The 240,136-nt window shown below is 46.5% G+C and overlaps 8 protein-coding genes and 2 non-coding genes across 17 annotated transcripts; 2 read left to right on the top strand and 8 right to left on the bottom strand.

Annotated features, from left to right (window-relative positions):
- The first annotated feature begins 7,521 nt into the window (after positions 1 to 7,521).
- On the top strand, positions 7,522 to 56,776 carry BICDL1 (BICD family like cargo adaptor 1). Its single transcript, XM_056504603.1, has 10 exons — positions 7,522 to 7,857; positions 12,467 to 12,682; positions 37,607 to 37,723; positions 39,751 to 39,897; positions 40,825 to 41,004; positions 41,861 to 42,079; positions 43,205 to 43,348; positions 46,378 to 46,508; positions 49,068 to 49,188; positions 52,582 to 56,776. The coding sequence occupies exons 1-10, from the start codon at positions 7,537 to 7,539 to the stop codon at positions 52,780 to 52,782; spliced, it is 1,797 nt and encodes a 598-aa protein (XP_056360578.1). The 5' UTR covers positions 7,522 to 7,536; the 3' UTR covers positions 52,783 to 56,776.
- A 749-nt stretch (positions 56,777 to 57,525) lies between these two features.
- RAB35 (RAB35, member RAS oncogene family) lies at positions 57,526 to 72,372 on the bottom strand. The gene is made up of 6 exons (XM_056504454.1): positions 72,190 to 72,372; positions 68,521 to 68,571; positions 67,650 to 67,773; positions 60,894 to 61,018; positions 60,682 to 60,806; positions 57,526 to 60,142 (listed from the first exon to the last, which is right to left on the bottom strand). The coding sequence occupies exons 1-6, from the start codon at positions 72,239 to 72,241 to the stop codon at positions 60,014 to 60,016; spliced, it is 606 nt and encodes a 201-aa protein (XP_056360429.1). The 5' UTR covers positions 72,242 to 72,372; the 3' UTR covers positions 57,526 to 60,013.
- A 4,128-nt stretch (positions 72,373 to 76,500) lies between these two features.
- GCN1 (GCN1 activator of EIF2AK4) lies at positions 76,501 to 114,722 on the bottom strand. 2 transcript variants are annotated; one of them, XM_056504359.1, is made up of 58 exons: positions 114,682 to 114,722; positions 113,009 to 113,111; positions 111,929 to 111,992; positions 111,247 to 111,378; positions 110,514 to 110,622; positions 109,730 to 109,828; positions 109,511 to 109,645; positions 108,978 to 109,046; positions 108,788 to 108,896; positions 108,322 to 108,396; positions 108,111 to 108,239; positions 107,837 to 107,887; positions 107,331 to 107,429; positions 106,888 to 107,061; positions 105,770 to 105,922; positions 104,934 to 105,026; positions 104,225 to 104,300; positions 103,902 to 104,061; positions 103,128 to 103,317; positions 102,894 to 103,018; positions 102,399 to 102,577; positions 102,136 to 102,229; positions 101,547 to 101,660; positions 101,181 to 101,379; positions 100,560 to 100,715; positions 97,954 to 98,135; positions 97,639 to 97,719; positions 97,041 to 97,184; positions 96,230 to 96,357; positions 95,861 to 96,050; positions 95,412 to 95,482; positions 94,512 to 94,677; positions 93,403 to 93,597; positions 92,973 to 93,219; positions 92,387 to 92,508; positions 91,963 to 92,077; positions 91,320 to 91,499; positions 90,759 to 90,979; positions 90,006 to 90,074; positions 89,740 to 89,878; positions 89,436 to 89,632; positions 88,939 to 89,081; positions 88,050 to 88,167; positions 87,678 to 87,893; positions 87,225 to 87,389; positions 86,663 to 86,824; positions 86,126 to 86,218; positions 85,751 to 85,894; positions 84,530 to 84,799; positions 84,304 to 84,417; positions 83,557 to 83,787; positions 82,716 to 82,909; positions 82,037 to 82,151; positions 80,884 to 80,980; positions 79,888 to 80,036; positions 79,207 to 79,311; positions 77,740 to 77,958; positions 76,501 to 77,196 (listed from the first exon to the last, which is right to left on the bottom strand). In XM_056504359.1, the coding sequence occupies exons 1-58, from the start codon at positions 114,697 to 114,699 to the stop codon at positions 77,071 to 77,073; spliced, it is 8,013 nt and encodes a 2,670-aa protein (XP_056360334.1). In that variant the 5' UTR covers positions 114,700 to 114,722; the 3' UTR covers positions 76,501 to 77,070. The 2 variants fall into 2 exon arrangements, with proteins under 2 accessions (XP_056360334.1, XP_056360336.1); XM_056504361.1 differs by having other exon boundaries at positions 79,888 to 80,033; positions 114,682 to 114,707.
- A 323-nt stretch (positions 114,723 to 115,045) lies between these two features.
- Positions 115,046 to 118,595, bottom strand: RPLP0 (ribosomal protein lateral stalk subunit P0). 2 transcript variants are annotated; one of them, XM_056504222.1, is made up of 8 exons: positions 118,486 to 118,595; positions 118,185 to 118,288; positions 117,635 to 117,810; positions 117,450 to 117,537; positions 117,042 to 117,188; positions 116,417 to 116,602; positions 115,634 to 115,774; positions 115,046 to 115,279 (listed from the first exon to the last, which is right to left on the bottom strand). In XM_056504222.1, the coding sequence occupies exons 2-8, from the start codon at positions 118,236 to 118,238 to the stop codon at positions 115,115 to 115,117; spliced, it is 957 nt and encodes a 318-aa protein (XP_056360197.1). In that variant the 5' UTR covers positions 118,239 to 118,288; positions 118,486 to 118,595; the 3' UTR covers positions 115,046 to 115,114. The 2 variants fall into 2 exon arrangements, with proteins under 2 accessions (XP_056360197.1, XP_056360198.1); XM_056504223.1 differs by having other exon boundaries at positions 118,395 to 118,491.
- Positions 118,596 to 120,499: 1,904 nt separating this feature from the next.
- Positions 120,500 to 166,299, bottom strand: PXN (paxillin). 3 transcript variants are annotated; one of them, XM_056504225.1, is made up of 11 exons: positions 166,230 to 166,299; positions 139,714 to 139,940; positions 139,135 to 139,250; positions 137,118 to 137,257; positions 136,544 to 136,745; positions 135,942 to 136,077; positions 125,847 to 126,017; positions 125,329 to 125,502; positions 124,688 to 124,769; positions 124,190 to 124,338; positions 120,500 to 122,251 (listed from the first exon to the last, which is right to left on the bottom strand). In XM_056504225.1, the coding sequence occupies exons 1-11, from the start codon at positions 166,282 to 166,284 to the stop codon at positions 121,985 to 121,987; spliced, it is 1,719 nt and encodes a 572-aa protein (XP_056360200.1). In that variant the 5' UTR covers positions 166,285 to 166,299; the 3' UTR covers positions 120,500 to 121,984. The 3 variants fall into 3 exon arrangements, with proteins under 3 accessions (XP_056360200.1, XP_056360201.1, XP_056360199.1); XM_056504226.1 differs by lacking the exon at positions 166,230 to 166,299 and adding an exon at positions 163,513 to 163,603; XM_056504224.1 differs by lacking the exon at positions 166,230 to 166,299 and adding an exon at positions 163,105 to 163,249.
- A 1,470-nt stretch (positions 166,300 to 167,769) lies between these two features.
- Positions 167,770 to 167,910, bottom strand: LOC130259933 (U4 spliceosomal RNA). Its single transcript, XR_008841715.1, has one exon. It is a non-coding gene; the product is annotated as a U4 spliceosomal RNA (small nuclear RNA).
- Positions 167,911 to 168,528: 618 nt separating this feature from the next.
- Positions 168,529 to 168,669, bottom strand: LOC130259934 (U4 spliceosomal RNA). The gene has a single exon (XR_008841716.1). It is a non-coding gene; the product is annotated as a U4 spliceosomal RNA (small nuclear RNA).
- Positions 168,670 to 169,973: 1,304 nt separating this feature from the next.
- SIRT4 (sirtuin 4) lies at positions 169,974 to 177,423 on the top strand. The gene is made up of 5 exons (XM_056504455.1): positions 169,974 to 170,042; positions 172,183 to 172,688; positions 173,306 to 173,600; positions 174,660 to 174,863; positions 175,309 to 177,423. Exons 2-4 carry the CDS (start codon positions 172,189 to 172,191, stop codon positions 174,810 to 174,812), a joined length of 948 nt encoding a protein of 315 aa, XP_056360430.1. The 5' UTR covers positions 169,974 to 170,042; positions 172,183 to 172,188; the 3' UTR covers positions 174,813 to 174,863; positions 175,309 to 177,423.
- Positions 177,424 to 181,084: 3,661 nt separating this feature from the next.
- Positions 181,085 to 183,127, bottom strand: PLA2G1B (phospholipase A2 group IB). The gene is made up of 4 exons (XM_056504338.1): positions 182,957 to 183,127; positions 182,726 to 182,885; positions 181,902 to 182,029; positions 181,085 to 181,263 (listed from the first exon to the last, which is right to left on the bottom strand). Exons 1-4 carry the CDS (start codon positions 182,988 to 182,990, stop codon positions 181,142 to 181,144), a joined length of 444 nt encoding a protein of 147 aa, XP_056360313.1. The 5' UTR covers positions 182,991 to 183,127; the 3' UTR covers positions 181,085 to 181,141.
- Positions 183,128 to 185,316: 2,189 nt separating this feature from the next.
- MSI1 (musashi RNA binding protein 1) lies at positions 185,317 to 215,453 on the bottom strand. Of its 4 annotated transcripts, none has more exons than XM_056504517.1 (15): positions 215,237 to 215,453; positions 214,939 to 214,979; positions 214,721 to 214,802; positions 214,525 to 214,609; positions 209,709 to 209,750; positions 207,959 to 208,051; positions 197,897 to 197,945; positions 195,817 to 195,899; positions 195,068 to 195,185; positions 193,474 to 193,554; positions 192,174 to 192,230; positions 189,353 to 189,421; positions 189,069 to 189,223; positions 188,530 to 188,596; positions 185,317 to 187,597 (listed from the first exon to the last, which is right to left on the bottom strand). In XM_056504517.1, exons 1-14 carry the CDS (start codon positions 215,293 to 215,295, stop codon positions 188,555 to 188,557), a joined length of 1,056 nt encoding a protein of 351 aa, XP_056360492.1. In that variant the 5' UTR covers positions 215,296 to 215,453; the 3' UTR covers positions 185,317 to 187,597; positions 188,530 to 188,554. The 4 variants fall into 4 exon arrangements, with proteins under 4 accessions (XP_056360492.1, XP_056360491.1, XP_056360495.1 ...); XM_056504516.1 differs by having other exon boundaries at positions 189,069 to 189,241; XM_056504520.1 differs by lacking the exon at positions 192,174 to 192,230.
- Between the last annotated feature and the right edge of the window lie 24,683 nt (positions 215,454 to 240,136).

The following is a 240,136-nucleotide window of genomic DNA, read 5'->3' on the forward strand; positions in this document are numbered from 1 at the left end:
AAATTACTGTAATACAGATTCATGCTCTCCATTGGTCCTTTCTAGTATTTAAGACCAATCTCTTTCATGTTTTTCACGTTTCTTGTGTTTTGATCTCAAGCCCTCTGGAGCTTCAGCCTTTTCTCTTGCTCTTGTTCTGTTCATCTGTTTTATACCATCACGGTTATATATTTATGACTTCAGCTGTGTTACAGTGGCTCCTTCCTTGATCCTTGGGAGTCTGACTCAAAAACCAAGCAGTGTAGTCATTGCAAAGAGATATTGACAGGAACTCTTGTTTTCTTTTTATGACTTGGCTCTTGAAGAGAAACTGCATCTAAGGGTTAAGACTGTAGGTCACAACTCAATCATGAGATTTGCAGGCCTTGGGATTGGGGCTGTTGGCAAGTTACTGCCTTGGCTTCTCCGTATCCCTCTGTGAAAGGGGAACAGGGATTACAGGACAATGTCACCCCAAGAGTTGCCTCATTATAATTTCAGTGAAGAGCTTTGGACTCCGTGGAAAACAGACAGTACAGGGAGGATGGTGTGTAGTTTTAGGAAAGGTCTGGTTTTGCTTCCTCTCCAAAAGTGTATGCCATGTGCCACATCCAGGGATCTGTGCACGGTGCTGCACAGAGGAGTTCTTATGCTTGCAGAAAACAAGAAAATAAAGAAGCTTTCTACATCCTGCTTTTGTTTGTAATTCAAGTCCCCAAATGGGGCAAAAAAAGATACATTGGTTTTCTGAGCAGTACAAGTGATGGAAAATAATTTGCTTTTTAATTCTACAGAAATAATTTTGCCAGATGAAAAGTGTTCTGCTGTTGCCTTTCCAACAGAATAGTGCAGTCTGCAAGTAATTAAACAACAGAAAGCAATACCCATAATTCAACAGTGTGTCTTAGCTATTATTTGGCAATTCTTTTTCTCTTGAAAACTCCTATACATAACATGAGCTTAAAATGGAAATCACTCACAGCAAGTTCCATTTCATTGTGAATTGTTTTCATACACCAACATGTAACCACATTTGTAAGAAACCCAAATCTTTCTCTGCCAGCCGAAGCTGTCCTGCACTCTTACAAAGTCTGCTATTTTGAATTTGAATACCTGAGCGTGGGCAGCAGACCCCAGGGAGATGATACACCAGTCTGGCAACTCACCATTCTGTGAAACGGAAGGGTGCTGACAAAACTGAAGGGGATTTAGAAACCAGCAACTAGGATGAGAAGACACAGGATTTCCATTTTTCTGGAGAAATTAAGACTTGACTATTTTTATCACAAGGTTGATTACTGCCTCCCAAATTAAACCCCACTACTCAGGGAAACATCATCTGGAAAGTGGTTCCCTGGTACTTGCAGGTCTCTCCACGGCCAGACTGACATAGCAAATTCAGATTCCCAGGTGCCTCCAGAGCCAAGAGGAGGAGAGGTTATTTCTCCTGACCATGCAGAGCACTCCTGGGGCCCAGGGAGACAGTGTGTCCCCTTGTCCTGTGAGCTGAGCACGTAAAAGTTGACAGAGTTCTTTTTAGTAACTCAGTTGTTAAAAAGAACCAGAGGAAATCACAGTTTGAAAGCGTGAAAAAGGAGAAAGATGCTGGGGAATAGCACAACCTCAAGCTAATGCAGGGCTCCTCATCCATGTAGAATGAGCTTTAGCTCACCAGGAGCAACTTAATTACTTCTGTTCAATGGTTTTCCACCCACATGTTTATCGTAGTTCGTGCTCTTGGAAAGTGCTGAGGAAACAGCTCAGGGCACGAAAGGGGATTACTCTCATAGGTAATGGGTGCTGCACAAGCTCCTCTGAAAGCTTCTGTGCTGCACATACCCAGGATGCTTCCCCCTGGGCAGGATTGTCTGGTTTCTAATGATGTGCACATGGAGCAGATCCTGCAGGGACAGGAAGGTGCTGGTATTTGCACCAAGGAGTTAACAGCTCTAAGGATAAGTAATTACACAAATAAGTATACAGCTAATAAAATACCTTGTTATCCTGTACTTTTTACTTTAAAATTTCTTGCTCCCATGAAGTGAATCAGGCCTCTCTTCAGATAATTTATAGAATACCAGTTTCCATAACAACATAATTGCTCAATGAAGCAAAAATACCTGGCAGAGTTGCCATTATCATGAAATAATTGACCACAACAGTGAGTGAAAGAGTCTGCATTAAACCCCACATTGCTTTGTGTCAACGTGGTCAATTACAATCCAGTAATGCCAGATCAAAGACCAACATTCCTAAAACAAGTCATTACAAATCACAGTATATCCCTAAAAAGCAGAGCGAGATCATAGTGAACAAATATTTTTCCCTACAACAAAGCACAGTCTTGTCCAATCATTTAATGTTTGCAGAATTCCATGGCCCACACCATGACAGATAATTTTAGGACCTAGGGGCTTGCTGTAAAGAAATACAAGCAAGAACAGCTCTCTCAGTTTTAATTAAAAGTATTTTAATTCTTAATAGGAGTGTTTGTTCCACAGAGGCTTGGCAAACACTGTCATGTGGTAAGAATCAAGAGGGAGAACTCACACACACTGCTGAAAGCACCAGGTTCATTAAAAAAACCACAGCACCAGTCTAGATGTAGATGTACATCTCCCCATGGAACCATTCTGTCGTTACTCCTCCTGTGGGCTGCAGAAACAGCCAGCCCATGGCTGGGTTTGTGTGGGAGCACTCAGACTCCTCACCTCTCATGTGAGTGTGCAGTGCCACCCTGCACGTCCCCAGCCCAGCTCTGCTCTGCACCCTGTTGTGCTCACCATGTCCCTGAGACATTTTTTGTTTCTCTGCAGCTTCTCCAACTCTCTGAGTAGCTCCAGCAGCCTGTCACACACTGCCAAAGGCACACTGCAATCCCAGCAGTGTGAGGATGGGAGCCCTCTTGGCGTAAGTGTTGGAAGATTGTTCCACTAAGAAGAAGCCAGCTTGGATCCTGTGTCCAGAGTCTCCCTGGAGCATGGTAAGCCAAAAGGAAGCCTCAGGTGCAAGGCAGCATGTGTGTCAGATCAGGGCCAGGCGTGAACCAAAGTCAAATTGTTGGTAGGATGCTAGTAGGGTGCCCCAAACAGAGCAAGCTGGCCTGAAAAATTGGCCATACAACTCCTCCAGGTCCAGAGTAGTTCTGCTTGTTCCCAGCACTTTTGGAGAGACTGTTACAGAATGCTTCCAAACTTTACAACTCACAGAGACTAAAACCTATAGTACAAAATAGTTATATCTCTAACTCCTATGTGCCATATTACAAGTCAAGCTGATCCCCTGTTCTTTTCCCTTTGCACCCCTTGTTCCTTACACATAGGCAGGGTGAGCACAGCATGGTGTTGGCTCTGTCCTTGGTCATCCAGGCCATGCTTTACCCCCTTAGCAGTCAAGGGCTGTTTCCCCTGAGTTCAATGCTATGAGTCACCATGGTGGATGAGTGGTCTTTCTGCTCTACCTGACGTGATATTGATAACCCTGGGAAAAAACAAACTTGTTAGAAATTCTGTGGAGATACTGAGCCTTGAGAAAAATTAGGATGGTCTTTTATTTTACTACATCTTGCTTGGATAACACTATAACAGCTTTTCTTTCCCTTTTGTTTAACAATAAGTCTCTGTTTTTTTCACTCTTACCAAGCTTTGCAAATACAGCTTCCCATCTTGTATTTCCTCTACTCAGCATCAGGGAAAAACTGGGCACACACATTCTGGATAGCTTTGGACATTGCAGAAGCAAAGAGAAAGAAAGGTCACACATGAATCTTATCTCTGGCTTTGCAGTTCTGGCCTGTTTTGCAAGCAAGACACATATGGCCTTTAATTATTCATTAGGGTAACTGCATTCTCTTGAGGGCTGCCTGCACCTCTTTTAGCAGAGTAGGCTGTGGCTGTAACACCTTGGCACAGAGGTACACAAACAACCAGAAAAAAGTAAAATATTTGTCAGAAATAAAGTGCAGGAAAACAGACAGAAGACTAAAGCAATCAATCCTTCAGAAAGAGGGGAGTGGGGCAGGGAGGGAGAGAGAGAGAGAATGGCAAAAGAAACCTGATAGTTTGTGCTGCCTCCCCTGGAAGTCTGTCAGCCCACTGGGAGGAAGATTAAGGATGTTGATGGGAATTCCTTTCTCACCACAGTTGGCTTTAAAAGCACAGGACAATAACCTACTTTTACAGGTCTGGCTGTGGCTTTCCCAAAACACATCTTTTTCTCCCCTTACTCTAAACAAAAAAGGATGATCCCTTGCAGTGCCTGTTATCTAAGTGCTGCCCTCACAGCTGAGGTGAAGGTATTGATTGAAGCACTTGGACATTTATTGGATTTGTGGCTATTCTGATGTGTGAAAAATGCTTTGTCCTGCTCAAGTCATACAGTCCTTCATGCTCCAGCATTTGCTGGTGTAACCACCAAAGGTCTAGACCTTCTGCCACACTTCCTTTGTGAACAGACCAACCAGTGAAATCCCTGCAAGGCAGAATACAGATTTCAAAGCATCAAATTTAACAATATACTTGACACTGGGCTTGAAGAGCCTGCACATCTTAGAGTTCACCTCTCCTTGACCTTCTGGGAGGGACAATACCCATTGCTGCATCCACAGTTTAAGCTGGATTGCCTGTTTCAGTATCTTGCTCTTAGGAACCTGTTTAGCAGAGGGAATTGCACTGGCAGGTTGCCCTGGATAGCTCCTTGGGTCAAGTTCTCCAACCCTCCCCATGGCTTATTTACTGGATTCAGTACTTGTGGAATGGATAAAAGCAAAAAGGGAAAAAAATTACTTAGAGGCAAGGTCTGTGCCATCCTTTTGCCCCATAAGAATAGAACCTTTTGCTTTCTATTTATACAGACCTTTGTGATTTTGATTTGAGTGAGGAAAGAATGACTGACCCCCTTACAAAGACTCTTATAAGCTATACTTTATTTTCACCCTTGTTTGCTAATATCACAATGGGACATATTCATATGTCCTGGGCAAGGTGACATTTCTGTGTTCTGTGATGACATCACTGGCATCAGTCACTTGCTCTTGGTTCTCTGTGTGCTTGAGTCAGCCTGGCCTTTTTTCATTTTCAGAAAGGGCCATCCCTGGAGTGATTTCCAGGCTGAAAGATCATTTGTTCTGTACACACAGGAGCCTTCTGTGTTGCAAGAGCACCAGTTCTTGAAATGCCTGGTCTAAATCTCCACAAGAACAACTCACTATTTCAGTACCTGAGGAGTGAAGTCTCACACCAGGCTTCAGCAGTGCAGTTAAAACAAAACAACCTCCTGTTTGACTTGTTTCCAATAACTAGTTTTTCTGTTTTCTGGGCTGAAGTTCTCCAGAGGACATAACCAAGCTGAAGCAGGGCAAGAAGAGCAGAAATGGGAGTTGGTGTCCTCCTATGGGCAGCAACTGTCCCAGCTCTCAGCTGAAATACATTTTAGGATCCTAATAGATAATGCCACTACTTCACTGTAGAGAAACTTCATTGTAATATTCTTAACAGTTTTTCATAGGTATTTGATTGGGATGACATATATAAAATAAAATACTAACAAAGTAACATACAAAGGAGTTTTAGAAGCAGTAACATATTTCTAAAAAGCCAAACCAATAATTAAATTCACAGGACAATGGATTTTTTTTTTAAGTGGAAGTCAATAACATGTTGTGCTATAAACAAAGCTTTAATCCAGGGTTACTCCAGATAACACAGTTATGTTTTGCTGTCAATCGTCCCCAAAAGCACATTAAGCTTGTATAGATGCCTGACTAAGATGGTGGCATATTTACAATACATTTCACTGATTTATATGTGCTTTTTCCTCTCCATCTAAGCAATAGCTTTTCTTCATCCCTATCCTAACAGCTGCAGCAATGGAGTTTGTCTCAGGCTTTGTTTGGGAGATTAAAACCATCTCAGTATAATCTCTTTTTGTTTTATACACTGAAGGAAGCATTAGAGATGAAAATTAATGCCACAATGGATTTCATTAATCACACCAGAAGGCTTGCTTTGCTGTAGTAGGCACTTCCAGCAGAAGGTGCTCACAATCAGTTTAAATATTAAACGCCCTCCTGTGTTTAAATAGCGATGATCAAATCTGTGCAATCACAGCTCCTCTTGGGACTGGGCTTCTTTTAAAAGGGCCAATATTGTCCAAACCATCTCACCTTATGGTGAATCCCTCTTTTCAGCAATGTTAGCATCCGTGGAACTGAAAGGACAAAAGGACTGGAAAAGTCAGTGCCTGGGGGAATTGCTGTGAGATAAAGGAAGTGTCACCTCTGGGTCACCAGCGCAAAAGAAATCACAATGGTCATAAGGGACAGCAGTTACAGCAGTTACCGTGGTGGGACATGTGCTGGCAGCACAAGGCACCAGAATCTGCCCAGTCCTTGGAGAGTAGTGCTCACATTACAAAAAGCAGCACTGCTGTTAACTGATGCTGCCAGGAAAAAGGCCAAGGATCAACAGGTCCCCCAAGCTGGGCTCTTGGGGTGTACCCCCACAAAAGGCCAAGTCCCAGTGGCAGATGGCCAGAGGGAAGTTTGCATTCCCACATGTTCTAACTGCTATGAATTATCAGCAGCTCTCCAGGGCGCTGGGTCTGACAGGAGGCTTGAAAACTGCATCAGTACCAACTGCCCCAGCCAGAAACATCCTTGGACTGATGTGTTGGGGCTGTTGCATACAGATGAACATGGTCTAAGTGAAGGAAAGGAAAGCAAGCCCCAAGAAAGCAGTGTACAAAGAAAAAAGATGTATAACTCATAATTCCTTTCTGCAAAATGTAGGAATCAAAAGAACAAGTTTCCTTTATAATGTTTTTGTGTGATCACTATTAAAGCCTTGCTTGAAGTTAAAGTATAATCAGAAATTGAGGGAATAGAGTCTTAGCAAACATGACAATATTCAGGTTTATGCTGCTGTATTCTGCCTCAGCCTCCCTCCTGTACCGAGATCTAAGGAGACAGAAAATCAACAAAACCAAAACTGAAACCCCAACCAGTCCTGCCCCTAATAGAGGGAATAATGCTGGGAGCTAAACTGACTACAATTCCCAACGTTCACTGAGGGTACCTTCAGGACAAATGTTACCCGAGAACATCCCAAACAATCTGAAATTGAAAGCAAGCCCCGGTGGCTCTTGGAAGCTGTAGTCAGCTCTTCGGGTGAACTACCGAGCACAAAGATCCCGAGAGCTGCTCTGGCAACCAAAAGAGCCCCGCTAGAGCTCTGGGGGAGCGGGCGGCGAGCGGGGAGAACGCGCTGCGCCCCTCGGGGGTGCCAAGTTCCCTTGTCGGGCTTCCCCGATGTTTTGGGGGGATTTTTGGCCTGGGCCTGCGGCAGAAGGGGCGAGAGCTTCCCGCGGCAGCAGGAGCAGCAGGACCCGGTTTGCCCCGCGCCGGCCGGGCGCGGTGCCGGTGGCCGCGGCGGTGGCGGTGCGCTGCCGGGGCCCGGCGCCGGGGGGCGGGGGCCGGGGGCGGCGGCGCTCCCCGCCCAGCCGCCGCAGCCGCGGGCCGGGCGCGGGGGGCGCAGCGGAGCGGCGGCGGCGCGCAGGGCCATGTCGGCGCCGTGCCTGCGCCTGCCCGCCGCCGGGTCAGCACCGGCGGAGGCGGACAGCGCCGGCGGCATGGAGCCGCCCGGGGCCGCCGCCCTGGAGCTGGCCCTGGAGGAGGAGCTGGCGCTGCTGGCCGCCGCCGGGGAGCCGCCGGAGCCGCCGCCCGCCGCCGCCGCCCGCGACCCCGAGCTGCTCTCGCTGATCCGGCAGAAGGAGAAGGACCTGGTGCTGGCGGCGCGGCTGGGCAAGGCGCTGCTGGAACGCAACCAGGACATGAGCCGGCAGTACGAGAGGATGCACAAGGAGCTCACCGACAAGCTGGAGGTGAGGCCCCGCCGCGCTCCGCCCGGCCCCGGTTCCGGCCCCGGCCCCGGCCCGCGGGCTCTCCCCGCGCAGCGCGGCCCCTTCTCCGGCGAGCGCCGGGGGCGGGCGGCGGGCGCGGGCCCTGCCGAGCAGCCCACGGGACTCGCTGTGGCCGTGACGGGAAAGAATGGGTCTGAGCAATGCCTGCGAGGCCTGGGGGAGGCAAAGCTGCCGTTCTCTCCCGCTCCCCCCGGCCGAGAGCCGGCGTCTGGGGCCGGGACCGGGCTGTAGCACCGCGCTCCGGAGGATCCTGGGCGGGCTTTTCTGCCTCAGGACCACCTGGGAGAGATGTGCGCGGCTCATCTTGTCACAGAAATACCTCTGAAGTTAAATTTGCGCAGCAGGTACTGAGCTACAGAGCATATGTGACCCTTCTGCTTAAGCTGTTGCAGCTCAGGCATTAGGCATGGCAGGAGATTAGCTCTAATGATACATCGCTGTTAGCTGTTTGCTCTGAAAAATGCCTACAGGTATGTGGAGAGAGCTGCTTGCCAGGAACTCGGGGGATTGAGCTATTTATTGATTTTTTAAAGATAGAATAGAGCTATTACAAAGAAAAAGACCTGTGCAGGCAGCTTTTTTTGCAACAACTCTTGCACAGTTGTGAGAGAGCCACTATTATTCAGTCTTCCTCACAGGTACTCTTGAGATTGTATTTCTTCCAATAAGTAATGCTGCTTAGAAGGTTGAGAAGAGCCTCTCTCACCTTTCTGAAGAGAGTTTGAACAGTGCTGGATTAACATTCACATATCAAGTCACAGCCCTAGATCAGTCCTTTCTGCACAGTCCTGCATATTCCTGTGTTCCTTACTCACAGACTTAACATTTCTCAAGTTCAAGAGGATTTGTGAAATTACTGTATGCCCTTTGTTCTCCTGACAAAAATTCCTCTCTGTTATTAAACTTGTCATTTTACCCCAGCTGATCCCTTCCTCTTTGCATGGGAATCTCTCTGCCTTTGCTATTCTAATAGAATAGTGAAGGTGACATTTGCTCAAATTATTGCTTAGTAGCTTTGTTTATCAGATTAGAATTTCCCAGAGTATTAAAATTTGCCAGACTGAATGTTTCCAGGTTGATCTTTAAGCAAGAACAGACGTATGTGGTGTTGTGCTGACATGGTTTTCCTTAGGAGTTGGAGTAGAATCTTTCCTACCATTAAAGGAAAAATGCACAAGTTTAGGTACCCACCAAGATGCCTCTCAGGGAGTTCAGGAGCCTCAAATACCACTCACTGTTTGCAAAATGTAGAGGTGAAAAGGAGAGGGGAGAAACCATGACGTTATAGTACTTTAAATAACATCCCACAAATGTTTACCTCCGCTCTCGCAGGCCCATTCAGAGGGTAAATGAAGAGATTGTAAACACAACCAACTGTTTGCATATTTTCATCCCATTACTATCACCCTAACTTCACAGTGAAAGAATTGATTGCTATTTTCCAGGCTACCCATTTGAGAGGAGTTAGTGTTATCTACTTCAGGGTCATTTTTTTCCCACTGGGTTTGGCAAATTTAACCCAGTGCTGCTTCACACAAAAAACCCCCAAATTTCAATATTAATATTCTGAAACACAAGCTTGATAATCCCAGTCTCTGCAGATTAAATCTTGGCCTCCTCCTGTTGCCACTGAAGTGAATAAAATTTCACAATAAGCTTTTCGATTTCAGAGGAGCACAGAGGAAGGACGCACGGCTGTTCCCTCCTTCCCTGTGCTGAGAACTTTCTGATGGTGACAAGAAGCAAAGTCTCAGATGAGATCCTTGATGACAACCTGATATAATGATATTTAAGTAGCACTTAGAAGGAAATATTTTCTCCCAGTCCACAGTTCAGAATTGGTTACAAGGGCTCAGTGAAGCCTCTCCATTTCACAACAGCCAAGCTACTGGTCTGTTTGTTGGGTGCTTTGCTTCAAGATTAAATATATTCTAGTTTTGTGGGTTCATTGCTGAGGTACAGCATTCCTGACATGCACCTACTCTGGCAAACCTTTCATTTCACAGCCTGAATTTAAATTCATTTCTAATCATGAAACTGAAGTTCTGTAATAAATTCTGATATGTGATCCTAGGCAGTTTTATCCCCTGTAAGGGATTAAAACAGTTAATACTGCTGTTCCTCTGACACAGAGGAGCCTGCTGTGTCCAAGCGTTTCACAGAATGAACCCTCTTTATCAGCTGGGAAACTCCCCCTTTCATCTCTTCAGAAGAGGACCAGCCCAGCTCAGTTAAGTTGAAGATAAGCTGTTTCCAGAAAACACCTTCTAGAAAGCAATTCTGTGTAAAAATCAATGAACAGCTGGTGAATGGAGAGACACTCAGGAAACAAGAAATTCCCCTACTGAGGACAGCAGTTTGCCCTCTCAGCACTACGTGCAGAAATCTCCTCTCCAGACCTGCAGCCCTGCAGGTGCTGGGGTGAGGGCAGGCCAGGAGGGCTGGCTGCTGGCAGAAGCAGGAGGTACCAGTCAACTCATCTGGGTTCTCCTCCTCTCTGCAACAGCCTCTCCGTGCCCCACTGCTCTGTTCTGGTTTATCTGTCCCAACAGAATAAACTTGATATTCTTCAAATCCTTCTAATACCAGCTTTTGTGATGGCCTTTTATTGGAGCTGCATGTAATGGAGATTTTCTTTTGTAGTGAAGGACTAAAATGCTTTTTAAATGATTGGCAAGGCTTATCAGTGGCTTCTAAATCACATTTAGGTGTCTGGGGCACTTCAGCTGCAGTGCTGCTTCTCAGCAGGCTGAAGTTCCACTTTCCATTTAGAGAAGGCCCTGGATCTTTCTAAACGTTGCCTAGCAGTGAAAGAGGCAGAGCTATAAAAGACAGAATTTTCAGTGTCATTCTGAAAGTGAAATTGTGGCTGCTCCAGCCACACTTGGACTACAAACAAGATTTCTTTGCAATGGTTGTCATGGGCCAGGTGCTGGGATCTCATGCCTACCTATTGCATTAAAATACTTATATTACTGCTAAGCTCTCTTTTGCAAGGATGCTCACTCTTTTAGTGTCTAAAACATGGGGAAATCCTCTACTATGGGCCACTGTTTTTAATCAGCTTTCCCTCATATTTAAGGGTTATTCATGAATGTCTGGAATTTTCAGAAAGATTTGGAAGGGCACAATCAACTGCTACACTGAGCTGGAAGGAGCATAGAAAAGGATCTGGGGATCAGTTGAAGAAAGAGAAAACATGGCATCTGCATGGCAGAGCAAAAAAAAGGTGGGGAATGAGCAATACACAGGCCAGAGGGCTGGAGAGGTACTGGAGGGTTGTGACATTCAGACCTGCTCAGGAAGGTGACAGGGACCCTGCCAGGGAGGCTGTGTGTCATCAGCAATAGGCACCCAGGGGAAGCAGCCCCCTCACAGCCTGTGTTTCTAACAAGCAATAAAAAGCCACTTCACATAAATGCAGTGCAATTTTCTTTTCCACCTAGCAGGTTTATTTTTCCCTCCTATCAGAAGTGCCATGGGAATTGTTCACCAGGGAACAATTCACCTGGGAGAAATAAGCAAGTGCTACCAGTGTTTGGCCCAGTGGGTTTCTGTTCTTTTCTAAGACACATTCCTTAAAGACTGGAGAATCTGATAGAGAGTAGCAGGAGATTATTCTGGGGATCAGAGGACAACCAGCAAGGAGAGGACTCCTATTTTTCAGGTTTCCCTGCTAATCCTGGGATGTGCCCATGTCCCCAATCTGTGACTGTTCTGAAAGTAAATGTGTCTTCAGTCACCAGGGGAAATTCAAGCTCAGAGTTTTGGAGCAGGAATTCTTTCAAATGGGCACAACATAAATCTGCTTTGACCTGATTTGCAGCTCTGTTTCAATCAAGCCCTCATTTAACTGAGGGCTTTAAAACATGCAAAAGTTTCACCGGGTTTGTGCTGTCCCTCATTTCCAGCCAATCCAAAGCGAAGCAGAGTCTCCAGAAAGAGACCTGAACCCAGAACATGCATGTACATAATGTCTATAGCAACCAGTTCATTGCATCCATTGCCATTCCAGAGTGGACTGCATCAAACAATGGAGTTACTGTGCACTATCAAACTCTCAGACAACTAATTAGGTCAGGAATAGAAGGAACAAATGGATAGATGATTCAACTGTTGTTCATGAGACCCAAATGACAACAAGGATGCCTCATCTACATTCCTCACCAGCAGTTTGTGTATTTTGAGTATAAAGGTAATTTTAAAAGAATTATGCCACTGACCACTGAAATACTGCTTTGGAGTTAAGCTGGCCTCTGCTAAATCAATGGCTCTGTCTGACCTATATATTCTGCCTATTGACACGCAGCCTACTTTACTCCTTTGGCAGTTATTTCAGTAAAAATCCAATGTGCTGAACTCCAATGGCCAAGGACAAGCCAATTGCTGGAAATGGAAAATGGCTTTAGTGCCAGTGACCTGCTCTGGTGTGGAATTGCCGTCTCCGTGGCAGTCACGCTCTAGCACCGTCCTCTTTCCTGCACAAGGTTTTAGCCCTCGCATAGATGAGAAGAAGGAGACATTCACCTTTCTTCCCTCCCTTCCTAACCTCTTGTCCCCCATCATTTAGCACCTGGAACAAGAGAAGCACGAACTGCGGCGGCGATTTGAGAACAAGGAGGGTGAGTGGGAAGGCAGAGTGTCCGAGCTGGAGAGCGACGTGAAGCAGCTGCAGGACGAGCTGGAGAAGCAGCAGGTGCACCTGCGCGAAGCCGACCGCGAGAAGACGCGCGCTGTGCAGGAACTCTCCGAGCAGAACCAAAGACTCCTGGACCAGCTCAGCAGGGTGAGTCACTGGGTGGCACAGCTGGGCATGGGACAGGGTCACAGCTCTGCTGTCATCCCCTTCTGGGGCAAAGGAGTGGGAAAGATCCCACTTCCAGGGGAACAAATGGTTCTGCCTCTGGTCATGTTACACAGGTGCCCCCATAAGACATGCTGCCTTTAAACTGATTTAACACCTGTAAGGAGTGATGCATTTCTTTGGCAAAACAGTTGTGTTTCTGGGTTGAGTGGTCGTTTGCTGCATAGTTGTCTCTCTCAACTGTTTTTGTATCTAGAACTGATTTAGAAAATCTGTTTCTAATTTACTAATAGGCTGAACAAATGTAGCATGCAAGAAGAAGGCTAATCTGCAACAGTGGGCTGAAAGGCTTTTTGCAGGCCTCCCTTTTTTCAGATACATTAGCTGTAATGTTGTAGAATTGAACATACCATGTCATTCTCAGATGGTGTGTCACTACAGATAACTTTGCTATGGTTAGATGTGTGAGAACCTACTGAAATTCCTTGGAATGCCATGTTTCATCAAAGAGCTTAACTTGCCTCTGAATGAAAGAGGATTTATAGCAAGGCTGCTACAAATCAGCCTAATTGACTGAATACTTGCAGCATGAGTTTCTTTCTGACAGCAAAAGACTTAAGAGTTTCTGCCTCCTTCCCCCACAAGTTAACCTGTCTTCTGGAATTAAGAGCCTTGATTTTTTTTCCTCCCCACTGGACAGTTAGTACAAACCATATTTTTAATGCTTGAGAACACTGTTACTCCAGCAGATGAAAGCATTTGCTTGTTATCAGTTGCTTATTCCCAAAATAGCATAGAACAAAAACACACACACAGATTCAGGCTGAAGAGGCCCATCTCATGTTGTAAGAACATCTCTCAGACTAGATTCTGTCAGAGCTGAGTCTCTGGGGCTGACACAGGGATTTTGCCTGTAGGAGGGTGGACACCTCAACCACAACACTAGGATCAGAGGACTCTGTAGAGGGCCAAATGTACAGGTCTTCACTCAATCTGTGTATGCAGTTGTCCTGTGCCTCTAGAGGTGAGAAAAGCTAATCTTGGGTATGACACTGTACTGACACTTGAGGAAAACTTTCCTCATTCCACTGTAGATTTTCTTGTCAAGGATTAAAAAAGTCACTTTTCCCAATTTGGTTAGCTGGCTTTAAAAATAAAAAAAACCCAAAAAACTCCACACAAAGAAACAAAAAACAAAACAAAAAACAAAAATATCTCATCTTCCTTAGCTCAGAAACGTTCCTAAGTTTATCCATGTTTTTAAAGCAATATGTCCCAAGTGAGCTACAGATCTTTAACCTTTTATGTGGACAGAGCATATTCCACATACACCATGGAGAGTTTCCACCCAAGACTGCACAAGCCCTGTGTTGTGTTGTGTCAGGTTTCTTATCCAGGGCTAAAAACGTGGCTCCCATCAGGTCTGGTGACTCAATAATTTTCTGTCTATGTATGATTTCTGTCACTGGCTGGGGAATGTAAGATTTGTTATGGTCCCAGCACAAGCATAAACTGGAAGAACAGACTAGAAGGTAAGAGAGGCAAACCAGACAGCTTGTTTTGGGCTATTAAACCACATGGGATTATTACTCACATGATAGTTGTGCTACAGGAACCTCTCACAGCCAGATGCTCAGAGGGCTACTCCACAAAGCCTTGTCAGAGGAGCCACCAAGTTAAATCTATCAGCATGTGCTGTCCAGGCATGGGTTTTGTTCCCTTAACTCCCTATTAGTGCCAGAAATGACATTTAAAAATGCTGAGTATCAGTGCTGCCCTTCCCATTCCTGCCCAGCCCTGCTCCCAGCTTGGAGGACAGTTTTGCTCCAATGCAGATAAGCTCTGATAGAGACAGAGCTGATGTTTGCTGAGGCATGATTCAGTGCTCACTGAGTTTGTCACCTGGCCAAAACTTGCCAGTAACTCAAATACAGCAGTGGGTATAGCAAGGGTGTAAACAGTCTTCCCACAGTAAGGAAGACCTGGACAAATTGAAAGAGAGTGAGGAACAATCTGTTGTCATTCTCAGGGCTCCAGCTGAGGCTTTTTAAAATCCCAGCATTATATTAACACTTGATTCCTGGCTGTTTAATATTCCATATTTACTGCTCCATAGTGTGTTTGCAGTCTCATGTGTCTGGGCTTTTATTCTGAAGAGGTTACACATGTAATCCCTGAGGCAGTGGCACTGCCTAAACCGTACACCCATGTAGTTCTGGCTCCTGTTACCACTTAGGCTTCCAATTAATAAAAAGGACAAATAAGAGCTGCATAGATGTGCTTGTCCACAGCCATACTGCCATAGTCTGGAGTCTGGCCTGGGATCATGAAGAGGCCTGGGAGAGGAAAAGTCCTACAAAGAGGTGCTGCTACAACTTATGTAACCTTTAAGGTGTTGCTGGTATCCTCCTTGTGTTCCTGGTTCTGCATTTGTGTCACCATGTGCTGTTTGGGAGCAGAGGGTTATGAGAAGTCTGGGATAAGGTGGTGAAAGCCTTGTTCAGAGCCTCAAGTCTGCCCCATCCAACACTCTATATTCTTCATTCACAGGACATAGACAGGCTTCTGTCTGGTAGAGTCATTCTACACTAGTAGGTACTGGCTCCTTAAATTTGAATTTCTACAGTTTTTAGCAATTAACACCTCGTGGCCCCATTTAGCAACACTCAATCATCTCTCTCCTGGAGAAGGTATCCCTTGGCACTAGGCTCTGTGTGTTGAATGACAGTCAGCCTCAGGAGCTGCCAGCCCACATGGTGTTTCTTCTGGATTCCCTGGGCTTCAGACTCTTTTATCTCAAAGCAGGGGAGCAGCCACCATCTCCTTCCACCATTGCCCCTCCTCCTTCCTGCTGCTGCCATACTTTCACCAACTAATTAGTCTTTAGGACATTTTCTTTAACCCTGCCTTCCCCAGAGATGAAAAGCCAACACATACTCACTTTGTCAAAACCTGGCACAAATGGCTACCAACCAAGCACACACACACACACAAGGACAGCAAGGGGATCTGGAAAACTCTGACTTGCAATTAATGCCTGGGACTGAAAAAATCCATTGTCAGTTCTAGCAAAGTCTGATAAGGAAAACTCAAGGATATGAATTTTAAGTCTGTTCCAGTATCTAAAAATTAGCCTCTTGCCTCTTTCACCAAGAGGCTAAAATAAGGTCCTTAAAATGGTTTGAGGTCTTCCAATAGGGTGGTGATATAGGAGAACTTTAAATATCTAATAATAGTAAGTAGGCTATAAGGAACTTTGCCTCCTCTTGAAATACAGCCTTTGGTTCCCTGCTTTTAGCAGAACAAAGATACTGCCTGAGGTTAGAACAGCATTAAACCATGGGGAAAATTTGGTTGGCTGGACTGGGAGCACATACTGAAAGACGTGACTGAAATGCCAAAGAGCAAGTTTAAGACCTCCCCAGTATTTTTTAATTCGCTACATGATGATTAAAATCCCTTCTGCACATTGCTTTGATTTCCCTTCCCCTGCCTCAGCACAGCAAAGGGTGCAGGAGCTCTCAGCAGTGTGTCCACAGCAAGCTAAATGCCAGGTTTACCAAGGAGAACTGTAGAGCTCCTCATGAGCAGTGTGCCAGGGTACAAACCACTCACCAGAGCTGCTCAGAGCTAAAGTATAGGAGGCAAAGAACAGTTCTGCTGAGAAAGTCGAGGCTTGGGAATTATTACATGTTCTGTTTCCAGCTTCTTCAGTCTCTCCCATCTGTTTCAGTTCCCCACTAGGATAAAAAAAGAAAAAGAAAAAAGAAAAAACCACAAAAAACACAATCCTGTGCTTTCTGTCCTTTTATGGGGGAGTGTGTATAGGGAAAGGTCTCCTCTTGCATGTGCCCACAGCAGGTAACGCAGCAAGAGTCCTGTTCCCACCTTTGGGCTTCTAGGAGTTACTAATGCAAATAATAATAACAAGTAGTCATCTTCCTATAATGAGGCAGCATATTACTACTTTGTCAGGAAGTGAATGAAAAAAGACTTCCACGCTGTTTCTGAGTGCCTTCACCAGATGGCTTTCCCACACATTTCCTGCTCCCCAGCTCTGGCTCCTGGAGCTGTTTGCTTCGTGTAGCTTGGTCGAGGCTCATCCTTCCCAGTTCAGCTGGGCTTCTTTTATGGTACATGGAGCACAGGGGAGCGATTTCACAATGTCAGGCTCAGGTAGTTTTTGCAATGCAAATCTGTTTCCCGGGGCAGTGGAAGAGTGTCATCTTGCACTGCTGAAACAGCTCCTTGTGTTTAGAGAGGAGTGCTGGGCTGCTGTGGCATCCCTCAGAGGGGCCCTCAATCACCAACTCTTTAGATTCACTCAGCATCTAGAGCCAGCATGCTGCTACAAAGAATGAGGTGTTTCAGTCAATCCCTCTGCTACAGCAAGAACAGGAACAGCCAGCCCACAATTCTCCAAAGGAGGTATTATTTACCAACCACAAAACCCTCCTTTCAGTAATACTTCAGTTGGAGTTTCTCTCTTCATGCTCTAACATGCAGCATGTTAGAGAACTGGCAGGAACTGCCTGATTTTGCTTTGAAAGAAACAGGTTTTTATTTAAGAGCAAGTTCTTAAATAAAAGAATTGTATTTTCCATTACAAATTTCTTGTATTTTAAATATATCCTTTTATGGTCAAGAACACCCAAGAGAGGCAGGTCTGTTGTCATTTATTTGAAGAGATTTTTCTGAATGGTTGCTTGCTGGGTCTGTCAGCATAGGAACAATATTTAGATAATTCACTGAAAAAGAAAGTTATTGGAAGAAGTGTGCTGGGCAAGATGCACGCTTTTGTTATGCTAGAGATTTGTAGCAATTACACTACAAATTATGTCTTTAATTCCTTATTTTATTTATACAGGTGCTTAATGAAAGCCTCCTTATGTTTCTTGTTTATTAAGTTGTCTCCAATAGCACAGCAGGGTCTGTTGGGAGCTCCATCCTTAGCACAAAGGCAGGTCAGGCTGAATTTAAGTCCTGCTTCAGGGGGTTTATTTTTAACCAGACAAAGATCCTGAGTGAACCTGGGTTAAAGAAGGGTTGCTTTGACTATCCCTACATTTCAAGGTGCAGATCAGCCACTCCACTGAATTCTTTTTCATAAAAACTCTCCAGTTTTTGTTCTTCAAAGTGTTTACTGGACCTTTTCAGTGAGTAACTTATTATAAGGAGCTCTGTGCTGAACTCCTCAAGCACAGAGTCCTGCATAGCAAATCTTCACCTGCATCACCACTGAGCAGTCTAAATTCAATGGAAGGGGAGATTGCAGGAGAAAAGGCAGCACTGCTTCCTTTTGAAGGGGCTGAAGTAGCTGCTTGTCATGGCAGCTTTGGTGGGGCTGCGCATTCCTTGGGGGAAGGCAGGCAGCCCTTGAGCACTTTTTATGCCTGGCATAAGGCTCACTCGTGTCACACATGCTGAGGTGAGAGGAAACAGACACCAGCACCAGACAGAGCCAAACACTGATTCCAGCAAACCTCCCAGTAACCATTCCCCAGCTCCCCACCCCTCTGGAGCATCAGCAGATCCTCACGCCACATAGCCAGATCCCTGAGCACCCAGGGAATACTAATGAGAAAGGCTCCTAGTCTCCAGTTGCTTCTCCTCTAGCAGAGAGCACTTGTTAATAATTCAGCTTCATGCCACATCAGGCCTGGAGTGCTGAGGCTTTCCATGCTAAAGCTGTAAATATAGGACGTGACTGCAGCTGCGTGTTCTCGCCTGCAGAGTCCTTCAATCAAATGATTCAGTGCCCTAGAAGGTAATGGAGAAACACCTTGAGGTCACTGCTGAGTGGCACTTACCCACCATCCCTCTGGGAGAACAATGAGAAAGGCTCAACCCTCTGCTGAGAGTCAGTCCAAGCCTGCAGGACCCATTAACCCCATTTTAGGACACACAGAGCTTTGGGACCCAAGAGGAACAAGGTCATCCAGACATCAAGGAATAAATACAGGAAGTGACAAAGAAGTAATTTCAGCAAACATGAGGGGGAGTACCCCTACAGAATTTGCCCAAGGATTTTGCACACACTCATTTCATGAAAGATTGTTACCCTTGAGTCCTTTGGTTTTAAGTGCTGATGAGCACTTAGGGAATGGGCTGTAGTGATAGGACAAGGGGGAATGGGGACAGATTAAAAGAAGGGAAATTTAGGTTAGGCATTAGAAAGAAATTCTCTCCTGTGAGGGTGCTGAGACACTGGAGCAGGGAGGTTGCCCAGGGAGGTCGTGGCTGTCCCAACCCTGGCAGTGTTCAAAACTGGGTTGGATGGGGCTTGGAACAGCCTGGTCTAATGGGAGAGTTCTCAGCCTGTGGCAGGGGGAGTTGGGACTGGATGATCTATAATGTCCATTCCAATCCCTTCTATGAAAGCTGTGCATGGAATAAAACAGGGGCTGATGAATAGCAAAGCCCTCCCTAGGAAAAGGATTAAACTACTATTAAGGTTAGGGAAAAAAAATGTTACTGTAAAGGCAGTGGAACTACACAAATCGCTGGGCAAAAGGATGGCATCCCTGGGTCCCAGGGGCTGGGTGGGACCCTCATCCTCCTCGGGGGCATGGAGCATCCCCTCCATCCCCGGGGACCCCTCGCTGGTTGCTGGATGACAGTACGGCGTGTCCCAGCTGGTGATGTTGCTGTGGCAACCGGCTGTGATTTCTGTGCTGGTAACGCCACGACAGCCAGGGACACGCAGGGAGACGCACTTGTGACGTGCGAGGCGGGCGGGCGGTGGCCGCGGCCCGTCTGCCACCGCCGTGGGCTCGGCTGGCTGCCAGGACGTGTTCCCGTGTCACCTCTGCAGCCCCCGCGGGCCCCTCCCCACCCTTCCTCCTCTGCTCACGGCAATCGCCCCCCCAAATCCTGCTGGAGCTGCACCAGCCCAAGGCAGCCTGTTGTCTGTACCATCCACAATGACTCCCGAGCCTGCTGGGGGACAGGTCAACATTTTATATCCTGCGTGAAAAGAGCTCCTTGTGAGCACATCAGTGAGCCCACGCAGGGTGACCCTGCCAGGGTTTAGCACAGAGCAGCTCCCGGGAGTCCAGCTGGAGACACGGCACCAGAGAAATTATTGTCTGCCCGAACCACGGAGCCTCCAGGCTGTGCACGGCTCATCTTCCACCCTCAGAGGCTCGTGGTGCCTGGATGGAGCAGCACAGGCTGCCCCTGGAGACATCACAGCCACACCTCGTGTCCCAGCACCACCCCCTTTCACCAGGCAGCACACCTGCAGGAGTGAGATGTCCATGTCTCATGGACACATATGCAAAGGTGTAAAGCCCCTGGTAGTCAGTTCTTCCCTGCTCATAGCCCAGCCTTTTCCTCCAGCAAGCAGTCCTAAAAGAGATTTTGAAAGTTCATGCAAATTTCTGTCTTGAGACAGCAGCATCACTAATCTGTTAATGTATCAAGCCAGAATGCAACATAAAACTGAAGCTGAATTTGTCCTGGAGTAAGAAGATAAAATTCTGAATGTGTTCTTTCCTCCCCTCTTGGCCTGCACTAAAAATTTCAAGTGGCTATTCTGTTTACATCCATGTTGTTTATTGGAATTGTTTTATTATGCAGTAGCTCAGAGGTAGGAACACATGGGCAGAAGAATTTTTTTCAAAATCTTTCTGCTTATTCACACTAGCTGTAAACACTTCCTCCAGGAGATTCTAGAAAGTAGGACACAGAAGGTGTTTGTATCCAGCCACTGCATTACTAGCTAGAACCAAACAAAATTGAAAGCTTTGCAAATAGGTACAGTAAAAAAAACACAATTAGAAGCATTTGATCTTTAAAGGCCCATTCTGGGTTATAAAGTTTGGACACTTTATAATGAAAGTCTTCAAATTCCTTCTTTTTTTCAAGCAGGCTTGCTTGTTCTCAATGCAATTTAGTAGACAATAGCTCAAGAGGGGAGTCTCTTCTACATGAGAGGGTTTTCCCAGCTGTATTGGGTGTTCTGATTACCCACAACATCAGAGGCCTCTTGCAAACAGCCTAGAGCTTAACCAACATTTTATTTAGAATGGCATTTAGCAGAACCCAGTTTATTTTGAGCAGAGATACAGGAACAGCAAGACACTCTTGTTGATTTCTGGTGGCCACAGTGCAATACAGAGCTGGCTTGTGCTTGTCAGCAAGACCACAGGGATGGGAAATGCCACCTCAGATAGGGACACAACAGTATCCAGAGGCAAGGGTACAGCAGGAAACAACTGACAGATGAGGACGTGAACTCAAGGGACCTGCATGTCCAAGCAACTGGAGCAAAAGGCTGCTCATAAGCAGCCCAAGAGAGCATTTAATTTGGAGGAGGTACAGGCTGGCCTCACAATCTCAATAGTTATTCTTCTGCAGAGGCTCAGTTCTTTAGACTCTCCTGACTGTTCTTCCCTGGAAGGTTCTAATGTTGACTAATGGAAAGAACATTTTTAAAAGAAAGGACTGCTTGGATAGTTTAAGCTGCATTATGACTCTACCAGGATTAGCACAGTAATGCAGATGTGTCATACATATAGAGCTTTCACAGAGCAGTTGCAAGATCTGCAGATGTTTGGGTAACTAAAGCATCCAGCTCATTGGATTTAAATGGCATCCTTCAGTTGCACTTCAGTGCACCAAGATAACGAAATTTAACCTTGTGATTGCTTTGTTCTCTAAATCCTTTAAAGTCTGTTCCAGAATCCACTTCCAGACTTGGCACAGCTTTGTAGTGACAGGAGTGCTCTTAGAAAGCTGTACTGTTTGGCAGCTATTTAGCCTGAGCTGTTCCTGGTTACTTGTTGAACAGAGCACCATTGTACTTGGCTATCCACAAGCTCAGATCCAGGAAAATGGTAGTCTTCTACAATTCAGCAGCTTTTTCACTCATACCAGGACCATTAGACAGGTACAAACCTTAAGTCTTGCTGGAGGGAAGGGTCTATATTTGTAGAAGGGATCCATAGTTCCGAATGCTTTTGTCGGTAAAGTGTTTCAGGACAAAAATACCCACAAATTTCAAGAGAGGAGCACGTTTTGGGAAAGTACCTAAAGAGTTCTCCCTTGTTTCTTTACTTGGTTAGCAAGGATTGGCATAGGTTTTATTGGAACACCAGCAAACTCAGGCACTGACAGACTAGGCAGTAATTATCAATGTTAACCAATAAGCAAGACCAAAGTGAATGAAAAATTTCCTCTCCACTCAGGCAGAGTACACAAGAGTTTGAGCTTTTCTCTTGATCTTATAGAATGGAGATGAGCTGGGGTGGGGCTTTTTGCTTGTTTTTAAGGTTTGGAGTAGGAATTTAGTGCTCTGTCCCACAGTGACAGCATGACAGAGTAAAGCTAATGCTCAGACATTACTCCTTGACCCAGTATAAGATTTATTTTCCATATCCCTTATATAAACAACAATACATATAAATTGCAGGATAAAAATTTTACTGCTACTAAAAAAAAAAACCAAACCAAAACAAAAACCAGCTGTAAGTTTGGCTAAGTAGAGGAGATGGCCCAGAGACTCTACAAGGTCTCCATCAGAGGAAACTTTTGGGAAGTGACCAAGTGCACACCAGTCAGGGAGAACTGGACAATTTTTGCACTGATATGAGAAGAACTAGGCAAAGTTAAGTCTGAAAGAAACCTTCTGAGGTTCCCCTTTTATGCAGGCAAGAGTTTGGCTAACATCAGGTCATGTCTTCCTGCTATTTATGAGTACTAAAGAATGAGGCAGAGAAGCCTGAGGGAATACTCACAAGGAATGAGTGATTTCAAAGGCTTTGGAACTGACTTGCATTTTAATTCTACATGGACATAAAGTAATGAAAGGGTGAAAAAAATAAACCAGGGCATTATTCAAAATGCTTGAGTAGACTCATATTTTGTGGGAGTCATGTTTCAACAGATTTATGTTTAGAAGCCAAATTACCATGTTTGTTCAAAAGAGATCATGTGTAGAATGTAACAGTGTGATATTTGTCTAAATAACATCTATTGATGAGCTATGAAGTTGCACAGGGATTTGCCAACTGAAATTATTCCTGTAGGTTTGCCTCTATTCCAGAGAGATTTATTTCCCTAGGCTTTACTAGATGTTGTACTTCACTTTGTGCTCAAATCCTCCCTAAATGTTGTGCTGCTCAGCCTTTATTTCCCTCTCCACCTTAGCACAAGGGACCAGACTGTTAGTGAAGTCTAACTCATAAATATTTAAAGCTTTAAGGGGTCCAGGCAAATGCTTATGAAATTGATGATTTCATTAATGCCACCTACTCCTGGGTTCTTCCTGTGCCTGAGGCACTGCAGCCATGGGCACAGGCCCTCACCCTGCAGAGCTGCAGACAAGGAGGGGTTTCCTAGGCTTGGGCTGCTTTATCAGCAGAAGCTGCAATAAACCAGTTCAGGCATTATCCAATCCAGCAGCTCAGTTAATCTCTGCTTACCCAGATTAACTCTGGCATCACGAGACACAGCCCATCAGCTGCAGGCTGGCTCTCAGCATCTCCCACCTTTCAAAGGAGTTATTTGCATCAGGCATTCAAAACTTGGGAAATTCCTTCTGTCTTCCCATCCTGCTTAATCCTCCATCAAGAGACAGTATCAGAGATTAAGAAGGTCAAACTGAGGGAGAGGGAAGGAGATAGGCAGCTTTCTCCCTCATTGCATGTCACTGCCTCACCTCAGCACAGGAAGGGAAGATTTGCTCAGTGTTGTACAGCTCCAGATCACTCAACTTTAGTGCTCCTGGTCCCAGACATGGGCCTCCTCCAACAATCTCTGACCCTTTTCATGGCCAGGGAACACCATGCCAAGAAAATACCTTGCAATGTGAAACCAACAGTTCAGAAGCCTTTCCAAGCATGAACTTGTTCAAATGAAGATATTAAGTCTCTGGCTTCTTTTAATCTCCCCAAGCAAAGCTAAAGGTCAGAGAAAGTTGCATAGTTGACCAAAATGGCTGTCTAAACCCACATACCAAGTAGGCTGTGCTGCTAACCCTGCCCACAGCTCAGTGAATGTGGCAAAAGGATCAAGAGCCAGGGTTCTGTGGTGCAGCTGGGCTCACCCTGCAGGGTGGAGGAATGAGCTGGCTGGCTGCAAAGCCATTGACAAAGCACACACACCTCCATGCCAGTGAGTACCTGTACGCCAGCACCTCCACTCTTCCCTCCCCTCACACCCCTTGGCATCCCAGACCTTTGCATGAGGCACCTGTGAGTACTTTCAAGCATGTGGAGTGGATGGTTTTCATTAAGCCTCTGTCATACTGAAATGGCTTCTTTACACTCTTTGTCCTTGGGTATGCTCTGCTGATGCCACAGAATGCAGATGGCTGGACAGGAAACTCACAGCACTGGAACAGCCTTGCCTGTCCCTCCTGGTGATGCCTTGGAGTGACTACCTAGCTGGACAGAGGCTGGACAAGATTAAGAGAATAAGAGTAGGTATTTATTAAAGGCCTTCAATAGCTACACCTTGGGCAGTCAGAAGCCTCCCAGAGGCTACACCCAAGATGGATGAAGGTCATGAGTTTTTCAGGCAATTATAAGTTTGGTCCATTTGCATATCAGAGGCTAATCCTCCAATTACAGCTTCAGGTAATGAAGTCATATTGCCCCAGTTTGCTTCCCCTCAATTCAGTTTTGTTTATACTTTTCAGGGCCTGAGGCTATAGGGTGTCCCTGAGTTTTAGGCCTCAAGGAATTGTTTTGCCTGACCAGAATTTGAAGACAGTAGTTGACACTTTATATGGAGTTTAGAGTTGTGCACTAATGCAGTACAGGATTTGAAAAATAAAAAGGCTAAAATCTTAAGGCATCACCCAAGCACTGGATGAGGCTACCACAGGATAAAAGGAAAAACCAAAGCCAAGCTACTTCTGCTTTAATTTCACAGGGACATTTTTTGCATGTGTATCAGTCCTCCATATTCATCACAGAAGAGGTAGTACTTCAAAGGCACTCAAATAATCACTTCTTGGTGCATTCCACCAGCATCGTTAGGCAAATGTCCATAAATACCCTTCTCACATATCTTGTTTCACTCAGATTATCCTTGTCTCCTTGGCAACTGTCAGATGATGTATAATGCTAGCAGGGATTAGCCCCAATGAGCCTTATAACCCTCGTGTAAATTCTGACTCTGGGAAGGGACCTAGCCAAAACACTCCTTTCCTGGTTATGTTTAATTGTTGCCATAAACAATATTAAATCCTAGACCCTTTCAGCAAACCTGAGTAAGGGTGAAAATCAATAGAGAGCTTTTTAACTGGTAAGTATTTATCTTGTCCTCCAAATAAATAAGTTTGAGACATGGATATACTTGGTGTTTCACAGCTTGACACCTAAAGCTGTATTTTGAATCAGTACTTGAGAGAAAGCTTGTGCTGAAAACTTGGCTCTAATATCTTTATCTCTTTGTCCCTTGTTGTCAATGGGATCACACTGGGAAATTCCAAATCCCTGAAAGAGCTTAACAAAATTATGCTACACTTTAACCTATTAATTTCTGAAAACTATCTGGGATTCAGGTCATCACCTGGTGTGCACACACTGTCTGACATGGGTTGTACTGAGGCTTTCTGTCTCTGAGCAAGCAGCTCTGGGTGCCCCACTGCTCAGGCAGACATGAACAAAGCATCAAGTCAAGGAGCTTCAACATGTGCTCTACTTGCATGAAGCTTGTCTCTGCTCCACAAATGTGGGTCTGCTGAGGGACACGTTCATTGTCTCATGTGGCATCCTGGGCACCCAAAGCCAGCTTTTGTGTATTTTTTTTGCCAGCTTTTTATGTTGTGTGGCACTGACATAAGACCTGTCTCTACATAGGAGATGCAGAGAGTGCCAGTGCATGGAGCTGAGCAGCCCTGCATTAAATACAAGTGTTAAGAGCTGAAGATCCAAATGCTAAAAGCCTACCTGTGCAGCAGTAGGGACATGGTTAAACCCCTTGTTCCTTCTTCAATCCACTCAGTTCTTCATAACTTTCCAAACTGAGGATATCTGCTCTAATTCAACAGAACAACAACAACAAAAAAATCTTTAAGCAGAGCCAAGGAAAGAGGCTGAAATCAGCACCAGCCTCAAGAACAAAACCAAATCCAGACATACTACAGCAGAAATAATAGTATTTCTGTAATTAAGCAAACAGATCTCTGGCACAGCATTGTGTCTAAAAATGAATTCAACAATGTGCCATGGCTGATATCTTTTGGACTAATCAACTAGAGAGAGCTGAGAGGGGAGGGGAAACATTCCAGGAGGTAGGTCACCAAATAGCCAAGCCAAGGGGTGATGGGGAAACCAGTGTAGGTGGTGGCACAGTGTAGGGCGGTGGCAGGCAGAAGAAAACCCAAGTCCTGGCACAAGCTGGTTAACAGTGATGCAACCTGATTTTTGTGCATGCTTGTGTGGACCTGTTTGCTCCCCAGCCATCTGCCAGCTCCAGCACACACCTCACTGCATCCGAGACTTACAAGGAGGGGGAAAAGGGATCAGTGGCTTAAGGCAGGTGATTTTTAGCACAGATAGGATAAAAGCCCTCCTAACTCACTCACATGTCTGTGTACTGGCAGAAGCTCTAAGCAGCACCATTTTAGACACTCCAGCACACAGCAGGTGCTCAGGAGATTTAGTGCAGCTACCACTGACTTGTGCACACAGAGAAATTCAGCTACAGCAGCAGGAGTAATAGAAACTGCTGAGAGCTGAATACCACAGTCTCTTCTGTCACTGGTTACATTACTCTTGATTTCAGGCAGCAAGAGGAAGAGAAAGTTAATCATTTATGTGCAGCAAGTCTAGGGAAGATCCCAGTTTAAAAACCTACAGAAGCAGCAGAAGAAATGGAGTAGATCAGCCCATGACCAAGTGCAGGAGAATCCACACACACTCAGACAAGGCAGCCCTCTCTGCTGAAGATAAATGAACATACCTGGAAAGCAATGAATGTTGCCACACGTTAAATATGAGCATGCTCAAACAGGTTTGAAAATGAAGCACATTCCCAACAGTAACTTGTCAGGGAGTCTTTGAAGCTGAAGAACAGCCACACCACTTTTTGTTGTTTTTCTTGCTGCACTCTACAGCTGGTCTCCTGTTCCCTTCTTTGGCCCTAGGCAGGGCTAAAAAGGCACATGCACAGGGTACATGCCATTGGTACTGACTCCTGGTTAAAAACACCAGAGTCAAAAGAGACAGTATTTTCCCTAAAGGGCAGCTGTAGGTCTTTACAAACTCTGCCCCTCCAAGACAAATCACTTCACTTTGGTGAAAGAAGGAAGCATGCTTCTTACCAGCCAAAGCCTCAGCTGTGAGACCTTTGCAGAGAAAAGAGATCTTTTCTTGGCATCAAACACAGGACAGGCTGCTAATTCTGTCGGTGCAGAGTTTCCCAGTCTAAGACCTTGAGCAGTGCTTACAGGTGCTGGTTTGCAGGCAGCCCCACACCTGGGCTGTGGGTCACTCCCAGACCTGCTGGCTCCTGCTCCAGCTCAGCCCAGGCCTGCTGAGAGCTGGCTGTGTCTGCATGGAGTCAGCTGTCAGAAAGAACATCCTCTGTGCCAAAAAACCACAGCTTGAGTGACTCTTATCCCTCTAAGCAGCATCTTAGACAGTGGGGGAAAGGACTTTCAGTTGAATGACACCTGACCTGGATCTGCAAAACCTTGGCTACAGGTACAAGTCTGAGTCTAACACGTTTGTGCCAAACTGGCTGCCCACAGCCGAGCACAGCTTTTGTAACACTTTCAGTGGACTCTCCCAGGCAGTTACTCTAACAGAGCTGCTGGGATGTAGCTACAGCAGGTTTTTCTTCCTCTGATAACACTGCATTAATTCATGAAGGATTTGTGACTGAGGTATCTTCCCCTCTACAGGACCATCCATACTGTCCCTTGATATTCAGATACACTAAAGCCTGAAACTCATACAGAGAGGGTCTCTTTCCAGTCCCTGATAAGGATCCTCCTACTTGTGTATGATTTGGCAGTATAGGATATTTCACAGGCCATCCCATGGCATGTGCTGCACCCACTTAGTTTTTCAACTACGTTTCCTCTCCACATCTACTTGCTTTATTTTTTTATTTCCAAGCACATCTTTTTGTAGGACTTAAACTACCAAAATACCAGCAAGTTTGCTAAAAGCTGTTATTTGAATAAAATTCATGCAAGAGCTTTTTAAAAGCAAGACTGTAGGAAGAAAAGCTGCAAGGAAAGAGCTTTATTTCCAGACCCTCCCCTCATCCAGACACTGGCCACAGCTACAGCCATGCAGTCTCTCCAGAGGAGCACCTCACCTGCCAGGCTGGCACATGCATAAGATCCGGCCACTTGCAGAAGTACTCAGAAACTTCCCAAAAGCTGGGTTACAGGTGTTGTTTGGAAAATTTATCTTCAGCTTTGAATACATCTGCTGTGAATTTAGGCTCTGGCTCACACTAGAAATTAGTATTGCATATTTGCCCCTATGTACAGTTGGGGAGGTGCAGACTGCTCTCAAGGCCAAGCCCTGCCCTGAGGATCTGGGAATTAAAGACCCAATCCCCTCAGTGCTCACATGTGTGCACTGCACAGAAGGTAAACATGCTGTGTTCCAGCATCTGCTGCACCTGCGTCCACAGGCTCAGCCTGGGAGGAACAAGAGCAAAGCTGGGCTAAAAGGAGACAGAATTCCTGTACTTATTACCCATGTTAATGCACTAAGTATAGATTTGGCTTCAGCAGATCAAAGTGCTCAGATGTTATTACTAACACATTGTAATTATCTTTTGTCAGCAATCACCAAGAGCAAGGTCTGCCTCGTGCTCAAAGTCTGCTCCAAAGACCTTATGCTCTAAACAGATCTTTTCATGCTGCCAAGAGGGAGAAAAATTCAGATATAGCTGAAGGCTGCCAAAGTACAGGAAGAAGCACTGCTAAGTTAAATGGTATCTCTCTAGAAGCTCTTTGACTGCAGGTATTCAGCACAGTTCCTTTGTTTTTAGAAGGACAGATCAAATACTAACTGACCAAGAAATATTTTCAAGTAAAATGTTACCTAACAGCTCCAGAACAATCTTTTAAGAACACAGATTTGTACCTTTTTAAGTGTTGGAATGTGACATGCTGCCATACGAGTTTCTTGGTTTGGGTTTTTTCCAAAACTTTGTGATGGACTTGCTCATTTTTATGGCATTCACTTTCCATTTATGACCCTGTTGCACCTATCTGTGGTTAAAACATTTAGTGAAGAGGAAAGTTTAATGGAATAGTTTGAAGCTGTAGCTTTCATCCTGGCCAATATTCACTGTAGGGTTTGGCTTTCCTTATTTTTCCTCAGAAAGCAGCCACAAGTTCTACTGTATTGGCTATGAGAAATCAGCCTTCTGCACAAAACACTTTCACATTTTGCTTTAGTCAAGCCAAGTTCCAAAAACCACTTCTTAGCTGTTCTTCCTCTCACTTTTGAAATAAATTTATGAAGCTTTAAAGGAAATGAGCAAACACACATGAGCACTGTATTTAAGAAACAGCCTGATAGAAATTATTTGGAATCAAACTTTGCAGGGATTTAAAAGCTAATAAAACATCTCCAGGTCAATCTACCATAAAATTTAAATATACCTTTGATAAAATGTTTTCTCTCTTCCTGTCTGAAGGCTTCCTGGGAGAGTTTAATATATTTTAAACCAACTCCTTGAATTTTGTCCCATTTTTTTTGGCACTCACGCATTTCACATATGTGGGAATGGACAACATTATTTTCATGCATTCAGACACATTTGCAGGTTTGAACATCAAGTCTACACATACTGGGAAACTTTTGGCTTGTATTTACTACTAATAAATCCTAAAACAGTATATTGTGAGCTTAGGAGGGTATAGACATGAAGATTTCAAGAGTGGACAGAGCAGCTGGTCTGCCTTCACATATTAGATATCCCCAACAGAAATCAGTTAATTTGCCTTGAAATAAAGGGGAGAGAGTGCTTAAAGCCAGAGCAAGAGACTGCAAGAAGCTTAATTATTGTCTCTTTCTTCCAGGCACAACCATTTGAGTTTGAATACCTCCAGGTTTAAGATCTTAAGACTAAAATGATTTATTAAAAAAATAAATTCAAGAATGGAGATTGGCTATCCTGACTTCAGGCTATCATGGAAAGACAGCAAAGCCTCTCAGAGCAGGAGGGAATGTTACTTTTCTTTGTCTCCACCACTGTAACCTTTTTCTTAATTTTTCAAAAGGTTTTAATGACTGGGTTAAGTATTCGTGTTTCCAGTTCAGTTATTTCCAAACTAGTCAGGCATTTTGTGTTTCATTATCCTCTCATCTGACACACACTTTTGGCTCACTAGAAAGTTACTGGAAGAAATACTTTTCAGCCCTTAGCTCATGTAGCAAAGACAGACTGAGCTCCAGCAGATCTGGATTAAAAACCCACATCAAAGGTAATGGCCAAAGTGGTCTATCAAGATAAAATATGCTTTTTTTCAGGCATATTATCAGTGGAAATTAAACATTAGAAATGCATTAGAAGTTATCTAGGAGAGCAGACCACAGAGCTTACTGATACAAAATATGAACTGTTCAGCTTCTAAACTGTACCATTTCCTCTGCTGGTCCAGTACAAAACTTCATTCCCCTTGTGCTCTTGCACAGGCACAAGGGGAATGACAAACTTTTTAACCTGAAGGTCCCAGCCCCCTTGCAATAAGGGCCAGGCTGTGCTGCAGTGACTTAATGTGGTGGTTCCTCTCAGCTGCACCAGGCTTGATTATTGCAGCCTTTCTACTTCCATGTGCAAATAGGTAACAAATGCTTCACTCCAGGTGATGTGCAGCATCCCCACAGAGCTAGACAAGCCTGCTGGTGTTACCTGTTATTACCCTAATTCTCTCACCATCCAGGAGCCAAACAGTTACCAGCAAGCCCAGCCCTCTGTGCAGAGCCCCACAGACACAGTGCAGAGCTGTCTCATCTCCCACACTTCTTCTGCAAAGCAGCACTTGCACACTGAGAGCAAGAGCCACTTTGTGCACTATTTAGCATGGTGTGTCCTCCAGGCACACTTTGTCCTCTGAATTATCTCCAGTGCTAATTTATTGCAGCATTCAAAGCATCGTGCCTCCTGCAGTCCCTCCCACAGGAAGCTGGCTGACTCATTTTTCCACACTCTATTTTCCTCCCCACAAGAGCCAAATGTTTAGGTCAAGAATAAACCCCCCCCAAAAAAGGGAGGCTCATGTTTAAGCACCTCCTAGAACAGCCCACAGCCACTTGTGAAGCTCTTTCTTTCATTCAAACAATGGACCTAGAGGTGTTAGACCCAGGTAGAGTTACCCCCACATAGCACCTACTGCCCTTGCTTCTGTTCGAAACAGCAGTTCCTAATCCTGTAAATTGATTTAGCCCCAGCTAATGGTTTTTGGCCTCAGTCAGACAGTTATCTGAACATTTACTAAAAGACAAGATGAAAGCCATCTTTTTGCATTCATCCCCCTAAGCTCTTTCCCAAAGATTTCAGATGCTTGCCTTGCACGGTGGTTTTGATATATCACCTAACCTTACAGAAAGGGAAAGAAACAACAACTGCATTGCCAGGAAAACCCCATCTACTTTTTCACACTTTGCTTAGTGATGCAGCAAAAGTCCACTGTCTTAGTTAAAAGGACTTTTCAAGGACACTTAAAAAAAAGCAACAGTAGCTTTTCTCCATCTCTACCCACACTTACAGTCCTCCAATCACTAGAAATATAGGAAGCAACCAGAGTCAGGCAATGCAAACACTTTACCTTCCAAAACCAGGAAATCCAGCTTCAGCCTGAGAAGAGCCAAGACTTGTAGATATTTCCACCAAGGAATTAAATATCTCTATTCTTAACTCCACCTCAAGAAACAGATGCCAGACCACCCCACCCCAAAATACAAAGCCCCAGGTGCTCCCTACTCTCTCTTTCAGCCAGCTGGGCCACTGCCTCTCAGGTGTGAGGCATCAGAGTTGATTTGCATTAACCCATTGTATAACTGGGCTTTGTTGAGAGGAAACACATTCTTGGGGATTTTTTATGGTAAAACTCAGGTAAATAGGAGTAGGGTCAAAGGACACACTGTGTGTTTCTCACTGTCATCAAGCAATAAGAGCTCGTATTCTTGTATTTCCAAAGTGGCAAAACTGTGGAAGTAGTGCAGAGCTTAGCATAAACTGCCACTGCTGCCCTTTGTCTCACAGAATCCTCTCAGAATAGGTTTAATGCTGCAGCCATGAGGCTTTTCCCATCACTAATACATCCCCAGCCTGATGCTTACAAAAAAGCCATAATAGTGCCTTTCCTCCCTTACTCAGCCTCATTGCTTTGGCAATCCTTGGATCAAGATCTCTGATTTCCTTTTTTCTTGGCAGATCCATTTTGGCAAAAATAACATTATTTTGTTCACTGTTTTGTCCCCCTGCCCTGTTGTCAGTGTAGGGCCCCCACCCAATGGCACTGGCCTTAAACCCCCACAGCTGGGCAGTGGCAGAGTGAATGATGAGTGAGGAGGAGGAGGATTCAGCCCCACTCCATCATTTGGTAGGGATGGGGCAGTGCTGGCTCTTACCAGCACTTCCCAGCGCCAGTGTCCTGTGCTGCACTGGGGAGAAGCAGGAACAGGTCTCTGGAAAAAGCCCAGCCAAATCCCCTCCTACTTCTCCTTCAACCCCGAGGCTGTTTCACACACATTTACCTCAGCTGTCGCTGGCAGAAGGTACTTTATCCTTTCCTGAGTGCATTTTTCCAGAGGTGGTGAGTGACAGGCTCAACCCAGCCCTGCCCTGCAGAGGGGCTGGGGTGGAACTCACCATGTCCATCCTGGGGCAGCCCCAAGGGTCTCTCAGCACCCCAGTGCAGTGCCTGGGCACCTGCAGCAAATAAATTCCACCCCTTGCCCCAGAAAAATGCTAATTTCATAATGGTCATTACAATATTCACTTACCACACACCATTCACAGTTCCACTGATGACATCAGCCCAAAAAAAAACCTCCTCACACTATCACAGCCTCAGCAGGGTGGGCAATATCCGCCCTCAGCAGAGCTCCATCCTCTCCCTCACCACAAAAATCCCCATTGCTACTCTACTCCCAGGCAATGGCCAGTGTGAACTTTGCCTTTTACTTTACTGGTCACTGTTTTAACTTCAAATTCCCCTAATAGTGTGTAATCTCACTGTCTTTGTCTCAACTCACGAGCTTTAAAATCTTATTTTCTCCCCCATTGTTGAGAAGGGGGGAGGGGGGTGGGAGCAGCTGGGTGGGCATCTGGCCATCTCACCAGGGTGCCACTGCTCTTCTCCACAGAGAATTCCCCAGAGAATCCCTCTGGGCACATAAATCAGCAACTACAAACTGAAGATCTCAACAGGTGGTGAATGCAAGCACTTCTATTATATAAGAACTTTCCTGGATAAGCTAATGTTTCAAATAAAAACTTGAAGTCAAGCTGCATTAAAAGCTTTGCTAAAAGTCTCTCAAAGGTTCCCAAACTGAGCAACCTCCAGGTATGCAAAATATTGATGGTGGCTTATGATGCCAGTGTGCCAAGGGCTGGGAAACAGCCAATTTATTGTCATGGATCAAGTATCCCAGAAAACCAGGCTTCCAGTGGCAAGACAGCAATCCCAATCCTCTGGGACTTCCCTCAGAAACCAGATTAACAAATTTTTTGTAAATTTTTTATCTAATTTGTTGTTGTTGTTGTTATTTCCTCCTCTGGTTGTATTTCAGTAGCCAAATATATTTTCCTTCCAGAGAAGAGCTGGGAATCCAGGAACCTGCAGCCAGGGGAGGCAGCAATTAGTGGTTTGAAGTGTTAATGGGACCACAGTGGGAACGGGAAGTCCCTTGAACTCAGCTATTAGCAAATTAATAAAAGGGGTAACACGCTCTCCTGAGTGTTACAAATTTAGCATTAATTAGGACTTCTCATAGCTATTTTAGGCAAGAAAATCTTCAATATCCTTTGTTAAATCTTAATAATCTTGTTTGTAGAAGTAAATCATATGGAATCATTGGTTTCTTCACCCAGCTACAGTCTATTAAATTTTTTCTATTTTCCTTTTCTTTCTGACACCACTTATAGCTAGACATTTTGTATACAGTTAGCTTTATTTATCAAACCTTACCCCAGAGGAAGGTTTTCTTTGAATAAGACTGTATCTACTGGCATTAATTTGTCACAGTCCATTCCTAACTTCTGAAAGATCCCCCATTCGTAGGAACATCAGTGGTCCAATTTATTTGTCTTTGTTTTATGTATTTATTGCTCATATATTCCAGAAGTTAAACATCACAGAGATCTCTTTCTGCCAAAGATCTACACAGTTTTGTGTATTTTAGCACTTGGGAATTAATCACGAGAGAAACTTAATCAAGTTTGCAGTGATGAAAAGCCCTTAATTAGAGCAGAAGCCAAAATGTCCTCCTGCTCTTCCTTTCTCCCTGCACTGCCCAAATCTCATTGAAACCTTGCCTGAAGACCAGAAAACAAATCTCACAGTTGATTGAATATATCTAATTGTGAATTGATGTCTATGCTTTTGCAGATATGTTTCAAATCTTGCCTGGCGGCTGTGTTGGCCAATTTGCCCATACCGAGGAAATTAATTCATTTTTAACTACAGAGCAAAGCTGTGATGTTGAGCAATATATGTCTGCCTTTCTGCAAAGAATATTACTTGTCTCTAGCAAAATCAGTGCATTGCTAAATGATTGACAGAACCACAAAAGATTTAGCTTTTAATGTTTAGGAAACACTGATGGAGAAGAGAAAGTCCTACAGGCTGGCTGAGGCAGAAGAAACTCACTTCCATTCAGCAAAAGCCATACTGAGCATTAAAGAGAGAATGGAGATGGAAGCTTACATCTTCACTGATGCCACTAAGTAAAAAGAGCATGTTAGAAGTAATCAGAGGTGAGCTCATGGTTTAAAGCACACATGTACAGGTGCACATCATCAGCAGTGCTGAGACCTGAAGCAGACACTGGCTGAACATACACCATAAGGCCTGAGAAATACTGGGCACTGTGAAGGTGGCTTTCATAAATTAATGCAAGCTGATGTTAAAATCTCTATTTTACAATCAATTAGAAAGTGTAGTTTGGCAGCAGGATTAATAACCTCTGAAACAATTGTAGCATGAAAAGGAAGATTCCATGACCAGAGCTCAGCTCAGAAGACTGTTTCATATCTAAAAAAAACTGAATGAAGACTGTTCCTGCTTAGCCTGTGAAGGGAAACACAAAATACAGTCATTTCTGTTTACTTCTGCTAAACAGCTAGTCAGAGAGTATTTTCTGCACTGTGTGAGGCTAAAGCAAGTGTTATTTTTACTTGACTGCATGAGGTAGGATGCAAATGGTGTTCACTGAGGTGACACTGTGACATCCTGTCTGCCTTTAGGGCTCTAAATACTAACAGTAACCGAGTCCTGTTTTCCCTCCATGTGGGTTATAATTGTGGGAATAAGATGTGTGAGCCTATGAGCTGGGCAGCACATAGATAAATTCCAGATGATGATTTAATGCTGGTGAATTCAAGTCTTATAGTCCTGCAAGCAGCCTGGTACTGGAGAGGACCTTTGAGGTCAATTCATTTCCTTTCTGTCACAGGCAGCCCTCTGAAAGAAGCTGCATGATAAAGTGACCCAGCTCCATTACAAAGTTAATTTTTTGCCACCATTTCTACTACTGTAATGGTACAGGAAGAGGAATCCTACAGCAGGTCCTTGGAAATGTAGAAATCTTCCTATTGCCAGCTTAAATATACTCTTATCCGGTTTATTCACATCTTTCTTTTCTGCCAAAATTGTGCTTCTGCTTAAATAGCGCTTCTGTGTGCTCATCCGTGATGTATTTATAGGGAGTCCTCTCTCAGCATTCACTGCATGAGATAAAACAAGCCATCCTTTTTTTAGACTCCTTTCGTATAACAGACTTTCCACAATCTGAATCATTCTTGCAGCTCATCCCTTCACCTGCTCCTGTCTGGGCATGGGGAGCAGAATGAGCAGGAGCAGCTATATATTTTCTTACCAGGGATTTTCACAATGCCATTAATACTGCCTTGTTTCCTTACTGCTGTATTGTGCATTTATACTCTCTGTATGTAGAATTCTTCAAGCATATAAATTATGTTACACAGTGAACCATCAAATAGTGGTGTGTCATCTCCTCTGGTGCCACTTGTGCTCCGTGGGAATGTGGTCAGCATCTTGCAGGCAAAATCCTTCAGTGCTTTTCATCTGGTGCTTTTTCATCCTTGATAGCTCCTGCAGAGTGTTTCAGCATGAAGATGTTTCAGCAGTCATTACAAAAGCAAGTGAATCATTCAAAAAAAGCACAATCCATCCATCTCCTTTAGTGTCACCAATTAATAGCTGCTCAGGATGCTTTGCAATCTATAGTTGCTTAAGGAAAGAAAAATAACCAACCCCTTCCTATAGTTCTATGCTGTCACTATATTTTGTGATCTTGCCCAAGCAAGGAAGCTTTATTAAATAAATTAGGCAATATGCAAAGGGTTCTGATATGTGGCTTTAAAGAAGAGTGAAAAAACAATATAAGAAGGGAACTAAAAAGCAATTTATAGACAAGATTATTTATTATTGGAACCCATTTCTCTTTTCAGAAGCCAGTGGTCAGAGTCTGCTTTGGTGGCCATACTTCTGTCTGCCACTGCCCCTCCAAGCAAACTGTTGAGGCACCAGTTTCCTCCACTTGATGGAGCTGGAACAGCCTTTTACTTCACGCTTCTGATTTGGAATATTTTGCTGCAGACTGTGCAAAATAAGGGACCATTTTTAAAAGGGAGCAATGTTGCCTTTGTGAGCAGCTCAGGCTGGGTCTGTGTGCTCATTGCTCCAGTCAAAGCTGCTAGAGCAGAGTCCTTGCACCCTTTGGTGAAGCTCTGCCTTGGGCACTGTCAGAGCACCCAGAAAAAATCTGGAGCCACATTTGCCAGACCCCAACCTGCATTCCCCAACCTGCCCACAGCTGCTGACCCAAATCCCTCCCATCTCACCTCCCCATCTAAAGCACTGTGGCTTTTGCCACTGGACACACCCCAAGCAGGACAGCAATGCCACTTCTTGGGGGGAATCAACTCAATTCCAGCCCATGTGGCAGAGATGGAGGTCTGTGCCTAAGTGCAATGGAACCTGATGGTAGCTAATTAAAAAGAAAACCATCCATGTTGCTGTCTTGTTAGGATTTTATCATAAAAACCTTATGTTGTCTTACAAGCCTTAACAAGTGTGTTCACATGTAAAAATCAGCCATAAAGCTGCCTGGAGAGTAGTTAACATGTCTTAAGCTGTCATTTGTAAGTGCTGCCTCCAGCCTGGATCCTGCAGGTGGGCATGGCCTTTCTGCTGTCCTCAAACCACCCTGCATATGTGGGGCATCCCTGCTTCAAAATGGGAAAGAGGGACAAGCCCAGGGATTCTGCACTGACAGTCATGTGGAGTGGATGTTTCTCCATCTGGCCTTGACAGGAGCTGGGAGTCAGAGGCAAAGAGTACTTGTTATATGAGAGCTGTGCCAAAGATGTTCAGAGGTTGAGAGAGTATAAATCTAATAGGAGTGTTTCCTGGTCTTCTCCTCAACCCCAGCTAGGCTATAATTTTTAAGGCAAAGTGAATTTCCTCTAGGACACAGGAGTCATCATGGTTTTTTACAGTGAAAAAAAATTATAGGCTGTGTCCCCTTGGCTGTCCCAAGGGAAAAATCAACATAGTTTAAATGGCAGCTCTCCTCAATGTCTGTCCAGGATGAGATTTTCACTCACCTAAACTCTGCAGAATTCAGAGTTTCTGCTGAAACTGGGCTTGTGTCAAAGTTGTATCTGGGCAGGAGGAGATGGCTGCTTTGGATGTGTGGGGTAACTCCAGCTGGTGTCTCCTTGCAGGCGTCGGAGGTGGAGCGGCAGCTCTCCCTGCAGGTCCACACCCTCCGGGAGGACTTTCGGGAGAAGAATTCCTCCAGCAGCCAACACATCGTGCGGCTGGAGAGCCTCCAGGCCGAGGTGAGTCACCTGCCTCCCTCCTGCAGAAAGCAGCCAGGGCTTTTGGAGCTTGAGTAATGACCCTTTGTGAGCTTATCAAACACAGTCAGCTGGTGGAGCCAGCAGAGGGATGGCAGCACTGGGGCAAAGGACTGCCCCAGCAAGGATTGCTCCATGGTGTTCTGGCTGGGCTGGCTCAGGGCACCTTCCAGTGCTGCCTCGGCCACAGCATTCCTGCATAATGAAGGGATGAGAAGGATCTTCCAGGAGCCAAACCATGGCTGTGCTCCTGCAGGGCTGCTGCCCAGTACAGGTTAAACTCTGGCAGGCATGGTGGGAAGGTCTGCAAGGGTTTTTTTCCTCTGTTTCTCATGCTTGCAAAGAAAGCAGCAATCCTCTCCTGCCTCTGAGCCATGCACTTGGGAAAGCAAGGAAACCTGCCTGTTTTAACTCAGGTACATCTGCAGGAATGAAACAACTTCTTTCTTTTTCCCTTCCCTGACAGGGTCACTGGGGGTCACATAGGCAGGAGCTAGATGGGTAGAAGATGTCCAGCTCTACTACCCAACTACTTCTTTTATTTAAAAGTTGTCTGGAAAAGCTTTTCCTAAAATCTCTTGATTTCTTTTCTCCCACTCCCACCTGCTCCTTGCTGGTCCCTCGCCTTTTCTTCCCCTCCCTTGGTGTGGAGCAGCAGGTCCTTGAAGTAAGTATGGAGGCTTGGAAAGGGTTTGCCTGCACTTACATCACTGTTACCATGCATGCCTGTCACCATGCATGCCACACCTTCTTTCCTCACCTCCTTCCTGTCTCTTGCTTTCCAAACCCTTTCCCCCTGTGTCTTCCCCATGGTGCAGGGCTCATGGCAGAGTGATGTTTTTTATGTTGTATCATTATTTACAGCATGTTCATTACTGGTCTGCCCACCAAATATGAACTCTTGGTACAATTTCTCCATTAAACCTCCTATTTTTCTTTCTTCAACCCACACAAATCATGATGGTGGTGGGCAGAGACATCTCAGAAACCATTAGTCACCTCAGCAGTTTTCTGATACCTCCAGCGGCCTTTACTCTGCAGAAATAGCAAGTCCACATACTTGGCTGATATTCCTTTGTGCAGCCAAATCTTTTCAGCAATCTGGAAAGCAGCAAAGAGACAAGGTCCCAAAGGGTCCAAGAAAACAGTGGGAATTTGCTGAATTTCTCTACACTCCATGAACTGAAAGGAGGCCATAGGGAGTATTTAGGGTTATAGTGGACTGGTGGATGGCTGGCATAGCAGAGCCCAGAGATCCTGTGTGTACTAATATGGGAAAAAGCTCCTTCTTCTTGGTTAAACAAGAAGTGACCTTGGCTAGTGCTGATTCATCCCTTGCACTGTTCCTGGCTAACTGAGTCACGGAGGGTTTGTTTGGCACACTGTCCCTCTCCTGAAATCACTGCCCTTGACAATTAAAAGAAATGAACCAATTTTAAAGGCAACCGATCACTGGGAGGCTAAAAATAAGCACAGCACAGAAAGGAGTCTTCACAAGTGAAAAGACAGAAAAAGCCCTGGTGAGGACCTGATGAATACACACCAATTAAGAGCAGCTATGGGCAGTGCTGGGGCACAGCCCTGTGGGGAGCAGGATCCCACAGGCTCACCCTGGACCCTGCTGGCTCAACCTGTGGTCTCCAGCATCCATACAGGAGAAAAATGCCACCTTTGGGACCACCCAGGAAAAGTAACCAGTTTTTCCCAGTCTTTCAAATGTTAAGATGCAAGGGGTGGGCAGGGTTGGTCTCCACTTAGAATCTTTAAATATTCTTACCTGCTCCCTGACCTGCCAGTGCACAGCCAGTCCCTTTGGAGCTGTCCCTGCAGCCTAGGGAAAGAGTTGTTTCCTTTCAGAGCTTTCCACACACAGAGGTAGTTTCTGTCATACAGGTACTGAACATCTATGTACACCCTTCTGCTTTTTGCTGTTTCATTTCTTTCTTTGGAATGTGATATCTCTCCTCTCTGGCCCCTGCAAAGTCTGATGGCCTCTCTTTGCCCTGCAGATCAAAATGCTGACAGACAGGAAGCGGGAGCTGGAGCATCGCCTCAGTGCCATGATGGAGGAGAATGACCTGCTCCAGGGAACCGTGGAGGAGCTGCAGGATCGAGTCCTCATCCTGGAGAGACAAAGCCATGACAAGGACCTGCAGGTGAGGAGGCAGCAGTGAGACAGGGAGGGGATAGGGAGATGCAGTAAAAGTCATGATTTGGGGTCAAATTTGGCACAAAGTGGGAGACAGAACAACTGGAAGAATGAAATGGCTCATGCAAGAATGGCAGCAAGCAAGGTCCTGGGTGTTCCCCATGAAGATGGATAACAGGAACATCAACAAGGCATCTCGACAGAAAATAGCAGCTTAGGAGGGAGATCTGAGCAATGGAGTGGGGCGGGTGCTGGGGAAATGAGGTAAATGCAAAATGAATTAGAGGACTCTGGTTGCAGTTCATTTTATTTTATTTTTCAGTAGTAGAATTGGCTTCAAAAGAGGCTTCACTGGCCTCTTAGATCCCAGTGCTCAGGTGGTTTCTCAACAATCTCCATGGTGTTCACAGCCATGAGTCACCAAATGTCACTCCCCAGAACAGAAGCTTGGCACCTCTGGGGCTGAGAGCAGAGCAAGGTTTATCCATTTCACTTCTGTGGGTTACCAAGCACTGGATCCTCAGCTCTATAAAATGACCCTGAATATTGTTTTCCTTTTTAAAATATATATTTGTATATATATTTTTAAAAACATGTAGATAGCACTTTCATTTTAGATTCACTTCCTGCTGTGTTGTTTTCAGCAAATTTCTTTACCTGAGTCCCAACTTCTTCACAATATTCTTCATTTTAGTGCTGATTAACCTGCTATTTTTATCTTTCTGGATATTCTGGATTCTGAAGTGTCTAATGACACTTGGAGATTATTAAGCTCCAATAAACAGCAATACCAGCCAAGAGTACTTTCCTCCTGGCTGGAAACCCTGTTTTGTGTCACTCATTCCTCCCTTCCAACTCCCTCACAAACCAAGAGATTGATCCAGTCCATATCACCTCCATTAATATTTTCTGATTCCTTGATTTTCTTCACAAGCTGCACCAAAGCCAGCTGGAGCTCCAGGAGGTGAGGCTGTCCTACCGGCAGCTGCAGGGCAAGGTGGAGGAGCTCAGCGAGGAGAAAAGTCTCCAAAACCTCAACACAACCAGCACATCCCTGCTCTCTGAGATAGAGCAGAGCATGGAGGCAGAGGAGCTGGAGCAAGAACGAGAGCAGGTATTTGCCCTCCAGCCTCTGGGAAAGCCCACGGGTCTCTGTGTCCAGTCCCAGAGCAAAAGGCAGTTTAATGCATTTGATCTGGATTTGGAGCTGAGCCAAAGTCTGGAAAATTGGGATTTGGGTCTGGCATCAACACCCTTTTGACCATAGGAAAGTAAACCCCTACATCCATTTCTGTAGGAGTTGGTGTTGGATGGTGGTCAGGACAAACTCAGGCACTCTCTATATTCTGGTCTTGAAGTTTGCAGTTTATTGCATCGGAGTGGGTGAAAAGGGCTGAGCTGGGAGCTGCCAGACACAGCTCAAAGCAGGCCCAGGGCGAGGGAAGGGGTGCAGGGACAAGAACAAGGGAGCAAGAGGGTGTTCAAGGGTGTAAGGGCAAGAGAGCTCTTATATCTCCTTCTATGTTGAATATTCTAATTTCCACTAACCGATCTAATACAAGATACAAATTCTCTAACATTTACATACGACCTATAGAAATCGCTACATTACCATGTTTTACTACTTTCTTATCTCTAAACCATATCTTGGACCCTTCCTGTCATGCCTGGAGAGGGTCTCTGCTGGCTTTTTGATATTTGCAGCAACTGGCGTTATCTTAACAAAGGGAGAAGATCTTCAAGCATCAACATTCTCACTTATGGTTTCCATATTCTCAAAATCTTTTGCTAGTCAATCAAATTTATAAGGTTTTCCTGATTCATCCTTCCCAACACATTTCCAAACCAACACGGCAAATATTTGTAAGGGCTGGCAATCACACTTCACTGACCATGGGAGGAGGATCTGCATGGCCTGAGGCCCCGGGCTAATGCAGGGCAGGCTCTAATGGCAGGCTCTGTCGTTGCAGCTGAGGCTGCAGCTGTGGGAGGCGTACTGCCAGGTGCGCTACCTCTGCTCCCACCTGCGCGGCAACGACAGCGCCGACTCGGCCGTGTCCACCGACTCCTCCATGGACGAGTCCTCGGAAACCTCATCAGCCAAAGACGTCCCGGCCGGCAGCCTGCGGGCAGCGCTCAGCGAGCTCAAGAGACTCATTCAGAATGTGCTGGATGGGGCAGACTCCACAGTAAGTTGGTGGCACACGCAGGGCTTGCCTGTGCACATACCCTGGCCAGAGCTTGCTGCAGGTGCTGCTGGATCCTGAAGGCCCTGGTCTCCCAAAAAACCTTTATGGCTCACAGAGATCGGCAGTGACAGAGCATAGCCCACTCCTTGTGTCTCAAATGGTCAGCCAAGAGCCAAGCACGTGGGATTTCAGCCTGCAGTGCTCAGGCCACCTAAAGTTTCCAACCCATACAACTGTCCTTGGCCTGGGAGTCGTTGTGAAAATTAATAAAAGTAGGCTTACTTTGAGATTTTCATTTAAGTTAGAGTTTCAACATGGAAATATTGCAGATTGCCTTACACATCACACTTCGGTTATTTCCTTTGGGATTTTCCTAACCTTGCTTTATTAGCAATAGTATCACAAATCATCATAGCCCCTGCTTATGATGGGAGGTTCTGTCCCTGTGAATTATCATTGGTAGAAATATCTTGGCAGGAGCTGCCAAACTCAAATCTGTGGCAGGTGAAAGGTTTTGCTGGCGCAAGATGATGTCTGTAGGATGTGGTCCCCAGGCTGCTGGGCAGGAGGGGGTGACATGGAGGGACCAGTCAGCATCCACAGTAGTGCAGAATTGCATTACATTATCACTTTTTGTTGTGGCTCAAATCAGGCCTCTTCCCTTTCCCTACAATGCAAAGCTGGTTGCATTGTCATTAAGACTTACTTGGGATGCTGTGGTGAGGAAAACAGTGCAGCCCCTGCAGGGGCTGTGAGGGAGTACTCACCCTCTTCATTTAAGTACTCATAGGCTGAGCATAGAGATGAAGTTGTTTTGTTAAATAAAATTAGAGAGTCCTGTAAAAGGTCCACAAACAGAGACTGTAGCCACATAGGCTATCAAATGGGCAGTAGGTCTCTGGAAATTTGGTTTATGCCAAGGTCTGCATGCTCTTTGCATCATGTGTGGAAGCACTACCCTTGGTTGAGCACTGTGGAGGTATATGGGAACAAAAAACTCTACCAAAGTCACATTTACATTTTCTTTTTCCTTGTTCAGCACCCTCATACCAAACTGGTACCAAATTAATACAATTGCCTTTTTTAAAGTGAAATCTGAGCAAGAGATTTCTCTCCCACTCTCAGAGCTCTCGGCGAAGCGACGACGACACCTTAGAGGAACAGATCAGGAGAACAAGTGAGGATTCGCGAGCCCTGAGGGAATTAATGGAGGGAGAACGGGGGAAACTGAGGCAGAGTTTGGAGGAGCTGCAGCGACTGCACAGCCAGGTTAGCAGCTCCCACACTTTACATGTGGTCTTGTAACAGCAGTATTCATCCTCCAAAACATGCCTTCCATCAAAGAGACCAACATGATAAATAACCCAGGAGGATTTAGGCCAGAATGGTTGGATGAGGGAGATTTATTAAACCAAGTGCAGAGGATTTAAGTATTTAGGATGAAAGTTTCTGACAAATTGTCTGGGGCCCATCCGAAGCATCATCTCAAGCAGCCAAACTTCCTTTAAGTCTTTCTCCCAATCTGCTTTTTAGCCAATCTCTCTTCCTTAAATTCTTCTCAGCAGAAGACCTCAAAGTACAAGGCTGTTGATATGGGGTATTGGAGACCCAAAGGTATCCAGGGTGACCTGAATTGCTGCACTGAGCCCTTGTGAGGAGTATGTGCACCCATTCCATGGATATAACAGTGCTGCTTAGCTGTGCACGGAGCAGGGCTTGACCTCTTCCACAACAGCATCACAAAACCCTCAGAAAAGCACTCCCAGAGAATCCTAGTTGTGGCTAGGCTGGCACCAGGCAGGGACCAGCTGAGGCAACCTCAACAGGGACGAATGGTCCCAACACCAACCCCACACCAAAGCACAGAATCCCATTGCATCCACACCCAGCACAGTATCATCTGAGGCCCTATGCCAACAGCAGGAAATGGACACAGGCAACCAATGAGGTGCTTTGGATGGGTACAAGAATCCACGTGCTGGAGGGGACCTGGGGGCTGCAGCAGAAGCAGGAGCAACTGCACTGGAGCAGGGAATGGGATTAATGTCCTTGGCTGGTCTTCCCAGCAGTGCTGTATCACCCATTGGAGAATAAATAGGAAAACACCCCTGTTCAGAGAGTCAGCACAACCTGGGGTCTGACAGCCTTGTGTAGGGCTGTGGGAGCTCCCACCATGGAACCAAAGAGAAAAGAGAGAGAGCATCATTAAATACCCTGGCAGTGGTGGTTGCACATGTGTGAGGGTGGGAAATGTCCTGCTTCCACAGCAGCTGGTCAGGGCAGAGTGTGGGAGGGGACCTGGAGCCCATCCTTTCCCTAGGACTGCTCCTCTCAGCAGTGTGGCCACCACAAGACACTGCTGAAGGTCCAGACTTCTGCCCCCAGTGAGACATGAGCCCTGGCTGTGCTGCTGCAGTCCTGTGCACCACTCACAGGCCCCCCTTGCCCTTAAACACACCTGAGATGGAGGAGACAAGGACTCAATCTCTGCAGCCTGGCAGTGCTGACAGAGATCTTTAGAGACTTACTCACAGATTTTAGCCTTGTCTGATCTCCCCAAACTCTCTAGCCAGGAGGGACCAGAAGACCAGATCCAGTTCCAGGATTGCAAGTCTGGAACCCTGGGTCTGCTTTTACGGGTCTCCAACTACCAAAGCTCTGAATATTTAGTAAGCAAAGGGAGAACTTCAGTTCTGTTTTCTTCTCACACCTCTGTGATGTGGAGAAAGATGGGCCATAGCTCTAGCCTGCCACAGCAAGTACACATTTCCCACAGCTTTTGCCTGTTATCCAGCCTCACACGTGCTCCAGGTTAATAATTATTTTCACTCTCTGTTGAAGAGGCATCATCGTCTTCTGTTCAGTGCTACAGAAAATTGATGCATGTGGAAATCTGGTCCACCCGGGGGAAGCAGTGCTCTGCTGCCTCCTCATCCCTCTGTTCTGGCACTGGTATTGATACAATCAAAGGGGAGCTGCTTCTAAATGGCTTTTAGGATCCTGTGGCATCACACACATCCATTGCTCCTGCCAAAGAGCATGCTGAGAAGATGGAGACAGGAGTCACCCCCTTCTCTGTACACTGAGAATGTATTTCACACCTTCTGCCTGTTTGTTTCCTCCCATTCTTACCTGAAGCATAGACAGAACCAATTAAAATCCAAACCTATCCCCAGACCCCACATTTTGGGCCTCTGGATCCTCTGTCCCCTGGGATTTCTGTAGAAGTGCTCAGCACCTTTGACATCACTCCATCACCACTGCTGTCTGTCACATCATTGCTCTGAGGTGCTCCTCATGCAGGGCTGAGGGAGGGCACAGCTCCCCAATTTCCTGGCAGCCATGGCACAGCTCCCTGGTTCCCTGGCAGCCCCAGCACAGCTCCCCAGTCCCGTGGGGAGTCTCTGCACAGACAAGGGTGCACTCACACCCTCCTCCCCCCAGCCCAGCCCTGCCTACCTAACAGCAGATCCTCCCACGCCCTGGATGTGATGAGCCCTTTTTGACTGTCTGCCCTCTATTTAAAGATTTCTTTGAAGATTCAAGCTCTACTGAGCTGCATTTAGAGGCAGGAGGTGGGTCAAACGCTGGAAGGGTTTCCAGGTGATGGAGTAGTGTAACAGAGCATGTGTGTGCTCTAGACAAAGAAATTAAATGTGTATGAAATATTATGAAGCTGTGCTAATGCAATCCTTGCATGATTTCACACCCTATTAACTCGCTCTGCACAGGACCAAAACGATAGATCATTTCTCAGACTATTTAAGACTCCAGACATATTTTAAAGTCTAATTAAAATTGTAAGATGTGCCAGTAACACCTCTCATGGCATGAAAGAGAATTTTCACATCATTTGTCTGCAGCTTCATATTACTCCAGGAGATGTAATGGTGCCTTCAAAAATGCTATTTGCTGGTAAATTATGTTGGCAATAATTTAACCCTGGAAAGATCAGAATTATAACAGGCAGACTCAGAGGATGTGTGCAAACTGCTTGGAGAGGGGCAACATTTTAGCCCTGATGCCATAGTGAGAGCAAAGTCACGGGTGGGTCCTGCCCTGCACAGCATTTTGCATGTCACTGAGGCCATCCTGGTGACACATCTTGCTCAGATCAGCATCCCAGGGCTGGGATTTCATGGAGGGTGGCACCAGCACTACCAGCCCCACACAGCAGACACAGCTTTTTCTACGACAGGAGACCTCTCAACCTGCAGGTTGGCCCATGTGGCTTCCCCCCTAACGCCTGTGCATTTTCCTGAGCAGCGCTGGGTTTGACAGCCTCCCTCTGCCCGCAGGTGACGCTGCTGAGCGTGGAGATGACGACGCTGAAGGAGGAGCGGGACCGGCTGCGCGGCGCCGCAGAGGACAAGGAGGCGAGCGAACGGCTCCTGCAGGCCATCAGGGACCGCGACGAGGCCATCGCCAAGTGAGTGCCACCGGCAGCCACAGCCAGCCTGGGCCGGCACATGTGTACTGCCGTGCCAGGAGATGCCTCTGGAGTGGCTTTCTGCTCCTCTCCTCAGCAGCTGTGACACAGTGATGTCTTGGCTTTGGAAATGCTGCCAGGAGCAGGGCAGGAGATGCTAAAGGCAGAGCTGCCCCACAGCTGGACTAGGGGCATTTAGGAGCATTCTGTGAACCGTGTTTGTGCCATCCCTGGTGCTGGTGTGAGTCACAGCAAGAAGGAGAGGACTTTAGGGAGCCAAGTGGAAACACTAGGTCTGCCCTATTTGTCACATTTTAATTCCTTTGCTATTCCAGACACACAGCACTGCTTTCCTGACCATCCCCATTACAGTCTGCCTGGGCTTCTTCCCTAAACCACTCCTCTGCTCACTCCCTCTCCTTTTAGGTTCCAAGGTCTTTTTTGCATCTCCAGCCATGTAATTCTCTGGTTCTCCTTTTGGGATTCCCCTGCTGGTTTGGCTCTTTATTTTGCACATCCTCCTTGCAGATCTGTGCAGTTTTGCTCCCCCATACCCCAAATCCCCCTTCCCCAGCTCTGTTCTTGGCCTTGCCAAAATGCCCTGAGCACTCCTTGCCCAGAGGAGAGGGACAGACACTTTTACCCCTCTGTTCTCTGCTAGAAAGGATTCATTTGATAATCCCTTCAACAAGCAGGTGGGCCAGGACACCACTAGTGCAGCTTCTTAGGGAAGAGCCCTGGACAAGAGGAGGAGCAGGAGAGGGTTGCACCTCTGAAGGTGCAGAGCTAAATCGGCCTGCACCATCCCTTTTTATTAGTGGCTCGATCGCCCGCGCTGCCCTTGCTGGGCTAGCTGGCTACCAAATCCCCATCGCTGGCCTCTGTAACACCTCCATCTGTCGGCAAGGAGCAGGAGCATCCCAGCTGTGTGCCGGGCGCAGGGAGGCAGCTCTGACATTCCCGTGCCTGTGGGTTGCTGGCTCTGCCGTGGCTATGGCAACCCTGCCGCTGCCATCGATCCCCCGGAAACATCCAACCAGCAGCAGAGAAGCGTCAGAGCAACAAATCTGCTTCAGGTGCCCGAACGCAGGCGGGAGTGGAAGGGCACAGCTGCTCCAGCCCGCTCTGACCCTGCTGGGCAAAGCTCTGATATCCGGGGCGTGCTGCAGTGCAGGAGCCCCGGGAACAGGGCACGGGTGAGGGGGTTTAAGGAGCAGAAAGTGGCAGCAAGTGAAAGCAGACAAGAGCATCCTGTCACTGGAGTGAAAACATCACTCCCAGACCGAGTGGGCTGGCTGATGCCTGAGGAGGCTCGTGATTTTCTTCCCACCTCACACCCCAAGGGTTAAGTTGCTTTTGTTAAACCCATCCCCCCCCAGAAATCCCTAACTCTGAACAGAAATAAAATCACTGCCCGAGGCAGACATCTGGTGTGGAAAATTTTTGCTCAAAGCTGAAGTTTGGCAACATAGGAAGCAATAGGAAAATAGGATCCTTTCAGAGGAAGTGTTAAGTAACCAGTACCTAGAATACAAACTCAAATTCTCAAATTGCTCTTCTGCAGGGGAGCACAAGGGAGCTATTAGGAGACAAGGAATTAGCTACAGTTAATAAGATACAATTATTTCTCTTGAAAACATTTGCAAGGAAAGATGGTTCCCAGCAAGTCATGTTTCACTTTCCTATCACACAGCAGTTAATTGAAAACTTAAGCTTTGTGCTCACCTGTGTTCTCCCAGCATGGTGAGCAGCATTTCCCAGCTTGGGCAGCTTAGGAAATTGCTCCATCCTAAGGGACAATTCCTTTCCACAAGCAAGGAGCAGCTGGAACATCTCAGTCACTGAGCACTTGGGGTTCTCTGGGTAACCTCATCCATGGCATGACACCCACTGGCCACCAAATGTCTGGAAAGAAATGCAGCAGAGGTGTTCCCAAGGGCTGGGACAACTCCACTGAAATTGGGAGCTTTCCCTAAAGTCTAACACTTAATTCAAATAATTTTAACAGTCTGTCATTCTTTAGAAGTATTTGCTGTGATAAGCTCTCTTCTTTCATTTCTGTTTCCAGTCCAAGTCCCAAGTGAAAGCAAATTGTACCCTTTGTTTTTTTAATTTGTTTGTTTTGTATTGCAATTTATTGATCAAGTGATCAGACACAGGCCATTTGATTTTTAGCACATACCATTTGTTCTCTATGCATATAAACAGAAGAAAAGAGAAAAAAATGTCTGTATATAGATTCTGCCTTGTTGCAGATCTCCATTTTATTGGCAGATCTTGTACATTATCTAGGCACACTATTATCTTACACAGCAGTGTATCTGATTTTCTTTCAGTATTCTTCAAAATGTGCTTAACAGAAATCTGCTGGTTTTAAAGTAAGATGTCAAAAGTTCTACCAAACTCTTCAGATTAACAGTTTTTCCAGAATACAACAGAGATGAACACCTTAGGATATGGGGACTTGCCAGTGAAAGACAAATTGTAGTCTTGTTTAGATATGTTTAGCTCTTCATTTAAAAAGGAAAAGATGCCAGTCCCTGATTTCTGTCCCCGCAGGAAGAACGCGGTGGAGGTGGAGCTGACCAAGTGCAAGATCGACATGATGTCCCTCAACAGCCAACTCCTGGATGCCATCCAGCAGAAGGTGAACCTCTCGCAGCAGCTGGAGGCCTGGCAGGTGAGCACCCAGCAGGGCAGGGGCTGCAGGACTCATCACCCCAGGGCCACCTCTGGGGGGCTGTCCCCCCTCCCTGTGGCTGTGTCCTGTTCTCCACCTCAGCACCCATGGGTTGGGTGTTTGGGGTGCTGGGTTTTGGCTCTGCAGGAGCCAGCGATGTCGTGGGGCACAGGGGGGAGCTGCCCCTCCCTGCCCTGAGCCTTTGGGCTGTGAGCTGTTAATCCTACAGCTCTGAACACTCCTTTAAAATGGAGAAGCAGACTGTGCCTCCTGGCAGAGTGGGAAGTGTACACGTTGCTCTGCCCCGGGGTGGGGAGGGGTCTGTGCAGGAGGTGTCCCTAGGCAGGCACACCATGTCTGTGCATTTCCATGATGGAGCACAAAGGTGGGAGAACGAGGTTGTGCTGATTGTTGCTGCACTGTTCTCATCAATTCTGAAGATCCATCAAGAAGGAGAAGCTAAAATTCCAAGTCTTCACCAAGGTAAAAAACCAAAGTCATGGCAGTTCCACAGCTGCCCTGGAGATGCTCCGCTTGGGGTCAGTGGGGAAAACCCGTGTGAAGGTAGAGAGCCCTTGAGAGCAGACAAAGCTGCCTCCTCCCAGAACCAGCACTAAGGGAGGGCTACTCAACAGAAAATAAAGCAGGCTCAAGGGAAAAGGTCTGTGCCATTTGTTGCAGACCATGCAAGACCCCAGCTCTACTAACAACCAGCCTGACCAGTAGAAACCTTTCCCGTACAACCTTGCTCCTGTTTCAACTCCACTGTGTTTTCGTTTCTCTCTCTCTCTCTTTTTTTTTTTTTTTTTCCTTCTGTCTTTTCTTTTTCCTGCTTACAGTTTGCTTCCTCAGGGCTTTTTACTATCTGGCTCCTTTGGTTTCTGATCTAGTGGCCTTTCTCAGTTCCTGTACCAACAGCTTTAGTCGTACACCCCTCCTGCCTTTGAGGTGAGCTCCCCACACCCCCCCATCCCCTCTCCATCTGCTGCCACCATCACCCACATCTTTCTCTGCCCTCACCATCATCTGGCAAGAGGGGCCAGTGGGGGTCTCCATCACCCACCAGTATTCTGCCCACACCCCCCATCCCAGCACCAGCATCCTGCACCTCATGGTAAGGCTTTACCAGGGCACCAGGGGAAAGCCCGGCTGAGGTGCACATATATTAACCCTCTCTATCCACATATTTACTATCTGGAAAGCTTATTGAAAGACAAAACTGGGATTTTACTCCTCAGCCTCATTGTCCAGTGAGTGACACTCAATGCTCTGCATAGAAGCTGTCTGTATAGCTCAGTCTGGATGGGTGGGATAATGTGAGGCCTGGCTAGTGCTAGAATAAACCCAGCTTAGGGGTTAAGAGCAGATCCTGTTGCAGTAACACAGCAACCCCAGACCTGCTCCCATCAGCTCTCTGAGCTGAAGTTCAGGCCCACTTCATGGTAGTAAATTGTCTGCAGCATACTGACCTGAGGTATTACTACACAGCAGCAAAATAATTTCCAGCCACCTCATGTCCCCTCAACAACAGCTCAGCCACAGAGGCACAAAACAAGTCAGGTGATTTATGTATTTTGGGGACTATTTTGCAAAGGGATTTGCATAAAATTTCTGATAAAATAGGATAAATGTCTCTGCTTTAGCTGGGCATAATTGGGTGCTTTAATCTGGTAGCATTTTGCTCTTGCACACTTCTAGTCTGCATTTCACCAAGGGCTGTCAACAAGATTACAGTGTTCTCTAAGGACATAATCATACAGGCTATAAAATAGGACTCAAGCAAAAAACCTCCCCATCCAAGTGCTTTGCTCTCTGACTCACACATCTGACAGACAGGGACCCAATGCAGTGCACTCTAAATAGTGCATACTGTATTTTTATATATATATGATATTTTTGTATATATATATATATATATATATATATATATATATATACATATAAATCATTCTCATCCCTTGTTGTATGGTTGATCAAGGACACAGATCTGCTATGCAGGAGCCTGGGTACCTACTTCATTTAGCAGAAGAGGTGCCTTCAAAATCCAAATGCTGTACATTTTCATGTGGCAGCTTCAGCTCTGGAATCCTGTCTCACTGATATTTCATACTGATGTTATACCTCAACTTCTTCAACTCTTCCTCTGCCTTTCCTCTCTCCAACCCTGCTCTAAAAAGACCCAAAGCTTCCCCAGTCTGTGTAGTTCTGCACCCTCCTGCTCCTACAGAGGAAATCCCCATAGTAAATTCAAGTCCAGGTCATGGCTATCAATCCTTTTCCCTGCAGAAAATGCTGAAACAAGAGATTAGCCATTATTAAGTTTCCAATCCCAGCAGGCTGATTTGATTCAATCCAGAGCAGCTGGGGCACCTGCTGGGCAATGGCAGCACCTTCCCTTCAGTCCTGGGGCTGCCCCTCACCAGGTGCTGAATGAACAGCACTTCCACCACTACAGCCCATCCAGAGTCTCATTGTTCTCACCAGACAGTGTCTCAGTTCTAATCAGGGACCAAAGCTGAGAGTAGTTAATTCCTCCTGTGGGGCTAGTTGTGTACACACATTTTCACTAAGCTGTAGCTTAAATACGCAATTTTAGGAGAAACAGTGGATCTGAAAGTTTAAAATCTGTAAAATTTATAGCCAGGTTTTCAAGGAACATGTTAGCACATCATTAGTGGCAACAGAACTGGGTACTTATGTTGTATAAAGCAGCGTCACTGTGGTGCAAACATGGACAGAATCAGAGTGTTCCTGGTACATCTGAAAAGCCACAGTTCATGTTGAGCTGACGGTCAGAGCTCCCACTGCTGTGCTGGCTCCAGGGGAAGAAAGGGGTCTAAGAGACCAGCTCAGCTCTGTTTGATGAGTCTGGTGCAAAGCCCAGGAGGGGTCTGGTGGGCCCACCCCTGCCCCAGCCCCTCAGCACCTTCCCCAAAGAGCCCCAGTGACAGTGGCCATGCAGCAGCTCTGCCACCCCTGCCTGTCCCCTTGGTGTGCACACACCTGCTCAGCACAGACCTCTGGCCTTCTTCTGGCCTTTGCTCTCAGCTGCATTTGTTCTCGTTATTTATTTCTGCCCCAGAGGGGATATCTGCAAGCTGCAGACAGCAGAGAAACACAGTTTAGGGGTGCCAAGCCAGCACAGAGCTCCTGTGCGAGACCACCTGAGCGATTCATCCCTCAGAGCTGTGTGATTGATCTCCCTGACTCCCTGAAAAGCCTCACGGCAGCAGGCACAGCTGAGCCCGCTGTCGGCTGGGGACACAGACCCATCCCTGTCCCGCCATCCCTGCTCCATCTCATCGCCGCACGTCTCACACCCATTGCAGCGCCCCCCGAGCTCCCGTGGAGCATCAGCTGCCACTAACGGCCCGTGCTCTCCCTCTGCTGCAGGATGACATGCACAGGGTCATTGACCAGCAGCTGATGGACAAACACCCGAAGGAATGGAGCCAGCTCGCTTATTCCTTCTCCAGTGGCTCCGGCGCCAAGCGGAGTGCCCGGCCCGCCCCCGCCTTCAGGCCGGAGCAGCAGGGGGACGAGCCTGTCGGGGCCGAAGGGAACCGTCTCTTCTCCTTCTTCAAGAAAAATTAATTTGGAAAAGAGAAAACTCTCCAACACTTCCTGCTTCAAGATGGGGAGTGGGGCAGCTGCCCAGCTTGCTGATGGACCCAAGTCTGATCCACTGAGTACAAAAGAAGGGGGCAAAGGAGTGAACCCTTGAGACTCTGCACTATTTACACCGCACCTGGTCTGAACCAAATGTTTACATGAATTGGAGATTTGCAAATTGACAATGTGATTCTAGTAGAAAGAAACTTTTCTTATTCTGTGAGTGAAGTGGTAAACTTCAGGGTATATTTTAGGCGCTTTGACACAGTCCAGTTTCTGCTGTGAAGAATACTCTGATTGTCTTAAACGCATTCTTATGCTGGAGAAGGAAATAAGCAGCCCCAAGACAGAGCGGTGCAGGGGATTGAGAACTGCTGTCACAGCGAGCCCAGGGGGAAGAAGAGGGCTGAATGCAAGAGGACAGAGGGGAGCCATTTGTACCATCTGGCAGCTGTGACATCCTTCATCCATCCCACTGAGGCTGGAGTCACTCTGGCCCCAGCATTCCCATGTTTTGACAAATGTAGCTTTCTCCATGGTGGAAGCTGAGCCCTCGCTGCAGATCCTGCCTGGGCACCATCTCCCCTGGAGCTCTACGTGGCTGTTCACCCTCGCTGGGATCCAGGCTCAGAGCAGGGCACAGATAGGTGGTGTCACTGTCCTCTCCTGCTCTCTCCTGTTATGGAGGTAAGAGTTGCAGGTTGTAGCTACACAGATTTCTCCCCAAGAGACTGACCATCTACAACAGATTACAGACTGGATAAAAGTTGTGCATGTTCAGTCCTGGGGCACCTGCTGTTCCTCCAATGGCCAAAAGCAGTTTGGGAGCTTCAGCAAGTCACACACCTCTCCCCAAAGCCATATACATCTCCCAAACAGAGTAAGAAAACTGTCATTTTAACTGGATAGACTCCCCAAAAGCCTAACTAATAATTCACTGAAAGCCTACTCCCAATGATGTCAGTCAGTCTTTAACACTGGGTTGGCAGACTGGATCCTCAGAAAGCACACTGGCATCTGCCTTCACTGAAGCCAAAGGCTATCAGGGGTCTACAAAGCTCTGGTTACTCTGCCCTATGCAGTAACATTGGCTATGGCCTGACAGAAAGGAGTATTTGTCCCTGCCTGTGGGTCAGTTGCTACTCAGCCCTTTGGTGAGCAGGTAGCCAAAGGTCCTTTTGATCAAAGATGTCCAGAGCCTGCTTTGTACGACTTGATCAACAAGAAGGAACGTGGCTTTTTTGGTGTATACACACAGCAGTGCTGGAAATCCTGCAATACTCAAGTAGGGACCTTCTGTCTGCACTGGATGGGCACTTTACAGCTCTTCAGTTTTATCAGTTTACCATCATAAGCCAGTGAGGAGCACCAGGCTCAGTTCAGAGATGTCCTGCTGCTGTCATGCTATTTTCACACATTCTCCCAGCTCTTGATGCCCACAGGCCCCAGTTTGTTTCCTGCTGCTTTAAAGAGGCCACCACCTACACTGTCCCACAGCAGACAGAGCTGGGTGCACCTTCAGCTCTGCCCTGATCTGCAACTTCGGTGCTAACACACCATCCCACAGGGAGCTGCTGCCTCTGCTCACTACTTACAGGAACAAGCTTTCTGCTAGAGGAGGTACCAGACACCTTCTAAGCAGCAGGTAAGAGGCTGGTGGCTTGGGGTTTAGTATGATTCAGCTTACCTGTGGGATAAACATTCATACCTCAGTACAAATATCCTTTCTGCCTACAAATATTTGAGCATTCCCATATTTCCTTGTTAGCATGAAACCACCACACTGGTATGAAATCATCTTGCACTAAGGAAGCTCTGGGTTGCAAGGAGCAGAGTGCTCTGAGATTGGCAATGATAGGAAAGAGCTGAGTGGTAAAACCCATTTACAGGAAAGCAATGAACTCTGGATTGCAGAGCCTGCTTCAGGAAATACTTGGGCAAAGCCCCACCAATAAAGCTTGATGCATATGGGGAAAGGAATCAGGAGCCTCACAGGCAGGGAAGGAAGGTGAACCTTGGCCTCTCCTTTCTAGGCAATGCTCACCTGTTGAGTATCTACTTGTAGCCACTTGTTCAAGCTAGGGGAAGGGCTGCAGTGCAGTGCCACATGCTCAGTCCTCATCCACCCATCCTGCCTGTACTGTGACTCTGGATAGGGCAGGGACATGAGGCACAAGCTCAGCATCTCCTGCTGCCAGGACTCAGTCACACCCACATGCATTTCCCCAACCTTTGATACCTGAAAATGAGGTGTGGCTGCGTGGATGCCAGTGACACCTGTGACATAGTGACACCTGTGACACAGTGACACCTGTGAGCACTGAAAACGATGATGCTCTTTCACAGGAGAGCCACATGAACATCTCGGTCCTCAGAGACCTTTCTTCTGCTGTCAGTTGACATTTCCCAGATCCCACCAACTCTACTGAAGCCACATGCCCAGCAGTTGTGTGGGACTCTACCCCAGTGAGGATGACTGGATGGATAGATGGATGGATAGATGGATGTAATCCTAAGGCAAGGGCCTTAAGTTATCCCATGAAGATGCAGTACTGAGATGATGAAAGGTGCCTTCTGCGACACTGCTGAGGAAAGTGACTCATTCAGTTGCAGGGGTAGGTACAGCACATCTCTTCATTTAAGGAGAATCCTTAATCCCATTGCAGTTTTATTTATTTAACAAGAGTGATGGAAGAGATTGCAAGAGGAAAGCATGTTCTAAGGTGCCAGTTGGGTATGGTTTCTTCAAACAAGCCCCTTCACCCTAAAGACTTGGTTGCACTACTAAACCCAGAGAAACAAGAGAACTGGGTGTAATGAACTGGACAACACACCAAAGGAGACCTCCTTGTGCTGAGCTGCTACTCCACAGGAACAGACACTGCCTTAACACAGCAGCTAGGTTTTGTCTTCTGTCTTGAAAAACCTCACCCGTGCAGTCCTTCACACCCATTTGTCACGTTGTGTTTTAAAAAGGCCCCGACTGCTTCACCCTGTGCTGTTATTAACACACTCACCTCCATCCTGTCATGGCAGGAGCCTGGAATCAGCCTTGCAGTGCTGGTTAGGAGACACTTCACTTGTGGTACTTGACTCTTGCAGGACACACATGGTGTAAAGGAAACATCGGCTCCAGGGGATGAGATGGAGGAAGCACATTAATCCAGCAGGTACTCAGGATTCCAGAGGAGATTTAAGGAGTGGGCTCAGCAGCTCTAACACACTCCTCAGCCTTGCTTTTGAGATAATGGTAAACAAAACCGTAGTGCTGCACAGTCACTGTTCAAACACTGCACAGAGAAGAAATGCCTGCTGAGATTAAGGCTACAAAGGACCTTCCCACAGGTAACAGGTGACTGTTGGGGCTAATGTTTGTTATGCCAGCCTGAGGGAAAAGGGATCAATCTTCCCTTCCTAAACTCTGCAAGGGAAGCAACTGTAAACAAGGAACAAATGTAAATGAAAGGCAAGTCACTAGCACTTTATCTTCATACAAACTTGGATCAGCAACTTGCCAGGGAGATGAACAGTAAATCAAAAGGTTACTGACAACAAAGTCATTTTGCACAGAGAGCAGGAAGTGAGGCTGCAGGCAGGGCCACATGCACTTGTCCTACTTAGAATGGTAAATTCCAGATATGCCTCTCCATCAGGCAACTCTCTACTCCCCACTCAGCTATAAAAAGCAAGATTGTTTGAACCAAAAAGCCAAGAAAGGAAGTGTCTGGGTGCTGCAGCAATGATTCCCTTGGATTGAGAGGGAAAAAGCACACAGCAGGGACAAGCAGAAAGAATGTACCTATAGATATGTACATATACCACAGTGCTGTAATTTTTGTATGTAGCAGTCATGTAAATAAATGTATGGTTTTTATAAGATACATATTATAAAAATCTATAAAGGCATATTTTTAGTAAAAACCAATGCTCTACTTCTTTTGTAAATAGTTCTCTTCAGAATAAAACAGATCATTTATAGAATACTGCCTCAGCTCTCACCACTTTACTGCGCCCAGCTGCAAAACAAGCTCATATTTTGAACTGTCACTGAACAAAAAACACTGGCAACATTTATATCTCTTAGTGCACAGCAAAACATAAAGGTGGGTAAATCATCCCGCCTTCCAGCCATTTGTGTCCTTTACTGGCCCTGGTATGGAGGCAGACTCAAACTGGGAGTCTAGACACCAAACACAGGCAGGACACACCCAGAGCTGGCGGCAGCTGCAGCTCAGAGCATCCCCACGTCCCCAAGGAGTCCCCTCCACCTCCCACAAGAGGCAGAAGAGCAGAGACACCTTCCAGGAGCAGCCTGGGCAGGGCAAGGGGATGCTGAGGGCATAGCCATGGCTGCAGTTCCTGCACAGATTCATTAAACACATCAATTTCCTGGGAAAGTGAGGAGAGACTCCAGATGCTTTTTAGTCACCTCGGGAGGAGGAGCTTTCAAAGCTCACTCAATACTTTTTGTCGAGCAGAACGACAAAAGATTACAGCACAATCACAGGCATCTCACTCCACACAGAAATAAGCTACCCGTTCCATCTTGCTCTTTCATTCAAACTAAAACAGCAACTAAACATTTGAAAGCATTAATTATGGTTTTTTTAATATCCCCTCTCAGGAAATAACCTTTACACACAGCAGCAGAGCTCACCCCTGGCTTGCCACCCTCCACCTCCAAGTGGTGGACAGCAGAGGAAACAGAGCCTCAAAAAAAAAAGATTTGGCAGCTTGTAACCTTTATTTTTAGTTTTTTAAAATTATTTAAAAAGCATAATTAGAAACTTTCATTACAGAAATAATCCTAGCAAACCAGTTAGACATTCCATTGCTCAACATTTAGGAAACTTCACATCAGCACCACTAGAGACACAGTCCCCACCCCCTCCAATTGAACAGTGATGGCAAGAGCAGAGGTAACTGCTCCTCTACAGCCAGCTCTAGGGAAAAAGAAAAAGAAATTCCCACTTTAAGCCAGGAAGCTGGACCTGGATTGACAGAATTCCAACCACGGCCACAAAAGCCTGGACTCAAAGAGGAGCAATTTTTCCATATAAGAGAACACTCCAGGCATGGGTGCACCATTTCCTCATTTTATTGCATCATTTCCAGTAAATTCAGACATGTTCTTTACTTCTGCCTATATGAAGTTACTCCCTCCTAGATCTGCACACAGCTACCAACAAGATTCCCGAAGTAACACAGCTGGGCTCCCAATCTGCAGGGGGGAGCCCCCCCAGGACAGCTCCCCTCCCACAGCACAGCTCCAGGGACTGGCCCAGCTCCTCCCAGCACACAGCACATTCCACACTGGGGAGCAGACAGGATGGACTGGTGTGACCTAAGCCACCACTTCCCACAGCCACTCAAGTCTTACAATGATCCCAGCTCACTCCAGCTCTTGGGTTACCAATGCAGGATATGTGAAGAACAGAGATGGGTGAAGGCAGCTGGATCTGTATCCCCAGCACCTGAACCCATTAAAACCCCACGTGTTACACATTCATTGTTTGCACTTCGGAAAAAGTCTTTAAAGTGATTGATTGTGATGTGATTGTATCATCAGGGCTCTTACCACAACCTGAAAAATCTAAAAAAATGCAGGCAAAACAAGTGACTAAAATTGAGCCTCTCCTGGGGAAAGGGTGAGGAAGGGAGAGAAGTGGGCTGGTTCCAAACTCATGGACATGGGTGAATCACTTCCTACCAAACTAAGGGCAGCGATTCCATAGGGCCACTTACTGGCACGTGAAGTATGTTCACCTTCAAGGCCTTAAAGGAAGTCATACCCTCCATGCCTTTCAAGGTAAAATTATTTTTTAATATTATTTAGGCAGTAATTCATGTGCTGAGCATGTCCTTTCAGCCCAGACATTTGATATTTTAGTTACACACACACTCTCCACCTTTAACTGCAACTATTCAGGCTGAGGAAGTGAGCCCTTGTTTTCCCAGAAAGGCTGACGAGGGCCAGGAAAATGTTGCTGAGCACAGCAAGCCCAGTTTGTTTCCAAGTGTGATCCTCCACCACCACATAACCCAAGCAAGCAAGCTTTCCATTTCTTTGCATTAAACAGCAGTCCTCCTTCCTAACAGAAGAATCCTGGGAATGATCCTGCAGCTTTCATATTCAGACATCAATAAGAAGAGCTGGATATTTTTTCCCATGCCTTTTCTCTCTCAAAAACAAAAGCTTTGCCACCAAAATTCACATTCAAGTTCAGATTGCCTATTTGTGGACAGGGCAACAAGGAGAAGTTTGGGGTTTTTGGCAGAATCACATGATTTTTGTTCTTCTCAAAAGAAATGGACCCTCACTTAGGACACTGGCAGAACCAGAAGCAGAGGTCAAAGTTGTTAAACTTTGCTTTAACAAAAAAAAAAAAAAAAAAAGAAAAAGGTTTTATCCAAACAAATCCCACTTCTGCAGGTCAGTTTGTGTTCCAGTATCTTGATACAAACTACAGGAGAGCACAGGTACAGCTGGGCTGCAGCACAAGGAGGTGAAACCCAAGGATCCAGCCACAAATCTGGATGATGGCAAGCTGAAATTCCAGGCCCCAGAAGCAGCTCCAGCTGCCAGCCCAGGGGCTGATGAAATGAAACCCCAGGCTCCAGCAGCAACACCTGCAATCCTGGTACCTAGAAAAACACAGCCTGAGCCCCAGGAAAAGCCTGGGACTCCAGGAGAAGCCAGGGGCCCCAGGGGCACCAGTTGCCAGCCTGGAGCCCAACAGAAATGCAGCTGGAAGCCCCAGGAAGCAGTAGCTGCCAGCCTGGGGCCAACTCAAATCAAGAACTTTTAAACTTTTTCTTTAAAAAGATGAACTCTGCAGTCCATGATTGGTTGACATTTAGAAGGCAGAAGCCAAAGCAACAACAGGGAGGCGAGGCTGGTTAAAGCAATATACATTATATACAAACTCTTGGGTTAATTAGTCCACTTGGTAGGCAACGTCCTTCTTGTCTACAAGGCGCACTGGAATGAGCAGGGGAGGAGAGGGGGGCAAGATTCCATCCCACACCTTCTTGGCACTGCAGTGGTAAGGTGCCAGCGCCTCTTGATAGAAAACATGGAGAAAAAATAATCTTTAAATAACGGCACAAAACTGAGCAAGTCCTCCCAAAGCCTGCCCCAGTGGAATTGCCCGAGTCTAGCTGGAGGGGCTGATCTGTCTGAGAGCAGAGTCTCTGCAGCAGGGAAGGGCCATTAGCAGCACCTCTTCTTCCTTTTACTGTTCTTCGTTAGCTTCACCACATCGTTCTGTTGCTGCTGTTGCTGCTTTGCTAAGTTTTCTTTCTTTGCTCGAAGGACAAGCTCTGTAATGCAATTAAACATCTGCAAGAGAAACAAGCACACTCAGACCACCCCAGAACCTGGACTGGCTCCTGGGGGGTGCTGCTCCTTGGAAGCCATTCCCCTTTTCTATTAATTTTTTTCTTTTCATTCCAGTAATGCTTTAGAGACCTTTCCCAACCCACTATGGCCCAAGTGGAAATCCAACACCTGTTCCCAGCCCACTCCCAAACTAACACTACTTTCATCCCTTTTTCCAAACCATTAAATAAAACCAGGACAGTCTGGCAGCTGTGGCCAGGAGTGAGGCCTGGGCAATCCTACCTCCTATCAGCATTCTCAAGTCTTTCCTGCCTAATATGTGAGCACTGTAAAGCTGCTGAAAATGCAGTGTGGGCTCCTTCATTTTGCTTCCCCAACTCTTCCAAGAACAGCTGAATGTCTCTTTTTGACATTTTACCTACTACTTGCAACTTGTACAAGCACTTTTTCTTTCTCAATGGGAAGAATGGAATTTTTATCTCTTCCCACACCATTATCCCCAAATCATTATATCTCTACTCTTCTGAATATTATATTACCTCTTCCACATTAATATTTTCTTTGGCGCTGGTCTCAAACAATTGGATCTCCATCTGCCCAGCAAATTTATAGGCATCTTCTGTTTCTACCACTTTTCGGTCTGGGTCATCATTCTTATTGCCCACTAAAAAAGGAAAGAGAATAAAAGTCAGTTTGGTATTTCAGCAGGCCAGCCCACTAAATGAGATGCTGCACCTCCCTAATTACCCACCTAGTATCCTGCAGACATCATCACAGTTTTGATTAATTTCATGCAACCACCGTTTTACATTCACAAAAGATTCTGCGCTCGTTACGTCGTAGACAACGATGACCCCGTGTGTTCCTCTGTAATACCTGTGGGGCACAAAAGGACAGCAAATGTTAACTCAAGGGATCACCTTCTCTTCCTGAGCTTCTACAGGATTCACAACAAATCCTCAAATTATGGTAATCATGTGCCCCCATTTTCTTCCCATTGAAACTCATGTAGCTCTTTTATAACAGCTTGGTCCCAGGCTATTCCTCCAAAGCTACAGAGTTCGCTGCTCACTCACTCTGTACAAATACATTTCCAAGTCCAAAGACTTCTAAAATCTTCCTTGTTCAGGTTGTCAAGACCTTCAAAGATGAATGCTGTCCTCCAGCTACAGGACCAAAGGCACATGCTCAGAACTGGCTGTAATGTGAACCTTGGGGCTGTGTAAGCCACATCAAGTTTTTGCAGTAATTCTGTTATCTTGTGAACGATCACTTAGACTAAAATTTCAGCAGATCTCCAAATAAACCCAACCTTCAGTCACAGTTCTTTCAAGCTCTCAGAAATTTCTGTCTTGTTGAGCGACTGTGTTCTGATCACACCTTCCTACTCAACAGATCAAGTCCATATGTGCATTCAATATACTCTGCTACCTTCAGCCATTAAAAATAAGCTTTATTTCAGTTAATTCCCATTAGTATTGGGTAACCAGCACCTTTAAAAGATGATGCACAAGTCTGATATTCAAGAAAAATATCTGAATTCAGGTTTCAACATTATCACCTGCACAAAGCTACCAAAGACAGACAGTATGTGCACCATGAATATGCTAAATAAAAAACCAGCAAGCTCTACCTTCTCAGACTTCAGCCACAATCACAAGGCTACCAGGTACATTCCCTATTGCAAATTAGGCAGCCATGACCCAAAAAATAAAAAGTAATCGAAACAGGAAACAGTCAACAGTGAGGTCTTCATCAGGATCCATTTTCTATATTTTGCATAGCTTTATTCTTTTCCTTCCATATTCTTTTCTTTCTTCTGATCAATATTAAAACTTTTAATAAAACAAATTCAAGAAACCAGCATACAAAATTGAGGATTTCCTCTCAAATTGTGACAGCATTCCTAGACCTTGCTGTCTTATCACAAGCACTTCTTGCAGTACATCCACTGCACTTCAGAGATGCCCACTGTGACCATTCTGCTCCTCTTTGATTTTACCAACTCAGCAAACACACCTTTGAACTTCAAAGTCTTTAGATCTAACCCAAACACACCTTTGAGAAGACCTCAAAGCTTCAGCTCACTTTGCTACTGAAGTACTTAAGCAAGTCACTGTCTCTTCCCACCTCCAGCGTCATCCTTCTACAAGAGAAGCAACCTGCCTTCATACACATCAGACTTGCAGAGAGGCACAGACCACCCCCAGAGTCACACACCTTCCTCTCCTGATGCCCCTGCAGTGACAATGCCTGGGTATCAGTGCTCCTCCATGTTGCTCTGCAGCAGTAGAACATTCTGTTCCCACTTTCTGACTGGGCACTTGCAGAAGACATTCAAATACTTCTCCCATGTCATGTTTTACCACTGATTTACATTTGCTGCCCTTGACAAGAACTAACTCCGGTAAGAATTCTTTATTCCCAGCTCATAAGAAATCCTGCACTTTCAAATGTTCTAGTCCATTCGCAGTCAGTTCTTTCAACAACTTGAAAACTTGCTACAGCACTGCATTTGTGCTTTACTTGATTACAACTCAGCTTTACTCATAACTTGGATCCTTTAGAGGGAAAAGTACTCCATGGCCTGAATCCACATGTTGCAAAAATAACCCATCCTCTCCTGTCACTGTCCTGTGACAATGTGCCCTGCACATTGTTTTAATGAATCCTGTTTTGTGTGATAATATCAGAAAGGGAAAGATCCCCAATCCTAACACACTGGATTTATCCACAGCTCAACAATAAACCCTTTATCTTCAAGCTCTCCCATATCACCACCTAATAGTATTTTAATTCAGCAGCCCTCAGGCTGACCTACACTTCCTCCAACACTGAACACTGCATTTGCCAAGACAATGCTCAGCCCTGGCAAAGCGTAGTGCTCCAGCCGCACCTACACGGAGCTGCTCCGTTCTGCTGCACAGCGAGCCCAGCCTGGCATCCCTTCAGCCCAGACAGGGCCCAGCAGAGCATCCTGCTGCTCCTCCCTTGTCCACACACCCACATTTTCTCCTAAGCAAAGCATGTGATGTTGGGAGGGAAAACCGGCAGCCTGCACACACTGATCCCACTCTGACACATCAGCACTGCTGGATTTTGCTCCTGGGATGGGCTGTGGGCTAGACCCTGCAGCATAGACCACCACAGCAATGGGAACTCTGCAGGAGCCTGGAGCTCCTGCCACTGATATTGCCAACCACCTCAGCAGAAATAGCTTCCTTTGTGCAAGACAGCAACCCCTGACTCCTGCTGAGTGCCTACCAGCATACACTGCTTCTATTTTTGGAAGGGAAAATTGTCTGGCACATCGTTCTAGAAAGGTTGCCAGCCCCTCATCTACACTAAAATGTCATTTTCTCTATTGGCTGTCATTGGCTGTTGAGAGAGATAAGCCTGAGAGATACAACCTGTTATTCTCTACCTCAAGTCCCATAGCACACACTTTTTTTCTTCAAAAAGCTGGTCATGCCATTTGCTGTCACTTGTTAGATACAGCTCTGCAACCTAGGTAACATTTTCAGCTTAACAAGTACAGCAAAGCTTCTCCAGCCCCAAATGCAGGACAGTACTAGAAAACAAAATCTGATTTATCCTATCCCCAACTTCCAGAATGATGCAGTGCAGAATTGCTTTTATAACAGGCTGTGGGCTTTGGCGAGTAGAGAACAGATGGGGCTTTTGGTATTCAGGGAGGAGTAGGTGTAAATTTTGTGCTTTTGGCAACCAAGAGGTAGTTGAGACTTTGACACAAGGGAAAGAATGTCTTATCTCCTTCCCATCCACATTTTTGGGGAAATGGAGAGCACAGAAATGAGAGCAGAAGAGACCTGAACGATCTGAGCCTCTCGGTCACAGACTGATGCTAGTTGTCCTCTGTGTGGTGGGGCTGCTCTGCCATGTACTCTGCAAACCCCCAAAGCACCTGCTGGTGCAAATAGCTTCATGAAATACAGAAATAAATGTTCTAGACCAGTTATTCATGTTAAGAGTATCCATGAAAGTATTATCCTCCTGAGGAGAAAGACAATCAAACCTCACCAGTGTACACCCTTGGATGCTTGGTAATAGCCAACAATCTCCCATATAGTTGGAAGAGTTCCTTACACCTAGAGGCTTTACATTTAGACAAGGTGTGGAAAAGGCTGAAGAAAGCCAACATTTAAGTTGAAATAAACACCTTATTGCTTGTTCTACCAGCACTAGAATGAAACTGGAGGTTACCAAACTGAACACGTCCTTCTGCATCCCACCGTCAACATCCCTGAACACGGCCTTGGGAAACACCAGGAACATCTGCCACTCGCTGGGGCATTCCCTACTGCAAGAAACCAGTGAGAAAGTTCTCATACTCCCTCTAGCAATTCCTTCACAATATTAACATCTGGAGTTATAACAACCAGTTTCATGAAGCACAGCATGAGCTAAGTCAGATTTAAAAGAGACACTATGTGGATCCAGTAGGACCCATATGTTGTTTTTTTTCAGGAAAACATGTAACTGCCAAATGTGAGAGACAGGTCACTGGTTTAATCCAGCTTCTTTATTTATACTTCACTACTTTGTAGCACATGTTCCCTTCATTTTTTCATTCATCTAGAATTCTAACCATTTCCAGAGACTTCTAATAATCTAGTTTCATACTCGTCTTTCTTTCAAGTTCTTGGAAGCACATCTATTGTCAGTCAGACAATTCTTTTAACTACTAGCCTTTTAGTCATATCTGCTTTACAAGACACAGCAATTCTATCATCTCAAAGATCTTATCCCTCTCTCAAACATGCCATTCCACAGGAAACCATGGCAGAAGTTCCCTCTGCTATCACTATTCATTCTGAGCTGGCATCTGACAACTATTATGTAAAGCTTGAATCCTAAACCCACAGTCCTGAATCAGGACAAAGTAGTCCTGTCTACAAGAGGAAATCAAGTACAGGGACTGGCTGTTCATGCATTTTAAGTATTCCTGCTAATACAGCTGCGTCCTGGCATGCTAAATCCCTGGTGAATTTAAATCAAATTTAATTTGGATGACATTCCATGGCAACCAAATTCACACAGATCAGCCTCTCCTCCCAGGAGGCACCAGCTAGCCCAGTATTTCCACATTTAACAGACAATAAAACCAGCTGCCTTTATACTTCCTAGTTAGTCTGAAATTCTAATCTAGTTTCATTTTCTAAAGCTTCTGTAGAATACTCCAGACCAACTTGATTTCTGTTCCTTAAAAGTTTTATTCTGCTTTTCAGCTTTTGACTGTAGCTACAGTCGCGTGAAATCAAACTAGTACAGCCTTTTAATGTTTCCCAATTTTCCACTATTAACTTCCTACCACCTCTACCATTTTGCAGTTCTAAGTCCACAAAGCAGCAGTACCAACCTATTACTGTAATTACCAGATGGGCTCTAATTTCAGGCTTGCTTGCCAGGCTTGGCTCAACATCAACCTGAACTCTGCCTTTCACTGTAAAGGGACTCCTTGACCTACTGTATTACTGAAGAAACTACCTTTTATGTTCTTAACTTCAGTCTAAACCTCAGTCTAGTCAAAGACTAGGCAGATTACTACATTCTGTTGACAGGGCACTCACACTCCACCCACGATTTAATAGCCAAGCCCTTTTGTAAGAACAAGTAAGGTTACTTGATTTGTCAGCCAGTTTAGGATAAATAAATCAGCTATTTACTTTGTCAATAAATGAAAACACAACAAAAAAAAAAAAAAAAAAAAAAAAAAAAAAAAAAAAAAAAAACAACAAACCTGCCAAAACCATTTCTAAAATTTAGCTAGTTATCACCTGGTTTTATAGACGATATGATCAGGAACACTACGCAGGCACAGCCAACCAACCTAGCAAGAGGAGGCCTCATCCCACTCTAACCAGCATTCCCAAAGTGTTTTCCTCAACACTTCACGTGCACTTGGGACACATTAACTTCACTGCACAGAATTGCAGAAAATGCAGCTCTTTTTCCTTGCCCATGGAGGATTCTGTAACTACCAGAGCTAAGGCAGAAACCCCGAAATGTTAGCTCCCCCCAAAGTCAAATATGCCTCACTTGAGTAAAAACCAATATAAAAGGAAGGAGCAGCAGAGTTCCAACAGGTCATGGCACAAACCCCTCAAACCATTTCAGCTGATCTATTTTAAATGTTAATCAAGACAAGGATTTACATAAAACACTGCGCAGAGTCCGATGCAAGCTATTCCCGCTGCCAGAAGGAATCCTCCTTTGCTGGTATTCCCTCAGTGGGAATACAAACACCATGGCTTCCCAAGCTGGCTGGCATCAGCCCCATGAGCTGAGGCTCATTCCTGAGCCCCGAGTGGCGTCGGGGAATCTGCAAACAGGAAGGCCATGTGCTGACTCAGCAGTGCTGAGCCACCCGTCATAGCTGACGGGGCTGCAGCGCTGCTCGCTGCCTCCCCCTCACCACTTCCTTCCCAAAGCTGCCTGCAGTGCTCCAACAAGAAGTGATGTCACACACACAGGAACCCTTCAAGAGGCAACCGAGTTTTTTTCAAGCTGAACACTTAAGAAACAATGGAAGTAACCCAGTAATATCTGTATAGGAGTGAAGAGGAAAGGGGCGGTGCACACATCACGTTCAACTTTGCCATTTCCAGTGCTTTAGACATAACACAGATGTAACCAATCTCATTATTTTCAGGTCTGAGTAAATTAATCAATCCATCAGCTGAAAATGCTCTCAAATAAGAACCAAAGGAGAAGTGAGTCATAAAAGACCATGTGAAACACCTGTATCTTTCAAGAATTATTTTGGTTAAAACCCAAGGGAACAAAAGTTCCATTTCCATTTGCACTTTTCCCTCTTTCCCCTGTGAGCAGTCCACCTTCACTGCAATCAGTTTACAAATACGTTTTATTCTTAGTTCCCACCAGTGCAGCTCTAGGTGTGGTTTCTTCAGGAACAGGAAAAGCTCTGCACACGCTATTCAAAAGGACAATGAGTTCGAATCTGAATTCCAACCAAGGAAAAGGTTAATATCATGTGGGCGTCTGCTTCAGCAGAATTCCACACAAAGATAGCTGCTAAAGCATTTGTCCTAAAGGAAAAACCAGGGATCAGAAATCCTACTTTTCAATCTCCAAGCTGCTCATTAGTTATATGACACTGACAGAGGGTTTGCACTCTGTGCTTCTGCAGTGCATTCAAAGGATGAACTTGGACAGGCACAGAGACAAGCTGTCTACTATATGCAGTCTGGTAACTCCAGTTCTACCATTTGGAATCCAGCAGCAGAGGAATAATACAAAGCCACCACAGAAATGCATAGAAGGGTGAGGAACTCTGAAATCCCAGCTCCAAACCTTGCCAGGATATCACCACCACAGTCGGTTCTGACACAGCTCAGAGAAGTGTCACTGTACAGACCACACAGCTATCATTACTTAATCAGCTGCAACACTTAAGTATTTAAAGCCCAATTCTGGCCTAGGAGATGCAGGCCCAAAGGCACACAGCACAAAGGCTGTTACTCACGTTGATGTAATAGTCCGGAAGCGTTCTTGGCCAGCTGTGTCCCAGATCTGCAGTTTCACCTTCTCTCCATTGATCTCAACTGTCCGGATTTTAAAATCCACTCCAATGGTGGTAATGTAGCTGCCTGGAGGGAAAGCGTGGGTAAGTGAGAACCTAAGTCTTGTCATTTTGGATGTCCCAAAGCACACTTCTTGAGCACTACTTGGCAGCAGCTCAGACTGGACAAGAGAACGAGGTTCCCCATATCTGCTTACTGTTTAAAATGCCTTGCATCATGCTGATCTGCATATTTTTATCTGTAGCTAACAGCTTTTTCCTAGCCATAAAACCACTTCTCCCATGCCACCTTTGAAACTAAAAGCTCAGAGTTACAAAATAAAATTACTATTTTTCTATCCCATTTATCAAGAGTATGCATCCAAACATCTCAAGAAATAGACAGTAACTATGAGGGCATTTCACTTGTGAAAATTTTGAGACAACACTTTGCTTTAAACGCTTGTGCAAACACTTGCTTTGAATAGTCTGTTCTAAGAGTTTCCTCCCAATAAATTGGTTATATCACTAATATAAGTGGTTTACCACAATCCTCAATCATTCTAAATCCCAAATGGCTAATAGGAAGTCTGCAGAAAGTACAGCATAACCTAACCCACCTAAGCTGTTTCTGGAACCACCTCAGTATTTCAATACTCAGGTACTCCAGCTGCCAGTGAAGATCAGACAGGATGGCCTGTAGGCTTATATCAAAGATGAAAGCATGATGTATTCCCAGCAGAGCTACCAGTAGGCAAACACAGATTCCTTACCAGCCAGCAGAACTGGAGCAAACCTAGAGCATTTCACTTACTGAAAGAAACAAACCACTCACCTGAGAAGGTATTATCTGCAAAACGCAACAGCAAACTGCTCTTGCCCACACCTACGACAAACAAACACAGCAAATCTTTCAATACAGTCATCCTGGGGGTCAGGGAACATAGCAGTGTTTTACCCATCCATTGCATAAAAATTAGCACATCGTTTAGTACCATCCACTTTGACTGCTCATCTCCACACCCTCCTTGGAGATTTGACCAAGCTCAGTCACCCCAAGACTCAGGTTGCTTCTGGTAGCAGTGCAGGGAAGGGGGGCTTGTGCCCTTCCTCCTCTAGCCCTCAGCAATCCCTCCAACAGCAGCTTCTGAACTTTGGCCAGTTCAAGAGGTCAGAGAAGAGTAACAACTAAAAGCAAGTTTACAATCAGGAGGCTTACATCTGCTAGGGAAAGAGCCAAAGCTGAGCATGTCCTGTGAATTAACAAGTGCTCAGAACACTGCTCTGAATTCAGCACTCTATTGAATTCCACTTGCACATCACGGGTGACGTCAGTAACACCACTGCCTACCTCCCGTTCTGTGTGGAATTTGGGCTGCTCTGACAATCACACCAGGGCTCGGTACTACAGAGCTCACATTAGCATGGCCACAGTCTAACAGGAGCCTAAACCAAACAGGAATCCTGTACTGCCATCCAAAACAGCCTTGTTCCATATCTAACAGGAAGGACACACACCTTTCTGAAGCTGTCCCTGTTGCCAAAATGCTCCACGAGACATTTCTCTAAATGCTTTGAGCAGCACTTCATCCAGGTTTTCCATAACTGATGGTTTGCACCCTGATCACACCCTGTTGCAGGGAAGCATTTTTCGTAGTGCTACAGACAAGAACTGTAAGAAACTCATTCCTGCACACCCACCCAAGGGAATCTGGGTATCCAAATGCCTCCATGTTGTTATCTCTGCATAACATCTTTGCTGTTAATGACCCTTCCTCCCCAAAATAAATCTGCTACGGCATGAATAGGAAATTCAACTTCACCAGGGTAATTGTCTATTAAATCTTCTCAGGTAGAAGTTATTCAAGGTAATTATCTTGATGATGCATAACTTGCAAGCTCTTCTTGATAGTAGACTGCAAAGGCTATGCAGAATTCCAGTTCTCAGCTGCTGGCATGTGACAACAGCTACCATCAAAAAATAAAAACCAAGCTAAAAATCTGCATGATTACAGTAAGCCAGGTCTTATTTGCAGAGTTCAAATCACCAGCCATCTGGAGAAGCCATGCTCATTTCTCATTGCTACCAAGCTAAGGAGGAAAAGAGGAAAGGAACTAAAAAATACAAAGATGCAGCATTGATCTAATCAATACCTCTGAGCTCAAAAAAGGCAGCAGAGCAGTTCTTGTACTTTAACAGAGGACTGGTTATTTAGCAAGAGTTAACACTCTGCAAATACCAGTTAACTAAGAAAAAATAAGAAACTAAGAAAACAAGAATGTTTCAGCAGCAAGTGCTTTTTGACCAAGCAGCCCTAGCCTTCAGCTCAGTGAAAGGCAAGAAGGTGCCGGAACCCGCGGAGCTGTCAGACCACAGCAGCATGTCCAGCTCAGGCAGCCCTGGGCGATGCTGCAGAGCTGCACATGACACTGCTCTGTCACACTGCCCTCCACTGCACAAGCTGCACAGCTCCCAGCACACTGGCAGCTTCAGAGAGAAGAAATCTCCCGAACTCAGGAAGTTCTACATGCTCCCAGTGACAATGATCTCACTAAACAAACACTGCCTGACCCACACTTGTTCACGTGTAGAGAAACCACACTCTTGGTGACCCCACACTTCCCACACTGAGCTGTTTGAAGATCTGAAAAGAAGGCTCACAGGGACCTCAGCTTGTTGAAGACAGCAAAATGTAACAAAACAAAACAAAAAAAGCCCTATTGACTTTGCACAGTTAAAATTAAAAGCGAATTTCAGTGTCAGACAAGATTCTAAGACCCGTATCTTACTGAACGGTAGAATGAATTAAAGAAGCAGATGCAAAGCTCAGATCATCTGTATTATTTTTAAATATCTGGCACAGCTGAAATCACCAGCAGCTTCTCAAGATGACCTGTTCTAAAAACACACAAACCTACTACCCTCTTGACAGATTTGCATACAGGGGAAAGCAGATGAGACAGAAGTATCCTATCCAGTTACAGTCCACTTCCTATTGCAGGGAATAAATGTCAATAAACAAGGATAGCAAACTGTTTTGCAAAAGCAGAGACAAAGCCTTCCTGTTGAGGTTAGCAAAAACAAAACCAAAGAAAAATCAATAGTCAAACTACATAGTGAGATTTAATTACAGCAGAAAACCACAGACAGCCTGACAATTCTCACAACACTCCTTTCACTGGATGCACTATATGGATTTTACTCAAGAAGACTGAGCTGAGAAAATGTATTTGATTGTTTAAAACGAGAAGTCTTCCTCAGAGTTTTCACTATCCTGTTTATCTTGCCTGAACAGTTTTGGAACTCATCAGCAAGCAACAGAGTTACTGCTCTACTCGGAATGCAGCGTTTGGTTGTAATAATCCACAGGCTGCCAGAACTGCCTGGGGTTTAAGCTGCTCTAAAGCTCTTGTCCTGTCTCCCTCCTTAGAGCCCTTCATGCAGACACAGTTTAGCCTAGAATAAAACATTTTTTACATGAAGCTAAAGCTTCTGAAGGTGACAAGTGCCAAGATCGTGCAACATTCCTCTTTCATCCAAGAGCTGTGCCTCGCAGCATGCCGGGACCTGCCGCCCCACGGACCACACCTCTGTTAAAAGAAGAGGGTGGATGCACCCTTCTCCAGCTTATGGAAATTCAACTGGAAGCTGCTGGAGTGCTACCAACACCGAGCTGCACCGGCGGCAGCAATCTTCCCAGCCCAATTCCTGTGTTCCCAGACCAAAGCACCAGACACTGGCTTGGTTCACACGCTCAGCTCTCCAGAAGTTTCTGAGGTTGCTGCAGAAGTATTTAAAGGTCTATTTTCAAAAAAAACCTCGAACTACGCCTTTATCTCCTGTTTTTAGATATTTGCATCCTATACTGTAACAAGAAATATACAAAGCCACCAGCTCTTCCAGGATTTATTTAAAAAAAATAAGGAACTCCAGAACTGAGACTTCAGACTGAAGCACAGAAAAAGTCTTAAGGAATAATTAAGGTAATAATGACTGCTAAAACGTACTAGCTGCCAAACTGGAAACAATAGTCCTTAGGGCAGCCAGCCCTTCCCATCGATCCCTAAACTGTCTGTCACAGGGGAAGGGAATCCCCTTCTCATCCCAGCAACAGATTAGTGGGCGCCGTCAAAACATGCTCTCGCCAAGGTTGATGCCGGCAGCGCTGCCGGTGCCGTCCTGACTTCTACGTGTCTAATCTGCCTTTTCCCAAACCCAGCCAAGCTATTTACCATAATATCCTGTGGTAGCCAGTTCCGCAGGTTTATCAGATAAAACCTCCCGAAACCCAAGCGAACGCGCCCCGCCATTCACACACAGCGCGGGGTCCCAGCTCAGCCCCGCGCCGCGGCACCGGCAGCACAACGCCCCGGGCGGAGCCGCCGCCCCTCCCCGGCTCCCCCGCCCCGGCCCCGCCGCCGCACTCCGGCCCCTCACGGCCCGAGGGGCGGCCACCCCGCCAGCGGCCTACCCACGCCCCCGCGCCGTGCCGCCCGCGCTCACCGCTGTCGCCGATGATGAGCAGCTTGAAGAGGTGGTCGTAGTCCCGGGCCATGGCCGGGGCGCGGCCGCGGGCGGCGGAGCGGGCGGGGGGGGGGGGCGGGGGGCGGCGGCGGCGGCTCCGGCCGGAGCCACTTCCCGGACAAACAGCCGGAACTGACAGCGGGGCCGCCGCCGCGCGTGCGCGGGGCCGCCGCCAGGGGCCTCCGGCTGCCCCGCCGCGCATGCGCCGGCCCCGCCCCGCCCCTCGCCGCGGCTGCGCGGGAACACGGCCGCGCCCTCCCGCGCCCGCGCCTGCGCGCTGGGGCCGGCGGGTGAGGCGGGTGGCGCGCGCCGGCGGCCATGGCGGGAGCGTGAGGGACCCGCCGCCTTCTGCCGCCCTCCGCTCCGTTTCCCCTCCACGGGAACCTTGTGTTCCCCCAGTGCCGAGCCGCCGGAGACCTCCGTCGGGCACGTGTTTCACCCCCCAGTTCCCGTAGGTGCTCGTGTGAGGACGCGGCAGAAAGCGACGCTGCCGCCAGGAAGGCATCAAAGGCGTGAGGGAGCCGCAGCGCTCCCAGCTCTGCTCCAAGGGAGCGATTGTGTAGGGACAGGAACAGTTCCCGCCGCAGGTGAGGAGCCTTAGAGCAGTGATACGAAATGCCCAGGTGTGTGTCACAGGCCTGGCAAATCAGGCCAGTCTGAAATGAAATTCGTGGGGTTTTTACTCCAGAGATGTGCTTGTGTATAGCTCAGGAAGGGCCTCTTAGCAGCAGCTGTGCTTGCACCGTCCCCAGCCCCCATCTGAAGGTCTAAGGCACCCTCCAACAGCCTGAGTGATTTTGTTACCAGTTTCACAGACGTTGACTACACAAATTCTGTAAGACTATGGTCACTTCTTAGGTGATCTCCACTTCTGAGTGGAGACATGGCCCAAGTGAAATGCTGGGATTTTTCTCTGATTTGTATTTATAGAAAAAACATTCTCACTGGCACTTGAACTCCTGAGATCAAGTTGAATTATTTAATGAAACCTGTATTACTAACATCCATTGTCATTCAGATAGGAAGAGGTTAGCACTCAAGAACTTGGATTGTTATCCAAGTTAGGAAGGAATTGTTTCCTGTAAGGGTGGTGAGGCCCTGGCACAGCTTGCCCAGAGAGATTTTTGCTGCCCCTGAATCCCTGGAGGTATCCAAGGTCAGACTGGGTGGGGACTGGGGCAACCTGGTATAATTATAAACCTGTCTTAATCTCGACCTTCAAAAATGTATTAAGAGTTTTCAAAGTTCACCCCTTCAAGGTCCTCACATCCAGGAATCCACTCGTGACCTTCAGCTCACTCTGCAACCTATGCATTTTAAACACCACACACACACACACATTATATATATATATATATGTATGTATGTATGTATATGTATGTATCACCCACCCCAGACAAGCATTGGGGCAGCCCATCATGCAAATGCAGCCCAGCACCACCAGAGTAACTGAGGACACTGCAGCTGCAGGGAAATCCCTTGAATCCAGCACATAAATCACCAGCTCAAACCCAAAATGACAGTGACTCCTATTATCTCTATTTTTAAGCTCATGAAACCTCATCATGTGAAAACCGTCATGATGTTACCAAATAAAATGGACAGTAAGAGCTGTGACTAATAAAAAAAAAAAAAATCAAAATATTTGAATATTTTATGCTTTTACATGTCTCCCTTCCACTGTAATTTTTAGCACCTTGTAAGTTTAAACCTTTCTCATAAATTATTTTTTGATCTTCTTGAAATACACACAATTCAGCTGTCACTCAGAGACAGTTGCTTGATAGTTCAAAGATGTTATTACCATCAGTTGTAGGGAAAATTATCTTTTACTGACAAATGGTATTTTTAACACATTTGAAATGAGAAAAAAATTCTTTAGTCTCCAAGCTGGCACAAGCAATTCATCACATCTCATGTTGTGGCAAAAATTATGGGTATTTTGTCTCTGATATATATATATTATACTGTAATGTATAAATAGTTTAGCAAAAAGTAGGCATCAAAATGCAAATCAAGTGTTTCACTGTGACTGAAAAATCAGCATATTCTCCACAAGTGCAAGGAACTTCTACTCCTCCCTCTCAGGAACAACTAAGCTCAGTGCAGAAATTCAGGTGCTGTTTGGGAAGATGAATGAGTTTTTCCACTTGCTGCTACCTAAGCTGGAAATCTTTAGAAGGATCTTGTTCTAAAGAACAAGTTAATAAAAAAGGGCTTCATTTACCTATAATTTTTTTTGCCATGTTGATGTGGAGCATCAATTGGAATCAGAATAGGTAAGCCAAGGTGCACATGATAAGAGCTCAAAGAGCCATTCTTCACCAAAACTTGACAATTTTTCATCCCTTCCTGGCTGCAGTAATGGAGGCAGTGATTCCACTACAATCACTGAGCTTTTTGACACCTACTTTATAGGTTTTGAATGGCATCAAATTTTGGATGTGTTTCAGGGCAGAGGTTTTGCATTTCATGGTTTAACTGCTGTTCCTGTGATCCTAAAGCACAGCTAGTTCATCACAGCCAAAACTCATGCCAGTGCCCTGAGCTGCCAAATCTTTAGGAGCATTGAGTTTTCACTCTTTACCATTACCAGTGCAAAATACGGTTTTAAGATCATTTCAGATTCACAAGTATTTTGAAAGGCAAAAATCAGTATTAAAACTCACCTTCAGAATGTAGCTGAATGTGATAAAATAGAAGTTTCCATCAGACCAACTGGGAAGCACTCCAGTTTTGTAGAAATATGTCCAATGCATAAATACAAAATCAGAGATAATTACCTAAAGAACCACTGTGTAGCTTGGCTTCACAGCTGATCACAAACTGAATGTGTCAACGACATGGTGGTGTTGCAACAAAGAAACATCCAGAGCTTGTGTTGGGGTGAACAACTGTGTGTGTTATGTAGGGCTTGCAAAACAACTCCCCATGAGAACTGGGCTAGCAGTGGACACCTGGAGGCAAAAAGGAGTCAGAGTGAAACAAACATGAGGGGCAGCAGTGTAAGTTTAGAAAACATGAAAATCTCTAATAAAATACATAGAAAATCTAAATTTATTTCATCCAGGGCTGAGGACACTGAAGTGACGATGCGGTTACTACAAAAATGATCTGTTTTCAGTGTCTGTGGGAACAGGACAAGCAGCAAGGAAAACTTCTTCTTCAGACATGAGGTACTTTCTGACAGTCTGATAAGTTCATATAATGAAATAGATGGCACAGAGAGGCTATGGAATCTCCATCCCACAATGCTGCAACTGTGTGGCAATCAGCTAGGAATGGTGTAGTGGGAGCTGAGCCTATCATAGGGTAAAAAATTCCCAAGTTCCTTCCACTAACTCCTATAGTAAATATGTTGTCAGGACACCACAGGCTGCGAACTGACACAGCACCAAGAACCTCTTACCAGATTCTCATATTTCTGACCAGAATGAACCCCAACACTCCCAAGTACCTGCTTACAATTGTGTCTTGCTGTTTGAGGCATTAGTATGATAAAAACGTTCTTGTGTTTGCTGCTACTGCCATAATGGGCAGAAAATTGCTTCCAGCAGAACATGTGATGTGGTCCCATGGGATTCCACTTCATGCTTTCAAATTTTATGATGTGTAGTGTTGTGTTCTCCCAGCATCATGGTTTGAGCCATCCAGAGTTACAAGCAAGGAAGATAACACACACACACACCCCACCCACATGGAATAACAAATATTAGTGCTCTGGCCTCTCAGGTGCAAACCAGCTTCTGTGACTTTCATAAAATAGATAAGGCTCACTTCACTATTGCTCTACGTGGAAAGTAAAGCTCATTTTGCCTTATAAAAGTTTGTATTGTGGAACAAGATTTTCACTATTTCCATCAAGTGACATAAAATGTACTAGTGAATTAATTTATTTTTTTTTTTAAGAGAGATACATGTGGCCAGGTAAAATAAAATACTTTCTTGGAGCAGCACAACTCATTGACCAAAAAACCTAATGCCAAGTATCTTGTGAAGCCTTTGACGATGTAAATACAAAGGACTTTTCACAAGTTGGGTAACTAAAAAGCTGCCTGTAGTCAAAAATACTTTGGAAATTAACGGGAGTAATTACTTACAAACTTCATTAAATGTCAGTTCTGGCTTGACTTTAAACCCTGTCTTGCCTCAGTTCTGCAAAAGGTTTTCACAGATCACAGCACTGTCCACTCTACAAACTTTATGCCCTAGAACAAACAGGCCTGAAAAGTAAATCACAGTTTTTGTTGACAAATGAATTTGTAAAAAGAGGAGTTTACAACAGAAGGATCAAAGTCAGAGCCTTTATTAAATGTTCCTTCTCTAAACAGACTGCATTTAATCCCCCTTTCGCATCTGTGATTTCTAAGGCTATTTTAAATACTCAGTTTTACAGGGATATTCAGTCTTCAGAACCCGTCACAAGCAGCAAGTTAGCAGTACACAGAAACAATACAACTGAACTTTCACTGAGTTCTATTCCTGCCTCCAGGGTGCGTGGAAAAACCAACAATACCTGCAGTACTGGAGTTTTTGCACAGACCCTGGGAAGGAAATAGTTGTCACCAGAGTTTAAGCCTGATGTGCTCTAGCCTCATCTCAAAGTTGGCCACAGCTGACCAGTATTGGTTAGTATGTCTGTCTCTTGCGCATTATCTGTTTCAAAAAGGGGACCAAATTTTTGATTTTCATCTAGTGTGGGTCTAATTAAGGCTATCCTGGTATATTTGATACTAAAATACTCTCTGGGAGTCCTTTTCATGAAATCCCATCAGAATTAACATTTTCAAAAATGAAAACATTTATATTAGGTGTTGGAGTTGAAATGCTGATGCAGCGGTCGGTTCTTGGGGAGCTGTATCACGTCAGGATGGTGTCATCGATCTGCTCCTCGGAGTCAGCCTGCCCAGCCAGCTTCCGCAGGGACCTCCTGCAGCTCTCGTTGAGAAGCTCCAGGCTGGCAGCATCCAGAATCTTGGAAACTGACTGTGGAAGGGACACAGCACCAATTACCAACTCCTTACCACATACCATGCAAAATCAGAGTGAGTGCCTTACATACTGTATTAACTAAAATCTTCCATATGCCCCAAAAGCCTTCACCTGGTTTTACAATTCCAGATGTGGGAACTATCCAAAAGCACGTCAGACTTAGAAAACAGGTTAGAAATGGATGCATGAAGTAGTAGTCCATCCTAAATACTCCCTAGCACCACTGTGATCATAACAATGAATTATCAGTGCCAGCTGAGGGAACTCAGCACAGGCAAGGCTTAAGGGGGTATGTTAAATGCCTCAGTTCTATTAATGCTGCACTATAACGTTATAAAGAACAGGCAATGCCGATTTCTTCAGAGCTCAGCGTGAGAATGCTGCTGAAAGTCTAAATGAAAATGGGAATATCCCACTTCATCTATTTCATAAGAGACTTTCAGCACATTCTGAGGCTGCAGGTACCACACAGACAAAAGAAGAACAAGGTGACACAGCCTTGCTACCAACAGTTATGGTTTTTTATATGTCTCATACCTCAAGCACTTCTTCACCCGCTCTCATCTTCAGAAGGTTCACAATAGCCTGGTCACTGTAGGCTCTTACACTGGTGTTTTTGTCTTTTGTGTTGTCCAGAAGTGCTTTGAGAATTGGTTTAACTGTCTGAGTATCCAATGGGGGAAGATGGCTTTTATTTGCCCACCAAATCATCTTTTCTGCAACTAACTTTATGTCACTGGATGAGTTCTGAAGACACTGAAGGAGACAAAGATACACTTACATTCAGATATACCAAGGACATTGTTTTTTTTTTCCAATTTAAGCACTTAAAACTATGCTAATAAAAGCAAACAGTTTTCAACTCACAGGTACACAAGATACACGCTTGTTACCAATTAAGTCTGACTAAACTGTGTAAGAGAAGGTCAGACCCTCAGAACAAGACAACTTTTCAGAAGAAAATTTCTAAATATGTAGTTGGTGACAGTGTCACATGTTCATCTCAACTGTCTCAGGAAATGACAATGACCACTAAGAGCAGAAAAGCTGATAGTGTCAGCACCTCTACAACACACTCACTCAGCAACAATAGCCAAGCCAGTCTCTGGTTGGAATATTGGGTGCATTTTAACAGTGGACTTCACTTCAAAATTCAAAGAATAAGAGTTTTATATTTTAATCTTAACCCATTTAAAACACGAAAGCTAACATCTGAATGTCAGGTGCATTATTAATATGGTGATAAAGTTTTTATGGCAAGTGTGATATTTTATATTTTAATATACTACTATTATATTAATATAGAAATGTTTAGTTTCAAACAAAAAGTCTGCTTTGAAGAATGCTGGCCTATATCATGTCAACTTGGCATGCTTGGTAGTTTGTTAAGTAAATTGCAAAGAAAAGTAAAATCTGAAACATGCTGCAGCATCACCCCTCTCTATCTATCCTTGCCTGCCAAGAGGGATACTCGGGTGTGTGGTGGGCTTTGGGGAGGGCAGACCACCAAAGAAACCAGAAAACTCTAGCCACACACCAGAAGAAACAACCAATAAAGGAATTTTATAGAAAGAAAAATATTTAAATCTAAACGAACTGAAAAAGATGTTAACTTGAGTGTTCTCAGGTCAGGTGAATTTTGGTATTTGATACATTTCTAGCAAAGGCTGTTTGACCTTTAGCGATCTTAAAAACCTGACAGCTTCCTCCCACTCTTCTCTGCCTCTCTGCCAGCTGTTTTCTACTGCAAGGAAAAATGCATTTATAAGAATCAGATTTGAGATTCAGCACAGAAAGCTCAAAAGCAAATTTCCATGTTAGAGCAGGGATGGCAGTGTTGTATTCACAGCTTCAAAGCAGGCTGATACACTGATTATATCTGCACTCTATCTCAAAAAGAAATATCTAGATTTTCAGGGAATTGACAGACTCACTCATGAGCTAGGTCGAACAGATGCAGATCACACAAGAACACCACTAGGTAGTTAGCATGAAAATTCTTACCTTAATAAAGAGGCTGGAAAGTTTGGGAGGCAGGTTGCCTCCCCCTTCCATGTGGTATTTCATGAGAAAGCCCATCCCTCTGATGCCACTAACTGCAATGGGGATCTTCAACAAAAATACAAGAAGTGGTATTACTACAGCAGAATTCAACAACAGCCTTTAAAACCAAACTCATGTGGAAGGCTAAATCCATCTTTCAAAAGAACAGCAGCATCAAAGCGGGAAAACATTGGCTTAATGGTACTAATATGATGAAAAAATCCCAATGCAACCATGAGCCAGAGGAAATAAGGCAGCAGGGCCCACCAGGCCCACCAAGAATTCCTACCCCAAACTACTCATTCAACACCAGATTTAACATCTCCCTCCTAAAACGAGTAATTTCCACTTCTTGCAAACTTGGTCTGTGAATGAGAACTCTCTAGGGAAACAAGAGTGTAATTTACTCCAAATGAAAGCTACTCTGCAGTTAAAGATTATTTAATCTTCACCTCCCCAGAGATCAGAACTCTAAGAACCAGAAGAGTTGTGTAATTTCACCATAAAAACTGCATCTAGCCAAGGGAGAGAGTTCAGATGGCACTTGGGGGTTTTTATCGCAGGAACCTGCTCACACACCTTTCAAAACTGCTCCCAACAAGCACTTGCAACAGCACTCCCCCACTGCTGGGCAGGACTCACCCTGTCAGCCGTGGCATTGCTGAAGATCATCTCCTGCACACTGCTGTAGTATTTTGGGGAGCACAGCCTGACAGGAGCCACGTTCACAGCCACGGAGAGCGCCAGGCTCCGGCCGTGCCTCACCATCCAGTCAATGCCAGAAACATCTGCTGCAGAGGAAAGAACAGAACAATGGCAGGGCTCCTGCTATCTAGTCCTCTTCATCTGACAGCCTTTTGGCAGTTTGTCAATTCACTGCCATAAAATGATGTAACAAGCAGCATCTAAAGCAATGCCCTGCTTCCTCCACTTCTCCCAAGACATCAAGACAGAGCTAAAATCAACACCTTTTCCAGGCAGGAACACCACCTGGGCACGTAGGGAAGCATACATAAACAAGAGACTCTCTTGTTCAACTCAGATACTTCTGATGGTTCAAAATTAGACAAGCTTTGACTCTCTAATAAATTTGTGAAAATCATCTATAATTTGACCAGCCAACAGAATTCCTTTTTAATCCCACAGGGGACAGTAATCTGTAACACTCTCAAACACTGGGGTCCTATAAAACTCATGTTTTTTTCTAACTTAGAGACAAATTAGTTAACTCTCCAAAAGCATGTGCAGCCAACAGATGTGGCCTGCAATTAGCATCAGCCAGCCTAAGATCATAGTGCTCTCCCAAAAGTTGAGGTGACCCTTCCTGTCCACCCTGCCTGAACATCCTGTCATGTCCAGCTGTCCTCATGCTGGCAACAGCAATTACTCAGCCATGCTAGTGCTTTTATCAAGTCATGAGATAACAAATCCAGGGAAAAAAGTCTGGGCAACCCCAATGACAACAGTTACCTGTGCTCCCTGTGTACCAGAGCACACAAATTAAGAGCCACGAGCAAAGAAAAGCACAAGAAAATACAGAGCAGAGATTCAGTCACAAAGTTAGCTTGAATCAATGGCTGAGAAGGAATCTGCCCTGCTTTCAGAAGCTGTTCCAGTCCTGTAAACAGCTTCACTTACCCAGTAAGTGCTGGTAGAGGACAGTGCTGAGCTCCTCGTCGGACAGGAAGGCGCACAGCTCTGCCAGGCAGCCGGCCGAGGCCATGCGGGTGGCATCCTGACAGGGCATGGGACAAATGGGAGAAAGAGAACATGGCTTGAGCTCTACACACCCCAGAGACAGGCAGCAAGATAAACAACTGTCAGAAGATGTCAGGAAATAAAGAGGAGGAGAAAATAAATAGTAGTATTTCACTCCTACTCCCTGTGGATTTCTTTCAGTTCACATGGTTTCTTGTACATAAAGGAACTTCAAACCAAATCTAAGGTCAAAAAACCCAGCAGAGACTGAAGAATTACAGATCTGATCCAGGTTCTGATTTCTTAAATGTAAAGATCATAAAGATGAAATTCAATGTTTTAAAAGATGAGTTCACACAAACTTAGTTGAGATTCACTTACTGTAAGTGTTATTTCTAGCGATCTCTGGATGAGCTGGTCTCTGTGATAAACTCTTACTACTTTTCATTTAACACTTCCAGGCTTTTGCTCTTTTGGCTTCCTTATATGACCATCCCATTACTGTCCACTTCTCCCTCAAATTTACAACTCAGTGGGAATGTTTCAATTTTTATATTTCTAGCATGTCAATAGTTGTATGTCTGTTACAGAGACTGAAAAGGGTATTATTAGATGATTAATTTAATCTCACTCATGTTACTGTTGCTATATGCTATATACAGAAGGCCCTATATTAAGCTTGGAGAGCTTTTCTCATTGGAGAAAAATCTGCCATTATCTGAAAAATTTTTCACACAGAATGATAAACCTCACCTGAGAGGCTACAAACATGTCTGTGCATATAGTGAGGGTACCACAGGTTTTCTCCAAGGTAAAAAGCAAATCCTGACAGCACAGCTACCTGAAACCTGTTAGTGAGGAGCTGCAGGTCAAACTCACATATGCAGTTGCCAAGGAAACATTAAACTGGAAGCTTTTCAGAGTAACCAGGGACTGACTGGTCAGGAATCTCCAATTCTTCACTGTTGACTACATCATTAATAATTTTCTCAGAAGTTATTTTAGATAGTAATTCTGTTAGAAAGTTCGTATTTTGAATGTAAGAACAAGACTGTGTGCAGCAGGGGACCTTTGCAGCTGGCTGAAGCAGTACCTCATCATGTCCCAGCATCCCCAGCAGCACAGTGCTAATGTTCTTCCTAATGGCAGCATCTACTTTTGCACCAGCTCCTCGTGTGACAAACCGCAGCGCTTGCAGCATCGTATCCCTGCAAGAGATCACATTCTTCACTCAGACACTGCCTCTCCCCCACCCTCCAAGAGAAATTTTGCTCTGGATACCTGCAGATCCTTGCACAGCAATTACACTGAGATGCTTTACAGTTTGGGACAGTGATCCCCTCTCTGCACTGCTGGAGACTCCATCCTAGACAGTACTTCCATGTCTTTGTCTAACACAACACAGATACTTTCTGATTGTTCAAACATTAAAAAAATTATCACGTCAGGAAGTTCATATCTTAGAGATCTGTGCCCTTAGGATACAAGAACAGCTGCTTTACTTCAGGTCAGACTGACAGTCAATACTGCCTTTATCTGAAAGTGGGCTGCTTGGGGATGTGCAGGACAGGAGAAGTGGACAGACCCCAAGCACTTTTTCTCCTAAATACTCTAACAGCTCACCTTCTGACACAGGAAGGTGTCTTGGCTTACAGTCCACTGCTTCCATGAATACATGCATCTCATTCTAACTGGGGGTTTTGTTCATTCATCCCAGCTCTTTCTTTCATCCTCAGTAAGCAGGAAGGTCTGAGTTGTCAGCTGCAGCTTACCTGATGGCAGAGTCATCACTGGAACGAATTCCATTCAGGAGCTCTGTGAAGAGAGGATCCACTTTGACATGGATGACAATGAGTTTCCCAAGAGCATCGGCAGCTTTAAGGCGAACAGCACGGTTTGAGTCTTGCAGAGCTTTGGTGAATGTTGTTTGCAACTGGGGCAAAAACGGTTTCAAAGCAATCTCAACCTATTCCAGAGTGGAGGAAGGGAAAGTGGTGAGGTCAAGTATTAAAGAGCAGCTAGAGATCAAAGCCCAAAACCAGCATAACCTCTTCTACAGCAGTTTGTTATCAGAGAGCCCTCGTTAAATCTAATGCGCTACTAAAGTAGGAAAAACATGAAGCAACAATTTAGCACAAAACCTTTGACCTTTTCCAATCTAATAATCTTTTCTTCACACTGAAATACAAGGGCAACACTGAGAAATTTTACATTATCATGAACAGCCTTTTATACTCAGAGCACTGAGTACGGAGAATAAAAGCTCTGTTCAAAGATACATAAGATCTTTGCACTAAACAATACATAAAAATGCTGGATACAGGAGAGATTAATTACATAGTGGGTTTTAATCACCTGAAAGTGAGATCAGTGTTTATCAGTATTTCTAGGAAGCCCAGTGGTTCAGCACTGGGGGCTTTTTTTGTAGACCAGAAGCTGCTGGAAGAATGCAATCCAGTTACAGTGCTATTCCTACATATCAAATCCACAGCAGCAGGCATCCTGTACAGGATTTTTACATGAACAGCATGTATTTACATGAACAGCAACAGATATTTCTGAAGGTTGCCATGGAAAATGTTCACAAACCACAGTTCAATATTTGAATCTTACCTTAGCTAAAAGAAGGCTTAATGTTTCAAGCAAAGCCACCTTGACATTCCAGCTGAATCGATCTCCCAAGATTCGAATGAGTGGCCCAGTGATGCTCACCACAGATGGTTTGAGAGCTTCAGCAGAAGTCAGCTTTATAACCAGCCCTAAGGCCTTTGCTGCCTCCTCCTTCTGATCTGGATTACCAGTTAAAACACCTTCCCGCAGCACCACAAGTATGGAAGTCACTCCCTGTCACGAAAATTGGATAAGAAAGCTTAGAAGCTAAGATGCAAGAAATATGTATCTTATTTTTGCTTCTATTATACACCAGATGCACAAACTTGGAGAGTTTCTCTCAATTTCCTGTTGACCTTCAGCTGCCTGATTCCACATTGACAGAGCTACTTTTATTTGGTTTGATTTCATGCCTCTCCGCCTTACTAAGCCAGTTGCTATGAGAAAAGTGGTGGCAGCTCAGGGAATTTTTAAACCAGAGAAATTTGGCACAGAAGTCCAGTGTTACTCCCCCACAAAATGCAGTCAGCAACCATAACTTATGTGCATAACAGAATTGTCAGAGACCTCGTTGCAAGAGGGATGTTCTGTAGGGTTACTCAAGAGCTCTAACCTACAGAAAGTCCTCCAATATACAAGTTTGGAATGCCTAAAATAGTCACTGCTTCTAATAGCTGTAATAGCAATCAGCTCTCCCTCAAGGTGGGGTATTGTGGCTGTGGTGAATCCACACTCATTCTGGCCCTTTACCTTCTTAGGAATACAGAATCCTGGCACATGCTCGCCCTTGGCCTCATTCCCTACAATCCGAATATCCCTGTGCAGGTCCTCAATGAGAGCAAGCTGGTTCCCAGCATCTAATTTCTGCAGGAGAGAGGGATAAAACAAAGATTAGGCAACACGACATCCAGACATCTTTTGTGAAGTCTTCTCAGGCCAAGCCTTACTCCTGTAACCTTTTTAAGCTGGCTCTCACCTTGGTGATGGAATTAAGTGCATCCCAGCTTTCATTCAGAACTACAGGGTTGGTGTCATTAAACAGGCGGATCAAGCCTGAAACCAAGCTCCTGAGATGCCCAGTGTAGTCTGCTTTTGTCTTGGAGCAGTAGATGTTAAGCATGACAGCTGCTGCCTGTCTCATGCCCAGCTCAGGGCTGCGGGTAGCTTCTAGCAAATCTTCAGTTATAATTCTTTGTCCAACATCATCTTCCACAGACAGGATCACAGACTGGCAGTTTGCCATCTCCTGAAAAGTCCAAATTAACTTTACATTAGCTCTCAAACAGAACAAAGGCATATTTAGCCCCAGGTTTCTCCATGTTATCCCCAGCATTGTCTCTAGATAAATACTACAACACACCCCACTTGCTAATTTTTCTCATTAAAGAGCTGATCACATCACCATTAAAGGCTTGACTCAGTCCTGGTGAAGACACAGGTATGACCAATTCTTAAAATTTAACAAGTGACCAAACTCTGCTGAACTGATCATTGCAGCAGCTGCAGGAGGGCTAATTTACAAAAATTAGAGTAGCTCAGTCTCCCCCATCTTACTCACCCATGAGAGACTGTGAGTCTAGTCAGATAACATTCTTCTGATTTAGGTAGTTTAATGCTGTGCGTCACAGCACTAATTACAAGCACGTCTGTGGGTACGTTAGAGACCTCCAGGCTAGAAGCTGATCTAATAGGTATCCACAGCAGAAAGACAACAGGACTCTGTCACTCATTCCTAATTCATCAACTGATTATGAAAATGTCTGTCCACAGTCACAACTCCAGGATGTTCTCTGGAGTCCAAACACCAGATGTTTTGGAAAGCAGTACGGGAGGAGTGCAGCATGCAAAATAGGAGATTTCCTCCCTGCAGCCCTTTAATCTCTCAGTCTTCTACACTAAGAATAAATACAAAGTTAACTAGACTTTCTGGCAGTTCTCCAGGAATAAGTAAACTGAGAACTGTATCTTGTAGCAGGCCAAGGAGACTTTTAAATGGATACAAATAGATCTGGAAAGCATACGTTTTTTGACTCACAATATGCCACCAGGCAAAAAGACTCATCCTGGGGAAGCTAATGGACTGAATTAAACATGCAATCTGTGAATCCAGAGAACACAGATTCTGGGCTGGGAAGTAAACCTGGTGCACTATCTTCAGGCAACCTGTCACAACAAAGAGCTGAGCTGTGCTACTTGCCAATTGCTCTTCACTGGTGCCCAGCTTCTCTTTGAGTGCAGACATCATGGCAGGCAGGATTACACTCAAGTGCCGTGTCAGAGCGTCCCCTGCCACTGAGGAGAGGAAAGCCAGCACCCGGGTGTTCACTGGAGGGGTAGTCAGCTACAAAAATAAAAAATAACACCAAAAATTGAGACAAGCAGAAAGTTTTTTCAGGAGTCTGACTTTCTCTACAACATGAAATATTTATGCATCACAAACCAAAAATGGTTTGAGCACAAAATCAAAATTTCAGACTATCCTCTTCCTTTTGCCATATTGGTCCAACGAAAATTGGCAGCAAGCAGAGGAAACAGCAGAGATATGAAGTTTAAAATTTATTTCCCATTGTACCTTTGGCACCAAGTAAGGCAGCACCACACGGCTCTTGACAGCCATAACTTGTTTAAGACCATCCACAGCAAAGTCAGCTGTCTCTTCATTATCCTACAGGGAAAGAGAAAGAGACAAACCTGAGAAATGAGCTGTGACACACCAAGCTAAGCCTGTTTCAAGGGACAATTTTCCATGTGATCATGAAAACAAAACCAAGTCCTTCTATTCAAAAATGCTTTCATATTCTCATAGTACCTAGCAAAACCCAAACCAAGCTCTTTTGTTGTATCAGATTTTCCATTTCAGGCAAGAAACTTCATCAGGTGACAATGGCAATTCTACCACAGAGCCAGGTGTAGCAATTCTTAGGCCTAGGCTTAAGCCACAAGATCTTCCCTACCACTGGTCAGGATGACTCCAGGAGGAAACAAAATACTGCTGCCAGTCCCTGGAAGGTCTGCCACTACAATCCTCCTTCTCTTTTAAGTTAATTATTCAAAACTTGTCCCACAACATCATTAATCAGGTTGTTGACTAATGCTGAGCAATGCTCACCAGCTGCTTCAGCAAGAAAGGCAGGATGTCTTCAAGAGCCTGATGGCCAATTGTTGAGTGCAGCTGTTCAAATGTTTTGGCTGCAGCCTCTCGAACTTCTTCCAGAGGGTCACACAGTGCTTTTCTCACTGTAGGAACCAGGGACTCGGAGAAAAGCAGTACCTGTAGAGATAAAATTACAGAACATCTAAAGCACAACAGACATGCATGTCTCAGCAAAGCAGCAAAGAATGCAGAATTTGCAGAACTGAAACTAAACTGCAGTTTGCTCAGAATAATATCGAAGAAAAGCAGGATCCATCAGCACAAATAGTTGCAGTGCTCTAAGGCTACCTAGTGGAAGACTTCTAGTATTATATCTCATAAAAAGCAATGTTTAAATTTACTTACTGATACAAATTCTTACAGTTTGCCTGAGCAGCAACTCAGTGTTAGTTACAAGGCCCTGATTTCAGAGCAGAACAAGTCCAGCATTAGCTGCATTTTTCTGTCTCAAGTGCCATACCTGCACCATAACACCAATACCTGGGAAAACAGGAATTTCCTGGCACATGTGACTCACCGCATCCCTGCTGGTTGATTTCATGATCTCACTCAAACCGATGCAGACTCCTTGCCTCTCATCACTCTTGTCTGATCTCAGTCCATCTTCCAGGATAGGAATGATTTCAGGAAGGATCTTCTCCCCTAACTTTCGGACAAGGTCTCCTAATGTCCGTGCTGCAACCTGTCCCCAGAAATGTATTAATAATTTTCCTTTTTTATAAAACTTTGGAAGGTGAACTGTGAACAAGTGTTTACTTTTGACCGTGGAAACAGTATTACAAAGAACCATCAAAAAATAGTTTTACTGTCATCACAATCACAGTTGCCTTCAGCAAACACAACTCAGATATGCTCATGCTCAGAAGAGTTAAATTGATGACAGCTTATAGAGAAGAATTATCTTGTGTTCCTCATGAGTTATTTTCTACAGCCACCTGCAGCATCAGGAAGGGACAACTTAATTCCTCACCGTTCGCTTATCTGCACAGGTGCTGGCCAGGAATTTCAGCAGCAGCCCAAAGAGGGTTGGCAGGATTTCCCGCAGCGTGCGAGGAGTGTTAGAGACAACAATTTTCCAGACGTGTAAAGAGGCCTGGCGCACCACCAGCTGCGTGTCCGAGCGGCCCATGTACAGCCCTGCCAGCACCCTGTTCCTCCTCTCCACCCCAAGAGCATTAATGATAGCCTGGAAAGAGAGAGCACAGAATTGTATTATCTGTCCCTGAAATCTATAAAAAGAACAGAATACATGATTATTCAATGTGTCTTTCCAGCAGGCTGTCCATGCTGATTTAAAACAGGAGAATTTGAAAAAAATAAAGGCACAACAAACAAGCTTTACCTTGTTTGACTGGGCTGTTCCAAAGTTGTCATCCTCTGAGGCAGTTTCTGTGGTCATTTTTCCAGTGACTCCTGAGATATGGAATAGAAGATCTCCAAGGAGCTGAACTGAGCTAAACCTGGCAACAGGAGCAAGTCAAGTGTTACGAACAGGGCACTCAGGCAATACCTGTCCAATTCTGACAGGATGTCAGCTACAGACCAGAGCCAAATGTGAAGCACAGCTGGGTCTGCACTGAAATGCTACATGGGCTGATGTGTAAATTAGTCTGCCAACATGGCTGAAAGCAGCATGATGAGGACAAAGAGATGAAGTGAATTCTGAAATGGAATGGCTGAGAGAGTTTTCAAATCAAAGCAATGAATCCCAGAATAGCCTTGACTCTAAAAAGGAACAAGACATTGCCTACATCTGTCTAAGCCAAACAACATTCACCTGGGGTAGGAGTACTTAGCAGCACTCAGCTCACACAAATCATTTAGTGCAGCTAATTCTTGAGCAACTGCTATTGGCTGTGAGTGCTCCACTACTCATTTTCATCCACAGGAGAACAATAACTTGCTCAGCATTTGGAGAAATGAAAAACAGTACACAAGGGCTAAATATTGCCACATCAACTGCCTTGGAAGTGCATTTCAGAGTCACCACCAGAATTAATAATCCAGCATGAATGCTCTGCAGGTAGTAGGAAACCTGATGCAGCCTGGCAGGGCTTTGCAGACTCAAGTGCTGTAAGGCATCATATGCTAATCAACAAGCAAAAAGAGACAATTGTTTTTGCTTCACAGGATGTATCTGCATTTTTTTGAGGAGCAACACAGAGCCTAAATCACACCAGTTTTTCAAGCATGAAAGGGAAATGTTTATGGCTAAGCTGGTTCTGCCTTACCTTATCCTCCACAGGTCATCAAAGAGCCCATCCTCGAGCTGTGGCAGGAGCAGAGCAATGGCAGTCTCAGCGTACATGCTGATGATTCGCTGCCCCGCGCGCAGCGCCGTGTCCCGCACAAACTCATTCTCATCTGCCAGGGCCTGCACACAGCCACAAAAGGGGCTCTGAAAACTCAGCCTTTCAGCACAACACACACAAGCAACAGGAGGAGAACAAACCAATGTTTTCTCTCTCCACTGTGAAAACTGAATGAATTACAGAGTTGTGAATGCACAAAGATGACTTCAAAAAATGACTAGTGACCACAAGTAAAAGACAGCAAGCCAATAACTTAGAAGAAATAACTTACAATTTAAATTCCCTTTTTTTCTAGTAGTCCAACCAAGCTGGACAAGTCTCTGCACATCCCACAATACTTGAAAATTATACTTAAAATATCCTGGAGGCTTCTTTTTATTCTCTGATAAATAAAATTCTTCAGTTTTGCTACATACCTTAAGGATACAAGGAATGATGGGACCAACATAGGGAGTGAACTTGTCTCCAAAGGTAATTGGCAGGTAGTTGAACATCATGATATAACCATCTCGTACATGTGGAGCAATATCTACTTTACTGGCAGTTGCTACAATCTCTGGCATAAGTTTCTCCAGCTTTTCTACCCCCAAACCAGCCATAACTTCAGCGAGACCTGGAGGAAAAAAGCAGGGAAAGGAGCTGATACACACAAGAAACAAGCAGCTAGTCTGATTTAATATGAGAAAACTGAGCTCAGTGCTCACACACAGCTGTCCCCACCTTGAGCAGCACCAGAACGATCCACTGAACTCTGCTCATATGTCAGTGTCTCCATCAGCCACGGCAACAAATCCTCAAAGCAGGACTCTCCCATACCTTTCACCATGGCTCCCAAGGCCTTTGCAGACACTGTGCGCACCTAACAGCCAAGAGAAACAGAGATCTGCAAATGTCCAGTCAAAGGTGCTACAGATCTGCCAGACTGGTCAGGACAATGTTTAATCCAGTGTACTGAAAGATAAGCTGTGTTTGTACAAAAGACTTACTTCAGGTACAGGATCCAACAGAGAGGCCTTCAGTCCGGGTGTTACACTGGGTAGGTATGGAGCCAGATCCTAAAACAAAGAGCCCAAAACGTCAGAACCAGATTCAAAATGAGAGAAAACACAGTCACCTTCACGTAAAGGACATTCACCCCTTATAATCAGCAAACATCCTTAATAGTCTGAGAGTTTAATTAGCTGTTCTCACAACACTGCACACAAGCATAGTGAATTATTCTGCAAATCCAAGAAACACCAGTTCTGTGCAGATCACTCAAAACCTTTTTAATGCTCACTCACAACCCAGCAGTTTGTGTCTTAGGAAAGTCCAACACTTAACATTTACACAAGGTTTAAATGTAGACAGTTAAAGCACAAAAATTAAACACAGATCTTTAGCCTAGAGTCAGGTCCTAAAAATACTTTTCAAACAAACCCTGGACCTATTTGTTAGCAGCTGATCTGTGTTTCACTTGTTTGTTTGTTAAGGCATTTCTTATATGGTAAAAATTACAAGACCTTTTTGCAAGGATAAACTGGTAATAACTAGATGATCAAAGCCAACAGAATTAAGGACCTGAGAACTGTCACTATCCTTATAGTCATCTGCTCATTTACACACATTCAATTAAGAAACTCCATGGAAGCTAGTATTTTCTACCTTAACAGCAAAATCTCCAAGCCAAATAAACTCCCTCCAGTGCTTGTCACAGTAATCAATTAGAATACAGTCAGAGGGCATTTTTAGCACTGTACCTTCTGGTCAGTCAGGGAGTACATGTTCCCAATGATCTGGGCAGCCATTTTCCTGGTGTCTGTGGAACGATCCTGGAAAGCTCTCTGAACAATTGGCATGATCAGGGCTAAGGATGGAGCATCAATGAAATGGACAAACTTGGTATCCAGCAGAGTCTGCAAACACTTCTGAGTCTTCCTGGAAGGGTCAGTGAGAGCATCCAACAGAACTGGAGCAATTGCTGAATATTTTTAAAAAGGCAAGAAAAGACTTTATTTGTATATAAACCAAAAACGTGTCAGGATGAGCTGGTGTGCTCTCATGGGATATTTCAGGTCCTTCTAAAGCAACAAGCAGCACAAGGACACGGGAAACTCTATTAACATCAGCTGAAAAAATGGACAGGAACATTTCAAAAGCCTGGAAGCAGACAGCTGCTGCTAAGCTTTCATGTTATACTTCTGTAGGATTTGTTTCATTTCTATGCAGATTTGCATTTAATCCCAAATTCTATGAACCTAAACCTTGCTTTTAAAACCACAGTCACATCAGGACATTTGAGATGCACAAACAGGTCTTACCCAGGATCTCTGGATTCCTGATGACAGACCCAATCTGCCTGAGAGCCTGCTGCCCTGCATTCTGCACCTTCACATGGGAATCTGTCAGCACTTCAGTGAGTTTGGGCACAATGTTGGGTAAACAGGAAGAGAGTTGTTTGGGAGCACAGTATGCCATAGCCCCCAGCAGTTCCACTGACCCTGTGAACAAAGTACACCAAGAAAAAAAAGACAACAGAAAAGACAAAACACAACATTAAGAATTGACATGAGATGATGATCACATTTACTTCTCACTCAAATCTACCAGTCAGAGAACACAAAGAAAGGCTGAAATGTATTTAGTCACTCTATGCCACCTAAAGACACCAAAAAATACTTTTCTTTTGTACAAGGGAAAAGGAATGCTTTAAGAAAATTCCAGGTTCTGAAGTACGACTATAGAGGCAGGATATAAACTGTCCCTCGAATATACCAGGGGAAAAATGTGTCTAAATGTGTCATGGAACAGCTGTAAAAAGCTGGAGAAGCTCCACAGTCCACAGTATTATAAGACAATAAACCATCATGGTCATCTGTAGGGATGAAGGAATACACAAGGGGGATGACAGCAAAGGGAACTGTGGGTCACTCTCAATCATGTCAGGCACATATTGGTCCATACCAGCTTTAGTTCTCCAAGATTCCTCTTCTAGTGCCGCAAGAAGTGATGGCAAAACCAGCTTCACTCCATGAGTACTCAGATTGCTCATTACAGCTTTGGCACAGTCATCTGCAGCCTCCAAGGAGAAGAGAACACTTACAAACTGTGACACAACTCTGTTTTCCTTCCTCTGAGACTCTCTGGGAACAAAGCCTTCATGTAAATAGTGTCTCAGTAAAATGATGCAGCTGACTAAGTAGCTCCCAGTTAATGGCCAATGAAATCAGATGCTTTTAGTTACTAAGAAGATCAAATTGTTATTAGTAGTATCTCAAGGGATAGGTCACCTTCTCTATTTGCCCAGTTACAAACAGGATTCACATCCATATCCTTTCCATCTGGGTCTTTTAACACACGGCGATAACAGAAATTTAAGGCACCTTACCTCTCGCACGTACTGGTTCCCATCTCCAAAACAAAGCAGCAGGTGAGGCAGCACATGAACCACATAGGGCTCAAACAGCTTCCCAAGCATGCTGCAGAGCATCTCAAAGGCAAAGAGAGCCCCTAAAAACCCAAAAAGGACAGTCAGAGGAAAATACAACTTCATCTAAGGAGGATGGGAAAAGAAGATACAATTTGCCAAATATTGTTCTAAAAGCACTCAAATCTCACAGCTGAAAGGCTCTTGCTTTCTTGCCCTTGTGGCTTGTGCTGTAGTAGGGATTTGTGGCCTCAGAAAAGGAGCTCTCCCCCAACAACACCTGCCTTTGGAAACAGGAGAGGGGGGCACATCCCTATGGCCTAGGACTAGAAATCCTTCTTCCACCGCAATGTGAATCAAGCAATTTTGGGACACTATACACAACCAACACCTCAGAAGAGATACTTCCCATTTCTTTCTTGCCAAACTTTAGTAAAACAAATGTAGTCAAACCAAACACAGGGGTGCAGGACCTTCACCTGACCACAATGGTAGTAGGGACAAGAGAAATGCTAAGTATCTGGAGGGAGAAGCTCCTGTCCCTTACCCTCCCGCCGGCGGAAGTTCTTCTTGTCCTGGATAGCATCGGTCAGAGTGGTCATCATCTCCTGCTGCTTTAGAGAGAGGATGCCCAGGCCTTTCACCAGGCCTGCCAGCCCATAGGCTGCACCTTTGCGCTCTGCGTACTTATCAGACTCCAACAGCAGCTGCATCAGCTTCTGGATCATTCCTCCTGCATCCTCCTTAATTGCAGGCACTAGAGGTGGTAAACAGCTTGCCACCGACTCTTGAACCTGTAAAACAATCCATCAGCCACCAGATCACAAAACAGCCATTACTAACATAAATTCCCCCTAGAATGCACCCCTAGTGAAACCCTTCTGTCACCATTTTTCATCTCTCTGCCATCCCTAACACTATACTGGTGTTAATCTGCCTCTGTGTGGAACCTGACAGCGCTTCCCAAAGGCACCTACCTGCTGAGATGGGGTGGACAAGGCTGCTATCAGTTTGCCAACAATTGGTTTCACTTTAGGGTCACTCTTGTCCAGATGTTTTGCCAGTGACCCCATCAGAATGACCACGCTTTGCCTGACAGCATCATAACTGGCATCATTAGGAGCATTTTTCAGGAATTCTTCAAACACTGGCAAGAGAGAGTTAACATTGTCCTGAAAAACAAAACCACAGAACTTGCCACTAGAGTCCACTCAGAATGAGATTTGCTATGCTCAGTGGACTTGTTTGTTCTTCTCTGAGCCAACAACTGAACAATCGCCCTGTATTTACAGTTCATTTAATGTGTCACATCACATAAAACCTTGTACCATCCCGACAGGCAACAAATATTTCCTGCTAGAGAGAAATTAGCTCTTCAAAATTAGAATCCCCAAGCCTGCCAGCATGATGTTCTGCCAGAAGCAACCCAAGCTCCCAGGCCTAAACATCAGTGCCTGCTCCTCTGCTTGCCCCATTTGCCAAGGGAGAGCAGAAACATCAAACTAACTTCACACTGTTTTTCTAAGAAACACAATGAATTGTCTTGGGCTAAACTAAAGAATACAGGCATCTGTCCAGAGGTGACTGGCACATATGAGGAAATCAGAAGATGAGCAATTCACACCCTGCACACCTTCCCCATCTGACACTGATGGGAAGAGCTGGCAGGGAGAAGAATGGGCCTCAGTTCCTCAATGTTTTAAGTTTAATTAAGCCAACAATCAGCATGATTTCATGTTTTGCTTTGCACAAAGCCTGAAAAGGAATTCTCATCTTCATTAAAAGATCTATGATCTGATTTTACTTTTATTACTCTAGTTTTATACCATTTTAACTCCAGCCGATCCAGGGATATTCCATTTTATAGAAATGACAGGGATGAACCACACTTAGCCAACATTAGGCACTAACAATTCTGAACACAAAAATTCCTAAATGAAAGCTTTCAGCTGTTACAAGTAACAGCAATCTCTAAGAAATTTATAAAAATTCCTTTTGATAATAAAAATCTATGGGCTCCAACACAGTACCTACATATCCATTACATCTTTTTTCCACTGACAGAGACAGAAACATTCAGACTTACTTTGCCATGAGTGTTGAGTGTTGAAAGAGCTGCATCCAACATGCACTTCCTGACCTCAGGGCTGCGATCATTCAGAGCATCAGGCACAAAAAACTGAAAGAGGGGCTTCACCTGAGAGCTGTCCAGATGCTCTGAGAGCTTGTTAAGGGCCAGTGCTATGCCACACCTGTGAAGAAGGTGATGAGCCTGTGACCTTACTGACTTCTCACAGAATTGAGAGCTCACAATCACATTTGCCATCAGCAGCAATTACAGAAACTGAGAGCGAGAACCATTATGGAAACAAAATGCCTCTGTGCATTTCATTACATAACTCCATGCTTCAGTCTCCCACAAGGACAACAATCCCTCAGCCATATAATGGCTTTTATCTCAATTAAGCTTAGGGATACTTGAGTCAACTTAGACATCAGGATCACTTCAACTACTGCTGAAATGCAGCAGCTTTACAACAAGGTACATCAGCATTAAAGGATAGATTAGCTCAAGACAAGCAGCAAATAAGATGATCTCCAATTAAACCTGTACAGAACATACAAGTAAACAGAAAGTAATTATCCAAACTGGAATTTGGCCAGTTCATTAAGGCTTGCACTGATGTTCTTGAAACAATCAATGGCCTATATAGAGGTGGGAACACAGTAAGCTAAGACAAAAATCAGACAGTCTGAGAGAGAAAGACTCTGTTTTCATCAGAACATAGAAATCTCAGCATCCAATATTTTGATGGAGTTCTGCCTGCCCCCAGTTTGCTTTAGGGGCACAAATATTCTGTACCAGAAGGACACATGAAAACAGCAAGTCAATACAACTGAATGTAATCTGTCCTTCTAGATAAAAATCAAAACCATTTAATTTGGATGCACAGAAGTGATGAGATCAATCTGAATATGACTGTACCTTGCTTCCCACTGGTCAGGCGGTGATTCACTTATCACTCGTCCCAAAGCATCCAAAACTGGAGGTGGCCTCTGTAAGGAGAAAAGATTTCATTAAAATGCCTTTTCCAAGGATAGGCATGCAGAGAATTTGTCAACCATACCTGCAATGCAGGTAGCAGAAGAGCAACGCACAAAAACAAGCAGAAAGCAAGTTTGAGATCAAAATTACTTCAGTTGACACTGCCCTACCACAGCCTTTCTGTATCATCTAAGGCACTCCTCCCACCTGTCCAGTGGTGCCATTAGGGGCTGATAACACGAAGTTCAAGACACTGATGTCATTGCTGAGCTCAAACAAGACAACAGTAGATTCAATGCACATCTTCAGGACAGACAAAAGGAAAAGTGGCCAACAGAAAATAAAGCAGCAGCTCATGCTTGTCAACCCCTTAGGGCAAGAGTACTTACATAGAGCTTCTCCTGGTAGATCTCTGTGAGCTTGCTCATGACCTCTGCTGCTTGCTTTCGGTACTGAGCTACAGCTCTGGAAAGAGCCTCAGCCCCTGCCTGTCGCACTGCCTCTTCGTGGTAGATGACATCTTTGATCAGCAGGGAACACAGGTCAGGCTGCAGCTCCAGACCCATGGACTCCCACAGCCTGCAGCATACACACACAGGGGATGGGTCACCCTTCAGCAAGGAAGCCATGGCCACATGTACAACTGGAGTCACCTACAGCTGCCCTCCAGCTGTGGGGCAAAGCCCCTGAGTGCAGCTCCATGCTGTGGGCAGAGAAGAAGTCCCCCTAAAACCCAATCAACAAAGAAGAACCCTTACCTCTCTGCCAGCTTCTGAATCTCATCTTCAACGTCAAACTTTACTACCCAGAGGCGACGCAACAGGTTCAGTCCATTCTTCTCATCACTGTCTGGGGTCGGTAGAACCATTTGGAGCTCCATCAGTCCCTGAATTAGTTAACAATAAAATCAGTGCAAGGATCTGATTTTTAGAAACAGATGCTTTAAAACACTTAAAACTTTTGGCAAGTCAAGCTTTCAGTGGTTGGAAGTGTCAAAATTCATGTTTGCTTGTGCCTTATGCTGCCCACGGTGATCAAGGACTTCCTATTGCTAGTAGGTGGGACTCAAGAACAGTGAGTTCAACTCCACAGGCAGTTGCAGAGAGGCTCTGGTGACTACAGCCTGTTCTGCTTCTAAGGACAAACAAGACAGCTCAGGAGAGCTAAACTGGAATTTGTTTCATGGCAAAGAACACCAAGCACCCTTGAAGTTTTTCTTTCTATGTTCTCAGAAGTGACTAAGCCTGAAGCTTTCCAATAACAAGGCCTAGCACAGACAGGAGTTTTTTCACAGCTTCTCTCTTTAAGCCTAAGCTGTATCCAATTGTAAACAGAAGGTGTTAAGTAGTCCTAATTAATTATACCACTTTTAAGGAAACAAAGGTGTGGATAAACCCAGAGTACTCCTTTCTGCAGATAAATCCAGCACAAAGAGCATGACTTGGAGCATTACTGTTTAGACTGCCTCTGACACAATGCCCAAAGCCTGGCATCATAGCTGAAGTAAGGGAAGATTCACCTCCCAAAAACCAAAGGCATTTGGTGTGACCCTGAATGACTCCCACCTACCCTGAGAGCTGCATCCCGAACGTTCATGCAGGGGGCCTGCAGGGCCTGCAGCAGCACGTCGATCTCCTCCTGCTCGGCGTAGGCACAGCCGTGCTCCCCGCTGCTGCTGGCGCACAGCGCCGTCAGCGCCTCCGAGGCCAGCACCTGCAGCAGCACAGCACAGTCACACAGCCACACCCTGACTGCTGACAGAGCACTGAGTGCTCTCACAGCACAAGACACCCCCAAAGAACAGTGACAGAACTGACATGACAAGTTCAGCCCAACTCTTTGCTTTTTATTATTGACCTTTCTGCCATCTCATCCCTTACAACAAACACTCAGAGGAGAGACTACTGAGCTTATCTGGCAGAGCAAGGCCTTAGAGAAAGAAAAATGGTCACCTCTGGAAGACTGGAGAATATATTTGGTGCAATAAAACCCACAGGATAAAAAGATGCAGACATTTTAATCCAAGAATACCATAAACATAGAAGAAAACTGGGAATGAATCAACCACCAGCATCAGAGACTTAAACCAGTTGGTCCATTTTCCTCATTTAGATGCTGGTGAAACTTAGGGAGAATCCTGACTGTGGTTATGAAGCTGAGCACTCACCTGTAAGCGTGGCGAGCCCGTTCCTATCACCCGGGTCAGCAGAACCAGCATGTCCCTGCGGGGAAGCAGCTCTGGGCCATTCTGAAAGGTTGAGGGGGAAAGGAAAAAGACTTTTATCTTGTGCTTTACCTATGCATGACACTCCTTAAAAAATCCCAGTCAAACCCTAGGGCTGGACAGGTACCAAAATTCATGGCAGAAAACAATCCTACGCAGTTAACTCTAACTTCGAGAATTCTGATTTTTCCAGTTTACACATCAGCTGTTTTATCCCATGGCTCATCTGAAGGAGTCATCTGACCCCAGAGCTCTCACCTCATCCACCAACAAAGACTGGCCATTTCCTGATGATCTCAGCTGAGCATGGACTGTAAGAATCTGCAGAATCTTGACAAGGAATTCTTCCTTGTCTTCACTGTTATGGGGTGTCTCAATCATAACTGTCTTCAGAAGAGGAAAGACTAAGGAAAATGCTGGAGCTGATAATGGGGCAGCACCTGTGAAAAGGAAAAACCATCCTGTGAACACAGCTGATTCTCCCATGACTCGGTTGATAATACTGACTGATATAAAATGTACACTTGAGTAGCTCATAATAGATATGGCCAAGCTTCAGCCCCATGCACAAAGATGCATTTGACACTTAACAGCAGCAACAGTGCAGCTCCGACAGTGACTTTTGGCATTTCAGTGTTAGGTTAAGGGTAGGACTTGATGATCTTAAGGGTCTTTTCCAACCAGAATCTACCTGGCTTCAATTAAAGTCACATTAGAATTCCAAATTACAAAGCCTTAAGAGTATAGAAATACATACTGTGAATGAAATTGAAACAATTAAATGAATTGTCACTTAAAAAGTTCATTTGTCCCAAAGCAAGGCCCTGTTTGTCAACTGCATTTCCTCTAAACATTTCCTACCAACCTAGCTAACCAGCTGTCATTCCAGCCTTCAGCTGGATCCCTGAGAATTAAATCCTTCTAACTCTGGTGCAAGCTTCAACTCCCTTCCCCTCTTTGAAAACTTAAAGCTTTTGGATTCCTGTTGTTAAAAGATTTTGCTCCTTCCTTTCTACAGGGCTTCAGCTATAGCATATAACAAATGTTCCTTCCAGTTCTTCATTAGTCCAGTTATTATTCAAGTATCAGGTGTCTATGGAAAACACTTCCTTTCTATATCCTATCCATGCTGACAGAGAATGCCCAAGTTTCAATTTCTAAATGCAGATGAAGAACATTGCAGATACAATACTGCAGTATTAGTCAGCTTATGTAGGGCAAAAATACTGCAAAAGTGGTTCAAGGAAGAAATATTAAATCCCAAACACATTCTGAGCTCCTGTTTAACATGAACAGCTTCAGTAAAACCCTCTCTATTTCTCGCGGGATTTTTCTCTCTGTTTGCTCAGTATCTGTTTGCTTTTACACTTTTCTTTTTTAATTATTGGCTGGATATTTTTAGTCTTAAACCACTGTCCCTCTATACACAGCAGGAGGAAGAAAGCTTTACTGGAGAAGAAAAATGTTCTATTTACACAGTAGCTGATATTGACCAACACAAAAAAGATTATAGGACATATCTTGGCATTTTAGCAGTGAATAACAAATTCTGTCATTCACACTACAAGGAGGCCTGACGTCTCTAAGAATTAAGAAATCAATCTTACTAAATCTTACTCTTAAGAAATTAATCTCTACTAAACCATATCACAGAAGTACATTCCAAAGAACTTTGAAAATGAGGAAAAATCCTTTGGGAATATAGTATGACTTGTCTAAGAAAGTTCTGTGGAAACTACTGCCCTTCCCTTGCAAAAGTGGAAAAAAAAGAGATATTAATTTAGTCAAGCAATATAGAAAATCCTGAAGGACTGAAAATACTTCCACCATTTTCTGGAAATAAGCCAGAAAAATTATTTAAATGTTAATGAATGTGCACCTACTAGGGCAAAAAATTGCACAGTGGAGACACCAAATCATCATTGAGATGTTCAGCACTGAAGTGGTGATCAACATGGCCAGTGGCCACTGGTCAGCTGTGACAGTGACATGTGCCACAGTCTCACCACTGAACAGCAAGAAAACTTAACTATGGGGCTAAGGGACCAAACAGAATCCCTTATTTCCCTTAAAAATATACACCACAGCAGCTTTTGGTTAAGTTATTTGATGAACAGCTCCAAAGCCTGGGTGAAGTGAATCACCACTGTCCCTGGAGTACACCCTGAGACAGCCAAGGACCCACATCAACCCTCCTCTTCTGTACTGTTATCTTCTTCACAAGTACTTGTGCATTCCACTGTGAAGAAGATTCTGGAAGCAACCTAAATTAAAACTAACTCCAGGAAATAAAATTAAAGAAAAAGTCGAGAAAAAGGTTTACTTTAACTCATATCATTGCCTTGCACTGTGAAAATATTGCTTGCCTTCATGTTATACAGAGTGGAGAGAACTGCTCTTTCTACAATCATGCAAGTATAAAATATTCATGAATTGCAGCACTACACAGCAAACAAGCAGAGGCCATGGGCATTTCACTGCTGTGATCACAGATAACAAGGAATTATTTTGTCTCTCCACTTAGTCTCACTGAATCCCTTATGCTAAGTGGTATTGAAAGGCAGGACTGTCCTTGGCAAAAATGAGCCTTAACTTGACTGCTATTATTTCTGTATGAATAATTTTAAGAAAAAATACTGTTATTTAATTTCTACACTTAACTATAGTTGCAATATCACTTCGACTACTACCAGCAGAAGAAAACCCTAAAGGTATTTTATATCTATGAACAGCTATCCAGTTCAAAAAGAAAAAGTGAAGTTTATATAAAAATATAATACAAACTCTGAAAACTGAAACAGTTCATAGTTATGGGAGCTGGGGGCAGTGTCAGCAGGATGTACCACATCTACCACACTTCCTACCTGGCTCTCCCTTGCTGGTTCGGCTGGGGATGGTGTGGGCATGCAGCAAACTGACCACTCTGTTCAGAGCAACAGGCAGCTCTTCCTGACACCAGGATTCATCTAACTCACACTCGGGCTTCATCAGGCGCAGGGTCACATGGCTTACTAGAGTACCTGGAATGGAAGAATAAAGAATCCAGGAGAGGGCTGAACCAAAAGATTTCTCGAGAGGAAAAGCCTCAGGAACACAGACCCAAGAACTGAAACAAAGCTCTGGGCAAGAGCCCAGACTCCAAAGAGGCTCAGAGCAAGAAGCCAGCCCAGGGCTGTCAGGGAACAGATTCCTTCTCACCATGTGTGAGTTACACTCACACCCTCCAAACTCTGCACAGGGAAGATGGTCCCACAGTGACCATCTCCTCAGAGCTGGTCACTGACCAGATAAATCCTTGTCTTTGGTCCCAGTCCTACCCAGCAGTAGGATCTCTGGGAAATCACAGTCATCTCCCTAAGCACTGTTCCAGGTGGTTTTTCCTCTTGGCTTTCTGTGGTACATGGTCATGAGCCACAGTCTGTAAGAATTTTCACCACCATCAAAATGATACACCCTGCCCTTAAACAGCAACTGCAAATACTCACCAAAGGTTTTCAGTCGAGCAGGCATGACACAGGAAGCTAAGGAAAGAAAAGGCTTCTTAATCCTTGGAGCAGCCAAAGGTGATCGAAAAAGTGGCAAGAAGGAACTGATGAGACCAGGGATGTACTGAGTGAGACCAGGAGGCTTTTTCTTTATAACAGTGTCCAGGAGTCCTAGTGCTGTTTCCAGCTCATTATCAAGCTGTAAGAGAAACAATTCAAGAGCTTACCATAAAAAAAGCTCCACAGGGAAAAAATTGGGTTGTTAAATCTCATTTCTACTAACAGAAACAAACAAGTGTTTTCATTTTCTCTCTATCACAGTGATTGGGGCCATGGTGGTTCAGAGCTGAAACAATCAAAACTCACTTCCTTCAGCCGTTTCCTTATCTGAGCCTCCCTTTCCAGCTGTGCATGCATCAGCTCCTTCTGCTTGCTCGTCAGCTGCACCTCATCTTTTATTCCCTTCTTCTTCTTTATCTCCTGCAACAGAGAGCCACAGTCATCATTATCTGGGAGCTACAAACACCAGCCCTTCAATTAGTCAGAGAAGCAAGCTGGAAACGGGGTTTTCGCAATTTATTTTTAAAATAGTATCAAAATATTCTTCCAAGTATATCCCTCTTGAGTAAAGACACAAAATGGAAATCAGCAGGTTAACAACACTTAGGTGTCCCTTTAGGAACACAAAGTAAGTTTCTCCACACTGCTCACAAATTACTTGTAATCGTGATAAAGCGCTGTCCAGTTATTTAGAGGATGGTATGTCATCCTCCCCAGAGCTAAGAGAAGTCAACCTTTGTTTAAAAAATGGGATACATACAGAAAGAAGTATTCCAAGTAGTTCAGAGAGTCTTTCCCACCAGCACACACACACATGGCAGATGGGCCATGGAACAACACACGATTTGCAGTGAAGATTCTGACCAGCCTGGCATCCCTTTTTCCATCAACTCACCTCCTTCAGCTCCAGCTCAATGATTTGTTCCTTAAAGGAATAAGCTTTGTTCTCCCTCTTCATGTTAGCCTTTTTCATACTATCCTGTTGAGCACTGAGAAGGAAAATTAGAGAAAGAATCAGCACTGCTCTGGACCAAGGACCAGGCATAAAAATCCAGGAACTTCTGTGCAGAAAGAGCATCTGACACACCCAGTCACCCACTGGCAAGAATATCAGCAGTGATCAATACCCAGATGCACAAAGTAATTATGAAGACTTACCTCTGTATTATAGATTTGTCATACAGTTCTCCCTCGGGTGTCTTCATGATGGCAAACTCCTCTCGAGTAACCTGGCACAGAGCTGGATTCTCCATTGATGCTGAGATGGTGTTGATGAGCTGTGGGAGCACTCTGCCAGGTGAAAGCAGGGAGAGAGACCCCACTGCATTCATAGATGACTGTCAGGAACATGAAGGAAAAAACATAACCAGTCTTGTTTAAATTGTCTCCAAGAAGTGTGCCCTGCTGAGGCAGCCCCCATTACATTCCAATCCCCAATTCATTGTTCAGTGGGTATTTGAAGCTTATCTAAAATTCTACTCACTTGCTGGTACATTCTTTCCCTCTTAAATCCCAGCTCCTTTTCCCCAAAGACATTCTCTTTTAACCTCCCTCTTTCCCACCTTTAAGACAGCTCTCCTTCCTTATAGACCAGCTAGTACCAAACTCCTCCAAGATACCTCCCAAAATTAACACAAGGAAAGAGTTTATCACCTGGTTCTCCAGAGTGTAGGCGGTGACCCTGGGTAAGATGTCATTCAGGTGCTTGGTAATGAAGTCTTTAGGGTCTATCTTCATCTTGATGAGGAGGGCTGGCCAAAGTCCTGGTTGCACTGCCACTAGCAAGAATAAATGAGCACAATAAACAAGAAGCAGGTTGCACAACAAAACAAAAAGGTACAATAAAGACTCATACATTGGCCATGAGAGTCTTATCCCTGCACTTACCTACAGATGGATGATGGCTCACCAGCAGCATCTCCAGGGCCAGCTTCTCTGGCTCAGAGGAGTCCACATCAAGCCCTGCCACACTGGAGATGACACAGAGTGCCTCATGCAGTACACGAGGGGGAATGTATGTCCTTCCCAGCTCCGACAGCTCTCCCGCCTCTGTCACCAGCACCTCATGAGGCAGAATCTGAATGGACAACACCAAACCTTCCTGAGACCTGAGCACACCTCCCCACAGTAACACCAGGCTGAATGCCATCTCCCTGTCAATACCAAAAACCTGATGTTTCCAAAGGAAAGGAGGGGATATGGGATAGCAGCAAAACCAAAACACAGGGATGAGAGTGATAAGATTACGAATGAAGGACTATGCTGGATTTGGCAAGTTAGGATAAAATCAAACTAAAAATGATCGCTTCTGGCAAAGACTCTGGAAAAGGTTGAGCCAGCTGGCTGGAAACAGTATGCCCAAGATACAAAAAAAGGAATGAAGCACTTGGTCTTTCAGCAGAGATTAAAAATACACGGAAAACCACAGCTTCCTCCCCAAAACATCTTTAATAAGTCTTTTACATGCATGTAGGGAAGACCAGGTATACCCCAGACATTGATACTGTAATATGCAGTAATCCAGTAACATTCACAGAGATCATTTGGAGCTGAATCCTGTTCACATCAGGCTGCATGTCAATGCTAACAGCAAACCTAGGGCAGGGAAGTGACTGGCACCACTCAGACATCTGTCTGAGCAGACACTTGCTGCCTACTCACCTTATGAGAGCTGAGAACCACTTTGAGCTCCTCCAAGAGCCCATAGGCCAGTTTGTACCCTCCCAGGGAGGACAAGAGCTTCCTGACAGTCTGGTGGGCCTGCCTGCGGACGTGCCAGGTGCGGCTCAGCAGCACAGCCACCAGGGCACGGTGGTACTGCCTGCAACACAGACAGGGGGTTAGCCAGGGAGGCAGCTCTGCAGCCAAGGGGACACAAAGGCAAAGAGTGCATTCTGTGCACAGCCCCAGGCCCACCCCCCCAGTGCCACAGCAGCACTCTGGGGTCAGACAGGGATCAGGGACAGCAAGTGCACTGTACGTACTGAACTTTGCTTTCCGGCAGCCGCTGCGCATGATCCAAGAGCAGGCGCTCTGTCAGCTGCAGCACTGTGCACAGGGCTGGGGGAGAGATAAAGAATTAAAACAGCAGGAGACTTTGTAAGGAAACACATTATTTTACCTGAAAACAAACAAACAGCAACCAGGACACATTAAAATAGCTCCCCAAGCTGAGCCTCTACAAAACCTTCTCATTGAAGCTAGAGACAAATCCAACTCAGATCTGCTAAGACTGGGAACTGAACCATGATTTCATTGAAATGCTGTTAGCTGAATCCCAGGACAATTTTCCTGACCATTATGTGTGACCTATTTTGGTCTAAGTTGACAGAGCAAAGCAAATTATAAACACCATGCTCGGTGCTTCAGTTCTGTTAATTCCTGAGCCCTGCCAAAATGGCTTCACTGGCAATGAAATGGGTACTGAGTGTCAGCTGGCATAAGGCCCTTGCCTTGCTTTATCATTTGGAATGATAAATGAGTGATAACTCAGGTTCATCAAGAAATAAATTAATTCATTTTCAAGGTTAGACAACAGCTAGTGTAGATGTACTTCTGAAGACTACACAGCTGATGTTAATCTGAAACTGTATCCTCCAAGGATAACAGAACATGGCTAACAACATTAGTTCTTGTCCAGTACTAAGAAACTGAGTTAAAAAACAACTGGATAGACAGTAACAGCCAATTTACCTTCCTCTGATGCAGACTGCAAAAACTTCTCAGATGTAAAAATTTGTTTTTTCTCATCCAAAATCAGCTGCCAGAAACCACTCAGCTTAGACTCTGTCAGGAAAAGAACAGATATCCATCAGGGATGTTTCAGAATAAGATAGAACTCATCAGTGCACATAAAATACAGTAAAATTCTCTCTCCTGAAATACCTCAAGTTACTTCTAGCCTCGTCTTCAATTCTAAAGCCTCTCATTTCTCTCATTCAGAACTATTAACATGCCCAAAAAACAGCAGCTGACAAAAATACCTTTCTCTGACTTATATGTGTGAAATGTAAAGCCTGATTCACCTTAATCTTTCATAGGGCAAACCTTCCTAGAAGTAAAAAAGAGAGAAGTGGTGTGTTGCTTTTGCTAGAACACGCCTGATTTTATATCCTGGCAGATGTATGAACTGAGGGAGCTCTTGAAATACCCTCAGATGGGAGACAATTCCAGTCCCTATGCTTTTCAAAGGTCTGTAAAAACACTACCCAATAACAATCAAGTAATACTGTTAATGTATCAATCAAATCCTACCATGTAAGGTCAGGGTGAACATCTCCTGTCAGAATAAAGAGGAATATTGCCCTATATGTGAATGGAAGCTGGAATTTGCTAAGCCATATAGAGTAAGAATTCTTCACTGTAAATGAGAGATGGGAATTGATCTTTCCCTGGTTTATAGAAGACCAATGATTCTCTATGTAGAAACTATACACAGATTAGGAAATAGTATCTCCTGCCCACTGTCAAGAAGTGTTAACCTCAGAACCTGTTTATATTGAATTCTGCCAGCTGTTTTGTGACCTTACCAGTTTGTCCCTCAATTACAGACATCCTGCAGATCAACAAAGCTGCAGCAACTCCTTCAGTTACCATGGGAACCTGAGTACTCTGAGATGCTGCTTTTTCTACTGTCTGGATCAGCATGGGCAGCAAGTCCATTCCCTGCAATAATGTGTCACCTGAGGGGACAAAAGAGATACATTACAAAACAGCAGGGTCCTCCCTTTACAACCCAGGTATCAATGGTTTTTCCTTTACAAGGAGACAAGGAAAGGAATCAGACACACACTGGGAAGACTGAATCTCCCAGAGTACTTGCCAATCACTACCATTAAACTGCAACTATGAAAAGCTCAATGGCAATCACTTCAGTCCTTTCCTCACAGACAGAACAGTCCCATCTCAATATATTAAGTTTCTGTTCATGGGATGCAAAATAAAATGCTAATTCAGTTACATTAAAGGAATTACTTAAATCACAGGAAGTCTGACTTCAAAGATTAATGTTTCCTTGAGAGAGGGAAAGCAAATTCCTGGCAAGCCATGACCATCTGTTTCACTTCAAACATTCAGAAGTTAAGGAATCCCAGAGGTCTGTAAATGTGGATGAAATGCTGCAGTCAAAGGGGGCAGGACCAACAGATGTAAATTCCGAGAGGATCACCAAAAGAGAATAATTTCTCGAGTTCTTAATTTCAAACACAGTTTTTTTTTTTTTTGTTTTTTTTTGTTTTTTTTTTTTTTGTTTTTTTTTTTTTGTTTGTTTTTTTTTTTTTTTTAAAGTTGCCAAGAGTCAAACCCAGAGACCAAGATCCCACTGTGCTGGGTGCTATATAATACAAAAGTATGGCCCCTGGGCTAGAAACCTTGTAATTTAGTTGTAAGATAAAAATAAAGCAATCAAAAATTACTTTGAGATATATGAAAGGCAGCATGATGGGTAATAATTTTAATTACACAAGGAAACAAACCATCTTTATAAACTTGAAGGCAAAAAAGAGTTTAAGGAAAAATATGAAGGACGTCAGTAAAAAGACACTGCCTTACAAAATCTGCACATCTCTCCACATTAGGAAGTACAAAGGTTGATAACTCTCCTCCTAAGCCCCACAGCCAAGAGTTATTAACAGCTGCCCAGTTTTACCTTTGAAGGAAGTTAGCATGCACTGCAGGTAGGCATGTCTCACTGCTGAAGTGGAGGTTTTAAGGCTGAAGGCTTTCTTTAGCCATTCTACCAGCTTTTTAGGAACTTCTGTGGTGAACCGAGCACACCAAAGAGCCAGGACAGAGACTGCATGAACCAATGTGCCTTCATGGACTGGGGAGAAACACAGAGCTCACATCAGTTCAGCACTTGCAGAAAGCACAGAACATGAAACAGAAAGTGGGTAACAACATCAGGATGCAGGAAAAGAACATGTGCTCCTGGCAGGCACAGCACAGTCTCCATGGGGCTGCTCATCAAAACAGGGCAACAGATTCTGTAACAGCAGGCAAGAATCAAGACTTATATTGAATAGCCATGTGAAAACCCTGCTCAAGATGAATGCAGCTTAGCAAACCCAGAACAAAGACAAGAGGTCTCACCTTCTTGTTGCAGGAAAGGGATGAAAAGCTCAGCCACAGTTGCACTCAGAGCTTGGCTGGAGGGTCCAGAAACCACATGGTGACTCAGGCTGCCAATCCCTGAAAGGACAGAATTCTGTCAGTAGTTCCCAAACTACCAACATAACATCTAAAACCAATCAAGAATGACCCTTCACACTTCAATCCTTGCACAGACATCTCTTTTTCTTGTCACTACACCTGGATGTCACTTCCACCATGTACCACACTGCCGGATCCATTTCTTCATTTTCACTCTGGGTACAAGTCATCTTCTTCAAATAAAATTTTTGGCCTCCCAGCCAATTACTCTCTTTGAATAGAAAGTCAGGAACTGATATGTGGTATCCAGCACCTTCTATGCCTCCAACTACAGCCAATTTAGAGTGACAGGCAGGAAATCCCAAAGGCTGAGGTATGGATCCCTTCATTCAGCCTTCTGCTTGATTTCTTTCACCAGAGAAACAGCTTTCTTCTAAGATGCTCACCTGAAAGGACACTCATCTTCTGAGCAACAACTGTCAGCTTCCCCTCTGAGCCTGCCAATAAGAAACACAAAGGTGACAGGTGATTACAGGCAATAGCTCTGTGTTACACCAAGAATCTCCTCCAAAACACAAAAGCTTGCCCCATTATCCCTGATCCAGGCTGAACCACCCCTTCCATACAGGCAGTAAAGAGAACAGAAAATACAATACACAAAACTCCCTGAGCCTGTCAAACCTTGATTCATCCCCACTGCTTATCCTACAATTAACTCACCCCCTAAGATGGCAAAAAGGTGCTTGCCCAGCGACTCCACAGCTGAAGGATCGCTGCACTGCCGAGCCAAGTTCTTTAGTGCCACAACTGCTTCATCCATCAGCTGCACACTGTTGGATTTCAGATGACCTAGAAAATAACACACAAGCCAGAAAGTTGCAGAAAGCTTTCTTCTGAATTCATAATTCCCTCTAGAAGTGAGAATACTTACTGGCCAGTCCTTTCACAATGTCTAGAGCATACTGGCTAAGATCCAGGTTCACAGATACGAGCAAGCAAGAGATTGCTGACAACAGAAAAGATAAAAACAGTTACTTAACAAAATGTGATATGCCATTGGCATTTTAGTACACTCTTCCCCACAGTTCACATCAAGAGGAGACAGGGTAGTAAAGAGCAGGAATAAAAAAAATCTACTGAAATTGATGCCCAGTGAACAGAATAATTCAGGATTATTCTTAGCACTCAACTGTGAAATCCTGTCCTCAGTGCAAACAGTAGCTATCACATACCCTGACACTTGGGATCACACCACAAATGTTGCTTTCACATCTAACCCTTGGAAGCCAGACAATCCTGCCTGCACTCAGACCAAAATCACTGCCCAGAGTGACACAGCTCCAGAGCACTAAGGATTTAGTCTCTTTGATAGAGCAATGCAGAGATGACAGACTCACTTTCAATTACGTTCTCAGGACTCCGCAGCAGGGATTTCTGCAGAGTTGGCAAAACAGAGTCCTTGAATTCAGGGTGGGACATGTAGCGAAGCAGAGGAGAACAGCTGTCCTGCAAAGGGGACAGGGCACTCAGCACAGGGCACTGCTGCCTGTGGGACAACATCACAAGTAGCTCTAAATATTGTCTCACCAGCACATGCTTCTGAGGCTTTGTCTTGCTCATAAGGATGGTCTTCAAGTAGAAATCCAGCAGAGCACTCTGAACAAGCAGAAACACCAGATTATAGCCACATCTCAACCTGTACACAGCTCCCAGCATACCATCAGGTGCCAAGCGGGACACCCCACCTCCTCCTCCTCCTCTGAAAGCTTTCCATCCACCCTCACATGAGCCAGTCAAGCAGAGACCAGTGCTCCCTGCTCTACCCTGAGCCCAACACTCAAACCACACCAAGAGCTACGTGCTGCCTTTCATTCCCACAGCAGGGACAAGGCAGAAAGCTGTATGCTGGACATCCACAGAAATTCATAGGCAACACCAAACTCCTCTCTAAACACACCCCAGCTGTTTCAGTCAGAAGCACAGGACTACTGAATTGACAGACAGTGAAACCAGGGCAGATGCAACATAACAGCCTCACTAACATATCTATTCAGTCCCTTCTTTATGATAACAAGTGATGCTTCTTATTCCCCCTCAAAAAAGCTGTACAACAGATTTACCTTGTATCTTTTAATAATATCCATCTCCTTCTGGGCTGTGCAAAACTGCACCACAAGTCCCAGCATTGCAGCATAACTCTGGTTTGGTTCAAGCCCAAGAATGACAGATAGGTACTGATCCACCAGATCCTGGTTCTTAAGACAAAAAAAGCAAGGCACATTAACACCACAGAACAGAACAGAACAGCTGTAGGATATGGCACATAATGTATACATCACCTCTTTCCACAGCCTGTTCAATTTCTTCACAGCCCCATCCACTGCCTGCTTGTGAGAGCCTCCCAGGACTTCCAAAAGGAGCAAGCACTGAACCTCCACCTGCCAAAGGCAACAGCCAAAAAACCTTAGTGCACCTGCTTCTCAGAGGGCTTGTATCAAACAAGACATGCCAAATGTCAGTGATTGTCAAAGATTAGCTGAATCTGCTTAAGCCTTTAGATCATCTAAGTTCTTCCAACAAGCTGTCTTTGCTTTCATCCCACATCTCTGAGCAGAACCATACCTAACAGTTTTGGAAACACTGAAAACAGATTACATCTCTTCTTAAAATCTGTTCCAACTGTACCCCAGAGTGTCATGAGCACAGTCACAGGTTTGTGTAAAGGCAGTGAAAGGAAGGTAAAAGCTCCTTGATACTTGTACAACAAAATATCATATAGAGATATTTCAAGCAAGGCACAAGGACTTCATGCCACACTGCAGATGCCCCTCAGAGGCACCAGTACCCAGCTCTGTATGCAGAGAAAGTGTACAGGTGCAAGAGTGCCCCACTCATGCTTTATACACCTCCTGCTTTCTCCGGGGCAACAGGAGGGATCACAGTACACCAAATCCCCCTCTAAACTCAGATTCTAACTTGGTGTTTTCAGTTACATTCAGAACTGTTTGCAACATTGCAGCAACTTAAACACATCAGAAACATTTGAATCCATATCTGCAATGGGATATTTCTGCAAACCTTAAAGAACCTACCAGTTATTTCTGCAACCCTTAAAGAACCTACCAGTTTTTTCCATGTTTCTCCCTGTCTCTTGTCAGTTGTTGGAAAGACTGTGCGTACAAGCAGGCATGTCCAGGAGAGTGCCAGCAGAGCTGCAGATCCACTGCTCTTACTGTTACACAAACAGGAGAGGGAGGTAAATCTACACTTCCCAGGACATAACTTTTAATAATACTAGACCATTACAGAATATACAGACCATGAATACAGACCATTATATTACAATACCATTACAATACCATTTAATACAGACCGTTACATAATACTAGATCATTACAGACCCATTTTGCCCAAGTTACTGACAGGCAATTTTATCACACAAAAATGCAGCTAAAGCCTTAGTTTTTAAAGGGAATAATCAGCCCTCAGAAGTTGTTTGTTTCAGCTCTGGTTTGACACTCAAAGCTTCCAAACGGCACAAGAGGCAGCCGAACATTTGACAGGTGATGAAATTCCCTTTCCTAATAATTTTGGAGACTGATTCTTAAAAGAGTTTGTTCCTCATCTCCCTAGAGCTGAAGTTTAACAAAGGCTAAAATGTAACTCAGCCCCAATCCACCAGCAGTTATACCAGGATATTCCCTCTGCTTTCCCAGATGGCATGGAAGAGGCAAGAGAGGATCTGAACAGCATTAACAGCTTTGTTTCTAAAGGCTTTTAACACCTCTGCCAAGCAGCATTCTGAACAGGAGGAACTACCAGCAACTCAGAACTGCTCCTGCACAAAGCAACTCACCTGGGCACCCCAGCCTTGCCACCGATTCCTGAAGACTGCAGAGAGTGCAGCAGGTTTTTAGCCGTGGCCTCAGGCTGGGATTCTGCGAGCTGCTGAAGGGCCAACTGCAGGGCTCTGCGGGACGCTGCATCCCTGTGACAAACAGGATCATCAACATCCTAACCTGCACACTGCACCACAGCAAGGGCTCTGCTTTCTCTTTTCAGCAGTCAAGCTAATAACTATTTTATCCTGGCTGTTCTGCTAAGTGGAGAAGTTTCTGGCAGAAACTTCCATTCTCTTCCTCAAGCAACAGCACTTATGTGGAGGCCCTCTGGCAGATTGTAGAAGAAAATGGGCTCTGAACAGCTCCTCTACAACACGATTTATCCCACCTAAAATTGACCAAAAGGCATCTAAAGACAGCTCAGTCTTGCTTCACAAGGAGATGGGTGTTCATTCTTGCAAACTGAACCACAGGATTAAAGTTTAAATTTCAAAATTAAAGACGAAACGCAAGGCAAATATTGTAAAATTGTTTAATGTCAATCCTCCCCTGAGAATGTAACTACAAGATGACATCCTTTAGAGTCATTTACATCTCTGTGACATTGCCTGCTAACATTTCCAGATGCTCCAGACCAATTTAACTACTAAATACTGACAGATTAATAATACAGCCTTTCCACATCAATTTACTCACCGGTATCGATGCAGAGTAAGGCAGAAGAGTTTGCAAAGGCCTTTCACTGCACCTTCTGGGAGATCTGTAACAATGTATTTCAAAATACTTCATCAATCACTGAGCTCTTAATCTTTAACACAAACATGATTCACTTCATGACTGTAATCAGTAAACTGTTCACAACTACAAAACTGCTTGCAAGAATCACAATAGAAGTTTGCTCTTTTCATACATTTTATGCATATTTTTAAGAATAATGGTAAAAATTGAACACATGAAACACGGTCATCTTCAGAAAATGAGAGAAGTAAGTTCAAAAGATTTGCTTCAGCTGTTTTATTAAGACCATCTGTAATCCTCAACACTCCCCATCTCTATACATGTATGTATGCAAATATTCCACGAGTACTAAAAGAACAAGCAAGAGTCATGAAAGAAACTCCACTTAATGAAGAACTAACATACACAATGCTACAACTACTGACTGGAAAGGCTCTAGAGAGAGCAAAAGGAATACAATAGTTATTTATTGAAAGGATTCACCTTGGGCAGTGCAAGAGCCCGGCCGGGGCTACACTCAAATCAAATCAAATCCAGGATGGATCCTGGTCATGAGTCTTTACACTTTTGTAAGTTTTGGTTCATCCACACATTGGGGTAAATTCTCCAACCACAGCCCCAGGCTATAAGTCTCAGCCCCCTGCCTTGCCCCCTTTCTCTCACCATTGTTTATGATTTTTGGGTACCAGCTGTCCTTGATTCTCTAGCTAGAAAGGGATTGCTCTAACTCCCCTGTGAAGAGAACTTACTAACACCAATATGAAGTTTCAGAGTTACACACTAAGCAGCAGAGATTCTGGAAAAATACAAAAGTTAAAACCCAAGGCATCACAACTACTGACTGGAAAAAGATGTGCCAAAAGCTGGGGTTCTGTTCTACTCACAAACCTCATGCTTGGAATTAACCCTGTGATGGAGCACTAGCTCCAAACACTGCCAGCCCCTTCCCTCAAACAACCCTCACACAGCCTTTTGAAACAAAACATTTTAACATTCTTCTCCACCCGGGTAAACAGAACAGTGCTCCCAAGCTTTTACCTTTCCCAGAAATGCATTTTCCCAGCTCACTGAGGATCTCTCTCCGCTCCTTCACGCTGGCTGTAGTCACTTTCACTGCAAACCGCTTCAGTGTGTCAGAAATCTAAAACCACAAAGCAGAAAAAACATCAGACTGCCTTTGACATCAATCCACAGAACACAAACCAGGGCAAGCAGAACATGTCACTTGCTGCCACATGACCTCTTAGTGCCCAAATGTGAGCATCCACCAAGGAAGGGTCACTGTGCTTCACACTGTGAAACTCCTTCCCCAGGGCTGAGAGACAACTGCTCTCCAATTATCTGTGCTCTCATGCTCTGCAAGAGATACTTACCCCTCTAAAGAAACCCAGAGAAAGAGCTAGGACCCACAATCTAGAGTACAGGACCTTTAAAAGCAAAAAATAGTGACTTCCAGAATCCAAAGGAGCTTCTCCCTGTATGTTCTCTCCCGAAGTCCAGGTAGTCCCAAAGGGGACTTGAAGTGCAGACAACCCAGGGACACCTACACACCCAGGTTTTCTGCATTTACATAAAACAAAGCATAGCTCTGCAGGAAAGGCTTTTGAAATTCAGCTTTTAAGCTGAGCAACTTTAGATAATCTTTCTGAAAGGCACTGAATGAGCATGTCTTTAGAAACTCATTGAAAACTGTTCTTTCCCTTTTAAATCTTTTTCTAAGAGCTCCTCAAAGCTGCTTCCAGTGAAGCTTTTTGCTGGCATGCTGAAATGCTAATTCTGCAGTGGCTTCCTGGCCTTTAAAGTCCATCCACACTTCCCTGGGACTGTGACCATTTCACACCACAGGTGCCCTGAAAAACTGGCTGGAAGCAGTGCTGCACCTCTGAACAGTAAGGCTGGGTTGAGCTGCGGAGGATGACCAAAAACGTCACTGACACCAGAACCAAAAGAACCAGCTGCTTCAGAACCTGCTCTCCTTTGAAAGCTTTCAATTACATGAGTTCATCATATGCAAACTCAAACCAAGCTGCACTTACTCATGCTGCTTAATGATGAGCAGGGAGATGTGCAGACATGAAAAACGTGTTAAAATTATCCTGAGTCTCGAAATTTAAAATATAAATTATCTATAACGCTACAGGACCTCAACAGCATCTCAATGACTTACACAAACTGCAAAACCTCCACTACCCACCGAGTGTCCACGGAAAAGCCACTGGGACTGGCTTTACCAGTTTGTATTTTATTTTCTAGGATGTTTATGTACACATTACACAGCCAGCATACCAGCAATGCTACCGCAAACAAATACAGAGAACAAAGGCAGTATTGATACAAGGACGGACCCGATGCTGGGAGCGTCCCAAGGCGCTCAGGATGCAGCCCGGCAGCCCGGGCACAGGGAGCGGGCACAGCGCGGCCGCTGCGAACCGGGACCAGCGGCTCGGGCCGGGCTCGATCGGGCCAGGCCCCGCTCTGCCCGGGTTCCTGGGACTCCTTCCCTTCCCGCGGGCCGGGCTCGGCGCGGAGCGGGCGGCTCGGCGGGGCCCGCCCCGGCTGCCACGTCCCCCGGCGGCTCCGGCACCGGGCCGGGCGCCGCGGACGGGCCGAGGGCGCGGCGGGGCGGGAGCGGGGCGAGGCTCGGCCCCGGCGCGGCCCCCGCCAGCGTCCCCCGGCCGGACCGGACCCTGCGCGGCCCGTCCCGCACTCACCTGCGTGTCGGCCGCCATTGCTCCGCCGCGACCCCGGAACCGGTAGCGGCTTCCGGGGCGGGCCCGGCCCGCGGCGATGGGCGCTGCCCGCCGGCCCGAGCGCCCCGGCCCCGCCGCGCGGGGAAACGGAACGGGACGGGACGGGCGGCGGCTGCACCGCCCAGAGCTGCTGCAGGCAGAGCCTGTGCTCGCCCGGCCGGGGGAGCGGCGCTGGGGCCCCCAGAACAAGCGCTCCCCTGCAGCACAACCCCTGCCCTGCTGTGCCCGGCCCGAGAACCATCGCCCTGCAGCGCCGGGCCCCTCAGGTTACACCTTTCCCAAACCCCAGCTGATACGGAGACTACACCACCGATGCAGGCACACATGAAGGTGTAAAATAACTTTTTATTTCTCCCATCGGACCAACTCTGACAAAGGCAGAGGGTGGCTGCTCTTAGTCAAAGAGACCAAATCCCATGTCCTCGTCAGACTCCTCCGACTCCTCCTTCGCTGCCTCCTTCGCTGGAGCAGCAGCAGCGGCAGCAGCAGGTGCAGCTGCTTCAGCTACCACAGGCATGGCTGCCACAAAGGCTGAGGGGTCTGCCAGGAAGGCCTTCACCTGCAAAAGTGAGGGGAAAAAATGTAAACTCACAGGGAATAAAACATTTTGCAGGACCAAACCTTTGCAATGATAAAAGAAGGCAGCACTTGCAGCCTGCCAGAATCCAAACAGGTCCACTAATCACTAGCAGATATGAAAAACCAAAGACATTTCAGCTTTGCTGAGGGTAACAACCCCAAAGGAACACCAGGTAAATCAGCTTTCTCCTGCCATTTGTACACAACACATAGAAGCAAGTGCCCCTTCTCCAGACACACAGGCGTGTCCCAGTCCTCTCAAACCAGGGGACAGGCTGTGACTGTGCCTGGCTGCATTTCTAACGTGCCCCTCTGCACGTTAGCCAGCCGTTACCTTTTCTGCCAGTGGGAAGGTGTAGTCAGTCTCCACAGCCACGGCCAGCACACGCTTGTACCCATTGATGATGGAGTGGGGCACGGACGCGATGGTCGGGTACCCAATTTGCAGACAGATGCTGGCAACATTACGAACACCCTGTGAAGAGACAGACTCGTGTTTCTGTGGTCTGAGAATTAACCTGGACTGGAAATCAATGCAGAGGATGGGCAGATGACAGCATTTACACTGCCAACGCAATGGAAAGCATGCAATGCACACTGGTAACAGCTCCAGTGAAATCAAGGCCTCAAGATTTACTCTGCTGACCAGTGACCTGAGAGAAAGGCATGAAGCTGTGTCAGTGGAGTTTTAAGTGGAATAATAAGAAAAGGGTCTTCCCCCAGAGGGTGGTGGAGCACTGAACAGGCTCCCCATGGAATGTTATGGCCCCAAGGCAGCCAGAGTTCAGGAAGCATTTGGACAATGCTCTCGGGCACAGGGTAGGATTGCTGTGGTGTCCTGTGCAGGCCAGGAGTTGGACTCAATGATTTCTTATGGGGCTCTTCCAACTCAGGATATTCCATGATTTTAACTGGCCTTAAATGATTTCTGAAGCAGCTTCAGGTGAAGGTTTGTATAGGAAGGTACTCCCTGACACATAGATCCTTATGGAAGCAGGGAGAGCTCCTAGCTCTGCAGGACCTTGTGGAAAACACCAGACAGGACACTTCGTTCTGGGGCAGTGCTGGCTCCCAGAGCAGAGAGGCAGAACACGAGGGACAGGGCTGTGGCACTCACCTCCAGAAAGCGCTTGTGCAAGGTCTCCTCGGTGATGTCCAGCACTTCAGGGTTGTAAATGCTGCCATTATCAAAGACCTGCTGGATCACCAACCCGAAGGAGAACGGGGAGATGTTCAGCATGTTGAGCAGAGTGGCTTCGCTGGCACCCACTTTGTCTCCAGTCTTAATAAGCTGCACATCGCTCTGAGGGGATCAGGGAAAAGGAATGAATACGACCAAGGAAGTCCAGCACATAAAAGCAGTGAAATACAAACCCAGACAGTGGAACTGGAGGAGCAAATCAGCACAACCAAGACACTCTACAAGCAGAGAAAGCCCCACATAAACAAGTCCACGTTGGCCAGGAGAAAGGCAGCATGTTTCTTGCATTACCTACGGGTAACTCACCTGCACATTCCTCTGACAGAGCCCACCCCTGCAAATGTGATGGAGAATTTCAATCCTCCCACACTGCACAGTGAAGCCAAGCCAGACACTCTCCTTCAGATCCCAAAATGCAATAATCACACTGTTCATACAACATCTTGGCACTAATGAGAGCTTTGGCCTTCACAGCTCCCTCAGCTACCACAATCAAGACCTCCCAGTCAAGGAACAGTTCAAACAACTGCAGCTCACTGACCAGAATTTCAATGGTCCCTCTGGAAATCTTCGTGGTGATGCCCAAGGCCTGGAAAAAGGAGGTCTTCTCGGGTCCGAGGCCCGTGTTCTGAGCTGGCACAGTCACATCACAAGGAGCGATAGCACCGGCACGGGCAGCAGCTGGCACCTGAGAGCGGGGAGATGAGAAGCAGCAAGAATGCTCAACTCAGATCTTGTAGGATCCCCCCTCCCTGACATGCTCCTCCAGGACAAACAGCACCCAGGCACACACAATGAGGCAGCTTAACTTAAGCAGTTTGGCTAAGACTGCAGGGGCCAGTTCCCAACCCTTAAGGACTCCTACTAAACAGGTGCTCACAGTGAAGACTCAGTTTTATTTTGCATTCCACCTCAGCCTAAACATGCAGTGAGGGCTGATTTCCCTTACCTTGTTAGCCAGCAGCATGTCCCGGATCTCAGTCAGATCCTCCTTAGTGAAGACAAAGCCCACATTCCCACGGATATGAGGCAGCAGCCTAAAAGGAACATGACAGCCTTCAGTTTTACTCCTCAGACAACTTCCCCTCCTCCAAGACAGAGGACCCAGATGTGCCCTTAGGCAGCATTACCCACTTTTCTAGCGCAGGGTTATTCTCCAGATGACCACGAATAGCTTTGCGCATCATCGTGTTCTTCCCCATCAACACAACCGCTTTTCCACGCAGGGACATACGGATCTGCTGCATCTGCTTGGATCCCACGTTGTCTGCTCCCACAATGAAACATTTTGGGTAATCATCCAGGAGTTGCTATAGCAAAAAAAGTACCGTAACTATACAAAGAAATACGGAGCAGTGCACAGAGCAGCATTAAAACCTCAGCAACGTCAAAACGTAAAAAAGTCTGTCGGAAGTTTGAGAATGATGGGCTCCAAGTGAGGCTGGGTGTGGCTTAGGCCGTATCTTTCACTCAGCCATCAACTTACATCCCTGACCAAATCTGCAAGCGCCACGGCATTCTCAGGATGCCTGATCTGGACTACCTCAAGTCTCCTCCTAGTGCCAGGAACTTGTTCAGACACCCCATAGCACTCATTTATCTCTCTTAAAAGCCCCCACAGCCCGGCCCGCCCGGCTCCCCCTGCCCCAGCAGCGCCCCACGAGGGCTCCGAGACGACACTCACGATGATTTTCATAAAATAGTTGGACTTCCACGTAGCCCTGTCTTCCCTGGGCATCTCGGCGGTGCTCCAAGGATCGCCCGGTGGGTTTAAAGACGAGCTAGGACCTGCCAGGAAAAGGAGCGGCTCAGGTGGGTCTCTACCCTTTCCTTCTCTCCGCCCTGGGGCCCAGCGCTTCCAACCCCACAGCCCGGCCGCGGCCCAGGACCCTACTCCTGCTCCCGGTCCGTTCCCCTCAGCGCGGCCGCCCAGTCCCAGTCCCAGTCCCAGCCCCAGCCCCGGAGCCGCCGCGCCGCGCCCGCACCTCCACGAGGGCTCCGGGAAAGAAGGGCCGCAGGGCGGGCCTGTCTCCTCTTATACCGCGGCTCATGACCAATCGCAGAGCTCCGCGGCGCTGCCTCCCCTCAGCCCATTGGCTGCTCTGCACGTCAATCATGCGCCGCTCTGTGGAAACCGCGTGACGCCAGCGGAAGGCGCGAAGGCCGTAGGGGAACGGGCGCGGGCGGGCGCGCGGCGCCCCCTGGCGGCTGGAGGAGCGCACTGCCCCTCCCTCACTCCCTCCCTCCCTCCCTCCCTCCCCTCCCCTCACGAGCCCCTCAGCCCTAAGGAGGGGGGTCCCGCTCCCTCACAAGCTCCGGGCCAGGAAAAAACCGCGACACAAGCGTAATTATCATGGTAAAAATTTTATTGGCGTAACTGCAAGTTTAAATGGAGGGGAAAAGAAAAAAAAAAAAAAAAAAAAAAAAAAAAGCGGAGTTAGAAGTTTACAAGGGAGGAAAGAATCAAATAATTGTCGACCCAGCGAGCTTCCCCCAGCCCAGCCCGGACGTGATGTGAAAGGCCTTCCTCAGGGGTAGCGCCTGGCCCAGGGGTGCACACACGCACCCTCCCAGAGCGCCCGCGGCCCTCGCTCCCCACACCCAAACAGTGGCCGTGTTCCCCAAAGCCGCACCTGCACTGAACGAACAGGCGATTTGGACACCCACAGCAGTGACAGCCACCACCTGGCATTATTCGGAAGTAGCACCGGTGTGGCATCCCAGCATATCAGACACCAGATGAAGGCAGAAGGTGAGTGTGACATCATCTCGGTTAAGCACTAAGGCCAGAGGAGCCTCCCCTCAGCACCCTGCACCCAGGTGTGCACAAGTGTCACTGACAAAGCCTCAGCTAGCAGTGAGGTAGGTTAAAGACTTCCCAGACAGGGAAACTGAGGCACAGAATTACACAGTTTGCAGGTATCACACTAAGTGGCAGTGCCAGAAACATCTCACCCCTCTCTGGCACTTGCACACAACAGCTGTGTGTCCCCTCAGCGGCATCAAGGAAGTTGACCTTTCCAGCGAGATAAACACAGGCAGTTTAGGAACATCCATTTCAAGTCAAATAGACTTACAAGATGAAAAGGCAAATGTATAAGGACTCTTGCCTCAGCAATTTCCCAGAGCTGTGCTCAGCCCAGCTGGCACAGCTCCAGTGCTCCCACAGCTCCTCTAGCTTCAAACCCACACGCTGAGGTTTGTCAGGGGAAGCGGTGGGACAATGTCAGTGACCTGAGCAGGGCAGCACAGCACCATGATGAGGTTACATGGGACAGTGACCATGGCTTTCAGAACTGGTTTCTGACACAGCTGCCCTGGACCTCTATAATGCACCTGCCGAGCTGCAAAACACAACTGGATGCCAATGGTGACAGAGCTGCAGCCCTCTGGAGCAGTAATTCCAAACGCTGCTCCCAGTGCTGGTACCACTGGGAATTTCAGGACAATACTTCCCTCACCATAGCACCCTCCAGCCAGACCTAAAACTGCTTTACCAAACATGAACTAGGCCTCACAATATCCTCACAAATCCAGGCTAAACTGCCCCCATTTTACAGATGGGGAAACTGAGGCACGGTAAGGTTTAGTGACTGGCCCAATGCTGCACAGCTAGTCAGGAACAGACTGTCTCCCACTTTGTACTCCTCAGGCACAAGACCCTTCTTGCACAGAAAGAAAGGAGCCCCTTCCCCAGTTAACCCTGTTTTGGTTTCAGGCAGCTGAAGAAGAGAAACCAAGGGCAAAGATCTGAGCTCCTTCCCCCATACCATCATATTAAGACTCACTTTTAACATCCTGGAAGTTGGGCTTTGGGAGAACGGCAGGTGATTTCAAATACAGCAGTTTACACGTTACAAAAAAAACAAAATTACACTTTTAGGTTACTCAAAGAAGAGGAAAAAAAACCAACAACCCAAACCTATTAACAGGCAGCTCACCTGCCTGTGCTAGGGAAAAAAAAATACAAGTCACGTTCCCTTGTCCATAGATTCCATCCCCTCCTAACCCACAACAAAAAGGAAATATTGAATGTTAGTTTGGCTTAATAAAGCGTTGAGATTACAGATGCAGTAAACCAGCACAACTGGCAAACTGCCTAGAACAGCACAGCTTGATATAAAAGTTGCTTTCTTAAAATCACTTCAAAATCAATTTCTGTATAAGAGGATTAAAAGTAAATTAGATATGAATTCAAAATCAGTGTAGAAATCTACAGTTCTTATCAAAGACAGGATACAGTATTCACTTTGATAGTAAAACTCCAAGTGTGTCACGCACACCTGACCCCCAGGACTTGTTATACCAGTAACAGTCAATATAAAAGGTTATTGCTGTAGCATCTCTCAGTAGAACATATTTAACAAGAGCACAGAAAAGGGAAACACCAAGGGGCTGATAGGTCTCATTAGCAAATTGGAAGAAGAAAGGATATAAATTTAGGAATTTTTTTTTTCCTGGCTTCTTAAACCCTTTCCTTCTCACCACTCTTGTGACAGATTCAGGCCTTGATAGATGGGAGAGTTTCAGACCAGATAAAACACACGCACGTCACTCTCGCTCATGACAGGGATGGATGAAAAAGGCTGCTCTAAGCTCTCTGCACCTTAACTAAAAGAAGGGTGATGCCTCTTCCTCTCTTCCAGGAGCAGTAGGTGAGGGGAGCAGATTCCCTGAGCTGGCCTGGGTGCCTGTGGAGCTGCCTGGCACAGCATGTCCCCACAGGAGAGCACAACAGTGCTGAGGGATGGTTGGGGCTTACCCCACCTCCTGCTCCAGTGTGCTGAGGAAAGGCATTGAGAAAGGGAGTAACAAACTAGGGAAAAAAGAAAAACACCCCACACAGTAATATCTTGATTCCTCTTAATTAAAAAAAGAGTAAGTGGTATTATCTCCTTACAGTGTAATGGAACTGGAGAGACCCTTGCAGGGTCTTGGCTGCTTGTGCTGATGCTCTAGTGTCAGCAAGTCACACACACTGTGTAACTCTGTGAGCAGAGCCAGGGTGGCACGGAGGTCACAGGGTGGCCTCGCTTTGCTGTCACTCACCCTGCACCCGTGCAGGCAAAAGCCTGAGAAGGAGGTGTCAAAGCAGAGAGGGTTGTGTTGTCTGCAAGTGTCACCATTTGCTCAGAGAGCTGACACAGGCTGAAATGTACTGGCAAAGCCTCCTGCTGCCAGGAGGGGGCTGGGAAAATCTCCCTGTTCGAGCCCTCGAGCTAAACTCAGCTGTCAGACACACACACAGACACACACACCATAATGAGGGATCTCAGCCTCTCTCTTCTGAGACACAGCAAGGGCGTTTCCAGTTTAATGGTCCATCTCATCTCTGGATCTACTGCCTCTCCATAGCAGCACTTCCCACCCCCCACCCCCCTCCTCCCCTGCCTGGTAAGATTTCCTAAATCACAGTAATGTTCAGAGAGACAGAACTGCCAAGGGGGTGGCAGAAAGATGCTTTAGCGCCCATCTATGGTGCCTCTAACAGAAGAGCTTGAGGAAGCAGTTCTGGCAGTAGGGCTTGTCGTTCTGCTCTTTGAAGGTTCCTTTGTTGAGCTGCTTGAGGCAGAAGGCACAGACAAAGTGTTCTGGGTGGAATTTCTTGCCCATAGCAGTGATGCAGCGTCCTGTGATGGGCTTCTGGCAGCCAGAGCAGAGCGAGCCGCGGCGCTCGTGGTAATGCACCTCGCAGTAGGGCTGCCCGTCGTGCTCGAAGAAGCTGCCATTGACAAACGGGGTGAAACATTCCTGCAGCAGGACAAAGCAAAGGACACAGGTTGTATGAGAAGCTGGGGTAGTGGGGAGAACCAGATCTACAAGCATCCTCTGTTCTATGGCACAATCCAACAGTGCTGTGGGCAGGTGAAGTGCTGCCTTTCAGCACTGTCCTGTTATCCAGAGCCCAACTCTGTCCATCAGGAAGAGTTTCCAAAAAAAGACTGAGAAATGGACAGACACAAGCAAGGGAATTAACCAGCTCACTCACCCAGCTGGCTTCACTTCTACAAAGAAAATACCATGGATGAGCTACCAGATGTGTCCAGCCAGGAAATAAGAGAATATTCCTGCCCTGAGATGGGAAACACTGCAGTACCTTCCCATTTTTTTTCCTCATTCTAGCTTCCCCACAAGGACAAGCAGAATAAAGGACCAACACAGACTTTCATGCAGCAGAATCCTGATGAGTATGGGACTGGTTCCAGCTGAGAAAATCAGGCACAATTAATCTTTATGAGTGACCTCTCCAGAATGGCTGGCATTAGGCAGGTACACTCTGAAACATTTCCACCAGACATTCATGGGTCACTGCTGGGAGAAACTGTTTGTTCTATAGTGTTAATGATGTTGAATAGATAAGGGGAAGAGGATACACCAGCTATGTGCTAATAAGTATAAGGGAGCTGCTCCCTCCCCCTCAGTGTCAAGCAGCTGAGGACACTTCACTGCAGAACTTGCAACAAAAGCAGCGACCATCCCCCCCACCAGACTGGGGACACTCCTTTCCTTGTAAAAGTCAAAAACTGAGGCAGCAGAGTAAGGGAAAGAGTGGAGGACACTGCCAGATTTACCAAATATATCAGCAACAAGACCCAGAGGAGCCAGTTTCCTGAATCCTGGTTTTTCTGTCCTCTTCCCCAGGGAGCACACTGAGTATCAAACACAGCTGACTCCCAGCATGTGGACAAGAGTCCAGCCAAGAGCATGCAGAGCCATGGGCAGCTGAACACTTGCAATACCAGGAGAATGCAGTTTGCCTGCAGCGAGTCCAAGACTTTACCAATGCTGACAGTTACTTCAGTAAACAGTCTCTCCCCAGTCAGCAGGACAGCTAAAAATTTTGCTCTGCTTTTGCAGAAACAGGAAGAGAATCACATCTTGTGGCCTGGAAGAAATCCATGCTGACCTCACTAATTCAGGCCGCAGCAGGGGAAAAGGAAAACAGAACTGCTTGATAAAGTCTCAATGTCTGGATGAAAAGACATAGCCCCCCCACCCCAGTCAGGCACATCTTCTGCCTCATTCTGCACAGCACTGCAGGAGCCACAGACAGTCCCAACAGGCTGGTGACCGTCTGCTCTGAGCATCACAACAGGAATCAGCAGCTTGTGGTTCTGGCTGCTTGATCTGGTTTCTGCCTTCTCTCCCACTTCTAGGAGTGGCTGATTTGGCTCATCTCTTGGGGACGGTAAGAGTTAATATTTGCAATGCTCTCTGAAAGAGTGTCAAGCATTTCATCTGCAGTATTCCTGTTTATTATGCCTGTTGTATGGAGCCTGCCACTATTTCACTGACTTGCATGTTTGTCTGAACAAGGTCACTTTCATTAGTTTTCATTGTCAGATGGGGCATGGGAGGAAGATCCTCAAAATCTGATTGCTGAGGCAAGTGCTCAGAGAGAAGCTTAGCTTATAATTATTTAAAGGTCACAGAAAATATCTCTCTTTATCTGTGAGCTGCTGCAGAAGCCCATAACTGCAGCTTGGAACAGAAAGAGCAAAGCAACTCAAAAGTTTACTATTAACAGACAGAGAACAAGAAGGTGTTTGGTTGCTGGCATGTTTTATGTTGTGGGGCTGGCTGCCATTCACTACCCCACAGACACCTTTCCCTGATATGGGACCAGATGCCTCAGGGTGGAAACAAGAGGAGTCACACAGCAGCAGCAAAGGACCTTGGGTTTCTTACCCGACAGACAAAGCACTCAGGGTGCCACAGGGTGTTCAAGGCAGAGATGTAGTTTTCCAGAATAGCCCGGGCACAGCCTCCACACTTGGGAGCAAACATATCAAAGTAGTCCTTGCGGCAATAGGCTTTGCCATCCTTCTCATGAAATCCTGCCAAAGGAGAGGAGAGGCAAAGGGATCAGCTCCCCATTTTGACCTGTGGCCACACAACCTGTGCAGGATAACCCACGTGGACAGATTATCCTTCCCCCTGCTAACACACACAGCAGCTAGAGCTGTTCCTTATTCTGTTCCCTTCCCATCCCAGCAGAGGCATGTTCTTCCTCCCCAGGGAGAAGCCATGATTACTGGCACCATCCTTCCCCCATAAACAGCTCCCTTGGAACTCCAGCAGTTCCCCTGTGATGCCTCAGGCTGTACCCCAGCAGCAGCTCTGCCTCATTCCCTCATCTGCAGTTCAGGGGGGAGATTGCTTTCCCCTTGCATAAACCAGCAATACCTTCAGGTCCAAAGAAAGCTCCACACTGAGCACAGAAAAAGTGTTCAGGGTGCCATGTCCTGTCCAAAGCCGTCACCACTTTCTGTTCAGAAGAAAACACAAAGTGCAGATCATGTAAATGATGGCTTCAGCTTGGAGGTGAGTAAAGGGGGCTGGAGAAAGGGGAGAACCACATGGATGTTGGTGCTGACAAGAGCAAGTATTAAAACAGACTGTCCTTTAGAGAGCAGTCAATTCGCCCCTGCCTCTGGCTCGTTCAGACTTTCCCACTGCACACTTTTTTTACCCTAAATGGATCTTAGGCACTGCTTCCTCCCTTTCACAGGGCCCCATCCAGTCCTCAGGACCAGCACTGGTGCCTGCTACCACAGGCTACCAACAACAAAAGCTGAGGAATCATTACCAGAATGACAGAGCAATGTGGGGTTCTGAAGGAACTTCAGCAAAGGTAAGAGGGACCAACTCCACTCACTAGTGTAAGAATTTGGCTGTGCCAAGTTGTTTCCCTTTCAAAGCAAGGACAAAACAAATACAGAAATCCCTGAACAAAATCTTCCACCCAGGATACATGGGTGAAGTGGAATTTTAACACCTAGGCCTGCAGCAACTTGCCAGCACCATGACTCCCCTGAGGAACTCACATCAAGGATGGGCCCGTTGCAGTAGTAGCAGCGAGGAGAGAAGAGGTTGTGATAGTCCTTCTCGCAGTAGGGCTGCCCATCCCGCTCAAAGAAGTTCCGAGAGCCGATCTCCTCCTGGCAGTGGGTGCAGACAAAGTGCTCAGGGTGCCAGGTTTTCCCCATGGCTGTAACCACCTGTTGGGAAGACAGATTATGGAGAAAAACTCTATCTCTCCCTGCCCTAGACCACATGACAAGATACCAGCTGGAGGTCAGTAAGAATGACAAGTTCTACTTCTCAAGTGAGCCCTGGACTGGGGTAGCATGAAAACTGAATTACCTATCATCTCAGGAGAGGGCAGTCCCTCAGGGGCAGGGTAGAGGTCACTGGAGGAGCTTACAGCGTACCTAGCCAGTGGATAAATAGAGTACTTCAGTTTCTCCAGCATCTCCAGTCTCTCCAGCCTCACGAAAAAGCCCTCCCCATTACTCCCAGCTGCAGCCCAAGGTTCAGCAATGAGGCAGCACCTTCAACTCACCTGCCCAGCAATAGGCTTCTTGCAGGCTCCACAGACACCTTTGGCAACTGTAGCTACACCCAGTTTATTCAGGTCAGACTGAAGACTTCCCAGCATGGTATCCAGCTGACTGCCAGGCTTGGAGGCTGTGGATGGAGGGGAGCTGCTCCCAGCTTTTCCCTGTGCCATGAACTGCAGGTAAGAGAAAACAAATACTGTAAGGTGAATGCTGCCATGCTTAACAGATAAATGCCTGCTGTTGCTGCCAATGACCCCTCTGCAGAGACAGACAGGAGTCAGCTACGCTCTTTGAAGAAGCTGGTGAGAGCCAAGATTAAGTACACACATGCAGACATGCAGAGAACCGAAATATGTAACAGCAGAGCTGTGAACTGAGGATCTGATTTTCTTTCACTGCACATCCAGCAGAAGTCACTAGCACATCCCAGGCACTCAGTACAGTGCTCTTGAAGCCTCTGCCAAAAGCCTCCCTTTACCTCATCAGTTCCTGGCCAGCTGACAAAGCAGGCGCCATCCAGAGGCCCCTTCTCCTTGACCTCTCTCCATTCCTTTGCTCTTGCTCTCAGTTGTCTTTCCTCTCCGATAGAGATGCTTTTCTCTTCCTCCTCTCACCTCCCTTTCAGCTAGAAAATCTTCTCCCTTTGCACCACCTTCTGCACATCTGCTTGTCAAGTCTCTCTCACTCTCAGGTGGTTCTCACCCCATGACTGAGCTAAGCTACTGGAAGCAGGAAGGACATAACTCCCTCCCAGATGGCTGCTGTTTACCTACAGAGAGGGCAGTGCATCCCAGCAGACAGGGCTGCCACGTGTATTGTAGTTGGAAATGTACTGCAGGGGGGAAGGGGAGTTGTACACTTTGTCTCAGAGGCACTTTCTGAAATACACACCACCACAGCACACACCACTTGGAAAGGCTTCCCAGAGGAGGGGAGAAATATTTTACTGAGGTTCATAACTTATAAACAAAGCATATGTTCTCCTTGGCCACCACAGCATCCTCTGCAGACAAACCCCAGCAAGGAAATAAAGATCATTTCAGCTGACTTGGTATTGCCACAGCTACTGTTAGGTTTAGAGACACACAAAGAAGTTGGGTTTAGAGCACGTTTTATTTTACTGAGAGTAAATTAAACAGACAGAATCTATGCCTATGAACAACCTACTAGCCTGCTGTCAGCATAGCCAATGGAGCAGGGACATGCTGCAGTACTCCAAGCCTCGGCAGACCCTGCCTTTCCAGCCACAGGAGGAGCTCTATTCCCTGTCCTGCAGCTGCTTGTCCTTGCAGTTGACCAGTTTACTCAATGACAAATCCTAGTTTCTGCTCATTTGTATAAACATTCTCATGACATACATGAATTTAGCTGCTTTTACACACACATCCACGCACTCCCCAGCCTTGCCTCACATGCAACGTGACTCCCAATGGATCCTAACACACAGCTTTTCCCCTCCTCTCTCCTCCCTTGGAGGAACCTCTCCTAGTCCAGCAGCACAGAGCAGCCCCATCACACCCCAGTGTCCTCAGCCTAAAACAAACTCTTCACCATATAACACACATTTGCTACCAAAAACTGTCACAGTGACTGTCTTCAAAGCACACACACAGTTGCAAGGATACTCTCGCAGAGGGAGACAACAGGGATTTGGAGACAAAGCCTGTCCAGAGCCCCAGGATAAAACCCAGGCTTCCTGCAGGGTACAGTGGGAGGAAAAGGCTGCACTGTGTGGGAAGAATCACAGCTTCTCTTGCTCTAGCCAGGGGTTATGGGCAGGCACAGATACCACACACAAGTGATAAATACCATCCAGGAGGAAAGGAGGTGAGATGAGATGAATTCAACACATAGCAACAGAGCACTTGACCCTTGTAGTGACCTGGAGGGATCACACACTCGTGCCAGTCACGGCTGACCCCAGAGCAGGCACAAATACCTGTGCACACCTCCATTTATAGCTGGCCTGGCCATCCAGCCCTCTTAACAGCTCACAAATGAGCCCCCACCTGAAGGAGGTTTGTTTCCACCTCCTGTACACAATGCATGCTGTTTGTAGGGGACACTCAGCATACCATCCTCATAAACTGATCATGCAAAGGCCCTTCAAATGCCCACCCCTCACCCATGAGATTTGCCATCACTCAAGTTCAGAAAGGAGCTCTACGAGTAGCAAACCATGCAATACTGGATATTATCCACATTAATGGTGCTGGGAGCTTCAGGAGCAGATCCCAGCACACTCATCAACCAGAAGAGCACACACCATGCTGAGGAAACAGAAAGGGGATCCTGCCTTGTCAGGGGCTGTGGGGCCCCGGGGTGCAGGAGCAGCCAACAGACTGGCACTGCGGATGAGGGGAGGAGCAGAGGTCGCCTGGAAGGTACAACAGGTCAAGATGCAGAGGTGTTTCCTTGCTCACTGCTTGACAGCTGCCTGTACACTAACACTGCACTGCACACACTAAGACTGCCACCACCCTGGAGCTACAGCCCTTCCCTGGCAGGAGATGCAGAAGCCAGGTCTTGACCATGCCATCTCCTTCCCCAAATCCACTCCTACAGTGGACACCTGCCTAAAAGGGAAAACACAGAGAGGATTGCTGAGCTGCAGGCTGTGTTTCAGAGTTACCTTTATAATCTCAGAAGGAAATAAGAGTCCCTGCTGCACAAAGTGGCTGTCAGGACACACAGGACCCACATATCCCAGCAAGTTATTGCACACACATGTACTGTGGAGTGCTACAGCTGGGATTATTGTCCACGAGTCCTCTCTCCCATCCAGCAGTTCATACCAACCTTTACCTGAACACTGTATCTACTGAGCTGTCAAATTACAAGCAGTAGTCGGATTGGAAAATACTGCTAAAAACAAAAACCAGAACAGAGAAGCCTGCCTGCATTTCTGGGAAGAAAGCTTCATCTTCAGTCTGACAGCCAACAGAGACAACTGCCTTGGTGCTAAGGGTCCAGGTCTGGGGAGAACAGGAATGTTTAGGGTCTTCATTAGGAGGGGTGCTCACAACAGAAACCTCATGATAATCGTTATCAGAAGCTTCCCACTGGAAGAGAGGCTGAGGAGCCAAGCTGAAGGAAGAGACTGGACTAGGAGCTGGGGTAGATGACACATAGGAAGGCTGAGGCGGGAGTGAGAGAAGTGGTGCAGGGCCAGAGGCTGGAGAAGGAGCAGCATTAGAAGGGACTATCTTTGCAGTTTCTTTGGAAGCCTGGAGCTGGGAAGAGGCTGGAACAGAGATTGCTCTCCTGGGGAGGAGCGGGGATTCTGGAGGAAAAACCACCTAGAAAGACATGAAGGAAGAAGAAAGGTGAATAAATCCAAAGAGGAACCAACAAGCACATCCTTTAACAGGAAGGCTGGCTGCTACCAGTACGTTTATCTAAGGGGAAAAAGCAGCAAGAAAGAGAAGGGAACTAGAAAAGGTGCTGCTCACTGTAGCTTAAGGAAGAGCACCGTCTTACCCATCCTCAGAAAGCCCTGCACAGGTGCAGCACTGGACAACACAAAGCACACCTCTGTGTCAAGTTTCCCAGTGCAGTTTTAAAAATAATCCCCACATGGATATCTGAGATGTGACATCAGCAGACTGCATCAACAGATAACATCAGCAGTCCCCTCAGATCCCACTCCAGTTCTTAAACATCCAGAACTAGGACCCTCTGCTGCTTTCCCTCTCAGGCTAGACAAGGTGAATAGAAAGAGTAAGTTCTTCATTTTGTATTATTTAAGATGCTCAGAAAGTCAACCTGGACCTCCACACAATGCTGTCTGGACAGAGGGACATGCTGGAATTTCCCAGTGCATGTGACCCCACTTTCTACCTTCTCTACTTGCTGTTTGCCACTCTGCTCCTCCCCCCGGGGCCTGGCAGTGACAATGACCCCCTCTGTCAGCCAGGCATCCTGGCTTTGCCATTCTTCCTGCTCCTGGGTATCGATGCCCAGTCTGTCCTGAAGTTCCTCAATCAAGCGATCTTGGGACTCAGTCTTGTGGAATATGGCAGGACCTAGTTTACGCCTTGGAGACAGGTCCCGAGACATTGGATGCACATTTGCAGTCTCTTTTGTCCTCTTGATTAAAGATTTAATCTAAATGACAAATGCAATAGTATCAGCAGAGAAGAGCAATGTCAGAGCAACACCCAAGATGCAACAGCACAAACTCAAAGACATTAGTGACAATTGTAAGCAGGAAGAGTGATGGCATTTATTCCACAATGCCAAAATTCCTCTTGGCACAGCCCAGAACAGTGACTCAGTGCAAGGAAAAACCCTGTAAGGATAATCACAGCAGCCAAAAATAACTGTCTAGAAAAGGAAGGGAAAGATTAACCAGCGGGAAGCCAAGATAGGAGGTGCAGCATGAGCACTCCACTGAGCATTACAGAAACCTCAGCATCACAAGGACACAGAGCTGCCTCCCTGTGCTTGCCCTTGACAGGCACAAGGCTCTTGGTCAGAGATATCTGGTGCACAAAGTGTACTTCCAGCATGGAAAGGAAGAACACTAACAGCTTCAGTTATGAGACCTAAAAAGGTAAGCAGAGCAGAGGAGCTGCCATCCCAATCAGTAGCATGAAACAGCCCTTTCAGCTTTTTGGAGGTCTCTGTGGACTGAGCCTTACCCCAGTTAATGAATAAAAGTGCATTTCACAAGGAAATCCCTACAAACTGCCATGTTCTGTGCTGCTGAACCACATACAGGAGAAACCACAAGATAAAGCCAGGGGTTGAGAAGCCCCGTGACATGCAGCTGTCAGTGACACCGCTCAGAGCTCGTGCTGTTAGTGGGGTGAACCCGGCACACTCACTGCACGCACACACTGTTAGTGTGCTGGCACAACAGTCCCGGCTAGGACTTGCCCTACTCCTACATTCACTCAGTGCCTGCCTGGCCTGACGCAGAAATCCTCTCAATGGCTGGTTTGGAGACACATGGCAGATCCCATTCAGCCTTGCCAAAGTTTTCAGGAGTTTTCAGAGTGACTGCAGAGCTTCTGAACTGCTCGTTTTCCTGGTCTCCTTTGGCCTTGTTCATGTTAGCAGTACCTGCTTTCCTAAGAGTTGTGTCTCTGCCCTGCCTCTTCTTGCCCAGATCAGGACAGTGGTGTGCCTTGGTTTCACGTGGCACTTCAGCCTTTAGTTCCTGTCCTTGCTTCACTACAAAGCCCAGCTGGTTTTTAGTGTCTGGGAAGACATCCCACCGATCCAGGGCAACAACAGAAGGTTCATTAACAGAATCCAAAACATTGTCATTCTTTGCATGTACCTCTGGCACATGTGCAGGCAGCTCCAGGGCCCACAGCTCATCTAAAGCTGTTTCTACATATCTGTCCTGGGAGGAAAGAGCTGAGCTGTCTGTCAGTGCTCCCTGCTGATGCAGCTCTTTGGGTATCTGCCCCTTCAAAGTATTTGAAATGGGTACACTTGAGATTTTGGGGTCAGTTCTCTGCTCCTTCTTAGTCTCTTCTGCCATGTCATACCCTAAGCCCCGTGCCTCCACATCAGCAGATCTACAGAGGAGCTTCACACTAGTAGCTGGTGCAGCCTGGGAAGTATTTTTGGAAGAGTCAGGCTTTCTGTTCAGCTGAACTAAGCCTGCAGAGGCCACCTGCTCCCCACGAGTAGCATAACCAGAGGAGCTCCGTGGAGGGGGCACAGGGACAGTTTGTACTAAATGAGGCACAGGTGGAGGGGCAGCAGGACGCCCTGACAAAGGCAGAATTGCAGTGCCACTGCTTTCCTCAATGCATGGATCTGCAGAGGAGACAGATGTTGGCACTGTCAAGTTCCCACTGTGACTTGCAGAAGGGTGTTTGGAATGGGACAGCACTGTTAAACTGTGAGGAGTGTTGCTGGAGCCTGCATTTGCTGAACTGGGAACCGGTTCTAGGGAAGATTCAGAAATCAGAGACATAGTGGAACTAGTCTGCAAAAAAAGAGATAGAAGGAATAAGGAGAGAAAAAGATAATGACATAAGCATAATGAGATAAGCATAAGAAAAAAAAGGCACAGAATTAAGCATCATAAGAATCCTTAAGAAGAATATACCCATATGACTTCCAAATCAAAAAGCTGTGTTGACACAAATCCTTACTTCCAAGAGTAAGGAAGAAAAATGAAACACCAAAGAGCAGAACCACTATGTCATTGTATAGATCTTCACGAGTTCTACAGCCACTGGGATCCTTTTCCTGGGCCCTCCTCCTCAATGACAGAGCAGTGTTCACCTGCAGCTGTGATGGGGGCATGGCATGGCCACTGCCACTGCTGGGAAGCCAGTTCCAAACCCAAGAGTGTCTCGACTGTGAATAAAGGTCACGTTAACTTACTCACAGACATGTAAATTTTATATTCCAAAGCTGCAAAAAATTCAATCAATGAATATAATAAAGCATGATATTTTCTTCTTGATACACTAATAAAATGCTCCAGTTGACTGAATTCATGGCAGTGAAAACAAAGCTTCGGGGCATCCACAGCAAGAGCAGATGACATGGGCTTTGTTCTATTCACATCACTAATCTCATCTTGGAAGTGACACACACTGAATCTATACAAGCCTGTCAGTCATTCCATGCCTTTATGAGCATTGCTTAGGTGGCAGATTACCCTATTCCCCTTAGGCCAAAATTTCCACACTGACATTGTAATAAAATCAGTATTAATTTTGATCCAAAAAACATTCTAAAAAGAGCAACTAATACAAAGGTTTTGGTTTTTCTTGACTTACAAATTATTTTGAAAACAGAAGTTCATTGGTCCCTCTTCCCCCACTTCCAGTGGTTCCTGACTAAACTCTAGGAGAAAAAGTGGTACTACTGCTTTTTCCTAGAAAGGGAGACTCAGAACAGCAACTTGGACAAGCTCACACAGCAGGTCAACCTAAGACCAAGACTCTGCCTTCTCAGTTTTAGAAATGTATCCACAAAGGATTTCCATCCAAATCCAAGGGCTATCAAGACCTGCTCTGACTCTTAGTCATATTTTCCAGAGAAGCCTAAAGAAGTCAGATGCCTGTGCTCTGAGGTAAAGTGGCACAGAACTTCCTAAGCCCCACATATGCTACCTCAGTCTCCACTTACCTTTCTGAGATAATTAACCAGAACATTCACAAAACATGTCAGTAAATGGAAGAATAATGACCTTCAGCTGACCTGAGCTCCTGCCATGCTGAGGGGCCAGGAGATGGTGCAAACACACACTTGCAAAGTCACACCAGTAATGCTACAAGGAGACTTCTCAGAAAGGAAAGAGCAATAGGAGGCCAAATTTCATTACAGATTGCTCTTCCTCTTGAGCAGCACAGCCAGGCTACTGTGACCAGAGTCACAGCTGAGAGGAAAATGACTAGCAAGTACATTAAAATGAGGGAATTTCTCAATACTGCCCTCTCCCTGTATTTTGTCTCAGCTGGGTACACCTGTAAATGTAACCTGGTTTGATGCTGTGATTCACACTTGGTTTCCAGACTACTGCAAATGAAGTCAGTCATTTTCAAGGCAAGAGTAGCATTTTGCTCAAACATCAGTATTTTCAACATACTGAAACCATACTAATTCCAAAATAAGAGTAATGGGTGAGCACTCAACAGTGATAGAACAGTTAACTACAAACATCCAGCAATGCAGTAAGCAGGCATCACATTACACAGAAATGGCAGAGGGTAAAAAAACAAGTGCATTAAGTAATCTCAGTGCTTGATGACCAATGAACCAGATAACCAAAATCAAATGGATTCTGTAAGCAAAAAGAAGGGGCAACAAATTAGGGTGAGGAAAATACGATACAAGAGTAATGTATTATCACCTTTTACTCTAGAGTACCACACAAACCTGGCCCTCCTACCCCCATCCACTGCAACTTCTACCAACTCCAACTAATTATGTTTCATTGGGGTTTCTTATCCTTTTTCTTGCAGTCACAGTACACAGGTCTGATACTCAAACAGCAGCCTTTCATACTCCACCTTCACAAGGACTGTCCTTGTCTCCTTATATTCTGACACTGGTACAGATTAGAATACATTTTTACAGCCAAGTTAACACCCCCAGCTGGCACAAACAGAAGAGGTATAACCAAACAAAAACGACTAAAGGGAAAATGAGGCAACCTGAAGGACAGGAAAAAGGTAAGTAACTTAAAAACAGCCAATGACATCATTAACAAAAGGGAAATGATCACAGGAGCCATGCTCCTTGTGCTACAGGAAGAACATTTAGGGACAGATGAGCTCAATGCATCACAAAAATACCAATGCTGTGCTTAATAAAGCCCAAATCTTAAAATCTTGCTGCTCAATTTGGTCTCTGAGGTTAAATAATAACTAAGCTAGGATGGCAGGTGGTATATTAGTAACAGCAGCTCATCTCTGTCATGCAGGTTTTACTGGAGATTCTAAAGCTGCTTCTCAAAGAGTGCAAAGTACTGGAATACCCACACTTTAAAAAGTCCTTCCTTCCCTGTATCTTGCCCAAGAAACCTATACTGGGCAAGGTCATTCTCAGTTGCCAAGAGCTCACCTGGGAGCAAAGGCTGGAACCACACCCTCAGCCTGTTTCCTGATAAAAGCAGCAGGGGCACAAGGCCACAGTGCTCAGCTCCACAGCACAAGGAAGGAGCAGGGCAGGGAATGCCAGAAGCGTAAGTGGGAGCTCCCTCCAGCTTCACAACACTGCAGTGTTTCAACCAGGCTGAACAGAGCTTGCGGCTATCCTGCACTATACCCTTTCTCAGCAGGAGAAAAAAGGCAACACTAAGGTGTCAATAGTTGCAATTGACTAACACACTACATTAAGTCTAGAGAAAACACTGAGGAACTCCCAGATTCTCACCGATTTAAGTGCATGTGCCAGGAATGGCAGACTGAATTCCATTCCTGCAAGCACAAAGCAAGTGAATCTTCTCAGAGCATGTGTGCTCAGTGCTGGGTTCTGAACACATACACTTGTCACAGCTCTGGGTATTGTACTCACCTCCATGGGACCCACCAGGCACAGACAGAACAGCAAACAGTAAAGCTGTCACTGCATGTTCTGACAAAACACTGCTCTCTCTCCTCACAAAACACTGCTCAGCTCTGGGTGCCCCACCTAATGTCAACTAGGAGGGGATGGAATTCAGCACAGGCAAGAAATCTCAAGCATCCAGCAAAATCTTCCATACAGGGATAAAACAGAGTTAGGAACTGATTTAGGATTAGAAAGCAGATAGGTATGTAAAAAAGGCAAACCTAACAAAGAGATTATCTAGTATATTTGCTTTCTCCACCTCTCTCAGAACAAATCCACGTCAATAGTTCAGTAAGACTATAAGCAAAGCCCCTGAAAGTAGAAAGTGAGAAAATATTTTTCATTTTGCTATGACTATGGGTAAATGAAATCTTATGAAAACAAACTCTACAGTTCATCATCTAGTGCAGGAATGGTAACATACCCATGAGTAAAAATAAAGTTATTCAAGTACATATGCTGACACTGAATAGTATCTGGTGTCCTTTGCCCCCACAAGAAGTTCAAGCTTAAATCCCTTTTTGAGGTGAGATATTTTGTTTTAAAATAAAACCTTTGAAATCTCCTTCTCTCTGATGTAAAGGCTTCAGTGCTCACACCACATGCCTGGAATATTCATTCTCCTTAGGGAAAGCAGATAAAGGTAAAAACACACCAGAGAGGAGAGTCATCCCACAGAACAGAAGGGCCTGGTCTCTGTCAGTAAGCAGAGTGGTGTCCTATGCCTCTCTCCTTCTCATTAAGTTGTAGCACAGCAAAATACTTCACTCTTAACTGAGCAGTAACAAAGCTCATTATCCATGGCAAACAGACAAACTGCAGAACTGAAGGAAAAACAGATTCCAGAACTGCCTTACCCTGCCAGTGATGAGAATTTATAGCACTCAAGGACACCTACAGCACTACCCAGAAAGCACAAATACACCACGAGAAGTTTATCAGAGCAAATGTGAGAGGTAAAGGAGGCATTCTGGAGACCAACAAAGGCCAGCAAATGTGGTTAACAGGCAAGAGAGACTGGAGTGGGCAGGGACAAGTTGAAGCACTGAGCTGTCATGACAGGGTACCTTAAAGTCAGAGAGAGATGCCATCAGCTCATCCAGTTCTCGTGTAGCTGAAGAAGCAGAAATTCGCGTCTGCTGCTGACTGGCAGTGACACGCTGGGGGCTGCTCACCTCGCCCTGGCTCACAGTGATTGCAGGCCTGGGCAGCAGGAAAAAATAAAATAAATTTTAAAAAGAGTGTGAGGGCACTCATAGACCGGAAGTCCCACTGTTCCTCCAAGTAAGCAGAGTATGAGGAGTTTGATCAGCACAGCCCAACCTGGCCCAGCTTCCCTAACACGTGCAGACCCTGCCTCACGTGTGCACACACTTCCCATCCGCTAAAGAAACACATGATGCCTGAACATGCATTTTGTCAGACAGGGGTATTTGTGGTCAGCTGTAAATCAGAGCTTGAACAGTCCATCTCTTACAGATAATTTATGCATTTTTCCATCCAGAAGCAGATTAAAAAGCACCAGTATCTTCATGCACCCGCCTGACTTCTGACCCTTTAGACAAAGCTCATCTTCCATCTGTAGCAGCTGCCCCTACACTAGAGTCACCATTCCCCCAAGAGCCCATTCCACCCCACCCAAGCCTGCAAGAACCAAACCATTACTCACACTGGACTTGGCACGGAGCTCTCCAGCTCATCCAGCAGGCTCTCCACACTGGGGCGCACGTCTTCGATCCCACGGGCACCATTTCGCTTTGGCTTTTCTTTGGTCGGGGGTGCGGCCTTCCCTCCCCCTGAGCTGCTGCTCTCTGGGACAACATAGTGAGGGCCAGCCACGCTGGGCAGTGATGGGCTTCTGCCAGCTTCATCTGAAGGAAGGCAAGCAAAAAAGAGCCATTCAGAGCCCCATTCCACACACACACGCTCATCACAGACAAGTACAAAACATTGTCCAGACATCTTGTGGAACATCCATTTTCGAGGATATTAAAAGCTTAACAGTGCAAGGGACTGAGCAACCTAAACTAACTTTGAAACTTTAGTGAGATGCAGTTTTGAAGTTGGCCTTACTTTGAGCAGGGTGCTGCAGCTCACACCTCAAGAGATCTCACCCTTACTAAATCAATCTTTGATTAAGGGCTGGAGGGGTCTCCCTCACTAAGGATGTTGGAAAGAAAAAGCAAGTTACTATTCTGAGAATAAAATTATCCACTTATTCAAAATATCTTCCTATTCCTTACCTGCTGTGAAGCCAGTGGCAGGAGTATGTTGAACAGCATTCAGTTCCAGAAGGAGTCTGTCCAGTTCTGAGAGGTTGCTGCCCAGAGAGGAGCTGGTCATTGTGGGAGATGGTTCTGCAGACTTCTGCTTGTTTGGGAAACTGAAGATAAAAGTGAAATGTGAAACTTCTGCATCAAGATATAGGATAAGGATGGAGGGAAACTCATAAGGTTTCTGAAGTTTACACATGTGCTGTGGTCTTTTCAGGCTGATGCTTTTAGCTCTAGGGGTAAAGGAGACACGTGCTTTGTGACACGACTAAACACAGCCACTACTATTCTTGTAAATTACCAAAATACCGTTGATGGACAGGGCCTCTGATTTTAGGACTATGTGCTGCCCAGCCCTGTAGGAAAGAGTTAAGTGTCTGTAGATCCAAAATGCACAGAGCAGCAGCAGAACCATTAGCTCACATATGGGAAAATTACTTGTTTCTGCTGACACCACATCAAGCAGCACCATCCTCCTCCCTGAGTGTGGGAATGCAGAGCTAGCACAGACTGGCGAGAGAGGCAAAGCACAAACCTCAGGTTAGTAGAAGAAAGTGAAAAGCAGTTAGGATATGTCATAACCTCTTGCAACACTCAAGGTCTCCCCAAGTCCTCACACCTTTAATCTGGGGAATTCTAATCAATTTATAAGAAAGTAACTTGATATTATTTTCTACTGTGTTAAATACACTTGCATGTATAAAGCACTGGCTATAATTACTGCTAGTCTTATATGGGTGATATCATGTACCACACAGAATTGCAAACTGTTTCAAAGCAGAACTTCACAATGCAATTATTTTTATAGCAGTTACACTGTAGTAACAGTCTTTCCATTGTCAATGGCAGGAACATTTTTTTCTCCTGGTTTTATAAATGAAGAAATAACTTTTCATGTTCTAGAGGGTCTTATTTTATCAAAAAGATACTTTCCAATTCCAAAATGGGAACTCCTGCCTTGTGCACAGGACAACATTGTGCTCAAAAAGTTAGTATTTAGCAGGTTTAGGACTCTTACACCTGTAACACCAGTGACAATTATGAATTCCATATGGGAATTATCCTTCTCTTCAGGCTGAAAAACAAAACCCACAACTGCAATCTGAGGAGAACATTCTCACACTGAACCAACACACCAGACACAATTCACACCAGAACCAAGCCATGTCAGACTCTTGCTCAAGAGGACTTATGGCTCTAATTACCTTCATTTCATACTAATTGCATGTAGTCATCTGCAAAAAATTCCAATTACCGTATCCATTGGGCCATCTCTGGTTAGGCTGCCCAGAGAGGAGCTGAGCTCTACCCAGAATTAGTTCTGGCTGGAAACAACTTCCTGCTCAGCAGAAAGAGCTGGCATGGTTCAATTATGACTCCAAAGAAACACAGTCTCTAAAGCGTAAAAAGGTACCTAGGATGAATTTCTGACAGCCTCTGCATCACTCATCCCTATGCCAGCAAAAAGGTCTGTCCTACTGTGCAGGCTACTCCTCCAACCTCTGAGAGTGAGAGCAGGTGCCTTTGAAAGTGCAAACCTGTTATCTATCGATCACCTACTGACATGGAAGTTTTAAGAAGTCTGAATTCACCTGAAAACTCAAGTCTCAGTACTTGTGGCTTGGAGGGATGTGCAGAGTTCCCAGGGAAAAATAACCCAAAGGCCATCCACCTCCTGAAGAACTTTTGTGCTGTTTAAGAAGCGGGTGGATTTGTGTCTGGATCATATCCTTCACAACACAATCCAGATCCTGCTGTGTCTGATGGATCCTTAACCTCCTGCAGCTGAGCAAGCGGAAGGGCCAGGTCAAAGTTTGAAGTGAGTATGAAAGTTACAGTGGCATGTTAGAAAAGAGGCAATCAAAACTGACACAAAGCAATGTAACACACATGAGGAACAGCGTTTGCTTCCACTTATACAAGGCAGCTTGACCCTCAGCAGGCTCAAGTTGTAAGTCAGGCTTGTCTCTTGAAAGGGACAGGATACCTGTAGACGTGTTCCTCTTCACTGGCACGGGGAGTAGGAGAGCTGAGCCCGTCTCTAGGAACAGGGGCACTGGAGCTTTTGGCACTAGAGCTGTATATAGGAGACTGGGATTGAGGCTGTGGAAACAAGATTTGCATTGGAAACAGAATACAAAACAAATGTGTACACTACTGCATTGCAAACTCATGCATTGACAGGGCAGATCAAAAAAATCTGCTCTTTAGTCAAGCCAGCCTCTATCAGGTGAGCTGCACCAGGAACAACAGTTTTCCCCTTACTTCAGGCCTGCTTATGAGTCACAGCTTTGTACTGGAAACCCCCAGTCTGCCTTCCACAGGCTCAAGACAGATGACTAACACTAATCTCATCACACCACCATTTTGTCAGCACAATGACAATGGCTTTCAAATTCTTTTCTGCCATTTGTTCCAACCAGTTAGTTCTAATAAAAACTCCCACCTCCCCCCATTTCCCTGCTCACAGCCAAATTCCTTCTCACTTCTCCCTATTCCCCTCCTCATTTCCCGAGAGATCCTGCACCCACAAAACAAGCACCCTCCCACCACACACACCCCTCACCTGCTGCTGGCCGTATCTGGGTGTGTTGGTTTGCCACTGGTCTGTGGGGTCGATCACGGTGCCATTCAGGGCCTCGTTGGATGGTGGCGGGGGCACCGGGGGTGGCACAGCAATCTCCTGGTATGTGTGGTTTCCAGTTGGGTAGGAGTAGGGAGTTTCCTCCGTGAGAAATACTGGTCGTTTGGAGATATGCGAGGTGGTGGATTCCAGGTCTGCCAGTAAAGCATCTGCAGGAAAGTAAAAAATCTCTCAACAGAATGGTAAAAACCTGGACTATAGCTTTCTCTCTTTCTTCTCATTCAATGTATCTGTATCAAAAGGTTTTTCTGGGAGTACTTTTTTTTTCTAGAGTAATCTACCAAATGCCCTGAAAAACACTACTCCTGCTCAGGAATGAATGAGTTAATCAAAGAAAACACCAAGATGTAACAAAGCAGCCAGAAAAGCTGTGTCAGCCTCAGATTTTTGCCTTAACTGGAAAAACACCCAACAGCAGGAACCCGTAGTCTCACTGCACCCTGCAGAAGTGCAACCTAGGCAAGCCTGTCCAGAGACCTACTCCAACAGGATATTGACACACACTAATTACAGGCCCCACATCATCACAGAGTCATTTACTGTGGCCGCAGGCACTGCTTTTTGCAGGAAACAATCTCAGGAGGTGTTTTCTCCAAAGTCCAAGGTAGTAGAAGAAGCATAAAATGTTCAGATCAATCCATCAGTGCAGGAGGATGTATTTCAGTTCTAATGAAAATCCCTCTCAGTACATCACACAAACAGTTAACAAGTTTCCACAGGCTGCCAGGTAAATGCCATTTCTTTTGGAAACAATTCTTAACTAGATGGGTGGAGACCGCTCACAAATTCCTCAAGAGAAGGAAAACTTCCACCAGCTAGAAATCCTGTCACTCATGCCAGGCAGAGGACCCACATCACACAGTTTGCACTTCTCAAAAATCTTACAGTCCCGTCAGAGATTAGGTATAAAAAGGCATTCCCAGCTTTCTGGGTTTCTCCCTGCAAATGTATCCTCTGCCCATTCCCAACCCTGCACTCCTCTGGAGCGACTCAAAGGCAAATCCTGTCCTGTTGGACCTCCCAACCCGTGTGCCCACCCTGCAGAGCCCATTGCAGTCCCTGCGGGGGGAACTTCAGTGAACGCCTGCAGGTCTGTGCTGGCTCCATTTCCAAAGAAAGCCTCCCTGGCCACGTGCCCAGATTTCCACTGGGGCAGCAGCACCATGGTACACCTCTGCAAGGCTGCTAGAGAGGAGTCAGTTCACTGGAGACATCGGTGCTCTCCATGTAACAGTGCCTGGATACACCTGGCAGGTCCCTCTGGAGATGTGGAATTCAGCCAGAAAACAGAAACACACCTTCAGCAGAATTAGGAGGGGACGCTCTGTGAACCTCCCTGGATCTCCCTTCGCCCTGTGCTGTCCTCAGAGCCTCAACAGGCCCCTTCTCCCACACACAGCAGGTACTTGACACTCAGGTTTGGGGCACAGGGCTCAGCCTGAGTGTGGCCACCCTGCAGTGTCCCCCAGCAGGTCACAAGGAGCTGGAGCTTTCTGGTGGCACCAGAATAGCAACCCAGCAACTGCTTGCACTAATGGCTGCCCACAGCTCTCCGGGCAGCACCTGCCAACCCCGAGCCACTTCCTGAGCACAGCACTCCACAGCAGCCAATGCACTTAGCAAGCCTTCAAGAAAATATATTAGAAGAGAACATTATTACTGCATTTCAAGGTGAGGAACATGCCACTTTTATATTCACTCTTTTCAAAATCCAAAGCATCACAAAAAAGAAAATAAGCAGTTCTGCACGCAGAGAGCAGAATACAGCCATTAGCAAATTAAATACAGTGTTTAATTATTTCTATATAGCTTTCATTTAGTTAAAAAGATGCACCAAACCATTAAAGTCACAGAATCTATCTTCCTAAAGGGACCAAAATATTCCATAAGCAGATTCTCTAAAGGGAGACAAATATTCTGCAGCTGGGGGAAAATTAACTGTATCTTCTTTTCAAGCGGAAGACCAGCTGGTGGATTCCAGAGTGAAAGGCACATACCTCCAGGGAACTGCCGATGGACCGCAATTCCTGCAGTCAGGCAGGTCCTGTGACTGGAGGTTTCACGCACACAAGCTCCCAGAGAAGGGCTTACCGAGAAGGAGTGGTTTTTGCTTCTCCCCTCCAATGACAAAGGCAAATCAAACTCCACCAGGAAGTGAAAATCCCGTGAGGGTGTTGGGCTCCTACAGCCCTGCAGAGGGGATGAAAACCATTTTTCCACCCTCCACCTCCAGCCCCGAGTGCAGGACCGGCAGCTGTAACCACGTCCTCAGAAACTGCCCTGCTCGGCTCCTCTCTGCGCTGTGATCTATGGGACGGACACCCACGGCCTTTTGCTGATGGCACAGACCGAGCTCGGCTACATACTCCAGGTTTACTTTTACAGCTCTGCGGAAGAAGGGAGGTCTGGAAATACCAGGAGCACTGAGCCCCACGGCTGTGAAGGAGTTAAAATTAATGATTAACCTCTCCCATGCCCTCCCCCTTCCTGACTTGAGCAAACAAGGCAGAGCCGAGGAACGGAAAGCTGAGGGAGGAGAGAAGAAGGAGAGAAGTCACTCGGTTACTCAAACTAAACTCCAACTTTACAACTGATATCGAAGCAGCTGCACGAAGGCATCACCCCGAGCCGGAGGGACAGGAAAGGCGCTCACACCCCGCTTTCCCCATGCGAAAGGACTTCTTGTGCTCGCTCGCCCCCAAGTCCTGCAATCCCCTGTCCTCCCTTCCTGCGCCCCCGCCGCTCCGAGCTCACAGCCACCACAGAGGGAAGCTTTCCCCATCCGCGTCCCTCCCCGCTGCTGTTCCCGGATCCACCCATCAGCAACCACAGCTCCCTCAAACTGAAAAGCTGGAATGGGAAATCGCGCCCGTTTAAAGGGCCCGGCAGCAGCACACGTCCCTGGTGAGGGCAGGGTGAGAGTGGCACTGGCACCGTCCTACCCACGGACATCACCGTGCCAGAGGAAAGCGACTCCCCAGGCCACAAGCACGGGATGCAGGTCCCTCCTTTGGAGATCAGCCCAAGAGCGTGACTTGAGGCTATTATTCAAAACCCAACCAAAAATTAACCAAAGGGATTAACATTTTGTTTTCCATGAAGCAGTTCATCCCACGAGGTCCCAAGGCACCGTGCATTCATTCAGGATTTGTGCAACTACCAGAAGACAATGTGAGATAAGAGATGAAGGGAAAGAAGGGAGATTTATTAATGGGAAAAACTGCATTGCTCTCTCTCTTGCAAAGGGACCTGCATCTGTAACCTGATGAACTGTGACAGGGATGCTGTGCCTTGTGCAATGCTGCACCTCTCGTCACAGCACTGAGTTCAATACAGTGGCCGCTCCTTAAACGGAATATTAAATGCTTAAATAGAAATATTAAAGTCTCGATCTATTTACTGGGTAATGAAGTGTTCCTGCCCAAGGTGACTCCTGAGGGACAGCGCTGCAGGACGTGTGAATCAGCCAGTCAGTCCCCACAACCCTTAGGAAGCAGCTGACTGGGCCACCGCAAGGCAGTGCCCTCGGCACCATCCATCAGAGGGCACCACCAACAGCCTCACAGGCACAGAGCCACGAAACCCGAGCAGTGCCCAGCTCGGCAGTGCATTCCCAGGGCCGGGAACCTGTCCCTGTCTGAGGCACACAGAAATCTCGGCGGTGCCACGTGTGCTGCCCCTCCCCACGGGGACGCATCTTCACAGCAGCTACCGCCCAGCGCTCCGGAAACAGCCACACACACTGACCTCAGCACAGCCCCAAATACGCTCTGGAACAGCACAGACACAGCTCCAGGAGAGAGAACCTCCCAAGGATGAGGATCGTAGATTTAGTTTTCCCTAGAGAATACATTTAACCATTTTGTAGCAGTAAAGTAAACCAGACAGAGTTATAATGGAACTTCAAGCTACTGCTCCTTCCCAGAATCACCCCTCTCACTACAAGAAGCCACCAACACAAACCACAGACAAAATGTTAACTCACAGACATGTGCACAGAGCAGAATCACTCCAGTTTCCAGACTCAGTAGGGCTCAGCTATGCATGGGCTGTCCATGTAGAAATCTGTAGTTTCCACTCTATTAGCAGGGTGCTGCTCAGGAGGGTGCAAAAGGGAAATCTGCTAAAACACCACCAACCTGCACACTCCTGCTCATCATGGCTACTCTGGAGCAGTTACACAGCCAATAAAACCCAACCTCACTCAGCACCTCAGCATGTGCACAGCTGGTCCTCCTTGGGCTCAGATAACCTGGCCAATCACCTAGTAAAGCTGTGTGAAAACATGGAACAGAAGGACAGGGTCATCCTCCCTCCACTGGGCAACCCAAAAATTACAGATTCGACTGAAATCACATTTAGGCCTGAGGGCTACTCAAACCACATCCTCTCCAGTATGGGAGGACATAGCTGTTTGCATTCAGAGGGGTTTTCTACACAGATTTTCCTGTGGAGGAGGGACAGTTTGATAGCACATTTGAACCTTTACCATTACAAGGCACTCCAAGACACCTGGAGGTCCAGGGACATTAGTTTGCTCCTCTCTCCTCCATTTTGCCAAATATCATTACTAACTATGAGGTCCTTGGGATTCTGGTCTACAAATCCTCCACACCACTCTGCACATTAGCTAGACATGTAAAAGTGGCCGTTTAATACCAACTGCATTGCTCCAAGGTAATTCTCAGCAACTGCCAAAGCTCTGCTGGTCATTTCAACAGCTCAGACCAAGAACTCTCACACTGACATCCAACACATCAAACCACTCAGAAAATATCCCTTCTGCCACCAAAGCAGCAAGATGGAAGAGCAGGACAAATCCTTAGGCTAAGCCCCATGTACCAGCTCAAGCTGCAGTGAAAAGAGCAAGTTGTGTGGTGCACATTCCTGTGCTATCTCCCTAGCCCACAGCCCCAGCATTCCAGGGGCTCCCAGGCAGCTCCTCCGGTACTGCTGCGTGTCAGCACTCGCTGGGGCAGAGGCAGCACCCTGCAGCAGCATCGCCTCTCTGCAGCCAGGGGCACATTCTTCAGCTTCCCACAGCCCAGCTCTGTGTGACAGAGCACTAACACTGGCCTAAGGACCTCTGCACTGCTCTACAGCCTGCACCAGCAACGGGTAACACTAGGGCCCCTTTGTACTGATGCACACACCGGCACCCCTTTCTAGGAATCTGAGCTGCACTCAGCCCCCTTAAATAGGCACAGTGAAGTTACTAAAAAGAAAAGTATATATTTATATATATATAGGTATCTTCCCATGCATATCAAAGCATATTCTGTTCACTTCCCCTTTCCCGTGCATCTCAAAAATGCTCTTGGATTAAGGTGACACACATCATGGACAAGTTCTGAAAAATCCTATATGACTAGGCATAGCCAAATTCACATTTGCCAACTGACATCAAGCAGCTATTCAATGCTAATTTTTCCTCAAGCAGTAAATAATTTTCCACAATTCATAAGCAGTTTAGAATTTATCTTTTTTTAAATGAGGCGATTTAGAGAAATCTAAATTTACTTTCCTCTGGAGAAAGAATTTCCATATGCAGTTCATCTCTCTCAACAACTGAGGATTATTAAGCCATGCTGACACAGCAAATCACAGCATTATCAGTATAGTGAGTAGATCAAAAGGATGGTGGTCAATTTTCTTCCACATCTCATCTACTGCTGGGGAGGAAATGGAAGCATAACTGAAGCAATGCCTCAGATATCAGCCTCTCATTTTCAACAGATGAAAGCCACATCTGCACATGTATCAAACCACAGGCTGCCTGTAGCTCTGCTTCTTGTATGGGACATCTGGAAAGTGAGTAGCACTGGGGACAGGATTCCTCACGCAGCCAGCACACAGAGCAAATGCATTCAGCCACAGAGTCAGTCCCATCTCCCCCAGCATCTCTGGTGCCACATGTCCCTGACAGCCCAGACAGCACACTGGGGAATCAGGATGAGATGTCTGAGCACAAAATAGGGAATTTCCTCTGCTGCAGCTGCACAGAACAGTTATCTGCACTATTCTCCCCCTGCCTCTATTTACTCAAATATATAGAACTGTTGCAAGTTTTACTGGTTTAGGCAGCAGAGGATTCCTAGAGGACTGGCAAATAGAAATAAAAATAAGGGCAGCTCTCAGTGAGGACATGGACTTTATATGCTAATTGTGTCTCACTCAGCATCAGATGAACTGCAGACCTCTCATTAGCAGAATCACATACCATGCTCCAGTTCTTTTTTCTTAATACCTGCAAGATGCTGAATTCAAATTCTTGATTTTTGCTGTCCCCTAAGAGAATGAGGGGAAGGGAATTGCATCTCCAGAACTGAAGTTGGAGCTTACAGCATCATCTGAGCCACCTCCTTGCAAAATCCCTGAATGCAAACTTAAATAGTCTCATTAGGTTCAAATAAGTCTCCTCCCCCCACCTCCAGGAGTAAATGCAGCTCCAGCTCACATATAGGGAGACAGCTCAAGGCAGTAACCCAATCCCTGGCACGACAGTTTTACGTTGTGAGTAACTGCAGAGGAATGGGGAGCCTGGGTATATTTATCCTATTAAATGGCCTTTCAAAAGAAATACTTGCAGTGCTCTACAAGACCTGCACTAAGAAGACTTGCTGAAGCCTTGCTAGGACTTCTCACTGCCCTGGAGTTTGACTGCAGAAGGTGTGGGGAGCCCCAGAGCGATGGCAGGAATTCCCATATTGATTTTTCTCAGCAAAATGGGAGAGCCTTATCAGAAATAGGAAAATCATGAGCAGGTAAAGGCGGGCATTGACTTTGAGGTAAAAGATATTTATTAACAGTTTCTTAAGGCATTATATTCTAATCAATGCTTTTAAATGCAAAAATCTCAGAGACTACAAAAGCAATAAAATACAAAGACTACATTCAAAATGAGGCCTTAAAAATTCAAGTGCAATTAGATTCTCTTAAAATCCTCAAGTTCTCCAGTTCACATATATAGAAAGCACAAAAAATAGCTTGGCTTACTGTGTAAAACATTTTGAGGAGATGACATTTAAGTTTTCTAAAATTTAACCAATATGTCAAGAAGGTGGTTAGAACACAGGACACATAAAAGCTCTCAGCTTTCTCATGAAGTAGGGGCAGATTGTTATTTAAGGTACACAAAAGTTCAAGGCACAAAAGAGAAGTCATTTTACAGACCTAAAAACTGCTGGAGTATCAGGAAAGAGCAACCACTGGGATTTTTAATTCACATTTCCCAGACCTACCTAGAGAAAGTTCAGATTGCATGGTCAGCAAAATCATTCAGCTCTTTCTTTAATGTACTAATGTTTAAAGCCTTGTGCTTTCTCACTATCAAGGTATTGGTGCAAGTCATGCCTGATGTCACTGCTTAACAAAAAGAATGCCCAAACTAATATCAATATGTGGTATGGTAAATTACAGTAAAGACAATAGCCATTAAAATTTTGAAGCTTCTCCCTAGTTTCAGACCAAAACCTGCCCCTTAAAATTAGCAAAACTTGGTATTTGCAGCACCGATCTACAAACTTGTGTAGGTGCTCCTGAGAAGCTTAACAGCAAAGGCAACCTCCCAGCAGCAGTAATGCCTGGCTGCCCCAGGCTGCAAAGACAAACTGAGCAAGGATTCATCCCGTGCAGCCAGAACTGCTGTCAGGTGGTGGCAGCCACCGTGAATCCTTTCTGTGCCATACTGGAGAACTGACAGCCAAACCAGGGAGCCCTGCCCAGTACAGCAGCCCATGTACCCAGCTCTGACCACTATCAGCAAATGTCTAAACAAAGACAAGACACTGCAGTGTGAAATGTGGTCTGCATGAGCAGCTGCAGCAATGACTGTGGCTTCCTTTCCCAACCACTGAGACCCAAGCTGGAAAGGATATTCCACAGCTTGTGGCCAACTAACTGGTCACAACTAACATACACTACTACCACCCCAAGCCTGGGTTGTAAATGAGTGTGCGAAGCAGTTGCAGGAACTGTTTATCAGTAACTACTCACTGCACATTTGGGGATGAACTGCAAACCCCTGCAGTGCTCTGGCTGTAGTTCCAGCACAGCTGACACCATCACACACTGCCAGTGCAAGGGAAAGGCCCAGGGAACCTCCCTTCCCCAGCATGCAAACCCAGGCTGTTCCTGGAACTCACCCTGCTGATCACCAGACACTTTATAAACTAATTCAACTTACTCATCCAATAAAAGTTTGCTGAGGTGTTGGTTTCATTTTTTAAGATAAACTTACTAGGTTTCTTGGAATCACAGCTCCAATGACTTAAGCAGCTTTTAGAAAATGTATTTAAAAGACCAATGACAGAATTGAGCCCTTGTTCAAATAAGTGAATAAAATTTCTGCTTTAAATGGAAATGCTCTATTTTCACTTTCAAAACTCAGGCCAGAATACAAATTGTAAATCCAGCCCATCCTGCCATTAGTTGAAAGAAATCACCCACCCTCCTGTCAGATTCCCATAGATCATCTGCAGCTCAGATGGAGACCAGAAAAAAAGGCAGTCTAAAAAGATGCAATCAGCAGACAGCTCAAACTGAAATTCTCCTTTTTCTGGAGACATCCCTCACCATTACCTGCCTCTTCCACCTGAGCATATGCTGACATTTTATTTTGGCTTTCCAGCCCCAGAATTGTGACAAGGCTCAGTCCCCAGGGCTGCACAGGCTCTGTACACACTAATGCTCTCATTTGTGCTGCTGAGCTGAAGAGTGAGTTTTTGACAGAGACTTCTGACCATAGCCAACTCTGTATGCTACAAAAGCCCAACAGAAGCCATCCTGTGAGCTCAGGATCCTTCTGATGGGTAGGAGGGCTATTTGTGTGGGCGTGTGCTGAAAAACCATTAATGTCACCACTCTGGACCTGCCCCACCATTTTCATGCAAGTGAATACATTTCTGTGACACCCAGACCTGCAGTGGTGAATGTGCCTCCAGGCTGAGGGTGCTGGGCACTGGGCAGCATCACGAGGAGGCAGCAGGTTCCTGTGCAGCCCAGCAGCTACAGGCTCTCAAGGGCACAAAGTCACTGTAGCAAAACCAGCTGACCAGTTTGCAGCTTGACACCAGCAGTCCTTGGGAGTCACAGCCCCGCTCCTTGAGGGAGCACCTCAGATCCACCTCTCCTCATCTTGGATGCAACAGGCTGGGAAATCCTTCAGATCACATCACCAAGCTGGCAGGGAGGTAACCTAATCTTAACTAGTTCCACAGGGCACGGGATTACCAACTCAACATGCTGGCTGAGAGACACCACAAGTGCTTTTAAGATTGAGTCAGCACAGTTTCCTGGATGAAACAACACAAATCCACAGCACTCCCTGGCCTACAGTCCAAGTTGTGTGAAGGAACCACAAATGATTTTCCTGTAGGACCAGAATTTTTCCACTTAGTTTTTTGAACACTATACTAGACTCCAGCTTAAACTGGGTGACAGAAATGAACCATCACCTGCAAAAGAGAAACATGTCGTTATTCCGTCTTTCTCCAATTTCCTGATCAAAGCTTTCATCCCCTTTCCATTGTCTCAGAACAGTTCATTAGATGGCTGAGCTAATGGAAATCCCACAAGGTACAAAGCTGCTTTTGTGGTCAGAGATAAATATTCCTCAATATGTCACAAGTGTGCTGAGCATCCTCACATGAAAGTGATTTGTACTGTAAGCCCCTTCTCCTATCAGAAGGGAAAATGCTCCTTCTCCTATCAGAAGGGAAAATGCTCAAGAGAAACAAAATACAGTTTGAATAAGTTATTTTTGGTTTTCAGGCAAAAAGCTGCTAAAACCAAGTGTAGCCTTTAGAGGTTCCTCAAATTAACCTTAGCTGTCCACTCCACTGCCTTGCCTATCATCCCATTCAAAAGCTGGCAACAGAAACACCAGGAAGAACAAACTCTTACTGGCACCAAAGATCTCAGAACAGCATACAGGAAAGCAAGGTCATACAAGCCCAGCAAGGCTGGCTGTTGTATTCTGCACCTATTTGCCTCCAAGACGAGCACTCCAACTAAGCAGTGGCACTGTGACAACTATTTTCAGAGGCTGTTCTCTCCCAAAGGTGTGTTCCCTCCCTCCCATCTATTTCTCATTTCCAGAAGGGTTAGATCAGGGAGGTGACGGAAGGGTTATTTCCTGCCACATACAGCATCTTATTTTTTTATGGCATGGTTTTCACCACACCTGAAAAGAGACATATTTACTTCCCTCTGTTTGTAGCGCAGAGCAGCAAACAGCTCATGCCAAGAAAAAACACCTTATGCTAAGACTGGCTTCCTAAAAACTGAATTCATGTTCCACATTTGTTATGAAACAAACATTTTCAGTTTCACAGCTACAAAGGCTCCTGAGAACGCCAGATCCAGCTACACAAGCCTTGAATGCCTCCAGAGATTCACAGATGTGTGAAGCTAAAACAGAAAATAATCCTCTGTGTGGTCCCTTTCCACCTAGATTCACTGGACTGTCAGTCCTGAATAACAGAAAACCATTTCCAAATCTGGATAAGCACAAAAAATTCTTCCACTACTCCATGAACAATCTTCAGGAGAATGAGGAAAAGTCTGTCAAGGGTTTGTGCATCCCAGCTGTGGCACATCCTATGACACAGCGTGTGCAGAAGCTGAACTGACCTCAACGTTTGCACAATGCTGAAGAGCACAAAGCAGGGCTGTGCTTCACTGGACAGAGAAGTTGGAGATTGCACAAGAGAAGGATCACAAGGTGATATGTAAAACAACCAGCCTTACCCAGTACTCCAGCTCCTGACCTCCATGACTGAAGGACCACTCTCCTCAGATGATGTTCTCACCCACAAATTACAGCACTGATCACATGGGAGCCTTTTTCAGTCACAGCTGTCACAGCTCCACACCCTAAACCTAAATCTCCACGTATTCCATTTTGTATTGATAGAACTGGCTGTGGCCTGCGGCAACTGCAGGCAGTAAGTCTGCAGCCACTGCACCTCAATCCCAATGAGGCTCTCAAACCAGAATCCTCACCCCAACATTCACACTTCCTTAGCAGCACAAAAGAAACGTACCTTTCAGAAATGGAGAACTGAGATGCAGCCCTGAACAGCCCAACATAACATGGCAAGTCCACATTATATCAGAATAGAAAGCAAATCTGACTCTCAGACCTTTACTAAACATATTTAAGTTGGAATTTCTCAGCCTGAATCTGCAGTCTGCTATGAGCTCCACCTACCACTTAAGTCTTTTGTCAAAATCCTCTCCTTTTGGAAGCAAATTGACTGGTGTTCTAGCAGTTCTAGCTAACCCTGTAAAAGATCACAAGAAAAAACTATCTGCACAAATTAAAGAGTCTCCATTTCTCTCCCTTTGTGTCAGCTGTGAAATTGGAAACAGCTTTGGGCTCCAAGGAGGGTAAGTACAGCCTGAGTCTTCTCCTGGAGTGGCTCTTCTTATGCAAGATCTATTTCTGATGTCTGCCTGACAGCAAACACATCCTCAGGCATTTCCAGGAAGTCCCAGATAAAGGCAGTAGCAAATGGCCAATCCTGACTCAACTGTCTCTGGGAGGGAGGGCAATTGGCTCAGACTAAAGGACATTACTCTGTACAAACAGGAATGAAGTGGCAACCTAGCCAGTTTGGTGGGAGGAACAGACTGGAGCAGTCTAAACATTTTACACAAACAACTAAACAGTTAACACCTCACTACTGACCTGGGCTGGACTTTATACAACCTTCTAGATGGGGAAAAAAAATTAACATGCCCAAAAACACTAGTAACCAATACACTATCTTTTTCAGTCCTTTATTTACCCTTATGTATGCAAAATATTAAGTTGACCTTCTCGTGCATGTCATAAGAATTTTCTTTTGCTGCTGGCTTCCCTCTGAAAGTTTCTAGAAGAATTCCAGCAAGATCTGCTCTCCTCTGCCAAAACGAAAAAAAAAAGTATTCAACACCAAACAAGCAGCTGACCCCTCAGGGAAAATTTCCAAGGCCAAGGCCTCTGGACAAAATACCAACACCCTTGTAGTCCTACAGGAAGAGGGGCTCAGCCAAGCCAGCTATCTGAGGAACCAGACCCTTCCTGCTACACCAGCATGCAGCTACTCCACAAGCACTAGGTCAAAACACAGGCTGCATTCTACAAACATCTGACAAATCTGGTACAAAGGAGAAATCCACTAGACAAAAGAGTCCAAGGATGAGAATAGAACCAGCAGGAAACAAGATACTGTGGGTTTTAAACTACAGCTCTGGTACCAGAAGCTCAAGGCTTGAGTGCAGAGGTGTGGAGCACCCAGCTACAGCAAGCAACCTTCTACATGCCCACTGAAGAGGGGAGACAAGGGCATTTTTTAAGCCCTGCAATAGTATTTGTTTGAGATTTGTACAATTGAAAGTTGTCATAAACAGCACTGAGGCTACAACACATGCTGATCCAGGACTGGATCACTCTTCCAAGCAGCTTGTAAGCAGTAGCTTAGTGTGAAATCAACAGTGGCAAATCACAACATTGTGAACACACAGCAGTGGTCTCCAAGACTCTGGACAGCAGCAATCCTGGTGTGCTTGTGCTCCATTGCCCTCAGATTGAAATGAGAAGGGTGTGGGTTTGATCTCTCAACGGGACCCCCCACAACAGCTGTAGAGATCATAATTTGGTAAGTGCTGATTCTAACTCATTTAGGGAAGGAAAACATCTTACATCAGGGCTTACAATACAACAGAGCACAGGAGTCCCACTGGACACTGAGCACCCTGGAGTGAAGGATACAGTTTCACAAGATGCAGAAAGGCGAATTAACAGCTCACCACTACCAAAAATGGAGAGGCTTTACTCCCTCTTCCAGACATGTGCTGCTGCCACTTACTTGTGCAGGCTCTGGCTCTCACAAGACCCCTCTGTGAACCAGTCCAAAAGAATACACACCCAGTGGAAAAAAGCTGACTGTCTTCTTTTGGGTCAGGGAAGAGATGAGCACAGCAGTCAGCAGGAAGGGCCATGCCCAAACAGTTAGACAGAACAGAAGGAAAAAGGACAAGTAAAAGTTAAACCATCTCCCCATTCAGCAGCAGCAAGCCCCTGTATTGACTCAACCAGCAGCAGGACCACCACCTCAGAGTCCCCAGCAGCACACAGGTAACCACAGGCAGTAACAACATTGCTAAGGATCCCTGTGATCCTCTCCATCTGCTTATGTAAAAATGGGTTTGGACACAGTCACAGACAAAATACTGTAAGAGCTTGCACATTCCAAGTTAATTATCTGCCTTTTTAAAAGTAGCAGAAACAGGAAAGCATGTGGACCCTATTACCAATAAAGGGAAGAGTAGGATTTGCATGGTTATGCAATAATAGACATGGAACTAGAGGGGAAAAAAATAGCGTCTTTTAAGCTGTGGAAATCCTATCCAAGCAGCATAAACAGATCTGAATATAGACCCATCTAGGCAAAGTGCCAGTTACAAAATTTGAGACACACATAAAGATGATGAAATAAAAGACTGAAATACTAGTGTAAATTCTGAATTCATTAAAAGAATTCTGAATTCATTAAAAGCATTAAGAAGCACAAATTCTGCCAATGAGATGTAGACTGCCCTGGCTACCAGCAAAAGGACGATTCCAGTAATAAAGAATGGGGACACTAAAGAGACTCTGTAATCATACCCATATTTAGTACAGTCTTATTGAGGCATTCCTCTCCTGAAGCCTCTTAAATGGGATATCAGAATGCAGACTTGACAGATTTTAGTCCTTGAAACGTATACTTTTCCTTAGCTTCAGCAACTTCCCATTCAGTAAGTAACAAGCATAGCTCCCAAAAGCATAAATGCAAAGAACATTCAACAAATGCAGATCTACCCTTAAAAAGTTTTATCTCAAGTTTTAAAAGCCTGTGTCAATAAGGAGATACAGTCCCCGCAAATCTCACCCAGATAAAAAGTTAGTATATCGAGATATAAATAAAGACTTGCTGCCTTGACCTGCCAACCACTCTGAAGTGGGTTGTTTCCCTTTTTTTAAAATGGGAACTTGTGTCAAATGTCATATGTGGTTTAACTGGCTTATTACAAATCCAATTACTAAGGCAGTACTCCAAAATGGTGCATGTTTCTTTCAAGAAGTTTTCATTTCTGCAAAGATTCTCTGCAACAGGATGGGAGCAGACTTGGAAGCAATACCAAACTTTTTGTAAGCCAAAAAGTGTAAGCCATGATCAACAACTGATTTTACACAAAGCACTGCCAAAAGCACAATGTAAACTCACAGAACAGGGCAGGGAGAAATGACAACAAAATATTTCACATTTTTCAGTCGTGTGGATCTTGGTACTACTTATAACTATAACAGGTAGAAAGTTTTAAAATTAAGCTTTCAGTCTGATAAGCACTGCACTGTAACTTAAAAATAACCCAAGTTATTGCAGATAGCAGGCAAGCAACAGTTTTAAAAGACAGCAGAGTACAAAGGGCCAAGAAGCACATGGTTAAAAATCTAGTTAAAGCAGCTTTCACTTTAAAAGCAGCTTCTGGGAATGAAAGGAAGACAGTGTCTCAGAAATGAATGTGGGAACTGGTCCCACGGTCCACTTTGGGAGATGTGGGTGGCAATTCGATGGAGACTGCTGATGACTCTATAGCTGCAGAGCTCTGACTTAGTTTTGGCTTTTTTTAGTATTGGCAGAAGAATGTGGCTCAAGAGTTTCACAATGTCATGACACTGGCCCACTGCAAGAAAGGAAATTGTTAAATCTAGACAGAAAACTAACATTTTTAGAGCTGGAGTATATTGGCGCCAGTGGATGGAGGAGAGCTGGAGAATGTTTAAGGTTTTCTTATCTCTTCCTACATGAGAAGGTAGATAGCCCATCATTGTACCTGTCATCTGGCATCAAGACACAAGTACCAGGCACAAGTCTCTTGCTTCTTTCAGCAGCAGTAAGAGAAATAGTGAGGATATTTTACTAAGAGGAGTATTAATAAAGCAATTAAACATGACAGCTTCTTCATCTCAGTGCCCTGAACACAAGTTGTTGTTATTTGATAAAGAAAAATTTTATTCCATCAACCAAAGGCTGTTACTCACAAGAGAACTCTTGACTGCAGAAAAGAACAAGTGATAAAAAAATTACAGACCAAAGAGAAAGTACATTTTTGAGAGGTAGAGATGAGTAAGGGAGACCAATCTCCAGCACTGACCAAAAATGGAAATGGCAGCAATACTGAAATAGAAGCAGCATGAGAATAAACTTCCCTTCCAGAGGTACATGAAATAAATCCTTCTTCAAATTACTTTCTAAAAAAGGGTTTTTAGCATGATCTCTGATTGTCCCTCCACCAATCCCATGATAAAAGTCACCAATCCTCTGAGATAACTGCAGAGGCTCTTTTGCACTAGTCTAAAGAAGTCAAGATTCCCAGTCCCCACATTTCTGCTTTGCTGAAAATTGTCTTCCTTGTCTGAGCTGATCATGTTCTTCCTTGCTATGCCCTGAACTAAGGCACCGAGGAAAAGAGAAGAATTTTCCTATCAAGTACCTGGATGCAAACATATTTTATTTGGACATGTACTTCCTAACATCACTTTCATCCCGTTACTGTTGGGTACTTTGAAATTAACCTGCTCCACCTCAAACCACAAAGGCATCCACAGCCCTCAGAGAAACCCAGGGACCAGGTTCTGCCATTTACACATCCAATGTACAAAGACAATGTCCCACACGTGCACAGCAGTGTAACTGCCTCCTCACCAAGAACAATATTCCACTTCTATCTTCATGACAAATCCAAGCCTAGAGTGTTTCAAGCAGCTGGAAAATAGAGCAACTCCAACTCCTTTCCCCCCTCCAAGACAGAAAACAAAAAAAAAAAAGCTGTTTCTGCCAAGCAAGTACTGAATACACTGCATTCCATTTCATTAAAACAATTATTCAAAAGCCAGCCAAGAATTACATAAAGCTTCCTCCCTGCACCACCCCCAGCCCCTTCCTTCAACCTCTCCTCCCCAGCAAACAGCCTCCTAACCCTGCAAGGACAGGACCACACCAGAGACTACTCCAAACTCCTCACACCCCCCTGGCTCTCCCATCCCAGACCCAAGCAAATACAATCAGGGGGCTCCAGATGGCCCAGAAGGTCCCAGTTTCACATCACCACAGCCATACCATGGTGATCTGTTTCAAGCAGATTTCTCCCCAGCATTTGATGGGAAAGTAGCATCCAACAAATGAAGCTCTTAACCAACCCTTACAGAAATGTGAATGATAACCTAAAAGATTTTCTCTCTAACTCACACCAAGGCTTTCAGCATGACCCCAAGACAGAAGGTGCTGGAGGCACTGGATTGAAGCAGTTAAAGAAGTGCAGGAGCAGCATGCCAGAGCAGCTGTGAGGCACTGCCCAAGCAAACTGCTCAGGACAGCCAAGCTGCAAATCTCAGATTAAACACAAGCAGGATAGATTGAAAACTGCAAGCTTAGGGTTCTAAGAAATTCATCTCAAACTCCACACAGCCACTCCACAGCTCTCAGCCTGACTGACAGTGCTGAGTTCCCCATCTTTCACAGGAGAAATAAAAGGCAGCTTCTTCAGGCCAACGAAGCTCACCCACTCACAACACTGAGTTGGCCACTGATAAGAGACTTCATGACGTGGATGAAATGGCATTTCTTTCCCTCCCCCAGTGCTCCAGCTCTCTGCAGGGATCCTGTCTGACTGCTGGAGCTGCTCACAGCCAGGCAGAATAGTTCCAGCTGTGTGTCACACTGCCTGACCAGGCCTACACAGCCCAAAAAATTCTCCCATATAAAATCATAATGAACAGGGGCTTCAGACCAGAAGTATTACTCCAGGCATCTTGGGGATCACCTTTGCCCAAAAAGGGTCATTTGCGACAGAAAAAACAAACAAACAAACAAACAAACAAACCAAACCTAGTCCCAAGGCAGCTGCTGGTGCTGAGAAACATGGAGCAACTAATGGTAAAACAAGATGAGCAGCAGAGACCAGCCAGGCCATCATCTTACTCCAGCTCACAGGGCACCAGTAACCTCAAGTGACTACAGTTAGCCTTGGGCTTTTTTGTCTGACCCAGCTGAAATTAGTGGCTTCAACCCAAGAGAAACCCTTTCACAGAGAAGCTCTGAACTGGTTTAGAACCATGAAAGGGGATAAAACAAGGGAATACTAAGCCCCTAATCCACGACAAATTATTTACCCTTTCCCTCTTGCCCATGACCTTTTCTACCTCTGGCTTCTTTTACCACCTCCTGCTCTTACTAAAACTCAGCCTAACCACAGTCCCTGAACCACCACAAACTTCCCCATAGCATAAAGTGAAATTCTATGTTCATCTTCCTCTTCAGCAATGGAAATAAAGCAAAATCCTGTGAGGGATCTAGGCAGACACAGGATTAATTCTGTCTGCCAGCTCAGTTCTGTGACAAAAACATAGGACTGGTTTATTCCTGGAGCCCCCATACAGTCTGATTTACAGCTGAGCCATTTAAAGCACAATTCCCCATGCAGAGTGTCATTCAGAAGGTTTACTCGCCATTTACTTTTTTTGATGTTCTTCAAATTATTTGCAAAATGTTAGAGGTTTAAACATGCAATAAACAGTAAAAAAACCCAAGAAATCAAGCTACACTTCACTGCATGCTGCCAGCCAGACACTCAGTACCTCACCCAGCAGAGCCATCTACGCAGATGTGCACATGGTAATAAGAACACTGTGAGAAGGCACACGACAAGCTGCACTGGACAACTTCAGACTATCTCATCATCATTTAAATAACTTGAACTGAACTTGTTCACAGTGTAGAGACAGTCCAGCTCAGGGAAGAAGGAGCCAAGCACTAACAATGCAAGCTGCCTCCCCCTGTGGCCTGCGGTAAGTTCTCTTGGCTCCTCAGTTTACAGTTGTATCAAACTGCTTAGATAAATTTCCCATGTAAATTCTGAATAGTTACTGTCTGCTAAAAGAAAAAGCTACATTTGTGTGAGCAGAAAAAGAGTTTACCAGACTCCTAAACAGCACACACACATAACCTCAGGGAGTCAGTTCCTGTAACCGGAACACCAACACCAAACTTGTTCCACAGCACTCCAGCTGCCATTTCAACTTGTTTGCTTCAATGGGATTTAAAAACACATGCACAGAAGAGAAAATATGGATTTTAACACCCATCAGCCAAGAGAGACTGTCCCCAGCTAGCTGGTTGCTGCTGCTCTGGGGCCATTTGCAAAGAGAATGAGCATGAATGGGAAAAACAGCTAAAACTGATATGTGAAAGTCATCACCCACCTCCTATTTTTATGGTATATCTTTAGCACACAACATTCTTTGAATGACTTCACGATGCTCTGTGGTAAAGGGAAAGACCAGGATAGCACTACTGTGGGGAACTTGGAAGGGAAAGGAAATCTTTTCTCCCTACTCACAGCCTGTCATAACAGGGGGTGAAGAAAGGATGAGCAATCAGAAAGGCAGAGAGGGAACATTCAACAGAACTGAGAAAGGAATAAAAACTTGTAAATCTAATTCAAACTTGCCACTGTAAACTTCTCCAGCAATGGTGACCAAAAAGGCTTGAAAGAAGCTTTTCATCTGGAAGCTATTTCAGAAACACAAAGATCTCAACCAACATAACCACACTTTGCAGGTAAGGAGTAATTACCCGTTTCACAGACAGAGAAACAACGTGCCTTAAGTTAGGGAACATTTTTGAGGCTCTGGATAAATTATTACCTTATGCTATATTAAACATAACCCACCGTTGAAAGAGGTGGCCTCTCTTCCCAGTCCACTGTCCACATAAAAAAAAGACTTTGAGTAGAATCAGCTTGCTGACTCAGTTAATTGTCCAAGAGTTACTGTGGACACAAGCAAGGGAGATGGCCACAGGGAACACCCCAGCAGCCAGCAATTCAATCAGCTGAAACCAACCTGAGATCACAACCTATTCTCTAACCCACTCAACTTCAACCAAAGTGGAAAGTAATGGTGCCACTTCTTGCTTGTACTCTGCACTGCTGGATGTAGCAATCCTGCCACAGATGAGACAGCTCCCCACTTACCATTTTAAAATGCAATATCCTAACAGTCATGATAACCTGTACTCCCAGGGTTTGTTACTAAACCTCAGTTAGTTAGGACAGGCCTGAAGTTAGCAAGGAACTCATTCCCTAAACCTCATCATCTTATCACAGAGTGAGAAAGCTTCCCACGGACAATGTCTCGCTTTCAGGCAGCTGGAAGAGAAGAGCATCTTCATTAACAGCTTCCGCATCGGACAAAAAGGGACACACAGGATCAGTACACAAAGGGGGAAGCGTAGGCTGAGACCAGAGCAGGAAACTGGGACCAGAGATCCTATTCACTCACACTGATTTTCCACTAGCACATACAACTGCATTCAGAATCTGCTCTGGCTGCCTCCAAAACTGCATCAGATTCTGGATATCACAACTAACACAATAGTTCAATTCAAACAGATCTGTTTTGTGGCCACGGATAGGCTTTTTCCCCCCTCTATTTGCAGAGTTGCAATATAAGGGATATTTCTGTCTGTCTGAGCAGCAGATCAGAAAACCAACTCTGATCTAAATAAAGTGCATTATTAGCCCTTGTTCTACTCTGAGACTTTTAGAATTTTAGCAATCATTTCTATAGTTCCACAACTTGTTTCATATAATGGACAGACTTCAAAGGGAAGATGTGAGGAAAAAGGGGTCCAGAGAAACTGAAGTATCGTGATTCCCCAGGAAAGAAAGAAGGAGAGTGAGTTGAAGATGTATGAAGTTTCCCATTTGTTTCTTTAGTGGCAGAGATGGTGTCGGAGGATCAGTTTTAACCAGGAGGGCAGCTGAACACTTGGGGTAAGTTGACCTCTCCCAGCGAGGGACAAAGGAGCTAAAGACAGCAGAGTCCAGGCTTTCCGTGGAAATAGAGCACCAAGAAAAGAAGCCTCTCTCTGCATCACACACTGCTTGAGGCAGAGGACTCCCTGTCTGAGCTGCTCAGGACAATGAAGTCCCTGTTTTACAAGGGGTCACAACAGCTAAGGAGCTGAAACAAGTCAGAACCCTATTGTGCAGAGCATTAGTTCTGTTTACAGCCTTCTCGCCCAGCAGCAGGAAGGACTCAGGAATCTGAGGCAGTAGAAAGCCAAGACACCAAATTACTTTAGCAGTGCTTCCCCCCAGTACCATTTCCTGGGCGTAGCTGACCATGAGCAATTTCACAGCAAGCTTTTAGTCAAGTGAGCCCAAAACCCACAGCATATGACTCCCAAACGAAAGGAACTGAGTCAGAAACAGGCAAGCATCCCCCTCTGGAGAGGGACAGACAGCACCACCCTGCAGAGCACAGCAATCCTCCAAATGTTAGGACAGATGACAGATGGAAACACATGCACCTCCCTCCACACTGCCATGAAAAATCAATGGCAAGATTGCTCCCTTTAAAGTCAATCTTGAGAGGATTAAGCACTGAAGAGAGGGTGGACTAGAGTTCCTAAAACAGAGGAAAACAACTAATAAAGCAAAATCTCTTGTGCCCCTGAACTGTGCACCCAGAAGTTTGAAGCCAAATTGCTAGACAAACCTTATGCAAAAGAAAAATCCTTCTAGAAGAGAGCAAGCACACCTAAAAAAAGAAGCTCACAATCTAGTTACAGTAGAGAAGTGAGATTTTCATCAAATGAAAGCTTCTAAAAGCCATACCATTTCTGTTTGGAGTTACCAAAAGGTTTCCCAGTAGTATTTGCACACAACCTCTTTCAGAAAATGGCTGTAAAAAACTTTTGGAGTCAAAATCAAACAGTACCTGACCAAAGCAAATGTTTCTCTTCTACTCCTTTCACCATAAAAACATGACACATTACACAAATTACACTTCTTCCTCAGCAATAAGCAGATCCTAATGGATCTGTTCCTTCATACTACTTAGGCAAGGCAGCACCACAGAACCAGTAACTTAAGATCTCATTCAGTGTCTCAGATTGTCTGAAGCATGTGTGGATGGTCACTTGTGTGCTGGAAGCACAGGCTGTGCTTTGGCAACCCCCTGAAAGGGGCAAGAGCCCCAGGTCAGAATTCTCACTCTTGAGGACGAGGCTGTACTCTCTGTGCCAATTTCCAGCACTGAAGAATGGCAAACTCATCCAGCAAACTTCCTGTCCAACTCCAAGCACATCTGCAAAACGCGCTTCCTCAGAGATTGGAGGGAGACAACCCAGGCAAGGCTGGCCAGCTGCTCTCCTCCCCCTTCCCACCACGGGCTGCTGCAGTTTACATCCAGCCCCAGCACTGTGTGTCCTGTGCACAGAGGCTCCCCCACAACAACAGCACAGCTCCAGCCTGCAGGAAGTTTCCTGTGTGAGCTTCTTCAGTGCTGGGGGAGGGGGTAAAAAGGGAATGAAGATTTTTTTCAACTCCAAATGAATCCCCAAAGCAAGACAAATCCATTCTCATATAGTTCATAACCTCTCCAGTCCAAGCACAAAACTGAGATACTTCTGGACCTCCATTTTACAGTGGATATGTACACACTGATCAAATCCTCCAGCTCTAGGAAGGGGGAGGAGATTTTCCAATAAAGGCAGGGAGTTAAGGACAGGCACACTGATGGTCTCTGTGAGGGGTTCCCTCATACCCAGCAAGGCCCTTCACTCATTTCTGCACCACACAGATTCAGAAGCAAGGTGTGGAAATATCTGAGCTGATTTTACTTGACATCAACTCTGAACCTGCAAGTCCCAGATCAATACCAAACTCCTTTTGGGCCAAAACTGTCCCTGGAAGCAGAGCAGCTTTGTGCACATGGCACTGTGCCTGAACCAACAAGTCCTGCCTAACCAGCTTGACTCTGGACAGAGCCAGTGCAGACTGTATCCATGGCACAGTTAATCCACAACTCAGATAATCCACCCATAGATAATGAGGAAAGAAAAACAAACAACTCTCGCTTGAGTTCGAAAGTCTGACTTATTTCAGGGGAGTTGTATGAGCAAAGCACTGTTCCATTATGTGTGCATCCCAAGGTGAATGGCTTTAGAGCAGTAAGTGAGCCATTTTGGGGCTAACAATGATTCGCAGAGGGAAAACAGCTGGTGTGCTTTTCCATGGTGAATTCTGTACACCACAGAGAAGCTTAGAGAGAGAAAGGGTCACACTTTTTTGTTCAGCTGCTTACTGTTAATTAGATCTTGTCCAGTCTGAAAGGCTGCACAAAAACTGAGACAGATGCAGTGTAATTAAGACTTGACAAAATCAAGTTGCTCAGACTAAAAGTTCTACTTTCCAAGTCACATCACAACTTTAACTTTTGGTTGTCCCAACACACTTTAGAGCTCAGAACAAACCAGGCATTTTTCACAATTTCTTTGCACTTCACCACTAATTCGCCTAGAGAGGAAAGAAAAAATGTTAAGGGACTGCAGTAGCCTATTCCAACAACTGGGAAGTCACACTACTACTGTTCAGGAATGCAGCTCTAGCAGTGGGCACCGTGAGGCTCCCATGGTTTATTAAAGAGCATGTTGGTGACACACTAAACTGGCCCTACATAGCTCACCCTGAAGGGCCACTCATCAAGTCAATACACAGACTGGGTGAATCCTGTTCTGACTAGCAATGCATTCCTGAACACACTAGGAACTTGCACCAAATCTCCAAGAGATAACCAAAATGAGGGATAAGAAAAAAGGTAAACAGAGCTGTCTCCACTTAAAGGAACAATAACCATGAGAAGAAGCTGCAGAAGAAAGTATTTCTGTTTCCACAGAGGTACTTCACTAAAGCTGAGGGTTTCACTGCCCGAGCATGAATCCTTCATGGGCAGACCTTTCACCAGAAAGCCACGAAGCAGATGGACTCCTTGCCCTGTAAGTTTTATCATTAGCCCAATTCAAAGCCTGTTTTCTGAAGGTGTGACCATCAGCTTTATGCCAGCACCGTAATGTGAGCTTCCAGGTCCAGGAATAAACCTGCAAATTTCTTGGACTATATGTCAACAGAATGTCTGGTTTCTATTAAAGGTAGGATGCAAGTAACGGATCACAGCCCTTCCCTCCCCAGTGTCTGATTTAATCAGTTTCATAAGCGGAACTCAGTCGCCCTAATGCCTCCCAGAGCACAAGGGATTTTGGCAGATCCACACCCTTTCCGGCTTGGTACCAAAGGAACTCAAATTCTCTAGATCTTTCTCTTGAGACAGTTGCCTGACATTTTTCCATTACACGGTTTCGGGAAACCGTATAATGCAGCACACCTGGGAGAAGAAGAGGGAGGACAAGGATGAGCTCCGAGCCCGGCTCCGCTTACCCCCAGGGCTCCCCACTCCATACCCGCGCAAAGTTCGGATCTCGCACGAGAACAGGCTGGAGAGGCTGCGACGGGGCAGGGGAGGAGGTGTTTGCTGAAACCCGAGTACACTGCACGCTGCTCCGGGCATAGGAGGAGGGCAGGGCGCCCTTCCCGGCCGGGATAGCCACCGCCTGTCCCAGCTGCGGGCGGCGGCGGCGGGAGAGCCCAGCCGAGGGGCCCGGCTGCGAGCGGCGGCGCGGGGAGCCGGGCCGGGCGGCGCGGAGCAGCAGCACATCCCCGGGCGCCGGCAAGCGCGGCCGAGAGCCGAGGGGCGCAGCGTGGCCGGGCGGGCCGCGACCGCCGCCGCCCGGGGCGCGGCAGGGCGACGGCCCCCGCCGCGGGGAGCCTGCGTGGCTCGGAACTCACCCAAGTCGTCCATGGTGCCGCCGTGCCCGGTGCCGCCGTTCCCGAAGCCGCTCCCGCCCCGCCGGTGCCGCCGCCGCCCAGCGCCCTCAACTTTCCCGGCCCGCCCCCGCGCGCGCCCGCCCGCGCGCCCCCGCCGCGCGCCCCGCGCCGCCCCCTGGCGGCCGCCGCGGGAGCCGCCGGCCCGGCCGTGCCCGGCCCGCTCCGGGAAGCGCCCCTGGAACGCCGGGCGAGGCAGCAGCGCCCACAGCCGCCACCGCCCGCGGGGTTCTGGCCCCGAACCGGAGCCTGTCCTGCCGCACAGGAGCCGTCCCGCTCGCCTGCGGCCCCAGGCGTGTCCGACACTGAGCAGGAACGCGGCTGCTCACTGAGGAGCGGGACCCTTTCCCAGGAATGTCCTGCCGGGGCAGTGATGCAGCCGCGCTGGGCTTGGCTAAGGCAGTGCACCAAAACCTTCAAACATTTCAGAGCCTCAGCTGATTTACCAGAGAAGCTGGGCAGCAGAAACCTTTCTTGAACAATTTTCCACAAGCTGTGGCCACCATAAAGGAGAGTCACCAGCCACTTCTCCTTGGCCGTGTTCAAAGCCCATAACAGCCCACCTGGATTTCTCATGTGATGATTCTGAGACATCATTTCCCACGTGCTTTTCCTTTCAAACCTCTATAAAAAACACTCCAAGGCAGCCAAGTCCTCACTTTGAGCCACAGCACAGCTCAGCCCTCACCAGAGCTACTGTTTCCCACTGTGCTTCAGCCAAGTTGACATGGCAGTAAACACAGTTGCTCAGCCCAAATGTTCACCTCTTAATCTGATGAGAGATACACAAAAAAATATCAGTGTGGGAACTGCTGAGGATCCAGGAAACATGACTCTTATAGCTCTTTTTTTTACAAAATTACTACCAAGTCAGAGAATGTTCCCAGAACTGAACAGCACATGTCCTGTTGTTGAGCTGAGATTACAGAATTGTATTTACATAAAACAGAGACTGTGAGGTCAGCTGTGAGCAATCTCCAATGCTGTATTTTTCACTCTCTAGGCACAAACATGCCCAGTTTCCCCTGCTAGCACAAGTCAGACATCATTATTTCCTGTGTTAAGTCATGCTTTAATGGGAATTATCGCTAGGGGGGCAGGGAAAATATCTCCTGCCTAATCCCAGCCAAAGCTTATGAATAGTCAAAAACCTTCAGGAAATTTATTCCAGCTTTTACTCCAAATCCAGAACTTGTCAGAAAATAATATTCTTACTGAGATCTAATAAAACATAAATATAAGATTTTCATTGAATGCTTCACCATCCATGCCAAAGATCTCACCTGACATCCCCCTTGCTGGTCTCCCTCAGCAAAATGTAAAACATTATTTGTAGGGACTGTTAAATGTTCTCAAAATCCATCACTGGCTGTACAATGACAACTTAAGGATGCATATCCCCAGCTGAGGCTAAATAAACCACTAGCACTGACTGGTCACAGAGCAGACCTAAGGTCATTAGAAACATGTCCTTTCCTGGGGTCTGTATGTTTCCTCCAGCAACATGTGACAAGCATGTGCCTCAACTTGGGTTGTATTTTTACCTCTGCATAAATAAAGTGCTTACTGTGCTCCGTTCATATTGTAGCCTGGTATGCAGTTTTTATTTTCAGCTTCCTACGGTGTCCTTTGGGAGTCTGCAAGTGAATGTAAATCAAGGAAGCAGTTTCCATCGTGTCTCAGGGCTGAAATTAAGCTGTCATAGTACCAGTTAGGGTTGCACCCACAAGAAATGGGTTGTGTCCAAGCTGCTCAGTGTTAAAAACAAAAAAAATGAAGTCATTGCTTCTAAAGCTTTACCTATGGCTTCAGCACTGCTTTGAAAGGGGTGGTGGGGTGGGAAGGCAGGGCTGTCCCATGAGTGATACTATCTTCTAGGCATACTGCTTTTAAAACCAACCTGCTCATAGCCAGGTGCTGTTCATAAATGAATTCTTCACACACTGACATTTCTTACTTAAAATTGCCAGTCCCTAAGTATCCTGTGGGAGCTGAAGGAGTAGGGGCAGGTTAAAACCCCGGTTGCCAAGACAACTTCTCAGCACTCTGGGCTCAAGCTAAACTCACCCAAGCAACGCTCACCTTGTTTTTCCCAATGCCTTGAACTCCTGTCTCCTCATCTACCTGCTCTCTGCCTCAGACTCTCCCTGACTCATGAACACCTGCTTGCTGCTAGAAATACACAGACCTCCCTCTGATATGCCCTGTGCTGAGACACATTGTGATTTACTCTTGTCTTTCACAGAAGGTGTAACAAGAATTTACCACCCCCATTTGCAGATGGGAAACAGGGCTGGGAACTGAAAATTAAGTTAGACAGTGAGTCAACATCAACAAAAGGTTGAACTTTAGGGCTTCCTGTCTCCACACAATCCAAGTATTCCTCACTCCACACAATCTCTGTGTCCAGAGTACATGCTCAAGGCATCTTTCCCTCTAGTTGAAGAGTCATTTACCAGTTACAGACTCAAAGGGCAGCCTAACCCAGTGACCACACACGACCCGCAGAGTCGATGGTTTAACTGCCCACCCATGCCCTGTCACTTCAGACTGGCTGCCAAGCAGAGGAGTGACCCAAGCTCATTTCATACCACCGCCAAAGAAAGGCATTGTTATTTGCAGTCTATGTCAGAGAAGAGAAATAAAGCTACACTGGCTTGTAAGGCACGTTTAGAACTTACCTGTGCACTTTCCAGAGGGTAACTTGAAACTGTAGGGCAATGATAATGCCTTCATTGCAGTGTGTGCCTTCTGTGCTGTGCCACATGAACATCAAGCAAGGGGCTTTAGCTTTCTTCAGATGAATGCAGGAAATAAAATCAATCAGAGCTTTAGGCTTCAGGCAATAGCAGTAAATCACAAGATGCAACTCCCACATTCAAGGTCCAACTTCATGCTTGTAAAGGATCTATTACAGCAAAACAAACAAACCTGGTTTCTGACATAATATGTAGGACATGACTTTGCAATGCAGATTAAAAGCACCACACCAGGGCATCATCACAGACAATTCTGGCAGCAAAGATGAGGAAACAATCAAGTGATAAAACCAACACTTATCAACGAAGTTTATAAGAATCAAGAAATTACCTGAAGTGTATGACTCACTGCAAACTATATATACCTTTGCTATTTTCCAGCGTGGCTTATTCTGCCAAAGGGTAATGGCATCCCTATGCTTCAGGGTCTGATTTCAATTGGTATTGCTGGCAACAGGAACAAATGGGGGGACAAAGGCAACCTATGAGATTTCACTGCCACTCTTGGTCACTGTTGTGTATAATACTCCAGCATGACTGAAAGTAATTTTTAAAAGGAATTTTTAAAACTATTAAGAGGAAACACTAAGGTTCGCTACTAAGTTTTCTACTCTACCAAAGTTTCTAGTAGCTGCCCAGCTCAGGGTCTAACCAGCAGGGCAGAAGCATCCATATGGCACACGTGGATCCGATTCTGTGCCCATCCAGAGAATGTCAGAGGCAAGCTGTCAGCAGCAGAAGGAACATCTCACTCATAACAGAGTGACAGAGGGCAGCTGCTCCCAGCTGCAGGGGAGACTCAGCAGAGCTGGTGTGCAGTGATCATTAGTCTCCCTCCACAGGGGCTGCTTAGCTATTAAATTGCTGCAAATTAGGAAAGGATGGGGTTTACTTATATAATAGGAATTGACACCAGCAGCTGCTTTTTCCAGAGTAAAGCTTTGTGACTTCTTTGATAATAAGGAGCCTTTTACAATTTATTTTTTCTTAAAGCAATCGATGTCAATAAAGAAATGCACACAAAATGGACTTTACAGTACTTTACATAAGTGTTCCCTAATAGGTTTTAGAGGACTTCTGCAGCTAGGGAAGCCCGATTCAGACTTTCAGTCCCCCCAGATTCCTCCCTGCCTGTTGAGGGGCTGAGCTCTCCTAAGGATTCTGCTCAACAAGAGCTACTCCAGAAACCTCTCTCCAGCACCTAAGCCCCTCCACTTCCATTTTCACTGACAGATTCCTTTTTCAGCAACTTCGCCGTAAAAATAAACGAGCTTTTTATTATGCAAGAGCGCCCTCACCTTATTAACCTGCGTTTTTGGCGGTAGCAAACGCTGGCAGCGCTGAAAGAACAAAAGCTGTATTACCTCACATAACAAATTCCTGAAGCATACCAAATAGAACCCAGCCACTGACCATACTGCAGGACCTGCCATTCAGCTCTATTTTTCACCGAAATGTTCAGTCTCCGTAGAGACTGTCAAAAATTGCCAATGCCGACTATATTTCAAGTCGTCATGGCGGGGTATTGGGAAAAGTTTTCAATTAGCAATAATCGCGCCTCGGATTAACCTCATTGGCTACGATACTGCCACTGCGCAAAGCTAACCCTGCTCTCGCCCCGCCGCCACCACTCGCCCCGGGGCTGCTGCCGAGCTCGGGGCGAGTCCTCCGCCCGCCCGCTCCTGCCTGCAGTCTCTCCAGCGGTGCCCCCCGCCCGGTTCGCGTCCCCCTGCGCCCCGCCGGGACCGGGGAGCCCCGTTCTGCCCCTCGTTCTGCACCCTCGGTGCAGCCGCGAAGGCTGCTGGGAGGGAATATGCAAAGTAAGAGTGACGTCACCGCGGCCAGTCCCGCGCGGAACCAGGGCGCCGCTCCGCATCCCCCCCGCTGTACCGAGCATCCCCCCCGCTGTACCGAGCCCGGGCACCCCAGGGCCGTGAGCTCTGCCAGGCCCGAGCGGCCGCAGCGCCAGTGAGCCGCATCCCAGCACGAGTCCTTCCCGATCACCCACACTCCAGCAAAATACAAGGTTTAATAAACTGAGCGCGCTTTTACATAAGGAGCACGGTTCGTGTCTTTTTCTTTCAGAAAAAGAACGGATCGGTGAAATTCGAAGTGGAGAAACCCAAACGCGGGATTAAGTCTACTTCTGCGAATGAGCCCCTCGGATACCCACTCGTCCCTTCATCCTTTCAAATCTTATTTTTCTACCACACAAAAACCGCCTCCGCAGAGGCTCTCAAAAATTGCCAATGCCGACTATATTTCAAGTCGTCATGGCGGGGTATTGGGAAAAGTTTTCAATTAGCAATAATCGCGCCTCGGATTAACCTCATTGGCTACGATACTGCCACTGCGCAAAGCTGACTGCTATCTCCGCCCTCCCGGTGCCGGGCCCGCCGCGCCCCCGCCGAGCTCAGAGCGGCCGGGGCCGGTCCCGCTGCCCCCCGCGCTCCGGGCCCGCCCGCTGCTCCGCCGCCCCGCGGCCCCCGGGGACGGACCGGGAGGCGGCGAGAGACGGAGCGGGGGCCGCCGGCACCGCCCGGACCCGCGGAGGCTGCCGGGACGGCGCTATGGTAATGAGCGCCCGGAAAAGCGCTGCTCCAGCCGGGGGCATTGGCCAAAAATCGCCTTTTTACATCCTAGGAGGGAGCTCACAGAACAGGGCGGGGACACTCTGCAGGAGCACCAGGGAGAAACGGCGTCTGCCTGGTAGCACCTAAGCATAGACATCACCCAACAGTTTAAAACACGTTTAAACTCCTAAAGTATAAATCACCGAAAGTTTAGACTCACGACGCTGCCAAAAAGGGGGTTGCACTCCACATGTAAGCCCAGGGCAGAGGGACGGGCGGTGGCACTGCACACCGAGTGAGCAGGATGCGCTTCTTCCTTGTGATCACAAAATCACACACAGCTACACAGACGCTCGAGCTCACCTTGCCTTTGAAATAACTCTAAGAGGCAAAAAAAAAAAAAAAAAATTAAACTTTCTGCAATGTTTTGAACTGTTTAGCAAGACCTTTTTGGTGAATGCATTTGAAAAGCAATCCAAATCTTTAGAAAGAACCCATTGTCTGTAAGACTGCTGGACATCCAGTGCACCCCAGGCTGGTACCATGCAGCAGTCTGGCCTTTGTCATTATTTGTTCCTCAGAAAAATAAGTCTCGTTTGAAAAAAAACAAAACAAACAAAAAACAAAACCCCAAAAACACCCAAACACAAACGTTTGCCTGACTTATTACCATGCAAACTATAAATTATCAGGTAATTGAGACTAAAACCTGCACCAGAGAGGTACGATGGGTTTCTGCCAGAGTGCACAGAGTCGGCAGCAGACAGGCTGGCACAGTGGATTTTTCTTCCGTTATTTATCTAGTCACATTTTAATCCTGAAACATGGTAATATCAGTTAAAAGAAAATGCATCTTTTATAAGGACCGGTACCTACAATGCATTTTATCAAAGCTATCACATGCATTTGTACCAAATGAATTCGGATTTTAACCTTACACGATTCCTTCAGGGCTGCTAGGAAGATTTCAGCGTTTTCGAGTAATCTCAGGTGTTGGGATGTTGAAACACCTTTCGCTCCCCCTCTGCTCCCTTTGGCGCATGGGAGTTGTAGTCTTTGTGCTTGGGACTTTTCCCCCTGAACTACATTTCCCAGAGGGCTCCTTTTCCGGCAGCCGGCCCTGTCCTTCCGCGGCCGGCGCGTTCCGGTGGCACCATGAGAGGTGAGTTCAGCCTTTATTACCGTATCGCTTCTATTTCATCAGGCAGGTTCGGTTCGGTTCGGTGTCACCCCGCCATTGTCACAGCACTAAAGACAGTGGCAGTCCCTATGAGGCGTGAGTCCCTTTGCATTTCTGGCCTGTAGCCGATTGTAGGATCCTCTTTGTCTTAACCTTAACCTTGCCTGATCTTTTCCCGTGGAGCGTTTTGGGTGTGTGCTAAAAACAAACTCTAGCCTCAGATCTCCGTAGGTACGTTTAAAGAGTTTCACTTGTTCTGTAAAGTATTTTTTTTTTAATCCGAGCACTTTCATTGTAAAAGGAGCTTTGTATTTGACAAGAAATACTCCATCGTTTAACTTTTTCTCTTCCATAGTCCTTACCTGTTTCTCAGCAGCTTTCACATGGATCTGTAATCTGTAATTTCTCTCTGTTGTCGGCTAACCCCTATTACATTTCCATTTCATTTTGCTTCTGAACATTTCCTTTTGAGAGATCTTATGATGATAAGGGGCAGGAATGAAGAGTTTCCATCAGTTAAAGCAATTTAATTACCATCAAACTGGCTTAACAGCCTTTGGGGAACAGCATGACACAAGTTACTCTCAAAGCAAATTAGTTTATTGGGAGACTTTGTCCCTTCTAATTAATTCATATGGGAAATTAAACCTCTTCAGAGGGAATGCCCGACACGACTCCTGCTAAACAGCAAAACAAAGCAAAAATCGTTGCAAACAGAATCACTGCTTAGATACAAAAAGCAATTCAGACTATGGAGTCTGTCCAATCTTTTCTGCATTTCAAATGATGATGACAAAAAGCCTTGAGAACTGAATACTAACTGAGCCAAATCTACTCTTTGCCACTAGTATCAATATAGTATCACTAAATCACTGGAGCTGAACACCTAAACTTCAGATGGATCTAAGCCCTCAGTTGCCTGCCAGTACTAGGTCTTACAGTAAGTGGAGCAATGTTTAAATACATCTGAAGTTTAGCTGTTCAGGAGATCATCCCCTTCTACCAGTAAATAAAGTTCTTTCTCCATCTTCCATATCTTGTACAAACGCCCCTGCATAGGGAGATTTAGGGAGGCGGAAATACCAGACAGAATTCTCAGGACTGTTGCTTTCAAAGCTTTTTGTACATGTTTGCAAAACCATAGAGAGGCCAGAAAAAATAGTTAAGAAACAGTGAAATGGAGAAAGAACTGCAGACTGCTGGAAAGCCCAAACAAGATCAAAGTCCAAATGCATCCACTTGTCTCAACAGATCCTGCACACAATCCCAGGTTACTTAATCAGCAAAGCCATCCATCCTGCCAGGCAGTTCCTTCTGCCCCAACACTTTGGATGAGCCCTTCTCTCTCAGAAATCTCCTGTGTCTGCTGGAGCAAAGCAGTGCCCCTCCAGCTCCCCACTGACTCTGGGGAGGTGGCACCCACAAAAGAGGAGGTGCCAGAGGCATTTAGACAGTGCCCTATTCATCTGTAGTCCCAGTTCAAGGCCTGTTCTGCACCAGGCTTTTGTAAAAAAAAAAAAAAAATAAAAAAAAAATAAATAAAAAACAACCAAAACACACCACACAGGAGTAACTCCAGTCAAGGCCTTTGCCAGGAAAAAAACAACATTTCAAGGTTGTTTTTCTCTCCCTTCCTACAACATGCGTAAAGGATGGGGTAAATATAAAAAACTGATTTGGAGCAGGCAAAATGTTAAAAATGCAGAACAAGGGTCTCTTCCAGGGAGGAACCAGCTGGGGCCTCTGGACTGAGGTGTTTGGCCTTCCTGCTATTTCCTCTCTGGCCTGCTGCACGTACCTGGGAAAGACTTTGCATGCACAGGTCTTTCTGGGCTCTTTACAAGTCCTCTTAGGCAGCCATCCTTCACACCAGGATAGAACAGCAGGAACCCTGCAAGTCAGGGCTGTTAATTTGGTGCTCAGTGTTCCCTTCTTCCAAAAAAACATGCTGTCCTTGGATGGCCAGCTTTAATTAATTATTCCAAAATAATTTGTTTCTTTACTAAAAAGAGAGCAAACAATAATTTACAGCACAATTTTTCAGAGAATCGCAAGCAAATGGCATTAAGGACATGCTTTTTGCTTTCTTTTACCTGCCATGTGTTCTGTTCTTGCCTTTTAGCTGAACATGTTCTCTGCCAGGAATTGGTCTGGAGTTTTCAGAGCTGCCAGACTGCATCATTTCAGATCCCATTCTGTATCCAGAGCCTCTCCAAACTTGACTTTCGTGCCAGCCTGTCTTCCCCCAGATCCTATGGAAGTGGAGGAGCTGCAGTGCTTTGTTTCTAACTCCAAGAGGCTGTTTGTGATGACTGGAGCTGGAATCTCCACGGAGTCAGGGATCCCCGATTACCGCTCGGAGGGTGTGGGGCTCTACGCCAGGACGGACAGACGGCCCGTCCAGCACGCCGAGTTCATCCGCAGTGCCAGCGCCCGCCAGCGCTACTGGGCAAGGAACTTCGTGGGCTGGCCCCAGTTCTCCTCCCACCAGCCAAACAAGGCACACCTGGTACTGAGAGACTGGGAGAAGCTGGGCAAGCTGCACTGGCTGGTGACCCAGAACGTGGATGCCCTTCACACCAAAGCCGGGAGCCAGCGCATGACGGAGCTGCACGGCTGCACACACAGGTACAGCTGCTGCCACAGGGGGCTGTCAGTGGGTGTCTGACAGGCAGCTGCAGTGTCAGCTGCTGAGAAAGGAGACAAAACATCCATGCTGTATTCCTGGAGATGAAGGCACAGAGGTGGTGTTGGGCTGGGGTGGAGAAAAAGATCACAAGCCTGTGCTGTTCACAGCATGGTGTTAAAGAAACGTGACCACCACTCCATTTTTTGGAGCATTAATTGGATCACTTTCCTTTAAACCTGCATCCATTTCCTCTTTCCTTGGTACAGCAAATGTCCTTAGTAAAGAGAACAAGGGTTATCCACCTTAAGCAGAGTGCATAGTGCCAGAATTGCATGGGATGCATGGACTGGAGAAGGGCCATCACAGCCTGGCTGGGATTACCCAAAATTTCTAGATGAAAAAGTACAGCCTGAACTGGGAGGATGCATGGCAGGGTTGAAAGCACTTCCTCTAGAGCATTCCTACAAAGCAACAGAGCAGAAAGACATCTCCTTGACCTGTACCATTTGGTAAATAAATGTGGGAAATCATCACAGGCCTCCTAAGGAACAAGTTAGAGTTTCCAGATCTTCAGCTGACATGAAACTCTACATTAAGACTTTGCTCTGAATTTCAGGGTTTTCTGCCTGGCCTGTGGAGACCGAATCTTGCGTTCTGAGCTCCAGGAGCACTTTGAAGCTCTAAATCCCGCTTGGAAAGCTGAGGCACTTGATGTGGCTCCGGATGGGGATGTCTTCCTGACAGATGAGCAGGTGCGCAGTTTCCAAGTCCCAGCCTGCCAGAAATGTGGTGGAATCCTGAAGCCTGATGTGACTTTCTTTGGAGACACAGTGAGCCAGGAAAAAGTCAGTTTTGTACACCAACGCCTGGCAGAATCAGACTCCATGCTGGTAGCAGGATCCTCTATGCAGGTAAGTAGGTCTGCCTCCCAAACTGCATTCCTACTTCTCTGCTCTTCTGCCTGCAGTGATCCTTGGTCCCACAGCTTGGGACTACCGATGGCTTTGTGGATCAGATCAGCCTTTGCAGAGCTTCTTGGTATTTTATTTTTACTGTGGTTGGAATCTGGCTTCATGGGTGACCTGTTTGGGCTTCCCTGTCACTCTCTTGCCAGTCTCCTTCATGCTGCTGTAAATTTCTCCATGCAGACCTCTCTCTGCTGCCTCCTCCATCAGGTTGCAATTATCCATAAAAGCAAGATACCTGACACAATTCAGTCCTCACATTTCTTTTACCTGAAATTTTTAACCTTTTGTAGTTTTTTAGGCCTCATGGCATACTGTGTCTCCTTATTAAATTCTCAATAAGAGAGCCGAAATATCTCTGCTGCTTGGGATTGTCCTTTGTATCATGATGTGTTTCCTCCACTATCATCTATAAGGTCAGGTAGCTAAACAACAGGGGTTTCTAAACCCAAAGAAGCTTTTGTAATGGTGTTTATGTAAGATAAATTTCTCCAGGAACAAGTTCGATTAGATTAAAAAACGTTATTCTAACACCTCCCAGAAGGAGATAAAACCAAGGCTGCCTGATTGTGATTCTCTTGGCTTCAGGATACCGGATACAAATTCCTTGAGCTTGCCCTTCTTAAGCTTATAATCCTCTGTACAGGAAGGATTGAAATGCCTTAGGTTTGTTCTTGTACTACCTAAGCTGGGCCATGCAAGAATCATCAAAGTGCAGCATTTAAGTAGCTGTGATAAAAACTGCTGCAGACATTTGCTAAAAGACAAGGACATTTCCCTTCAATCTGCTCTGAAGTTTCAGTTTCTATGAAATTGCAAATCCTTCACTGACAGAGGTTAAGAGTTGTTCTATTCTGTGCACTCCTGAGCAAAGACATTTCCTACCTGAGCTCAGTGCAACTGCCTAACACAGCATGTATTTTCCCATTGCCAACAACTGTTTTATTCCTTTCTGTAACTCTTTGCCTAAGCTGACAGTCATTTTGTTATCTGGTACTCCTGCAGGTGTACTCTGGTTACAGGTTTGCTCTGGCTGCCCGGGAGAAGAAGCTGCCAATTGCAGTCCTTAACATTGGGCCCACCAGGTTAGATCACTTTGCATCCTTAAAGCTGAATTCCCGCTGTGGAGAGCTGCTGCCTTTGATTGTTTGCACGTGACCCAACCAGCTGAGCTTCAGTAGCTATCAGGATTAAAGTTATTTTTACAAGGTAAGCACCTTCCCTGGTCAGTCACAGGGTAACAGTAAGGGTTCCTGGCAAATGCTGAGACTGAGATTTGCTGATTGACAAAATGTTCCCTCACTGCACCAAAAGGTGGCTGTAAATTTGAATCTGCAACTGGTCTGCCCTGATGGGCCATGATACTGTTTCCCATGATCATAAATTAAAAACTTACTAAGTCCTAGCTCTCCTAGAGAATTGGGAAAGAGTATCCAGAAGACTCAGCTGTGTAGAATTCCAATCAATTTGTTACTGTCAGGAAACTCCAGAGATCACCTGTAGTTCCAGAGAACCTGTTCACAACTGTTGCCTTTGCAAGTGACAGTTCAAAAGCTGTTCCTGATTGAATTGGTCCAGCTAATCCTAATAAAATACTGCTGTTTAAAATAATCAATTCAGTCAATAAAGCAACTTCTTTCTTCCTATCATGCAGGACTCATCTCAGAAAGGGGAAAACTCCAAGAGGCAGCTGTGAGATCCAGTGCTGAGGGCACCAGGAGAGGGCAGCAAGCCTCGCACATATCAGCCTCACCAGTTCTCTCTATTGAAACCATCTCAACATATCAGGAAGCAGAATGATGATGAAAAAAAATTACTTTTCTGCCTTACCTTGCTGTTGTAAACAGTGCCTTTTCATTTATTGGACAGAGTAATTGGACTACCATGTGTGAGGACAAAATACCTTTTTTAATAATTGTCCCCAGAGGGGAAGGTGGGGGGGACAGGGATTTTAACCAGGCAATTTGAGGCTGTAGTACAGGAGGGTGATGTAGGAAAGCAGGACACTGCTGGGGGATCCAGTGTCACTGGTGGGATACCGTAGAGTGTGCAAAGAGGAAAAGAGGCAAGAGGAACTGCAGTTGTTACTTAAAAGGAAAAAGGTTCAAAATAGAAGCTGAACAAGGGCACTGCTCTTGTGGATTATTTGGATGCACAGGCTATAAGGGTAACATCTTCCAGCATGGAGGGGAAGTCAGCATTTCTCTCAACTGTCAGTTGACAAGCTAAACTGCTTCAAATCTGACCCCTTTAAAAATTAAATATTGTTGAGATGCCAGAGGAGTTACTTTAAGCTAATCTGATGAGCACTACTTTCAGTGAGGCTGCTACATTTTCCAGAATGCATTTTTTTAAGATGTTATTTAATTAATGAATAGCTAAGGAATCAATTAGAATTGTTTAGAAGACTGAGACTGCTTGCATTGTAATTTTTTCTCCCTCCTATGATTTAAGTACATTCTCAGTAGCCAGTTTAGATTCATTCTCTTCCATTGCAAAAATGCAGGTTGTAATTGCTAGCAGCTGATGAATTAAGAGAGAAATACAATTAAATCTGTACAATAGGTCTCCCTCAGAATGTAATCTCTGTTGAAAGGTGCAATTTCCACACTCCTAACAGGAGATCCATCACTACTGGGTAGTGATTTTTTGTTGATTCTTAGGATGGTATTGTAAACTCTATCAAACTGTTTACAGAGTAAAACACAGAACCTGGCACAAACTAGAACACTAATTCTTTTTGACCTGATCTTCTTCATGAAACTACCACTCCCCTCTTCTAGCTCTGAGGGATTTAATTGTTTGGCTTTCCCAAGTGCTCCCTCCTACTCCAAGTGCCCTCTCCTACTCCAACATATCCCAGACTAATATTTTGACAAGAACTGTAACAAGCAGTTGGAACAAGGATGCAAGAGTCATCTGCTAAAAGGTCAAGTAGCAAAACAAGGACAGCTGACCACAGGATGCAAAGTTCATTTTTGCTTTGTTGTCAATTCAAATCCATGCCAGGAGAGAGTAAATAAAGCACAGAATCTAAGGGATACATAAGGCATCCAATTTCTGCAGAAAGCAGAGGACATTAAGATGTTTAACACATTTCAAGATTTGGCTGTACTAGGTTAGAGGAGAGACAACTTCACTTAGAAGCCAAGCAAGAGCAGTTCAGGACTCCCACGTGCATTCTGCTCTCATTGAATGGTGATTCCACTTTCCAGTGACTCAGGTTTCTGCTGCTTGGCACTGAGCAAAGCTCACAAATACCTCTCCATCTTGAGCTATCCTGTCCCTGGTACAGCTGTCCCACCAACCAAAGCTATTGCAGAAATCATGCCTAAAGCACAGCAGAGTCTCCACAGACACCATGTTTTCATGTAGGGGTTTTCTTTGTAAGAAGAGATGCTGATGCCTCCTTAGCAGAGGAGCTGGGGCTGAGTTTCTCACGTCATCCACATCATCTTCTCCCCCTCCTTGAAACTTGAATGACATTGGTATGTCAAAACCAGAGGCTGCAGGTAGAGCCAGCATTTTGAAAAGGTCTGGGAGCATTGCCAAGCAGTCTAAAACAAATCTTGGAATGAATTCTGTGACAGGTAACTAAACCTCCCACATCTACCCTGTCTCTTCTCCAGTTCTGCAGCTGAGCCTGTGGGAGAGGAGTCAGAGTCTCCCTGCAGCATCACTCTCAGATAAGTCATTACCCCAACTCTCCATTGATTGCACTTTTAAGCTACCAGGACAATGACTTACAATAAATGAACATTACAGTAAATCTCCTGTGCGTGGTTTATTACTATATGGTAATGAGCATATCTATAACTACTATATGAGGATGAGATTAAGAAGTTCCTTCTTTTTTCTGCTAAGTTGATCCAGCACTACTAAAATTGACCTCTTCCAGAGCAGGATCAGAACACTTCATTTCTTAACATATTCCCCAAGATACCATTAAGAAGTTTGCTCACATGAGAAATGCCTGAGAGCTTAAAATTCCTACACCAAAGGCCATGATATGAAATTAGCTGAATCCATAGCTTTTGCTCTTTTTTTCTTACAGCTGTTCCTCCTGAAGCTTGGATAGAGGAGCTGAGAGTACCTTATAATGGATTTTTCTTCTGCTCTTCTGAAAGCGGAGTTGTAGTTACCCAAAGCAAATAAAAGTTACTTCCCATTTGGCAAATCTTGTCTTGTTTCTGGATAAATTCTCAGAGCAAACTGTAATTGAGTCCAGCAGCCTGAGGAAGGTATTTCACATCCTGAGCTCCAGTGAGGGCAGCACAGAATGTAGATGGCCCAGAGGGTTTGGTGCCTGTGGTATAAGTGCAGCCTCCCACATCTTACAATCAGATTGCTCCTATTGACAACTGCTTGTTCATTACTTCTGGAAAATGACCCAAAACACTGGGCATGGAGAACTTGGGAGGTTCAGTGGAGTGAAAGTGACTAAATCTGCCATCTAGAGCGTTCTTCTTCCCCTGTGACTGCCTAGGATGTTGCCATTTCACCAGCCTTTGCAGCAGGCAGGGAAACAGCAGAGTCAAGCCAGATGGGCTTTAAAACCACTGTTCCAGACTGTTCCTGCAATTCCATGTGCTGCTCCCTGTCATCTCCCTTTCCACCAAGGAAAGATACCCCAGTACCACTTCCTGCACTTAATCCCTTCTGCACCACTAACTAGACAATGGCAGAGAAAAAGAGAAGCTGAGCCTGAAGAGGATGAGCAACAGTGAAAGTGTCTCCAATTGGTCCCAGGCCCAAACAGAAACTGACACAGGATCATTACCATCAGCAGAATTGTTTGCTCTCTGCATGTCTCACCTCAGCTGGAGCACTCTTTTTCATCTGGGCAATGGCCATGTAGTTAAGAGTAACTCAGCTCTCCCTGCAGAGAGTGAAAAATCTTGTCATAGAAAATGGCAATAGAGAAAAGATAAGAGACTGAGACTTCACTTCTGCAGCGAGCCCATGGAGCTTTTCTCCCTCCAGCATCCCATGCACCAGCTGTGCTGCTGTGTAGGGTCTCAGAGCTCCCTCTTGCTGGGCACAGGGACACCTTGCATTCCAGGCAATCCCTTGCTGTTTTGGAATAGTACAGGACAGCATGGCAGAAGATCTTCACACACTCCTTGTACTCCCTTACACTGGCAGTTCAAGCAGTCACTAGCCCTGCTCTTACTCTTCCCACAACGTTCCTCAAAGCCCTAATGAGCAGCTTTGCACAACCCCTTCAGCCTCCCTACCTGTGCTGTTCATTAGGGCCTGACACTGCATTATATGGGAAGGCTCCCTATGGAAAGGGGATGTTTGGATTTAATGGTAGGTCTTTCACATCATCAAAGTGGCATGGAAATGAGAAGTGTGATCAAGGGACCAAACATAAGAGCAGGCTGATAAAATCTGTATGGAGTAGGGCATATATGGAATCAATTTGAGCCTTCATCTATCTATGGAGTTGATCTATGGAATGCTAGCATGCTCCAAATGCTGAATGCCAGGAGTAGCTACACTGCTCTCACCTCAAATCTAGAGTTCCTGTTACAAGCAAAATTCATACTAACTGTTTCTGAAATGCTTCCAATGCACCCCAGCAGTCTTCCCTACTTGTGATAATAAAGCTCAAAAGTCCAGTGTTCCCTGCAGATAGTGATGATATTTTACTTTTTTTTTTCTCTACAAATGAGCTTTATCACAAGGGGATTCTAGTAACATTTACTTAGGAGCTTTACTGTTCTACAAACAATGATTTCAGAGAATCTAAGCTAGTGAGTACAAGAGACCTCATCTTGCTCTTCCAGCCCTAAGAATGATTCATTTTTGCCATATGACAGAATCACATCCTCAAGATTTTTGTGGAGGTCTCCAAGCACTCAATGTTTCCAGAAAATTCACATACACAAACACCTGAGCAAAAATAAGCAAGGAATACTGGTACAAAACTAGGACTCAATCTGCCATAAAATGGAGTATCTGGCTTCCTCTTTTCAAGAAAAAAAAAAAAAACTAAATGCAATTCTCTATCCTTTCTCATTATCATTCTAATGCCCTCAAAGATACATTTACTTTCAGTAGGAAGGCATTGCAAGTACCTTGCAATAACATACCAAGCCAGCTTCTTCCTTCTCCATTTGATTCTCATTTCTCAGAGATCCTTGGGGTCTGCTCCAAGTTTGGGTACAGTTCATTCTGATGATGAACCAGTGCCCTCCTCATGCCACCACCAGCAAGCAGGGGGTGTGTAGACCCTGCTCCAGGAGTTCACCCACACTTCCAAAAACCTCTCCCAGCAAAACGGATACTAAGGGTGGGGGGCAGCTTTGGCACAGGACCTTGGCAGGGCTGGGAAAATGGGGCAGAGGCTGTCCCTCAGAGGGGCTCCCTGCCCTCCAGGCCAACAATACCTCCTTCCCTGCAGCTCCTGACTGGGAACAGCGCCGGGTGGGGAAGGGCTCCCCAGGGTAAGCACACAGGAGAGCCTCAGGAGAAAGGAGCACCAAACCGCCCAAGACCCTCACGCAGCCATGCTCGAGAAAGAAGAGCGACAGCTGTGCTGAGGTTAACGCGTGGGCAGCCCGGGGCGAAGGCGGCTGAGGGAAGGCGTGGAGGACGCCCGGGAAAGCGAGTGCGGCCGTGAGGGTGAGGGCGGGCGGAAGGGAGGCCCTGAGGAGCCTCGGGAGGGTGAGGGCGGGCAGGGACGGTCGCCCAGAGAAGCCTCGGGAGGCTGAGGGCAAACAGGGACGATCGCCCAGAGAAGCCTCGGGAGGGTGAGGGCAAACATGGACGATCGCCCAGAGAAGCCTCGGGGGAGTGAGGGCAAACAGGGACGGTCGCCCTGAGGAGCATCAGGAGGGTGAGGGCGAGCAGGGACAGTCGCCCAGAGAAGCCTCGGTGGGTGAGGGCGAGCAGGGTCGCCCAGAGAAGCCTCGGAAGGGTGAGGGCGGGCAGGGACGGTCGCCCAGCGGAGCCTCGGAAGGGTGAGGGTAAACAGGGACGGTCGCCCAGAGAAGCCTTGGGAGGGTGAGGGCGGGCAGGGACGGTCGCCCAGCGGAGCCTCGGAAGGGTGAGGGTAAACAGGGACGGTCGCCCAGAGAAGCCTTGGGAGGGTGAGGGCGGGCAGGGACGGTCGCCCAGCGGAGCCTCGGAAGGGTGAGGGCGGGCAGGGACGGTCGCCCTAAGGAGCATCGGGAGGGTGAGGGCACGAAGCCGCAGCCCCGCCCTCAGCAGCCCCTGCCTGCGGGTACCTGAGGGGCAGGGCGGGGCACGCGAGGCCGCGAGCAGGTGCGCCCCGCCCCCAACGCTCTAAGGGCCAATCAGCGAACGCGGGGGCGCCGTAGGCGCCACACGGGGCCGTGGGCAGAGGGGGCGGGGCCTCCCTCACGCCCCGCCGGCCGCCCCATCCCCTCAGAGTGGCGGTGGGCTGCAGCCAGGAGCGCCGGTTTAGGTTATTTATTTGTTTATTGGTCCTGCAGCCGTCCTGATGCACAAGAGGGCGATTATTTGCAGTGTTTGTCGGTGTCCAGGTCCTTGTGCTCGGGGTTGTAGGGCGCCTTGGCGAAGCACTCGGCGGCGGCGCGGTCGCAGTTGCAGATAAACATGGCGCACTCCTTGTTCTTGCCTGGAGGAGAGAGAGGAGCGGTCAGAGCCCGGCTCCTTCGCCAGGCGCTTCAATGGCTCGGACTGGCATTTCTCTTGTCACGGTGTGCCCGTTTCAGTGCTGCCATCGTTTTGGGGATGCACAGGCTTCTGCCCACTAACCCACGGCCCCCAAAGCTGTGTGCTCCAGCTAAGCCGTCTCTCTCCTTGCCCCTTCCTCCTTTCCTTGCAGCCCTATTTGCCAGCCTCTCTGCTCTTTACCTCCATTCCAGAGCCCTGTAATGGCGCCACTATTCATAAGAGGTGTCCGGCAGAAATTACATATCAATGCCAAGTTAAACTGCTGATATTTTGGGTACTGCCATTAAAAGGCCTCCCAGAAAAGTACTCAATCCGCTGAAGAGTAGACAGGCTTCTCTATATCCTGCTATACCGTATATCTTCATAAACATTGTCTATAAAACATAGACAATTGTTCATAAACTTTAAATTAATATAGAGAATACTCATTCCAGTGCCTGTGTGAGGTGCCCTCTTTCTCTCAACCAGATCTCCTGCAGGAGCTGTGCCTTCCTGCCGCAGAGGTATGAGTGAAACACAGCCCTACTCCTTCCTAAAAGAGGCTGGAGAACATCTGGAGTGAAGTGGAAATGGACGTACTGCTACATGTGATCTCCCCATCAGAACAGCTGTAGCGGTAAAACTTAGTGTAGGGGTTGTCCAGGAGGAATCTGCAGGATTTTAGTTTCTGTGCCTGTGAGTAGCACGCATCATGTACTTGGCAGCACCTGGGAAACAAGGAGAAAAAGGTTAGAAAATACCAGAATCACAGGCTCAACTGACCTGTAAGACACACAAATACACTAGGTTTGCTTTGACAAGGCTCTTGACAATGAAAGAAAGATATCCAGTGATAAGAGGGTAGACAAAAAGGAACTCAAAGGGATCCAGTTGTGCCAGCTCATAGTCCAAGACATGTCTGGTACATAGATACTTATGGGAGCATCTTCACAGTTGCCTATTGGGCACAGGGAAAGCAAAAGCCAGTGTTACCCTACACTGCCCCTCAGTGCCTGGTAGCTGACAAGCTCTCAGCCAACACAATCCAGGACTTGGCTGCCAGATTTGTGTGTCTCTACATTCTCCATGCCATTTCCTAGCATTTTGCAGCCCAGCCATGTTCATGGTCAAGCACCAGGCAGAGTGTGCAGAGCAGCGTCCAGGCTGCTGGCCCAGCACAGCTGCAAAAAGGAAAAAAAAAAAAAGCTGGAATGAGCACACTGTGCTGCCATGGAAGAGCTACTGTAATTATATTTTATCTTAGTAATAAGGTGTGATAGCATACATCCTATTCCCCCTAAATCCATCTGTGAAAGAAAGTTTTGTTCACAGCAGCCAGAGAGTTTTGTAAACTTTCATAGGCAGGGCCAGCTGAGATGAAGCTGAAGCAGGAAAGTACAAGCAAGGAAAGAAGTCTGATAAACCTGTCGAGCTCGTCCACAGGCGTGCCGCTGCCCCCCAGGCCACAGTAGCAGCCGTAGCCATTGAAGTCCAGCAGCGGGTGGCTCTTGGGCAGGGTGCACTTGATCAACTCCCGGAACAGCCACACAGCCCGGGACGAGACCTCGGCGCTGGCTGCGCCCACTGGGGAGAGACACAGGCAGGTTAGAGTCAGGTTCAGCTTTACCAGTGCAAGGACAAGGGCATCTACGCACCCGACAGCAGGAAAAGCAGGGCCAGGAACTTCATTCTCACAGCGCTTGACACAGAGACTGGGGCTAAGGGAGATGAGTCTTTATACAACAGGCTCACCTTGACGGGGTATGAGATAAAACAGCCTCTATTTATGTTACTAAATGCAGATTTTTTTCCATCGGATGCTGTGGGCAGCAGGTTGTGGCGTGACCAGTTGAAGGCCAATTGAGTTAAATCCATAAAAGCCAGAAAGGCAAATATTTGCTCTCTAGATTTTTGCTATTAAATTCTTGTAGTGCTACTATTAGAAGTCAGCCTGAAAGATCAGGATATTTTTAAGGCCTCTTGGCTAAAAATTAATAGCAGCATGGTGGTTAAGTTGGAAGTTTCTGGCACACTAATAACCACCTGCTATTAATACTTGCATCCTCTTTTTATGGTATCCCACTTATCATCAATTCTGTATCTCTCCATGGGTTGTCATGGCATAATTCAGAGAATAAGGTACAGGTACAGGTTGTCCACTCACATCAAATGACCACTTGGCAACAAAAAAAAAAAAAAAAAAAAAAAAAAAAAAAAAAAAAAAAAAAAAATCAAGCTGTTCTTTACTTTAAAACCACAGAGGAGGAGGTACTACTAGGTGAGAAACAGGAGCCAAGTGACCTGGAAAACCTCTGTATGTGGTTTAAACAAGGTGTAGTATCTGGTTTTATGTGGCCTTAAGCAATCTACACTGGAAATGAACCAGGCTTAGAAGTTTCAACATACACTGCAGACAGTGACTTAGAGCAGTTTCTCCAACACCAATGCAGGATCCATTTAAGAAGCTTTGGTTCTCTGCCAAGGGATGAGGAGAGTTGGGAACCTTGAAAGAAGTTCAAAAAAAGGGTAAGAAAAATCTTCCTGGAATCAATTAGGAGTAAGTAAAAACACTCCACTCAGATCCCAGAGGCTCTGGCATTTTCAAGGCTACAGGTTTGGCATTTTTACACACTCAAGATATGGTTCCTAGACATGGTTGTCAAGTCTGCATTGATTTTCAAAGCACCAAACAAACCCTCAGCTTTTAAGAGCAGAGGAGGATGCCCAGAGAATGGCCACCTTTCTGCAGCAGCCCAATACACCAGAGTGCTCATACAAGAAAATGGGCTCACCACCCACCAGTAGGTTCCTAAAGGGGTGATAAGGACACCTTTCTCCTCAAAGGGTCTGAAACTACACCAGAGTACCCACAGTACCCACTGGATGTTGACATATCCATAGGACATCGAGGTAAAGCTAGACATGGTGCTGAACAACCAGATCCATTCTGACTTTTTTGATCTCTTCAACCACTCCCATTCTGGGGCTCCCCACTCATGGGTTACATACAGCCAAACAGATACTCAGTTGCAGATTTAAGATTCTCACTGTTCTAACCAAGTATTGAACAAACATTAAATGCTGATGTAAAGGACAGTCTGCACCACAGTTAGTTCAGAAAAAATAATTTTGTCTTTTGCCCACAGATCATTCTGCCAACTTTCCCTTCAATATCCACTTAAGAGTTCTCTATCTTCTCTGCTTTTACCATTAAAAAAAAAAAAGTTTTCTTACCTATGAAACTTAAGAGTCTGATTCCTTTTTCCTCTGTTCTCAGTATCTGATGTATTATTGGTTTCCTAGAAAGTTTCCAGTCAACTGGCCTTTTTAAAATCATAAATCAACAATTTCTACATTTTTAGTTCATCAGAAGGATCACCAAGTGTGGGAAAGCAAGCACATGAGTATTACAAGAGTGCCACATGAGAAAAATCCCAGCAGGGTAGATTTTTCCACCAATGCTATTTTTGGTTTTCCCCAACCTGTGTAGTAAGCCACAAAGCCACTGGTCTTTGACACATTTGTGAGCACATTTCAGCTTATAACTGGTTCCAACTTACAGACTTAAGCCTTAAATTATTTTTAAGAAGTTTTTATAAGCCCCATTGCAGAGCTCCCTGCTATTCCACACTGTTAAAATTCTCCTTTCTCTCTTTTGTCTTTTAAGGACTTTACTTCCCCTCTCCACATTTTACTTCCTTACATCTAACTTCCTTGGTCCACCACAGTCAACTGAATCCAGCGTATGAGCCAAACCTCTAAGCACCATATTATCTCTTTTTCTGAACCTACAAATACTTACACAAAACCTCTGTAATGCAGAGAAGAGACACAATCTCTACTAAAACCAGATCTGCCTCACATTATAAACTAGGCCACTGCCAAAGTGTGGGAGCAGAACAGCAAGTCAGAGACTTGCCTGGGGCTTTTATCCTTAAGGCAGCATGCAACTCCTGCCAGGTCCTGAAATCTCCCCCACTGGAAAACCTCGCACCCCTAAATAATGACAGAGAAGGACAGTTTTCAAATAATTTATTAGGAATTTAAAACTGAAATCTGGAAAAAGGGTTACAGGTGTGGAGAGAACAAACACTGGAGTGTAATAACTTACTGGCTTAAAAACACAGCTTTATTTCTTTTTAAAAAAATGCCCACCCTGAAACCAGAGCCCCAGCCTCCAGGCAGTGGCCAGAGAGTGACTCACAGCCCAGCAGCAGCACAGCTGGCCCGGGATGTCTGGAGGGGGCACGGAAGCAGCTCAGCGCATACACCAAGAGGGAGGAAAGCGCTGTCTGCAGACCCAAATTTGAAGTATATAGAATAAAAATAAACCCAATAAAATGCAGCTCTTCTTTAATTAGGAAATATTTAAAAAAACAGACATACAGACTCTTGTCTCAGTAACAAAAATTATTGCTTTGTGTTTTCAGTACTGATCTGTTAAGTACCTTCTTACCTAAACAGAACTCTCCAAACGCATCGCCCAGGTCAGGACAAGTTCCAGCAGACGGGGGAGAGATAGAAGAGAAAAAGGGCCCTGTGGGCACTGTGGCCCTCCCAGTCCTTTTCTAAATGCCCATCTCCTTTACAGGGGCTCAGTTTGGGGGAAGAGAGGGAATGATTTTTAAAACTTAAGATGAAGCTGTTATTTCCCTGGGAAAAGAGTTTGGCTGCATCTTAATAAAAGGCTTAATCAACCCCCTTAACAAGGTCTTTGGTTCACTGAAATCCAGACCCAAACCTGCCCCATGTATTCCTGCTGGAGGCCCCCCTGGCAGAGTGCTGGTAAGCAGGAGCCTGGACCATACCAGGGGAAACCCCAGCAGGTTCTGGAGAAGGGACCAGATCACCCCGCACAGGACAACGGACAAATTCCCACAGTCTTCAGAACACAGAGTAAAGCAAACGGGAAGCTGCAATTCTATAATTCATATAATCCCTGAGAAGCCCTTAACCCGCCCCCAAATCACCACCCTAATGCTTTTCTCCCCTGTTAATGAATCCCCATCCCAGAGCCCTGCCCTTCAGAGAGCGACTACCCAAATCTCCCCCTGGCTGACACCCCTTCCGACACCCTCACCTCCGGGGGAGAATCCCCTTTCCCAGGAAATCTTGACACAAGCGATAAAGTTTGGAGAGTGAATTCCTTTCAAAGTAACCAAGACAAGCAACGGCGGCAAAGCCCTTTCCCTAAGCCAGCCCAGAGGCGGCGCTACGGAGCCCAGGGATGGAGTCTGTACATCAAGCAATTGGAAGCAGCTTTAACCCGCTCAGCAAAACAGCCGGTGGCTGGTACGTTTCACCCCGCCCGCCCCCCCCCCGCCCCCCTTTCAGCTCATCTCATCAGAGGTCTTAAAATCTTACAGTAAAAGGTGTACAAAAAAAGAATGAAGTCCTGTCAGGATTCTGCTGGAGAGTATTGCTCACGCTGCGGCACCAAGTCCAGGACCTGGAGCTGCTCCTTGGAGCCAGGCTGCAGGCAGCAGCCAGGTTCAGCTCACAATATTTACATATTATACAGGAGGAAAAAGAAAACCCCACGTAAAACTAAATCTAGGAAAAAAAAAAAAAATCTTTCAGCTGTAAGGATAGTGTTTTTCACTTAGCAAAATATACATTTGTTTTGTTCCATAGCGATGTCCAACGTTTTCGGATCCTTGGAGTTTCACACTTTTCAAAGCCTCACATTTACAAAACAGAAACAATTAAAAACAGTTTCTTTAAAAAAAATAGAAATACAGCAGTTCCTCTCAGCCTTTGCTCTCTCTCTGTCTCTTTCTTCCCTTCAGAACTGCATTCTTGTTACATACCGTGCTTTAAAAACACTGACGACAACAACAACAGAGTTGAAAATATTCAAAACAGTTTCAAAGCCAAATAAAAATACTCCTCAATGAAAACTACCTAACACAATCACAAAGCCAATTCATAAAATATGTCTACTAGCTCGGGAAAGAGCAAACAACAAAAAGAAGGGGCAGCCCCCAAAAAAGATAAAAAAATAAAATAAAAAAATAAAACTAACAGCTACTAAAATAAATAAAAGAAGAATCAGTGGGCTGGGGGCGGGGAGGGGGAAGCGTAAACCGTCGGTGGTTAGTAGGAAAGCGAGATGATCTCCTCGGGTTCAGTCCAGTGTGGTCTGGTCAAAGGGAGAGATCGGGCAGGGCGGCAGGAGCCTGGCAGCCAGCCGGCAGTGTGCAGTTTGATTCAAGAGAAAGGTAACCGTGGCTCATCCCCCGAGGCTCACCAGATCCTCCAGCCACTCGCTGTCCTCGGTTAGGTCACTGGGGAATCTGTGGGAGACAGCAGGGGAGGGAAGTGACATGGTCTAGAACAACCACAGCTTTGCTCCTGGAGTTTTCTTCTGTTGTGATCTGACAGAAACACTCAATACCCAAACTTTGCCCCAATACAGTCGTACTCTGCACATGGCTGGCACATGGACAGGGCACAGCAGAGATGTGTCCATCTTCAATGGCAACGTGCAGGCCTAGGAGACGAGGTCCCACACACCACCTGGCCTGGCCCCTGCAAGGGCTAGGACATAGCAGAGTCCAGACATTTCCCCAGCACTCAGCTCAGACCAGCCCTGCCAGGCTGCCCTGGGCTCCTGTCTGTGGACACCGTTCCCTCCAGTTTGTACTCTTCTTTTTGAAAAGCTGGTTGTTGACGTTTTTAATTTTAAATTTTAAGCCACCTAACTTCAGTCACATTTGCAAAGCAAAGACTCTCCACCAGTTCCCTCTCAGCCCGTCCAAGGACCAAAACCAGAACTGATCAGATTTTCCTTCTGCCCTTCTCCCAGGAAGGAGATGAAAAACCTCATTTCCCAGAGACTGGTCTCAGCAGCAGCGAGAATAACCAGCTGCATGGTAGAGGCTTCCTCAGTCACACAGAAAAGCCAAGCTTGTCCCTCAGGATCACCACTGGGTTGTGACGCTGGCCAACCCTGCAGATGTTTTCTTTTTTGTCAGTGCTTCATTTTCTTCCTCTTTGTGCCAGACACTAAGACATTCTCCACTCCCAGCCTGGGGAGTGTTCAGTAGGAACCCAACCTGCCAAGCCTCTGGTGCAGGAGAGAGCCACAGGACTCCTCCCACAGGCTGGGCCAGGCCACGGAGTCTCACAGCAACACCCACGGCTTCAGCTGAGAGCCTGAGCACAGCGACCAGCTCAGAACCTCATCCTCTCTCTCATTACCTATGCCTGTTCAAAGCTCTCTTACCTCCTGCCTCCTTAGTCCCCCAGCTTCAGTGATACCCATTGGTAAAAGCTGTTGCAATCAAGGGACCCTGTGAACAAAGAGTTAAAACCCCACTCTTAAACAGAAGAACAGTGAAGAAGAATTACTAACACAACAAATTTAGTCATGGCCCAGATGACAGAGTAATTGTTTTCAGTTGGAGATGCCAGCTCTAAAGAGCACATCACCCTACAGGATGCTGTGTCAGGGCCAAGACAGGCTCTTGGAAAGCCTGAGCTAGATCAGGGAAAGGACTGGAGATCGGGACTTTGAGTGGTAGTCAGGGAGAGCCAGCAGAAACCAAGGATTTGGGCTCCAAGTGAGGTGCTGCACTCTGCATGGTCCATCTTGGTTGGGGGCTCAGCAGAGGCACAGCCAATGCTGCAGTGGGTGGCATTTCATAACCAGAAAACAGACTGTGGACGGAGGGGGTTGCCTGCTGCTGCTCACCCCCCTCACCACGTGGCGACACAGCCCACTCCCATCCCCCTCCCCCCGGAGAGGGCACAGGGAGCACTCACCCCTAGGCTGTGTCCAAAGCCGGTGCTCGGGGCAGGACTGGCAGCGCTGATGTAACTGCTGACCCCTGAGTCCTGGTTGGCGGCTCCATAAAGCTCTGCCATCGGCCCGGGACTGGTGGTGCCCAGAAACCCACCGGTGCGACTGGGGGTGGAACCTACAGCAGGCAGCAGAACTACCGAGTGAAGATCCCAAAAATGCAACCCCGTCCCACCCCCCTCCCGCAGCCCCTTGGCAAAGCTCCGTGACAGGACCCCGCCCACGCCGGGGAGGAGAGTGGAGTTACCTGTCCCTCGCACCACGGCCGCTGCAGCCGCTGCTGCCGCCATCGGTCCATACGCAGTGAGGGGGATTGCTGCAAAGGAAGGAACAGCCATCTCAGGAGCACTGTGGCTACATGGGAAACTTCTCGAAAGGAGCCTTCATTTCCTACTGCAAAATACTGGGCTCACACGTACATATTGGCTTAGTGCACCACAGAGGACATTAAAAGATGACAACAAGGAAGTCCATAGCCCTGAATTTATCAGTGTTCTTTTACACAGCCAATGTCCAGGGGAGTGTATGAGCCACGCTCTCTCAAGCCCACCACCCCAGAGCAGTCAAAGGCGTGGTGTGGAAGAGCTGAATGAGAAGTGGGCAATTTCAGATGTATCCTGTCACTACTAAGCTTGCAAGATGCAATTAGTCTGAAGCTACAGATCCAGATTTTGGCAGAAAATGTGGAGAATCACAACAGCTCAGGGACAGCAGCTGAAGCTTAACATCCTGAGTCTCAGCCCCTCCTCTGTCTCTTGGTAATATTCTTGAATAACAGTTTAATAGCCTCTTTCTCCCTATTTCTTTGCTCAAGACGTACCATTCTCCCCACACTGAGTTTTGCGCCTGCTCAAAACCTCATTGTTCATTGTAGAAAAGCAGGAAACATATACCTAGGGAGCAGGAACTAGAAATGGCTTAATTAAAACAGTAAGTCTTAATTTATATGTAGCAGTTCTAATTCCCCACTCTACTGCCACAGGCATTCAGCCCTCAGGGCAGGAGGCATCTAGCCAGTATGTTTCTCTTTGCCCTTAAAATGACTGGGTCAGCATTTCATGCTTGAATGTGAAATTCACTGTGATTCTGTTTAGAGCACCATAAAAAGAGGTCAGAACAAATCAATTGCGTTAAGGCTGAAACCCAGACTAGCTTAGGAGGGAATATTTAGTAGCAGGCACCAGCCTGTTTCAAGCAAACGTCATACAAGGCTTCTATCTGGGTTAGTCGCTCATCACGGGCCCTGGGCCAACGCAGGCATGTTGCTGCACCCCCAAAGATGGTGTTCTGGGAAAGAAAGGCTGCTGGCAGCCACCCTCCTTTGCAGTCTCATCCCTACTGCAAGTCCCTAACACGAGTGAATGAGGTTTTACTGAGAAAGGAGGCAAGGTCATCTCAAAAGCTCCAGTTCTTTTTCCAAGAAAAATCCTTCTTGCCTTTGCAGCCTTATCTGCTGAGCCACCAGGTTTGTGCTGCAGTGACAAAGCACCTGTGTGTGCATCCCTGCCTGTGCTATCCCCTCCTCTTGGCTCCCCTTGCCAAGCTGCAGTGCTGCAGGCACTCCAAGGCACAAGGGCCCTCGAGCCCTCTGCAGGGCCAGCTCCAGCCTGTACATGGGAGCCACAGCCCAGCCCAGCCAAGCGGCTGTGCAGGGCTGCTGAACAGGAGTGAAGCATATCAGGGAGGGAAGAATGCCATGATCCCCAGCTGGTACTTCAGTGAGACACTCAGGACTGTAAGCTAACGTGGCACCCAGCCAGGACAGCAGCATTAATAACTTCTTGTTGTGCAGAGCCCTGGCCATCAGTAACAGACAGGCCCCAGGCAAGGGCCTGCTAGGAAAAGGCACAGGGCAGCTGGGGGAGGACATGAAGGAAAAAACACTTGTACCAAGTCACCAAAGTTCCCCTACAAATGTGATGGGTTTTGCAGAAAAATACACATGTAAATAAACAACTGGACCCACATCTGCTTTGCTTGCCAAGCAGAAGGCTCAGAGGTGCTTATGCAGCTGCACATGTGTCAGGGAAGGGTTTTGTTATGAGGGATACAGGATTTCGTTTTCCCCTACCTCTCTCGGGAAATTTGTTCATTGGTGGCTGCCAACCTCAGCATCCTCACCAACAGAGAGTCCCTGAGGATTAACATAGTTTTGTGCCACATAAACTCCCTTTCAAGCCTGTTTGTACTGCTAATTCCAGAAGAGCTTCCCAGGAAGGTTTTCCATATCCCTTTGCAGAGAGATTCAAACCCTGAAACAGGTGGGGGGCAAGGAAGCACTGGGAAGGAGAAACACTGTGGAAATGAAATGGCACAGGGGGAGCAAGGTGCTACACAAAGCTGCTTTTCTATGACAAAAACCATGGACAGGACAGAGCTGGGGAAAACATGGCCATGGAAGGGAGAGCAGACAGAAGGAACATCATGTAGGGAGAACACACTGCACACACCCCAGGGGCTGAGGATTCAGAAGGCATTTGCACTTTGAAAACACTGAGAGTGATCCTCTGCTCCAGTTTTGTTCCACAGCTCCCTACAAACACTGCAGGACTTTGCAGGGTCCCACCACATCCTACCTGGGAAGCCTGTGTGGGGGTAGCTGGGGAGCTGCACCACCCAGGGCAGGGAAAGCATTCCCTGTAGCCCCTTCTGCCCAGGGAAATGGGATTAGAATAACCAGGAATGCATCCACATCTTCTCTCTCTTCCCAGCACTCCAAATTTCATCCTTGCAACAGCTCAGGTTAAAGCCATTTGTAGACCTGTAGAAGTCACCCTGCTCTTTGCAGTTTCCATATCTGGTTTACATACAGCCTGGGGCAAGGAGTTAAAGAGGCAAGCAGCAGGAAACGACCTGCATGGCCCTCTTCAGAGGCAATACACATGGCTTCGATTGCCTCTCCATCTTTCCATCCCCAGCTTTGGGTGGAGCTTATCCAGATGAAAGAGGAAATAAGGCACATTTCCAGTCTAACTGCACCAGGATGTGGAGCAGCAACACCACTGAAATAGCCCAAAGCCCCCTTCTCCCCTTCCAGTTTGTGAGTTTAGGAAATGAGTGGGACTGACCTGTGAGCTCAGGGAGGACGGGGGCACTCGGGAGAGGGGTCCGCTCTACACGGAACTCTAAAAACGAAATGCAAGACAGCTTAGGAACTCATCCAACGTCCCGAGGGAGACCCCCAGAGACACAGCAGCCCGAGTCTGCTGGGGGAGCAGTCTGCAACCAGACTGCAACCAGGCCAGTGTCTTCTTTAAACTGATTTATAACTGGTGCTGAAAGGTGCTGGACTCCTGCCCTGAAGGCTGAAAGGATCCATTTATCCTTGGAATAAATGTGGCCAGGGGAGGGCGAGTTCAAGTCACTGTGTAGCCTCAGGTCTGCCCTGGAGCACCGCTCTGCGACCTGGCCAATCCGACCTCTCAGCGGCAGTGGATGCTCAGTATGTGCCATACTCAGCCAGGTTTACAGTGAGGGACTTGAAGCCACTACAGCTAGATTCATGGAGAGCCTCCAGACATCCAGGAGGCAACAGCAACTTTCAGCCAGTCAGCCTGGGCTCACCTCAGATGAAGAGGAAACTTCCCATTCCCAGCCCTTAATATCAAAACTTCATTTATCAACCATCACACTGAGGGATGGAGTAAGGAAGGGATGCTCAGAGTTGCCACAGCTCCAGAAAATAGCAATAACACATGTGTCCCTTAAGTGTGCTCTGCCTCATTCCCCAGCCTGGCAGAGTGGGAAGAGAGGCCTCACAGCTCTGAGCAGCTGCGGCACAGCAGGTTCCAGCCATTGATTGCTGAATCCATGTTCTGAGCACATGGCAGTGTTGGAAGCTGGAAACCACCCAGTTTGCAGAGGATCTGCAGCCCCCTGGCCCAGCAGATATTTGTGAAGGCTGTGAGTGGTCCAGGCACTGTTCAGAACACAACTGCAGTGCTGCAGGCACCTGCCTTTTGCGTGCCCAGGAGCTCCCTGGCACGTGGGTTTAACATTCTGTGCTACTTTCAGAGTGGTGGCAACTCTGGTAAAGAGAGACAGACACACACAAAGGCTAAGGTGAGACAGGCAGAGCTGTGGGGCCCTTCTGTATCACAGCAGCAGCCCTGCGGAGGCCAGCAGAAAGGATGTCAGAGCAGCTTTGGGCTTTTCCTGCCACTGCAGTGTGAGGATAATTCTAATGAAGGACAAGCTGTTCCCACCTATTCCAGGGCTTCTCCAATCCCCCTTCCACATCCGTCTCCAATTTGAAGAAAGATCAAACAGGGAAAAGGGTGAAAGGGGCAGAGCCTGGGTTATAGATCATGCCAGAGGCTCCCATCACCTGAAGACAGACTGAAAAACAGATCAGGGAGCTCCACTCACCAGGGAACTGGTAAGTGTAACCAGGTGCAATGCCAGTGTAACTTCGACTCGCATAGGTGGCAGCTTGGAAGCCTGGATAACCTGGGGGAAGAGAAAAGGACTCTGTTAGTGCAAGCTGGCAAGGGCTGGCTGCTCAGGAGCAGCACATTCATCCTTTGGCATTAGACAGCAGAAAGAGGGGTGACAGCAGAAGCCCCAGGACCGTAGACAACACGAGCGAGCCTGCAGAGCAGTTTTAGCAGTTTTTTAATTTTTCCTTGCTGCAAGCATGTAAGGACATGGAGATTTCCTTCTCAGACTCACAGCTCTGCAGACTAAGACTTTCTGGTGCATCAGCTGGAATTCCAAATAGGAGATCAGGGAGGAGGGGGTATTTGAATGGCTGAATAGCTCTGAGTCACTTTTGCACTAGAAAGGCTGGGGAATGCAGGTACAAAGAACATTTCTTCCTGGCGCAGGCAGGAACGCAACTCCTGCTGTTCCCCAGGGAAGCTGACCACCTATCAGAACAAGCCTGTGAGAACGCACAGCATTGACTCACACATGAATATTTGATTTGAGATCTCCCATGACAAGAGTCCACGATTTCCCTGTGATTCAGTTTGAGTCTTGCTGCTTTAAAATTCAGATGGCTTAGAAAAGGCAAAACCCAAAACAACAGGCTGGAGATTTATTTTCCTTCAAAAAGTCAAGTGAAAACATTGGTGGAAAAATGCCCTTTTGGGGGTTTTGTTCAGTGACTAACTGCTACTCAGCAGGCTTAGCACTGAGAGCCAGCCTGAGTACACCCTGCCCAGCAACACCAGCAATGATCCTGAGCAAACAGTGCTCTTGGGTCAGCTCAGTCCTGGTTCCAATGAAAGTGAGAAGAGAGAGAAGCCAGGACCAGTACCCACACTGGAAGGATCATGCTGGGTCTCACATCTAGGCACGAGATCCTGGAAGACAGGGTTTCAAATGACTTTTTTTCATTTTTAAATTTATATCTGAATGCTTTTGCCTTGGGAGCATTAGTAGACATGAACCTCAGCCTACTTGTCACCAACTTCTTACAAGATAGTCCCATGATAAATGTATAACTTTCCCTGCAATACCAGATATTTACCTGAGAGAGAGGGAACATGGCGAGATAACACTCAACTAGAACTTTAAGGGCATTTTAACAGTCTTAAAATGGCGATGGGGACATTCATACAGACCACTGCTTCAAGTGGAAGCTTAGGGGCTCTTTAATCAACTAATTAATCAGAGACCCTCTAGACAGCAGACTCCACACTCATGTAGGAGTGTAGGATGTAACTGCAGTTACATCCTATTCCACATGAAGGAACTGCTGTACGGCGGAGGAGTGGCCGAGGGGCAGAACCGCCCGAGGGGCTGTACCCAGCCGGCCCGGCTGTGGCAGGGCAGCGGTGGCACGTTTGCAGTTTTTCCAGGTGCCACCAGAGGGCAAGTTGCGATCGCGAACGGGTCCCGGCGGCCCCGCAAGGGGAGCGCTGCCCTTGGCCGCCCCGCTGCTCCCGGAATAAACCTCTAAGGTGCTGCCTGGCACGGCCGGGAGCGGGGGGAGCCGGCAGGGCTGACCGGGGCTTACCCAGCATGCCGATCCCCAGCATGAAGGCATCCATCCCGTAAGGCATTACTCGGGACCGCCCTCGTGCAGAGCCCGTTGGGGACATCACCTCCTTCGGCTGAGCTTTTTTACACTCCACCTGCCACAAGAAAGTAAGGATCAGGCTCGGCTGTCACAGGCTGTCACAGGACACGGCCACAGAGCACGGGCAGGCCAGGCAGGGCTGCCTGCGTGACAGCATGTCCCTGCTCCAGCCACCTCCTGTCCCCGCCCCAGCCACCTCTGTCTGCCCTCCCTGGCATCACTGTCCCCAGCCCACACGGTGCCAGCCTTTCCTCTTGCTCTGCAGCCACCACAGGCAATGGAGAGCTCAAACATTGCTTTTCTCCTCCTGGTGTTGCCCTTTATGTTCTATCTGACCCTGCACCAGAGCCTCAAAGCCTAATTTTCCTCATTTCTGAATAAAGGTAAAACATGCCCCCTCCCAGGCCACTACAAGGTTTTGTGTAACTTCAAAACCTCCAAGCACAGCACAATTCCTTGTTTAGTTAGTTTTTCTCCTTGGGAACTCCGTATTATGCTTGCTTACCTCCATACTGTGAGTTTCTTCCCCAGACTGACTGCTGTGATTTTTGGGGAAAAAATCTGATTCCCCACTGCAGAGAAGATGCATCAGGACTCAAATGTCTTGCATTCTGCCTCTGTGCCACTGCCCTGCTCTCTCCCACACATCTGTTCCTGCTCCCCCAGGCTCTGCCCCAGAGACTCACCATTTTGTTGTTGATCTCATGGAAGTGGATTTCACACACTTTTTCCACAATGTCTTCACTTTCAAATGTGACAAACCCAAATCCTGCAGAAAAAGCAAAACTCCGTGATCAGGTCAGACCTCTCACAGTTTGAACCCTCTACTCACAGCCTTTTATTGGCAGGAGAAAAGGAGAGTACAATCAGCCCGTTCGAAAACAGCTGCCACTCATCTTCCCTCTCCAGCAAATTCTACTTTTATGCACAAGAACAGGACTGTCCTCTTATAGATTCTCCTCTCCTACTCATCCCATACTTCCCTCCCACTCTGAACCCCAACTGGTCTCAAACCCAGGTTTATTTTGTGGTTTTTTTTTAACTTTGCTATTCCCAAGGCAAACCACATGGCTGGTAACACTGGGGAGGATCTGGGCAGATGCTCACACAAAGAATCAGTGGGGAAACCAACAGCTGCTTGCCAGGACATCACCACCCTCACTAAATGCACCGCACCAGCAGGAACACCCTGCAGCTCCCTCGCAGGCACTGGCCACAAAGCCTCGTGTGAGCAGGCACAGATCAGGAGGGCAGCTGCACACAGCGAGGCAGATACAGGCACAGTCATTTGCAAAGTTTCACCAAAGTAAGGTTTGTATCTGGGGAAAGACAGGACAGCGTGTTCCTGGCCCCTGGCCCACGCTCACACCTCCTTTCTCTCACCAACCCCTTTGCTGACAGTTTTGGCAAAGCCCAGCTCGGGTGGGCAGACTGAACTCCTCTAAGCTGACTGCAACCATTTCCGGAGAACTGAGGCAGGTGGGAGGATGTCTTAAAGCTTGCTGTGCAAGCAAGCTGGGATTAAGGAGAACTTTCCAGAGCTGGCCAATTCCACAGCACTGTAAAATAACATTTAAAAGCAGATGGGAATGCACTGCCCAGAACTCCACCTTTTCTCCTCACTGCCAGAAACATCTTGTTATAAACTCCTCCATCTGTCTGTGCCCAGGTAGATTCACACCACTCACCTCAACACCCACAAGCAGAGGAACTCAGGAATTCAGCAGAAAAACCCTGATGTCAAAAGCAGTCCTGAGCCCCATCAGACCCCCACCAGGCTTGCTATGCCTCTGGCTGAGCCCCTCACTGTTGACACAGTGGCTGGCAGCTCTCCCTGCTGCCTCCCAAAATGCCCAAGAGCTCTAATTGGATCAGTGACTGGAAGGCACCCATGGAGGAGGAACAGGGGTTAACGCTTCTTCCCTTTCAAGATGAAGCTGGAACAACATCCTAGGACTACTGAGGCCTGGCAGTCAGAGTAGATTTAATAGCTTTAGAAAAAAAAAAAAATCTGAAGGGCACAGAGTGTAGCAAGAGCAGAAGGGAGAGTTCCCTCGCTGCTCTGGGGGCAGGAGCGCTTGGAAGTGCTTCAAACAACACACAGGAGAGCAGCCAGCACAGGGCTATTACTGACCCTGACTGGGAAGAGGCTGAAGCTAAATTTGCAGGTCAAGTTGTTGCCATTAAATCTCTGAGTTGGATGGAAGTGTTGAGCCCTGCCCCACCACCAGGCAGTTGGTCTGAGGACTCACCAGGAAGGTAGGGACACCCTCGGACAAGCTGGGTCCATATAGCACAAATAGTACAGCCTTGCTCCCGTGGTGTAACCAGACTCCACCAGCAGGACTCGGTAAGAAAAGGTGACCTGGGAGCACAAGTGGGCTCCAGGCCGAGGAAGGGGCGAGAAGCAGGCACTTTCAGGCTCTCGTGTCAGCTTTCCCAGAGCTCAGATTACTCGGGACAAGGTAAGACACACACCGCAGGCTGGAGCCACAGAGGTGAGCATGCAGAGGAGGGGGCTGTCTCCTCTCACATATCTGCAACTCAACGAGTTTACAGCACAGGAAGCACACTGGACAAAAGCTCTCTGTGCTGCAAGGGCCACTGCTAAAGGATGCAGATGCAAAAGAATGGGGCAACTGGAGGCAAGATAAAGAGCAGCTGCGACCCGCATCCCCTGCTGCTGGGATACTGACCCCTCCCTAGGCAAGGCAGGAGGCAAACCCTCTGCAGTAACCTCTCCTAGGGTCAGAAGACAGCTCTCACCTCGGTGTCGGTTGGTTGTCTTGTCAAACATCAGCATCGCATCATCCACCTGCAAAGAGAATGGCTGCAGTCAGATATTACTGCTGCAACGAGCATCCTCCTACACAATTGTTCACAGCTTCCCTAGCCTCCCCAAACCTGAGAGGATAAAGATGAGACATCCGGTCCCCAAGAAGGAAACAGGGTGTGCACACATATGCATTACACATAAGCTATCACACCGGGCACTTTCCCAAGCCACAACCTGCATGGTCCTGGTCCCTCCATCAGCCTGGGGCAGGTGCTGCAGAGCTGAGCCCTCTCGGCCCAGCCCCTGGCAGCAATCGACCCTGATTGTTTGCCTGCAGCTCCAGCCAGGGGCCAAGGAGCAAGGAGGGCATTGTTCCCAAATCCCGGCCTCAAAGGAGAGGAGAATCAAAGGGGGGCAGAGAAGCAAAGCTGGAGAGGGGAGAGGAATAAGGGGCCTCCCAGCGGCGGGGGAAGCGGAGGCCTCAGACAACAGAGCCTGCCTGGGAAAGCTGGGGAAGTGCCCCCGCCCCCACCCCCACCCCAGAGGAGCCTTTCCTCTAAGTGAGGTTTCCCACTGCTGGAGGCTGTAATTAGAGCAAATTTACTGCAAGGCCTGAGCAGGGCTGCCTTCCCGAGGGGGAGGGGCGGCCGGATCCCATCCCCCAGCCGGCCTGGGGCTGCTCTCCTCCCCGGCACATCACCGCCTGGTGCCACTTTTCCCCCCATCTTCCCGCGGGTGTTGCCTTGTGGAGCTGCATCCGCTTCGCAGGTCAGCCCGAGCAGGGTTAAAAAATACACTTCAATCCCCTCCATGTAAGCCCCAGTGTAAACCTGTCCCACTGACCCATCCCTCCTCTAATACCACTGCCTTAATCCGATTATGAAACTGGACGTGCAAGTGCTCAGGGGAGGTGGCAGCAGTCTCTGGTCAGCAGCTGCCCTGGCCCTCCTCCGTCTCCATGTGAGACAGCCACTCCCTGAGCAGGAAGCTCTGCATGCCCCTCAACCCTATAGGATTACTCCCTTGCGTTGCCCCAGGAAGAATCTGCACTGCTACCTCCTCCTGAACAGTCACTGAAGAGGGCAGAACACTGCCCTTGCCCTGGCACAAGCAGCCACGTGCTTTGCCCATGGAGACCCCACAACTCCAGGCAGGAAAAGATGAGAGTTCTTCTCTCAGGCCCCCAGGACAACACAGGACACCCAGCTCCACCTCAGGGCCAGGTGGATGGAAGGAGCCCCTGCTGACATCTCCAGTATCATCATTAGCAGACAGAGATCATATTTGATGCCCTTAGTCTTGTCTAACACATCCACTCCAGGTGACAACAGACAACCTGACTCCTGCTCATCTCACAACTTACCATCCTGGCTCAGCCTCCCTCAGCCGAGTAAACAAACACCTGAGAAACATGCCAAGCATCCAGCCTGGAGCCACAGGAGAGATAAGCCTTGACACAGACCCGAAGCAACTCCTCAGCAGCTTCCCAGAACACACAGTTAGGGAGATGGGCGCTGAGGGCAGCTCCTCACACTGTCATTCCTCATCACCACTTGTTCCCACATCTGCACCATTTCCCTTCATGGTACAGCCCAACTATGATGTGCTGGAGGGGAACCCAACATGGCTTAAAAATAGTTCAACAGGTTTTATTATCTGGTTTTGCTCATTTTAAAATGTAGATCCATTCCTCCATCCAGTTCACAAGAAGACTGGAGAAATAGCTGTTCTCCACCCCAGTAAACACTGAGAGAAAGCTGTGTCAAAGGCACTCTGAGGCAGTGCCACTCCCACCTCAGGTAGCTGGAGACCACAAAGCCATGACAGTGAGAGTTGGGCATGAGGAAAAAAAAACAAGCTAGTGACAATGAGCACAGGCCCACTGCTGACTTACTCTGCTTGACAAGCCCTCCTCTCTGCAGAGCCTGGGAAGCAGGAACAACTGCAAGTGGTAGAGCCCAGTGCACTTCCACACAAACTCCTGGCACAGCAATATCCCAGGCAATGGCTGGGCACTGCCACAGCGCTCAAGCACTCAGAGAGAGAAGATGTGCAACCATTTCATCCCAAACTATGCTGTATGCTGTGAGGAGAGCTGCAGCCTTTCACCTTCTGCACTTTTTCCGATGGCTCTGCTTTGAGGTGTCTACCCAGCACCTCAAAATGTACTTGCCTTGCAAAAACATATTTATTGTAACACACGTACTCTATTTGACAGCTGTTTCCTGCTAAAAACTTAAATCTTATACAGTACGTAAGTGTTTGTGTGTGTCTATATATATATACAGGTGTATATGCATACAGCTCCAGGGCTTCAACTCTGTGTATGGCTATAACTGACGTATTTTATTGCCATTAAAACCTACACATGACCATGTTTATGTCTCCTTTCAAGGCAGCCTGTGAGCTGAGTTGGGTGCCCTCAGCACATACCTGTGAGGTAGAGCAGGGCCCAGATCCCCCCTAACTCTCGCTACAGGGGATGCGTCTCCTACCATACAGGACTGGGGCAGAGCTCACACATGCAGCACCCACCCAAGCAAGCCTGCACCGGCTCTACAGCACCCCCAGCCATCAGTGGGCAGCTATTGTGGCGGTGAAGCAGCACAGCCCCCCAGCCGCTGTTCCCTCCGCGCTGGGCCCTTCCCGGCCGGGCCGCGCCGGGCCCCAACAAAGGCGGCCGCCGGCGGGGCCGTCGCGATGGCAACGCGGCCGCCATGGCAGCTGGGGCCCGGATTAGCGGCTCACAAAGCCGCCCCGCAGCGCTCCGTGCCCGCGGCCGCCATGGGCTGCGGGAGGGCACCCAACGGGGGCTCCGGCACCCCGGCACAGCCCAATCGGCATTCCCCAGGGGTTCGTCACCTCCTCCCAGCCCTGCTCTCCGTGCACCGACACCTCCCTCCAGGCTGCTGCCAGCCCCGTCCGACCTGGCCTTGAACCTGCTCCAGATTTTCTGGGCGACCTGAGCCACGGCCTCGCCAGCCTCACAGAAAGAACTTTATCCAAAGGTCCAATCTAAACCTACTCTCTCTCTTTCAGTCTGAAGCCGTTCCTCCTTGTCCTGTGACTACATGCTCTTGTAAATGATCACCCTCAGGAACCTGGTGCCTTGAGCTACAGTAATGAATTGGTGGTTCCCGCTTTCTAGCTCGTAAGTGTTCCTACTCCCCTAAATAAGAAGGAAAAAAAGAAGAGTGGTTTTTTTTTGCATGCTTTCTGTCTGGGCTAAAATGCATTTTTCAAAAGTATCTATCCTAATTTAAAGACTTTAAATGGTGGCAAATCTCAAGACTTAGGCTTGTGGATGAGTCAAACAAACCTTCATGCAAAAGCCATCCAGCACTATGGACTCCCCTGTCCTCAGAAGCAAAGCATGATCTCCCCCTGACGCCAAGATCCAAAATGAGCTTCCCACTGGCTTTTCAACAGCTGACTAAAAATCACCACTGGGAACCTGGCACCTTGAGCTTAAGGAATCTGCTGTCTTCTCTTTAGGTCCTAAGTGCTCCCATGCCTTTCCTGCACAGGCAGGAGGAAAGAAGAGCAATTTTTGTCCTGGCAGGTGCTAAAAAATTGTGAGGCCACTTGGAAAAAGAGTGAACAGAGTCCACTCAAAGAAAACCCTTTCCTCACGGGGTAAGTCCCCTAAATAAATTCTTTGAAAGGGCATCCTCAACAGTTCCTTTTCACACAGTCCCAATGCATTTCCAGAAGTAGTACTAGACCCAAATTACTCCGAAAAAGTCTGTCTGAAAAAGCATTTTCTGACATGAGGATACCACGACTGAAGCTTCAGCACCTCTCAGCTAAAGATGCCATAATCACAAATGATCCATCCAGCCTTGGCCAAAATACCTGGGGGTTTTCAGAGGTTTAATCCCACTCTAACATATTTAAATTTTCCTGTTTCATTCCTAGTTATCTGCCATGGGAAAGCCAATGACATCCTCATGCAGATTTAAAAAAATAGTAATTTCCAATACCAGTTTGATAGGAAATGCTGGATGCACGTTCCCAATTATAGATGTTGAAAGTTGTAAATATAAGAGCAAATGTGGAGATGGACATCTTCCACCTGAACTGCAAATAAAAAATGTCTGAGCTAGTCCTAGAAGGAATCACAGCAACATATTTGTAGTAAAATCAGGCAGAAAAACAGTAACTGTTGAGACAGCTTCCATATGGAAAATAGAAACCTAACTATCTAGAAACTACTTGGCCATCCTGTCAAGGGACAGCATTAACAACCCTGTGAGGTTCTCCCACCTGCACAAACAGGACAGGCAAATTCCAGGGAGCAGGATGCATGGACAGAGAGCCTGGCTCCAGGGAGCAGGTGTGCTGTACCATTAAGACCCTTCTCACCACACTCTTCAGACCCACTCTCAGAACTCTGGGAATGAGACTTGGCCAAGGGGACAGAGCCTGGTCCGTGCAGGAGAGCAGAACAGCCTGTCCAGGTGTCCTTGCCCTCTCTCACACAGGCACCTGGCAAATATCAGGTGAACCCCCAAAGACCTGAATGACCATTACTGCTAGAGCGTTTTTGGCTATGTGCCTACCAGATGCGGAGCACAGAGAACCCTTTGTTCCAGAGGCATTGTTACCACAGGCCAAACTGCCTACTGCCACAAGAGAGGTGATCAGATTCCCCTTCTCCTCCCCTCCCCATCTGTTCATGGCAACCATGTTATGTGTGAGAATTTACATAAATTGCCCTCAGATCTGTGGAAGAAAATCCAAAATCCAGTTTGGAAATCCACAGCAGGTTGACAAGTAGCTTTGATCCCTGAAATTTCCAGAGCGTGGCAGATTAAGGATTAATTAATTAACATTCTCCCAATCCAAAAGAAAATCACGGCCACTGTAGTCACAGAAACAAGTCTTCCTTTAAAGATATTTGCCATCAGTATCTGAAGGTTCTCCCAATAGTCAGCAGGAAAAACTCATTTCATGCACCTAAGTCAACCACCTCATTCTTCTGGCAAGAGTACATGAATATGCACTTGTGACAGACCTACAAACCCTCATCAGATCCAGCACTGCAGATCCTGTGATTTTCCCTCATCACAACAGCAACACCCATCACCACAGTGAGACCTCAGGACCTCTCAGGTCCAGAATTCAGATGGAGTATTAGATGGCAGCCTAAAGGTCAGAACCCTCCTCAGACCTCAGATCTTTTTTCTTGTTTGCTTCCAGGGTATTTTTAGAGAGTAGATCTCTCTCTCTGGGCAAGAGCTGCCTCACAGAGAGGCAGAGCTTTCATGACCGACTCATCCATACACAATTACTTCAGGCCCAGTGAGAGATGCAGACTGGCTTTAAGCACTTTCCAAGCACCCTTGGTGCTGCAACTGATTAGTGAGTCATCCAAAGACGTCATTGAGACTGTATTTCCTCCACTGCTGCTTCACCAAATGCAAAAGCACACAACAAAACCATGAGTTCAAACACCTGATTCAGGTGCAGGTCCCCATTTCTTTCAGAACCTCTGCACTTCCAGTTTCTGTTAAGATCAGCTTCTCTTCTGATGATAAACAAAAGATCAGCTGCACCAAGTTGGAGCAGAGCTCTGTCTTGCCCAAAACCTCACAAAATATCAACCAACAGATAACTTTGGAAGAACACAAAGATAAGGCAAGGATATTACCACAGAGCCCAGAACACTACATCCCCATCCAAGCTATTTGTGATTTGAAGATTTTCTGAATTAAAGGGGTGTCTGTCTATGTTAAAAGACCTTCCATGAATTTGCCCAATCATTTTGGAGCCTATGTAAATTTTACAACAACATCCCGAAGCAAAGATTTCACAGGTTTAGGTATGCTCCATGATGAGATGACTTTATTTGTTCTAAGCTTCCTCCTATCTTGCAACTTATATGACTTTCTCTACCACAAAACTTCATCAGATCAACTCTTCATTAGAAAGATTATCTGAGTTTTTTCAGTTTTGATTTGACACAAATAACCTTGCTTACAAGATCAGAGACCCAACAGTCCAAAGAAATTACTCTGATGGACAACCCCTCTTTCTCCCCAAAAATAATACAAAACAATATGTTCCCACAGGTCGAAGTGGAAAAGGAAGAAGCTGCAACTTGAGCTCCTCTGGCATTCTCATGTGTTGAATTAGACAGAGGACTAGCTGTGCCTGAGGTAGTAGGTGCAAGACACCTTCCTCCTCTCTTTCTGTTGCAGGTTTCAGTGAGGGTGGTAGCCTGAATCTAGAGAAGCTGTTGAAATAATTCCTTCTGCTGTCTAAAGATCTTCAACACCATCCAACTTAAGCCAAACTACTTGGCTACACATTCTGTGAATGAAAGTCTTTCCAGGACTTCTGTCCTATAGTTGAAAAAATAATCTCCTTTAGAAAGCATGTGCACGGCCTGAGCTTGGATCTCAGAGAGATTCAAGTTTTGGAACAAGACAAGTGTTTCCTAGAGATCTTGTTATGCTCAAAGCCCTCACAGCTGCACCTGACAAACCACAGCCAGCTTGAGATCACTTCTCAGTCTCTCTCTCTGTACTAAAAAAACTCTTCATATTTTCTTTCTCAGGAAAACAGCAGCCCATATATTTTAGTCAGTTTTGGAAGGGAAAAAAAACCCAAAGTGATTCCTCTCTGAAGCAGAGACACACTGTATTTGGGAACCTCTTTGAAGCTTCACCTTTTGTGCCTGCTAAAACCAAGTATTTTGATATGAAGAACTGGGGTGCCAGCCTCTCCCTCTCTTGCTTTATCACTAAGTAATACTCATGGATTTCCTTTTCACACATTTTCACCTTTCTTTTGACACTTCCATTTACAAAGGTGCGAGAAGGTTTTGGACACAGTGAGGAAAGAAAACAAAACAAAACAAAAATAAGCAGAAACGCCAAAATGGAAAAATCACATTTGGGAATTTTGTCTAATGAATTTCTAATTTGTCTAATAATTTCCTTTGCAGCCCAACTAAACTTCTATTTTTTCCTGCTAATGGACGTAGGAGGTGTGCTGCCTCTGACCTGAGATGCACCAACACAAACCACCTTGGTAGACTTGTGAGCTGCAGTTCATGGATTTGAACTGGAGAGAACATTATGATAATCTAATTTGACCTCATCTGTTCTGCAGGCCATAGCACTTCCTCTTGTAATTCCTTCAGCATGTACATGCTTTCTGTCTGGGCTAAAATGTATTTTTCAAAAGCATCTATCCTAATTTAAAGACCTTAAGTGGTGGCAAATCTAAGACACAATCAGGCTTGTGGCCTGAGGGTGACATACAAACCTTCATACAAAAGCCATCCAGCTTTATGGACTCCCCTGTCCTCAGAAGCAGAGCATGACCTCCCCCTGAAGCCAAGATCCAAAATGAGCTTCCCACTGGATTTTCAACAACTGACTAAAAATCACTGCTGGGAACCTGGCACCTTGAGCCTGAAGAATCAATACAGGATAACTTGGTGCTCTTGGCTCTCTCCTCTCTAGGTCCCAAGTGGTCCCATCCCTTCCCTGGACAGGCAGGAGGAAAGAGGAACAATTTTTCTCCTACCATGTCCTAGGTAATTGTAGGGCCACTTCAAAGAAAAGGGAATAGTTACAAAACTCTTTCCTAAGAGGATAAGTCCTCTAAAGAAATGCTTTCAAAGAACATCCCTAACAGTTCCTTTTCACACAGTCCTGATACAATTCCAGAAACAATACTGGACTCAAATGACTTGGAAAATCTGAATAAAAAAAACATTTTCTGAGATGAGGATACCCTGACTGGAGCTTCAGCACCTCCCACTTAAAGATGCCATAAATCAGAGATGAAGACCACTCATGGTGCCTGGGACACCCATAAAGACAGGATTCTAGGAGACCTCTGAAACCTGGGAGGCCCCAGCACATCATAAAGAGCCACCAAAAGAGACTGTGTATCAAAATCATGCTTTCCATGAGTCACAGCTAAAGATTTTTTCTGAGTCCTACAAACCATACATCAGCACGTTCAGAACTCGGAACTCCAGAGATGAAGGCCACAAGGCTTTCCTCTGAAATGCACTTTCCCATGATCTTGCCCATCAGCCACACCAAGCTATCTACTGTAGAGAATCTCTGTACAGTTCTCCTAGCCATGGGTGAATTATTTGAGGCTTAGTCTGAAAGATGGTTACAGGCCAGGAACAATGCTTTACACAAGAGCTCTGAGGAGTCTCTCATCTGAAGAAAACAGATGAGTCAGAAAACTGCCTTGAAAACATCAAGTCAATCTAAGCAGCCCTAACATCTCCCCATGGAAACTCCCCAGAGCCAAGGGGACAGCTGATCCAGCCTCATCCAGATTTAGAGCACTGGAGGTTGTCTGGGACACTGGCTCTCCAGAAATGAATTGCACTGACCTATGCAGAACTCTTCCTCCTGCCCACTCCAGAAAACAGCCACACACAACCAGTCCTTGCCTGACATTACAACACCTCTCAGCACACAACCACTAAACAAGAGAAACACAACAGCACCCCAAAAGAACTGCTCAGACTAGAGCAACTGTAAGTGCCTATAAACTGAGTGCTCTGTGACATGCTTCTTTGAATTAGCAGGGATACAGTCAAGGTTAAAAGGGGATTATGCCAAAGACAATTTGTTTTCCTATCAAACACATCCATCAGCAGCACAGAACTTGAAAGTCAAACAGCCTTCAGACTGCACAGACACGTGGACACCACCACCTTTAGTGGCGGCATCCTTGAGGATACCACGTTAAAGCTCTTGGGGACACAACAGAGTTTTCCTATTTCTTATAGAAAATGAAACCACACAGAGCTACCAACTGGCAAGCACAAGGAAATTTGACCACTTTTTCTTAGGAGTGAACAGAGTCCCACTTTGCACACCAGGACGTACAAGTCTGGCTTCAGAAGCGGAACAAAAGTTCTGAGCAGATATTTGTGCCAAACTTTCTGCCCAAAAGTTTCAGCAATATGGCAAATCTGGTTATAAAACTCCCTTTCCTTTCACTAATTAGTGTGCCTTAACGTAACATCACCATTTTGCAGCAAATTTCAAAAGAAAATACCTAGCCTTCATCCCCACACTGCAGTTCCCATGGTACTTCCCTCCATGACCATGATTCTATCAGCTGGGTAATCACCCACCTTCCCTCCTAACTGGGCAGGAAGGTTCCAAAAGCTGCAGAATCCAAAACTTTCTGCCCCAAAAAGCAAACCTATGCACAACACCACTGAACAACAGAGAAACAGTCACAATGTCCTGCCACAGAGGTGACCACACTCAGTACTTGGGTACGATGATCCCCTTCAGTTCCTAATCCCATTAAAAATCTTGGGATCCTTCAATCTAATCCTGCTGATATCGCTCCTGAGGATGCTGACAACCTCCTCAGCTGAAAGGTCACAACCAAGCTCCTTTCAATCCTCAGATTCAGTCCAGTCTCACAATTCACACACTTGGCTGTCATGGACCATGGCACAAGTGACTTCCAGCTGTAGTAGCCCACCCTTCTCTGAGCCACCACCAGCCACAGAAGAGCCAGACCAACACAAGGGACAGCCTTGGTGCCAAACTTTCTTCAACTAGACAAAACTTACACCACCACTTGCCCAAGACTCAGCAGGAGAGGTTTCAAGACTAAAAGCCTTATTTTTAATAAACGATTATTGAAAAATAAAACACAAGATTTTGAGTTAGAAACAGGCCAAAATCAGAGGTTTGATAAAGCACCCACTCTGTCTACAAACCTTCCTCCAGCATTTGAATGAACTGTAAACCTGTGAGCCACAAGAGGCTTCTGGATAGGGAAAAACTGGAAAACCATTTCCCATAGCTGAAGCCCTAGCAACTCTGGGAACAAGGATAAACTCTGTTTCAAATCACCACAGGGCAGGAGTCACTGGCTGTAGCCCCTACAAGGACATTACAGCCAGCCAGCATCTGTAACTGACCTTTAATCTACTTAACCCTTGCAAAAGACTCAAGCTTCTAATCCCGCCCCCACAAAAGTTCAGAAAACTCCTTTTGCCCCAGAAACCACAGCTTTGATCCAACATCACTCAAGAGACTTACCTTCCCGAACTGCTCGAAATATTGTTTCACATCCTCCACAGTAGTGTTCACAGACAGACCACCCACAAATATCTTCTTCGTTCGGGTCACCATCTGGAAAAGGGAAGGACAGGAATTCACCAAATAAACCCAGAGTGAGCAGAGAACGAGACTCAAAAGACCACTAACTCCCCTCTGCTGCTGGGAAGTGCTTTTCCCTTTGCTGCAGCTGAGCTTCCAACTTCTTGAAGCCCTCTGGCCAAATACAGCTGGCAGATCCGTCCCACACCAGATTCATGCTCTTGCCTTCACAGACCCCATCACATGTGCCAGCACCCAGCCACCACCTCCTCATCAGACACTTACCAGCCCTCACCAACCTGCCACCCGACCCTTGGCACTGTGACTCCACCCCAAATGTGTGGGACACAGCTGTCCCTTCCCCAGCCCTGCCATTTTGCACAGCCAGCCTCCTCCAGGCAACCCCAGAGGTACCTGCTCTGCTTCCAGGGTGGCAGAAGGCCTGCCAGCACAGGCAGGTTCCCTGAACTTTGCCCTCCCACCCCACAAACTGCACAGCATTCCAGTCTGAAATGGAATAAGCCTCATTTCACTACCATTGGCCAGTCACTTAAATGGAGCCTAGTCAACACCCAGTTAAATCGATTTTCCCTCTGCAAGAAGGTAAGGACAAGATCCCACTGCCACTTGTCACTGATACAGCTAGGACAAGGAAGAAAACTAACTACCCTGAGAGGGGCCAGGGCTGCCAGGCTGAGGCACACCGACATCCTTTGAACCAGCTCTCCAGCTGCATCCTCCCCTTAGCTGCTTGGCTACACCCCTGCTCTCAGAGGAACACATGGTCCTAATTACCCCAAGGAGCATAGGGCTAATCCGCAGCAATTCCCTGGCTTGGAGAGCAGCCCGTTCTAACACTAAAGCACCTTCTGTCACCAAACTGCTTAATGGAATTAACCCAATTCCTACCATGTGCTTCCTGGCTCCAGTTACTTGGGATACCTGCTCACCAATTGTTCTCAGTGCCTGAACCCCTTACTTCCCTCCCAGCACCAGTCTCCTCTTTCCTCTCCGCTTCTCAACACAGCTTCTCTCCAGCTCTTACACCCCTAACAGCACTTGGAATACAGACTCTAAACTTTAAAACTCACATCCCAGAGCCAAGTTAAAGGAAGACCCAAAGTCTAAAGGCAGTCTCCAGCGTGCTGCTGGCTCCTCAGCTAAAAGTTTCTGCAAACCTGGAAAAAGTTCCTGCCACTGTGCATTTTAGGGTTAGAGCCTCTTGTAGATAAGAGATCCAACACCAAACTCCTTTTGCCTTTTCCAGTGCCAAAGCACACAAGGACATTTCAAAAAATGAAATCCCCCTCCCTTTCCCTGCCATACACCCATTCATCACACACAGGTGCACACACACAACACTCGTCCACCTGTGTCACATATGAGCATGGAGCTGTTCCATATCTCCTAAGGCTTGGAACTTCCACCCATTGTCTGCAACCTCAGAAGGACTAAGTTCACCCTGAGCAGCATTTAATTCACCAGCTCTTCAGTGCATCCTGAAGTACAACCAACGGGCTTCCTGATTCCTTCAATGCCATGCAAACTCCCAGCACTGCGCTCCAGGTGAGTCCTGAGCAAACCCCAGCGAGCAACTCTGTTGCATGCACTGGCCACCTTGCACAGAAGGACACGGTTCACCACCACAGATTTTGCCCTTTGTGGCACAAGGGCTGCCCACAGTGCTTACCTTGGGCTGTGCTCGGCGAGGGAATGCTACCTTCGGGTCAATCTGAAAGAGACGTGGGGAAGAACAGGTGAACACACTTTTCCTACCTGTTTACAGACACACAGTTTCCTCCATGTGTGCGGCTGTCTCTGCCCATGTGCCCTTGCTAAAAACCAAAAGAATCTACCTGAGGTAGATAAAATGAAGCTGGCTGCGGACATCTTTCCCTCTTGGTAAGGTGTAACCCAGTGAGACTACAAGTCCCAGCATGCAATGGTCCCTCTCCAGCTGAGCACTGGGCAAATGCACTGAGAGCCCATCACTTGCTGGGATTAACAGGCTGGGCTGCACCCGCCCGCTTGGCCGGCCCCTGGGTGCCTTGCATCACCAGCCTCATATTAAAAGTGGTTTCTTTTGCCTTTTTTGCTCTCACCCTTCACTCTGCCTGCAAGTACAGAGTTCATCTGGGTAGTAACAAGAGAGAAAAGAAGCAGCACACAAACCCCCAAACATTTCATCCCTTCAAACACAGACTGAAGAGCAGACAAAAAGAAGCAATAAAAGAGCAGACAGAATGGCACAAATTAACCCGAGGAGCCCAGGCCCCCTGGCTGCGGAGGCTGCGGCCACAGGGATCGTGCTGCCCCTCTCCCCAGGCCGCACTGCACACAAAGCCGTGATGCCTCCCTCCCTCCCTCCCTCCCTCCCTCTGCGGGCTGAGCCTCCATTGTGCCTGTTCAGCTTCCCTATAAACCTGCTGCTGGCCGGAGCAGCCGGCCCCGCGCCGCCATCCAGGTGCCGCATGTTGTGCCGGGCTCAGCACGGATGAGCGCGTTCCTACATTGGCCTCACACCACCACCAGCACCACCACAAAAGCTGGGAGAACACTAATGCACTGCAAGCCAAACACCCACAAAGCCTTCTCTCCTCCTCAGCCACCACCTCGTTCTTTACAGCCTATTTTTACAGCAACTCCTGTAAAGTTACATCACATCGGGGATGATCCAGACCTACAAATCAGCTTACAAAGACCTGTGGTAAAGGCAGGTTTGGCTCATCCCCGCACTTGGACAGGCTGCAGCTGGGAGGGCAGCCTGGAGCCTTGTCCCATCAGCCCAGCAGCTCCAACAGCCCAAAAGGAAGCTGTGTTTCTCCAGCTCCTCTCACTGCTTTGTTCAGCTTTCCAGCCTGGCTGCCCTCCCGTCCTGCATCCTTTTACTTGTCTCACAGCCCCGGAGCTTGGCCCCCCTGTGCCCTTCCACCAGCTCCTCTCCCTGCCTTCCCCACCTCCATCCTGACTCACAGCTTACAACATAAATAAACTCAGCACGTAGGTAAACACAGGCAAAACTGAAGAGCACAAATAAATTCAAAAATAAACCTCGCTCCCCAAGCTCCAAGCGCCAGCAGATTAGCATACCCTCCAGTGCCTCCCTGGGGCATCGGAACCATCCAGGCCCTCCCCTCTCCAGGCACAACCCTCCCCCCCTCCACTGCTTCCTGGCTAGTTCAGACACCCACAGCGAATTCTGAGGACAGGGGACGGCAGGAGACCAGGAGGTTGATGGCAGATAATAAGCAAAAACAATAATCTACTGTCTTTTACTTCTCAGCCAGTGTCATTCAGCTCCTGCCAATAAGATGCTTTCATACTCAGCTATGCTAAGCTCAGCCTCATTTTCTCATTACCCTGAGTGTGATCAACTGGGCAGAGATAACGTGTCCTCCTGGCTGGAGAGAGCAGGCAGTCATTTCACAAATTCTTCTGCACAACCAGCTATTGTTGCAGGTAGAGGGAGGCTGGGGTGACCGACTGCAGGCACAGCCCTGGGAACATGCAGAGGGGAGCGAGTTCGGTGCCGGACTCAAGTTACTCAAACTGGACTGCTCCTTGGTGGCTGGAGTCTTTCCTAATTAAAGCAAAGGCACCGGTACCTTATTCCCCCATTTCTGGTGTTAAAACAAATAGCCCTGGAGGAGTTGTGTTTCAGTGTCACCCACTGACGTAATGGATCCTTTTTACAAACCCAGATAAAAATCTGCTAAAAGCATTCAGAACTGCCCAGATCGTATCCAAAAAACAAAATCTCAGAACAGTCTGCAGTGAATGGAAGTCACCTGAGCTCAAACTGCTTCCAGTTCAGCTCACAAGGTTTGGGGATGAGGAAACCCACTGAAGTTGCAGGTGGACCAACAGGCCAGCCAGGTGCTCAGTAATGCTCTTCAGGCCACCTACAGCCCCATTTCATAGCTCAGGTCATGTAACTCCTGTGTTAGCCTAGCTGGAATCAGTGTCCCAAAGCACAGGGAGGGCTGGGAAGGAGCTGTGAGATATCAGGTCTGGGTTTGTTCTTGCATTGTACCTCTATCACTATCTCTGTCCTGCTGGTCCGCACTGCTGGGGAGCTGCGGATCACTGCCTCACCACAAAAGACAAACCCAGCAAAAACTCAAAAAAGGCAACAAAGAAACGATGGGACAAGCCGGCACTGCCAAGTGCTCATCCCAGAGTGCGTAAAGAAGCAGCTCAAGGCAGCGGCCAGCTGCAGCTTTACAAAGTCACGCAAATCTTTTACCTTGAGACTGTAAAGCCAATTCTCATATCAAGTATTTTCAAAAATAACCCTGTAGTCTGCTGCTATCTAGCTTACAAACAAAGAGGAGTCTGAAAAGAACAAGGCTGCCCCGAAGAATCGGGCCAACTGCCTTCATTAGGGTAGGAAGAATCAGAAAACAATGAAGCAACAAGTTGAACAGACACTGCCTATCAAATGCTGTTTGCCAGGAGACAAGCCCCATGAGAAGGCTATCCTTACAGGACACCAGGCTTTTTCCTGCAAAGTTTCATAAAACTCTAAATTAAGATTTAGGTGAGTTTGTGTCATTTAACCCATGACTCACGGCAGAGCCTTTCACCTCAGCAGGGAAAAGGCATATGGAGGTTCCATGTGCTCCCACAAGACCAATCTCTCATGAGGCAAAACACCCAAAAACATCTAACTCAGCTGAAAACTGCATTAAACAAAAAATAAGAAGGAAGGGGAGAAGAGGATCAAAGCTCCTAACAAAGAAGGCCCTGGCGCAACTATCCCCATTCTCCGTGCTGTGCCGGCGGGGCGAGCGGAGCAGATGCAGCAGGGAATTTGAACGGCTGGCTGGTCCCCATGCGCCGTGCGCCACGAGGCTCCTCTGTTCTCCTGCAGCGCCCACTGTCCCTCCCTGCCCGTGTGGGCTGCAACCTGGGCTGCACCACGGGCTGCACCCTGGGCTGCACAGTGCCTTCACACAGCCAGCAGAGGCAGCTCGCAGAGAAGAATGGACAACATGGATTTCAGTTCACTCCTAGCCCTGAAACACTTCCAGGATTAGTGCTACAACAGACATCCATCACTTGCCTTTTCAAGAGGTGTCTATGCCAGCCCACAGACTCATGACAGGACTAGCTGATCAGACACTGTGTTTACATAGGCTAGTTAAAAAAAAAAAAAAAAAAAAAAAAAAAAAAAGAGTAAAGAAAACCCTGGGCCCTCCTCAAAAGTCATTACTGTAACTCCCCCTCAGAGCAAAATTCACTTTACATCACTCCTGGAAGGAGAAGGGTTGGGAGTCCTGGGGACCCAGCCTCAGCACGGAAGGCTGGGGTGGGTTTAACCAGGAGCTCCCGTGGGGAGGAAGGACCTGTGCACATCAAAGGGAGCAATCCAGGCAGTTAAACAGGAACAGACATAAATCTTGCTGCAACTCATGCCGTAAACCCTAAGAAAGAGGGTCTCCCTCTCCCGCCCTCTCCTCCTGCCAAGATAAAGACTAGGATGCCTGGGCCACGCGCTGCAAGAAATAAAACTGCATTTGGACTTCTCAGCAGCCCTTGCCTGGAGCCAGAACATACCCCCTCACCATGCCATCCCCTTGCAGCCCCCGCCACTCCCCCATCCCTACCCTCACCTTCACCCCAGGGCAGCAATAAGGGAAAGGAATTCAGGGGAAGACAAGTCACTGAAACTAAAGAGAAGGGACCTCCCACTCAGACATCTCACTCCCACACCTCTAAACAGTCTGCACATCTCCTGAGCACCACAGATTCACAAGGCAGGACCCACTACATTATGCCACTAGTCCAGTGAGCCACAAAATCTTTCTGCTGGCCCAGCTGGGGCTCCTCATCACCCAAACTTGCTGAGTGAGGGCTAGAGCCACAGCCGTTCCATGAGGCCGATGATAGCCCACATGGGCAGGCACTGGCCACACTCAGAGACAATAAAGTCCTGATCCTCTGTGTCTGTTACAAAAACTTCACCTGGGGAAACCACAAGAGAGTCTCTGGGGTGCACAGAGCAAAGGCTCTCTGCCAGGAAGGGGGGATGCACAGGCCACCACGGCCAGAGAAGCAGGGCCTGGGCACTAGGGAACAGCACCCCTGAGGAGCGATCAGTGCTCGGCAGCACTGATCAGGATGAAAGGGTGGCCTCCCTCTCTCCAAACACAGCCACATCTTATTTCCCGGGGGCAAATCCTCATCCCAAACGTGTTCAGCTGTCCCAGCTTAGAGAGAGCTACAGTCACTGCCCGGATGGGCCTTATAACCAACGGGCGAGACGAAAACCATCACCAGGATCCACAGATCCACACCAGGAGTCGGCACACGGTAAGCCCGGTGCTTTGGCGGCAGCTAGGCTACCCGCCGGCAAGTGGGACAGAGAAGGGAACGATCGATCCGTATCAGGAATCAATAGTTTACAACCTCTAACTGGAAATCAAACACTACAATCGACGGCTGCTCCGAGCACAGCCGTTCCGCTGGCAAATGCACCCCTGAGATGAGAGAAGTCATCTCACCGTCTTGGAGTCCAGTTCATGTCTGGATTGGGCCAGGACCTTGTCGACGCCAGCCTGGTCCATGAACGTGACGAACCCGAAGCCCCTGAGCCCCGCAGCCCGCAGAAGAGGGGATGCAGAGAGAAGAGAGAAAGTTGGTTAAAGTGGCGGTCGGGCCGCGGCGGGAGCGAAGGGAGGCGCGGGCCCGGCCTCTCACCTGGATCTCTTTGTCAGCGGGTCCCGCATCACCAGGCACTCCTTCACCTCGCCGAACTGGCTGAAGTACTCCCGCAAGCCCTCTGCAAACACAGCACCCACCGTGGGTGTCCCGTCCCGGCCCGGTCCGGCCCGGCTCCATCGCCCCCCCCCCCGGGCTCAGCCCCAGCTCCGCCGCCCCCGGCCCCGGCGGCAGGTGCGGGGCCCCGCGGTGCTCACCTTGCGTGGTCTGCCAGCTCAGTCCCCCGATGAACATTTTGCTGCGGGAGGAAGGGGAGAGCGGTGAGCGGGGCCGCGCTGGGGGGCCGCGGCACCCCGCGGGGGTGGCGGCGGCGGCGGCGGGGCCGCGCGGGGAGGGGAGGGCGCGGATCGGCCATGTTGGCAGCGGCACCGCCGCCGCTGCCGCCGCCGCCGCCGCGCCTGCCCGGGCCAGGCGGCCGGGAACGGGGGAGGGGGCGGCCGCGGCCGGACCCGGGGGGGCGGTGGGGGCGGCCGGCGGCGGCCGCCGCGGAGGTACCAAGGGTCGTGCGGGGAGTCCGGGGAGGCGAGGCCGGGCTGGCTGCCGTCTGTCTCCATTCGGACCTCTTCTCCCTGCGAGGAGCGGCGCCGCACTCCCGGGGCAGATGAGCGCTGGAAAAGGGGCCGGACGGACAGGCCATGCTGCCCCCTCCCCCGACCCCTCTCCGCCGGGCGGGGAGGGAGCGAGGGAGGAGGGCCCGGCGGGCACAACCTGCCCGGCTCCTCCCACCCCCGCCGGCCCGCCGGCCGCCCTGCGCATAAAACCCGCCGGCGGCACCGGGGCCGAGTGCCGGGAGCTGCGCCCGCACCGCGTTAGGGGAGAGCGCCCGACCCCGGGTGCGTTGGCGATGGGAGCAGCCCGGGAGCTGGCAGCCGCTTTGTCCCCAGCCGCGCCGCCCGCACCTGCCCCGGGGCGGTGGACAAAGGGCGGCGGAGCCAGGCCCGGCCCGGTGCGCTCGGGCTCGCTGCGGCGGACCCCGGAGACCCCGGCCCTGTTCCTCCCGGTGTTTCGCCGCCTCCGAGGGCGCTTCCAGGTCGAGACCAGGACTGCCCTGCTCACCCTGAGACCCCGACCGGGCAGCGGGGAGTCGAGGCGCCTTCCCGGAGCCCTGGTACCTCTGTGCCGCCTGCCAGCCCGCGGGGACCCTGCAGGGGTCAGGGGCTTTCCGGCCTCGCCGCTTGCTGCCCCGCACGGCAGTGCCCAGGCTGCAGGACCCGGGGCAGAGCTGCTGCCGTGCACCGCGGAGCCCCGTAGAGCCCCGCAGCACCAGGTATGCACAGCCCAGCCGCTCTCCCCTCCCCGCGGCTCGCTGGGAAGAGGGTAGGCTGATCCCCAAGGCACCGTGCAGTTTCTTCCTCGTTCAGGCTGACAGACTCGTGCCGGGCTCCATTCGAGTTCCACTGCCACACAAGTTCATTCACATGCTGCTTCTCGAGCAGGTCTGTGCACTCTGCCTCTGCTCTTGGGCAACCTAGCCCAGGTGGCTGGAGTAGCTCAGCGAGAAACAAATGAAATACCTGTAAAGTTGGAGTCAAGAGGAGAGCTACAACCTTGCCTGACTGCACCAAGCATCTCTCTGGGAGAAGGCATTTGTTTGCATCTGGCACATCAGAACAGAGCAGTGTTCAAAACCTCTGGTGACAATGCTGTGACCCCTTCTCATAGCAAGAGGGTATCACTGGATTCCAGGCATATGCTACTGTGCTGCCAAATACTCCCCACAGGCATCCCTGGCTCTGCTCCTTCCAGCAAGGGTCCCCCCTGTACCCTCTCACTGCCTAAAGCTGCTACTGGCAGCTCAGGACAGTGCCATCCTCATTTGACCTTTCTTTCCCTTCTCTCATGACTGTTTTTCCAAGTCCCAATACACACATCCTCTCCTTCCTGGAGAGGAGCCACTACACCTTTGTATTAACAATATTTTATGATACTATCTTCTGTTACATGGGCTGCACCTCTGAGTTAAATTCATCCTCTGCCCACTAGCTCTGCCAATCCACCATTCACCCACTCCATTTCCTGAGCTGGTTCAGGATCCTATCCTGCGTCCTGGCCCTGTGCTTGGGCATGGCAACACACTCACACCAGAGACTTGGTAACTGCCTCTGGGAACTGAGCTGTGCAGCATCCCAGTTCCTGCTGCCACCGGTCCAGGCTGAGCTGCTTCTCCAGAATAACCCAGTCTTCATTCCACAGGGCTGAAGTCATCACTTTGGGTGGAGGTGCCCTGGGAGGCAGCAGGGCTGGTGCAGCAGGGAAGTATAGATAATGACATGCAGAGGTAGTACTGCAGCTGGTAGTGATGGGCACGAGTGCAGAGCCAGTGGAAGCAGCGGTGCTGAGGCAGCATCCCAGCCATCTCCCCTTGCATGTCCTGAGAAACCTGGACAAAGCTGGGCTCACAGAGCCACCACAGCTGCCTGCCACACTGCCCAAACTCACGGATGCTTTTCTCCTTCCCAGCACCTGCTCTCTCCCATTTTGAGGGCAAATACTCTAAAGGGGTAACTCTAGCTAACAATTTCAAGTCACCTGGCCCTGGTTTTATGTTCCATAATTGCCCAAGCTAGGCTCACTACTAATGCTAATTAAAAACAAGAAAGAAGAAAAAAATAAACAAGAGCTCAGTGTTGGACTTACTAAAGGATAACATCTCTTGGTTTGCTACCAGTGCATTACTATAATTTTAAACATGTTATTTTTAAGACAGTACATGTTGAGCACTCTGAGGGACACTGTTAAAATGCTTCATTGTTATTCATTTTTATGTTTATTATTTTATTCACTTTTTCTTCACCAAAATAATATTGGAGAGGGAAGAACAGGATCAATGTGAGTTAACATCTGTGAAGATCAGAGGGGAAAAAAATGAGCCTTCAGGAAGATTTGCATGGAGGATGTGGTTGGACTTGCATCACTGGCAATGACACAGTAAGCTACCATGTAACTTATTCCGGGGTTGTTTCCAAAACATACACGTGATATTTTGTATTTCCACCTTAGGACCCCAAAGTGCTTTGTAAGTATCAATTCATTTATCTCTGTAATGCAGAGGACAGTGGGTCTTGAAAAATCTGCTGATTAGTGACAGTAGGAAGCTTTCCTCACAGAAGTAAATATATAAAACATTCCAGACCTTATGATTGGAAAGATGATCTGCCGAATATAAAATAATGCAGCATTGTATTCCTGGGGCTGCAGACAGACAGCTGTAGTGCCTCTGTGGCTGCTGCTGAGAGGTTGCCAAACACCAGCGAGATTAACAAAACTGCTCAGTTTTCTTGCTGCTATTCAGTGTCTCATGTGTGGTAGAGTGACACTATCAAAATCATGTCCACTTCCTGCTGAGGAGGATGATTGGCAAAGCTCTGCCCAGCACCAGTGGCAGACACTGGAGTTATTCATGGTGAGAGGGAGGTTCCAAAAAGTGGAGGTTAGGGGAGGGTCAGGGAGAGCAGCCGCCTCTTTTCCTCCCTCATCATATAAAGCTTAAGGAGAGATTGTCTTGGAGACCTGTCTAGCTGGGAGGTTTTGGTAGTCAGGAACTATGAAAAGTTTCACTTTTCATTTAGTTTGGGCGGTTAATAAACAAATTTGAGCAAGAATTCAAATAATTTTTGTAACATTTGCATTATGATGTTGGAGATGCAAACGTGGAAGGTATTAGCTGTGACTCCATAGGCAGCCTGGGGGCATTGCTTGGCTCTGGCAGTGGCTTCTGGTGGTTCTCACGCCTGCTTTGGGAAGGATGCTGACCCTCTAGAAAGGCTGATGGCAAAATCCTGCTAGCCCATGCATGAGGCAGCCAGGGGTATCTACCTCGAAGGGAGCCCACTGCCCCAGCAATCATGTGCCTGGCAGGAGCTGGCTTGGGGCAAGAGTCAGGCACACAGGCAGAGAGGAGCAATTTAGGGAAATTAAATTATTGAAGTTCCACTCTGGGACGGGGTGGGGGGAGGGACAGGGTCAGCAATAGGAAGAGACAAAATACTGCAAATGCACTAAGGATTTCTTTACTTCATATAAGAAACCTCAGGGAGCAAGATTCATGGGGGAGAAAACTGTTTATATGGTACAGAGCACTGAAGAACAGGATGGGTGGGAATACAGAAGAGGAACAGGGTGGCATGCAAGAGAAACATAGGTGTTAATAAAGAGCAGGAGAAAGGGGATAGGAAGAGTAAATAAATAGAGACAACTGGGATAACTGGAAAAGGAGTGAGGGAGGAAAGAGTAGAACACCCCAATTACTACAAAGCAGCAAGAGGGATTGGAGCCTCATTGGGACAAAAAGGGAAAGAAGTCTGCAGGTGATGAAAAGTAAAGCATCAAAAGAATTTGCACTGTAGTAAATTCATCACAAAACAGCAAAACCAGAGAGGTCTCTGAAGGACAGTAGGAGATTGCAGGCTTCCACCCGCTGTCCTGGAAATGATGGCTAAGGGAAAAATCAGAGAGCCCTGACTGCTATTCTCCCTCTCTACAAACTCCAAAAACTACTACGTGGCGTCTAGTCTCTATGATCCTATCTAAATCAGTCCAGCAAATGAGGGAGGAAGCCCTGGCTGTTGAGCTCTATAACAGGAGCTGTTCCATTTATGGAGTGTGCCCAGCACCACAGCAGCGCAGCCCAGGTGCCACCTCTCTGCAGCAGCCTGCAAAGAATCCCCCCTCCCCAAAGAGGAGATAGAAACATTTTAATTTCCCTTTTGTTTTTTTTTTGTTTGTTTTTTTTTTTTAATACTCCAAAAATTGTATATAAAATGACAGCAGCAACAGATTTATAAAATGACACCTCTCTCCTTGAAAGTGCCCCGAACTCCACCTTTCCTCTAACCTCTTGGTTGCCATTTGTCCCATCCTTCCATCAGTCACTGCTTTCTGCTCTGTCCTATCTCCTACCTAACCCCTTCCCAGTCTTTACTTCCTATGGAAAAGGGACCTTTCTTAGAGCATCCATCTTCCCTAGCTGAGAACAGAGCATTGCCTCCTGTTCTTCCCCTCCTCAGCAGGAAGCTCAGAGCTTCCCATGGTGGGATACAGAGGGACTTATTTCCCCACCATTAGAAAAGAGAGATGATGCAACCAAAATGTACCAGATGTGCTGGACTCTTTAAAAGAAGATTGATTGAATTGTTTCTTGTGCTCACTGAAGGTAAGGCAATAGGTTTAGTTGACACAGAAAGAGGTAAATGTTAGATATCAGGAGAAACTAGCAACTATAAGGATGGGACAGGGGTGCCAGGAAGGCCAGGGAATTCCCATTCATGAAAATTTTTAAGAATAAATTAAACAAATGTCAGTGTGGTGATTACATCCTGTTTTGTTCTTGCACACTATATATGAGAAATGTAAAGGCTTTGGTCCATAGGTTCATATCGGGGTGAGTAACGATGCAGCATGGGGCTGGGCTGACCAAATACCACCAGACTGAGAAGATGTCTGGGAATGAGCTGGGTAAAGAGGGGCAACAGAAAAAGTTTTGGGTCAGGTTTGAGAGCTGCCACACATCTTATACAAAAGGGTAACATTTTAAAATAGTATTAAAGTTCTGAATTTAAAATAAAATCCTATGTCCCAGTGTATGAGGGGCAGGGTGAGCCTCAGACACAGTGTTTCCAATGTCTCCTTGCAGTGACACAGCTGGTGCCTGGCTGCCCAGTGTGCTGGGTCTCTACACCAGCTCCTCAGGCAGTGATGCTGCACTATCCGTGGGCTGCACATCCTCCACAGGTCTGATGAATGTGTGAATTATTAATCTGGGGATGAAGTCAGTACCATGTCAAGGACCTCTAAAATCTGCCTTAAAGAAGATAGAGTCCAAGAGAATATAGGAACAAGGGCAGAACAGGACTCAGAGGAAGGACTAGATTCCCTGCTGAGATGCTTGCAGGAGGCAGAAATCTGGGTCCTGGCACTGTCCCAGAGCAGCACCAGAAGGAAGCATTCAGAGGAGCAAACAGAGACCTTTTGGCTCAACACATGAACAGGAGCTGAGCAAGCAGAAGCTGTTTCTTTATCCCCTCTCTTTCAGGACATAATCGATTTTCTACCTCTGCTATAGCACTCACACTGGCTTTTAACTCCCATTTCTTCAAGACTTATTTTCTAATCTAAGATGATGGAACCTCTGGTCCACAAATCCCAACAGCACTTCTCAGAGGACAATATTATATCATTCAGGTGCTATGATAGTGTAAAGCAACTGAGGCTAAGAAACTGTTAAACTTAACAGTACAACATTGAGAGATTTGCAGAGTATTTGGAAGAAAGAACAGAAAAGAGTATCTTTAAAATCCAAGGTGCATGCTGGAGCTCCTGAGATGAGAAAGGTTCAGACCAAGGCAAGTATGCAGGACAGAAATACACACTGTAAATCTTCCTAAGCAGCTCAGCCTGTCCTGGTTCCTCAAGGTTTTGCCAAGGTATTTTGTTTGTACTTGTCACATGACTTACATCAGGCATCACATCCTAATCAAGATGGACACCGGTGTCTTTCCAGGCAAAGCTCCCACCCTCAGATTGCAGGAGAGGCTTAGCTGCTCTGTTCACGTCGCTGCTGCCTGAGCCTCCCTGCTGAAGGGGTAGGAGGCGAGAGGCTGCCAGGGTCCAGGTGTACCTGGGTCAGTCATCTCTGCTCATTCTCCTGTTTGCTGTAGAACAGGCTACTGCAAGGCATAAACTCACCCAGTGTGTATTATACTCAGAACTGCTTTTCTACAGCAGTGCACCCAGCACAGATGCTCTGGAGCAGGCGTGGTGCCCACCAGAGAGGGAGGGCTTCCCTCACTCCAGGGCACATCTGCACTCAGGCTTACAGGCTCCCAATCTTTCCAGACTAGGGAATGTGAAATGAGATGGCTGTTACTAAATACTCTAGTTTCAGCAACCTTCACCAGCTTTTAAATGCGTTTGGAACTAGAAAAGGCTCAAAATCTGTTCTTTGGTCTCAAGAGACAGCGATTCCCCTGCCCACACACCCTGTGAGCTGACCTCTAACTGAAGAGAAGCTCTCATTTTGCACTGCTCAAAGGCTAGAGGGAAATACTTTGCTCATGTTGCTACTTGTCCATTCTTGCCCATCTTTTTCTCACTTTTCACAGCCTTTAAGCATTTATCTTTTCACGCCTTTGCCTGCTGTGGATTTCCCTCAAGGCTGATTTTACTACCTTAGGGTCTTCTTCTTTTTTTTTTTTTTTTTTTCCCAGGCAGAAATTTCTCCACCTACCTCATGCCGATGCAGTTCCATGAGCTGAAGTAAACTGAGTCACTGATCCTTTTCCCACCAGGAGCAAGCAGTGATTCACAAACTATTCCTCAGAGCTCCCAGCTGGCTGGTGGCCAAGGCACTGTAACAGCTAAGGACCAGCTCCATCCAAAGTAACTGGCCAAGGCATTATTTAGGACAAGGCTAAGACAGACAACATGGAGATACTCCTTCAAAAGCAGGGACACAGAGGCGCAGCAGGAAACCTCTCTCATGGGGGAGGTGTGAAATGTATATTGAAACCATCCCTTTCATCCATCCCTAAAAGTATGAATGAAAACAGTAACCTGCACAATTCAAAGTTTCTGTCAGATACGTGAATCAAAATGGGGGATAGTAACATTAAAGTAACATTAGTAACACTGAAAAACGCTTAAGGCTCAGACAAAAATGGGTTTAAGACTTCTGTTCCATCTTCCTACCATATTCCCAATTATTCAATGAGCAATTCTGCACTCCTTTTTGCATGAATGATCAGTGCCTTTTTGGAGACATCAGAAGAAGGGACTTGCATGAGTTACACGTGAAATAGAGGGATCACACTCTGGTTTAAGACATCTTGACTCACTGGACTTGTAATCTGATTATACGGGTGTTTTTGGAATCCCTCTGCAGTATGTCCTGTCTTGCTCTAACCTTTCCCTTCTGGAAGTAACCAGGTTTGCTGCTTCACAGACACCCTTGGGGTTTGGAAACTGCCCACTTGTGATGGATGGAAATAGTGAGCCATCTTCCAAAACTTCTCATTGATTTTAGATGTTTGAGTCAAGAAGCTGGAAATGAGTAAACACTCCTCTTCCATAGAAGGCCTGGGAAAGCTCACAGCACACAGCATTTTCTGCAAAACAAGCTTGTGGTGTCCCATGGTGCACTCACAAGGTTTGGGTTTGTTAGCAGCACAGGTGACTAGGTTGAAAGCACAAGGCTCAGTAATTTATACCTTCTCTATGTTTTTAGCTGCAATGCATCCTGGCCTCTGTTTTCTGGCACTCTGCTGGACACCCAGGAAACCAGTAGGAGTGTTTTACTGTCTCAAATGTTACAGTGTTCCTGTAACAGAAAGTGTATTTAAATCACATTTTTAAGGGTCAATCTAAAAGGGCCTCTCTGGTGTTTGAGGAAACCTGTGAATAGAACAGACAGTTGCAAGTAGAGCAGCTCTGGAATGAAACAAGTTTTTGAAGCAGGAAAGCTGCTCTTACATACTCCTGCTGACAGGAGAAGCATGCTCAAGTGTGTTGGTCATTCTGGAGCCTTGAAAGCAGTGCAGTGTCTGGTAGGCTCACTCCCAGATGCTGGGAGAACCAGGGATTGTGGGAGACAGTGTAAGATGGGGAGGGATTTACAGAGAAAAAGCAAATCAATGAAAGTTTGTTCAGTCCTACTTCCCTTTTGGTTTGTTTTTAGTGAGGTTGCAGTAGGAAATTTTAAGATTTAATGCTTGTGTTGCTTTAAAGACAGGAATGCTGGAAACAGAGGTATTTGATACCTTTGCTGCTAATTACAGAGCAAGCTCCCAGTGTCCTGACAATGCCCTTGTCCCTGACCTGGAGGGGCCTCACTGTCACAGGGTCAGCTGTAATTTAGTTTCAGGTCAGACCTGGGACTCTCCTGCCAAACTAACTGCACTTTGTTTTGAAGTAGAGACCATTTACTAGTAAGTCTGAGACCATCAAACTCATTTCACTAACAAGAAACAGGAACAAAGTGCAGAGCCCCTGAGACAAAGGTCAGCGTTCGACACAGGGAGAGTTCAGCTGCATCATGAAGGAAGGGGCTGTTCTGCCCACTGAGCCTCACAACCACAGGAGCTCAGGTCTTCTGCTCTGTTCAGTTAAGCAAGTTTATTACAGACAGTCCTAGGGACCACCTAAGCCATGCCAGGCCCTGAGCAGGCAATAGCACTATTAGGCCCCACCATCCAGCACTGCTACACTGCTGCTCTGTTTCACAGGAGGCTCCAGAGGAGCCAGCTTCATAAGTTGTTTGTCCTTTCTCACAAATTGGCCAGGTGATTCGGGCCAAGAAAATTCTCTTTTACTGCTTGAAAATGAAGGGAGTTTCTCCCTATCTCAAAACAAAACCACCTGCCCCCCACTAAAAAAAAGTAAATTTCAACATCTTCAGGGAGAGCATGTTGCAGAAAATAACTCCAAGCTGTAAAGGGGGAAGACTTTGTCTTCCCCAAATAATCAGTCCTCTCTAACTCTAGGGAAAGCAGTATTTTTTCAACAGAAAAACAGATTTTGATTTTGATCTTCTTCCCCTTCACCATACTGATGGACAGAGATTCTACTGTCATGATACCACATGGCACTACCTGAAATTAACTTGTCATTTAATGAACAGTTCTTTACAATTTATGTGTTAATCTGAGCACACCAAGAATTTTGCATATTTTCAGAGTCCCTGTTCTTTTCCATTATTGAGTTTGTGAAGGGAAAATTCATCCACAGCAGATTTTTTTAAAACTCTGCACATCACTGCAACAAGAGGCCAACTAAAGAAAAAAAAATTTGGATGGAAGAATTGGTGCCAATTTACAAAATAGTAAGAGGCTTTTGACATAAAAGGAAGGTTCCAATGTCAAATCTATAAACACACGAGTGAGATAGACAAGAATAGACCTAAACATACTCTTTGGGAACAGTAAAATATATTCAGCTCTAGTTGATGGCCAGAGTTGGGGTTGTTGGTAAGATGTGAAAGATCACAGCCATAGCAACAGGACCTCTAAGGGATGTTCAAATCTTTCTTTCATAAAAGTTGACTAGAAGACTGCAACCCACCCTGAGGTGTGTTAACATTTGTTCCCTGCCATGCTGGACAGCTGCAAAGCAGTGTGGCAGGAAGAATCACCAGCATCACAAACTACAGTTAAGTCCAAAACGCAATATTCCTGTTGTCAGACATCCCAGCTCCCTAACTGCCTGTACACTCAAACTACTCCTCTAAGCATTGGTGCCTCTAGAAATATGAAAACAACTTCCAAGAGCTCATCACAATTGCCAGAGCTCTTTGTGGGACAGGTCCCAGCTACCCAAGAGCTGGGTATCTCCCTCTCGACTCCCTGAGAAAAGCACGTGTTTCAGGAGCAGTGGAATTGCCATGCAGCAGAACAGGGCTCTGGAGCAGAGCAGACAGCTTCCTTGGCAGCTGGCCTGCAATGTTGGAGCTCACTCCCAGGAGAGATTAGAGGAGTAAAAACCTCATTGCCATCACAGCAAAGCACTCAACCTGCTTCTACCAGAGATTTCTCACAAGAGCAAAAAAAATTCAAAAGTATGTCTACAAATAGGAGGCTGCAGGAACAGAGAAAAGATAACCCAGTTAATGTCATGCACACAGTTTTGCTACCAGCTCAGGCAATAGTGATCAGTAAAGGACAGGCAGAAGCTCTCAGCAGAGCCTGTTTTACACCTGGAAGATTACCTGGCTAACATTTGGACAGAGAATTGCCTCCCTATTTAAAGTCACCCAAGCTCCAGATCTGCAGCTGCAAAGCTTTTGAGTGAGGTTTTTAAATTTGGAAGTTGAATAGCATGAAATGTATTCTATCCCCCAGATGACCTTATCCAAGCTTGTTTTCAGGGCACAATAAAAGACAGAAGTTACCATCAGGTTCCCAGGTAGTGCAATTTATACTCTGAGGAAGATGAAAGTACAAACTACTCACTTAGATTTTGTGTGCTTTTGGACTCCCCTGCTACTTCAGGTGTCACTACATCTGCATGACCCCTACAGTGACAGGAAAAGAAGAGGGTTTTCATTCATTTCAAGGAAGATCAAGCTCTGTTCATAGATAAGGTCATTTTCTGTCTACACACAGAGGACTTTGCACATAGGAGCTGTTTCCCAAAGGCACAGCAAGAGATTCTTTCAAGATGGCTCCCAGGGCTGGAGCTCCACGTGGGCTCATCCCAGCCTAGAAGGCTCCTGGGAACAGGGACACAATGAGCATGGACTGCCCAGTTAACCATATGGAGGTCATCTCCCTGCCACCGAAGCAGGACTCTGCAAGGTGGAGCATGAAGCTCTGGGCAGGGCTGTGCGGGTGGCAGCCCAGCCTGGGAACTCAGGAGCAGCAAGGAAGGAGAGGATGCTGGAGTGGAAGTGATTTGAATTAGAACAAACTGGCTGCTGAATAGAAGCTTTTATTCCAGCATGGAGAAGGCTTTGTTAGTCAAGCACATGTGATGCACAAAAGCCTCCACTTGAATTCATTGAGTTTTAATTGGTTCTCAGGTGGGGGAGGAGATGGGTGTGAGGAATTAGGGATTCCTTAAAGAGGCAATATCATTAAATCTTAACGCCTCTTCCCTCTCACCCCCAGCTTCGGCTTAGGAGTCTGGCCTCATTCAATTGTCTCATGTTAGAGAATCAGAAAAACTGAGGGAGAGAAAGGGTGGGAGGGAGAGTCACTAATACAGCCTAAAGGGAGATCAATGAATAAGGAGGGTGAGGGGCAGGAGGAAGACTGAAAAAAGAAAGAGCCTGGTTGGAAGAGGAGGGAGGTCACACGCAGGCAGGGAAGACAGGAGAACCTCAAAGGGACGTGGAAAAGAAAATTTTGCCATTTGAGTCGGTGCATTCTTTTCTCCCTGCATTCCTTCTTTTATTGAACATGTAAAACTTCCCTTGGAGATCCTCTATCTTGGCTCTGTAAGCCTGTGCTCCAAAATAACAGAGGCAATCACCAGAAGGAAGCAAGCAAATCCTGGGATGGGTATAGGGTGCATGGTGCATGTGCAAGGGGAGTGACAGCAGTGAGAGAAACCTGCTTGGAAGGACCTAGCAAGAGCTGCTGCTTGTTTTGCCAGACATAGCACTTTACAAACAGAAGTTTTGTTACTAAGAGCTTGCTACAGACATAGCTGACTCAAGGTCCTTGTGAGTGAAAAAGAAAGGGAGTAATCAGGAGCTAAGGAGATTACACAGCCAGCGTTGCAGGAAGCTCAGCACGCTGCCTAGTGTATAGAAGGGACCCTGGGTACCTGCGAGGCAGACCCTGACAGACAACTGCTATGCTGTGATGTGGAACACACATCTCACAATGTGTAATGATTTCCATCATCCCAATACATCATAGGAGAATGAATTAATGTTGATTTAACTACTACACTTGGAATTTAGATAGGTAAGTGAATGACATGCCAAATGCACTGCCAGCAAACACCAACTCAAATGCATTTTCTTTCAGAGTTCCTGACAGAAGAACACTGTTTCTATATTTAAGCCAGACAGTTTATCCTGTACAAAACCACACATGAGAGATATTTTTTGCAGGAAGCACTGCCTACTGTTTTATTATAATTCTTCATTACAAAATTAGACTGCACGATCTCTGCTTGTAGACACCGTGGCACTAAAAAAGTGGCACTGCAACCAATTACTATACAAACTCAAACAGGAGGTCTCTGACTTCTCTTTGAGGACAGTGTGGGATGCTGAAAACAGCATTCCCATGGTGGCTTCTCTCTGTCAAATCCAAGTAACTTTCTGTATTGTGAAATCTGAAGGAAATATAAGATCCTGCACTGACATAACTGCAGTGCAGGATAGTTCTCATACACTTAGGTTATTCATGTATTTCAGAGCATTGGGGAAAAAAAGAGAGATTGGTGAATTCCCCCATTGAAAGTGTCACAGGATTCGATTTTCTAAACCTCCTACCTGAAAGAGGAGCCTAAGTATCATTTAGAAGTGACACAGAAAACAAAGTCTCATTTGGTCCTTAACTCCAGCAAAAAGCAGACGTGGTCTCCACCTGGCAAAGGCATTTGTGAGCAGTGGGCTGCAACAGTGCTTGGCACCAGCTACAGAGAAAGCATTTAACCACACATGGAGAAGAGCTAACACCACTTGCCTTGATTTTTAATACTCCAAAGTCTACATGCAGACTCTGCCAAGTTGCCTACTGTCACCACTTGACCAGTGACAACCCAGGAGAGCCCTGCCCTTCAGGAGCAGCAGAGCTTTCCTCCAGCAAAGAAGTCTACTCTGGACAGCTCACATAGGAAAATACAAACAACAAAAAAAATCCTGTTAGAGAGACATTACTTTTCCTTTTCAATAAATGTTTCTTGTTTGCTTTAGCTTGTCTCTTCTCAGAGTGCACCTGCATTATGGGTAACAGATTTATTTCAGTTTTTATCTTAAGGGTTTTAAATACTCCATATAATTCCAGGCATAATTTCAAATTCAAATTATTATATCTGACTCACTTGAAGCAACCAGCCACTCTCCATCAACAACATGGATGAGTCCATCTTATTGTGCATAGCTCTAAACACAATCCCTGACCTGTTGGAAAGCCACATCACTCTACACAGGACTAAGCAATTGTACTGTTTTCCTACAACCCTGCATTCCACACTAGAGATAGAACAACTGTTACTATCTTCCCAGCAGCAACACGTAGGAAAAGGCTGTTGTAGTAAGGATGGGCAAGGTCATGCCTCCAAGACTGTTCCCTATATTTATCCTAGACTTGTTGCCCTGGATGCATTTGCCCTCCTCCCAGCAGTTTGCTAGTAACAGCCTCTCCTGTAATTGTTTTCTTCTCTTTCAGATATGTTTAGTTTATACTTCAATGCTGGAGTATTAGTTTTCATGATTTCACCTTGTTTCTCAAGAATCCCCTATTTTGTAGCTTTCAATAAAACCAGACCATTTATGCCTTTGGAAAGGAAAATAACAGGGGGAAAAAAAAACAACTCCCAGTACTCTCAAATATCTCATTGCTCTCCTATGGCTTTCAGTAGATGCCTTTGGAAGTTGGGATACTCTTGCAACATATTTCCTAGCAAGTACTATTTCCACAACCTCTTGGTATGCGACAGCAGGCACTTCTGAACTGCTTCACTACACAAGCCACAGATTTGTCTGTCACAAACAGTGTCAGTTATCACAGCATCAAATTTGCTGTGTGCAGCAGGTCTCCAAGACTGCCATGAATTGAAAATTGTTTTGCTACCTCTTCTCAATGCCTGATGGGACAGGTATCTCAGCAATCAGCAGTGGATTTGGGGCAAAGTGTGACTGACACATCTGTATCAGCTATCCAGTTAATTTTATTCCTGGCCTGTTTCATTACATTAAGCCTCACGATGCTCACCATATTTCCTCCTTTCCAAACAGGAGAGATAGCAAAACCATCCTTTCAGCTCCAGAAGCAGTTTAGCTACAGCTCCTCCATCGATTAGACTGGCTTCACCTCACAGGTCCTCCTGCAACCAGGAGATTGCCTCTTTCTTTTCGAGTACTAAAATCACAAAATGAAGCTAATCCTAAGCAAAACTTAGCCTTAACAATGTATCACTGACAATTTAAACAGGACCACAACAGAAATACCCTGTGCCAAGCTACTGTTCAGGCACAAACTTTTACTTTCTGTTATCCTCTGGGAAGGGGCTGATTTGTGTGGTTGCTGACATAGTTTCAAGAATATGAAGGCCACCTACAGCACAGGTCTTTACAAAGCTGGTAAGATTGTTCAAACAGAAACAAGCCCTGCCATCCTTGGAAATCACTTGTTTCTGCTTCAATGGACAAGCCCTTGGAAGGACACTGGGAGCACCCATCCTTTGCTCTTGTCAATGGCTACATCAGCATCGTGTGCTGAGCCCAAGTGTTTCCTGCAGATTGCAGCTTCTCATGTTGCTTCATAGGAAGCTCCAGCCCCCTCCAAGCAGGCTCTGCACACAGGCTCCTGCTCCAGCCCATGCCAGGGCTGTAGCACCTGCAGGACCAACCACCAGAGCTTTCACAGCCTCTCCGGGCCCACAGGCCACATCCAAGTTTGTGCAGGAGGAGGCCAGAGCTGCACTGGAGCCAGGCACTCTGTGTTACAGACAGAATGAGGCTAGGATGACTAATGAGAGAAGCCAGCACTGCAGAAGCTTTCCAGCCCAGTGCCCTCACAGGTTTTTGTGTGAGATGATAGCATTTCCACATTTATCAGTGTAATAATGCACACTTATTCTTCTTCAAATTTGAACAAACCTGCACCTCCATTGCTGTGCTGATCAGTGGACCTTGCTTGGAAAGAGCTTTACAAATGCTATCACTACTGGTAACAACACACAAGTTCCCACTGGGAACTTCAGGGAAGAGCTCTGCACTTTTGTACATTCACTCATTGTATCTAAACATGTTATTTTTCTGAATTATACCAGTGCTCGGTCTCCTGTGTTTTGACAGGTAAGTAGATGAGGGGCACTGTGACTTTAAGAAGGTCATTTCCACTGTCCTGCCGCTGTAATTAGCCTGCTAAAGAAAGGGCAGAGGCTGGAAATTGGATTGAACAAACCAGGCTTTAGCTGCAGGATGAAGACAGAGCTCCGGGATTGTTATGTTAATCACCTGAGCTCAGCAGTCCCTGCCCTTCAAACAAGCACAAACCCAGAACCTCTCTGCAAAGCAAACCCAGCCTGACTCAGGCTTCAGCTGCCCCAGGACATCTCCCTCCACCTCCTGGGATGCAGGGGCCACCCCTGTGGAAATGCCAAGTGGCACCTGGAAAGGATCCTCTGCTGGCCACAGCCTGAGCCAGTGGTCATACTGTTCCTCTGATCCAGAGTGAAGGGACACAACTGCCAGCTGTGGGAACACTAAATGGGAGTCACAGGTGATGCTGTGAGCTGATGGGCCAGGGCTGCTTTACACCATCAGAGGATCCAACCCCCACCCTGCCAAGTCAAAAGCCTGTCTGAAAGAACAGATTGCTTACTGCTATTTCACCGATGAAAAATAGCATTAAGAACAATAGGCCAGATTCGTATTCGGCATAATAATGGCTGTAGGCAGCAGGACTGAAGGCGGGTGTCAGCCCCTCGGCAACAACAGCACAAGGTCCCCGGGTCCCTGGGCCACTGGCTAGTGCTCCACTCCACTGTCTTCGGAACAGGAACTACCCCAAGTTAATCCCTGGAGCAAGTCCTGGGGGTACAGCCCCTGGCCACCCCTGAACTCTCTCCAGGAATGCAGACACACTGTGTGCCAGAGCTGTCACCTGCACCAGACAGTGGTGTCACCTCAACAAGAGGTGCTGCACAAGCCAGCAGCAGTAGCGAGCTTGGCCCAAGGTGCCCTGTGTGCTGTAAGGACATGTTTGTGGCACAGCCAGTGAGAGTTGGCCATGAATTGCTCCCAGCCAGCTGCCTACTGGCTCCTCTGTTTTGTCCTCTCCACCTCTCCCCTCCACGAGAAGCAAGGCTGGGGTTTACCTCACTGCGCTTTACTAGCTTGTATCCCTGGGAAACGTACCATTTTGTCTCCTCTCTGCTCAGAAACTTTGGACTAACAGTCCTCACCACCACCACCCACCTTCTTTTTAAGGCAGCAACCCAGGCTGGCCATTGTCCCCTCCTTTTGCCCCTGTTTTCTTAGGGCAAGCTTGTGCTTCTCCCCCGCTTTGGGACAGCTGGGGCTCTGCGTTACCTCCCTTGTTCTTTGGCACATTTTCTCACTGCACCCCTGCGCTGCTGGGCAGGGGGGAGGGAGAGGAGGAGGATGGGAGGGCAGTGTCTGGCTCTGCATCCAGCAGCCGGATGGCATGGTTTTGGAGAGGCCTGGCTTAGTGAAGTTATTCAAGCCAACGGCAGCCTGGCAACCGGGCGGCCACAATGGGAGTGCAGGAGGAGGAATGTTTCCACATGCCTGATCAATGGGAGCAAGGGAGACAGCAAAGCAAACAGAAGCTGGGAAAGAGACACAAAGAGAAAGCAGCCTTTTCTCTGCTCAGTTCCTTTCATTTGTCACAGCTCTTTGTGCGGCTGATGACAACGGAGGCCCTTCGGAGGCTAGTTTTAGGGAGTTTGGTTTTTCTAATTAAATAAAATGCCGTGTCCTTCTTATTCACTTGTCACCTTCCCGCTCGCCAAAAACCCCCAAGAGCAGCCCCATCAGCACTTCAGCCTCCCGCTCCACGCACCTCCCAGGAGACACAAGCACCACTTTCTCCCTGGGAAGGTAGAAAGGCACAGCCATCCCCTCACCCACTCAAGAGCAGCTCTGTGCTGGACGTGCTGCCCTGCTCAGGGGCTGCAGCACAGGCCACCCGTGGCCCCCTGCCTGCTCATTACGGGAATCAAATCCAGTGAAGGACAACTTCTCTGGAGGCAGCGTGCTCCTGCAGCAGCTGCTGACGAGACTAACGGGCAACTTTCTATGGGAACGAGGCAGCCAGGGTGAGGGGACAGTTGCCTTGGAAACTGGAGCCATTTCTGCTGTGGAGCTACAATTTCCCTTGAAACGTCCCAGACAGGATTTACCTGGGAGCTGACTGTGGGGCACAAACTCCTCCAACCAGCAAAGCAAATGCCTAGAGAGGAGATGGAAGCAAAGGAGGGGTGTCAGAACAGAGGCACCAGCGTGCTGGTGCTGGGTTGTGTGGTGACAAACAATCCAGCCCAGTTGCATAAGCAGTGGTGGGAGCCCAAAGTTGTTTCCTCTAATTACTATGCAAGAGTTCACAGCAACAGGCCGCCTCTTGTGCAGGAGTTTACAGGAAAGGTCCTCCCTGGCTCGAAGGCATCACCAAGCAAAGTAAAGGAGAGAGAGTTCAGGGGTAAGCTTTCCTGTGTTGAGGCCAGAGGAGAAGTTATTAGGTCCCTTTTTTAGAAAGAAGTCTAGCTGAATGTTGTAGCCCTGAAGAACAGAGAAACCTCCTGGTTGCTGAGGAACAGGAGGCAGGCTATCTGCCTCCTCCACACCTCCACCAAAACAGATGCTTCACCTTCCTGTAAACAATTCCATTCCCAGGCAGATGGGGCCGCAGCAGCTCAGCTCCAGCCTCCTGAGTGTAGGAAAAGGACTAGTGATCCTGCATGTGTCTTAGGAGGAGGGAACTTCTTTAATGATCATGGCAACATTTGGGATCTCACCAGGCTTTTGTTCAAAGTTCGCATCAAGCACCAAACCTGAGAAGGAACTCCAGAAGTAAGTCAGGGAACGGCAGCATGAGCTCAAGGAAATAGAATGAACCTTGGTCCTAATCGTTGATGTAGCCTTGGTTCAACAGCACAGGAAAATTCCTGCCCACCTTCAACATGCAAAGAAACAAATAGCTAAATGCAGGCTTCTCAAGGACAGATGTTCCAGATGGCCCAGCAGGACAGCAAGTTCTGTCAACACCTCTTTCTATTCCCAGGACCTACACTGAGCTCAGGATCTCTGGGGTCCTCAGTAGTCTTGTGTCTCAGTCAATCAGTGGGACCAATATTGGACCAGACATTTTGGCAGTCAGGATCTGAAGTGACAAGAATAGGATGTCTAGCCTTATCCACTTCCACCATCACCCCACCTGAATTACACTTGACACTCTGCTTCTCTACCCAGCCCTCTCCTTTGGAAATTCAGGCACATCCATATAGGCAGGTTAAAGAAGATCCCACAAACCATTTTTCACAAAAGCTGATTTTCAGCAGTGTTGGGGTTTCTTCTGCCTCATTCTGGAGGCATCAAGGGGATGTCATGCCTCAGTTTCTTTGTTTTCCCTACCTTCCCACAGCCCCACATGTGATGCTTTGATGGTTTATAATGTTCATGATGTGTTTATTTAACAATGTAATTGCCTCTAAATAATAATATTACAATTACTAAAAGAGAGGATTCTACCCTACTCCTTAACACCAAGGTGTTTGCTGCCATATAATCAGCAGACTTGCTTTTGGGAAGTGTCTCAATTTCCATATTGACTGTATCAGGGTTGTCTCAGTCCTGGGCTCTTCCACTGCCCCCAAACATGTGCTAAGTGCCAATCTGCAGCTGAATGAATCGGAGCCTCCCTCCTCACTTTCAGAGAGAAAACTAACTCCACAGACATCACCTACCCCTTCAAACTCATTCTGGCGTTCCTTGAGCATTTTTGTAAGAAAGGAGAAATCCATCTTCACTCCTGCCCAATGGATTGCTTTCATTGCCTCTGTAGATTTGCAATGGCAAGTATTTGACCTGCTTCAAAAATATTCATGAGACTCAGATGCATTCAGTAAGGGCAGAAAAGCAAAATCCTCAGCTCAGGTTCTCCTGAGGCCTCAGGGTGCTGATGGCAATATACATCCTAGTTACAATATATAACACATTGAGAACAAGACCTTGTCAGCTCTGGTGACACTTTCTTTGAGTCAAAGAATCTGGAAGTGATTGTGATAATTTCTCAGTAGATCAGAAAAGTCTAACCACGTGCAAATATTTTAAAGCAATTGCTCTTTTCCCTGGTCTCAGTAAGAAGCTTCCAAGACAGGCCACAGGTATTTGAACCGTACAAGAAAACTTGGACAAGTCCAGAACCGGGGCTGTGCAGAAGAGTAAAATGAGCTGCTCCTATGCAGAAAGAAAAAAATCCTCAGGTATGCAGACTGCCAAGACAGTCCATTATGGCATTCATTAAGCTCTGAAACAGAGATTGCTCTTCTTTACACACAGTGCGTGGTGTAATGTTCATGGACAAAACAAGCAGGAAAAGCAGCATTTGTTCTCCAAAGAATTCCAAGCAGTTACTGCAGACTTCCAGAAATATTGCAAAGCAGTGCAAAACACAATGCAAGTGGTCCCTTGTGAGGAAGAAAAGCAAAGTGCACTCCCTCTTAACACGATCACTGCAAGGCAGAGCAGCTCTCACAGCGCTGGTGCTGCTCTCACTCCTGCACCTGCTGTGAAGACACCATCCCAATAAGTAGCAGCACTCTACAGCTCCCTGCTCTGCCTCTCTCAACAAGATCCTTCTGTGCTGCCTATGGATTCAACTCAAGATAACATTCTTTGGTAGAAGGACAACCTGCTGATGGACACATGCAATTAGTAGCCTGCTGACAGGAGCCCTTTCAGCCTGTCTGTGGCCTCTTTTACTCAGGTAAAGCTGGCACAGTGATCCAGCCACTCATCCTTTGTTACAGCTCTATAAAGTAGAGGAAATAATTCAAAAAGTCTTAAAGGAAACCTCAGAGTGGAAAGAGAAAACCTGACAGGTATTCTATAACTGAGGGAGAGGCACCATTTTATCACTGTTGAAACAGCTCCCACAACTGAATCAATAAGTGCTTGAGCTTTTTATGATCCTCCTTAGCACAGGTAATACCACAACAAGGCAAAGAGCTACCTCCAGCAAACATATAAACAAGTAAATCTCAGAGGGGAGAAGGGGTGGGATGGATAGAGAGCAGTTCTCCCACAAAATATTGTGCTCATCCCAACTGAAAGGGGAATATTTCCTCTAATAGCCTCTCTTTCAGTTTTGTAACAATGTGACCGTGATGCAGACAGTGCACAGGAGATGGAAAGAGCACACACAAGACAGCTGGGATGGTGGTACTGCCCCACCAACCTGCTGGCCTCCTGCAAGTCATGGAGTACACACCATACCCAGCGACGGTATCTCCCAGCAGCCTACTTACACAACCTTGCCACAGGGCTCAAACCCCAGGAGAGGAAATTCCTTTGGGCATATCACATCTGAGCTTCTTGAGATCCTTCCCACTTACTTAAGTCTCAGCCCCACTGGCCCACATGTGCCACAGCCTTGCATATTTGTTTTCTGAGCAAAACTGGAAGGAAAATAATTCCAACTTATTTTGGTATGGAGCAAGAAAAACAACTTCACATGGCTACAGGACAGACTGCAAATGTTTACTATAACACCCTCTTCCACCCACAGCCCCACATCCTGATGAAAATCAGAGAAACCCATGCCTTGGGTACAGCCTGTTCTTGGCCACAGCACATGTGGGTGCCAGAGACAAAGCACAGGGCAGATCCAGCCCTGTTTACTTCACCACTTGAGACCCTGACCTTGATCATTCACTTGGCAGAGGATGCATGTGGTGTTCAGAGGTTGCTCTCTGCAGTGTTCAGGCTTTTGTCTTTGCTTACAAGTATGTTACACAAACCACAGCCCAAAGTTACCACAGATTTTCATAGCTGTGGAAACCAGACATCTTCTCTATGAAGATCCACCAGTTTCCCTTTAGTCTACCACAGCACACTCAGACATTCCTACTAACTCAAGGAAAGTGGCTTTTAACCTGTTCTCATTTGCAGACCCTACAGGATTTTCACTAGAAATCTGGACCTATACACAGTGACTTCCAGCCTACTGCTTACACCATATTTCTGTTGTCAAGCATGTGGCAAGAATCCTTACAAGCTGGAGAAGCAGATATTAAGCTGGGTCAACCACGACAAGAAAAGGTTTGTCTTTACCTAGGGAAGGAATGTTCCTTAGTTCCAGTAAAAAAAGCTGTGAGTTGCAGAGAGCTTAGGCACACTAACTTGTGTAGCCCATGCTTCATTTTGCAGTGATGAGCCAGGCGTGCATTGCAAGGGAGAAATCTCTTCTGGCTTGCTCTGTGTCTTAGAACAGGGGACCAAGAGCAGAAATGCGAGTGCTATCCATAAACTCCACTGGAATTAAAAAGCCATTCATACAAAGCCATCAATAACCTCCTATACCCTGCCCAGGTCTATGAGCAGGCACAGAAGTGCCCTCCTAATGGCTCTGCAAATTCCATTTCAGAAAGGCTCTGACAGCTGATCTCTGTTACAGCACTTAGCACCTGATGAGCAGCAACCCGGAAGAAGATGCTTAGAAGTGGCCACCGTGATGTGCATCTCAATACTGGGGCCCTGCCAGAGGCAAAGTCCTGCACATATCTAGGGGGAAGTGGATTTCAGCACTCTGATGTGCAGCAGGTCAGCTCTCTTCTGCATTGTCACTCTGTCCAGCTGTTTACAGACAGTTGGCTTGAACTCCAGGAGCAGCAAAAGCCACTGTTCCATTTCTTCTGTCATCTGTATTCTTAGCTCTAAAAGCCATATGAATCCACAAACATAAATCCACCCACCTCTGCAATTCCAGAAGTGTTTGCTTCCTTCTATCATACTAAAACTGCCATACTAATGGTGCCTAGCAGCAATTCCCCATCCTGCCTCTTGGCCAATGTGAAAATAGTTCTGTCATGCTAGAAGAGTTTGTCAGCTTGTCTCACACCCAGCTCTGGGGATACTGGTGTATGCAAAAGGCATCTCTCAACAGCCCATCATATAAACAACCACAGGGCTGAGTACCGAAACTGGCCATGGGATGTCTGCCCGCAGCTCCAAGGAGTTAATTTGAACCAGGCCGAGCTGTATGGACTCAATAATTAAGAAAGAATGTATGTGAAGTCAGTATATTAAGGGGTGAGAATGCATTTCAGGTCTAGAGAATTAAACCATTGTAATCAGAGAAGAAAAAAATATGAAGTAAAATCCTTGCATAGACCTTGACTATTCCCTCGGCAGGACAAACCTGATGACTAGTTGTTGTTTACAACGATAAGGTCAGAGGAAAGGCCATTTCCTCTCAACAATTGTCAGAAAGGATTAAAACCTGCATTCAGGCTCGCTTTGAACTAGCAGGTACTCCATTCCCCGATGGTATCAGGATCCATTCAGGAGGTCTCCGGCAGCCTCCGGGGCATGTCTCCATAATGCCCCCATTGTGGGATATGCACAGCACCACTTCCTGCAGTCACTCCATCTTTATGAAGCTTCACCCTTGTGGTCTGATAGCCAGGGCAGGAAGCAATCCTGCAATCACTGTTTAATTAGTCATTTCCCAAGTCTGCCTCAGTTGAGAGTTGCTGCTGCTTGTCAGCTTCTGGAGAGGGAGGCCGGGAGTCAGAAACATCACTACCAGATTGTGAAAGAAAGGTTGCTTGCAGGGTTTGAGGCACATTATACATTATATGTGGCTGGACAGGGCACATTCTCAATTTCCTTTCTTTTCTTCACCAGTAGAAGGATTTGAGCAGATGAAGAGGCCATTGCACCTTCTGCAAGTCAAGACAAAAGCTAATTTATAACAAAAGTGGCTTTACTTTTGTTGATTTGTTGTTATGGGCTGGGCTTTGGTTGTCTTGGGTTTTGGTTTGGTTTGGTTTATTTTTCCTTGAGAAATAGCATCTTTGATACAAAGCACATACTTCAAGAGAGGTCTGTTTCAGGAATTTCAGTTGCATTCTTTCCTTTGTGGAAGTCATCACTGAGCCTGAGAGGCTGCATACACGCAGCCTCAGCTTTTCCAAGTGAGATCACTGGAAGAGGTACTTCTTACCACACAGTCACCAATTTGAAAAGAATGAGAGTTACATAGTATTAAAATATTTCTCTAGATAATGAGTGTTTGTGTGTGGATGAATGCTAAAGGAAAAAATGTTTGTTGAAGCCCAACTGTTTTGAAAAACTTTATGATTTCTCTGTTTAGCAAAATTAATGAGGTATTTAAATAATGTCAAAAAGGCCTATTTTGGCATTTCTGATATACTGCACATAGCTGAGAAAAGCTTTCCAAAATAAAAAAATATATACAATTATATAAAAATTTGGATGAAGCTATATAAAATAACTATTTTTTTCAATTTAAAGACACTGAAATCAGAGGACCTGCTCTGATCAAAAGAAGACAATGCATTCAGAGTTTAATTTTGTAAGAAAACTTGATCTAAAATGTGATGCACTCTGGAATGGTTTTGAAATCTCAAAATTTCCCAGTAAAATGAGAACTTCTCTCTTTCTCTAGTCCCAGTTTCCTTTGCTGCAATGAAATAACTGGAAAAGTTGTGTATGCAAAAAATTTCCTTGTGACTGTACAAAAACCCTGCTTTTGATAAGTGTGTTGTGAATCAGGAAAAAGAAAATCAGAAGAAGAAAAGCCCCTAGATCAGTGATCCCACTGAGAAATTTTCATAAATTGCAAGAAACTGGAATTCTCAGGAGACACTGGAAACTTAGTCCAGTGGGGAGTAGAACTAGTGAGGGAATTATGAATTATTGTTGTTATCATATTAAAGTTCCCACTCTCTCTGCAGATCTAGCATGTAACTTCTTATAACCTTGTTCAAATCACATCCTGTAATATGCTGGATCAGTCTCTGTACACGGCTAATGCACGCAGCTTCCAGAAGCTTGAAGTACAGGCAGAAAAAATATCTATTTGCTACAAAACATGGTGCAAGTATGTCCTCAGAAGGTTTTTTCTCCTCTTCTTTTCCCACTAAGGCTATATTAACCTTGGCAACAAAATTGAGATGATATGGGGATGAGACAATTTCACATCCTCTCTCCTCAGCCACTCAAGGAGACAAGTGGAATCTTCTCCATGCTCCTTTCCTCTAATTCCATGGCAGTTTCCCTTTCTGCAGTGATGTTTCTGGGACCACACTATGCCCCTCTGTAAGGTGATCTCCCTCTTAAGCTGAGGTTTCTTGCAAAGTGCCAAAGCACAATAAGAAAAATTATTGTTAAGACCGGCACGGATGAGAGAAGGGTGCACAAGAGAGAGAGCTCAGGAACACCTGTGAGTTTATGGGCTCCATCCCCTCACCTGGGGGAACAAAGGCTCAGCATCCAGCATTGCCATGGCACCAGCAGCCATCAACAAATTGCTCCTCTAAGAAAAGAACAGATGTGACAAAGATTGTTCCAGGGTCTGTAGCAGACCACAGCCAAAGCAGAATAGTCTAAATGTGCTGGGCTGGGATGGCAAGGGAAGTCACAACTGGGTTCAATCTAGGAGGAATTATTCTTACACTCAATTCATCAATTTATGGGCAAGCAATTCCACAGGCAACATTGACTTGATTAAACAGAGCCATAATGACAGTGAGTGTAGGGAAGCATCCAGCCAAGTATGCAAACTAGCCTTCTCAGCCTAGAATAAAAGCTTTCCAACCAATAATTTCATGCTTTTATCTATATGATCATTAATACAGATACCAAACAATGCCAGCTCGACGTGGTGTCAAAGGCTCTGACAACCTCTAATTGATAATAAATAATTCAATTTCTGTCCCAGTCCAAAGCTGCTGAATCTTGGGACATGTTCCAAATAAATGATTAAAAAGAACTTTGAATGTAATTATATCTAACACAATTGGGGATATTGCCCAGATGAAATTTACAGCAACTATTCAGTGCTATAAAATTTCAATGACACTGACAACTCCTCATGCCCACTAGAAAATGAAATGTTCTTTACCCAGGCAATGGCACAGAGTGCATTTTTTATCAACAGCTTTATGCCAGCAACTCACCCAGGCCAACAGTGCTTCCCACAGCCATGAAGTCTTTCCCAAAAATACCAGAGAAAA

Source organism: Oenanthe melanoleuca, chromosome 15 (assembly GCF_029582105.1).
Source record: "Oenanthe melanoleuca isolate GR-GAL-2019-014 chromosome 15, OMel1.0, whole genome shotgun sequence".
Classification (NCBI taxonomy): domain Eukaryota; kingdom Metazoa; phylum Chordata; class Aves; order Passeriformes; family Muscicapidae; genus Oenanthe; species Oenanthe melanoleuca.

What these genes read in the sequence shown, in the direction of transcription:
- SIRT4 (XM_056504455.1), top strand. Translation starts at nt 172,189, where the DNA reads ATGTTCTCTGCCAGGAATTGGTCTGGAGTTTTCAGAGCTGCCAGACTG. An exon ending in CTGCACGGCTGCACACACAG is followed by an intron (nt 172,689 to 173,305) that starts GTACAGCTGCTG and finishes TCTGAATTTCAG; the next exon opens with GGTTTTCTGCCTGGCCTGTG. An exon ending in TAGCAGGATCCTCTATGCAG is followed by an intron (nt 173,601 to 174,659) that starts GTAAGTAGGTCT and finishes GTACTCCTGCAG; the next exon opens with GTGTACTCTGGTTACAGGTT.
- GCN1 (XM_056504359.1), bottom strand. An exon ending in CCTACACTCTGGAGAACCAG is followed by an intron (nt 102,578 to 102,893) that starts GTGATAAACTCT and finishes TGTTCCTGACAG; the next exon opens with TCATCTATGAATGCAGTGGG. An exon ending in AACCAGCAAGGGAGAGCCAG is followed by an intron (nt 98,136 to 100,559) that starts GTAGGAAGTGTG and finishes TCCTTTTCACAG; the next exon opens with GTGCTGCCCCATTATCAGCT.
- PXN (XM_056504224.1), bottom strand. Translation starts at nt 163,234, where the DNA reads ATGCCCGGAGCAGCGTGCAGTGTACTCGGGTTTCAGCAAACACCTCCT. An exon ending in CCAGATACGGCCAGCAGCAG is followed by an intron (nt 139,251 to 139,713) that starts GTGAGGGGTGTG and finishes TTGTTTCCACAG; the next exon opens with CCTCAATCCCAGTCTCCTAT. An exon ending in TGCCACTGGCTTCACAGCAG is followed by an intron (nt 136,746 to 137,117) that starts GTAAGGAATAGG and finishes GCCTTCCTTCAG; the next exon opens with ATGAAGCTGGCAGAAGCCCA.
- RPLP0 (XM_056504222.1), bottom strand. Translation starts at nt 118,238, where the DNA reads ATGCCCAGGGAAGACAGGGCTACGTGGAAGTCCAACTATTTTATGAAA. An exon ending in AATAACCCTGCGCTAGAAAA is followed by an intron (nt 117,538 to 117,634) that starts GTGGGTAATGCT and finishes TGTTCCTTTTAG; the next exon opens with GCTGCTGCCTCATATCCGTG. An exon ending in ACATGCTGCTGGCTAACAAG is followed by an intron (nt 117,189 to 117,449) that starts GTAAGGGAAATC and finishes CCCCGCTCTCAG; the next exon opens with GTGCCAGCTGCTGCCCGTGC.
- RAB35 (XM_056504454.1), bottom strand. Translation starts at nt 72,241, where the DNA reads ATGGCCCGGGACTACGACCACCTCTTCAAGCTGCTCATCATCGGCGAC. An exon ending in TTCCGGACTATTACATCAAC is followed by an intron (nt 61,019 to 67,649) that starts GTGAGTAACAGC and finishes TGTGCCCCACAG; the next exon opens with GTATTACAGAGGAACACACG. An exon ending in TGATGTCTGCAGGATACTAG is followed by an intron (nt 60,807 to 60,893) that starts GTGGGTAATTAG and finishes TTCCTTTTTTAG; the next exon opens with TGGGCAATAAGAATGATGAC.
- PLA2G1B (XM_056504338.1), bottom strand. Translation starts at nt 182,990, where the DNA reads ATGAAGTTCCTGGCCCTGCTTTTCCTGCTGTCGG. An exon ending in CCTGCTTTTCCTGCTGTCGG is followed by an intron (nt 182,886 to 182,956) that starts GTGCGTAGATGC and finishes GTCTCTCCCCAG; the next exon opens with TGGGCGCAGCCAGCGCCGAG. An exon ending in TGGGGAGATCACATGTAGCA is followed by an intron (nt 181,264 to 181,901) that starts GTACGTCCATTT and finishes TCTCTCCTCCAG; the next exon opens with GCAAGAACAAGGAGTGCGCC.
- BICDL1 (XM_056504603.1), top strand. Translation starts at nt 7,537, where the DNA reads ATGTCGGCGCCGTGCCTGCGCCTGCCCGCCGCCGGGTCAGCACCGGCG. An exon ending in TGGAGCAAGAACGAGAGCAG is followed by an intron (nt 41,005 to 41,860) that starts GTATTTGCCCTC and finishes CTGTCGTTGCAG; the next exon opens with CTGAGGCTGCAGCTGTGGGA. An exon ending in TGCAGCGACTGCACAGCCAG is followed by an intron (nt 43,349 to 46,377) that starts GTTAGCAGCTCC and finishes CTCTGCCCGCAG; the next exon opens with GTGACGCTGCTGAGCGTGGA.
- MSI1 (XM_056504516.1), bottom strand. Translation starts at nt 215,295, where the DNA reads ATGGAGACAGACGGCAGCCAGCCCGGCCTCGCCTCCCCGGACTCCCCG. An exon ending in ATGAACTGGACTCCAAGACG is followed by an intron (nt 209,751 to 214,524) that starts GTGAGATGACTT and finishes CGTCTCTTTCAG; the next exon opens with ATTGACCCGAAGGTAGCATT. An exon ending in GGCCGTGGTGCGAGGGACAG is followed by an intron (nt 189,242 to 189,352) that starts GTAACTCCACTC and finishes TTCACTCGGTAG; the next exon opens with TTCTGCTGCCTGCTGTAGGT.